The 288,358-nt window shown below is 43.3% G+C and overlaps 1 protein-coding gene across 1 annotated transcript; it reads left to right on the top strand.

Annotated features, from left to right (window-relative positions):
* Positions 1-118,355: 118,355 nt before the first annotated feature.
* Positions 118,356-288,147, top strand: LOC142596487 (ras-related protein Rab-3C-like). The gene is made up of 4 exons (XM_075725610.1): positions 118,356-118,583; positions 183,104-183,222; positions 265,520-265,644; positions 287,960-288,147. The coding sequence occupies exons 1-4, from the start codon at positions 118,356-118,358 to the stop codon at positions 288,145-288,147; spliced, it is 660 nt and encodes a 219-aa protein (XP_075581725.1).
* The last annotated feature ends 211 nt before the right edge of the window (positions 288,148-288,358 follow it).

Here is a 288,358-nt window from a genome sequence, read left to right as displayed (position 1 = left end):
CATAAAATTCACACTTATGGCCACTATGACGGTGAATAAAAAGTGTTGAAGACACTATGGACCTCATAAGAAAAGCTAAATGATTGCTCAGCCCAGAGGACCCTCAACTGAGTAGTCATTGTCTGCCACAGAAAGCATTAATGTCAGGGTGTAAGTATTGTGTAGATATCATGACATTTACTTTTGCATCAAGATACTGGTACAATAACTCTTTCGGAGACCAGTGGCCTATTTAAAAAAAAATCATTAGATGAAGTTGTACAATTAGATACATTTTTAAAGTGTAACGACATAATTATTTCTTGATTGTATATATGCTATTTCATCTGAAACTTGTTTCATTAATTTAAAGAGCACAGCTGACAGTGGAGAAACTGATTAGTTCAGGCTTCAGATCTAAACATATTCAAAGACTTTCAATAAGCAAGTGAATTAGAGTTGACTTCTGGTTTTGTAACTTGGAATTATTTTTCTTTTTAAGAATATTTTATTTGGTAAGGTGATATTACCTAATGGAAAGCTGGGTAGATGTCTGGGAGCCTGGTTTTTGTGGTAGTGTGGTTTGTGTGTGTCCTGGTTTCGGCTGGGATAGAGTTAATTTTCTTCCTAGTAGCAGGCATAGTGCTGTGTTTTGTTTTGTAATAGCTACTGTAGCTATTACAGCTATTACACAAGGCGGTTCTCCCAGGAAAATTGCAGCTCCAGTTTCCAGTGAGCAGTTCCGCAGACAGAGTAAGAGGGCTAATTTTACTTCCGACCTTACTCAAGGGACTCTTGATTCACATTTACAGGAAGTGAACAGTGAATACTGTGACCAGGATTAGAGGGGCCCTGCCTCCAGCCAGGTGGAGGAAAGGGACAACCGGGTTTACTGGACTGTGTGGATTCGATGGCCTGGAACGTCAGACCCACAGGAGTATAAGGCTCTAGTGGACACTGGTGCACAGTGTAGCCTAATGCCATCAAACTATAGAGGGGCAGAACCCATTTGTATTTCTGGAGTGACAGGGGGATCCCAACAGCTAACTGTACTGGAAGCTGAAGTGACCCTAACTGGGAATGAGTGGCAAAAGCACCCCATTGTGACTGGCCCAGATGCTCCGTGCATCCTTGGCATAGACTACCTCAGGAGAGGGTATTTCAAGGACCCAAAAGGGTACCGGTGGGCTTTTGGTATAGCTGCTTTGGAGACGGAGGAAATTAAACAGTTGTCCACCTTGCCCGGTCTCTCAGAGGACCCTTCGATTTTAGGGTTGCTGAAGGTTGAGGAACAACAGGTGCCGATCGCTACCACAACTGTGCACAGGCGGCAATATCGCACCAACCGAGACTCCCTGATTCCCATCCATAACCTGATTCGTCGACTGGAGAGCCAGGGAGTGATCAGCAAGACTCGCTCACCCTTTAACAGTCCCATATGGCCAGTGCGAAAGTCTAATGGGGAGTGGAGACTAACAGTGGACTATCGTGGCCTGAACGAAGTTACACCGCCGCTGAGTGCTGCCGTGCCAGACATGCTAGAACTTCAATATGAACTGGAGTAAAAGGCAGCTAAGTGGTATGCCACAATTGATATTGCTAATGCATTTTTCTCCATCCCTTTGGCAGCAGAGTGCAGGCCCCAGTTTGCTTTTACCTGGAGGGGTGTTCAGTACACCTGGAACCGACTGCCCCAGGGGTGGAAGCACAGCCCCACCATTTGCCATGGACTGATCAGGACGGCACTGGAACAGGGTGAAGCTCCATAACATCTGCAGTACATTGATGACATCATTGTGTGGGGCAACACAGCAGAAGATGTTTTTGAGAAGGGAAAGAAAATAGTCCAAATCCTTCTGAAGGCTGGTTTTGCCATAAAACAAAGTAAGGTCAAGGGACCTGCACAGGAGATCCAGTTTTTAGGCATAAAATGGCAAGATGGACATCGTCAGATCCCAATGGATGTGATCAACAAAATAACAGCTATGTCCCCACCAACTAGCAAAAAGGAAACACAAGCTTTCTTAGGCGTTGTGGGTTTTTGGAGAATGCATATTCCAAATTACAGCCAGATCGTAAGCCCTCTCTATCAAGTGACCCGGAAGAAGAACGAATTCAAATGGGGCCCTGAGCAACAACAAGCCTTTGAACAAATTAATCGTGAGATAGTTCATGCAGTAGCCCTTGGGCCAGTCCGGGCAGGGCAGGATATTACAAATGTGCTCTACACCGCAGCTGGGGAGAATGGCCCTACCTGGAGCCTCTGGCAGAAAGCACCAGGGGAGACTCGAGGTCGACCCCTAGGGTTTTGGAGTCGGGGATACAGAGGATCCGAAGCCCGCTATACTCCAACTGAGAAGGAGATACTGGCAGCATATGAAGGGGTTTGAGCTGCTTCAGAAGTGGTTGGTACTGAAGCACAGCTCCTGCTGGCACCCCGACTGGTGGTGCTGGGCTGGATGTTCAAAGGGAGGGTCCCCTCTACACATCATGCAACTGATGCTACATGGAGTAAGTGGGTTGCATTGATCACACAACGGGCTCGAATAGGAAACCCCAGTCGCCCAGGAATCTTGGAAGTGATCATGGACTGGCCAGAAGGAAAAAACCTTAGAATATCACCAGAGGAGGAGGTGACACGTGCTGAAGAGGCCCCACTGTATAATAAACTGCCAGAAAATGAAAAGCAATATGCCCTGTTCACTGATGGGTCCTGTCGTCTTGTGGGAAAGCATCGGAGGTGGAAAGCTGCTGTATGGAGTCCTATACGACAAGTCGCAGAAACTGCTGAAGGAGAAGGGGAGTCGAGTCAGTTTGCAGAGGTGAAAGCCATTCAGCTGGCTTTAGATATTGCTGAAAGAGAAAAGTGGCCAGTCCTTTATCTCTGTACTGACTCATGGATGGTGACAAATGCCCTGTGGGGGTGGTTGCAGCAATGGAAGCAGAGCAACTGGCAGCGCAGAGGCAAACCAATCTGGGCTGCCGCATTGTGGCAAGATATTGCTGCCTGGGTAGAGAACCTGGTTGTAAAAGTTCGTCATGTAGATGCTCATGTACCTAAGAGTCGGGCCACTGAAGAACATCAAAACAACCAGCAAGTAGATCAGGCTGCTAAGATTGAAGTGGCTCAGGTGGATTTGGACTGGCAACATAAGGGTGAATTATTTTTAGCTCGGTGGGCCCATGACGCCTCAGGCCATCAAGGAAGGGATGCAACGTATAAATGGGCTCGTGATCGAGGGGTGGACTTAACCATGGACAGTATTGCACAGGTTATTCATGAGTGTGAAACATGCGCTGCAGTCAAACAAGCCAAGCAGTTCAAGCCCCTCGGGTATAGTGAACGATGGCTGAAATATGAATATGGGGAGGCCTGGCAGATTGATTACATCACGCTCCCACAGACCCGCCAAGGCAAGTGCTATGTGCTCACCATGGTGGAAGCAACCACTGGATGGTTGGAAACATATCCCGTGCCCCATGCCACCGCCCGGAACACCATCCTGGGCCTTGAAAAGCAAGTCCTGTGGTGACATGGCACCCCAGAAAGAATTGAGTCAGACAACGGGACTCATTTCCGAAACAACCTCATAGACACCTGGGCCAAAGAGCATGGCATTGAGTGGGTGTATCACATCCCTTACCATGCACCAGCCTCTGGGAAAATTGAGCGATACAATGGACTGTTAAAGACTACCCTGAGAGCAATGGGTGGTGGGACATTTAAACATTGGGATACGCATTTAGCAAAAGCCACCTGGGTAGTCAACACCAGGGGATCTGCCAATCGAGCTGGCCCTGCCCAATCAAAACTTCTACGTACTGTAGAAGGAGATAAAGTTCCTGTAGTGCACATGAAAAATATGCTGGGGAAGACAGTCTGGGTTACTTCCCCCTCTGGCAAAGGCAAACCCATTCGTGGGATTGCTTTTGCTCAAGGACCTGGGTGCACTTGGTGGGTGATGCGAAAGGATGGGGAAGCCCAATGTGTACCTCAAGGGAATTTGATTTTGGGTGAAAATAGCCAATGAACTGAATTGTATGATATTAATTGCTTTATAATACTGTATGTTATCTCTTAACTGCATATTAATATAATAATATAGTAGGTTAATATTTAGTATATAATACTGTATATTATGATTGCTATATGCCACATCAATGGTATTGCAGTAAGAATTGCCCAGCCTAAGGAAAATGAACTTTGATGAAACCATGTTGGAATGAGAACTGACTTCAGCATGCAACAGTCCAACACTGCACACCACCTCTCCTGCTCTGAAAGACTGTGATGACAGATGGAACCCAAAGTCATGGGCTAAATGAACTCAATGGACATTTTAGAGGGATGGGCCATAGACGAAGGGAATGATATCTGTGTGTATATCAAGATAGGGAAAGCGGTGGTGATTAATTAGAACACATTGGAAAGGGGAGGGCCTGTGCATGACGTAGATGGTATAGAATAAGGGGTGGATACTGTCCTGGTTTCGGCTGGGATAGAGTTAATTTTCTTCCTAGCAGCAGGCATAGTGCTGTGTTTTGGATTTAGTAGGAGAAGAATGTTGATAACATGCTGATGTTTTTAGTTGTTGCTGAGTACTGCTTATGCTAGTCAAGGACTTTTTCAGCTTCCCATGCTCTGCCAGGCGCACAAGAAACTGGGAGGGGGCACAGCCAGAATAGTTGATCCAAACTGACCAAAGGGCTATTCCATACCATATGACATCATGCTCAGTATATAAACTGGGGGGGGGGGTTGGCTGGGGAGCAGCGATCGCTGCTCGGGAACTGTCTGGGTATCGGTCGGCGGGTGGTGAGCAATTGCATTGTACATCACTTGCTTCGTGTATCATTATTATTATCATTATTATACTGTTACTATTAGCATTACTATTTTACTTTATTTCAATTATTAAACTGTTCTTATCTCAACCCAGGAGTGTTTCTCACTCTTACTCCTCCGATTCTCTCCCCCATCCCATCGGGGTAGGGGGAGTGAGCGAGCGGCTGCGTGGTGCATAGTTGCTGGCTGGGGCTAAACCACGACAAGAAGTGTTACATTAACCAAGGGTAAGTAACTCTTGAACGTAAACAGAGCAGGTGATTCAGAGTTCCCCTTTGGTCATAACCATACATATATACATACAAACTTACTGACAACCAACGAAACAGAATGCAAAAACCCCATGAGTTTATTTTTCCCTCCAACCTGAACATCAACATCACAGAAATATATTTGCTGTGATTTGCATTACACACTACAGCATTTATGGCATCCCTTCCAGTGCCAGCAAAGCTGAAGATATTGTAGTACAACATTGCATTTCATAGCTACAGTCAGACCCAATTTGCCTTCCTATATCCTTCAAATAAAAGAATGAACCAGACATGAAGCAGGTAGGGACAACTTTTGGTATCTGGATTTTTGAAACATTACTTTCCACGGTGATAGATACTCTTTCTTAACATAGTTGCACATATTAGACTTCAAGAATCTGAAAAGAAAGAAAAATACAGTAATGGGAAAGAAAAAGCATAAAGATTTTTTTTTAATATATATTAAGAATGTGAATCTAGTTTGGAACAGGAATGGTTTTTAAAAAATAAAAGAAACTCCTTGCTCAGTGGAGCCATTCCTGGAGAAATTCCAGTTTAAGAGAAAAGAAGAATATAGGTAGAGACAGAGAACCTTTTAAATTCCTGGATTAAGAACTGCCCCCTTGGAAGTTTAGAAGTGCACTATTCCCCCCTGCACCAAACTTTTATGAAATTCCTAAAGGTACATTAAACTGCTTTTCCATCTCTCATGTCCCAGAGTTGTTTTTAACAGTGTGAAAGCACTAAGATTCCTCACCCTCTTACCAAAGAATAGGAGGGAACTTGCAAGCAAGACAGATTTCAGCATTGCAATGAAGGCTTGGATGCAATCTATTTATGCAGATCCTGCTAATTTACTCTACTACATCTTGTGTGCCACCCTCTGAAGCAAGTAATAAAACTGTGTACCAGCACATCCAGAAATACAGTCCTGTTGTATTGGGTCTGGCTGAGATGGAGTTAACCTTTCCCATAGCAGCCCTCATAGTGCTGTGCTTTGTATTGGTAGCTAGAAAGGTGCTGATAACACACCAGTGTTTTGGCTACTGCTGAGCAGTGCTGGCACAGCATCAAGGCTGTCTCTCCAACATTTTCCCCGCCTCAGGAGTAGGCTGGGGGTGGGCAAGATCTTTGGAGGGGACATAGCCAGGACAGCTGACCCAAAATGACCAAAGGGATATTCCATACCATATGATGTTGGCTCAGCAATAAAAACTAAGAGAAAGGAGGAGGAAGGGGGGACATTCGTTATTTATGTTTGTCTTCTGGAGCAACCACTATGCGTACCAAAGCCCTGCTTCCCAGGAAGTGGCTGGACATCGCCTGCTGATGGGAAGTAGAGAATAAAATCTTTGTTTCCTTTCTTTTGCTTCCACGCGCGGCCTTTGCTTTTGCTTTTTTTTTTTTTTTAATTAAACTGCCTTTATCTTGACCCATGAGGTTTTTGTTTTGTTTTTTTTTTTTAATCTCATTTTCTCCCCACCTGTCCTGCTGAGGAGGGGAGTGATAGAGCAGCTTGGTGGCACCTGGCATCCAGCCAAGGTCAAACCCACCACACCTGTGTTGCATTGCATGAGCGATAGCTAACTGGAAGACCTTACACTTTTTAAAAGCTAAAGCAGCACAGTAAAAGAAGTTCTGCTCTGAGGCAAAACATCGCAAATTTTGAAAGAGACTTTACAGCAAGATAAAAGCTTCCAAAACAGTTTGAGAAAATCTCAAAGATTTTGAGATTTTGTATTATTTCCGGTGTTACTTAATAAATGACAAGTTTTACACAAATGCAGCATTCATGAAACTCTAGCTTTGTTCCCTCTCTGGCTGCAGGCCCTACTCTGCGCCAAATAGCACAGCAGAAGGGAGGAGATGCTGTGTCCTCTCCAAGCTGGGGGCATGCAGTATATTGCTGGTGTTTCCTTCAGCATTACACTTCCCAGAGTCTTTTCCAGGGACATTGCCGAGTCACACCATCCTGGTCCAGGGCCATGGCCCCCTGCCACATCTCCCCCATTAAGATGCAGACTGTTGACACAAGGTTGGTGTAGTCTGGTTACTGTCTTAACTCAATTTAATGCATTTTAACATAAAATCCTGACAGATTGCCCTCAATGATAGCAAAGGAAGCTTCATCTGCAGCATCTGGCTTCCAGGCTCTGGATAAGAAAGAGGAAACAGACTGTGTTTCTTAAAATAGAATAAGGATAACCAATTGTAAACTGACAAATACGGGGGTTTTTGTCTTTAGGAGATGCAGAGGTAAATCATATTGTCTACTACTATTATCACTGTGAATTTGCTGAAGGGAAAGAATGCTCCACCCTGGCGCACAAAAGAGCCTCCTGCCTGCTAACTTTGACATTTTGCTGTTCCTCGCTAAGTGTTCTCCTTGTGCAACCCCACCAAGTTTCCCCTATGTCACTCTTGCAGCCTGTTTTGTCCTGGTTTCGGCTGGGATAGAGTTAATTTTCTTCCTAGCAGCAGGCATAGTGCTGTGTTTTGGATTTAGTAGGAGAAGAATGTTGATAACACGCTGATGTTTTTAGTTGTTGCTGAGTACTGCTTATGCTAGTCAAGGACTTTTTCAGCTTCCCATGCTCTGCCAGGCGCACAAGAAACTGGGAGGGGGCACAGCCAGAATAGTTGATCCAAACTGACCAAAGGGCTATTCCATACCATATGACATCATGCTCAGTATATAAACTGGGGGGGTTGGCCGGGGAGCAGCGATTGCTGCTCGGGAACTGTCTGGGTATCGGTCGTCGGGTGGTGAGCAATTGCACTGTGCATCACTTGCTTTGTATATTATTATTATTATTATTTTATTGTTACTATCATCATTACTATTTTACTTTATTTCAATTATTAAACTGTTCTTATCTCAACCCAGGAGTGTTTCTCACTCTTACTCCTCTGATTCTCTCCCCCATCCCATCGGGATAGGGGAGTGAGCGAGCGGCTGCATGGTGCTTAGTCGCTGGCTGGGGCTAAACCACGACAGTCCTTTTTGGCGCCCAACGTGGGGCCCAAAGGGTTTGAGATAATAACAGATTAACCAGAGTGTGTTAAGGACTCCGTTAATAGTTGCCGGTCACAATATTATTCATCTGATCTCTGCCATGCTCCTTTTTTTGCTGTACATGTTAAAGATTGGTGTTGGTTTTTTTAGTTTGTTGTGCTCTGCAGTGATTAGTGATGTTTTGCCTGGGAGATTTGTTATTAAAACACTGACCTTGAGCACTATTTGGTATCTGGGGTTTGGACTGAAGCCATTACTGTACTTCGGGTATCACCTTATGGAGAGGATTAGCAATTATACCTCTTCCTCTGAGAGGTTTTTTGTGGAGGAAATACAGAACAGTACCTTCGCTACCTTCTTCTATGATGTTTCCTCCTTCATTATAGTAACTTTTCAGTATCTTGAACATCCTTGGGTAGTTAAGATACATCTATTGCTATTTCTTGGGAATACTGTTTCGGTTTTGACGAAGGTTAGTAAGCAATTTCAGAATATCATCCAGAGATCTGCCCCAAGGCTGGATGGTTATGAGTGGCAAGGTGTATGGGATAGTATGGGCAAGTACCTAGGGCAGTGGGCACCTCCAGTGTTTTGGAACTTCACCCCTGAACAAGTGCAGAATCCTGAAGAACTAGTAAAATATTTGGAAAAAGTATATTGTCACCCTGGCAACTCCAGAGAGACACAAATCATTGCAACATGCTGGGGACTGGCCCATGCCTATCGAGCTGTGGTGAACACTATTCAGTACCCTCAAGGGAAAGAGAAGGTCTCTGAATCTGATGACAAGACAACAGGCACTGCGGCTACTCCAACCCCCACCACAGGCACTGCAGCCACTCCAACCCCAGTAACAGGCACCATGGCTAAACCAGAGAACCAACCCACGCCGGTATCAGTTGCCCCTATACAGAAGAAAAAATACACAAGAAAATCAGCTCGTTTAGTAAGGGATGTAGATGAACCAGGGCCATCACGAGAACTAGAGGGGCAGAACCCATCTGTATTTCTGGAGTGACAGGGGGATCCCAACAGCTAACTGTACTGGAAGCTGAAGTGACCCTAACTGGGAATGAGTGGCAGAAGCACCCCATTGTGACTGGCCCAGAGGCTCCGTGCATCCTTGGCACAGACTACCTCAGGAGAGGCTATTTCAAGGACCCAAAAGGGTACCGGTGGGCTTTTGGTATAGCTGCTTTGGAGACGGAGGAAATGAAACAGTTGTCCACCTTGCCCGGTCTCTCAGAGGACCCTTCGATTTTAGGGTTGCTGAAGGTTGAGGAACAACAGGTGCCGATCGCTACCACAACTGTGCACAGGCGGCAATATCGCACCAACCGAGACTCCCTGATTCCCATCCATAAGCTGATTTGTCGACTGGAGAGCCAGGGAGTGATCAGCAAGACTCGCTCACCCTTTAACAGTCCCATATGGCCAGTGCGAAAGTCTAATGGGGAGTGGAGACTAACAGTGGACTATCGTGGCCTGAACGAAGTTACACCGCCGCTGAGTGCTGCCGTGCCAGACATGCTAGAACTTCAATATGAACTGGAGTCAAAGGTGGCCAAGTGGTATGCCACAACTGACATTGCTAATGCATTTTTCTCCACCCCTTTGGCAGCAGAGTGGGGGCCCAGTTTGCTTTTACCTGGAGGGGTGTTCAGTACACCTGGAACCGACTGCCCCAGGGGTGGAAGCACAGCCCCACCATTTGCCATGGACTGATCCAGACGGCACTGGAACAGGGTGAAGCGCCAGAACACGTGCAGTATGTTCATGACATCACTGTGTGGGGCAATACAGCAGAAGAAGTTTTTGAGAAGGGAAAGAAAATAGTCCAAATCCTTCTGAAGGCTGGTTTTGCCATAAAACAGAGTAAGGTCAAGGGACCTGCACAGGAGATCCAGTTTTTAGGAATAAAATGGCAAGATGGACGTCGTCAGATCCCAATGGATGTGATCAACAAAATAAGGGCCATGTCCCCACCAACTAGCAAAAAGGAAACACAAGCCCTCTTAGGCGTTGTGGGTTTTTGGAGAATGCATATTCCAAATTACAGCCAGATCGTAAGCCCTCTCTATCAAGTGACCCAGAAGAAGAATGATTTCAAATGGGGCCCTGAGCAACAACAAGCCTTTGAACAAATTAAATGGGAGATAGTTCATGCAGTAGCCCTTGGACCAGTCCGGGCAGGGCAGGATATTACAAATGTGCTCCACACCGCAGCCGGGGAGAATGGCCCTACCTGGAGCCTCTGGCAGAAAGCACCAGGGGAGACTCGAGGTCGACCCCTAGGGTTTTGGAGTCGGGGATACAGAGGATCCGAAGCCCGCTATACTCCAACTGAGAAAGAGATATTGGCAGCATATGAAGGGGTTTGAGCTGCTTCAGAAGTGGTTGGTACTGAAGCACAGCTCCTGCTGGCACCCTGACTGCTGGTGCTGGGCTGGATGTTCAAAGGGAGGGTCCCCTCTGCACATCATGCAACTGATGCTACATGGAGTAAGTGGGTTGCATTGATCACACAACGGGCTCGAATAGGAAACCCCAGTCGCCCAGGAATCTTGGAAGTGATCATGGACTGGCCAGAAGGAAAAAACCTTAGAATATCACCAGAGGAGGAGGTGACACGTGCTGAAGAGACCCCACTGTATAATAAATTGCCAGAAAATGAAAAGCAATATGCCCTGTTCACTGATGGGTCCTGTCATCTTGTGGGAAAGCATCGGAGGTGGAAAGCTGCTGTATGGAGTCCTATACGAAAAGTTGCAGAAGCTGCTGAAGGAGAAGGGGAGTCGAGTCAGTTTGCAGAGGTGAAAGCCATCCAGCTGGCTTTAGATATTGCTGAAAGAGAAAAGTGGCCAGTCCTTTACCTGTATAGTGACTCATGGATGGTGGCAAATGCCCTGTGGGGGTGGCTGCAGCAATGGAAGCAGAGCAACTGGCAGCGCAGAGCCAAACCCATCTCGGCTGCCGCACTGTGCCAAGATATTGCTGCCCAGGTAGAGAACCTGGTTGTAAAAGTTCGTCATGTAGATGCTCATGTACCTAAGAGTCGGGCCACTGAAGAACATCAAAACAACCAGCAAGTAGATCAGGCTGCTAAGATTGAAGTGGCTCAGGTGGATTTGGACTGGCAACATAAGGGTGAATTATTTATAGCTTGGTGGGCCCATGATGCCTCAGGCCATCAAGGAAGGGATGCAACATCTAGATGGGCTCGTGATCGAGGGGTGGACTTAACTATGGACAGTATTGCACAGGTTATTCATGAGTGTGAAACATGCGCTGCAGTCAAACAAGCCAAGCAGTTCAAGCCCCTCGGGTATAGTGAACGATGGCTGAAATATAAATATGGGGAGGCCTGGCAGACTGATTATATCACACTCCCACAGACCCGCCAAGGCAAGCGCTATGTGCTCACCATGGTGGAAGCAACCACCGGATGGCTGGAAACATATCCCGTGCCCCATGCCACCGCCCGGAACACCATCCTGGGCCTTGAGAAGCAAGTCCTGTGGTGACATGGCACCCCAGAAAGAATTGAGTCAGACAACAGGACTCATTTCCGAAACAACCTCATAGACACCTGGGCCAAAGAGCACGGCATTGAGTGGGTATATCACATCCCCTATCATGCACCAGCCTCCGGGAAAATCGAACGATCCAGTGGACTGTTAAAGACTACCCTGAGAGCAATGGGTGGTGGGACATTCAAACATTGGGATACACATTTAGCAAAATCCACCTGGTTAGTCAACACCAGGGGATCTGCCAATCGAGCTGGCCCTGCCCCATCAACAGTTTTACAAACTGTAGAAGGAGATAAAGTCACTGTAGTGCACATAAAAAAATATGCTGGGGAAGACAGTGTGGGTGTCCTCCCCCTCTGGCAAAGGCAGGCCCATTTGTGGGATTGCTTTTGCTCAAGGACCTGGGTGCACTTGGTGGGTGATGCGAAAGGATGGGGAAGTGTAATGTGTACCTCAAGGGAATGTGATTTTGGGTGAAAATAGTCAATAAACTGAATTGTATGATGTTAATTGCTATATAATACTGTATGTTGTCTCTTAACTGTATGTTAATATAGTAATAATGTTAATATAATAATACAGTATGTTAATGTTAAGTATATAATACTGTATGTTATGGTTGCTATATGCCACATCAATGGTTTTACAGTAAGAATTGCCCATCCTAATGAAAATGAACTTTGATGAAACGGTGTTGGAATGAGAACTGGCTTCAGCATGTAGCAATCCAACACTGCACACCACCTCTCCTGCTCTGAAAGACTGTGATGACAGATGGAACCCAAAGTCATGGACTAAATGAACTCAATGGACATTTTAGAGGGATGGCCCATAGACAAAGGGAATGATATCTGTGTGTATATATCAAGATAGGGAAAGTGGTAGTGATTAATTAGAACACATTGGAAAAGGGAGGCCCTGTGCATGACGTAGATGGTATAGAATAAGGGGTGGATACTGTCCTGGTTTCAGCTGGGATAGAGTTAATTTTCTTCCTAGTAGCAGGCATAGTGCTGTGTTTTGGATTTAGAATGAGAAGAATGTCGCTGCACGCGACATAGTCATCCCATCTATTGGTTCATGGGCTTTGTTCACGCGGCATATTACCATAATCCAGCAGTCACGTATCGACTATGCTCAAGCCAATAACAGGATGCTTGCAAAGCAAGCAAAATCGTGAGCTGTACCTTCTATCTTCACAGCTGCACATCCTCCCTAACATTTCTCAGCTTTTTATCTGTATGGACAGCATTTTTAACAATAAATTATCTGTCTCTTGTGCTAACTGCATTCCTCGGCTATCTACTACTCACCCAGTGTCCATCCACGGACCAAAATTCCATCTTTTAACCCTTCCGTACACACTTTGCAATTAGCTTTTATGTGATACCCACTTTAAGGCAATATACACCTCATGCTGTCTGGAAGTTTTTTCCTTCAATTACTAGCCCCTGCTCCGGAGGAGGATGTCAGCAGTCAGTCAGGACCTCCACAGAGAGCAACAATATTCCCAAGAAACAATAGCCACCACTCTGCCCTATAGTGACTTACTGGGAAAACTCTGCTCTTGATTTACAAGTTTGGACTACTAAAAATTAGTTAAGTGTACTTGTTACCTGGAAAATCAACAAAAGCAGAAGCATTGTTTCTGGTCATTGACACAGCTAAGACCTTTTAACTGTTGCACAGTTATCCCCAAATCCATGACTATGAACTACAATGATCCCAAGCATAAATGAGTAACCAAGCAGCTTTTGAAAGGCAGAGGAGAAGCGTATTTATAGATGGATTGCATGCTATGATATTAGATAATGCTATCATACAAATAGCAAACATTCTCTAACTGCTACCTCGTGAGATCAGTTTTACTGATGAGGACGCAGGCAGGCAGCCTAGAGGCTCTCCAAGCATGACAGTGCATACTGTCACATCCAACACTGCACACAAGGTAACTACTCTCCTTGTTTTAACATTACAAGACAAAAAAAGGAGAGTCCATGTTCTTGCGAACAGTATTTTGGATGATAAAACAAGTTCGTGAACATGGCTTGCCCCCATTTACCTCCACACAGTGCTCGCCCCATTTACCTTTAAGAGCTCACTGTCTCAAAGGTCCAAAATCTTCAGTGTAGCTGTAACTGCTTTGCAAAGCAAAGCAGCCTTCATCTGGTTTATTGAGCTTCTTAAGAATTTTCCTTATGTAAGGCGAAACTCAGGTAATCCAGTCATGAAAGCAATGCCTATGCTTTTTGAACTTTAAGGGAAAGGGAGCATCTGAGGCAAACGGCACATAGTTAAAGCATCCCCAGCTCTTAGAGATATCTGATTTTTTGCAAGTCTCTTTAGGCTACTCTAAAGAGTGCTGGAGTCTTGGACTTGCACATGTTAGACCAAGGAGTCAAGGGTACGAAACTGAGTTGCTGCCACCCTTTTACCAAAGTGCAGATCGGTTGTGGCGCAGAAGGGTTAAGCTCTGACTGTCAAACCTGCACCATCCAGATCATTCCAGCAGGCTTTCCATTCATAACTACCTTAAGCAAACACTTTTTCACTTCCAAATGTTTTTACTAGATTTAAGCAGCAACTAAAGAACAATACTGCAGATTTAAAATAGAAATAAAAATCCCATGTGCTCTGCTGCTGGTGGAGCTTTTGCATTCATTAGGCATATTTCTATCCTGTTTGACTGTGTTATTGCTGTTTTCTTTAATTCTTTTTCCAGAGGCTGCCTATAGTTACGTCTGATGACAGTTATTGTTTCCATTGTTGCTTTTCTAGTGCAGTGCCCAAAATGGCATATTAATTTGCTATATGTAATAAAATATTAACCAAAAAAAGCATAGAAAGGATCTGCCCACTAAAATAACAACAACATGCCTCTGGCATATGAACAGCACTGAAAACGTTCCATCCAGGACTTCCAAAGATGTTCCTGGATCTGCAGAAGCATCACATACAGAAGATTAATAGCTCTATGTATTTATTTCTTGGATCATTCCAGGAGACAAGAAGGAAAAATGGGAACCATGATGAAAAACCTAATACACCCTGTTGTTGTGGTTTAACCCAGCAGTCAGCCAAACATCACACAGCCGTTTGCTCACTCTCCCCCTCCCACACTGGGATGGGGGAGAGAATCAGAAAAAAAACAAAAGCAAAATTCATGGGTTGAGATAAAGACAGTTTAATAGGACAGCAGAGGAAAGGATATTAATAATAATATACAAAATAAGTGATGCACAATGCAATTGCTCACCACCCACTGACCGATGCCCAGACAGACCCAGAGCAGCAATTGCAGGCTCCCGGCCAACTCCGCCCAGTTTCTATACTGAGCATGACATCATATGGTATGGAATAGCCCTTGGGGCAGTTTGGGTCAACTGTCTTGGCTGTGCCCCCTCCCAGTTTCTTGTGCACCTGGCAGAGCATGGGAAGCTGAAAAGTCCTTGACTAGCATAAGCACTACTTAGCAACAACTAAACCATCAGTGTGTTATCAACATTCTTCTCCTACTAAATCCAAAACACAGCACTATGCCAGCTACTGGGAAGAAAATTAACTCTATCCCAGCCAAAACCAGGACAGTTGTATAGTCCTTGTAAGGGCTTAGCTCCAGGGAATCCTTATACTGTGTTGCAAGAATTCTGTGCAGTAAATATTGTTGGTGCTAATGTACAAGAAGCATCTCCAGCACTGAGCCTTGTCTGGTAAAGATATTCATGTCAGGAAAAATCTTGTTCAGTATATAAGGAAGGGAGTGCCTTTAAAACTTGGCCATGTTCACTGTGGGAGACTTTCTAAAAGTAACGGTAGAAGCCCTAGTTCTAGAATTCTTTAACATTAGAGTATTCAGATTTCTACTGTGGCAGTCTATGCCTAGGGGTCTAGTGACATCTTTGATGGCAAGGGTATTTTAGGCACCTGCACAGGCCTGGCAGATAAGACACAGGGCTATTGGGAAACCGGCCCCTCCCTGAGCAGCATCTGAAGGCTAGTCTGTGTTCCATAGGGCATCTAACATTGTGGTGGTGCAGCCCCCGCCCCCACTCTGAGATCTCAGGATAAGCCCTATTGTGCTGTTATCTTGGTCATAAGTGCAGCAACTCCGGTGTCAAGCACTCCCTGTCCACACCTGGGCCATCTGCTGCCTGAGTTGTGTACCAGAATGACTCAGCACGAATTGTGGCCAGAATGTAAAATACTGACCAAAGCCAATCATCTTGAGATCCTATAAATAGCAATCCAAAAGGGAGACCTTTTGAGCTGTCCGGGACCACAGCAGGCTGCGTGACCCAGTATTTCCCCCTGAGCTGGGATGCCTCTCAGGGTAGATTTCATGAGGATTGAAGGATTGTCCGTCGACAATTTCATGAGGACTCAAAGGCCTGATTTTGCGAGGTTCACTGACCGTCCGCTGATGAATGCCAGCACATAAAAGTGAGTAATTCATGAAAGTCACGAAAGGGGAAATTTGAATCACAGGTTAACCTCTGTGTGTGTGTGTGCAATTTGATTTAGAGCTGTTTGTTGGTCTGTCTGTGTGTGATTTGATTTAAACCCCATCTGTGTGTGCAACCCTGCTGTAAGTTTCAGGTGACCCTTGCCATTCTCGAATCTTTAACTAAGTCGCTATTTTGATTGTAATAAATTCCATGCTCTGCTAAATTGGCTGATTTGGCTGATGCTTAAGTGCTGTTAAGAATTATACAACCTAGTTCTGTGATCTATCTCAAAAATATTAATAAATGTTAAATTGCTGCTAAACCAAAGCCGTGTAAAAACATCATATTCGCGACAAACATGCATGGTGCCCTTACGCACATGTGGTGCAGCCTTAGAGATTGTGCAGAAAGCAATAATAGATTTAAAGCAATGGCACAGATGATCACACAGGACTTTTTTCTAACACCTGTGTTTATTAAAGAAAAAGGTGTCAGATTTGCTTGTAAAGAAGACTGCATAGTATTCCATAGCAGACAGTACCTTAAAAATTCTAAGATTTTTTTTTAATGTGGTTTAGAGACAAATAATGTATTTAACCCATTTTGTTTCTGACTGGTCACTGCTATGAGCTTGTTTGAAATTTTACCCTATACAAGGTCTAAAACTTATTTCAGAGTTGTTTTTGAATATTCTAAATTCAGGCAGCTGTGACTGTACTGATTGCTTTATCTCCATTGTGTTCTGTTGTTGAATATGGTAAACACTAATTCAAAATATGCTTTGTATGAATATATTGCCACTTAAAATTACTGTTCTAGTGAATATTCATGACAAGTAACTCATTTCATCTATAACTACTGGAAAGCACAAGAAGAATGCAAAAGTAATGTTAGTGATTTCGTTTAATAGCTCAGATGAATATTTGCAGGGATTTGGGGTTTTTTTTCTTGCATGGGTTAGTTACTTGTCTCTTCAGCAAGCTATATGAATAAGTGGGGCCACTATATATCTGCTTTAAAACTATTGTTCTTAGAATACTGGAGAAGTAAGAAAAAAATCATGTTTTCAAATGTCGTAAGGATAATCCCAACAGCAGTAAGAAAACAGCAGCTCAGCTCTATATGAAAAGTATCCACATGCATTTCCTGAAGTAAGCCTGGTATAGGAAAGAACATAAGGCTGTCTTAAATCCTAACCTTTGAGTATTTTGGGGAGCAAAGCCTCACATATTACTAGCTTCTCTTATATTTTTATTCATTGCTTTGCCTTTACTGGAGACCCAAATTTACTGCTGATTCTCCAACACTGAAATTATCCCAGTGGGTTGGCCTAATTCTGCAGTGATATTCTAGAGCTTAAGCAGTTCCGTTCATCATAAAGAAAGGGGGTAATTTGCACTTCCATGTGATAAGACAGAAATTAGTCTTTTATGTCTTAACTTTTTGTGTGCAGCCTGCAGCTGCCAACAACAATCTCCATTTCAAAACCCAGAACCAATAATGTAGGCTAAATCTGATTCGAAAGCCATTGTGTTTGCATTTTCATTAACAGTTTAGAGGAATAAATTATTGTCTCCTCCTGGAAGCTGAACAGTTCCTCTGCTCAGAATGTAGCCTGTAGTATTAAGCAGTAGCAGACTTAATTGAGAAAGGAAGTGGCATTTGCACTAGCCAAATAATTTGTCTGTTACATCATAGCAATTACAGACAGTCTACATACTGCCGTATTAAATGTCATTCAAAAATGTCAGACCACATCTCAGCCTTTAATATCTGGAAATATGTATATACATTTACAGGAAGAATATTTTTTATAGCCCCTATTGCATTAAGTAAAGAAAAAGATGAAATACATCAAATAATAAAAAGGAGATTAAAATCTTTCTGATCTCTCTTTACACTGAAAGGACAAGCCAGCACATAAAATCACAGAATCATAGAATCATAGACTCATAGAATCGTTTAGGTTGGAAAAGACCTTTAAGATCATCCAGTCCAACCATTAACCTAACACTACCAAGTCCACCACTAAACCAGTTAAGGGTAGACTAGAGTAAACCATGTCCCAGAGTGCCACATCTACCCGTTTTTTGAACACCTCCAGGGATGGTGACTCCACCACCTCTCTGGGCAGCCTGTTCCAATGCTTGACTACGCTTTCTGTGAAGAAATTTTTCCTAATTTCCAACCTAGACCTCCCCTGGCGCAGCTTGAGCCCATTTCCTCTTGTCCTATCACTAACTACTTGGGAGAAGAGACCAACAACCACCTCGCTACAACCTCCTTTCAGGTAGTTGTAGAGAGCGATGAGGTCTCCCCTCAGCCTCCTCTTCTCCAGACTAAACAACCCCAGTTCCCTCAGCCGCTCCTCATAAGGCCTGTGCTCCAGACCCTTCACCAGCCTTGTTGCCCTTCTCTGGACACGCTCCAGCACCTCAATGTCTTTCTTGTATTGAGGGGCCCAAAACTGGACACAGTATTCCAGGTGCGGACTCACCAGTGCCGAGTACAGGGGGACAATCACCTCCCTGCTCCTGCTGGCCACACTATTCCTGATACAAGCCAGGATGCTGTTGGCCTTCTTGGCCACCTGGGCACACTGCTGGCTCATGTTCAGCTGGCTGTCTACCAACACCCCCAGGTCCTTTTCTGCCAGGCAGGTTTCCAGCCACTCCTCCCCAAGCCTGTAGCGTTGCATGGGGTTGTTGTGACCCAAGTGCAGGACCCAGCACTTGGACTTGTTGAACCTCATACAGTTGGCCTCGGCCCATCGGTCCAGTCTGTCCATGTCCCTCTGCAGGGCCATCCTACCCTCAAGCAGATCGACACTCCCACCCACTTTGGTGTCGTCTGCAAACTTACTGAGGGCGCACTCAATCCCCTCATCCAGATCATTGATAAAGGTATTAAACAAGGCTGGCCCCAAAAACGGAGCCCTGGGGAACACCGCTCGTGACCGGCCGCCAACTGGACTTAACTCCATTCACCACAACTCTCTGGGCTCGGCCACCCAACCAATTTTTTACCCAGCGAAGAGTATGCCCATCCAAGCCATGAGCCGCCAGCTTCCTTAGGATAATGCTATGGGACACTCTGTCAATGGCTTTGCTAATGTCCAGGTAGATGACGTCCACAGCCTTTCCTTCATCCACCAGGCAGGTCACCAGGTCATAGAAGGAGGTCAGGTTGGTCAAGCAGGACCTGCCTTTCATGAACCCATGCTGGCTGGGCCTGATCCCCTGGTTGACCTGCACTTGCCTGTTGAGTTCAGTCAGTATGAACCGCTCCATAATCTTTCCTGGCACCGAGGTCAGGCTGACAGTCCTGTAGTTCCCCGGGTCCTCCTTCCGGCCCTTCTTGTAGATGGGCGTCACATTGGCAAGCCTCCAGTCATCAGGGACCTCCCCTGTTAACCAGGACTGCTGAGAGATGATGGAAAGTGGCTTGGCAAGCTCCTCTGCCAGCTCCCTCAATATTCTTGGGTGGATCCCATCTGGCCCCATAGACTTGTGAGCATCCAGGTGGCATAGCAGGTCATTAACTGCTTCCTCCTGGACTATGAAGGCTCCATTCTGCTCCCTGTCCCTGTCTTGCAGCTCAGGGGGCTGAATACCCTGGGGATAACTGGTCTGGCTGTTAAAGACAGAGGCAAAGAAGGCATTAAGTACCTCAACCTTTTCTTTGTCTTCGGTGACAATGTTGCCCCCCACATCCAGCAAAGGATGGAGATTCTCCTTGGCTCTCCTGTTATTGCTGATGTACTTATAAAAACATTTTTTATTATCTTTTATGACAGTGGCCAGATTGAGCTCTTGCTGGGCTTTTGCTTTTCTAATTTCCTCCCTGCATGACCTAACAAGATCCCTGTACTCTTCCTGAGTTGCCTGCCCCTTCTTCCAATGGCAGTAGACTCTCTTTTTTTCCCTGAGTCCCAGAAAAATCTCCCTATTCAGCCAGGCCGGTCGTCTTCCCCGCCTGTTGGTCTTATGGCACATGGGGACAGCCCGCTCCTGTGCCCTTAAGACTTCCTTCTTGAAGAAGGCTCAGCCTTCCTGGACCCCTTTGCCCTTCAGGACTGCCTCCCAAGGGGCTTTCCCAACCAGTGTCCTGAACAGGCCAAAGTCTGCCCTCCGGAAGTCCATGCATGGTGCACAGTCCTTTATAAATAAAATGAAATGAAAAATAAATGAAGTACCTTTAGGGAAAAAAAAGAACAGTTTCATCCCATCAGAAAAATACGTCACTGCAAGTGAAATAACCTTTATATTTACTTTTTAAGGGAGAATATTGCTATTGTTATAGGAAGTTTTCAACAGAAGTCAATAGATACCAGAAGGAGTTCTCATTCTTCCAATAATAGTCAAGTTCTCAGTTTAGGTATGTGCACTTTGCTGTATCCACCAGGCTGTTCTCATTCCCTGAAGGTGGTCATCTGTGCAGGGAATGCTGTCAGCTTCTCCTGCCCCACCAATGTAATTGAGACCTGCCCTGGAAGAGCAAATCAAAGATGCTTCTCTGGGTATGGCTTATGTTGTATCCCTGTTACCCCTAAAGGGAGATCTGTTTTATTCTAGCTCCTCCTCAAGAGTTACAAGTAAACAGTTGAAGAAAAGGAGGGGAAGCCACATAATCTGATGGAGTGTATATGTGATATACATCTGTAGTCTTGTCAATCTCAATACCTAGAATGACAGGCACTGGTTGTTTCTCAGTGTAACATAGTTCTGTCACTTGTTCTAGCTCTGCCTTTCAAGTCTGTGTACTTCAGCCCTGGATCTCTAGCAAGAAAGGTGTAAATCAACTGCACTGAATTACAACTTTGAAGTGTACACGTGTCACCAATAAGTTACATGATGGCAACAAATTACACTTCTTGTGCTACCAACTGTTAGACAGAACTTAGGCACAGGTCTCCTAGGATAAAAGGCTTCTAACTATTCCTTGCATTTTTACATCTAGAATATCCATTCTAGGTTTACTATAGCCTCCTAAGCAGCTGAAAAACAGTGTGAGTTCTTTATGAAATGATGTATGACATTCCAAAGGAAAGTGGATTTTACTTAAAAATGCTTCATCCACTAGAACATTTCTTTTGCTAATTCTGGAAAGTAAACACAAAACAGTGTTCAGACTAATCATTAGGATGGAACAACATGCACTTTTTCAGTTCACAAATTAAAACAAGAGCCATGTTATTTATATGTTTACTTTAAAACCAAAATTTTTTTTCCTCAAAAGGAAAAACTCTCAGAGTTTTCTCCTGAGATCTTATTGCAATTGAGTTATTTTCTGGATTGTCATACAGAACAGCAAAAAGGCTCACTAATCAGTCTCTCTTCTATGGATGTCATAACCTCGAAGACTACACTCAAGACTTTTCCTTTAAGAACTTCAGTTAAATGCAGCATAAAAGAATTATAAATCACTATGAACTACACTTTAACAATAGGGCATACTGAAGAGCATTCCCTTCCATTTCTTGAGTATGGTCCATATTTCACTGCTGTCTTGATCAATTTTCTTTCACCTCAGAATGGCCTTCTATTTTAAAATCAAAAAGTTTCAAGCTTTCTTTGTGGTCTTCTTTTTCTGGAAGAAATATTTTTCCTTTAGTATCTTTTTTTAGTATTACTTTTTATAATCATCTACTTCTTTAATAAGCAGCAAAGATGCATTTCTGCCTGCTATTTTTAACATTACTTTGAAAAGTCTTCCTAAGATTTTTGCTGTGCCACATAATAACAAAGAAAGGAGGGTACTAGCCTTTGTGTTCATTACACTTTGAAATAGTGTCTGTCCTGGTTTTGGCTGGGATAAAGTTAATTTTCTTCCTAGTAGCTGGCATAGTGCTGTGTTTTGGATTTAGGATGAGAAGAATGTTGATAACATGCTGATGTTTTTAGTTGTTGCTGAGTACTGCTTATGCTAGTCAAGGACTTTTCAGCTTCCCATGCTCTGCCAGGTGCACAAGAAGCTGGGAGGGGGCACAGCCAGAATAGTTGATCCAAACTGACCAAAGGGCTATTCCATACCATATGACGTCATGCTCAGTATATAAACTGGGGGGGGTTGGCCGGGGAGCAGCGATCGCTGCTCGGGAGCTGTCTGGGTATGGGTCGGCGGGTGGTGAGCAATTGCATTGTGCATCACTTGCTTTGTATATTATTATTATTATATTGTTATTATTATTATTTTACTTTATTTTATTTCAATTATTAAACTGTTGTTATCTCAACCCAGGAGTGTTTCTCACTCTTACTCCCCCAATTCTCTCCCCCATCCCATCGGGGCAGGGGGAGTGAGCAAGCAGCTGCGTGGTGCTTAGTTGGTGGCTGGGGCTAAACCACAACAACAACATAGCACAGTAAAGTTCCTTTGTGGAACGAGTACTTTACAAAGCTGGCACAGACTAAACGTTTCCATTTTTTGTCTGAACTTGCCTTAGAATGAATAATTTCTAAATCATGCAGTAATTAGTTAGGGCATGTTGGTTCAGATGTGTTTCTGCAGCTCTGAATGCTGCATTTTGTTGTGAGCTCTTCTGTATTTCAGTTCACTCTCACCCCACCCTAACCTGAAATTCTTATGTTCAGTTGTAAAAAGTCTGAAAAGATTTTTTTTTTTTAACACATCATTTAAAGGTCAATATAATAGAACATTTCAATCATGCATTTTAATATCGAAATCTAAAGACTAAAGACAACAAGGAATTTGGCCTTTAGTTCTTTAAGATTCTTAGAGGAGTTTCTTTAATAATTAACTTATTAAAAATAAATATGTACATATAAAGTATCTTTAAAGTATAAAAGTACATACATTTAAGTACATATAAAGTATCTTTTGCTGTTGAAGGAAATCTAATACACAGGATCATATTTAATATCCTATTGAAATGAGGCAGGGGAAGAAAAAAAAGGCAAGAGAAGAAAGCATGCATTAAGGTTCAGCCATAAATCAGAGACAGAGTATGGATAACTCCTGGCTATTTAACAAAGTGCCACACACAGGAGCTTTTCTTCAGAGAGTTCTCTGTTTCTGAGTCCTACTCACACATGATTAAGTATATTTCTTGAGGTAGCACAGGCCTGTACATATCAGCCTCCATCAGAGCAACAAACTAATGACATGAGGTAAAGACTCTGTAAGTAGAAAGGCCTGGATCAGTAGGCAACATGAATTATCCCTGTTTGCAAGTGATATGCTACTGCTGTGGATTGCTTTCCTCTTTTATGCATTTACACATGAAATGGTTCAGCTAACTGGCTTACGAAAACTCTCGAAGACTCATCTTGGAGCTTTAAAAAGCAGGCATTCTATATTTACGGCGCCGGATGCACAGGGGATACTTCCACCTAACGTGCATGCAGCACAACCAAAGACATACAATTTATGTAGGACAGAAATATACATATTCATCACATTTCTTGGAAAGGGTGGTCTTAGGATAATGAATCCCCAGAACTGATTTACATATTCTTTCCCCAGGTGCACATGCTCAGTGATTTGGGTCAGTGGTCCTTGGGGGTCCCTAGTGGTCTTTGTAGAGGGGTCTTTCAGTGTCCTTTCCATGAACTCTGGATCCTTTTCCCATATATAGTCATGAGTTGGCTCACTGAGCAGCTTATCACAGCTTTGCTACAATATGTTCTAGTCCTAACTAGTTTCTCTGCACTTATCTTGGGTGATGATGCTCCTAGTTCTTCTGACCTTGGTGTCTGCCGGTTTCAGGCTGTGATTTAAAGAGCTTGTTCAAGGTTTGTTAATCTTACAGTACAGAGATACCATTTCAAAGAATCTCTAAGCAAGTCCACAGTTTCTCTCCACTGAGAGTTAAAGTCACAGGCCAAACTTTTGATGCAAAAGTATAGATCTTACATTCTGTATCATAACCACAGCTGAGCTAACCAGAAAGACATGGAAGGGGCAAAAGACAAGAGAGGTAACACCACAAAATTAGAATGCAATGGGTAAGCAAAGTGAGGTCAACCAGCAAGGGGAATCTCAGTGAGGCTGATGCTGAGGGGAGTGGAGGAGGCAGCCAAGCAGTGAAGGGAAGATAATGCCCCAGGACAAGAGCTCTATAAGAAACATTGCTAACTTCTACTCCAAAAGAATAACCTAATGCTGAATCTCCTCCTTCGTGGCATGAGGAAGAGGGTAATACTTTCATGCAGCCACAGAAATCACAGATTGAGTGAAAAATTTAGGCTGGCAGGGATCTCTGGAGATCATCTAGTCCAAACGCCTGCTCCAAGCAGGACTAATTTCAGGCTCAGATGATGCTCTAATGTCTTATCACCCTCATGATGAAGAATTATTTTCCCTTTATATCCAGCAGGAATTTTCCTTGTTGTAAATTGTGACTATTGCCTCCTGATCTTTTGCTGTGCAACTCTGAGAAGAGCCTGGTTGCCTGCCTTCTAATGTCCCTTTAGGTTGTGGAAGACTTCTACTGGATGCTCTTTCTCTCTCCCTGGGAGGACCCGGGGAACTACAGGCCTGTCAGTCTGACCTCGCTGCCAGGGAAGGTTATGGAGGAGCTCATCTTGAGTGCCATCACAGGGCACGTACAGGACAACCAGGTGATCAGGCCCAGCCAGCATGGGTTTATGAAAGGCAGGTCCTGCTTGACTAATCTGATCTCCTTCAATGATAAGGTGACCGGCTTAGTGGATGAGGGAAAGGCTGTGGATGTTGTCTACCTGGACTTTAGTAAAACCTTTGACACTGTTTCCCACAGCATTCTCCTGGAGAAACTGGCTGCTCATGTCTTGGATGGGCATACTCTTCGCTGGGTAAAAAAATGGCTGGAAGGCCAAGCCCAAAGAGTTGTGGTGAATGGAGTTAAATCCAGTTGGTAGCCGGTCGCAAGTGGTGTTCCCCAGGGCTCTGTTTTGGGGCCAGTCTTGTTTAATATCTTTATCAATGATCTGGATGAGGGGATCGAGTGCACCCTCAGTAAGTTTGCAGATGACACCAAGTTGGGAAGGAGTGTTGATCTGCTTGAGGGTAGAAAGGCTCTACAGAGGGATCTGGACAGGCTGGGTCGATGGGCCAAGGCCAATTGTATGAGATTCAACAAGGCCAAGTGCCGGGTCCTGCACTTCGGTCACAACAACCCCATGCAACGCTACAGGCTTGGGGAAGAGTGGCTGGAAAGCCGCCTGGCAGAAAAGGACCTGGGGGTGTTGGTTGACAGCCGGCTGAATATGAGCCAGCAGTGTGCCCAGGTGGTCAAGAAGGCCAACAGCATCCTGGCTTGTATCAGGAATAGTGTGGCCAGCAGGAGCAGGGAGGTGATTGTCCCCCTGTACTTGGCACTGGTGAGGCTGCACCTGGAATACTGTGTCCAGTTTTGGGCCCCTCAATACAAGGAAGATACTAAGGTCCTGGAGCGCTTCCAAAAAAAAGAGCAACGAAGCTGATGAAGGGTTGTTTTAGAGTGGTTTCAAGGATTCCTGGGGAAAGAATGGCTTGCACGCAGACTATCTAGCAGCACAAAAGACTTTATTAACTACACTACAAGTGTTCAGCAAAGCAACAGTCTTACTGACCAGAGGACTGTGAGGAAGATGGTCCATCCGTACAATCTTGTGCTGTCTTGCGCTGCGAGCTCAGCCCAGCAGTCGGTAGGTGCCAGCTTTACGTGGGCGTCCCCACGGAGGCAACGGTGACCTCGCCGTACACCTGCCCACCCCTCTTCAGGAAATCCCGGTATTTATATGGCAGAGGAAACGGGTTTCTCAGCTTTTTATCTCTATGGACAGCATTTCAAACAATAAATTATCTGTCTCTTGTGCTAACTGCATTCCTCGGCTATCTACTTCTCACCCAGTGTCCATCCACGGACCAAAATTCCATCTTTTAACCCTTCCGTACACAAGGGTCTAGAGAACAAGTCTTATGAGGAGCAGCCGAGGGAACTGGGGTTGTTTAGCCTGGAGAAGAGGAGGCTGAGGGGAGACCTTATTGCTCTCTACAACTACCTGAAAGGAGGTTGTAGCGAGGTGGCTGTTGGTCTCTTCTCCCAAGTAACAAGTGATAGGACAACAGGAAATGGGCTCAAGTTGTGCCAGGGGAGGTTTAGATTGGATATTAGGAAAAATTTCTTCACTGAGAGGGTTATCACACATTGGAACAGGCTGCCCAGGGAATTCGTTGAGTCACTGTAGATGTGTAGATGTGGCACTTAGGGATATGGTTTAGTGATGGACCTGGCAGTGTTAGGTTTACATTTGGACTCAATGATCTTAAAGGTCCTTTCCAACCTAAATGATTCTATGATTATACGGTTCTATTCTATTCTCTCTGCCATGGGATATCCCCAGAGGTAGTCATGCTGTTGTGGTCACCTCCTCCTCTGGTGATATTCTAAGGTTTTTTCCTTCTGGCCAGTCCATGATCACTTCCAAGATTCCTGGGCGACTGGGGTTTCCTATTCGAGCCCGTTGTGTGATCAATGCAACCCACTTACTCCATGTAGCATCAGTTGCATGATGTGTAGAGGGGACCCTCCCTTTGAACATCCAGCCCAGCACCACCAGTCGGGGTGCCAGCAGGAGCTGTGCTTCAGTACCAACCACTTCTGAAGCAGCTCAAACCCCTTCATATGCTGCCAATATCTCCTTCTCAGTTGGAGTATAGCGGGCTTCGGATCCTCTGTATCCCCGACTCCAAAACCCTAGGGGTCGACCTCGAGTCTCCCCTGGTGCTTTCTGCCAGAGGCTCCAGGTAGGGCCATTCTCCCTGGCTGCAGTGTAGAGCACATTTGTAATATCCTGCCCTGCCCGGACTGGCCCAAGAGCTACTGCATGAACTATCTCACGTTTAATTTGCTCAAAGGCTTGTTGTTGCTCAGGGCCCCATTTGAATTCGTTCTTCTTTCGGGTCACTTGATAGAGAGGGCTTACGATCTGGCTGTAATTTGGAATATGCATTCTCCAAAACCCCACAACGCCTAAGAAAGCTTGTGTTTCCTTTTTGCTAGTTGGTGGGGACATAGCTGTTATTTTGTTGATCACATCCATTGGGATCTGACGACGTCCATCTTGCCATTTTATTCCTAAAAACTGGATCTCCTGTGCAGGTCCCTTGACCTTACTTTGTTTTATGGCAAAACAGGCCTTCAGAAGGATTTGGACTATTTTCTTTCCCTTCTCAAAAACTTCTTCTGCTGTGTTGCCCCACACAATGATGTCATCAATGTACTGCAGATGTACTGGAGCTTCACCCTGTTCCAGTGCCGTCCTGATCAGTCCATGGCAAATGGTGGGGCTGTGCTTCCACCCCTGGGGCAGTCGGTTCCAGGTGTACTGAACACCCCTCCAGGTAAAAGCAAACTGGGGCCTGCACTCTGCTGCCAAAGGGATGGAGAAAAATGCATTAGCAATGTCAGTTGTGGCATACCACTTAGCTGCCTTTGACTCCAGTTCATATTGAAGTTCTAGCATGTCTGGCACGGCAGCACTCAGCGGCAGTGTAACTTCGTTCAGGCCACGATAGTCCACTGTTAGTCTCCACTCCCCATTAGACTTTCGCACTGGCCATATGGGACTGTTAAAGGGTGAGCGAGTCTTGCTGATCACTCCCTGGCTCTCCAGTCGACGAATCAGGTTATGGATGGGAATCAGGGAGTCTCGGTTGGTGCGATATTGCTGCCTGTGCACAGTTGTGGTAGCAATCGGCACCTGTTGTTCCTCAACCTTCAGCAACCCTAAAATCGAAGGGTCCTCTGACAGACCGGGCAAGGTGGACAGCTGTTTAATTTCCTCCGTCTCCAAGGCAGCTATACCAAAAGCCCACCGGTACCCTTTTGGGTTCTTGAAATACCCTCTCCTGAGGTAGTCTATGCCAAGGATGCACGGAGCCTCTGGGCCAGTCACAATGGGGTGCTTTTGCCACTCATTCCCAGTTAGGCTCACTTCAGCTTCCAGTACAGTTAGCTGTTGGGATCCCCCTGTCACTCCAGAAATACAAATGGGTTCTGCCCCTCTATAGTTTGTTGGCATTAGCGTGCACTATGCACCAGTGTCCACTAGAGCCTTATACTCCTGTGGGTCTGACGTTCCAGGCCATCGAATCCACACAGTCCAGTAAACCCGGTTGTCCCTTTCCTCCACCTGGCTGGAGGCAGGGCCCCCCTAACACTGGTCAGAGTATTCGCTGTTCACTTCCTGTAAATGTGAATCAAAAGTCCCCTGACCAGGGTCGGAAGTAAAATTAGCCCTCTTACTCTGTCTGGGGAACTGCTCACTGGAAACTGGAGCTGCAATTTTCCTGGGAGAACCGCCTTTTCTAATAGTTTTTCCTTGCAACTCACGCACCCGTGCCTCTACGGTTGAGGTGGGTTTTCCATCCCACTTCCTCATGTCCTCTCCATAATCACGCAGGTAAAACCACAGGGTGCCCCGTGGTGTGTATCCTCTATATCCTCTCTCTTGAGCATAGGGACGTTGACTCCTAATGGCTGAGATACTGGTCCGTGCAGGTGGGGAGTAGGACAGATCCTCTCTGAGTTGTTGGAACTCTTGGCACAGTTTTTCCACAGCCGAGACACAGGCCCGTAGGGAGGAAGAGAGCTTTTCTTCGTAGTCCCGGAGTTGTCTAGCCACTTCATCCACCGTTGGTGCCTCGTCATCTTTCCAGGCCAGTATTGCCAACGAGTTGGCATACGATGCTGGTGCGCTCCGTACCACCTTCCGCCACATGGATTGTGTGCACCTGACTTCATCTGGGTCTTTGGGTAACTGCTCATCATTCAGGTCACTGTAAATCACCTCCAGCACACCTAATTCCCTCAGGTACTGGATACCTTTCTCTATGGTGGTCCATTTGCTTGGGCGGTATAAAACATCCTCCCTGAAGGGATACCTTTCCTTCACGCTTGACAGAAGTCGCCTCCAGAGGCTGAGTGGTTTTGCCCCTTTTCCAATTGCTTTGTCAATGCCCCCTTCCCTGGAAAGGGATCCCAGCTGCTTGGCTTCCCTACCCTCTAAATCCAGGCTACTGGCCCCGTTATCCCAGCATCGGAGCAGCCAGGTGATGATGTGCTCGCCTGGATGACGACCGAAATCTTTTCGCATATCTCGCAGCTCACTCAGGGATAGGGATCGGGTGGTCACCATCTCATTTATGGGTTCTTCCTCCTCTGGTTCTCGTGATGGCCCTGGTTCATCTTCATCCCTTACTAAACGAGTTGATTTTCTTGTGTATTTCTTCTTTTGTATAGGGGTGTTGCGTCAAGAGAGGCTTTGGAAGGTACCCAATTTATCGTTATAAGTCTGGTTGCGTTCAGTACACTGAACTATCACGATTACGGATTCACAAATAACGTAGGCACCTTTCGTCTAGTCGTGCTGCATGAACTATCACGGCCACACTTAAAGTGTCTGGTCACGTTCAATGACCACTATCACGCTAGACCAATAAATCAAAGCAATTTATTAAAGCAACAGACACACAGGTTCTTTGCATTACCGGTGATAAATTCACTGACTGCAAGGCACATACAAATGCTAAAGTTTAGAATAACACAGATGCATCAAAAGACATAAAAGCGACTCTATAGAGGCTTCTAAGTTTCCCGCGGAGGCACTTGGTATAACCAAGTGTTAGATTCTTACCCAAAGGCGTCCCAGTGCGGGGGAAGAGAGGCTCAGCCCGTCGACTGATCCCAGAGGTCAGAGTAGTACACGATGGTATCTTCCCTAACATCCCCTCTCCCTTAGGCCAATTTTATAGTATTTTTACACATTAGGTGGAGCTTGAAGGACTCTAGTCATACATACTTTTGTTATGATTGGTGTAAAACTTTCTCGCGTCGTTTTAAAGGTACAGGCTCAGAAAAATTCAGAGCGCAGGCTCAGTGAGGGGGGGTCTTACCTTGGAGGCAGGTAAATTTTGGGATGGGAGTGTGTTCTAGTATTATAATGATATTATAATGAGTAAAGTTTACTAAAGGACAGCATTTTCATCAACATCATGATAGTTTGCTGACGCAGGGTATCACTTATGCAGCTTATCAGGGCCATGATGTCCCTCCCAGTTCCCTTATCACAGGGCTTGGCCATGATATCTCCACACCACTCCACCCCTTGGGCAGCTCCTCTCAGAATCAGCACACCAGGCTCCCCTGGGTTGCGACATCCAAGATTACAGGCTTAGGAACTTCCTGTGGGATAGATCCCTTGCATCCAGCTGCATTCCATCCAGAAAGCTTCTTCAATGCTGTGCCTTTCTTGTAATCGTAAATCTAAGTCTGATGTTTAAGTCACCTCCAGCAATCACTCCACAAGGGGCAACTTATACTGGCACAGGTTCGTTCTCTCGTTTAGCCACGGTGCCTGTCACTGGGGTTGGAGTGGCTGCAGTACCTGTGGAGGGGGTTTGAGTAGCCGCAGTGCCCGTGGCTGTGGTTGGAGTAGTAGCAGTGCCCATGGCAGGGGTCTGAGTATCCGCAGTGCCTGTAGCAGGGGTTGGAGTAGCCACAGTGCTTGTTGTTTTGTCATCCGATCCAGAGACCTTCTCTTTCCCTTGAGGGTACTGAATAGTGTTGACCACGGCTCGATAGGCATGGGCCAGTCCCCAGCATGTTGCAATGATTTGTGTCTCCCTGGAGTTGCCAGGGTGACAACATACTTCTTCCAAATACTTTACTAGTTCTTCAGGATTCTGCACTTGTTCAGGGGTGAAGTTCCAAAACACTGGAGGTGCCCACTGCCCTAGGTACTTGCCCATACTATCCCACACACCCTGCCACTCATAACTATCCAGCCTCGGGGCAGATCTCTGGATGATATTCTTAAATTGCTTACTAACCTTTGTCAAAACCGAAACAGTATTCCCAAGAAATACCAATAGAAGTATCTTAACTGCCCAGGGATGTCCAAGATACTGAAAAGTTATTGTAATGAAGGAGGAAACATTATAGAAGAAGGTAGTGAAGGTGCCATTCTGTATTTCCCCCACAACAAACCTCTCCGAGGAAAAGGTATAATTGCTAACTCTCTCCATGAGGTGGTACCCGAAGTACAGTAATGACTTCTGTATGAAACCCAAATACCAAAGAATGCTCAAGGTCATTGTTTTGATAAGGAACCTCCCAAGGAAAAGATCATGAATCACTGCAGAGCATAGCACACTGCACAAACCAACACCAAGCTTTAACATGTACTGCAAAAAAAGAACATGGCGCAGATCAGATGAAATAATATCAGGACCGGCAACTGTTAACAGATTCCTTAATACACTCTGGTTAATCTGTTATTATCTCACACCCTTCGAGCCCCACGTTGGGCACCAAAAAGGAATGTTATGGGTTAGCCCCAGCCAGCAACTAAAGCACTACACAGCCGCTCGCTCACTCCCCCTACCCCAATGGGATGGGGGAGAGAATCGGAGGAGTAAGAGTGAGAAACACTCCTGGGTTGAGATAAGAGCAGTTTAATAATTGAAATAAAATAAAGCAAAATAATAATGATAATAATAATAATATACAAAGCAAGTGATGCATGATGCAATTGCTCACCAACTGCCAAACGATGCCCAGACATTTCCCGAGCAGTGGTCACTGCCCCCTGGTCAACTCCCCCCATTTTCTATACTGAGCATGACGTCATATGGTATGGAATAGCCCTTTGGTCAGTTTGGATCAACTATTCTGGCTGTGCCCCCTCCCAGTTTCTTGTGCACCTGGCAGAGCATGGGAAGCTGAAAAGTCCTTGACTAGCATAAGCAGTACTTAGCAACAACTAAAACATCAGTGTGTTATCAGCATTATTCTCCTCCTAAATCCAAAACACAGCACTATGCCTGCTACTAGGAAGAAAATTAACTCTATCCCAGCCAAAACCAGGACAGCTATCGAAGTACATATGTATATTTGCAAATATATATTTTATGATTTGATAAAGATATTTTGATAAGAGTGCAAGAGGTTTTTTTTTTTTCTTGGCAATGTTATTTCCTGGGTCCACCGCTCATACCTGAGAAACCGATCTGCCAACTTATGCTCTATTTGCTCTTGTTTTCAGTAGAATAGATCAGGATCACTGTCTGACAAGCATAAAAGCTAGACCATATCACTTTTTTTCAAGACAAGGTAAGACATTTTTTATATAGAAGAGTGGACAAGTACTTTTCTAATATTAACCTTCCCATACACAGAATTACAACAGGGACATTACATGATTGGGTAAAGGAGGTCAATTAGTGCACTATAGTGTCTTATTTAAGACAGGATCCACCCTGGGAAGGAATTTCAGAACCTTTGTTCCAGATGCAAGTTTTTATATTACAAATTCTAAAGCAGCTTTCCCTCCTTGGGCTGAGGGATTAGGGCAAAGGTAGTGTACTTTGAAATGGGTATTTCTCCTTAACCTGATTTAAACACCTCTCTTATTTTGCAATATGAAAATAAAAAGTGAGGTAAGGATACAGAGCACTAACCAGAAAGATACAGAAGGGTTTAGAAAGCACCAAGCATCCTGGTACCACACATACACATTGCATACAGATAACTGATTCACTTAACTGCATTTGAGTGAGGTGCATTACAAGTGTCCACGACCAATTAGCATCCTACAATAGGATTTGGGGCCTTTACATCCACTTTTAAACATCCTATGCTTCAAGTCAGTTTACTTGCTTACACCAGCCTAAATTTCAGCCATAGAAAGATGTTGATACTAAAAGAAATTATAGCAGCTGAAGTAAAAATTCATACTTTCTCCAGCACATAGACATTCAAACAAAGGACTGTTTTTCCATTTGAAGAAATTAAGTACTATAGCACAAATTATTTTTGTGTTTCAAATACACACAAACTGTGTGCTTACTAGTGTCATAAATAAAAAGTGAGATCTTACTTTGTAAGAGAAAAGGGCTCAACAGTGGCTGTATGTGTGCAGCAGAATGAGGTAAGTCATGGCCTCCCTGGAATAAAATCAGTCATTATCCCTTGAAGAGACAGCTGGGAAGCTGAATTCTGCTCACTATAGCAAGTATATATTTAACTTCACTGAACTGCCTAGAGTCACATTAATGAATCCATCTGAAGAACTCAATTAGGTCATCCTGTCTAGACTTGAGAAGTAAATAAATATTACCTAATGCACGGTAGCTAATACAAGGAAAACAATCACATTTATACACACTTGCTGCAAGATGAAGCAAACCAGTGATACCTCCTCTGCTCACTCTTTTGGGCTGACATCAGTACTTTGTTTAGTCTACACTTTATTACATTGACTGCCTGTTCCTTGTATTCAGCTGCTTTGATTGAAACACTGTTCTTTCAGAACAGACCTGGTTCAGTTATACAAAGATTAATCCAAATAAATGGTTGAACTACTACTTGCTGCTGCATCAGAACAGTTGCTTGAAGACTCCTATGTGTTTATATAGGGCCAGGTGCTATGTAATATGTAGAGAGAAATAAGCCCAGGCCACAAGTAGACATTCCCGTCCTGCACACCGTCATGAGTCCTCAATAGTCCCATCTATTTGCATAGTTTAACAGACAAATGGCATTGCCTTCAGTTTAGGAAGGCAATTGCTCTAATATATGTACTCTTATTAGCAGTAGGATTGCAGTAAGAGGCAACCCATCCTTATGCTATCCTCAGCTTTAGAGAATTTATGGCATACCATAACTGGTCTTCGGTCTTAACACCAGTGGTTGTCTAATGTTACCAGTTTGGTAGAGTAAGCCCAAAGTTGATACTAAATCATCCCTTAAACTTCTCAGCATTTTTATTTTACTTTGCTGGGGTTACCATTTAACCAAGGGCAAAAAGACACATAAAATAGAGGAGCAGTGCACCTGATAAACAGGTGAGGGGTATGGAAAATTCATTATACCATTGAATTGTCAGGATGATGACTGATTGTTGAAGGAATGTACTAAAGAGAATAGGCACCAGCATATCTATAATGAGGAGCAGAAGGCCAAGAGATCTCTAAAACAACAAACATATATCCTTGAGTGTCAAAACTCCCCTTTACTCCTCTTTTACTAGTCAGCAAGATCCACTAATTGGTGTCCCCTAAGTGAACCAGCTAATTATAATATGAAAACCACACCTCTGTTGGAAGAGCTACCCACCTCCAAAGGGAGACCCCTACCCACTGAGCATGCGTAGTGATTTTCAAGGGAGCTATGTCCTTAAATCGAAGCAAAAGTAGAAATAACCAGCTACTAAGAAGGTGTCAAAGAAAAAGTAAAAATAACTAATGACTAACAAGTAGGTGTTAACAGTGTGACTTTGTTTAATTGTATAAATATATGTGATGGAAGGATAACAGGGTATGCTAGCTTTGTGGAATTACCACCTAGCACCCATCTCTGCACAGAAATGGAATAAAGCAAATAACTCAGAGTGTGAATCAGTTCTTGCACACCGAGTAAAAGAACCCATCTTTAGGACAACAAGGATACTTCAGTCCCTTGATGAATAAGAGCAAAGCTTCCACAGGAAATAAAACTAGAGCAGTATAAGCTTCCTCCTTATCACAACTACTTTCCACTGATTATCATCCAGAAGTAAGGAGTTTATTTCAGTCAGTGTAAAACATCAATATCTATTCTGGGATGTAATATCATGAAAAGATCCCTACTTTTGTTTAACACTAAGCAAGGCATGTTAAGCTGTATTGTAAAAAGAGTGGAGAATGATGCTTCAGACTTCCATTCTCTTTATTGGCAACAGATTTATATTTAAAATGCCAAGGTCCAAAAAAAAAAAAAAAAAGTGTTGTGTAATAAATACTTCACTTTAAGCTGTAATAAATAAAAAAAAATTATTAACAAGGAATGCACTTTGCCACCCACAAGCGTGGGTCTTTTTGAAAAATAAGGGGGGGAAAAAACGTATGGCCATAGTTCATAGTTAAGCAGCCAGAAGATGCTTATTACAGCTATTCCACAATAATGGAGCTCTCCCTTTCCAGATGTGCATTCACAGTTTAACTCCATCAGAAATGCTCTCTTACAGAGCAAGCAGTCATGCTCTGCTCAGAGTTCAAGTCAAAAATATCCTTTACACACACATAAAGCAAGGAAAACTATGGTCTAAGGAACTCCTTGTCATGCCATTTTAGTCCAACAGTAGGTTTACGCTTCTGTCCAAAAGTGTGTGCCCAGCACACTAGGACAGTCAAGTTTTCGTACCACCACACATCCATCATCAACATAGTAGTTGCTCTACCATCTCCGCTGTAGATTGCGCAGTGAACAAGAGGGTCCGTTTGGTTTAACGGAGTCAGTCCCTTCAGTTACATCGCTGCAGCAGCATGTTTAGAGCATATTCCATTCTGTGTTTTAGTTCCAACGAGCATCCAGAAACCAGAAGAGTTGTCAAATGAAACGTTGTGGATATCCTCTCTTCATTGATGTAGGTAAGGAGATACTCCTCACTCCGATTGCAAATGATGATTTTTGTGTGATCATGATAGAAGTTCACCTGCAAAAGAGAAGAGAGTTCCTGTTTGTATACTTTCTCCTTTCAGTTTCTGGCACTTATCTAGTTTTATTGCAGTAAAGTATTTTAGAAACATTTTCTCAGGTGATGCTATCAAACTTACTTGAAATGTGCCATCATTGAAGAGCATCATTAATGCTTTATCAGATTTAAGCCACTGTAAGAGGTAAAGCCTGGGCCTGCATACATCTGTTAGGCTGGGCAGATCTCCTCCCTAGGAAAGGGAACAGACACTACATTAAGCACTCAGTTCACATTTAGTGCAAGGTCCATTTTTACAGCTCAAGATCCAGAAGGTGCTGAACTTACATCCATGAGGTTCTCTTCCATGTAGAGAGAGAAATACTTCAGTACAGCTACTTGGCTAATGAACTGTTCAGGAGCCTCTGTGGCTGAGAAGATAGAGCACTGGCCTAGCTCAGCATAGTAGTGGACTGTCCTGTAAGAGGAGAAAGAAAGAAAGAAGGTCAGAGATAAAAGCATTTCAAGTTTAAACCACGTTAGTTGTCAGTTTTGTAATCATTCTTACTTTTTGTCTGGCAGAAGGCTCATATCCCCAGGGTACTCAGGCCCCTGAGCTAGAGGATAGGGATGGGGACCAGAATGGAGCCCTCATAGTCCAGCAGGAAGCAGTTAATGACCTGCTATGCCACCTGGATGCTCACAAGTCTATGGGGCCAGATGGGATCCACCCAAGAGTACTGAGGGAGCTGGCAGAGGAGCTTGCCAAGCCACTTTCCATCATCTCTCAGCAGTCCTGGTTAACAGGGGAGGTCCCTGATGACTGGAGGCTTGCCAGTGTGACACCCATCTACAAGAAGGGCCGGAAGGAGGATCCGGGGAACTGCAGGCCTGTCAGCCTATACCTCAGTGCCGGGAAAGATTATGGAGCGGTACATATTGAGTGAACTCAACAGGCATGTGCAGGTCAACCAGTGGATCAGGCCCAGCCAGCATGGGTTCATGAAAGGCAGGTCCTGCTTGACCAACCTGATCTCCTTCTATGACATGGTGACCCACCTGGTAGATGATGGAAAGGCTGTGGATGTCATTTACCTGGACTTTAGCAAAGCTTTTGACACCGTCTCCCACAATATTCTCCTTGGGAAGCTGGCAGCTCATGGCTTGGATGGGCGTAGTCTTCGCTGGATAAAAAACTGGTTGGGTGGCCGAGCCCAGAGAGCTGTGGTAAATGGAGTTAAGTCCAGTTGGCAGCCGGGCACGAGCGGTGTTCCCCAGGGCTCTGTTTTGGGGCCAGTCTTGTTTAATATCTTTATCAATGATCTGGATGAGGGGATCGAGTGCACCCTCAGTAAGTTTGCAGATGACACCAAATTGGGTGGGAGTGTCGATCTGCTGGAGGGTAGGATGGCCCTGCACAGGGACCTGGACAGACTGGACCGATGGGCCGAGGCCAACTGTATGAGGTTTAACAAGGCCAAGTGCCGGGTCCTGCACTTCGGTCACAACAACCCCATGCAACGCTACAGGCCTGGGGAAGAGTGGCTGGAAAGCCGCCTGGCAGAAAAGGACCTGGGAGTGTTGGTTGACAGCCGGCTGAACATGAGCCAGCAGTGTGCCCAGGTGGCCAAGGCGGCCAACAGCATCCTGGCTTGTATCAGGAATAGTGTGGCCAGCAGGAGCAGGGAGGTGATTGTCCGCCTGTACTCGGCGCTGGTGAGGCCACACCTGGAATACTGTGTCCAGTTTTGGGCCCCTCAATACAAGAAAGACATTGAGGTGCTGGAGCGTGTTCAGAAAAGGGCAACAAGGCTGGTGAAGGGTCTGGAGCACAGGCCTTATGAGGAGCGGCTGAGGCAACTGGGGTTGTTTAGCCTGGAGAAGAGGAGGCTGAGGGGAGACCTTATCGCTCTCTACAACTACCTGAAAGGAGGTTGTAGTGAGGTGGGTGTTGGTCTCTTCTCCCAAGTAGCTAGCGATAGGACGAGAGGAAACGGGCTTAAGCTGCGCCAGGGGAGGTTTAGGTTGGAAATTAGGAGAAATTTCTTTACGGAAAGGGTGGTCAAGAATTGGAACAGGCTGCCCAGAGAGGTGGTGGAGTCACCATCCCTGGAAGTGTTCAAAAAACGGGTAGATGTGGCACTTGGGGACATGGTTTAGTCTAGTCTAGCCTTGATTGGTTTAGAGTAGACTTGTTAGTGTTAGGTTAATGGTTGGACTGGATGATCTTAAAGGTCTTTTCCAACCTAAATGACACTCACTGAGTGTCATGCCTCATCCCTGACGATCCACATCTGCTTTTCTCTCATAACAGCGCCCTAGTCCTTATGTGAAATCAGTATCAACACCATCTACCTGGCCTCCAGGCTGTCTCACACCTGAACTTCCTTCCTACAGTGCCACAAATATGCTTTTCCATCAGCAGTATGCTAATCTGAGCCAATTCACTATGCTCCTATAATCACACACATTGATAGCTCCCCACTCCATGATGGGCTCAGGTGGCAGCCCACACTGGTTTGGCAGGCAGAGCTGGCCTTTTACCTGGCTGGCCTCATTGCTTGCTTTTTACTATCAAAACACCTGCTCTCCTGCCTCAGGTTAGCTCTCAGTGTTTTCCACTTAGCCAGTTATGGAGTGCCCTCAGCTGCTGAAACGAAGTTATGACACTGTTCAAAAAGTATATTCTGCTTAAAGTTGGGACAAACTAACAAGCCCCACAAATAGCATCATCACTGGAATATGTACCAACGTATACAGGTGAGAAAAGATACACAGCTGTACTGGTTTTGGCTGACAGTTAAATTTCTTCACAGAAGCTTGTATGGGGCTATGTTTTGGATTTGTGCTGGAAACAGTGTTGATAATACAGGGATGTTTTTGTTACTGCTGAGCAGTGCTTACACAGAGTCAAGGCCTCTTCTGCTTCTCACACCACCCCACCAGTGAGTAGGCTGGGGGTGCACAACAAGCTGGGAGGGGACACAGCTGGGAAATCTGACCCCAACTGACCAAAGGGATATTCCATACCATATGACATCATGCTCAGCATATAAAGCTGGGGGAAGAAGAAGGAAGGGGGGGGATGTTTGGATTGACTGCGTTTGTCTTCCCAAGTAACCATTATGCGTGATGGAGCCCTGCTTTCCTGGAGATGGCTGAACACCTGCCTGCTGATGGGCAGCAGTGAATGAATTCCTTGTTTTGCTTTGCTTGCGTGCGTGGCTTTTGCTTTACCTATTAAACTGTCTTTATCTCAACCCATGAGTTTTCTCACTTTTACCCTTCCAATTCTCTCCCCCATCCCACCGGGGGGAGTGAGAGAGTGGCTGCGTGGTGCTTAGTTGCTGGCTGGGGTTAAACCATGACAGTCCTTTTTGGTTCCCAACGTGAGGCTCAAAAGGTTTGAGATAAAGACAGGTTTGATTGGAATGTGCTAGACCGAATTTATAGCTGTTATTGCTATTTAGCTATTAACTGACAGGCTCCTGTGCTTGCCATGAGGCTTGCTTGCCTTACTATATATTAGAGTCTAGTGCTCATTAGTGGCTGCTTTTTGCTTTCGCTGCTTGCTGTACTGCTTATCTTACACTACTGTGCCTGGGATCATTTTGAGAACAGCAATAGCCATGCACCTGGCCTGGCAGATGGCCAGGGCATCGCTGCTGTTCCTGTGCTGCTGTACTGGACAGGCTGGAACTACACTATGAACTCAAGTCGAAGGGACTGTGACCTGTGGATGAGTCCACATGGGAGCAGGACACCCCAAAGCATCTGTGGCTGTGAAGAAGTCCAAATGAGAGCAGGTACATCTCGAAGCATTTGTGGCCATGGTTATGTCTGTGCCATAGCAGGTACATCTCTGAAGGGATTGTGGCCCAAGGATAAGTCCGCACTGGAGAAGGTACACCTCAAAGCATCTGTGGCTGTGAATAAGTCCATGCTGCAGCAAGTACGCCTTGAAGCATTAGTAGCTGTGCATGAGGGCATGCTGGAGCACCTTGAAGCATCTGTGGCCGTGCATAAGTCCAAAACACAGCAAATACACCCCTGAAGGGACTGTGGCCAAAACAACACTCTTATTTCCTGGCGTTTAATGAGTACCTACATGGTGCAGATACCTTGCTGACTCGGTAAGGTATTTCGCCAGTACAAAGATGAAATATAGGCAGATAACTGGAAATAATATAGCTCATATCAAGTGTCAGTGTCAAGTCAAGACAGAGTCAAAGACAGACTCCACTTTCTCTTATTCCCTCACTACTCTCACACTCCTTCCTCGTGCTGTTTGCGGCAAGCAATGTCTCACAGCTTGATTTCAGGCACTAGCCCCTGCACTCAGGAAAGTGCATGTCCATGGGGCGAACACTACCCCCCGGCCAACTCCTCCCAGTTTATATACTGAGCATGACATCATATACTATGCAACATTCCTTTGACCAGTTTGGATCAACTATCTTGGCTGTGCCCCCTCCCAGCTTCTTGTGCACCTGGCAGAGCATGGGAAGCTGAAAAGTCTTGACTTAGTGTGGTGGTACATCTCCCCCTGCCCCTGTTCTTCTGTTCTGTTTTTCCCCTTCACTTCGGCCACTTTACAATCTCAGGAATTCCAGGCCGCAGCTTTTGTGTAGCGAGTTGGTCAGTTAAGCGCCCCTTAATTGTACCAGAAACTCCTACATGGCTGGAGCAGAGAGCGGCTCTGTCCTTATCAACATTCATATTATGGCTAACAAGGGGAACGAGAACAAACAGCTACCCCAGACAGCCTTGAAACAGGGTGGTATCATCACTGCTGGAATTCCAGCAACTACCAATCCGAATTGTGGCTCGGATGGAAATTTACTGGCGATTAAAGTCAATCATCTCACAATCCTATAAATGGCAGTCCTAAGTGAGGCTCTCCTGGACCGCTGTGGGCTGCACCAGCATCTCCCTCTGATCGAAATGTCTCTCAGAGTCAGCAAAACTTAGCAGATTCCGAAAGTCTGCTGCTACCAGAACTCCATTGCCGGAGATCGACAACGGAGCCTGGGCTGCTGATATACTTCACTCCTCAAACTCTACTCCCGCCTGCTGAGAAATGCCAAGGCATTAGACGTGAGTATTTCACTAAACTCGAGGGGAATTTTTAACAGGCATACTATTTTCATACATGCATTTATAGTTGTAAGTGTGCATGCATGAATCAATTTAAGTAGTTTTGTAGATGTATGATTTAATTTTAAAAGGAGTTTTATATTGCTGTACTATTCTTATAGCATTACTCTCCTAAACCGTTGACCAAGTCTGAGACTAATAGTGGGCCCAGCCGCACCTCGGCTCCTCTCTGAGAAGGAGTCTAGAAAGCAAGGGGCTCCATTCTAAACCTCATGACTCAACCGGAGGGCCTCCGTATCCCCTACATACGATTTTTCTCTCTCATATAGTCCAATTTCCTTTATGTACTTTCCTATGTACTAGATAATACATATATGCATATACATACATTACCCTTATCCATATAAACTGTTGACCAAGTCTGAGACTAGGACTAGACCTAGCCGCACCTAGGCTCCTCTCTGAGAAGGAGTTTAGAAAGCAAGGGGGTCTAGTCTAAACCTCGTGACTCAACGGGAGGGCCCCTCCCCCCCGCTTTTATTCCATATATACGCAATGGTTTTATGAATCATTTTAACTTGTTGTGATTTAATTCTCTTTTATGTGCTTCTATGTAGTAATAGAGTGAACCTTGCCATCTTCAAATCTGTAACTAAGTCACTGTTTTGATCAATTTTGTCTAATCACTGTTAATCACTGATGCCTGAGTGCTATTAAAAGTACTATAATCAAATTCTGCAATTCGCTACAAGTAAATTCTAACTGCTACTAAATCAAACTGTGTAAAGTCACTCATTCATAGTGAATCGACATAATCAGCAGGATTCAGAAACCTGCATTCGTGACACTTAGCATAAGCAATACTTAGCAACAACTAAAACATCAGTGTGTTATCAACATTATTCTCAAACTAAATCCAAAACACAGCACTATGCCTGCTGCTAGGAAGAAAATTAACTCTATCCCAGCCGAAACCAGGACAGTATCCACCCCCTATCTATACCATCTGCATCATGCACAGGTCCTACCCTTTCCAATGAATCACCGCCACTTTCCCTGTCTCTTCATATATACACAGAGATATCATTCCCATAGTCTGTGGGCCATCCCTCTAAAATGTCCAGTGAGTTCATGGGTTTTCCTTTGCCCAAAACAGGAGTAATCCAGACTCTCTTCCCCAGCATATTTTTTTATGTGCACTACAGGGACTTTATCTCCTTCTACAGTACGTAGAAGTTTTGATTGGGCAGGGCCAGCTCGATTGGCAGATCCCCTGGTGTTGACTAACCAGGTGGCTTTAGCTAAATGCGTATCCCAATGTTTGAATATCCCACCACCCATTGCTCTCAGGGTAGTCTTTAACAGTCCATTGTATCACTCGATTTTCCCGGAGGCTGGTGCATGGTAAGGGATGTGATATACCCACTCAGTGCCGTGCTCTTTGGCCCAGGTGTCTATGAGGTTGTTTTGGAATTGAGTCCCATTGTCTGACTCAGTTCTTTCTGGGGTGCCATGTCACCACAGGACTTGCTTTTCAAGGCCCAGGATACTGTTCCGGGCAGTGGCATGGGGCACGGGATATGTTTCCAGCCATCCGGTGGTTGCTTCCACCATGGTGAGCACATAGGGCTTGCCTTGGTGGGTTTGTGGGAGTGTGATGTAATCAATCTGCCAGGCCTCCCCATATTTATATTTCAGCCATCGCCCACAATACCAGAGGGGCTTTAAGCACTTGGCCTGTTTTTTTGCAGCACAAGTTTCATATTCATGGATGACCTGTGCAATGCTGTCCATAGTTAAGTCCACCCCTCGATCACGAGCCCATCTAGATGTTGCATCTCTTCCTTGATGGCCTGAGGCGTCACGGGCCCACCAGGCTATAAATAATTCACCCTTCTGTTGGCAGTCCAGATCCACCTGAGCCACTTCAATCTCAGCAGCCTGATCCACCTGCTGGTTGTTTTGATGTTCTTCAGTGGCCTGACTCTTGGGTACGTGAGCATCTACGTGACATACTTTTACAACCAGGTTCTCTACCCAGGCAGCAATATCTTGCCACAATGCGGCAGCCCAGATGGGTCTGCCTCTGCGCTGCCAGTTGCTCTGCTTCCATTGCTGTAGCCACCCCCACAGGGCATTTGCCACCATCCATGAGTCAGTACAGAGATAAAGGACTGGCCACTGTTCTCGTTCAGCAATGTCTAAAGCCAGCTGGATGGCTTTCACTTCTGCAAACTGACTCGACTCCCCTTCTCCTTCAGCAGTTTCTGCGACTTGTCGTATAGGACTCCATACAGCAGCCGTCAACCTCCCATGCTTTCCCACAAGACGACAGGACCCATCAGTGAACAGGGCATATTGCTTTTCACTCTCTGGCAGTTAATTATACAGTGGGTGTTCTTCAGCACACATCACCCCCTCCCCTCTCTCTGGCGATATTCCAAAATTTTTTCCTTCTGGCCAGTCCATGATCACTTCCAAGATTCCTGGGCAACTGGGGTTTCCTATTCGAGCCCATTGTGTGATTAGTGCAACCCACTTACTCCACATAGCATCAGTTGCATGATGTGCAGAGGGGACCCTCCCTTTGAAGATCCAGCTGTGATGGTGCAACCCCCCAGACCACTCTGAGATGCTGTTATCTTGGTCACAAATGCAGTGACTCAGGCTTCAGGCAGTCTCTGTCCACACCTGGGCCATCTGCTGCCTGAGTTGTGTACCAGAATTACTCAGCACGAATTGTGGCCAGAATGTAAAATACTGACAAAAGCCAATCATCTTGAGATCCTATAAATAACAGTCCAAAAGGGAGACCTTTTGAGCTCTCTGGGACCGCAGCAGGCTGTAAAACTCAGTATGTCCCCATGAGCTGTGATGCCTCTCAGGCTAGATTTCACAAGGGTTGAAGGATTGTCCGTCGACAATTTTGCAAGGACTCAAAGGCCTGATTTTGCGAGGTTCACCAACCATCCGTCGATGAATGCCGGCACATAAAAGTGAGTAATTCATGAATCTCACAAAAAGGGAAATTTCAATCACAGGTTAACCTCTCTGTGTGCGTGTGCAACTTGATTTAGAGCTGTTTGTCGGTCCGTATGTGTGTGATTTGATTTAACCCCCATCTGTGTGTGCAACCCTGCTGTAAGATTCGGGTGACCCTTGCTCTTCTCAAATCATTAACTGAGTCACTATTTTGGTTGTAACAAATTCCATCGAATTGCTGTTTTAAATTGGCTGATGCTTAAGTGCTGTTAAGAATTATAGAACCTAATTCTGTGATCTATCTCAAAAATATTAATAAATCTTAAATTGCTGCTAAACCAAAGTCATGTAAAAAAATCATATTTGCAACATCAGCCCAACACCAGCAGTCAGGGTGCCAGCAGGAGCGGTGCTTCAGTACCAACCACTTCCGAAGCAGCTCGAACCCCTTCATATGCTGCCAATATCTCTTTCTCAGTTGGAGTAGAGCGGGCTTCGGATCCTCTGTATCCCCGACTCCAAAACCCTAGGGGTCGACCTCGAGTCTCCCCTGGTGCTTTCTGCCAGAGGCTCCAGGTAGGGCCATTCTCCCCGGCTGCAGTGTAGAGCACATTTGTAATATCCTGCCCTGCCCGGACTGGCCCAAGGGCTACTGCATGAACTATCTCACGTTTAATTTGTTCAAAGGCTTGTTGTTGCTCAGGGCCCCATTTGAATTCGTTCTTCTTCCGGGTCACTTGATAGAGAGGGCTTACGATCTGGCTGTAATTTGGAATATGCATTCTCCAAAACCCCACAACGCCTAAAAAAGCTTGTGTTTCCTTTTTGCTAGTTGGTGGGGACATAGCTGTTATTTTGTTGATCACATCCATTGGGATCTGACGACGTCCATCTTGCCATTTTATTCCTAAAAACTGGATCTCCTGTGCAGGTCCCTTGACCTTACTTTGTTTTATGGCAAAACAGGCCTTCAGAAGGATTTGGACTATTTTCTTTCCCTTCTCAAAAACTTCTTCTGCTGTGTTGCCCCACACAATGATGTCATCAATGTACTGCAGATGTACTGGAGCTTCACCCTGTTCCAGTGCCGTCCTGATCAGTCCATGGCAAATGGTGGGGCTGTGCTTCCACCCCTGGGGCAGTCGGTTCCAGGTGTACTGAACACCCCTCCAGGTAAAAGCAAACTGAGGCCTGCACTCTACTGCCAAAGGGATGGAGAAAAATGCATTAGCGATGTCAATTGTGGCATACCACTTGGCTGCCTTTGACTCCAGTTCGTATTGAAGTTCTAGCATGTCTGGCACGGCAGCACTCAGTGGCAGTGTAACTTCGTTCAGGCCACAATAGTCCACTGTTAGTCTCCACTCCCCATTAGACTTTTGCACTGGCCATATGGGACTGTTAAAGGATGAGCGAGTCTTGCTGATCACTCCCTGGCTCTCCAGTCGACAAATCAGGTTATGGATGGAATCAGGGAGTCTCGGTTGGTGCGATATTGCCGCCGATTCACTGTTGTGGTAGCGATCGGCACCTGTTGTTCCTCAACCTTCAGTAACCCTACAATCGAAGGGTCCTCTGAGAGACCGGGCAAGGTGGACAGCTGTTTAATTTCCTCCATCTCCAAGGCAGCTATACCAAAAGCCCACCGGTACCCTTTTGGGTCCTTGAAATACCCTCTCCTGAGGTAGTCTATGCCAAGGATGCACGGAGCCTCTGGGCCAGTCACAATGGGATGCTTCTACCACTCATTCCCAGTAAGGCTCACTTCGGCCTCCAGTACAGTGAGCTGTTGGGATCCCCCTGTCACTCCAGAAATACAGATGGGTTCTGCCCCTCTATTGCTTGATGGCATTAGGGTACACTGCAGGTGGGGAGTAAGACAGATCCTCTCTGAGTTGTTGGAACTCTTGGCATATTTTTTCAGACAGTTTTTCCACAGCCGAGACACAGGCCCGTAGGGAGGAAGAGATACTTTCTTCATATTCCCGGAGTCGTCTAGCCACTTCATCCACCATTGGTGCCTCTTCATCTTTCCAGGCCAGTATTGCCAACGAGTTGGAATACGATGCTGGTGCGCTCCGTACCACCTTCCGCCACATGGGTCGTGTGCACCTGACTTCATCTGGGTCTTTGGGTAACTGCTCATCATTCAGGTCACTGTAAATCACCTCCAGCACGCCTAATTCCCTCAGGTACTGGATACCTTTCTCTATGGTGGTCCATATGCCTGGGCGGTATAAAACATCCTCCTTGAAGGGATACCTTTCCTTCACGCTTGACAGAAGTCGCCTCCAGAGGCTGAGGGTTTGTGTCCCTTTTCCAATTGCTTTGTCAATGCCCCCTTCCCTGTAAAGGGATCCCAGCTGCTTGGCTTCCTTACCCTCTAAATCCAGGCTACTGGCCCCGTTATCCCCGCATCGGAGCAGCCAGGTGATGATGTGCTCGCCTGGATGACGACTGAAATCTTTTCGCATATCTCGCAGCTCACTCAGGGATAGGGATTGGGTGGTTACCATCTCATTTATAGGTTCTTCCTCCTCTGATTCCTGTGATGGCCCTGGTTCATCTTCATCCCTTACTAAACGAGCCGATTTTCTTGTGTATTTTTTCTTCTGTATAGGGGCAACTGATACCGGCGCAGGTTGATTCTCTGTTTTAGCCACGGTGCCTGTCACTGGGGTTGCAGTAGCTGCAGTACCTGTGGTGTGTGTTGGAGTAGCCGCAGTGCCCGTAGCTGTGGTTGGAGTAGCCACAGTCCCTGTTGTTTTGTCATCCGATCCAGAGACCGTCTCTTTCCCTTGAGGGTACTGAATAGTGTTGAACAGGGCTCGATAGGCATGGGCCAGTCCCCAGCATGTTGCAATGATTTGTGTCTCCCTGGAGTTGCCAGGGTGACAACATACTTTTTCCAAATACTTTACTAGTTCTTCAGGATTCTGCACTTGTTCAGGGGTGAAGTTCCAAAACACTGGAGGTGCCCACTGTCGTAGGTACTTGCCCATACTATCCCACACACCCTGCCAGTCATAACTATCCAGCCTCGGGGCAGATCTCTGGGTGATATTCTTAAATTGCTTACTGACCTTTGTCAAAACCGAAACAATATTCCCCAGAAGTATCAATAGAAGTATCTTAACTGCCCAGGGATGTTCAAAATACTGAAAACTTTTTGTAATGAGGGAGGAAGCCTTATAGAAGAAGGTAGTGAAGGTGCCATTCTGTAGTTCCTCCACAACAAACCTCTCCGAGGAAAAGGTATAATTGCTAACTCGCTCCATGAGGTGGTACCCGAAGTATAGTAATGACTTGTGTATAAAACCTGGATACAAAACAATGCACAAGGTCAGGATTTTGACAAGGAACCTCCCAAGCAAAACATCCTTAATCACTGCAGAGCATAGCGCAATGCACAGACCAACACCAAGCTTTAACATGCGCAGCCAAGAGAAGAACATGGTACAGATCAGATGAACTAATATCATGACTGGCAACTGTTAACAGATTCCTTAATACACTCTGGTTAATCTGTTATTATCTCAAACCCTTAGAGCCCCACGTTGGGTGCCAAAAAAGACTGTCGTGGCTTAGCCCCAGCCAGCAACTAAGCACCACACAGCTGCTCGCTCACTCCCCCTACCCCGATGGGGGAGAGAATCGGAGGAGTAAGAGTGAAAAAAAACACTCCTGGGTTGAGATAAGAACAGTTTAATAATTGAAATAAGGTAAAATGATAATAATAATAATATAATAATAATAACATTATCCAAAGCAAGTGATGCACAATGCAATTGCTCACCACCCACCGACGGATACCCAGACAGTTCCCGAGCAGCGATCGCTGCTCCCCAGCCAACCCCCCACAGTTTATATACTGAGCATGATGTCATATGGTACAGAATAGCCCTTTGGCCAGTTTGGATCAGCTATTCTGGCTGTGCCCCCTCCCAGCTTCTTGTGCACCTGGCAGAGCATGGGAAGCTGAAAAGTCCTGGACTAGCATAAGCAGTACTCAGCAACAACTAAAACATCAGTGTGTTATCAACATTCTTCTCCTACTAAATCCAAAACACAGCACTATGCCTGCTACTAGGAAGAAAATTAACTCTATCCCAGCCGAAACCAGGACACTGGTCCGTACAGGTGGGGAGTCAGACCTATCCTCTTTTAGTTGCTGGACCTCCAGGGACAGTTTCTCCACAGCTGAGACGAGGGAGGAAGGGAGACTTTCTTCATATTGCGGAGTGGGCCAGTCACTTCATCCACCATTGGTGCCTCTCTGTCTTTCCAGGCCAGTATTGCAAACAAGTTGGCATACAGTGCTCATGCGCTCTGTATGAAATTCCCCCACATGGGTTGTGTGCATTGGACTTCATCTGGATATTTGGATAACTGCTGATTGTTCAGGTCTTCATAAATCACCTCCAGCATGGCTAATTCCCTCAGGTACTGGATACCTCTCTCCATGGTGGTCCACTTGCCTGGGTGACATATCCCTTCAAGGAAGATGTTATATCTTTCTTTCATATCTGACAGTAGTCACCTCCAGAGGCTGAGGGTTTGTGCCCCTTGTCCAATTGCTTTGTCAGTGCCCCCTTCCTGTGGTGGTACAGCCCCCCAGGCCACTGAGATCCCAGGAAAAGCCCTATTGTTCTGTTATCTTGGTCATAAGAACTTGGGCGTCAGGCAATCTCTGTCCACACCTGGGCTATCTGCTGCCTGAGTTGTGTACCAGAATGACTCAGCACGAATTGTGGCCAAAATGTAAAATACTGACCAAAGCCAATCATCTTGAGATCCTATAAATAGCAATCCAAGAGGGAGACCTTTTTGAGCTCTCCAGGACTGCAGTGGACTGTGTGACCCAGTATCTCCCCCTAAGCTGGGACGCCTCTCAGGATAGATTTCACGAGCATTGAAAGATTGTGCATTGATTTTGCAAGGACTCAAAGGCCTGATTTTGCGAGGTTCACCAACCGTCTGTTCATGAATGCCAGCACATAAAAGTGAGTAATTCATGAAACTCACGAAAGGGGAAATTTTAATCACAGGTTAACCTCGGTGTATGTGTATGTGTGTGCGTGCAATTTGGCTATATACACATATATATTATCCCTATTCCTATAAACCGTTGACCAAGTCTGAGACTAAGATTGGACCTAGCCGCACCTAGGATCCTCTCTGAAAGGAGTTTAGAAAGCAAGGGGGTCTATTCTGAACCTCATGACTCAATGGGAGGGTCCCCCTTATCCCCTGCACCCACAATCCCTCTGTGGATCATTCTAACTCAAGTGTAGCTTTTTTTTCCTTTGTGTACTTCTTCCATGTAGTAATAGAGTGAACCTTGCCATTCTCGAATCTTTAACTAAGTCGCTGTCTTGATTGTAACAAATTCCATCAAATCGCTGTTTCAAATTGGCTGATGCTTAAGTGCTGTTAAGAATTATACAACCTAATACTGTGATCTATCTCAAAAATATTAATAAACCTTAAATCGCTGCTAACCAAAGCCGTGTAAAAAATCTGTATTCGCAACAAATTAGTGTAGTCAGCAGGATCCACAAATCTGTATTTGCGACAAATTGGCGTAGTCGGCAGGATGGCAAGTAGTGTCACTGATTACTTACAAAGGCATGGTATTAATCCGAACCCTGGCTTCTCAAAAGAATGGACCCGTGATAATTGGTATAATTGGGAAGCAGTAGAGAAGCAGCTAAATGCTGCAAGGGGTTTGACTAAAGATGGTAAAGATAAAGGTATAATCTGCAAAATGTTGGGAACATGCTTAGAAGCTGCATGTAGAGAAAGAGGGGAAACAACCCGTAAAATGCAAGATCTGCAGGATGAAATAGAGGGATGTAAAACTACCAAACTGCTACTATCAGTAAAAATAGAACAACTGCAAAAACAACTTAAGGAAGCTCAGTTGAAAGAACGTTAGGAGAACGTGTTGAAATGATGTTAATGCAAGCTCTGAAACCTCCTGACATGGTTCAAATCAGAATACTGATAGTATCCCCTGAGGACTTGGATGGTAATATTTGGAATAATTCTTATAATAACAGCTCAGACGAGGAAGACCCTCTATATCCTCCTGAACCTCCTCAGTTTACAGCCAGACCCATTATAAAAATTGAACTGCAAACAGGCCCCCAGGGAGGGCGAGGTCCAAGTACTTGCAAAACATTCCCATTCCACCTGATTCAGATGGCTGATTTGCAAGAATGTTATAGTCCTAAACCAGGAGAAACTGAAACTGAATACCTATGGAGAGTGTGTCTTACCAGGGGAGAAAATTTTACTGAACACTGATGAGGCTAATGGCTACTGGGGCCCTGGTGTCTTTTTGAATGCTGGTCCCGACCCCTGAATGATCCCCATTCAATAACAAGTAGGGTGGCACACTGGGCTGGTGGAATAGATATATTGGAGAGAGGAGAGCCTTTGTTAATACCCGTTAGATCTTTGGATGAGCTCTCCACAGCTATTACAAAAGCTGCCTGTATTCGGGCCATGCACGAGCCTAGTTCCCTTGATGTTCCCATCTCTGCAACTGTAGACTACGCTATGCTAAAGCCGTTGATAAGGGGAGCCCCTGCCATGCTCAAACCTTATCTTATTGCAAAACAAGATGAGATCAAGAGGGACACAGATTTTAATGCTCTGTTAGCCATAAGGGATGTTGTCAGTGATGAAGATGACCAGGAAGCAACCTTGCTTCAAAGAAACCTCCCCACTTGGGCAGGATTAATGCATGACATCATAAATCATGGATGAGAAATGGGATGGGATGATGTGTCCAGTGGAACAAAAACTATAGGTCGAAATGTTAGACAGATTAAGCAAACACCTCAGAGTGACTCTCGAGGACCAGGACCCACTAATCAACAATCAAGGGCCCAGGAAGAGAGGAATGAATTATGGAAACAAGCCCTGGCAATGGGTATTCCCAGAGTTGCTATTCATAGACAACCGGCTAGAGTTATTCTAAGCTTGATAGAAGCTTTTCAAAAGCAAGACATAGCACTGTCACCTGCTACCGCCCCCCCCACAGCCAGCTTCTGCAGGACCTTCTAATCCTTTTTCCCCTCGGAAGGAATCACAGAAACAGGAATCAAAAATCGGGTAAACCCCAGACAGCTATTGGGCCTGCCTGTCTGGAAAATCGATATTCATCAATGGATAAGCAATGATGGCCCTTATATTATGTTTCCTGTAGGTCCTCAGCAAAAACCAACTAAATTCCTAATAGATACAGGAGCAGAAATATCTGTACTTACCCAAACCAATGCAACCAGCTCAGGATTACGACCAGGCTAACCTAAAGTTAAATTAACTGGCATTAATGGTGGCAGCAAACTATGTCCCACTGTTAAAGTAAAAATTTGGCTTCCCGGTGAAAAACGAATAACCTCAGTTTGCTTTGCAGTAAAAGATCACTATGAAAACATATTGGGGTTCGATGTTTTAATGGGACGAACCTGGCAGCTACCAAATGGTAGTATGTGGTTATTCGGATCTGGAAGTCTCGGGGTGGAGTCTGCTGACATCCGCCTTCTGCGAGCAGCACCTGCACTCCCCGACTCCAGTCTCACTAATGTTCCCCAGTATCTGGTGTTGGCTGCCGCCAAAGATGGAATTTCAGCTGTTATTGCGGACTTGGAGTCTCAGCAAATTATTTTTAGGACGTATTCTCCATATAATTCTCCTGTACGGCCTGTTCGCAAACCTGATGGTTGATGGCGCCTTATGATTGATTATCGGCGTCTTAATGCCAACACTGCACCCTTAACAGCAGCAGTTCCTAATATTGCAAATTTAACTGCCACTCTACAAGCAGCTGCCCATAAATGGATGGCTGTTTTAGATATCAAGGATATGTTCTTTATGGTCCCCTTGCAAGAACAGGATAAACCCTGTTTTGCATTTACTTGGGAAGGAGTTGTGGAGTAATTGCTGGAGGTGACTTAGAAATTAAACTTAGATTCACAGTTTTAGGAAAGGCACAGCACTGAAGAAGCCTCCAGGGTGGAGTGCAGCTGGCATGCAAGGAATCCATTCCACGGAAGTTCCCTAGACCTGCAACCTTAGACGTCGGCAACACCAGGGAAACTTGGTGTGTTGGCACTAAGAGGAACTGCCCGGAGGGTGGAGCGGTGTGGAGACACTGCGGCCAGGCTCGGTGTGGCACCCCAGATGGGACTGCTGTGAAGCATTCTGCCCAGCCGGGGCAGCTCCTGTGCCCCTGGATTCCCCAGTACACTCCGTCAAGCCCGGAGACTTGGTCTATCTACGGACATGAAAAGACGAAGCATTTGTCACCTTATTGCTGCTGCTTTTAGTCCCTGTATAGTCCTGACTGTGCCAGAACATGGCAAACAATTTATTGTAGATGTACTTACCAAAGGAACAGAGTGCAGTATAATGGAACACTGCGAGAACTTGGGCAAACAATGGATGGATGAATGAAGAAGGACAATAGGAAAGGGTATGAGACCCTGGGCCAACAACCTGTCATGGTTTTGACAAAATGCTGCCCTTTGGTAAACTTTGCTCATTATAATATCATTATAATACCATTATAATACCAAAACACATCTCCATCCCAAAACCTACCCGCCTCTAAGGTGCGACCACTCCTCACTGAGCCTGCGCTTTGAATTTTTCCTAGCCTATACCTTTAAAGCGAAGCGAGAAAGTTTTACACCAATCATAACAAAGTATGTATGAGTAGAGTCACTCAAGCTCCACCTGAAAGGTAAAAAATAGTATAAATTAGCCTAAGAGAGAGGGGATGTTAGGGAAGATACCATCGCATACCACCCTGACTTCTGGGATCAATCGACGGGCTGAGCCTCTCTTCCCCCGCACTGGGACGCCTTTGGGTAAGATTTGAACACTTGGTTATACCAAGTGCCTCCGCAGAAAACTTAGAAACCTCTATATATAGAGTCGCTTTATGTCTTTTGATGCATCTGTATTGTCCAAAGCTTTGGTATTTGCATGTGCCTTTGCAGTCAGTGAATTTATCACCGGTAATGCAAAGAATCTGTGTGTCTGTTGCTTTAATAAATTGCTTTGATTCATTGGTCTAGCCGTGACAGTGGTCATTGAACACGACCAGATGCTTTAAGTGTGGCCGTGGTAGTTCATGCAGCACGACTAGACAAAAGGTGCCTACGTTATTTGTGCATCCGTAATCGTGATATTTCAGTGCACTGAACGCGACCGGACTTATAATGATAAATTGGGTACCTTCCAAAGCCTCTCTTGATGCAACAGTAAGAGCTCACTACTTCTGCCAGTTGAAACATAATGCATGACTGAAGTACACTGTATCTTGTGTTTTGATCAGATAATTAATGAAGCCTTCATTACCTAACCACAACAAAAGTTAAGACCATTCAGGTAGACTGGCTTTTCCCACCCAAAGGTCTTTATTTTGGGAGACCTATTTCATACAGGGAGGGCATTATGGACACAACCCTTTGACATCTCTTGATCTGGGACCTAAATTATGTGCTGTAGAAGTCTGGCATAATACTGAACTCCAACAGAATAACAGCATCATAGTGAAAGCTAAGTTTCCTGATTTGTTTATTGTATGCAGACAGCATGCTTTGCTATGTACAAGTTTAGGTGAGAAAGCCCCTCTTTCTTCCCTTCAGACTTAGTCTGCCCTGTCTTTGAAGTAAACATTGGCCTGCCTCATCCAGTTTGACCCTAAAAAGCCTGAAGTGGTGTTCAAGTAAGGTTTAAAGTTTGTACTTGAACAAATTTCATCTACACAGGAAGGGCCAAAACACCAAATCCTGATGTAGGTATGGATCCAGTCTGAAGCTGGAGATTGTTTATATGTGGCTTTTTGTGAGGTGAACTGGAAGTAAGATATCAAACACTGCCAGATATGCAAGCTGCTACTCAAACCATTGCTATCCTGAAGACAAAGTTACTGCCTGAAACAGCACCAAGACCTCCCTCACAACCTGTTCCTGCAGGAGAACCATAAAACGCAGACGTGAGAAGGCTGGCCAGGTGGTGACACAGAGCCCTGGCACAGTCAAGCAGGAAGGGGCCCCAAGGATCAGTGCATAAAGAGCTGATGCTTTCACCACCTGCTGTCACTGCTGTGCCACTGCACATGTCCAATTGCTCCTCTTGGGGAAATAGTCATTAGAAACCCACAAACTTTCTTTTCATCCATGGGCCCAAAGTGCTCCTCAGCAATACAATTGTCCTTTTTGTGAGGAAGTGCTGAGAACAGCAAAAATCAATGCCAACTACTGCCCTGTAACACTGGGGAAACGTAAACTCCCATCCATAAGACCTCAAATGTTCATGAGTTGTAAAATCTTATTTGGAGTATGCATTGTATCTGGCAACAAAAAACACCATGCAACTGCATTAAAGTAACACCGTTTTGTTAGACACTGACCTTCTTTGGTGATATATCTTCTGATCTATGCACAACTTAAAAATCTTTGTTTTCCTTGTGCTCTCTTGCTAACTGCTGCCTCAGATGTTTGCCACTTTCTGTCACGAATATGTTTTTTTTACACAGCTTTGGTTTAGCAGAAATTTAACATTTATTAATATTTTTGAGATAGATCATAGAATTAGGTTCTATAATTCTTAACAGCACTTAAGCATCATCCAATTTAAAACAGCAATTCGATGGAATTTGTTACAATCAAAATAGCGACTTAGTTAAAGATTCGAGAATGGCAAGGTTCACTCTATTACTTACATGGAAGAAGTACACAAAGCACCACCACATTCCGCCCCATGACCAAAGTCAATCTATCTCTCCACGAAGTGGTGGTGTGGTTACCTCTTGCCTCTGTGCCTATAAATAGACAATGCCGCATTCCAATTGTAATTTGAGGGAAAATTTTTCATATTTCATCAACCTCCATAACTATTAAAGCTTCATTAAATGCATTTAGACAACATTATATATGCGGGGGGGGGGGGTTGCAACAGTATAACTTGTTTAGCCATTCTCCAAACTCTAATGTATAAAACAATGATGTCATATGGTATGGAATAGCCCTTTGGCCAGTTTGGATAAACTATCCTGGCTGAGCCCCCTCCCAGTTTCTTGTGCCCCTGGCAGAGCATGGGAAGCTGAAAAGTCCTTGACTAGCACAAGCAGTACTTAGCAACAACTAAACCATCAGTGTGTTATCAACATTCTTCTCCTACTAAATCCAAAACACAGCACTATGCCAGCTACTAGGAAGAAAATTAACTCTATCCCAGCCAAAACCAGGATAAGGAGTCACTTGACTAAAGTCAGATTCATTCCAATAGGTGTTGGTTGCAGCTCATGATATAGCATGTAATCACGAGACAAATCTTCGTGAGTAGTTATGGGTACAGAAAAATTGAAATCACAACCAATGATTACAGAAAAGTTACACACGCATAGATTAGAGTGGTTGGTTACGGTGTGAACAAAATCATCTATTAACAAGGATTTACACAGTGTTCTCATACATACACATCCCTTTCCAATATATATATCTCTCTATAGTTTTAGGAACCTCATTGGGACATAATTCAAAGTTGCAAATATTTTGTTCTGTGTCCAAACAGATACCTTGAGCTTTAAGAGTATTACTTCACAAAATTTTTCCTGTCCCACCTCCATTCATTTCTTAAGTATATCTCATTTCTGTGCATAACCAAAGTAGAAAGGTTTAAGCCTGCCCTTTCCCTCGATGTTCCCATATTTCCAGTATATCTTACTAATGCATGATCCCATGGGTTTTGTGTTTGAGCGGTGATGATTCTACCTACTCCAATTAATAGGAAAAGACAAGTTGGGGTAGGGGCATATAACCGTTGCTGTCGTTGCCATCGATATTGATCCCAGCAGATTAATACGAAGAGGGGGCAGAGGAGTATACACGATGATGTGAAGATGATGGTGTCTAGTATAATAGTTGCTCCCATGGTGTCATTAGTGGGGTTCATTGTTTCCTGTAAAAGAAAGAAAGGAAGAGTCTCGATGGGGAAGGCCAAATGGGTTACCCCTTTTACGATACAGGATAAATCCATCTAGCGCTGATTTTATGTTCTGCTCCACTATTGTCAATAGCTTCCCATGCCATTGTTCCTCGTAGTTTAGTTAGAGTCATTGGTACTGTTCCAATAGACGGTAGTTTTACTATGACAGGTTGTCCTGGTTTCATTAGAGACCAGCTATGCCCGTTACCTAGAGGTTTGTCTAAAGGAGCTGTCAAGAAAGCTCGAGTAACTGGGCTTCATGGAATCATAGAATGCTTTGGGTTGGAAGGGACCTTTAGAGATCATCTAGCCCAACCCCCCTGCAGTGAGCAGGGACAGCTTTCACTAGATCAGGTTGCTCAGAGCCCCGTCCAACCTGACCTTGAATGTTTCTAGGGATGGGGCTTCCACTACCTCTCTGGGCAGCCTGTTCCAGTGCTTCACCACCCTCACTGTAAAAAATTTCTTTCTTATATCCAGTCTAAATCTATTCTTCTTTAGTTTAAATCCATTATTCCTTGTCCTGTCACAACCGGCCTTGCTAAAAAGACTGTCCCCATCCTTCCTATAGGCCCCCTTTAAGTTCTGAAAGGCTGCAATAAGGTCTCCCCGCAGCCCTCTCTTCTCCAGGCTGAACAACCCCAGCTCTCTCAGCCTGGCCTCATAGGAGAGGTGCTCCAGCCCTCGGATCATTTTGGTGGCCCTCCTATGGACCCACTCCAACAGGTCCATGTCCTTCTTGGGCTGAGGGCTCCAGAGCTGGATGCAGTACTCCAGATGAGGTCTCACCAGAGCAGAGTAGAGGGGCAGAATCACCTCCCTCAACCTGCTGGCCACGCTTCTTTTGATGCAGCCCAGGATACGGTTGGCCTTCTGGGCTGCAAGCGCACATTGTTGGCCCATGTCCAGCTTTTCATCTACCAGTACCCCCAAGTCCTTCTCCACAGGGCTGCTCTCAATCCCTTCATCCCCCAGCCTGTATTGATATTGGGGGTTGCCCCATCCCAGGTGCAGGACCTTGCATTTGGCCTTGTTGAACCTCATGAGGTTCACACAGGCCCACCTCTCCAGCTTGTCCAGGTCCCTTTGGATGACATCTCGTCCTCCTGGTGTGTCAACCGCACCACTCAGCTTGGTGTCGTCTGCAAACTTGCTGAGGGTGCACTATAGGCTTCCATAGGGACCATATCTATTATTCAGCTGGTCTAGGGGTTTTTGAGTGGCGGGTGTCCCATTGTCCTTCATGTGGCTTAAGATATCTTTTAAGTAGCCCATTGGCCCATTTTATCCACAGTCTAATGGTATGGTTGTATGGAGTGTGGAACACCCATTGTATTCCTTCTTGTTTTGCCCATTCTTGTACTCCTTTGTTAGCAAAATGTGAGCCATTATCACTCTGAATAGAGTCAGGAACAGGCAAAATTGAGAACCATGAGGAAAGGCCTCAGATGGTGCCTATCGGCCTTTAGGCACTTAGTGGCCATTAAAAGTCCAGACACCACTTCTACTACGCCTGTCAGAATATACCTGTACCCAGCAGATGATTTTAAAGGACCTGATGTATTTTCTCGACCTGTTTCACAGCTCTAACTAAGTATAAAAGCCCTTTCTCCCATTCAGAGTATCGTTGTTCCATCTCTTTAAATGCAGTTAAACTAAACAGTAAAGGTCCTTTTGGGCCATTAGGACCAGTCTGAAACAGGTTACAATAAGTTGCATGTTCAGCAAATCCCCATTCTACAATGATAGGATCAGAGGGGTGTACAGGTCCAAGGGATTGGTATGTTCGCAGTTCATTCATTAAGGTTTTCATAGCTTTGTTATGGTCTTCTGTCCATTCCCATACCTTTCCTTTCTGTAGGAGGGAGTAGAGGGGTCTGGCTATAACTGAGAATCCAGGTATGTGTTTCCTCCAATATCCTAACGTTCCCAGTGTTTGTTGGAGTTCCTTTTTGGATTGGGGAGGCTGTAAAGCTTCTATCTTTTCCAAGGTATCAGGTAGAATTGAAGCACTACCAGCGATCCACCAGGTTCCTAGAAATTTCACTTCGAATCATAGAATCATAGAATCATTTAGATTGGAAAAGACCTTTAAGATCATCGAGTCCAACCATTAACCTAACATTACCAAGCCCACACTAAACCAATTAAGGGTAGACTAGACTAAACCATGTACCAAAGTGCCACTTCTTGGGCAGGTCCCTGGCACTTGTCTAGTGGTATGAGTACTCCAGCATTATTTAAGGTTTCCCATACAGAGGCGGCCGCTGTTCTTACTGCCTCTGAGGAGTCGCCCCGAATCAGAACGTCATCTATGTATTGGTAGACATGGGTTTCTGGTGGAACTGATACTTGCTGTAAAAGTTCCACTAGTGCTCCATGAGCAATAGCAGGGGAGCGTTTGGAGCCTTGGGGAAGCCTGTTAAAAAGGTATACTGTACTCCTGTTGCATCAAGAGGGCTTTGGAAGGTACCCAATTTATCGTTATAAGTCTGGTCGCGTTCAGTGTACTGAACTATCACGATTATGGATGCACAAATAACGCAGGGCACCTTCCATCTAGTCGCGTTCCATGAACTACCATGGCCACACTTAAAGCATCTGGTCGCGTTCAATGACCACTATCACGGCTAGACCAATAAATCAAGGCAATTTATTAAAGCAACAGACACACAGGTTCTTTGCATTACCGGTGATAAATTCACTGACTGCAAGGCACATGCAAATACCAAAAGTATGAATAACACAGATGCATCAAAAGACATAAAGCGACTCTATATATAGAGGTTTCTAAGTTTTCTGCGGAGGCACTTGGTATAACCAAGTGTTCAAATCTTACCCAAAGGCGTCCCAGTGCGGGGGAAGAGAGGCTCAGCCCGTCGATTGATCCCAGAAGTCAGGGTGGTATGCGATGGTATCTTCCCTAACATCCCCTCTCTCTTAGGCTAATTTATACTATTTTTTACCTTTCAGGTGGAGCTTGAGTGACTCTACTCATACATACTTTGTTATGATTGGTGTAAAACTTTCTCGCTTCGCTTTAAAGGTATAGGCTAGGAAAAATTCAAAGCGCAGGCTCAGTGAGGAGTGGTCGCACCTTAGAGGCGGGTAGGTTTTGGGATGGAGATGTGTTTTGGTATTATAATGGTATTATAATGGTATTATAATGATATTATAATGAGCAAAGTTTACCAAAGGGCAGCATTTTGTCAAAACCATGACAGGTTGTTGGCCCAGGGTCTCATACCCTTTCCTATTGTCCTTCTTCATTCATCCATCCATTGTTTGCCCAAGTTCTCGCAGTGTTCCATTATACTGCACTCTGTTCCTTTGGTAAGTACATCTACAATAAATTGTTTGCCATGTTCTGGCACAGTCAGGACTATACAGGGACTAAAAGCAGCAGCAATAAGGTGACAAATGCTTCGTCTTTTCATGTCCGTAGATAGACCAAGTCTCCGGGCTTGACGGAGTGTACTGGGGAATCCAGGGGCACAGGAGCTGCCCCGGCTGGGCAGAATGCTTCACAGCAGTCCCATCTGGGGTGCCACACCGAGCCTGGCCGCAGTGTCTCCACACCGCTCCACCCTCCGGGCAGTTCCTCTTAGTGCCAACACACCAAGTTTCCCTGGTGTTGCCGACGTCTAAGGTTGCAGGTCTAGGGAACTTCCGTGGAATGGATTCCTTGCATGCCAGCTGCACTCCACCCTGGAGGCTTCTTCAGTGCTGTGCCTTTCCTAAAACTGTGAATCTAAGTTTAATTTCTAAGTCACCTCCAGCAATTACTCCACATCATACTTAAACCTGTATTATGTAATTAAAAAAATAGATAAATCATTAGGGAAAGTTTTGGTAGAAGGTTCTGAAGCCTGATCTATTTCAAAATATAGGCTGGTTATTAAAGGGGGTTAACTGAAAAATTAAAGGGCAAAATACATGTGCTGTTGTAACACCCAAATGCTGTGATTCTCCCCACTTCCCCTTCTTTTGGACTTGTGACACTTGATGCTTCTCCTTAGACTGTTCAATAGCAATAGGTCTCTCAAGAGCACTGTAACCTTTCCTGTGCCTGAGCCCCCTCCCAGTTCCTATTTCTAACATTCCTCAGCACCCTGGTCTTGTCAAATACCAGCCTTTCACAGGCATTTTCACAATGCCAATCAACTTATAAAGGGAAGCTAAATCTTCTTTTGCAGTGCCTGGTGATTCAGTTGCATCCCCAGATAATCCAGGTGTGATCATCAGTGCTGTCTCTCCTGTTAATCCCTTTTCTAATGTTGGGAATTGGCTGTTTGGAAAAGTCCCTGATCTTCCTGCTAAAAAGCCCAGGGTGCAAAACTCAGACCTTCTTTCTGACATTATACCCTCAGGATACACTGCCTTAGCAGACTGATCTGCAATTCTCATGAAGAAAGTTGTTGGTTTTTTTTTTTTTTTTTCTTAAAGAACATTACTAATTGTTGTAAATATCTGTCTGAGCTTTATTTGCAAGGACAAGCTCCCTACAGGGAAGACTTGGAGCCCAAAGGAATTGGTGGCTTGGACTCCTGATGCAGAACTCTGTGGCTTGCAATGGCTCGGTTGTTTATTCAGAAGCAGTTTCCAAGTCTCAGATTACTTTGAAGTCATTGGCAACTATGATGAAACACAACTGGAGAATATGAAATGTTCATGTTTTTTATTTCCTTTGGGATTTTTTTTTACTGAACCCAGCTGTGACCCAGATTCCTCATCAGATTTAGGTTTGCTTCTGTTGCCTGGGAGCTGGAATAACAATTGCAGCTGTCTGGTGCACATCATGAGCCCTTTGCCCTGATTCCAGGTGTCTAAAAATCTGACACCTTGCAGGAGCACTTTTGCAAATAGTGGGCAGGATAAGTATGCCAGTTATGTTCTTTGGTTTTGCTCAGTATATAGAGAAGAGCCAGTGATATTAAAAAGAGCTTCCAGATAATTCACCCTGAATTGAAATTTGCATATTCCCCAGGCTTCCCTACATTTACATCTACAGATGGTACATGTTTGCTGTGCTGCTGAAAGACATAAATAAGATTTTTTTTAATCTCATATTATGGAAATGTACAAAGAATATTAGACAAAATATTGTTATTTGCTTTTGCTGGACAGAGATTTAAATAGAGCATTTGAAGACTGCCCAGAATGTTTTGTTTTTCTCAGCTTTTAATAAGGTGACAAAATGGCTCTGATTTTAAAATTATGACAAGGACAGATCTGCTCATATTCTATATCAAATTGTGATGTATAATTTGACCTCCCTTCATCTTGGTGCACGTACTTCAGCTGTGCTGCTCCAATTGTTCCTTTTGTGTGTGCATTCCTTTAGGGTAAGGGAAAAATTTAGTCAGCTTCTTCAAGCTTCAATGACCTTGACAGTGATAAAAACTCACTTTAAGCAGAGTTTTCCAAGCTCTAAGACCTTAAGAAAACAGCATTGAGGAAAACGTCTATTTCAGCAAGAGATTATAATGCTGAAGAATAAAGCAACAGAGAGAAGGGGGGGTGCATTTTAAAAAGTGGCAGACTACCAAAAGCAATTACAAAATTATATTCTTTCTTCCTCGTATTTCAATATAAGACCAGTGAAATAAACATCTATAGCTTCATTTTCTGGTTCCCAGTAAACATGTGTATAGCATGAAAATTACTGAAATGGGCATTTTAGCCTGAAGACCAAGGATTGAAAGGATGGCCCATTACTTTCACTGCATCATTCTCTTTGTGACAAGAGCAATCCTGGTTTAATATTATGCCTTAGCTACTCTTCCCTTCCAGCCTCAGCTGGTGAGCCACCTGCCTGAGAATTAGAGACATCTTTTTTTTTTTCCTGGCTTAGGTTATGGAAAGCTGTAAATAGCTCCTAAGGGTCAAATTAAGGTTGAAGGAGGCAAACAGTGCTATACTTAGTATATATGCATTCATGGTACCATCTGTAGGGCCAATTTCAAACTTGTGTCCTGGTTTCGGCTGGGATAGAGTTAATTTTCTTCCTAGTAGCAGGCATAGTGCTGTGTTTTGGATTTAGGATGAGAAGAATGTTGATAACACACTGATGGTTTAGTTGTTGCTAAGTACTGCTTATGCTAGTCAAGGACTTTTTTCAGCTTCCCATGCTGTGCCAGGTGCACAAGAAACTGGGAGGGGGCACAGCCAGAATAGTTGATCCAAACTGACCAAAGGGCTATTCCATACCACATGACATCATGCTCAGTATATAAACTGGGGGGGGTTGTCCGGGGAGCAGCGATCGCTGCTCGGGAGCTGTCTGGGTATCGGTCAGTGGGTGGTGAGCAATTGCATTGTGCATCACTTGCTTTGTATATTATTATTATTATTTTCCCTTCCTTTTCTGTCCTATTCAACTGTCTTTATCTCAGCCCTTCAATTTCACTTTTTTTTTTTTTCCCCGATTCTCTCCCCATCCCACTAGGGGGGAGTGAGCGAATGGCTGTGTGGTGTTTAGTTGCCTGCTGGGTTAAACCACAACACAGAGCTGTAGTTAGTAACATTCAACTGGAACCAGTTGCAATTATGAAGTGAATCAACAATACCAAGACTGTTCCTTGCAGGTTGCTGTCCAACCTATTCACAGACCCCTGGAAGCTTAACTAGCCTTTCTGTTAGAGAGTTTTCTTTGTGGACTAAACTTTGCTGCAGTATAAGCCTATCGTTCCCAATCCCATTCCTGGTGAATATAGAGAAGAATTTCTTACTTTCTTTCTTTGCAGATATTTGAGGAATGTTGTCTTGCCTCCCAGTCTCCTCTTTGTTAAATGAACCCAATATTTTTAAAATTTCCTCACAGAGTTTCTAAACCTCTTCCCATATATGCTGTCTGGATTCTTCTGGATACTTTCCAATTTGTCTATATATTTCTGGAAGCAGGATCATTGTGTCAGGGCTCCAACCAAAGCTTCACAAGTGCAGCATGCAATGGGAGGACTGTGTGGTTGTGGTGGGTTGACCCTGGCTGGATGCCAGGTGCCCACCAAAGCTGCTTTATCACTCCCCCCTCCTCAGCTAGACAGGGGAGAGAAAATATAACGAAAGGCTCGTGGGTAGAGATAAGGACAGGGAGAGATCACTCAGCAATTACCATCATGGGCAAAACAGACTCGACTTGGGGAAAATCAGTTTAATTTATTGCCAATCAAATCAGAGGATGATAATGAGAAAATAAACCCAAATCTTAAAACACCTTCCCCCCACCCCTCCCTTCTTCCCGGGCTCAACTTCACTCACGGTTTTCTCTCCCTCCTCCCCCCGAGCAGCACAGGGGGACAGTGAATGGGGGTTGCAGTCAGTTCATCATGCATTGTCTCTGCCGCTCTTTCCTCCTCAGGGGGAGGACTCACACTCTTCCCCTGCTCCAGCGTGCGGTCCCTCCCATGGGAGACAGTCCTCCATGAACTTCTCCAATGTGAGTCCTTCCCACAGGCTACAGTTTTTCATGAACTGCTCCAGCGTGGGTCCTTTCCATGGGGTGCAGTCCTTCCAGAACTTACCAATACATTTTGAAACATTTTGCTTGTGGTTTTTGGAAAGGAATTGTATTTGTGAATAAAGGAATTGTACTGAAACCTTCAGGACTTCACATCTAGGCTACCATAATACCTTATTCATCTGTGAAGTGTATGCTAGTTTTTATTAACTGTTACTATATTTAGCAGGATTCTTTTTTTTAAAAAAGACAAGAGCAGGCCTGAACCAGCCTGACCAAAATATTTGATCTGAAACAGGAAATAATGTTCAAAATTAGCTTGACCTTTTAGCTAAAAAACCTTTTGCAATTGGGGGAACATTTAAAACAAGGTTAGCCTGAAAGAGCCTGGTGGCTCAGAGATGGTTACCCTTTTCTTGTTGGATATGGTTTCTTTGCACACTCTTTTTGGGTGCCTTGTCCAACTGCTGCCCCATAGCGGTTGCTGAGTAAGATCATCATGTATGAGAGTCTGCTTATTTCCTGTAGTGTCAGTAATAATGGCTAGAGATGAGCTCTAATTCTACACTTTATCCTACAAGGTATTTACATCAGTGTCCTGGTTTCGGCTGGGATAGAGTTAATTTTCTTCCTAGCAGCAGGCATAGTGCTGTGTTTTGGATTTAGTAGGAGAAGAATGTTGATAACATGCTGATGTTTTTAGTTGTTGCTGAGTACTGCTTATGCTAGTCAAGGACTTTTCAGCTTCCCATGCTCTGCCAGGCGCACAAGAAACTGGGAGGGGGCACAGCCAGAATAGTTGATCCAAACTGACCAAAGGGCTATTCCATACCATATGACGTCATGCTCAGTATATAAACTGGGGGGGGTGGCCAGGGAGCAGCGATCGCTGCTCGGGAACTGTCTGGGTATCGGTCGGTGGGTGGTGAGCAATTGCATTGTGCATCACTTGCTTCGTGTATCATTATTATTATTATCATTATTATACTGTTACTATTAGCATTACTCTTTTACTTTATTTCAATTATTAAACTGTTCTTATCTCACCCCAGGAGTGTTTCTCACTCTTACTCCTCCGATTCTCTCCCCCATCCCATCGGGGTAGGGGGAGTGAGCGAGCGGCTGCGTGGTGCTTAGTTGCTGGCTGGTGCTAAATCACGACAATCAGACATGTTGACTTTTGTATCTTGGGATGATGAAGCCTATGGACTGTCTCAAAATGAAGTGAATGTTTTTGTCTCTTCATATAATACTCTCTACCCTCTGGTAATGACTGTTCACCTGCTGAAGCCTTTCTTGGGATAAATAAACCTATGGCTTATCTGCTTGTTGTATTTTGCTAATTCCCTAATGCTTTGTGTCCCCTGTGTGTTTGGTTTTTTCCTATTTTCTTCCTCCCTTCCTACCACTGATCTCATAACTCAGATGATAATAAACTTTTTTATCTCTTTTAGCCCAGAAAAGGTCATTTAGTCTCTTCTGTCCTAAAAATATAGAACAGAGAATTTTGCCTAGTGATGTTTCATTTAGCCCTAACTAGCTTTTGCTTGAATTGCTGGGTTTAGGTTATTTCAGAAAGTCAGACAGTGTTGATGCTTGTTTTCCACCACTTGGAATTTTTTGTATCTTGTTATCTCTTTCAAGGCTTAATTGTTCTTTCTGTTAATCCTGCATTATTTCCAGTTTGAGCTTTGCTAACTTCAGCTTCAAACTTCTTATACCTTGCCTTTTTCTGCTATACTGAAATAATGTGCTACCATCAGCTGTCTGTTAGCCATGTCTGCAGAGTGCAATTAAATCATCTCTTACCCTCTCTCACAAGCTAAATCAATTAGGCATGTCAGCTGTTAAAAAAAAAATTTTTTTTGGAACATTTCTGAAAAGTAAGGTCTTCTAACTCAGTACAGGTGAGGGATGTTAAGGATGCAGGAAGACTGTAAAGGGGAGACCCATGTGTATAAAATACTTCAGGGCCTGAAATGGTGTGACTCAGTCTCCGACCTTCCATATCACTCTATCATGTGTAGAATAGCATCAGCATCCTACATTTTAGTCTCCTTCTGCCACAGGCTGCTTCTTTGTTCCTTAAGGCTGTATAAAAGACAGCAAGCGGAGAGAAAGTGTCACCTTAAAATGTCTGCGGAGTTAGGAGTTATTTTAGCTAATAACGCCAAGTTCACAGGTTCAATCCCTGCTTACTGCAGGGGGGTTGGGCTCGATGATCTCTCAAGGTCCCTTCCAACCCAAAGCATTCTATGATTCTATGATTCTAAATAGTATGAGACTATCAGCCACTAGAGGCCCTTCATGTCTAGGAGACCAGCTGAGCCAAGAGGCTGTAGAATATCCATCTGGTTTGTTTTAGTGCACCCAGAGGGGAAATATTAAAATGATAAACCACCTGAGAAGCAACATTCAGAGTGTCTGTGTCAAGCACTTCTGACAGGATTTGGTTTCTTCTCAGCTGCTGTGTTATTCAGAAAACACCCTTGATATTAAAGCCTCTTCTCTCAGGCGTATTTATCATTTCATTCCCTCCTCCCCAAATTCTTCATCTTATTTCCTCAGTTGTTTAAACTGAAGTATGGACGCTGATCTCTTATAATGTTTCTGGTGTTAGTGCTCAAGGCACCTTATCTGGAAAGCAGAAGGGGACCCCAGGACCCAGGTGGGAGAAGCAGCAGCAGGGCACTGCTGTATGTCCCTCCCCAGTTCAAACAGACAAAATAAATTAGGTTGGATCTGCCATAAAATGGGGACTCAGACCTGCAAATATTTACTGTGAGTGCTTAGTTAAAGCATGAGTCATTTGATGACCTACCAGAGTAGAAAGTACGTAATATACTCTTGGGGAAGGGGATTCACACTGAATTACAATTATTTGTTACCCCTATGCCAGAGCTTCAATCTGAATTAGGGTTTTGTTGTGCTGGATGCTTTATAAATAATACCATGTCAGTGTATGATGCTGGTCTAGCTCTCAACTCTAGAGGGCAGGGCCTCAGATGTACTGATATACCGGCAGCTGCCAGAAGAAAAAGGATCCCTTTGCCTTGTAAAAAGACTAGTATATTCTCCAAATCTACTTCCTGAATGCCAGGAGTGAGGCTTGGCCACCCACGCCATCACGGCTCGCTCTCTTTCACAACACACACAAGTGATGATGAGAAAAACTGGGCATTTCTCATGTGTCGCTTTTTTTTTTAAACTGTGTATTGTCTCTATGGAAATTAATTATCACTGTTGTGGTCTTTAGTGTTGTTATAATATTCATACAGCAATTAAGATAGGATCCAAATTGGAGACTAAATGACTTTTCAAGATTGTAGTTAAGTGAGAGAGGAGTTCTTTCAAATGACTCACACCTTGCTCAGGATCAAAGTAACCCTTTGAAATGACCCAGCAAAACTCTGAAAGGCTGGTAAAATCAGAAGAGAGTCCTTGAGCTAATCAGACCAACAATAAGAAGTAGAAGAGTTATGTGTTATTGGGAATGTCGTAATACATAAAGGATGAAGTAATTTCTCACTGTGCTAACACCGTCACAAAAGCAAGCAGATCTGTGTGAAGGAAGGACATTAAGCTTCAGCAGGACAAGAAACACATTACTCAATAACACTCTAAAAACTTGTATTAAGTCAACAGTCCTGTTTGGGGTGGACATTGTGAGCTGTAAATGACATGATTAATAGGAAGGGACTGTTAGAGATTACCAACTTTAGACCTTTATAACAAACAAACAGTTCTGTGATGGAGATGTGCCCAGTTTTGTGTTTTTCTTTAGTCTATATTCCTTCTTTACACTTTTTTAAAGAGTATATTTTAACCAGAGCCTTTTCTTGTACTTGGCTATTAATGTGACACCAGGTACTGGCTGATTAGCAAGGAAGGCAAAATCTTTTCTATTTTTGCAGGACAGAGTGGTAGGAAGAAAATAGAAGCAGCAGAATGGACTATGACTTGCCCAGAAATACTCACTGGCTGAACAGAAAGCAGATTGCAAGTGATGAGGCATAACTGTGTGAAAAGAAGCTGAAAAGAGGCTTATGCTATTTTCAACTTCCTAAAGGTGCAAGAAGTGGAAACAACTCATGGTGGAGGATATGTATCAGCATTTTTATTTCACTGCAATATACATTTATGCAGTGCAGATCTTCCTTAATCTTATCATAGAATCATAGAATCATAGAATCGTTTAGGTTGAAAAAGACCTTTAAGATCATCCAGTCCAACCATTAACCTACACTACCAAGTCTACTCTAAGCCAATCAAGGGTAGACCAGACTAAACCATGTCCCGAAGTGCCACATCTACCTGTTTTTTGAACACTTCCAGGGATGGTGACTCCACCACCTCTCTGGGCAGCCTGTTCCAATTCTTGACCACCCTTTCCGTAAAGAAATTTCTCCTAATTTCCAACCTAAACCTCCCCTGGCGCAGCTTGAGCCCATTTCCTCTCGTCCTATCGCTAACTACTTGGGAGAAGAGACCAACACCCACCTCACTACAACCTCCTTTCAGGTAGTTGTAGAGAGCAATAAGGTCTCCCCTCAGCCTCCTCTTCTCCAGACTAAACAACCCCAGTTCCCTCAGCCACTCCTCATAAGGCCTGTGCTCCAGACCCTTCACCAGCTTTGTTGCCCTTTTCTGAACATGCTCCAGCATCTCAATGTCTTTCTTGTATTGAGGGGCCCAAAACTGGACACAGTATTCCAGGTGCAGACTCACCAGCACCGAGTACAGGGGGACAATCACCTCCCTGCTCCTGCTGGCCACACTATTCCTGATACAAGCCAGGATGCTGTTGGCCGCCTTGGCCACCTGGGCACACTGCTGGCTCATGTTCAGCCGGCTGTCAACCAACACCCCCAGGTCCTTTTCTGCCAGGCAGCTTTCCAGCCACTCTTCCCCAAGCCTGTAGCGTTGCATGGGGTTGTTGTGACCCAAGTGCAGGACCCGACACTTGGCCTTGTTAAACCTCATACAGTTGGCCTCAGCGCATCGGTCCAGCCTGTCCAGGTCCCTCTGCAGGGCCATCCTACCCTCGAGCAGATCGACACTCCCGCCCAGTTTGGTGTCATCTGCAAACTTACTGAGGGTGCACTCAATCCCCTCATCCAGATTATTGATAAAGATATTAAACAAGGCTGGACCAAAAACAGAGCCCTGGGGAACACCGCTCGTGACCGGCCGCCAACTGGACTTAACTCCATTTACCACTACTCTCTGGGCTCGGCCACCCAACCAGTTTTTTACCCAGCGAAGACTACGCCCGTCCAAGCCATGAGCTGCCAGCTTCCCAAGGAGAATATTGTGGGAGACGGTGTCAAAAGCTTTGCTAAAGTCCAGGTAAATGACATCCACAGCCTTTCCATCATCCACCAGGTGGGTCACCATGTCATAGAAGGAGATCAGGTTGGTCAAGCAGGACCTGCCTTTCATGAACCCATGCTGGCTGGGCCTGATCCCCTGGTTGACCTGTACATGCCTGTTGAGTTCACTCAATATGAACCGCTCCATAATCTTTCCCAGCACCGAGGTCAGGCTGACAGGCCTGTACTTCCCGGGGTCCTCCTTCCAGCCCTTCTTGTAGATGGGTGTCACACTGGCAAGCCTCCAGTCATCAGGGACCTCCCCTGTTAACCAGGACTGCTGATAGATGATGGAAAGTGGATGGATCTTTCTTTTCCCTTTCCTCTATTATCCTTCCCTTTACATATATGAAGTTGTGAAGAGGGAGGGAAAATGTTTGTAAAATGTTTGAGCCACTCTCCATTTTTTCTTCCAGATGAGTGTGGCAGGGCATAGCTGGAGGGAGGGCATGAAAGACTCGAAGGACTACCAGCACATCTGCTTCAGCCTTGCCAGATGGCAGAAAGCCCGTGGGCACTCAGTGCAGGACACTGTGGCACATTGGCTTTAACAATTGGATGCGGCATGGCCTGCGTGTGAAACACAGTGCGAGCTGAGAAATGTTGGTGTCTGGACGGGAGCCAGCGGATCCCCAGGTAGGTCCTGGGGTTCGTACTGCAGTGAAGGCAAGGGCAGCTCTGGCCTTTATTCTTTGTTTTATCTAGCTGTGACCTTCTGAGGGACGTTTTCCTGGAAAATCATTGATGTGGACTGATGAAAATTCAGGCCCCAAGGTGATGGAGTGGACTATTTCATTCTTCCTGTGTCATGATAAAACCTGTCTGTGCCTTGTCTCTGCTGGGATTTTCCACTGCAGGCAGACACTGTGCTGTGAAAGGTAGCCCGAGATAACTCTTTCTTCAACCGTTTCCATCTAGATCTTTATGGCCCTGTCCTGAGTGTGTCTGTATAAGTCCAGCCTAGGGAAGAATGAGCACAGCTTAAGGGTGTTTGAGGTCTTGGTCAAACCTCCTTTTTCCTTTGGACTCTGCTTTTCAACCCAAGCTGAGGTGTGGACAGAAGTAGTTCAGGTAGACCAGGCTCAGAAATAGCACCTGGTCTTTCACACACAATGCCGAAGAGGCACTTCAGTGTTGGGCAGGAGAACTGGGAAAACTACAGGTCTTGCCCTGATGAGACCTCCTAGAACAGAGGTGACCAGTATCTCGTGTAATGCTTGAGTGCAAAATAGTCATTATGTGGCCATCGTTGTGGACAACAGGAGAGGGCCAAGATTCATCCTCTGGGCAGATAAACCTGTATGGAGATCCAGTGTTTTCATGGACTTTAATTCTTCTGGATCAGTTTGTAAAAATATATATATAGGAATGTTTACAACATCAACCTGCATAGAATGAGTGCCAGAAAACATTATTAATATTGTGTCAAGCACCCCAAAATGTCTGTGCAATATAATTCAATCTCTTTGTGTGGCTGCATTTATGATAATCTTAATTTCAGATTGTATGTGTTTTTTCCACTCTCTTTGCATAGGATAGCACTCAGCTAATCAGCTTCCATTTAATATTTACTGCCCACATCTTAGAGACTGCTCTGAAGACAATATTATTAATTTTCTACTTGGTTTTCAATAGTTCTTGTCAATATATTATGTGTACCTGAGAAAGTTTTTTGGTTTGTTTTTTTTTAAAGAAAACTGCTGGTAGAGTTTAGTCATTCCCATTTTGTAGTTGGTGAAACAAAAATTTAGATAAGAGAATATTAACTTTTTTTTGTTTTGTTTTGTTTTGTATGCCCAATCCCAGATCTCTTAGATGTAACTTAAAGAAAAGTAACACTATTCAGTATGCTCAGAGTCCTGTTCTTGTGGCCTAGACAGTTTCCTCTAGATTCAGTGCTGCTGCTAAGCAGATCCTATGCTCGTGAACTTAATGGATAGCCCTGTTATCTAATAACATTCAGTTTTGACAAAATCAAAGTGTCACTACAGGACACTGGATTTTTAATTATATTTTCTACAGGAAAGTGTAACGTTATTTTGAGGTCTTTTCTGCCCACAGATATGGAAAATTTTAGCACAATTTCACAAAAATTAGAAGCTGCTGACAAGTGTCTTATAATGGTGGCTGTCTGGCAGTGCTGGGGTAAGCTATCAGTCCCATTTACTACAAATGCAGGACTTGCTGTGAAGCAGAGTGAGGATAGCTTCTTCGCTTCTCATTATTTTTTTGCCATTGAAAAAGAAAACAAAGAAAAAAAGAAATTTCAAGAGTCTGATCATAACAAATTGATTTCTCTTTTATCATAATCTTGCCAGACACTTTCTGGGTAACTCATGCTTTAGACTTGGTGCCTTTTGTGAAATCCATGTCTGTTCTGGAAGGAAGGAAAGGAAAGGCTTTTATTTACAAGCTCCCAGTCTTTATCTCTTGAAATTGCTACAGCTACTAAAATCGAACTTTGGTAACTCATGTCAGACTCTTCAACTTAGGTTGTCTGATCTTTAATGCATTTGTTTTAAAAGCAGTTTTCATTACTTTGAGCATTGGGGGAAAGCATATTAAATGTATACAAGTTAGCAATTACTGAGAATAGCTTGATACACAACTGTAACAATAACATTATGCCTAATCTTTGTCAATAAAACTATCATTTGAATTGAACAGTCTTTTAAGAAACATATTTAATGAACAGTAAAAAAAAAAGTAGGACAAAGTCCCTAATGATCATCAATACCTGTTAAGTAAATGAAGTAGTGTTTGCTGTTGCCAGGATGCAAGCTGGAAAACAAACACCCAGTGCTTTGAAAAATTGTATGAAAGGAGGTGGTTTTAAATTCTTTTAGCTCAGATGAATATCAGAATCTTTTTAGCCTATACTTGAATTGTCAAAAATCTTTTGGCTTGCTAAAATTATAGGTTCTGGAGTGCTCGTGTTTTTGTTTTGTAAGCAAATTCCTTGTCTTAAATGAAAAATTCTTGGTCACTGTAAGGAAAAATGGGATAATGCACACGGAGGAGAGCTGATCATATTTACCTTTCAAATTGTTTATGTTTGCAGACCACCTCAGTATTTTTTAGTGAATAGACAGACTGCATCACAGGGAGTTTAAGCCTGCTGTTAATTAGGCTTTTTTAAAGATACTCTTTTCCAAATGAAGTGGTTGAGATACCATTCAGGTTGAAAATCACGGATTAAGTGTTTTCCTGCTAAGTAAATTCTGAGCTAGAGCAATTTATGTCCTGTCGCATGATAGTCGTATTGAACTATTTTGGCTGAGTATTTCTGAGAAAATGGTATAAATAAATTTAATTTACTGCATAAGTTTCTCATAATTAAGCTCAGCCAGATAAATTAGGAGAGGCATTTGGGGTAGCAGAGTTGCTGAATCTGACTCTCTGTTCTTTCAAAGTCTGCATCACTGGCTGCACTTGTGCAAACATCTGCAGTGGGTTACACTGATGTAAATCATAGAATAATAGAATAGTTTGGGTTGGAAGGGACCTTTAAAGGTCATCTAGTCCAACACCCTGCAATGAGCAGGGACATCTTCCACTAGATCAGGTTGCTCAGAGCCCCATCCAACCTGACCTTGATTGTTTCCAGGGATGGGGCATCTACCACCTCTCTGGGCAACCTGTTCCAGTGCTTCACCACCCTCATCGTAAAAAATTTCTTCCTTATATCTAGTCTGAAATGAATACATACTGTGCAAAACTGCAAAGAAATGGCAGCCTTTACTGCTGAATGAAACAGCATCAGACACAGGCACTTGGCCACTTTCAAGATGGACTTTTAGAACTTTTGGTGGGATAGAAATACTTTTCAAAAATTGAATACTGCAAAATTGGATGACCATGATAGAAGTATAAGAGCAGCCTCCTAATTTATTGCGTACTGTCCTGGTTTTGGCTGGGATAGAGTTAATTTTCTTCCTAGTAGCAGGCATAGTGCTGTGTTTTGGATTTAGGATGAGAAGAATGTTGATAACACGCTGATGGTTTAGTTGTTGCTAAGTACTGCTTATGCTAGTCAAGGACTTTTCAGCTTCCCATGCTCTGCCAGGTACACAAGAAGCTGGGAGGGGGCACAGCCAAGATAGTTGATCCAAACTGCCCACAGGGCTATTCCATACCATATGACGTCATGCTCAGTATATAAACTGTGGGGAGTTGGCCAGGACCAGCGATCGCTGCTCAGGGACTGGCTGGGCGTTGGTTGGTGGGTGGTGAGCAATTGCATCACTTGTTTTTTTTTCCCCTGGGTTTTGTTTCTCTCTCTCTTGTTGTTCTCCTTTTCATTACAATTTTTATTATTATTATTATCATTTTACCTTATTTCAATTATTAAACTGTTCCTATCTCAACCCACGAGTTTTCTTACTTTTGCTCTTCTGATTTTCTTCCCCATCCCACCGGGGGGCGAGGTTGAGCGAGCAGCTGTGTGGTGCTTGGTTGCCGACAGGGGCTAAACCACAAGTGCCTTGGTTTGGACTTCTTGCTTATCTAATTTTAGAGGGCTGGGAGATTAAGGATAGTAGCAGGACTTTTAAGACAGGTGGGTATATCTATTCTGCCACTTTTCCAACATATTGTAATGACAGATTTTAAACCCAAGTGCAGCCCTCGAATGAGTTGTCTAAGGGGAAAAAGTCTACTTTTAAAGTAAGAAACTGTTAATTGCAAATGTTATCAAGTAAATAAATCATACAGTATGGTGATCTGAAAGAAAACCTTTCTTCAGAAGATGCGAGATGTAATGGTTCTGTGGGACATTATGGGTATCTAATACATCCATGTGTGTATGTTACTCTTTGATCTGATTTAGTAATTTGTACAAATGAGTCTATTCATTTTTCCTGTCCATCTGTCATGGATTTCCTGGATTTTCTTGCTGTTAGAAATTATTCAGAATTTTTCCTGCATTTCACACCTTTGGAAACTGGCTAATTCAGCCACAGGCCTGGAAGGGCACATGGAGGGGGGCAGAATCAAACACTCTCAGATCTGAAGCTCAGCAAGGAGGAAAGTGAACTTAAGTCAGGGTCTGTGGTCAGAAGAAAGTTGAGGGGGAAAAAAGTAATAAATATGGAGAGCAGAGATGTGTGTGTAGGAGGGATCAAACTGCAAGGACAAGATTCAGTGCTTTAATTAAGAAAATAAGAGGTAATCAAGGACTGAAAAAGAATAAAGGTAGCATGGACTAGGCAGGATGAGAATTTTTAAAGCTATTAAATTCATTATAAGTAGGAAACGAAGGTGAAAAAAAAAACATTTAATAAAAGGTTTATTTAATTCTAAAGTTATTCCATATTCAGAAAACTTCCATTGCTTCCCCTGAAGGTCAGGCACACATGACGGTAGGAAGATTAGGTCTGTCAAAGTATAACAGAACTAAAAATAGTAAACAGTATCAGTGTATGAAGAAGAGATACTGGATGAATGTGGTCAAAGCTGAGGAATGGAAGGAGTGACTGTGATCAGTGCAATCTGGACTTTAATAGTTATTTGATTCAGTGCCTTACAAAAACTTAACAGAAAACTTAAAAACATCTCAGAAAAGAGCAGTGTTAAATGAAAAAAAAAAACCTGGCTGCATGGCTGTAAACAAATGATGATGACAGGAGAACTGCCTGGATGAAGGTGTGTATGCATACATGGGTGTGTGAAAAGCACTCTCCTCCAAGAGCCTGTCATGCCAAGCTGAATTTCAGTTATTTATTAGTGACTGATCCAGAAGATGGAGTAAGTTTTTAGCAAGTACTGTACTGGCAATACTCCCTGTGCACATTTAACTTCCAGTAAGAAATGAATAAACCCAGAACACATTTGCTAATAGATTTGTGAAAAATCAATCTCCTAAGTAAGGAGTCAATAGAACATTAATTACTCACAAAGCAGAAATTAGACACCAGACCACATGCAAGAAGAGAGATAGCAGAAAGCTACTTAGGTATCAGGTTGCTGCAAAACTAGACAGTTAAAAACAAATGAAGAAAAGAGAAAACCAAGCCAGTATAGCCTTGGCTAATATGCTAAAATATTTACCCAGTTTGGGGTTTAATGTGGTAGTTTTTCCATACATGTGAAATTTCTGTATTGAGATTCCTTTCTTGGTTCCTTTTAGCTACAGCAACATAGCTATCAGAAAGGATAGCTGAGAAGCAGTGTCCATTTGGTGACAAGACATGGAAATGCACACAAAGCTGAGAACTCTTAACTCTTAAAATTACATAGGATCTGAGGGCCAGATTTCATCTGATGAAAAATTATGATGATGCGAAACATCTATAAGAACTTCAGGTGAAACATTAACATGCCAAAGAGATCAGAAGATGCAAGTGGCACAGATGTCCACCCCTCTGATTTCCACCTGGCTGTATAGCCTGGGTTGGAGGGAAGAGATTCTGCTTAGGGCCTTGCATCACTAAACCTGGGAGCAACTCTTGTAAAAAAGAAAGTTAAAAAGCTTCCTGGATGTATATTTAAAATGTGATGTGGTGCCACAGTGCTAATATTAATCTTTTCATTATCACATAGTGAAGAACTCTGAATAACAATATTAGGAAAAATCCTGAAGTAAATATTAAGGAATATCCTGAAGGAGAAAGTAACATGAGTACTTGAAAGTAATATATGACAAGAGGAGGGTGCAAATGGTACAAAGCTGTTGATGATCTCATTTAATCGTCACCAGAACTGAGTACTTTGAAGGTATATTTTCAAGAGAAGAACATTTGTTGAATAGCTAAAATTTCAGTGAACAATAGCAAATACTTTAAAACTGTTTTGGAGACATTAGACTTTGGTTTAGTAAGTGCTTAATTTGAAACAATGTAAACAAGTTGGATAATGAGATTGAGCCAAATATAATCAGAGGCTATGGGGTGTGTTTATTTTCCTTTCTGTGCATTCAGGGATTTGTATGAAGTAGTTAACTCCTGCGAAGCCACAGAAGGAGTTAGATATTAAGAGTGAATCCCCTGTGAAACAGATCCCTGTGGCTTCAAAGGGCAAACAGCATGAGAGCAAAGATTGGTTAATTCTGTAAAATCATTCTGCAGTGCTGATTAGAAGTAAAAGAAAACAAGTCCTGAGCACATTTTTTAAAGATGCTGTTCAGTAGCAAAGACATGCTGACCTCATGGAAATTGGTGGAAAAACTATTGACTTTTATGGACCTGAAATTCATTGAAGGTCTCCAACACTTCAACTGCTTATCTGAAGTAATTCTTGCACTAGTTCAAAATCAGAATTCCATATGCTTTTTAATGCACCTTGTTAAGGGAACAATCTCCGCAACACAAAAAACGTACCAAGGGAACTGAGGCATATGAAAAGTCAAGGGACCAATTACACTAAAGGCATCTTCATAGCCACTGACATTTCTAGCCTGCCTACCTGGAAGCGCTTCTGCTGACCAAAGAGCAAACAAATGGAGTGAGGAAACAGTGCAAATTATTTTTAAAACCCCAGTTAGCTTAGTCTAAAAAGGGAAAATAATAGATCCATTTAAGTACAGGAGGCTAACTCTCATAAAGATACAGTCAGCTTGCAAACTGCAAAGCTCTGGATATTATATTTAACTGCACAGTCTGAAGCTGAGGGAAGGCTTAGTTTATACAAGCCTATGTAGCTTAGCCTGTATAAACTAAGCATTCCCTCGGCTTATTCAGGCAGGATTCTTTGGGTGGAAAAGCACAAACAAAGCAAAGTGTCAAAGTCAGGTCTGAAAATCAGTGTTACACAGCACTTGAACAGTGAGTTCAGGATCCTAGGAAGAAGAAATAGAAGGGGGACATTATTGAAGGATAATAAGATTAAAATGCTCAAAGAATTTTTTCTCTATTTATCTCAGTTTCAGGAGGAGAACAGTTGAGCAGGGGACATTTTGTAATGGCATAAATTGTATCTGTTAACACAAGCCAAGAGCTTAGTTTAGCTGCTTATTATTTTCTTGTTCACTGCTCCAACCAATTTCCCTCTGTCAATTACCAGAGGGTCCACTAAAAGAGATACAGTATGTGAGGCTGAATCGCAGCCGTCAAAGGCACAGTGCAGATAACTTCAATATATATCCTGGACATAATTGCATGTGAGAAATCAATTCTGATTGCTCAGGTTGAATTATGGGTGGATGTAATCATGACCTTGCTTGGTATTTTGCTGACAGTTAAGGTAATGCAGATTCAGACAAATATCTCACAGTGTTCAGGAATAGTAATATTAAGCTACTTTCTCATTTCCTGCTGGGTGAGAGCATTTAAAGAGAGGCAGCACATGTGATCCAGCACTGCCCACTTCTAATCTCTTTTGTAGATGAGGAGCTCTATGCTGTCTATGCTGTTGCCACTGTTTCTTCAGAGAAAGTCTTTGAGAAGGGACTTGCCAGCTTTTCCAGTATCCATTTGAAAGTAAACACAAATGTTTTCCATTAGCAAATGCAGAAAGAGATGGTAGAGGAAATGGGAGTAGTAAGAGTCTGAGAGAGCAGCTTGAAAGAGCTGTTTATTTTCCTTTCTGTGCATTCAGGGATTTGTATGAAGTAGTTAACTCCTGCAAAGCCACAGAAGGAGTTAGATATGTAGAGTGAATCTCTTGTGAAACTGACATTAATCAGCCCAGATGTGACATCAGCCTTTACCAGGGTTCTGGGAAAGGGCTGGCAGGAAGGGAATGCGGAGAATAAAGACTGTGTTTTAAAGTATCCTAAAGAAATTCAGTCTTCCTGCGATCCCTCCCTGAGGCTTAAATCATCTTCAAACTCAATTTTCAAAACAGCTATATTTTATATAAAAAATATACTGACAGCACTTGCATGTTTATCACAGCATAATGACTTGACTCTGATCCCAAAAGACCACCCCTTTCATTAATCATCTATAATTATAATCTTAGCCAAAATAATTCTGAAAAGGAAACATACACTTTATTTGTGTACCCAGTAATTAAACATTGGCCTGCCTTAAAATGAAGTCAATGTAAATTATACATAGTTAATGATATTGTCTTTGTTCAATTTATCAGAAATGCCAGCCAATAAATAGGAAATATCCTATGATAGCTAAATATTTATTTTGAGATATTGCTGACTTGATGCTAATATTAATCACATTTTACTAAACTAGTATAAGCATTAATTTAAGCTGAAACACAGACTTCTTTTATGCTTGCTTCCTGTGTGTGTAAGATAAGATTTTTGATGCTCTCAATAGTTTGATCTTCTTGTCTTCAAGCAGTTGAGTTTGTAATGGATACACAAGATACCTATATTATTATCATACAGGAAAATTAGCTATGAATAGCTCAATGTTATGAATCGCCTTTTTTACTTCTGATTTTAGAATGGATTATACAATCTACGGCAGAATAAATACAGCACAGCTACTAGTATTGTATAATAGAGAGCTGCCAACTTTGACCTCTGTTATTTAAACTGATATATGCAATACACAGATATGCAATATGAATGTAAAGTAAAACGTCCACTGTGTCTGTTCAAAATAATGTATGTCTGATCTATACGCAATTCTAGTTAGCACAGAGAAAAATCTCCCCCACTGAAGATGCCTTCAGGACTTAATTCTGTATGTTCTCAGTGCTTTTACCATGAACCAAATGAAGGTGGTTATTAGGGAGAGAAGACCTAGAGAAAATCATGGGGAAAGCTTAGAGACCATGGCTGGAGTTTAACACTATATAGATCAAAGCTGCTGGACGACAGTAGTCACTCATTCTTCCTTAGCGAACTATGCTGCACTAGTTAGTATCCTTTATTACTAGATGCACTCAACAAGATTACCTGTGCTGCCCAGAGTGTGAAATATTGCTATAGACTACATATTCAAACCCTGGAGTACAGAGCTAGGAACTTGTGAAAAGCAGACCATTTCAGATAGCAGGAGTAAAAAAAGTGCATGGTGGGTAACCAGATTTGTTCTCTTAAGGAAGTGTTGTGAAGTAGAGGGCACTAGTGTAAGTATTTGGGTTTGAATCTGGGATGGTTTTACTTGTGATTTGTGGCACTTACAAACTATGTTTGTTCTCAGCATCAGATAGTCTTTTTTTTCCAGAAAGCATCAAAATTTCTTTTAAAAGAAAAATCCTGGGGTCATGAAAATTTTGTAAGATCTCTTCCCTCTATGAGTTCTGGCTATGTGTGCAAAGTGCTCACCAACCTCTGGGCAGTAATGTTTCTTTCCTTTCTTGTATTACCCGCCCCACACCCATAACAAAGGCAAACACAATCGACTTCTGCATAAAGTCATTGCAGGGATGACAGCCTCCTGAATGCCATTTGGCATGGCTGACTCAAGAGCTACTACATACACACAGCATATTGATCACTACATCTGCTTTTCCCTCTATAATTGAAGCTCCTGCTGGCTTTTGTCTTCACTTCCTGATGCATTGCTTTTAGAAAGAAACATTATGTTTGTTACCTGTGTAAAACTGATTATTCATGCAGTGAAACTATTCCCATTTGAGAGGGACATGCTGCAAAACTCACAAAGCACCCCTGATAGAATACACATGGATGAAGGTCTCAGGCAGAAATAGGTTCAGCATTCTTATTATTCCCAGAAGAAATGAAATCAAAAGGTTAAAAAAATACATGGAAAACAAGTTTTCTGCTTAGTTACACTCCAGGCTTTTTGAAACTAGACCTTTCAAATAAAACAGAAAAAATACAGCCTTGTCTTCATGTTCCTTTAGCCAAAAAAAGGCCATCTGGGTCTAAGAGATTGTAGTGGGTTGACCTTGGCTGGATGCCAGATGCTCACCAAGCTGCTCTGTTGCTCCCCTCCTCAGCAGGACAGGGGGAGGGAGAAAATAAGATGGAAAAGAACTCGTGGGTCAAGATAAAGGCAGTTTATTAAAGCATAAGCAAAGGCTGTGCACGGAAGCAAAGGAAAACAAAAGATTTATTCTCTACTTCCCATCAGCAGATGTCCAGCCACTTCCTGGGAAACAGGGCTTCAGTACACGTAGTGGTTGCTCCAGAAGACAAACTTTGTAATAATGAATGCCCCCTCTCCTCCTTCTTTCACTTAGCTTTTATTGCTGAGCATGAGGTTATATGCTATGGAATATCCCTTTGGTCAGTTTGGGTCAGCTGTCCTGGCTATGTCCCCTCCCAAGCTCTTGCCCACCCCCAGCTTACTGGTGAGGGGGGAATGTTGGAGAGACAGCCTTGATGCTGTGCCAGCACTGCTCAGCAGTAGCCAAAACACTGGTGTGTTATCAGCAACTTTCTAGCTACCAGTACAAAGCACAGCACTATGAGGGCTGCTATGGGGAAAATTAACTCCATCTCAGCCAGAGCCAATACAACCTCCACCCCTTATTCCATACCATTTGCATCATGCTCAGGTCCCACATAATTTAATATGTATCTTCTAACCATTCCATTGTACTTAATTCTCATTACTGAAATCTCTTCTTACCAACACTTACAACTTATACTACATACTTAAACCATCTTTATACCCAGCATACATATTTATACATTCTCACTAACTACTATCCCCCTGTCCTTTAACAGATAGATATTATTCTCCCATTCCATGGGCTTCCTCCACTCCTCCAGATGTTCATAAGAACAGGCTGTGACTTGTGCCCCATTTGTCAAGATGGGTGCTCAGGACAGGAGAAGCAGCATGTTCAGCTGTTGGGCACCAACACCAGCTTCATTTGAGTCATTGCACTCGCCTGGTTCCTTGTGAAGCTCACTCTGTCATTTCAGGTCATTCCTGCTACATTACTTCTTACAACATACAACTCACATCACAGATTATTTTTCCCCCAAGGTTAAACCTCCTTGAGGCACACACCGGGTCTCCCCATCCTTCTGCATTACCCACCAAGTACACCCAGGACCTTGAGTGAAGACAATCCCATGAATGGGTTTGCCTTTTCCCATGGGAGGAGCAATCCACACCACCTTGCCCAGCCACTTCCCCATGTGCACTACGGGGACCTTATCTCCTCCCACAGTATGTAGGGTTTTTTTGGGGGGCAGGACCAGGATGGTTTGCAGATCCTCTAGTTGAGCTCATTGTGTGATCAGCGCTACCCACTTACTCCATGTAGTGCTAGTTGCATGACGTGTAGAGGGGATGCTTCCTTTGAACATCCAGTGTAGCATGGGCAATCAAGGTGCCAAGAGGAGACATGATTCTGTACCAACAACTTCTGAAGCGGCTTGAACCCCCTCATATGCTGCTAGTATCTCTTTGTCAGTCAGGGTGTAGTAGGCTTCTGATCCTCGATACCCCCGGCTCCAAAACCCTAATGGTCAAACTTGGGTTTCTCCTGATGTTTTCTGCCAGAGGCTCCAGGGCAGACCATGCTCCCCAGCTGCAGTGTAGAGTACATTTTGCACAGCTGGTCCTGTCCGGACAGGCCCAAGAGCTACGGCACGAACTATCTCCTGTTTGATCTGCTCAAAGGCTTGTTGTTGCTCAACGCCCCACTCAAAATAATTCTTCTTTCAGGTTACTCGATAGAGAGGGCTCACAAGCTGACTATAACCTGGAATATGCATTCTCCAGAATCCCACAGGGCCTAGGAAAGCTTGTGTTTCCTTCTTGTTAGCTGGTGGAGACATAGTTGCTATCTTGTTGACCACCTCCATAGGGATATGATGGCGTCCATCCTGCCATTTTATTCCCAAGACCTGAATCTCCTGTGCAGGTCCCTTGACCTTGCTTCTTTTTATGGCGAAACCAGCTTTCAGAAGAATCTGAATCACTCCTTTTCCCTTCTTGAACACTTCTTCTGCCTTGTTTTCCCACATGATGATATCATCGATGTATTGTAGATGTTCAGGGGCATCACCATTTTCCAGTAGAGTCTGGATCAGTCCATGACAAATGGTGGGGCTGTGCTTCCACCCCTGGGGGAGTTGATTCCAGGGGTATTGGACGCCCTTCCAAGTGAAAGCAAAGCCCCTTGAGGTACACATCTGACTTCTGCACCCTTTTGCATCACCCACCAAGTGCACCCAGGTCCTTGAGCAAAACCAGTCCCACAAATGGGTTTGCCTTTGCCCGAGGCAGGAATACCCCACACTGTCTTCCCCAGCATATTTCTTATGTGCACTACAGGGGCTTTATCTCCTTCTACAGTACATAAAAGTTTTGATTGGGCAGGGCCAGCTCAATTGGCAGATCCACTGGTGTTGACTAACCAGGTGGCTTTTGCTAAATGCGTATCCCAATGTTTGAATGTCCCACCACCCATTGCTCTCAGGGTAGGCTCTAACAGTCCATTGTATTGTTCGATTTTCCCAGAGGCTGGTGCATGATAGGGGATGACCCACTCAATGCCATGTTCCTTGGCCCAGGTGTCTACGAGGTTGTTTTGGAAATGAGTCCCGTTGTCTGACTCAGTTCTTTCTGGGGTGCCATGTCACCATAGGACTTGCTTTTCAAGGCGCAGGATGGTGTTCTGGGCGGTGGCATGGGGCACGGGATATGTTTCCAGGCATCCAGTGGTTGCTTCCACGAGCCCATTTATATGTTGCATCTCTTCCTTGATGACCTGAGGTGTCATGGGCCCACCAGGCTATAAATAATTCACACTTATGTTGCCAGTCCAGATTCACTTGAGCCACTTCAATCTTAGCGGCCTGATCCACCTGCTGGTTGTTTTGATGTTGTTCAGTGGCCTGACTCTTGGGTACGTGAGCATCTACGTGACGAACTTTTACAACCAGGTTCTCTACCCGGGCCGCAATATCTTGCCATAATGCGGCAGCCCAGATGTGTCTGCCTCTGTGCTGCCAGTTGCTCTGCTTCCATTGCTGCAGCCACCCCCACAGGGCATTTGCCACCATCCATGAGTCATTACAGAGATAAAGGACTGGCCACTGTTCTCGTTCAGCAATATCTAAAGCCAGCTGGATGGCTTTCACCTCTGCAAACTGACTCGACTCCCCTTCTCCTTCAGCAGTTTCTGCGACTTGTCGTATAGGACTCCATACAGCAGCTTTCCACCTCCGATGCTTTCCCACAAGATGACAGGACCCATCAGTGAACAGGGCATATTGCTTTTCATTTTCTGGCAATTTATTATACAGTGGGGACTCCTCAGCACGTGTCACCTCCTCCTCTAGTGATATTCTGAAATTTTTGCCTTCTGGCCAGTCCATGGTTACTTCCAAGATTCCTGGGCGACTGGGGTTTCCTATTCGAGGCCGTTGTGTGATCAATGCAACCTACTTCCTCCACGTAGCATCAGTTGCATGATGTGTGGAGGAGACCCTCCCTTTGAACATCCAGCCCAGCACCGGCAGTCAGGGTGCCAGCAGGAGCTGTGCTTCAGTACCAACCACTTCTGAAGCAGCTCAAACCCCTTCATATGCTGCCAATATCTCTTTCTCAGTTGGAGTAGAGCGGGCTTCGGATCCTCTGTATCCCCGACTCCAAAACCCTAGGGGTCGACCTCGAGTCTCCCCTGGTGCTTTCTGCCAGAGGCTCCAGGTAGGGCCATTCTCCCCGGCTGCAGTGTAGAGCACATTTTTAATATCCTGCCCTGCCCAGACTGGCCCAAGGGCTACTGCATGAACTATCTCATGTTTAATTTGTTCAAAGGCTTGTTGTTGCTCAGGGCCCCATTTGAAATCGTTCTTCTTCCGGGTCACTTGATAGAGGGGGCTTACAATCTGGCTGTAATTTGGAATATGCATTCTCCAAAACCCCACAACGCCTAAGAAAGCTTGTGTTTCCTTTTTGCTAGTTGGTGGGGACATAGCTGTTATTTTGTTGATCACATCCATTGGGATCTGACGACGTCCATCTTGCCATTTTATTCCTATAAACTGGATCTCCTGTGCAGGTCCCTTGACCTTACTTTGTTTTATGGCAAAACCAGCCTTCAGAAGGATTTGGACTATTTTCTTTCCCTTCTCAAAAACTTCTTCTGCTGTGTTGCCCCACACAATGATGTCATCAATGTACTGCAGATGTTCTGGAGCTTCACCCTGTTCCAGTGCCGTCTGGATCAGTCCATGGCAAATGGTGGGGCTGTGCTTCCACCCCTGGGGCAGTCGGTTCCAGGTGTACTGAACACCCCTCCAGGTAAAAGCAAACTGGGGCCTGCACTCTGCTGCCAAAGGGATGGAGAAAAATGCATTAGCGATGTCAATTGTGGCATACCACTTGGCTGCCTTTGACTCCAGTTCGTATTGAAGTTCTAGCATGTCTGGCACGGCAGCACTCAGCGGCGGTGTAACTTCGTTCAGGCCACGATAGTCCACTGTTAGTCTCCACTCCCCATTAGACTTTCGCACTGGCCATATGGGACTGTTAAAGGGTGAGCGAGTCTTGCTGATCACTCCCTGGCTCTCCAGTCGACGAATCAGGTTATGGATGGGAATCAGGCAGTCTCGGTTGGTGCGATATTGCCGCCTGTGCACAGTTGTGGTAGTGATCAGCACCTGTTGTTCCTCAACCTTCAGCAACCCTACAATCGAAGGGTCCTCTGAGAGACCGGGCAAGGTGGACAGCTGTTTAATTTCCTGTGTCTCCAAAGCAGCTATACCAAAAGCCCACCGGTACCCTTTTGGGTCCTTGAAATACCCTCTCCTGAGGTAGTCTATGCCAAGGATGCACGGAGCCTCTGGGCCAGTCACAATGGGATGCTTCTGCCACTTATTCCCAGTTAGGCTCAGTTCGGCCTCCAATACAGTGAGCTGTTGGGATCCCCCTGTCACTCCAGAAATACAAATGGGTTCTTCCCCTTTATACCTCAAGGGCATTAGGGTACACTGTGCACCTGTCACGAATGCAGGTTTGTGAATCGTGCTGATTATGTTAATTTATTGTGAATGAGTGACTTTACACAGTTCGATTTAGTAGCAGTTTAGAAGTTACTTGTGGCAAATCGCAGGATTCGATTGTGATATTTTAATAGCACTCAGTCATTAGTGATTAACAAAGTGATTAGACAAAACTGATCAAAACAGTGACTTAGGTACAGATTCGAAGATGGCAAGGTTCACTCTGTTACTACATGGAAGTGCGTAAAGGAAAATTAAGTTACACTGAGTTGGCGTGATTCACAGAGAGACTGTGTATGCAGGGGATAAGGAGGACCCTCCCGTTGAGTCACGAGGTTTAGAATAGACCCCCTTGCTTTCTAAACTCCTTTTCAGAGAGGAGTCCAGCTGCGGCTAGGCCCACTCTTAGTCTCCGACTTGGTCAACGGTTTATAGGAATAAGGATAATGCAGCAGTATAAGACTCCCTTTGAAATTAAATCGTACATCTACAGACTACTTAAACTGATTCACACATGCATACACACAAACATGGATACATATATATAAAAATGGTATACCTGTTAAAAATTCCCCTCGAGTTCAGTGAAATACTCACGTCTAATGTCTTGGCATTTCTCAACGGGTGAGGGTTGAGCCTCAAGAATGAAGGGTTTCAGCCCAGGCTCCACTGTCGGTCTTTGGCAATGGACCTCTGATTTCTGCAAACTTTCAGAGTTTGCTAGCTCTGAGAGGTGTCCCTCTCAGAGGGAGGTGCTGGTGCAGCCCCCTGCAGTCCAGGAGAGCTCAAAGGGCCTCACTTAGGACTGCTGTTTTATAGGATCGTGAGATGATTGGCTTTAGGCATTGTAAATCTCTATCTGAGCCAGGATCTGGGTTGGTAATTACTGCTCTGTTTCAAAGCTGTGAGGGGTAACTTGATTGTTCTCACTCCCCGCTTCAACCATGTAAGAGTTTCTGATAAGGACAAGGCCGCTCTGCTTCAGCCATGTAGGAGTTTCTGGTACAATTAAGGGGCACCTAACTGACCAGCTCACTACACAAGGTCACGGTCTGGCAGGAATCCCTGAGCTTGTAAAGCAGTTGAAGAGAGAAAAATGGGGGGGGATGCACCACCACAATCCACCCCGTGACTAAAGTCAATCCATCTCACCCACAGAGAGGCAGTGTGGTCGCCTCTTGCCTCTGTGCCTATAAACAGATTAATGCCATATTCCAATTGTAATTTTGAGGGAATTTTTTGGCCAGTTTACTCAATTATCAAGTTTTGGTTAAATGTGGTTAAACAGTTTTATATAGGCGAGGAGGTTTTGGTAACAATGTCAGCTGTCTAGCTATTCAGCACACTGAAACATATAGAACTATATTCAACAGCAAACATAATATAGTAAAAATGAGTAAGATTACAATAGGATGCAATAGTCCATTCAGAATTTCTGTTGCAGTTGGTGACCATCCAAATAAGGTATCCCACCAGTGATGTTCCCCATCTTTTTTCACTTGTTCTAGAATATGATGTATCTTTTCTGTGTCGTGATGGATGGTAACCAGAGTTTTTTGTCCATTGTTCTGAATTCTTTTCAGCAGTTGATTCAGGTCACTATGTTGCAACAGTTTTCTCACCAATGTGAGATTCATTCTGCTGTTTCACCAAGGGAGTTCATTACCTGGTGTGCAACAATCCAATCCGCACACTGAGTCAAGATATCGAAAATTTTTTTTCTGTGCTTTATTTATACACAAAACCTACAGAGTTATTAATTACCATGCTATCTGCTATTGGTCAACTGTATTCTAATTAGCCTTGCTTTCTTTGTAAATTAGCACGCATGATCCTTACAGGCGGTGGGGGGCAAATCTTTTTGGTCCTAAATTGAGTCGGTGGTTGTGATCCCCCCAACCGGAATTACCTTTCCCCCAGTTACTGTTTTTTCTGCCATCGTCCAGTTTTTCCAGCACCTGCTGGGGTAGGATGTTCCCTTTTATCAGTTTCTCAGTAATTCTTCAAGGTCTAGTTTCTCCAGGATGTCTTTGGTTAAAGGATGCTGAATGTTTGTTCTTCTGATTAGGGATGATTAAGTGTCTTTTACTTGCCAGCTCACAAAAACATCTTGGCCTGCTACGATGTTAGCTAAGTTTCAGAGTTAGCCTTCAACAATTGCAGTGGGGGTAGGTGATAGATCTTTGATCACAGGCTAAGAGGAGCGACGTTGCTAGGGTTTGGAATAGTAACATGAACACAGCATTTCCGTTCGCCATACTGCGGGGTGCTGCAAAAGAGAGAGAAAAGAGAGAAAAAAAACCTGTTTCGGCGGGGAGAGTCCAAACAGGTTACCCCTTTTATGATACAGGATAAATCCACCTAGTAGTAATTCTGTGTTTTGTACCACTGTTATCAATAGCTTCCCAAGCAAGTGTGCCACGAGGTTTAGTCAGAGTCATAGGCACATTTCCAATTTGTGGTAAATTAACCATAACCGGTTGTCCTGGTTGAAATGTTATAGGGTAATTTTTTTTTCATTGGCAGAGGGAGTATTAGGCTTGGTCTCGGTAAAGAATGCTCGACTCATGGGGCTTCCAGTGGGTCCATATCGATTATTTAATTGGTGAAGTATTTTAGAAAGTCGAGTATCCCACTGGGCATTGTGTGGTTCAAGGCTTCTTTTTAATAAGCCATTAGCTCTTTCCACTATGCCATTTGATTGGGGGTAATATGGGGTGTGAAATACCCATTGAATTTCTTCCTGTTTTGCCCATTCTTGTACCTCCTTGCATGAAAAGTGTGAGCCAGTATCACTTTGGATAGTATCAGGAGTAGGTAGACTTGAGAACCAAGATGATAGCCCTCGTACTGTATTTCGTCCATCAGCTTTTCGACACTTAGTTGCCATAAGCAAACCAGAGACTACTTCTACTCCTGTGAGGATATATCGAAACCCTGCAGAAAGTTTAAGTGGCCCAATATAATCAATCTTCCAGGTAGACCACAAAGTTTTTCCTTGTTTGATATGCTTCAGCAGGGTGATTTGCTCGTAGTTTTAATTTGCATTGAGGACATTCTGTGAGAATAGCTTTACAAGTTTTCCTGTCTAGAGGCCAACCTTTGCTTTGTGCAGCAAAGTGCTTCTGTGCCTGTGTGACCTAATTTTTGATGTAGCCACTCTCCCAACCAGTACCACTCAGAATCTGAGGAGTTCTCTATTTCTGTTTTCCTAATCTTTGCCAATTCATCTACCTTTTGGTTCCAGTTTGTGGCTGGTTTCTTATCTTTGGCATGAGCTTTTACCCATCCCATCTTGAATGGAGTTTTTCTGGCTATATTCAATAATAATTGCCAATCTTGAGTTCTCCAAATTGGAGATCTGTTTACTTCCCAGTTTAGGGATTCCCATTGACAGAGCCATTGTGTGGCACCAGCCCACACAGCATAGGAATCCACATATATCACTTTTGCTCCATTTTGTGCTGCTAGAACAACTGCCCTTAATCCTCCTACTTGTGCACTACCTTCACCCTCTTCTATTACTTGTTTGCCGGTGGTAATTTCTAATGCAGCAGCCTTATATTGACATTTACCATTTATTCTTTTTGCAGAGGCATCAGTAAACCAAATGTTTTCTGTTGGTGTTCCCTCAATGAGGGGAGGTGCGTCTAAAATTGGTGAGGGTTTAAAAGGTTGTTGTAATGCTAATGGGTCTGCCTGTATAGGCATTTGTAATTTGGAGATCTTAGTGTGTCCTTTGGTTAATTTCATTTCCTCTGCAATCCCCGTCAAGTAGGCATGCCACTTTCTGACTGTAGGATTTTGTGCAACTCCTTCTGGGGGAGCAGTTCCCTTTAGAATTGCTTCTAATAAATTAAATGGACCTCTGGTTTGTAGAGATTGTTCCTGGTGTATTTTTTCAACTTGTTTCACTGCTCGGACTAAAGACAAAAGTCCCTTTTCCCACTCAGAGTATCTCTGTTCTGTCTCTTTAAATGTAGTTGAGCTGAATAATAAAAGTCTTTTTGGTCCATCTGGGCCAGTTTGGAATAGGTTACAGTAAGTACCATGCTCAGCAAAACCCCATTCTGCTATAATAGGGTCGTGGGGGTGTATGGGTCCCAATGATTGATATGTTTTTAATTCCTGTATTAGAGTTTTAACTGCCTCTTCATGTTCTGGATTCCATTTCCACAGTTTTCCCTTTCGTAAGAGTGAGTAAAGTGGGCGAGCAATGATAGAAAATCCAGGTACATGTTTTCTCCAGTATCCTAAAGTACCCATAAACTGTTGTAATTCTTTCCTCAATTGGGGCACCTGTAACCGTTCTATTTTATTTAGGGTGTCTGGTGGGATTGTCGCACTACCAGCAATCCACCAAGTACCCAAAAACTTTACCTCTCTGCTTGGTTTTTGACACTTCTCAGGTGGGATTTCAACTTCTGCTTTATGTAGTGCTTGCCATACTGCTGCTGCTGCTTCCCCTACCTCCTCAGGGGAATTTCCTCTGATTAGAATATCATCTATATATTGGTATAGTTTCACATTCTGAGAAAGTGTGACTGTTTGCAACAGTTCAGCAAGCGCAGCATGAGCAATTGTAGGTGAGTGTTTATATCCCTGTGGGAGTCTGTTAAAGGTATATTGTATACCTTCCCAGGTAAAAGCAAATTTTTCCTTATCCTCCTCCTGCAAGGGGACCATAAAGAACATATCTTTCACATCTAGCGCTGCCATCCATGGGTGTGCAGCTGCTTGTAGTGTGGCTGTTAAGGTCTCAATATTAGGGACTGCAGCCGTTAGCGGAGCTGTGTTGGCATTTAGACACCTAAACTCAATTGTCAGACACCATCTCCCATCTGGCTTTAGGACTGGCCAGACTGGTGAATTGTATGGGTAGTGGCTTCTGGAGATAATTTGTCGTTTTTCTAAATCAGCTATGACTTCAGAAATTCCATCTCATGCCGCAGCAGAAATTGGGTATTGTGGTATGTCAGTAACTTTTGAAAAAGGGAGTGCAGGAGCTGCATGGAGTAAACGCACTGTAGCCTCCCAATCTTTATCAGGGTTAGGATTAATATTTGAACCAAAGGACCATATACTACCGTCTCGGAGACGCCAAGTGCGGCCATTCGAAATATCAAAGCCCAAAATATTTTTGTTATGACTTTTCACTGCAAAGTGCGTAGACAGCATGAGTTTTTCACCCAGGAGCCATAAATTAACGTTTGCAGTTTGACAAATAGCACTTGCTCCGTTCACTCCAGTAGAATCATAGAATAGAATCATAGAATCATAGAATGCTTTGGGTTGGAAGGGACCTTTAGAGGTCATCCAGCCCAACCCCCCTGCAGTGAGCAGGGACAGCTTTAACTAGATCAGGTTGCTCAGAGCCCCATCCAACCTGACCTTGAAGGTTTCCAGGGATGGGGCCTCCACTACCTCTCTAGGCAACCTGTTCCAGTGCTTCACCACCCTCACTGTAAAAAATTTCTTCCTTATATCCAGTCTAAATCTATTCTTCTTTAGTTTAAATCCATTATTCCTTGTCCTGTCACAACAGGCCTTGCAAAAAGATTGTCCCCATCCTTCCTGTAGGCCCCCTTTAAGTACTGGAAGGCTGCAATAAGGTCTCCCCGCAGCCTTCTCTTCTCCAGGCTGAACAACCGCAGCTCTCTCAGCCTGGCCTCATAGGAGAGGTGCTCCAGCCCTCGGATCATTTTGGTGGCCCTCCTCTGGACCCACTCCAACAGGTCCATGTCCTTCTTGGGCTGAGGGCTCCAGAGCTGGATGCAGTACTCCAGATGAGGCCTCACCAGAGCAGAGTAGAGGGGCAGAATCACCTCCTTCGACCTGCTGGCCACGCTGCTTTTGATGCAGCCCAGGATATGGTTGGCTTTCTGGGCTGCAAGCGCACATTGCCGGCTCATGTCCAGCTTTTCATCCACCAGTACCCCCAAGTCCTTCTCCACAGGGCTGCTCTCAATCTCTTCATCCCCCAGCCTGTACTGATATTGGGGGTTGCCCCGTCCCAGGTGCAGGACCTTGTACTTGGCCTTGTTGAACCTCATGAGGTTCACACAGGCCCACCTCTCCAGCTTGTCCAGGTCCCTTTGGATGACATCTCGTCCTCCTGGTGTGTCAACCGCACCACTCAGCTTGGGGTCATCTGCAAACTTGCTGAGGGTGCACTTGATCCCACTGTCTGTGTCACTGATGAAGATGTTAAACAGCACCGGTCCCAGTACAGTCCCCTTAGGGACCCCACTTGTCACCGGTCTCCATGTGGACATCGAGCTGTTGACCACGACCCTCTGGATGTGACCATCCAGCCAATTCCTTATCCATCGAACAGTCCACCCATCAAATCCATATCTCCCCAATTTAGAGAGAAGGATGTTGTGGGGGACTGTGTTGAAGGCTTTACAGAAGTCCAAGTAGATGACATCCATTGCTTTTCCCTTGTCCACTGATGCAGTTACTCCTTCATAGAAAGCCACTAGGTTGGTCAGGCAGGACTTGCCCTTGGTGAAGCCGTGCTGGCTGTCTCAAATCACCTCCCTGTCCTCCATGTGCTTGAGCATAGCTTCTAGGAGGATCTGTTCCATGATCTTCCCAGGCACAGAGGTGAGGCTGACAGGTCGGTAGTTCCCAGGGTCCTCCTTTCTTCTCTTTTTAAAAGTGGGCACAACATTCCCCTTCTTCCAGTCAGCAGGGACTTCACCTGACTGCCATGACTTTTCAAATATCATGGAGAGTGGCTTGGCAACTACATACAGGGTAATTTTAACCCTTTGCCATCTGGGTTGTATAGCCAGCTTCTCAGCATCTTGTTGTGTCAATATTGAAATTTGTGTTCCCGTGTCTATTAGGAATTTAATTAATTGTCATCGAGGACCAACTGGGATTAAAATATGTGGGCCATTATTATCTATCCATTGATAGGAGTCCACTTGCCGGATGGACAGACCCAGTTGTCGTCCAGGCACTACCCGTTTTTTGATCCTGGATTTTGGGAAGGGAAAGGAAAGGTTTATCACCCCCTCTCGGAGTTGGTGATGGTATCTGACTGTTGGAAATGTTTTCTTTCTGATCATGTCTTTGAAATCTCTCAAGGTCCCTTCCAACCCAAAGCATTCTATGATTCTATGTTAAATGCATGAATTAGATCTTGCATAATGCTGGCAGGTTGTCTCTGAATTATAGCTCTCGGAATGCCTAATGTCAATGCTTGATTATATAGTTCTCTCCACCTCTGAACCCTAGGTCGACAGTTTATGGGTTTCGGTTCCTGGGAACTATTTTGGGGTGTTTGTTTAATTTGTCTGATGTTATGATTAGGATTTTCAGTTTCAACAGATTGATTACTCCATCCCACTTCTTGCCCATGTTTTATGATGTCATGCATCAATGTTGCCCAGGTGGGGACATCTCTGCACACTAGGACCCCTTCTTGTCCATTGACAACCTCCCTTATGTCTAATAGGGAATTGAACTCTGCGTTCCTCCTTATTTCATCTCATTTTGCAATGAGGTAGGATTTGAGCATAGCAGGGGCTTTCTTAATTAATGGCTTTAGCATCTCATGATTCACGATTGCTGATATGGGAATGTCAAGAGGGCCGCAATCATACATGGCCTGGATACAGGCAGCTTTTGTAATAGCTGTGGAAAGTTCATTTAGGGATTTAATAGGTATTACTAGAGGTTCTTCTCTCTCCCATACATCAATTCCACTGGCCCAGTATGCCACTCTACTGGTTATCGAGTGGGGATCATCTGGAGGCATGGGGCCAGCATTTAAAAAGACACCAGGGCCCCAAAATCCATTGGTTTCCTCACCGTTTAGTAAAATTCTATCTCCCCCAGTTAAACATACTCTCCATAAATATTCAGTTTCAGTTTCGTCTGTCTTACAACCATAGCGTTCTTGTAGGTTAGCCATTTGGATTGGATCAAATGGGGTTATTTTTCGGGTACGATTTCCTACTCCACCCCGAGGCCCAGTAGTTTCTTCTGGTTTTATAATGGGCCTAGCTACATATGGAGGAGATAAAGAATCATCTTTCCCCGTATCGTTATTGTCAAGGTCACCCCAGATGTTTCCATCCCATTCTTCAGGGGATACAATTAATTTCCTAATTTGTACAAGGTCAAGGGAATTGGGAGCTTGCATGAGCATCATCTCAACCTTTTCTGCCAATTTTTGTTTTTCCTCCTTTTCTTTCTGCAACTGTTTCTGTAGTTGTTCAATTTGTAGGGACAGTATTAATTCAGCTGCCTTCCTGCCTTCTGTTTTGTCCTTTAGATCCTGCTTCCTTTCATTAAACTTTTCCCTGTCTTTGCAGGCAGCTTCTAGGCAAGTGCCTAGCATTTTGTAAATGACTCCCTTTCCTTTACCATTTTTAATATTTCCCCTGGCTACCTTTAGCTGTTTTTCCACAGCTTCCCAATCATTCCAATTATCATGAGCCCATTCTTCTGAGAATTTGGGACTCGGACTTATTCCATGCATTTTTAAGTAATCACTGATACTACTTGCCATCCTGCCGAATACGCCAGCACCGGTGTCCACTAGAGCCTTCTACTCCTGGGGGTCTGATGTGCCAGGCCATCGAATCCACACAGTCCAGTAAACCCGGTTGTCCCTTTCCTCCACCTGGCTGGAGGCAGGGCCCCCCTAACACTGGTCACAGTATTCGTTACTTGCTCCTTGTAAATACGAATCAGAAGCCCCTTTACTGAGATCAGAAGTAAGATCAGCCCTTCTACTCTGTCTGGGGAATTGCCCACAGGAAAGTGAAACAGCAATTTTCCTGGGAGAACTGCCTTTTGTAATAGTTTTTCCTTGCAACTCATGCACCCGTGCCTCTAGGGTTGAGGTGGATTTTCCATCCCACTTCTTCATGTCCTCTCCGTGATCACGCAGGTAAAACCACAGGGTGCCCCGTGGTGTGTATCCTCTATATCCTCTCTCTTGAGCATAAGGACGTTGACTCCTAATGGCTGAGATACTGGTCCATACAGGTGGGGAATAGGACATATCCTCTCTGAGTTGCTGGAACTCCCGGCACAGTTTTTCAGACAGTCTTTCCACAGCCGAGACACAGGCCCGTAGGGAGGAAGAGAGACTTTCTTCGTATTGCCGGAGTTGGCCAGCCAATTCATCTACCGTCTGTTACTCTCCATCTTTCCATGTCATTACTGCCAATGAGTTTGCATGCGACAATGGTGCGCTCTGTACCACCTTCCACCACATGGGTCGTGTGCACCTGACTTCATCTGTATCTTTGGATAACTGCTCGTTGTTTAGGCCATCATAAATCACCTCCAGCATGCCTAATTCCCTCAGGTACTGGATACCTATCTCCATGGTGGTCCATTTGCCTGGGTGACATATAACATCTTCCTTGAAGGGATACCTTTCCTTCACGCTTGACAGAAGTCGCCTCCAGAGGCTGAGCGGTTTTGCCCCTTTTCCAATTGCTTTGTCAATGCCCCCTTCCCTGGAAAGGGATCCCAGCTGCTTGGCTTCCTTACCCTCTAAATCCAGGCTACTGGCCCTGTTATCCCAGCATCGGAGCAGCCAGGTGATGATGTGCTCGCCTGGATGACAACTGAAATCTTTTCGCATATCTGTCAGCTCACTCAGGGATAGGGATCGGGTGGTTACCATCTCATTTATGGGTTCTTCCTCCTCTGGTTCTCGTGATGGCCCTGGTTCATCTTTATCCCTTACTAAACAAGCTGATCTCTAGCTGAGCTGGTATAGTGCTGTGTTTTGGATTAGGATGAGAATAATGTTTTATCCTTTTTTGCTAAGTAGCTCTCTTACTGGAGCATATTAAGCACCATTTTCAAAGAACATAATCTTATTAATTTCCTCAAAGTCTCTTTTGTTGTTTTTTTTCTTCATCCCGACTCTTCTTTTTCCCCTCCCTAACACCCCCAAAACCTGCATCATTTAAGATGAGATAAAAATATTATCTTATGTTACAGAAAAAGAAATGGAGACAAAGAGACTTCCTTGAAGCCACCCAGTGAATCAGTGGTAAAAGCAGAACCAAAACCTACTTTCAAACAAATTTCCGGACCACATTTGTTCTTCCAGAACATGCATCTTGGCATTTTGATTGCACTTGTGAGAACTAAACATGTATGCAGATTAGACTGCACTTAGGCACCCTAAAAATGAGGAACATGGAAGGTGACTGTGCTGAGAATTTAACTGCAGCATGACAGTGTAAGGGATCCTTCCCTGAGGACTGGATGTTACTCCTGCTTGCTAGAGGTTGCTACTGCTGGGGAAGAGCTAATGGAATGACTTCTGTGAGTGCCCATCATCAACTTTGGTCAGAAATTGGCCAGCTCTGTGCAATGTCTTAAAATGACACAATTGTTCCTGCAGTGAATATCTAACTATGGACTCTGTGGCCAACTGCCAATATTTTGCTCAGCCAATGTTTTGCTCAGTACCTTATGCTGAAGTCATGGTGGTAGAACTGAGTTATCTTGCAAAACATTCATCTACCATATCCCATCTTTATCTACCTGCCTTTATGGCCTCATTTTCTACATATTTTGTAGGTTTCAGAGCACTTGGGACAGACATATGCAAACAGCCCAATTCCCTTCCTGATTAATTCTTCCACACCCTCAGTCCTGCATGCCAAATGATTGTGCCCCTGGGATTCCCAGGCAAAATGAGCTAAACCATGTTACTATGGCTGAACCTCCCCTTAGGTTCAGATGTTCGTGTTCAGTTATTATTTTGGCAAGATGTACAATTTTGCAATGAGCACAAGCAACAGAAGGAAACAGACATTCAAAATATGAACATACTCACATGGGACACAAACCCCCAATGCTTTTTCCAGAAAGATTAAGAGACAGTTGCAGATAATAGAGATACGATGTGATGATTTCTCCGAAACAGTTAGAAAGCTCTCCTTTAATGGCAAATAATGGTGACCTAATGCTAAGGACTACTGCCAGCTCCTCAGCATGATAATGTACTATGTGTATAACAAGGAAGGTGGTGAAGTGTGGATGCATTTAACTTGGAAATATGGAGTAAAATGGAGACAGACAATATGTCATTAATCATGTTTAGAATCTGCTGACCACTCAACATCTCTACTCTGGTGAAAAAATTACTGGCTGTTTTTAGAGACTCCAAATGATGCTTATGAAGTTGTGACATTTAAGGCCAAGTTGGGACTCCTTCCTTGGTTTTGAATTTCAGCCTAAGATCTCAGACCTGAGAGAAGGTGGATGCCTCTAACTGAATACTAATGAGATCTACAGGGGATCAGCATCTCACATAAATACATCCTCACATTTGAGCTCCAGAGGCTTATTTTTCATCTCCCTGATGAAACAGGACTGATGTCTGAGTAGGCCTGGTGATTGGTGTTCTAAGTACCTAGGCAGAATAGAAAATCAAATAATGATTCTTTTTTCCCCTGAGTCATGCATAGCTAAGGGACCCAAAAATAGCTATTAGGTTGTTTCCTGCCATAACAGCCTCTTCTAACACAGCTGCACAGTATTCATGGGAAGTACTTGATAAAATCACCATGATATCATTAGCAGCAACTGTGTTTCTATCTTGAAATGCTTATTAGATGAGAAAAATCAAGCAAAATTAAATTATATTAGAGCTAGATGTGAATATTTTTATTTCCTCATTCATTTTTACATTTTTGGCTGAAAAACATGCAATCTGACTACATGCACTTCTTTTAACAAAATGTTTCTTCTTTTGCCCATCTTTTTTTACTTCAGTCTATAGTTACTGTAGTAGAAACCTTCAAAAGAAAATCTAGTAAACTGCAGAACTAGTGAACTGCAGCAATATCTGTCACTGTCATTTCCATTAATTATTGGAAGCTTTATGCTAACATCATACTGAGGGAAGACAGACAAGTCAGATGCAAAATGAATGAACACAACACCCCTAGAAGTCCCATTGACTGCGTGTATATCTGATAAAATCAGTAAGATTATTTCTTTAACCAACCAGCCTTTCACCAAGAGTAGAAAAACAATCAGCCTGCTTGGTCTGAGAGCCTAAACCCCATTGTTTATGGCTGTTGCTTACCTTGGCTGTTCTGCAGAACTTAATACAGTTGATTTCACTACATGGCATTGGCTGCTATGCTGTTTTAACAACTATTTTGGCAGTGCACAAATGATTTGACAGGAGGAACTGTGTGAAAATTCCTACCAGATCAGTAGCCTCAGAACCCCTCTCTCTAGGTCATCTGATTGATCTGAGATGTTGTCAGTAGTGAGCCATCAATGTCATCTAATGACTGTCTAGAATTGTGACATGACATGTGTCATGGATCTGACAAAACTCTATTTTGTTTGCTATGTTTAAGAATTTTCATGCTTGATAGAAACTAATGCATGCTTTTTTTTCTCCCATCAGAGCTTCCTCTTGTCTAGGACGGATCTTGTGATTCATAGTATAGAAATGCATGGACAGTAAAAGAATCATTCTTCTGATATACAGAAAGCTTAGGATGAAGACATTTTGCCATGAATAGAAAGCTTGTTGCAAAAGCATTACATAAGCAATACATTTAATCTGCAATTTAAGTGCATTTTTTAATTTGATGCTGCATGCACTGCTACTAAATATCTCTACAGATATACGTACAATTCCAAGTATGGGTTTTAGTTCCATGATTTCTATAACCTTTATAAACTACCCATCATGATGAATATACACTGCTTTGATCTTCCTCTTGAATGGTATGCAGACTCCAAGCGTAAAGCCCTTATTTGGGAAACAGCTGAGCAGATGTTTTTAAGATTTTTAAAGTTACACTTTGAACCAAAGGCTTTGCTGAAAGACTTAAAGTACTCCCACCTTCAGCTCCAGGTGGCAGCTTGTCCCTTGCCTGCAGAGGTCACTGGACATGTAGATGCATAGTGGTGTGAGTGCTCAGATTAGGTGGTGACTGGAGACAAGGGTAAGAGGCTGTTTTCTGCAGCCCCAGGACATGTATCAAAGGGAGATGCTTTCACCTGTATGAAATACCTGTTTGATCTCCACGGACCAGGGTGAGCTTACTGGAGACAAGACAGTGTGCTATGCAATAGAAAATGAAAAACACAGTGCAAGTTTTCCCTTTTCTATACTCCAATGAAACCATTGCATGTAGTATCTGAAGATGCAGGAAATGTGATGGCATATCTGGTGCTGTGACCCAGTAGCCATGGCAACTATAGTGCAAAGACAGATTGACCCAGTGCTCATTTCCATCAACGGCAGAACTGTAGTGATTTATGCTGGTCCCTTATCCACAAAATGAAAAGCTGCATTTCAGTTCTGTGTTACAGTTTTAGTGGTTGCAAAAGTTTAACAGGGAAGAGACCAACAGTATCTTCTATACTGAGAAACAAAAGAAGAAAAAAAAAATCACTGACAGGAACTGTTTACTTGTCTTTTATTGTAATGCAGACCTATCAAGTCTCACGTGCTGAGCATCAGACTTGCTCTTTTAGCCACTGCTTTCTCATTCCCCACTGTGGCATTTCCAGTTCATGTATCAGCAGTGTGCTGTCATGCAGCTTGACATGTGAGTCTCGTGTGTTGGGATTTTAAGGACTTGCAGAATCTGGCAAGGTCACAAAATCAAGCATCCATACAGCAGTGAAGCATCTTCATCTGTTGCAAATATAACAACTTCCATGGTTTACCCCATGACAAGATTCTGTGTAGTTTGTCTTCTAGCCTGACAAGAAGTCCCAATAGATTTTTTTTTCAATGGGTATCTGAGATCTGTGCTTGAGACAAATCTTGTCTTGTTCCAATGCCACATCTGCTCTCAACAGAATTTCTAGTTTCATTTCAGAACTGTATTTTGTCAATTTATGCTTGCCTTCTTGATGAAATATTGTTAAAAACTGTCATTGGAAAGAAACATCTCCGAGATCTTTAACCACCTTTTTCTTGCTCTCTACATTTCCTGTTTATCTAGTCAAATATAAAGATCCCATACTTTTTTTTTTAAGAAAATTCTAAAGAAGGCATACCTCAACATTTACATTTTGCAAGCATAATCCAAACTTGCAAACATGACAGACTGAGTCAGGGTGAACAACCTTTATTGCTTAGTGAAAGACACGTGACTCTCTTTTTCTTTTCTCTGCATCCAAAGTCTAATCCCAGGATAAGTCAAATGGCATGCAGGAGAAAAAGAAATACTGTGTTCTAAAAGGTCAAGGGAAAAAAGAAAGTTATTTGACATTAAGGAAGAGAACATGAAAGAAAACATTGTCAAGATATCTATATATTTCAAAATGGCTGGCATTTTGTACCTAGCAGGAACCTTTATTTTCTTAAATCAAAAACTGAAAGGATTTGTATTTCGGTCTAAAATATCACAAGAGAGGAACAATGATCATTAGTTAACTCTCTTTGCCTTATTTCTCTCCCTCTTAACCTAGGTTTCTTCTACTTCTGAATTTTACTTATTTGTTAATTTTATATCATGCCCTACACTTTGAAAGTTTTGAAAGCACAGAAAATATTTGCTCCCAATACATGCACTGAACCTGTGAAATAAAAGTTACATTGCATTTATATTCTTTTTACTTATGTAGGCCTCTAGTAAGAAATTGAGAAACACCTTTGTTAACAATCTGTCCATCATTCCAGAATTCACTCATCCAAAACAACTCAGTTGCATACAAATTGGCTGTCTCCTGATGCCATTGTTAATACAAGATTTCTTATATTTAGTATACAGCCCTGAAAGTTATTGTTTATCTTCTATATACTGTAAAATTAGTTTTTTGGGCAACCCCCCCCCATGTTACAAAGACTGAAATATGTCCTAAAATCACACTATTCTACATCTAGATAAGCCAGATTGACTCCTAGCTATCTCACAGGCAGCATGCTCTTTCTAGGTTAGCTTTTGTGATTACATGTTATTTGAATTACTATTTGCCATCACCCAAGGAATATGAAAATTTCTCCTTTTTTCTTTAGTCCAAATTACCAAATAATAACTACTTCTGTGCATTTCATGATCCAGCATTTGGTATGAAAAAAAATTCACTCTTGTGTTAGCAAATGAAAAGGAGGTAGTATAATCAGAGCAGTCACTGAAAACCTGAAGTGATGTTCATGACTACTTCTGCAGTGTTTTCTTAGCTTAATACTACTCCTGGTTAAAAGAATTAGATATTTTACGAAACTGGGTCCATTGCGTGTTAGCACCTGGTGAAAATAGGTAGTTCATAGTAATTATGTACAAAAGAGAGCTTCAAGCACACCATGTTCCAAAAATGTTAACATATTGTAACCCAGTGATTAGTAATCAACAGAAATTCCTGCCCTAAGAAAACTGCTTTGCAGACAAGAGTATTCAGGAGTATTGTCACAGCATACTACTGGACTAGGATGCTTGAGGTACAAAATGTTCCCATACCATCTTCAAAAGTCTCTGAAGACAGAAAGAAAAGGACAAAGTTACTGCCAGAAGATAGATAATAAACAAAACCTGAGGAATTTAAAATAAATAGTATAATCTCTTCAACCAACACACAAAGCAAAATCTCAGCGTTACTTCTTGAGTTTTTATGCCTTTTAAAAATTAAACAGAAAAGTATTGTTTATGCAGAGATGCTGTTTACCTTAACATTTTTAGTTTAAAAAAAAAAAAAGATGATTCAATAATTTTAAGAAGGACATATGACAATCTAAAAAGTAATCCTGCTTTATGTTCTATTGATAGTTCCCTGTGTGGACTTTTTAGGTGAGAGATTGCTTAGAGACTTCAATGCTAAGATATGCCAATATAATAAAAACATGTGGAAGATCTTTGTCTTGGGATAAATTTGGGAACCCAGCATCATTTAAGTCTTGTAATTTCTAATACAGTATCTGCAGTAAATCTACTTAAAAAATTTAATAGAATAATACATCCAGAGTAACTGCTTTCCAATTCTATAATCAAAAGCTTCTCTGAATATTTTAATCTATTGTTTTAAATATCTGTTCAGCTAAGATTTAAAATGCCATTCCAAAATGAGAACTGTTTTATGGAAAGCTATAGTTTAATATATTCATGGCTGTGTAATATATTTCTAATACTTTCTTAAAAACAAAACTCCGTAAAACAGCACTTTCATAGGGGGAAGAATCTCTCTGTTTTTCCCTAATTGCAATTGATAACAAATATAATGTGCCCTGTTTTCAGAGGAAAATGGGTTGTTACTCATGATTTTTGGTATGTATTCACCTAAAATCAATAGCAAGAATAAATCACATGCATTAAAAAAAAATCAACCCTTAACATGCTCATGCATGCATGCACACACACACAGTTTAAAATGTAAGTATTGAGCAAATTCATGATGTCTACATGCCCACAGTGGCAGAAAGAGTAACATTCAATGTTTCGTGCAGGAAAGAAAAATCAGCTGCAAAAATGCATGATGGCATATATCATGTCTTTGAAAAAAAACCCTTATTCCTATTTTCATGTTATAATGAGGTAGCTTTAAATAGCTGTAAATGAAATTAAAAACCTGCAGAGCTAGAATGAAATTACTTCTGACATACACTTTAATCTGTATTCATGTGTCCTTTATACAATTTGCCTATGTCATAGCTCCTATAGGTGATTTACTTTATGCAACACATACCACATACACAGAAGTGTGTAGTCCACAGGACAGATTGCTGTTTCCATGCTGCCTTGGCCACTGCACCTGCCTTCTCCTTGCCCTTCCCTCTCTGCCCAGACAAAACCCAGCTCTCAAACATCAGGCAAACATCCCCAGAGTGAGTTGCCCATGCGGCTCACACCCATGGTTCGTCTTCACCCATTCACTATAGAACATTCCAAATCTTAAACCTGAATAAAAAACTGATTATACATTTTCCTACCAATTAGGGACCTATATATTTGGTCCCAAGAGAAGTATAGATTCTGCATTAGAGGACGGGGTTATGGAAAAAGTGACAAGAAATATGTTTATAACACCTTCTTAGAAAATAAAAACCAGTGTTGGGGACACATGCATAGGTGTGCTGCTTTTTTTGTGTTTTACTGGCATTCCTTTATGATGACCTTGATACCGCCATCAAAAATTAGTGCCACCACCCAGAAGCAATGCTGCTGTTTCTGCATGGGGCTGCTGCCATTGTACAGCAGCATGGCCTGGCACCTGCCTGCTGCCGTTTGTCAAAGGTCAGAGAAAATCAAGGTGAGTGTCGTGGTTTAGCCCCAGCCAGCAACTAAGCACCACGCAGAAAGAGAAAGCGGGAAGAGACAGTAGGATACTGCACCCTCAGTAAGTTTGCAGATGACACCAAGTTGGGTGGGACGGTCGATCTGCTGGAGGGTAGGATGGCCCTGCACAGGGACCTGGACAGGCTGGACCGATGGGCCGAGGCCAACTGCATGAGGGTTAACAAGGCCAAGTGCCGGGTCCTGCACTTCGGTCACAACAACCCCATGCAACGCTACAGGCTTGGGGAAGAGTGGCTGGAAAGCTGCCTGGCTGAAAAGGACCTGGGGGTGTTGGTTGACAGCCGGCTGAACATGAGCCAGCAGTGTGCCCAGGTGGCCAAGGCGGCCAACAGCATCCTGGCTTGTATCAGGAATGGTGTGGCCAGCAGGAGCAGGGAGGTGATTGTTCCCCTGTACTCGGCGCTGGTGAGGCCGCACCTGGAATACTGTGTCCAGTTTTGGGCCCCTCAATACAAGAAAGACATTGAGGTGCTGGAGCATGTCCAGAGAAGGGCAACGAAGCTGGTGAAGGGTCTGGAGCACAGGCCTTATGAGGAGCGGCTGAGGGAACTGGGGGTGTTTAGTCTGGAGAAGAGGAGGCTGAGGGGAGACCTTATCGCTCTCTACAACTACCTGAAAGGAGGTTGTAGTGAGGTGGGTGTTGGTCTCTTCTCCCAAGTAGTTAGTGATAAGACAAGAGGAAATGGGCTCAAGCTGCGCCAGAGGAGGTTTAGGTTGTATACTAGGAAAAATTTCTTCACGGAAAGGTTAGTCAAGCATTGGAAGAGGCTGCCCAGAGAGGTGGTGGAGTCACCATCCCTGGAAGCGTTCAAAAAATGGGTAGACGTGGCACTCTGGGACATGGTTTAGTCTAGTCTACCCTTAATTGGTTTAGTGTGGACTTGGTAATGTTAGGTTAATGGTTGGACTGGATGATCTTAAAGGTCTTTTCCAACCTAAACGATTCTATGATTCTATGATAGAGGAGAAATCATGGAACATTTAGGGACTGTTATTATAAAACAATAACAGCATTATCAGTGGTCGCCACACCGAAGGGCACTCAGCCTCGCTCAGCCCTTTGGCCAGCTGTGGGGAAGGAGGAGAGAGGCAGGAGAGGGACCGAGGCATGGGGGACTCTGCAGGAACCCCGTGAGTGCAAGGCTGCAGCCACCGCAAACCCTCCCTTCAGGTGCCCACCCGGGCCGGCCTCCCCACCAGCTCCCGCTGAGCTCCCAGCGCTCCGCGGTGGGGCCCGGCCAGCAGCGAGGCCAGGGCTGGCGCGAGGCCCGCAGCGGGGCGGAGCAGGTGGTGCGGGCGCCCCCTGCCGGCGGGGCGGAGCGGCGCCGCGTCGGGGCGCAGGACCAGCTCGGCTGCGGGTGCAGGGATAAAGGGACGTGAAATGGCAGCGCAATACAGACGCTTCCCGGCCGACCCCGCAGGAGGCGCGGTGCAGTGGCACGGCACAGTGGCACGGCACAGGAGGAGAGGGGTGTCTGCCCAACTCCGCAGCTCCCGTGTCGCCGAGCGACTCCCCACAGCCCGCGTGGGAGCTACTGCCTGCCCTGCCCTGCCCGGGGCCCGCCGCCCGCCGCCGCCCTCGCTCCCCCAGCCTGACGCTGCTCCTCCGCGGCTGCCGGCGCTCGGGCTGGGCCGGGCCGGGCCGGGCCGGGCCGGTGGGGCCGCGGAGGGCAGCGCATCCGTCGAACCGGCGGCGCCCGGCTCCGCTAGCTCCGTCCCTGCTTTCCGTCTCAGCGCGGACAAACCGCGCGGCACCCCCCCGCCAGGGCGCTCCGTGCCGCCCGGCCTTTCTCCAGCCCCGCCGTCTCTCTGCAGCCCCGAGAGGAGTTTGCAAAGCGGGCCGCCAGACGCAGAGCATCTCGGGAGTTGTAGTCTTTCTTCCCCGCCCTGGCGGCGGAGGGAGCAGGGCAGCGGGGACTACAGCTCCCGAGGGTGCGCGGGACGGGGGGAGGTGCCGGGGGAGGAGCGGGGACAGCTCCGGTGCTGATCGCGACGCGGGTTTGTCAGCAGAGCCCGGGTGGGCGGCGGGCGGTGGCGGTTGGCGTGCGCGAGCGAGCGGCGAGTGGCAGCGGAGCGAGCGGCTGGCCGCGCCCGGCGATGAGGCACGAAGCGCCCATGCAGGTCGGTCCCCGGGCCGGAGTCGAGTGAGCAGCGAGGGGGCCGGCGGGCTCAGCGCGAGCGAGAGCTGGGCGCCCCGGCGCCCACGGATGGGGCAGGAGCCCCTCCGCCCTGCAGCGTCATGGTGGGGCCGCCGGGCCGAGCTCTCCCGCTGGTGGCCGGGGAGTGCGAGGGCGGAGGGGTTGAGGACGACCCTTGCGTGAGTGGGCCCGGGAGAGGGGGGGGTCGCGTCCCTGTGAGAGGGGTCCCAGGCGGGCGGTCTCAGCGGGCGGGGGGCAACCGCAGACCGTCGCGGGGCGGGGGGGCGGCGGGACCGCCCCGTCCCCCGCGCAGCGCGGCTCCCCGGGCAGGGGGGCAGCCCGAGCGGGAGGCTGGGCGGCACGGCCCTGCGGTGGCAGCCACCCCGCCGCGATGGCCGCGGGTGGGTTTCGGGTCTCATATGGGCAAACCGAACAGTCTTATACAGATACTGCCCTTTGAGTGTTGGTCGCAGCTCCCCTGGGAGTGAAAGGATGTAAGTTGTTAGGTGATGAGATGTAACGAGTCCTACCTGGATGCAAAGGAAGTTGGCACGATATCTCCACCTGTGTATTCAAGGAGCAGTTATCCGTCTGCAACAGGGAAAGATGGCTCATTGCTGGAATCGGGGGTAGCAAAGAGGTGGCCCCTTTTCAGCAGTTTTTATATATGGAAAAATATAATGCCCCTTAGTACTGGAGAAACAGATGATATACAGGTACAAGTTACATTATGCATAGTTTTTAGCAGTTTCTAGGTAGTTGTTTCAAAACGGTTTATGCTGGTGTACTATACTTCAGTTATTTATTAGGACCTATTTTATAATCTCATGCAGGAGCTCTGGAGGCCCCAGACTATACACTTTTTTAATAGAAGAACAGTCATGTTACCAGTGGATTGGTAACAATTAATCCTGCTTATTTTATACAATGCAAAGAGCACTTCTGCAGTCTGCTGTGATTTAAGTTATGAACTGCAGCTCTGTTAGCTAATATTTTTCATGCTGGATATCTACTCTGGCAGTAATAGAATTTCAGCTTGAAGGGAAGATCTGCATCCTCCTCAATATGCATGTTTGAAAAGAAATCTGAAATCTTAAGTTAGGTTGATATGGAGTTGGGTTTGTTTGACTTGGGACAGAGACTGATAATCTCATAAACCTTTTGCAGAGCAATTGCTCGGATGTCACATGCTGAAACCTTTCAACCAAAGAGGTGCTCTAGAAATAAGCCCTTCTTCAGTAAGAATGTCTTTTAGTTTTCTGATTGGAGAACAGCAATAATTAGGATGCTGTTTAAAGATGCCTAGTTCTGCATGCTACATGCATGTATTGGGAATGTTTATGTGGTATTTGCCATTTATTTACACGTGCTTATTGAGATGCTGAAGTCATGTTTAGTATGTATTGGCTTTGGAGAGCATTTCATTAAAAGCAAATTTTGCTAGTAAAGGATGACAAATACAGATTGGTCACTATTGTATTTGACATTTGACAGGTGTTGAATTCAGTGACATTGTTAAATAGTTGTGGAAACAAAATGGTGGTACAACATTAAAATAAAATCTAAAGAAAGGAAAGTCCAGATAAAAAAAAAAAAAAGTACTTGACATATCAGAGAATAGCTTCTTGGATTTTTTATATGATTTTCAGTACAAATGGAATTATTGTTAAACATAACTGAATAAAACTCATCAGAAATCAGAGCCTTAGGATAAAAAGAGACAGCAAGGAGCTATAAAAACCCCTATAAATTCTACTTTTTCAAGGTTGGTGAGATGGTCAAACAATGTCTATTTTGAAACATATCTCATCCAAAATTATAATCACAAGCATCTGGATTTTTCCAAGATGTGAAAATGCAGTCCAGCAGACGAGGTTTGATTTCCACTTGTAGTGTCTATGGTTTTTTTCTTTCTCCTACTTACACCATTCCCAGCATACTCAAATATTATTCTTATTAAAGATTGAAGTAAAAAAATATTCTATTGTGGGTTCTTCTTCTTAACTGTCTTTTCTTTTTCCAGCATTAGGCTAGTATGGTTGGTCCTTGTTCAAATGTGGTTTAGACTGGCTGAACTAATTGCTTGATTTATCTCTTTTAGCTATCTGATTTCCTACTACATGAAACAAATGTAGTTTCTTTGCACTCAACAGCTTTATGGAACACTCTGTTACAGAGCTACCATCTCTGAATTGCAGAGCAACAGAAAGAGTGATCATAGAATCACAGAATGCTTTGCGTTGGAAGGGACCTTTAGAGGTCATCTAGCCCAACCCCCCTGCAGTGAGCAGGGACAGCTTTAACCAGATCAGGTTGCTCAGAGCCCCGTCCAACCTGACCTTGAATGTTTCTAGGGATGGGGCTTCCACTACCTCTCTGGGCAACCTGTTCCAGCACTTCACCAGCCTCATTGTAAAAAATTTCTTCCTTATATCCAGTCTAAATCTATTCTTCTTTAGTTTAAATCCATTATTCCTTGTCCTGTCACAACAGGCCTTGCTAAAAAGATTGTCCCCATCCTTCCTGTAGGCCCCCTTTAAGTACTGAAAGGCCGCAATAAGGTCTCCTCGCAGCCTTCTCTTCTCCAGGATGAACAACCCCAACTCTCTCAGCCTGGCCTCATAGGAGAGGTGCTCCAGCCCTCGGATCATTTTTGTGGCCCTCCTCTGGACCCGCTCCAGCAGGTCCATGTCCTTCTTGTGCTGAGGGCCCCAGAGCTGGAGCAGGGCTGCAGGTGAGGCCTCACCAGAGCAGAGTAGAGGGGCAGAATCACCTCCCTCGACCTGCTGGCCACGCTTCTTTTGATGCAGCCCAGGATACGGTTGGCTTTCTGGGCTGCAAGCGCACATTGTTGGCTCATGTCCAGCTTTTCATCCACCAGTACCCCCAAGTCCTTCTCCGCAGGGCTGCTCTCAATCCCTTCATCCCCCAGCCTGTATTGATATTGGGGGTTGCCCCATCCCAGGTGCAGGACCTTGTACTTGGCCTTGTTGAACCTCATGAGGTTCACACAGGCCCACCTCTCCAGCTTGTCCAGGTCCCTTTGGATGACATCTCGTCCTTCTGGCATGTCAACTGCACCACTCTGCTTGGTGTCATCTGCAAACTTGCTGAGGGTGCACTCGATCCCACTGTCTATGTCACTGATGAAGATGTTAAACAGCACCGGTCCCAGTACGGACCCCTTAGGGACCCCACTTGTCACCGGTCTCCATGTGGACATCGAGCCGTTGACCACAACCCTCTGGATGCGACCATCCAGCCAATTCGTCATCCACCAAACAGTCCACCCATCAAATCCATATCTCCCCAATTTAGAGAGAAGGAGGTTGTGGGGGATTGTGTCGAAGGCTTTACAGAAGTCCAAGTAGATGACATCCATTGCTTTTCCCTTGTCCACTGATGCAGTTACTCCTTCATTGAAAGCCACTAGGTTGGTCAGGCAGGACTTGCCCTTGGTGAATCCGTGCTGATCAAGTGTATGTCTTTTGATCATGATAAAAACAAGTTAAAGGAGAGTGTAAGCATTATATTTTTTTTCCATTCCCATCAAGCAATAATTAAAAATAAAACTAAGAAGTTAAAATATTTTATCAGGATGAGAAAAAGGGACTGTGCAGTGGCACTGTCGTTCTATATTTATGAATTCTTTGTTTCAATCTCAAGCTCATGCCATTTCTCTGTAGAGAAGAAGGGCCGAAAATTACCAGAAAGGCAGCCCAAACAATCCTTCCAGAGAGGGAGTTACCTAGTGTAAAAGTTTGCTACTGTGATCTGCTGGATATAATTGGATCTGGGTCAGAGTTTGTGACTACTTTTCATTTTTCTAGCCATGTTTTCAAAGAACAGATATAAATCTTAGTAGTGCTTACAGCCATGGAGAGGGCTTTGGTTTAGAAGTCAAAAGCAATGAACTTTTTTTTTTTTTCTGTGAAACATACAAGTGTGTATGGTTTCTGCATGCTCTTTTAAGAATTGGTCTGAATTAGCTGAAATGTCTGTGTATCTCTCAGTAGTTTCCCCTAAGGCTTTGGTGGTACTTTGAAAAGTGAAGATTCAATAGGAAATTCTCAGTGATTCACACACTGATTAACTCGCTTCAAGTGTCACTCTTTATCTAATTGTAGCATGCAAATTTTCCACATTCCCACACTTTGCCAAAATGAAAAAGACAGAATTTAGTGTGGATAACCTGTTCTTTGTGTTTATCAGAGCATATGGGCATTAATGGTGGCAGTTTGTAGAAAATGCCAGATCTCTACAGACCCTCTCTTTCATTTGCCAGGGCATCAGATCATTTCAAAGGTGACTGAGGCCATAGAGGTGAGAGAAAAGTAGGAAATAGGAAATAAACTGTAAATACACTGTGAACATTTCTGATCCTTTGCCAAGAAAATAAATGAGAACATTTTCTTCTTAGCTTTCCATATCCTATTGTCACTAGCAATGGTTATGCCCAGACAAAATAGGTTTATAACAGATAGATCCAAACACAATGGAGAAGGGCAAAAGTAAGCAAAAAGGCTGCTTCTAGATATTTAAGAGTTTATTCTAAAATTATGATGAAAAAAGCCAAATCAAAGCTATTAGACACAAGAGTTAGCATGACAATTCATCTCCTATCACTCAGCAAAATTATTAGATATGTCAGTCTTGGTTCAAATTAGAAGCACTGGAGTGGAAGAGCCTGCCAAGCCACTGAGTCCACAGAGCAAGTTATATACACCTTTTTGTAAATTGATCAAGCTGCATTTGGCATCAGTTGTCCTAAGTGTATACTGGAGCAGACACTGGACATTAAGAAGTGAGTATAAACTAGTCTTGAGTGTCTTTGAGCTGGAGATTAGAAAGTATCTACACTTCCAAAAAGGGGTAGTGACAGAAAGAGGGCTACTGACACCGCATGTTTAATATAACCATTTAATCATTTGAGAAGAGAACTGTCAAAATAAAGGTAAGGTTTTTGCTTTCTTGGAAACAGAACATCATAACATTAGCACTGTTGGCATATTTATTTGGTTCCCATCCATGTATGTAATATTTAATTGACAGGCCTGAACATGGCATTCCTGGTGATTATTTTCAGCATTGTTTCCAAAGGAGGAACATAACATCAGCGCTAGCTTCTTCACATTTATTTGCCAAATTCCTCCATAGTAGAGACAAGTCCTGTTAGGGGTGAACTGACATATTAATACACTGAGAAGTGGGCTACAGTGCATCCCATACTTACTTGAAGTCAGCAGCTTGCATTTAAGAAAGAGAAGCACTGTAGGTGTATTCACAAAGCCCAAGAGGACGGAGCATCTAGGTTTCCCTTACAGTCAACAGAAAAATAGAGGCTCCTCTAGAGTATCATTTAGAGTGGGAGCCTGATGTAGGTGATATGAATTGTACTCTGAAGAATCTGTCTGTGCTTACTACAGAATGAGTGAGTTTGGGAAGTAATGGCAAAGTGTTAGCACCAGTACTGAGTTTGATTTTTCCTCAGACTAATGCAGGCATTAGTACTTTTCTAAAACTCATTTGGGTTTTGGACACAAGAAAGGATCACTATTGATAGTCTAGGGATACTGGCTCTCTAGGCTAAAGTTAGTCTCTCCAAACAGTTTGAATTATTATCAATACCTCACTAATTGTCTCATGATTCCCCAGGTGGGAGGTGGAGAAATTAGTCCTTTCCCATGCTTTTCCTATGCCTTCTGCATCCTGTAATAGGCAGACATACTCCTACCCCTGAAATCAAAGCTGGCTGCAATTCTGTGTTCAACTTGCCCATAATTCTCCCTATGGTACTGCAAGTAATGGATCCATAAGTTCAAGACACAGTGAAGGTGTTGTTTTTTAATTTTTTATTAGTTTTTAAGAACTTTTAAGGAAACTATTGCATGGGTAATGCACATAAACACATTAATTTAGAGGAGCACTGAAATTTGTGGGGAAAGTCTATGTTTAAAACCATCCACAGGAAACAGGTTCTTACTCAGGAAGGCTACATAATGTACAAGATTTAGCAAGACTATTATTACAATCCAGGTCTCCTGATTCCTCTGCTCACTGAATCATACTGTTTCTGAAGTGTAAGGCATTAAAGTACATAGGGATGAATTGTAAGGCACACAGGACTGAGGCCATGAAAATGAAATGAAATGAAATGAAAGCTAAACCCCTTTTTTGTAAACCTTAAGTGAGTTGAAGAAGCTACATGGAAGGCTTCCTAGGTGTCACGAATGCAGGTCTGTGAATCCTGCTGATTATGTCAATTCACTATGAATGAGTGACTTTACACAGTTTGATTTAGTAAAAGTTAGAATTTACTTGTAGCGAATTGCAGAATTTGATTATAATATTTTCAATAGCACTCAATCATCAATGATTAATAAAGTGATTAGACAAAATTGATCAAAACAGTGACTTAGTTACAGCTTCGAAGATGGCAAGGTTCACTCTATTACTACATAGAAGCACATAAAAGAGAATTAAATCACAATGAGTTAAAATGTTTCATAAAAGCATTGCGTATATATGGAATAAAGGCAAGGGGGGGGGGCCTCCCATTGAGTCACGAGGTTTAGACTAGACCCCCTTTCTTTCTAAACTCCTTCTCAGAGAGGAGCCTAGGTGCGGCTAGGTCTAGTCTTAGTCTCAGACTTGGTCAACGGTTTATATGGATAAGGATAATGTGTATATATGCATGTATGTATATCTAGTACATAGGAAAAGTATATAAAGGAAATTGGATTATATGAGAGAGAGAGAGAAATCACATGTAGGGGATACGGAAGCCCTCCCGTTGAGTCACGAGGTTCAGAATGGACCCCCTTGCTTTCTAAACTCCTTCTCAGAGAGGAGCCTAGGTGCGGCTAGGTCTAGTCCGTCTCAGACTTGGTCAACGGTTTATATGGATAAGGGTAATGTATATATATGCATATATGTATATCTAGTACATAGGAAAAATATATAAACGAAATTGGATTATATGAGAGAGAGAGAGAAATCGTATGTAGGGGATAAGGAGGACCCTCCCGTTGAGTCACGAGGTTCAGAATGGACCCCCTTGCTTTCTAAACTCCTTCTCAGAGAGGAGCCTAGGTGCAGCTGGGCCCACTCTTAGTCTCAGACTTGGTCAACAGTTTAGGAGAGTAATGCTATAAGAATAATACAGCAATATAAAACTCCTTTTAAAATTAAATCATACATCTACAGACTACTTAAATTGATTCATGCATGCACACTCACAACTATAAATGCATATATGAAAATAGTATACCTGTTAAAAATTCCCCTCGAGTTTAGTGAAATACTCACGTCTAATGCCTTGGCATTTCTCAACAGGCAAGAGTAGAGTCTCGAGGAGTGAAGAATATCAGCAGCCCAGGCTCCGTTGTCGATCTCCGGCAGTGGAGTTCTGGTAGCAGCAGACTTTCGGAATCTGCTAGTTTTCGCTGGCTCTGAGAGACATTTCGATCAGAGGGAGATGCTGGTGCGGCCCGCGGCGGTCCAGGAGAGCTCAAAAGGCCTCACTTAGGACTGCCGTTTATAGGATTGTGAGATGATTGACTTTAATCACCACTAAATTTCCATCCGAGCCACAATTCGGGTCGGCTTGTTGTTAGAATTCCAGCAGTGATGATACCACCCTGTTTCAAGGCTGTCTGGGGTAGCTGTTTGTTCTCGTTCCCCTTGTTAGCCATAATATGAATCTTGATAAGAACAGAGCCGCTCTCTGCTCCAGCCATGTAGGAGTTTCTGGTACAATTAAGGGGTGCTTAACTGACCAACTCTCTACACAAAAGCTGCAGCCTGGAATTCCTCAGATTGTAAAGCAGCCGAAGTAAAAGGGAAAAACAGAACAGAAAAAAAAATGGGGCGGGGGGGAAGATGTACCACCACACAAGAAGATAAAATCAAGAAAGAAAATTATTTTTCTTCTTCTTGCTAGAAGTGGTAGCTACTGGTTTCAGCTGCTGCATTACAGAGATTAGCCAGTGTCCTGGTTTCGGCTGGGATAGCGTTAATTTTCTTCCTAGCAGCAGGCATAGTGCTGTCCTTTGGATTTAGTAGGAGAAGAATGTTGATAACACACTGATGTTTTTAGTTGTTGCTAAGTACTGCTCATGCTAGTCAAGGACTTTTCAGCTTCCCATGCTCTGCCAGGTACACAAGAAACTGGGAGGGGGCACAGCCAGAATAGTTGATCCAAACTGACCAAAGGGCTATTCCATACCATATGACGTCATGCTCAGTATATAAACTGGGGGGGGTTGGCCGGGGAGCGGCGATCGCTGCTTGGGAACTGTCTGGGTATCGGTCGGCGGTTGGTGAGCAATTGCATTGTGCATCACTTGCTTCGTGTATCATTATTATTATTATCATTATTATACTGTTACTATTAGCATTACTATTTTACTTTATTTCAATTATTAAACTGTTCTTATCTCAACCCAGGAGTGTTTCTCACTCTTACTCCTCCGATTCTCTCCCCCATCCCATCGGGGTAGGGGGAGTGAGCGAGCGGCTGCGTGGTGCTTGGTTGCTGGCTGGGGCTAAACACGACAGTCCTTTTTGGCGCCCAACGTGGGGCCCGAAGGGTTTGAGATAACAACAGATTAACCAGAGTGTATTAAGGAGTCTGTTAACAGTTGCCGGTCACGATATTAGTTTATCTGATCTGCACCATGTTCTTTTTTTTGCAGCACGCGTTAAAGCTTGTTGTCAGTTTGTGTAGTATGCTAGAACTTCAATACGAACTGGAGTCAAAGGCAGAGAAGTGGTATGCCATAATTAAATATTGCTAATGTATTTTTCTCCATCCCACTGGCAGCAGAGTGGGGGCCCACTTTGCTTTTACCTGGAGGGGTGTTCAGTACACCTGGAACCGACTGCCCAGGGGTGGAAGCACAGCCCCACCATTTGCCATGGACTGATCCAGACAGCACTGGAACAGGGTGAAGTTCCAGAACATCTGCAGTACATTGATGACATCATTGTGTGGGGCAACACAGCAGAAGAAGTTTTTGAGAAGGGAAAGAAAATAGTCCAAATCCTTCTGAAGGCTGGTTTTGCCATAAAACAAAGTAAGGTCAAGGGACCTGCACAGGAGATCCAATTTTTAGGAATAAAATGGCAAGATGGACGTCATCAGATCCCAATGGATGTGATCAACAAAAGAAGAGCCATGTCCCCACCAACTAGCAAAAAGGAAACACAAGCTTTCTTAGGCGTTGTGGGGTTTTGGAGAATGCATATTCCAAATTACAGCCAGATCGTAAGCCCTCTCTATCAAGTGACCTGGAAGAAGAACGAATTCAAATGGGGCCCTGAGCAACGACAAGCCTTTGAACAAATTAAACGGGAGATAGTTCATGCAGTAGCCCTTGGGCCAGTCCGGGCAGAGCAGGATGTAAAAAATGTGCTCTACACCGCAGCCGGGGAGAATGGCCCTACCTGGAACCTCTGGCAGAAAGCACCAGGGGAGACTCGAGGTCGACCCCTAGGGTTTTGGAGTCGGGGATACAGAGGATCTGAAGCCCGTTATACTCCAACTGAGAAGGAGATACTGGCAGCATATGAAGGGGTTTGAGCTGCTTCGGAAGTGGTTGGTACTGAAGCACAGCTGCTCCTGGCACCCCGACTGCTGGTGCTGGGCTGGATGTTCAAAGGGAGGGTCCCCTCTACACATCATGCAACTGATGCTACATGGAGTAAGTGGGTTGCATTGATCACACAACAGTCTCGAATAGGAAACCCCAGTCGCCCAGGAATCTTGGAAGTGATCATGGACTGGCCAGAAGGAAAAAACCTTAGAATATCACCAGAGGAGGAGGTGACACGTGCTGAAGAGGCCCCACTGTATAATAAATTGCCAGAAAATGGGAAGCAATATGCCCTGTTCACTGTTGGGTCCTGTCGTCTCGTGGGAAAGCATCGGAGGTGGAAAGCTGCTGTATGGAGTCCTATACGACAAGTGGCAGAAACTGCTGAAGGAGAAGGGGAGTCGAGTCAGTTTGCAGAGGTGAAAGCCATCCAGCTGGCTTTAGATATTGCTGAACGAGAAAAGTGGCCAGTCCTTTATCTCTATACTGACTCATGGATGGTGGCAAATGCCCTGTGGGGGTGGCTGCAGCAATGGAAGCAGAGCAACTGGCAGCGCAGGGGCAAACCCATCTGGGCTGCCGCATTGTGGCAAGATATTGCTGCCCGGGTAGAGAACCTGGTTGTAAAAGTTCGTCATGTAGATGCTCATGTACCTAAGAGTCGGGCCACTGAAGAACATCAAAACAACCAGCAAGTTGATCAGGCTGCCAAGATTGAAGTGGCTCAGGTGGATTTGGACTGGCAACATAAGGGTGAATTATTTATAGCTCGGTGGGCCCATGACGCCTCAGGCCATCAAGGAAGGGATGCAACGTATAAATGGGCTCGTGATCGAGGGGTGGACTTAACTATGGACAGTATTGCACAGGTTATTCATGAGTGTGAAACATGTGCTGCAATCAAGCAAGCCAAGCAGTTCAAGCCCCTTGGGTATAGTGAACGATGGCTGAAATATAAATATGGGGAGGCCTGGCACATTGATTACATCACGCTCCCACAGACCCGCCAAGGCAAGCGCTATGTGCTCACCATGGTGGAAGCAACCACTGGATGGTTGGAAACGTATCCCGTGCCCCATGCCACCGCCCGGAACACCATCCTGGGCCTTGAAAAGAAAGTCCTGTGGCAACATGGCACCCCAGAAAGAATCGAGTCAGACAACGGGACTCATTTCCGAAAATTGAGCGATACAATGGATTGTTAAAGACTACCCTGAGAGCAATGGGTGGTGGGACGTTTAAACATTGGGATACGCATTTAGCAAAAGCCACCTGGTTAGTCAACACCAGGGGATCTGCCAATCGAGCTGGCCCTGCCCAATCAAAACTTCTACGTACTGTAGAAGGAGATAAAGTTCCTGTTGTGCACATGAAAAATATGCTGGGGAAGACAGTCTGGGTTACTTCCCCCTCTGGCAAAGGCAAACCCATTCGTGGGATTGCTTTTGCTCAAGGACCTGGGTGCACTTGGTGGGTGATGCGAAAGGATGGGGAAGCCCAATGTGTACCTCAAGGGAATTTGATTTTGGGTGAAAATAGCCAATGAACTGAATTGTATGATATTAATTGCTTTATAATACTGTATGTTATCTCTTAACTGCATATTAATATAATAATATAGTAGGTTAATATTTAGTATATAATACTGTATATTATGATTGCTATATGCCACATCAATGGTATTGCAGTAAGAATTGCCCAGCTTAATGAAAATGAACTTTGATGAAACCATGTTGGAATGAGAACTGACTTCAGCATGCAACAGTCCAACACTGCACACCACCTCTCCTGCTCTGAAAGACTGTGATGACAGATGGAACCCAAAGTCATGGGCTAAATGAACTCAATGGACATTTTAGAGGGATGGGCCATAGACGAAGGGAATGATATCTGTGTGTATATCAAGATAGGGAAAGCGGTGGTGATGAATTAGAACACATTGGAAAGGGGAGGGCCTGTGCATGACGTAGATGGTATAGAATAAGGGGTGGATACTGTCCTGGTTTCAGCTGGGATAGAGTTAATTTTCTTCCTAGCAGCAGGCATAGTGCTGTGTTTTGGATTTAGTAGGAGAAGAATGTTGATAACACACTGATGTTTTTAGTTGTTGCTGAGTACTGCTTATGCTAGTCAAGGACTTTTTTCAGCTTCCCATGCTCTGCCAGGTGCACAAGAAACTGGGAGGGGGCACAGCCAGAATAGTTGATCCAAACTGACCAAAGGGCTATTCCATACCATATGACGTCATGCTCAGTATATAAACTGGGGGGGGCGTTGGCCGGGGAGCAGCGATCGCTGCTCGGGAACTGTCTGGGTATCGGTCGGCGGGTGGTGAGCAATTGCATTGTGCATCACTTGCTTCGTGTATCATTATTATTATTATCATTATTATACTGTTACTATTAGCATTACTATTTTACTTTATTTCAATTATTAAACTGCTCTTATCTCAACCCAGGAGTGTTTCTCACTCTTACTCCTCCGATTCTCTCCCCCATCCCATCGGGGTAGGGGGAGTGAGCAAGCGGCTGCGTGGTGCTTAGTTGCTGGCTGGGGCTAAACCACGACAGTCAGAAGGGCAGCAGAACAGGCTGCTGGGGAAAGCACACAGGCTACACACTGGTATCCCCAGCGACTGCACAGTCTTTTTTCTGCTGGACTTGTTGCAAATTGTACATAATATCAGCATTATCTTCTTTACTACTTTATAGCCAGTTGTGATTATACTGGTGTAAACAGCATTTGATTTTCTTTTTCTCATGTTCCAAACAAAATATCCCCAAATAGTTTTACAGTAAGGGAGAATAGTGAAGGTGAACAGGATTTGTTTCTGTCTTTTGCTGTAGAAATCAGAAAGATGAAAGATTAGTGATGTATACGCATGGTAATTTTTAGGGTTTTGTTCTAAAGCTTCTTTGTTGCATGCCTGTGAAAGTAGTGAATAAATCATAGAATCATAGAATTGTTTAGGTTGGAAAAGACCTTTAAGATCATCCAGTCCAACCATTAACCTAACATTACCAAGTCCACCACTAAACCAATTAAGGGTAGACTAGACTAAACCATGTCCCAGAGTGCTGCATCTACCCATTTTTGAACACTTCCAGGGATGGTGACTCCACCACCTCTCTGGGCAGCCTGTTCCAATGCTTGACTACCCTTTCCGTGAAGAAATTTCTCCTAATACCCAATCTAAACCTCCCCTGGCGCAGCTTGAGCCCATTTCCTCTCATCCTATCGCTAACTACATGGGAGAAGAGACCAACACCCACCTCACTACAATCTCCTTTCAGGTAGTTGTAGAGAGCGATGAGGTCTCCCCTCAGCCTCCTCTTCTCCAGGCTAAACAACCCCAGTTCCCTCAGCCGCTCCTCATAAGGCCTGTGCTCCAGACCCTTCACCAGCTTCGTTGCCCTTCTCTGGACACGCTCCAGCACCTCAATGTCTTTCTTGTAGTGAGGGGCCCAAAACTGGACACAGTATTCCAGGTGCGGCCTCACCAGTGCTGAGTACAGGGGGACAATCACCTCCCTGCTCCTGCTGGCCACACTATTCCTGACAGAAGCCAGGATGCTGTTGGCCTTCTTGGCCACCTGGGCACACTGCTGGCTCAATTATTAAGGCTAATATTATTAAGGCTCAAATATTAAGGCCAATGCAAAAACTCAGGATGTAAACACGTAGATACCCAAGACTACATTTAATCAAGAACTTTAGTCACTGCTAAATAAAAGGGTAATTCTGAAATCAAACACTCCCTACTGCATTATTTATGAAATATAAATCTTACACTGAATTTTCTCTTAAAGGCTTGCTACTTCCATTGTCTCCTTCAGGACTTTTTGTCCCCACTTCTTTATGCCTCTTCAGTAGCCCAAAGAAGCTGGTATACTGTTATTTGTACTATGAGACAGCAGAAGTAGCTCAGAAAATTTATGCAGTAATCTAAATTCTGCTGAGAAGGTGGGTTAGTGTACAGCCCTCACCCTTCTGCAAGGTCCTGGTTCCAGCTGTCCTTTCTGACTGCCCAAATGCACTCTGAGATGTCTAACTTAGAAATCTTTGACGTGGGCTGCTTTTCCATAAACCTTTATGTTAGGATATACTGTCTGTCTTTCTGTCTGAAATCAGTGTGCAAATGTATTGCCCTTAGTATTGCCAAACTCCAAGAATTTAAAATCCTGCCAGGCTCCCAAAATACTTATTTTTCTTAAAAAGCATATGACTACCTAGTTCTAAGTTCTTTATTTTTGCCATCTGCTTTTTGAGCTTCCCAGGTAGTATTTTGGTCAGGTTTTCAAGTTAATCTCTGCAACCCTCCTGAAAGCTAAAAGTGTACTTTTTATAAATGGAACCCATGATCTTTGTACTCTAGAGCAAAATAAGCTTGCTATTTAGCAGCATTCAGTAATCTGTGCTTATTCAGGTGTGTTATATGGATCAGAAGCTGTATTTTAAGGACTCAAATTTGAAAACAGTGGCAACTGTCACTTATGATGATGTTGCATTAACATTGCAAATTCCAAAACTATAGAAGAAACGAGAACTGGAAAAAATCAAGACCTTATTTCAGAAGTATATACCCAACTCACTATTTAGGATCATAGAATCATAGAATCGTTTAGGTTGGAAAAGACCTAATGGTATGATAACTGAAAACAGGTAATGGCAAAATGCTTTGAATAAGGTTATTGGCATTACAAAAGACTGCAGGATATTTACAGTAAAATAAATGTTTCAAGAATTCTATCAGATGTGAAACAGATTAAGCTTTTGCTTGGAAATATACCTCCTATATCATAACCCAGCATTCATCTCTGTCTATATTTCCACTGTCTATTTAATTCATCACATTTTCTGAAAGTAGATCTTTTTTAATGATATACTCAAGAACTGTCCTGGATTTTTAGTTGTTTTGGGTTTTTTTGGTACCAGTCACCAGTGATGTTTACCTTTGATACATCCTCTTTTGCAATCGGAAGTATTACCATGGATACAAGAATCATAAAAAAGACAAGCCTCTGTGAACTTCTTCTTGAGTTCATTCATATCTGTTATCAAAATTTCCAATAAAAACTGAATGTTTCCAGTTTTATACGATACAAGAGACAATAAACTATTTCTTTTTATTTTATATTACAGATGGCATCTGCTCAAGATTACAGATATTGCCAGAAAGATACATCTGACCAGAACTTTGATTACATGTTCAAACTGCTCATTATTGGCAACAGCAGTGTTGGGAAAACCTCCTTTTTGTTCCGATACGCTGATGATTCCTTTACGTCTGCATTTGTAAGCACAGTTGGGATCGATTTCAAAGTAAAAACGGTTTTCAAAAATGAAAAAAGAATTAAGCTACAGATTTGGGTAAGCCAAAAATAATAATTCTATGAACTAAGCAAGCTGTAGCAGTTTGATAGATAACATTTAAGCTACTGTAGGTTTGCACTGAATGTCATAACCTTTATATATATATGGCATAGTAATGAAAAAGCAATTAATTATTTCATGCATCATTTTTCTGTCTTGAATAATAGAGTGTAGACAGTATTTTTAAGGTATTGAAGTATAGCAGAGTATATATTCCGAATTAAATTCCATTAAGAAATAACACAGGTTGACAAATATTGGTATCTGTGCAGCAAGGTATAAACAACTGTGCAATATATAGTCTATTGAAAGTGATACACATTATTAAAGAGTATCTTAAAAGACCAGTTAGGATCTGGTTTCTTCCCATAAAAAATATAAATTCATGTAAGAACTATGATAGTGGATGCATAATAGAAGGCATAATTTTTTGCTCTGTCAGTTACCTTTGTCATCCTGCTCACCTGAAACCTCTTCCTTCTTCTGCTGAGGAAGCAAACATGTGGAAAGAGAAAGTATAACAGCTGTGTTTCCCAAGTGTACAAAACCCCTCATCCCTTGCCTACACCTCAGAGATGGTAGAAAGATGCCAAATACAGGAAAGTGTGATGCCAGGGAATAGCTGTTCTTTTCTGCAAACTTTCCTCAGAAAGAAAGGATAGCCAATACTTATTTATGCAGGAGCTGCTGATGCTCACATCTCCTAATTCTTGGGTGACAGGGTGATACTCAAAGGAGGGGAGGATAGCAGAATGTTTAACAATGTGGGATCTGGAATTAAAGCTTCAGGTCTTTGCTGGTGTTTGAAGATTTTGAGCAATGTTTCCTTTGTGAGGTATTTGTAACAGCCTTATGTCCTGGTTTCAGCTGGGATAGAGTTAATTTTCTTCCTAGTAGCAGGCATAGTGCTGTGTTTTGGATTTAGGATGAGAAGAATGTTGATAACACACTGATGGTTTAGTTGTTGCTAAGTACTGCTTATGCAGGTGCACAAGAAAGTGGGAGGGGGCACAGCCGGAATAGTTGACCCAAACTGACCAAAGGGCTATTCCATACCATATGACGTCATGCTCAGTATATAAACTGGGGGGGGTTGGCTGGGGAGCAGCGATTGCTGCTCGGGAACTGTCTGGGTATCGGTCAGCAGGTGGTGAGCAATTGCATTGTGCATCACTTGCTTTGTATATTATTATTATCATTATTATACTGTTACTATTAGCATTACTATTTTACTTTATTTCAATTATTAAACTGTTCTTATCTCAACCCAGGAGTGTTTCTCACTCTTACTCCTCCGATTCTCTCCCCCATCCCATCGGGGTAGGGGGAGTGAGCGAGCGGCTGCATGGTGCTTAGTCGCTGGCTGGGGCTAAACCATGACACCTTATTAACAAAAATTTTCTTTTTTGTGCATGAATACAAGTAATTTAAAAATGTATTTAATGATGGGCAGCCATTAAAACTTGGGAAACCTTGGATCAAATACAACCAGGTCATCTAACATATTTTGAACATCAGATAAAGTGAATATGTTTTTAATATGGCACAAAGGTGAATTTCCCAGAGTTTCCTAGTCTATATCTCATTCATGTCTTCTTAGGTAGGCTGCAGACCTTGATATCTCAAATCGTTTGTTGTTCTGTGCCCTCTAGGAACTGGAACACAGACTCTTTGCCTCTCAACTTCTCTACATTTTTAAGCTTAGATTCTTACTACTATCATGAGTATAACAGTGCTACATACTATGTAACTATGTGTTATGTGTGTGCTTTCACTGCAGTAACATGCTAGTTTCATTGTAGTACTTCAGTGCTGGAGATCACATGGTAATTCACATTGACATTACCTTTTTTTTTTTGTAATGGAGCAATAAAATTGTTTCCACATTATAGTTTTCCCATTAAAATTTTAATGCCAGTTCTTAAAAAGCCTTGTCATTGCCAAATGAACTCAAATTGCAACAGCTCACTATTGCTGTTTGCACTTTTTAGATGGAGTATTCTGCATTGGAGCATTGTGTTGCAGTTATGCTTGCTAGAGTAAATCTGTTGACTGTTGCACCCCTGGGACCTTAAATAAAATCAGTTAAGTATCTCAGAAAGCTATTCTAGTGCACAAAATCTGAAATAGAGCACTATTACCCCATCTTGTAAGCTATATCAACAGCTGTATTGTTCTTAATATGTGGTATCTGTGTAAGTAACACCTGTCTATATTATACTTTATTAGTTTTCTTTGGTTATTCAAATGTCTTTCCAAAATGAATAGCACTCCTGCAATATCCATTTCTATTTCAAACTACATTTATGAAAGACCATTTATATTATATAAAATATAAAACTGAACGAATCAGAGGGAGTGTGATTTGATGTTAATTCTGAGTAGAACCATGCATGAGCTTATAACACTTCCTTCAAAATCACTGGCAAAGTATTTGGTGACATCATATAATAAATGATATTCAGCATATATGAAATAAAACATTCTGAAAAATCTCACAGGTTTGAATAGTCAGAAGAAACTGGAAATGAAGTGCAACTTCAAAATGTGTTCTGAATGATGAGATCAGAACTGAATTATTTTTCCATGTACTGCAGTGAAGAAATACATAGAATGCCACTGTTCTGCTGTCCTTGCCTGGCAGTAAGATACATAAATGTGTAAATAGTAATGGTGTTAAAGTCACTAAAATTCCCTAGCTAGAGACACGGTTGATCCAACATGTTTCCAGTTACAATTTTGTACATATTTTTTGAGGGTAGACATTTAAACTTCATGCTTAATAGCCATTTCAGCATGATACTTTGTGTTCAACTTAAAGCATGTTGGAGCTTGGAGCACTGATTTCCTCAGAATAGGATTATCATATGTTTACCAGTGAAGTGGGTCAGTTTGTTTGAAAGTCAGCATGGGCACTCGAGGAAGCAGAGTCATTATTTGTTAATAAAATTCACTGTATGATTATTACAGATGAACTAGCAAGGGTTAACAGGTTGTAGATGCTGTCTTACATACCAGGATGCCCTGCAAGTCTTTTGTTTGTTTGAGTTTTTTTCTTGCTTTGAGGCAATGGTGCCTTATTCTTGGATTCAAAGAACCTGAACTGAATTGTCTTCTTTTATTGTTCATGTCAGGGAGGATGTGGTGCTCTCTACTACTTATCATTATTACTTTTTCATATGGTCAGAAAAAGCCTGCTGTGATCACTGTAAGGTTTGCTTTTTTTTCCCTTCTGAGCCAAACACCTTCTTCCCACAATATTTCTTACTGGAAGTGAGAGATGTTCAGAGTTCAAGTGCTATATTCATTAGTGAAGGAACATTAAGTTGTCATAGGACCACCAGCTGACCCTGAAATTTTGTTTCACAGCAACTTATAAAAGTGACAACCCTGGTATGGACATTAGAAAGAGAGCATATTAAAAGGTTTTTTACCTTTCAGAATCATAGAATCGTTTAGGTTGGAAAAGACCTTTAAGATCATCCAGTCCAACCATTAACCTAACATTACCAAGTCCACCACTAAACCAATTAAGGGCAGAGTAGCAATTTCATGTTTCCTGGTTTGGTGGCTGGATTATTTATAATGAAACTAAAAACTAGGAATCATTAAGGTTGGAAAGGACTTCTAAGATCATCAGTCCAACCATCAACCCAACACAACCATGTCCACTAAACCATGTCCCCAAGTGCCACATGTACCCATCTTTGAACACTTCCAGGGATGGTGACTCCACCACCTCTCTGGGCAGCCTGTTTGTCGTGGTTTAGTCCCAGCCAGCAACTCAGCACCACGCAGCCGCTCGCTCACTCCCCCTACCCTGATGGGATGGGGGAGAGAATCGGAGGAGTAAGAGTGAGAAACACTCCTGGGTTGAGATAAGAACAGTTTAATAATTGAAATAAAGTAAAATAATAATAACAATATAATAATAATAGTAATAATAATATACAAAGCAAGTGATGCACAATGCAATTGCTCACCAACCGCCGACCGATACCCAGACAGTTCCCGAGCAGCGGTCGCTGCTCCCCGGCCAACCCCCCCCAGTTTATATACTGAGCATGATGTCATATGGTATGGAATAGCCCTTTGGTCAGTTTGGATCAACTGTTCTGGCTGTGCCCCCTCCCAGTTTCTTGTGCGCCTGGCAGAGCATGGGAAGCTGAAAAAGTCCTTGACTAGCATAAGCAGTACTCAGCAACAACTAAAAACATCAGCCTGTTATCAACATTCTTCTCCTACTAAATCCAAAACACAGCACTATGCCTGCTGCTAGGAAGAAAATTAACTCTATCCCAGCCGAAACCAGGACAGTATCCATCCCTTATTCTATACCATCTACGTCATGCACAGGCCCTCCCCTTTCCAATGTGTTCTAATTAATCACCACCGCTTTCCCTATCTTGATATACACACAGATATCATTCCCTTCGTCTATGGCCCATCCCTCTAAAATGTCCATTGAGTTCATTTAGCCCATGACTTTGGGTTCCATCTGTCATCACAGTCTTTCAGAGCAGGAGAGGTGGTGTGCAGTGTTGGACTGTTGCATGCTGAAGTCAGTTCTCATTCCAACATGGTTTCATCAAAGTTCATTTTCATTAAGCTGGGCAATTCTTACTGCAATACCATTGATGTGGCATATAGCAATCATAATATACAGTATTATATAATTAATATTAACCTACTATATTATTATATTAACATGCAGTTAAGAGATAACATATAGTTAAGAGATAACATACAGTATTATAAAACAATTAATATCATACAATTCAGTTCATTAGCTATTTTCACCCAAAATCAAATTCCCTTGAGGTACACATTGGGCTTCCCCATCCTTTCGCATCACCCACCAAGTGCACCCAGGTCCTTGAGCAAAAGCAATCCCACGAATGGGTTTGCCTTTGCCAGAGGGGGAAGTAACCCAGACTGTCTTCCCCAGCATATTTTTCATGTGCACTACAGGAACTTTATCTCCTTCTACAGTACGTAGAAGTTTTGATTGGGCAGGGCCAGCTCGATTGGCAGATCCCCTGGTGTTGACTAACCAGGTGGATTTTGCTAAATGCGTATCCCAATGTTTGAATGTCCCACCACCCATTGCTCTCAGGGTAGTCTTTAACAATCCATTGTATCGCTCAATTTTCCCGGAGGCTGGTGCATGGTAGGGGATGTGATACACCCACTCAATGCCGTGCCCTTTGGCCCAGGTGTCTATGAGGTTGTTTCGGAAATGAGTCCCGTTGTCTGACTCAATTCTTTCTGGGGTGCCATGTCACCACAGGACTTGCTTTTCAAGGCCCAGGATGGTGTTCCGGGCGGTGGCATGGGGCACGGGATATGTTTCCAGCCATCCAGTGGTTGCTTCCACCATGGTGAGCACATAGCGCTTGCCTTGGCGGGTCTGTGGGAGCGTGATGTAATCAATCTGCCAGGCCTCCCCATATTTATATTTCAGCCATCGTTCAATATACCCGAGGGGCTTGAACTGCTTGGCTTGCTTGATTGCAGCACATGTTTCATACTCATGAATAACCTGTGCAATACTGTCCATAGTTAAGTCCACCCCTCGATCACGAGCCCATTTATACGTTGCATCTCTTTCTTGATGGCCTGAGGCGTCATGGGCCCACCAGGCTATAAATAATTCACCCTTATGTTGCCAGTTCAGATCCACCTCAGCCACTTCAATCTTAGCAGCCTGATCTACTTGCTGGTTGTTTTGATGTTCTTCAGTGGCCCGACTTTTAGGTACATGAGCATCTACATGACGAACTTTTACAACCAGGTTCTCTACCCGGGCAGCAATATCTTGCCACAATGCGGCAGCCCAGATTGGTTTGCCTCTGCGCTGCCAGTTGCTCTGCTTCCATTGCTGCAGCCACCCCCACAGGGCATTTGCCACCATCCATGAGTCAGTACAGAGATAAAGGACTGGCCACTTTTCTCGTTCAGCAATATCTAAAGCCAGCTGGATGGCTTTCACCTCTGCAAACTGACTCGACTCCCCTTCTCCTTCAGCAGTTTCTGCCACTTGTCGTATAGGACTCCATACAGCAGCTTTCCACCTCCGATGTTTTCCATCAAGACGACAGGACCCATCAGTGAACAGGGCATATTGCTTTTCATTTTCTGGCAATTTATTATACAGTGGGGCCTCTTCAGCACGTGTCACCTCCTCCTCTGGTGATATTCTAAGGTTTTTTCCTTCTGGCCAGTCCATGATCACTTCCAAGATTCCTGGGCGACTGGGGCTTCCTATTCGAGCCCGTTGTGTGATCAATGCAACCCACTTACTCCATGTAGCATCAGTTGCATGATGTGTAGAGGGGACCCTCCCTTTGAACATCCAGCCCAGCACCACCAGTCGGGGTGCCAGCAGGAGCTGTGCTTCAGTACCAACCACTTCTGAAGCAGCTCGAACCCCTTCATATGCTGCCAGTATCTCCTTCTCAGTTGGAGTATAACGGGCTTCGGATCATCTGTATCCCCGACTCCAAAACCCTAGGGGTCGACCTCGAGTCTCCCCTGGTGCTTTCTGCCAGAGGCTCCAGGTAGGGCCATTCTCCCCGGCTGCAGTGTAGAGCACATTTGTAATATCCTGCCCTGCCCGGACTGGTCCAAGGGCTACTGCATGAACTATCTCCCATTTAATTTGTTCAAAGGCTTGTTGTTGCTCAGGGCCCCATTTGAATTCGTTCTTCTTCCGGGTCACTTGATAGAGAGGGCTTACGATCTGGCTGTAATTTGGAATATGCATTCTCCAAAACCCCACAACGCCTAAGAAAGCTTGTGTTTCCTTTTTGCTAGTTGGTGGGGACATAGCTGTTATTTTGTTGATCACATCCATTGGGATCTGATGACGTCCATCTTGCCATTTTATTCCTAAAAACTGGATCTCCTGTGCAGGTCCCTTGACCTTACTTTGTTTTATGGCAAAACCAGCCTTCAGAAGGATTTGGACTATTTTCTTTCCCTTCTCAAAAACTTCTTCTGCTGTATTGCCCCACACAACGATGTCATCAATGTACTGCAGATGTTCTGGAGCTTCACCCTGTTCCAGTGCTGTCTGGATCAGTCCATGGCAAATGGTGGGGCTGTGCTTCCACCCCTGGGGCAGTCAGTTCCAGGTGTACTGAACACCCCTCCAGGCAAAAGCAAACTGGGGTCTGCACTCTGCTGCCAAAGGGATGGAGAAAAATGCATTAGCAATATCAATTGTGGCATACCACTTAGCTGCCTTTGACTCCAGTTCATATTGGAGTTCTAGCATGTCTGGCACGGCAGCACTCAGCGGCGGTGTAACTTCGTTCAGGCCACGATAGTCCACTGTTAGTCTCCACTCCCCATTAGACTTTCGCACTGGCCATATGGGACTGTTAAAGGGTGAGCGAGTCTTGCTGATCACTCCCTGGCTCTCCAGTCGACGAATCAGGTTATGGATGGGAATCAGGGAGTCTCGGTTGGTGCGATATTGCCGCCTGTGCACAGTTGTGGTAGCAATCGGCACCTGTTGTTCCTCAACCTTCAGCAACCCTAAAATCGAAGGGTCCTCTGAGAGACCGGGCAAGGTGGACAACTGTTTAATTTCCTCTGTCTCCAAAGCAGCTATACCAAAAGCCCACCGGTACCCTTTTGGGTCCTTGAAATACCCTCTCCTGAGGTAGTCTATGCCAAGGATGCACGGAGCCTCTGGGCCAGTCACAATGGGGTGCTTTTGCCACTCATTCCCAGTTAGGCTCACTTCAGCTTCCAGTACAGTTAGCTGTTGGGATCCCCCTGTCACTCCAGAAATACAAATGGGTTCTGCCCCTCTATAGTTTGATGGCATTAGGCTACACTGTGCACCAGTGTCCACTAGAGCCTTATACTCCTGTGGGTCTGATGTTCCAGGCCATCGAATCCACACAGTCCAGTAAACCCGGTTGTCCCTTTCCTCCACCTGGCTGGAGGCAGGGCCCCTCTAACACTGGTCACAGTATTCGCTGTTCACTTCCTGTAAATGTGAATCAAAAGTCCCCTGACCAGGGTCGGAAGTAAAATTAGCCCTCTTACTCTGTCTGGGGAACTGCTCACTGGAAACTGGAGCTGCAATTTTCCTGGGAGAACCGCCTTTTCTAATAGTTTTTCCTTGCAACTCACGCACCCGTGCCTCTAAGGTTGAGGTGGGTTTTCCATCCCACTTTCTCATGTCCTCTCCATAATCACGCAGGTAAAACCACAGGGTGCCCCGTGGTGTGTATCCTCTATATCCTCTCTCTTGAGCATAGGGACGTTGACTCCTAATGGCTGAGACACTGGTCCATGCAGGTGGGGAGTAGGACAGATCCTCTCTGAGTTGTTGGAACTCTTGGCACAGTTTTTCCACAGCCGAGACACAGGCCTGTAGGGAGGAAGAGAGCTTTTCTTCGTAGTCCCGGAGTTGTCTAGCCACTTCATCCACCGTTGGTGCCTCGTCATCTTTCCAGGCTAGTATTGCCAACGAGTTGGAATACGATGCTGGTGCGCTCCGTACCACCTTCCGCCACATGGATTGTGTGCACCTGACTTCATCTGGGTCTTTGGGTAACTGCTCATCATTCAGGTCACTGAATCACCTCCAGCACGCCTAATTCCCTCAGGTACTGGATACCCTTCTCTACGGTGGTCCATTTGCTTGGGCGGTATAAAACATCCTCCTTGAAGGGATACCTTTCCTTTACGCCTGACAGGAGTCGCCTCCAGAGGCTGAGCGGTTTTGCCCCTTTTCCAATTGCTTTGTCAATGCCCCCTTCCCTGGAAAGGGATCCCAGCTGCTTGGCTTCCCTACCCTCTAAATCCAGGCTACTGGCCCCGTTATCCCAGCATCGGAGCAGCCAGGTGATGATGTGCTCGCCTGGATGACGACCGAAATATTTTCGCATATCTCGCAGCTCACTCAGGGATAGGGATCGGGTGGTCACCATCTCATTTATGGGTTCTTCCTCCTCTGGTTCTCGTGATGGCCCTGGTTCATCTTCATCCCTTACTAAACGAACTGATTTCCTCGTGTATTTTTTCTTCTGTATAGGGGCAACTGATACCGGCGCAGGTTGGTTCTCTGGTTTAGCTGCAGTGCCTGCCACTGGGGTTGGAGTAGCTGCAGTACCTGTGGTGGGTGTTGGAGTAGCCGCAGTGCTTGTGGCTGTGGTTGGAGTAGCCACAGTGCTCATGGCTGTGGTTGGAGTAGCCACAGTGCCTGTTGTTTTGTCATCAGATCCAGAGACCCTCTCTTTCCCTTGAGGGTACTGAATAGTGTTGAACAGGGCTCTAAAAGCATGGGCCAGTCCCCAACATGTTGCAATGAGTTGTGTCTCTTTGGAGTTGCCAGGGTGACAACATACTTTTTCCAAATACTTTACTAGTTCTTCAGGATTCTGCACTTGTTCAGGGGTGAAGTTCCAAAACACTGGAGGTCCCCACTGCCCTAGGTACTTGCGCATACGATCCCACACACCCTGCCACTCCTAACTCTCCAGCCTTGGGGCAGATCTCTGGATGATAGTCTTAAATTGCTTACTAACCTTTGTCAAAACCAAAACAATATTCCCAAGGAGTATCAATAGAAGTATCTTAACTGCCCAGGGATGTTCAAAATATTGAAAACTTTCTGTAATGAGGGAGGAAGCATTATAGAATATGGTAATGAAGGTGCCATTCTGTAGTTCCTCCACAACAAACGTCTCCGAGGGAAAGGTATAATTGCTAACTCTCTCCATGAGGTGGTACCCGAAGTACAGTAATGACTTGTGTATAAAACCCAGATACAAAACCATGCTCAAGGTCAGGATTTTGATAAGGAACCTCCCAATCAAAACATCCTTAATCACTACAGAGCATAGCGCAATGCACAGACCGACACCAAGCTTTAATATGCACAGCCAAGAAAAGAACATGGTACAGATCAAATGAACTAATATCATGACCGGCAACTGTTAACGGATTCCTTAATACACTCTAGTTAATCTGTTCTTATCTCAAACCCTTCGCGCCCCACGTTGGGCGCCAAAAAGGACTGTCGTGGTTTAGTCCCAGCCAGCAACTCAGCACCACGCAGCCGCTCGCTCACTCCCCCTACCCTGATGGGACGGGGGAGAGAATCGGAGGAGTAAGAGTGAGAAACACTCCTGGGTTGAGATAAGAACAGTTTAATAATTGAAATAAAATAAAATATTATTGATAATAATAACAATATAATAATGCTAATAATAATAATATACAAAGCAAGTGATGCACAATGCAATTGCTCACCACCCGCCGACCAATACCCAGACAGTTCCCGAGCAGCGATCGCTGCTCCCCGGCCAACCCCCCCCAGTTTATATACTGAGCATGACGTCATGTGGTAAGGAATAGCCCTTTGGTCAGTTTGGATCAACTATTCTGGCTGTGCCCCCTCCCAGTTTCTTGTGCACCTGGCAGAGCATGGGAAGCTGAAAAAGTCCTTGACTAGCATAAGCAGTACTCAGCAACAACTGAAAACATCAGCATGTTATCAACATTCTTCTCCTACTAAATCCAAAGCACAGCACTATGCCTGCTGCTAGGAAGAAAATTAACTCTATCCCAGCCGAAACCAGGACACTGTTCCAATGCTTGACTACTCTTTCCATGAAGAAATTGCTCCTAATACCCAATCTAAAGCTCCCCTGGCGCAGCTTGAGCCCATTTCCTCTTGTCCTGTCGCTTGTTACTTGGGAGAAGAGACCAACACCCACCCCAGTTCCCTCAGCTGCTCCTCATAAGGCCTGTGCTCCAGACCCTTCACCAGCTTTGTTGCCCTTCTCTGAACATGCTCCAGCACCTCAATGTCTTTCTTGTAGTGAGGGGCCCAACACTGGACACAGTATTCCAGGTGCGGACTCACCAGCGCCGAGTACAGGGGGACAATCACCTCCCTGCTCCTGCTGGCCACACTATTCCTGATACAAGCCAGGATGCTGTTGGCTGCCTTGGCCACCTGGGCACACTGCTGGCTCATGTTCAGCTGGCTGTCAAGCAGCACCCCCAGGTCCTTTTCAGCCAGGCTGCTTTCCAGCCACTCTTCCCCAAGCCTGTAGCATTGCATGGGGTTGTTGTGACCCAAGTGCAGGACCCGGCACTTGGCCTTGTTAAACCTCATACAGTTGGCCTCGGCTCATCGGTCCAGCCTGTCCAGGTCCCTCTGCAGGGCCATCCTACCCTCCAGCAGATCGACACTCCCACACAATTTGGTGTCATCTGCAAGCTTACTGAGGGCGCACTCAATCCCCTCATCCAGATCATTGATAAAGATATGAAACAAGGCTGGTTCCAAAACAGAGCCCTGGGGAACACCGCTTGTGACCGGCTGCCAAATGGATTTAATTCCATTCACCACAACCCTCTGGGCTCGGCCACCCAGCCAGTTTTTTACCCAGCGAAGACTACGCCCGTCCAAGCCATGAGCCGCCAGCTTCCTTAGGATAATGCTATGGGAGACGGTGTTAAAGGCTTTGCTAAAGTCCAGGTAGATGGCATCCACAACCTTTCCTTCATCCACCAGGCGGGTCACCAGGTCATAGAAGGAGATCAGGTTGGTCAAGCAGGACCTGCCTTTCATGAACCCATGCTGGCTGGGCCTGATCCCCTGGTTGACCTGCACGTGCCTGTTGAGTTCACTCAAGATGAACCGCTCCATAATCTTCCCCGGCACCGAGGTCAGGCTGACAGTCCTGTAGTTCCCCGGGTCCTCCTTCCGGCCCTTCTTGTAGATGGGCGTCACATTGGCAAGCCTCCAGTCATCAGGGACCTCCCCTGTTAACCAGGACTGCTGAGAGATGATGGAAAGGGGCTTGGCAAGCTCCTCTGCCAGCTCCCTCAGTGCTCTTGGGTGGATCCCATCTGGCCCCATAGACTTGTGAGCATCCAGGTGGCATAGCAGGTCATTAACTGCTTCCTCCTGGACTATGAGGGTTCCATTCTGCTCCCTGTCCCTGTCTTCCAGCTCAGGGGGCTGAATACCCTGGGGATGACTGGTCTGGCTATTAAAGACAGTGGCAAAGAAGGCATTGAGTACATCAGCCTTTTCCTCATCCTTGGTGGCAATGTTCCCCCCTGCATCCAGCAAAGGATGGAGATTCTCCTTGGCTCTCTTGTTGTTGTTAATGTACTTGTAAAAACATTTTTTATTCTCTCTTACAACAGTGGCCAGATTGAGTTCTAGCTGGGCTTTTGCTTTTCTAATTTCCTCCCTGCATGACCTAACAAGATCCCTGTACTCCTCCTGAGTTGCCTGCCCCTTCTTCCAAAGGTGGTAGACTCTCCTTTTTTCCCTTAGTCCCAGCAAAACTCCCTATTCAGCCAGGCCGGTTGTCTTCCCCACCAGTTGGCATTACAGCACATGGGGACAGCCCACTCCTGCACCCCTAAGACTTCCTTCTTGAAGAAGGCCCAGCCTTCCTGGACCCCTTTGCCCTTCAGGACTGCCTCCCAAGGGACTTTCCCAACCAGTGTCCTGAACAGGCCAAAGTCTGCCCTCCAGAAGTCCATGGTAGTGGTTTTGCTGGCCCTTCTCCTTACTTCTCCAAGAATCGAAAACTCTATCATATCATGGTCACTAGGCCCAAGACGGGCTCCGACCACGACATCTCCCACGAGTCCTTCTCTGTTTATAAACAGCAGGTCAAGCGAGGCACCTCCCCCTGGTAGGCTCACTTGCCAGCTGCGTCAGGAAGTTTTCTTCCACACACTCCAGGAACCTCCGAGACTGTTGCCTCTCTGCTGTGTTGTATTTCCAGCAGATGTCCGGCAAGTTGAAGTCCCCCACAAGAACAAGGACCAGCGATTGTGAGACTTCTGCCAGCCTCTTATAGAATGCTTCATCTATCTGTACATCCTGGTTGGGTGCTCTATAGCAGACTCCCAGCAGGATGTCTGCCTTGTTGTCCTTCCCCCTCATCCTTACCCAGAAGCACTCGACCTTATCATCACCACTGTTGAGCTCTATACAGTCAAAACACTCCCTAACATACAGAGCCACCCCACCACTTCTCCTTCCTTGCCTATCCCTTCTGAAGAGCCCATGGCCATCCAGTGCAGCTCTCCAGTCATGAGAGTCATCCCACCATGTTTCTGTGATGGTGACTAAGTTGTAGCTATCCTGCTGGGCAATGGCTTCCAGCTCCTCGTGTTTGTTGCCCATGCTGCGTGCATTGGTGTAGATGCACTTGAGCCGGGCTATTGATTTCGCCCCCAACGTTGCCATGCCACCCTCGGGCTCCTCTCTAATGAGCCTGGTTATATCCCCTTCCCCCTTCGAACCTAGTTTAAAGCCCTCTCGATGAGTCCCACCAACTCATGAGCGAGAATCATTTTCCTCCTTGGAGATAGCTGAACTCCATCTGCTGCCAGCAGGCCTGGTGCCATGTAAACCTCCCCATGATCAAAAAAAACCAAAAATCCACTGATGGCACCAGCCTCTGAGCCACTTGTTAATCAGCTTGGCTTTCCTGTTCCTTTCAGCATTCTTTCCTGCCACTGATGGGATTGAGGAAAACACTACCTGTGCTCCCAATCCTTCAGCCAATCATCCCAGTGCCCTGAAGTCCCTTTTGATTGCTTTTGGACTTCTCTCTGCAACCTCATCACTGCCAAACTGCATAACCAGCAGTGGGTAATAATCGGAGGACCATACCAGACCAGGGAGTTTCCTAATAACATCTCTAATCTGGGCCCCAGGGAGGCAGCAGACTTCCCTGTGAGCTGGGTCTGGATGGCAGATTGGGCCCTCAGTTCCCTGCAGGAGGGAATCACCTACCACAATTACCCTCCTTTTTTTCTGAACAGGGGCACTCATAATGCATGGGGGGCTGACTGACTTGCCCTAGGTACCCCGTGGATGGACCTTCACCTGCATCTTCACTTGCCTGGCCCTCAACTCCCAGAGCCCCATATCTGTTGTGTAAGGGCAGCTGGGAAGGTGAGGGAGGCCAGGAGGGGATTTGCCTACTGCCCCCTGGGCAGGGACCTGTTTCCATTCCCCCCTATCTCTTGGATCCCCTCCTTCTGCTTGCCGGCAAGAGGGCAGGGGATCCTCTGCTCCTTGTGGGGCCTCCGCCTGCTGCCTTGGCCCCAGGGACAGCAGGGTGTGGCTCCACCAACCCTCTCACACTCCCTGATACTCCTCAGCCTTTCCACCTCCTCCTTCAGCTCTGCCACCAGGCTGAGCAGATCATCTACCTGGTTGCAGCCAAGACATTTGCCATCTCCACTGCCCTCCGGTACAAGCGACAGGCTCATGCACTCCCTGCAGCCAGACCTGGACGGCTGCATGTTTGTGCAGGAGCTCCGGCTGGGTCGCCGCATTCCTTCTGGCGGCGGCTTTTAGGTGAGTGGAAACCGTAGCTGCTAGGTCCTCTCCTAGGAGGGCGATGACCACTGCCTGAGTTTCCCTTTAGAGCCAGAAGGGGGACTGCGCCCTGTCCGCACGTCCCGCCTACCCGAAGTTACGCGTCACGCTCCTGATCGTCGCGCTCCCTGGGGGCTGCTTTTATAGGTGAGGGGATTTGGCCGCCGTCACTCCTGTCCCCGCCCACGCTGAGTCAGAGCTGCCCCATGTCAGCAGCTCGCTCTTTCCCGCTCTGGGGGCGGGGGGGCCGGGGTACCCTCTCTCTCCCTGCGCTTTTGCATCTGTACTTTTGCCACCTATTTGCCCGTTCAGGAAGGGTCCCCCGTTGCAAAACTCCACTCCGGAGCCCTTCGCCTCGCTGGCTTTTTCTCCTTTTAAAGAGAAAAATTCCATAAAAAAGGCATTTTACCCAAAAAGGTATTGATTTCTCAACAGAAACTATAAGAAATTTTGGAAAGGAATTTTCTCTGTATCCAGGTGTCGTGGCTTAGCCCCAGGCAGCAACTAAGCACCACACAGCTGCTTGCTCACTCCCCCCTACCCCGATGGGATGGGGGAGAGAACTGGAGGAGTAAGAGTGAGAAACACTCCTGGGTTGAGATAAGAACAGTTTAATAATTGAAATAAGGTAAATTAATAACAATATAATAATGATAATAATAACAATATACAAAGCAAGTGATGCACAATGCAATTGCTCACCACCCGCCGACCGATACCCAGACAGTCCCCAAGCAGCGATCGCTGCTCCCCGGCCAACCCCCCCCCAGTTTATATACTGAGCATGATGTCATGTGGTATGGAATAGCCCTTTGGTCAGTTTGGATCAACTATTCTGGCTGTGCCCCCTCCCAGCTTCTTGTGCACCTGGCAGAGCATGGGAAGCTGAAAAGTCCTTGACTAGCATAAGCAGTACTTAGCAACAACTAAAAACATCAGTGTGTTATCAGCATTCTTCTCATCCTAAATCCAAAACACAGCACTATGCCTGCTACTAGGAAGAAAATTAACTCTATCCCAGCCAAAACCAGGACAAAACCAAATAAGCTATTTTAATTATTCAGGATCAATAAAATTCAGACAAATCTTTCAGTACACTTTAAGCTGTGAGATGTAAGTTATACTTACTAAGCTATCATTTTAAGAAGCAAGAATAAGTCTATTTCTAAAATGCAATTAATGTTGACAGCATTCCTTAACATGAAATCAATTGTGCTGCCAGGTCCTGTGAACCATTTCAATGGCACATTTAAGACATCTGTACAGCTGCAGTGAATCTACAAAGAAAAAGCAAGCCCATACAGGCTCTTCACTGCATTTTAATAAGATTCATGTTGTAGATTAGAGCAGTGTTGCACTCCTGCTGTGCAGTTGTTGCTTTGAAATTGGAGGACCAGAGCCTTGGATGGGATCCATAATGTAAATACCATAAAAAGGGGAGTGTAGAAACAGTATTTAAAGCTCACATTTGCGTTCTGCTGCTCAGTGCAAGCTGTTTCCCTGTGCTGTGTTAGAACAGCTTGAAGTAATTCTGAAATTATGCTGGGCTGAGAGGGGCACAAGTGACTGAGGGAGGATGGGGGTCACATAGAAGCAACTAATTTTTATTTAACACTACTGAATTTGCATTATATTCTGGATGTAAGCTTAAGTGTATATCTTTAGAAGCCAGAGCCATACAGGGCTCTGTATCACATCAGGATAATATTTGTAGTAGCTAACACATTACGGGCAATGCACCCAGCTTTTACACATGAAATGATAGCATCAAGCAAAACAGCATCTCTGGAGGATTTAGCTCTGTATTTAGATTGTTATTTCTTGCACTGGTCAGCTAGGAAAAATCAGTTAGGATATCGGTTACATTTTTTTTCTAATAAAGAAGCTGCTTTTTCTACTTTTATTTCTTTTCAGTGTAGTTGAAGGCTAATCTCCTTCAATATTTTCTGAATAAATATATTGTTGTTCTGTAATCATCTAGATATTTTCTTGACTCAGATTGTTTTATTACTCACTGCCCATAAACAAATTCTTTCCACACTTTTTAACTGTTATGACTTTCTTTATTCATTAATTGCAGTTTGAGAAATACAGAGAATTCTGCCTCAGTGAATTCAGTCAGCAACTCAGATGGAAGTTATTGATGGTGTAATTTAGCCAACTTGTTAACTCTAAAATTAGGATGGTACCGAGGTATAAAGAGTTTTTACTTTCCTGCCCATCAGGTTATTATTTAGGTGTATTGATAAAAAAGAAAAAGGAATTTAAGCCTGTTGCAGGAAAACAGTTATTCTGTTCTGAAAGCAAGAATGATATTTGGTAGACATTTTTGCCCCATATAGATTGGACACTACTGACTTCGGTTTATTTTATTTAGAAATAAAGCCAACTCTGCAGAAAGGAGTGTGAAGTAACCTCTCATAGGGGTTTCTGGTTTTCCTATCTAGATGGTTTGGTCTGTCACACTGGGTAGCAAAGCCTATATTTGTTCAGCTTAATGAATCATTCTAGGATAAGCTGAGCTACAAAAAGCCTGGAAATGTAATATATCATAATTCTATATTCACCTATAAATAGGACTCATACTTTCTGCAGACTCCTGAAGACTTCTGCGACTGCTTATTTCTGACCTCTTCTCCAAAAGATATTCAAATTCTAGTCATCATAGGACACTTTTTAACAGCAATAAGTGCAATTTATTTAATGTAATTTCTTTGGAGACATCTGTTTGTGTCTTCCCTTGTGGTTTAATCCCAGCCAGCAACTAAGCACCATGCAACCGCTCGCTCACTCCCCCTGCCCTGGTGGGACAGGGGAGAGAATCGGAAGAGTAAGAGTGAGAAACACTCCTGGGTTGAGATAAGAACAGTTTAATAATTGAAATAAAATAAAGTAAAATAGTAGTAGTAATAATAATAGCAATAATAATAATGTACAAAGCAAGTGATGCACAATGCAATTGCTTGACAACAGATACCCAGACAATACCCAAGCAGCGATTGCTGCCCCCTGGCCAACCCCCCCCAGTTTATATACTGAGCATGACGTCATATGGTATGGAATAGCCCTTTGGTCAGTTTGGATCAACTATTCTGGCTGTGCCCCCTCCCAGTTTCTTGTGCCCCTGGCAGAGCATGGGAAGCTGAAAAGTCCTTGACTAGCATAAGCAGTACTTAGCAACAACTAAAACATCAGTGTGTTATCAGCATCCTTCTTCTACTAAATCCAAAACACAGCACTATGCCTGCTACTAGGAAGAAAATTAACTCTATCCCAGCCGAAACCAGGACAGTATCCACCCCTTATTCTATACCATCTACATCATGCACAGGTCCTACCCCTTTCCAATGCATTCTAATTAATCACTACCAGTTTCCCTATCTTGATATATACACATAGATATCATTCCCTTTATCTAGGGTCCGTCCCTCTAAAATGTCCATTGAGTTCATTTAGTCCAGGACTTTGGGTTCCATCTGTCAACACAGTCCTTCAGGGCAGGAGAGATGGTGTGCGGTGTTGGATTGTTGCATGCTGAAGCCAGTTCTGGTTCCATCACCGCTGCACAGTGCTCAGTTCCATCAAAGTTCATCTTCATTAAGCTGGGTAATTCTTACTGTACTACCATTCATGTGGCATATAGCAACCATAAAAGAGATGACATACAGTATTATAGAGCAATTACCAACATACATTTCAGTTCATTGGCTATTTTCACCCAAAATCAAATCCCCTTGAGGTACACATGGGGCTTCCCCATCCTTCTGCACCAAGTGCACCCAGGTCCTTGAGCAAAAGCAATCACACAAATGGGCCTGCCTTTGCCAGAGGGGGAGGTCACCCAGACTGTCTTCCCCAGCATATTTTTCATGTGCACTACAGCGACTTTATCTCCTTCTACAGTACGTAGAAGTTTTGATGGGGCAGGGCCAGCTCGATTGGCAGATCCCCTGGTGTTGACTAACCAGGTGGCTTTTGCTAAATGTGTATCCCAATGTTTGAATGTCCCACCACCCATTGCTCTCAGGGTAGTCTTTAACAGTCCATTGTATTGTTTGAGTTTCCCGGAGGCTGGTGCATGATAAGGGATGTGATATACCCACTCAATGCCGTGCTCTTTGGCCCAGGTGCCTATGAGAGTGTTTTGGAAATGAGTCCCGTAGTCTGACTCGATTCTTTCTGGGGTGCCATGTCGCCACAGGACTTGCTTCTCAAGGCCCAGGATGGTGTTCCGGGCGGTGGCATGGGGCACGGGATATGTTTCCAGCCATCCGGTGGTTGCTTCCACCATGGTGAGCACATAGCGCTTGCCTTGGCGTGTTTGTGGGAGTGTGATATAATCAATGTGCCAGGCCTCCCCATATTTATATTTCAGCCATCGTCCTCCATACCAGAGGGGCTTGAACTGCTTGGCTTGCTTGATTGCAGCGCATGTTTCACATTCATGAATAACCTGTGCAATGGTGTCCATAGTTAAGTCCACCCCTCGATCACGAGCCCACCTATATGTTGCATCTCTTTCTTGATGGCCTGAGGTGTCATGGGCCCACCAAGCTATAAATAATTCACCCTTCTGTTGGCAGTCCAGATCCACCTGAGCCACTTCAATCTCAGCAGCCTTATCTGCCTGCTGGTTGTTTTGATGTTCTTCAGTGGCCTGACTCTTGGGTACGTGAGCATCTACGTGATGTACTTTTACAACCTGGTTCTCTACCCGGGCAGCAATATCTTGCTCAGGGGCCCATTTGAAATGGATTTTTTTCCAGGTCACTTGATAGAGAGGGCTTACGATCTGGCTGTAATTTGGAATATGCATTCTCCAAAAACCCACAACGCCTAAGAAAGCTTGTGTTTCCTTTTTGCTAGTTGGTGGGGACATAGCTGTTATTTTGTTGATCACATCCATTGGGATCTGACGACGTCCATCTTGCCATTTTATTCCTAAAAAGTGGATGTCCTTTGCAGGTCCCTTGACCTTTGTTTTATGGCAAAACCAGCCTTCAGAAGGATTTCCACAATTTCTTTCCCTTCTCAAAAAGGGGTCTCCTCATCACGTGTCACCTCCTCTTCTGGTGATATTCTGACGTTTTTGCCTTCTGGCCAGTCCATGATCACTTCCAAGATTCCTGGGCGACTGGGGTTTTCATATTCAAGCCTGTTGTGTGATCAATGCAACCCACTTACTCCATGTAGCACCAGTTGCATGATGTGTAGAGGGGACCCTCCCTTTGAACATCCAGCCCAGCACCGGCAGTCGGGGTGCCAGCAGGAGCTGTGCTTCAATACCAACCACTTCTGAAGCAGCTCGAATCCCTTCATATGCTGCCAATATCTCTTTCTCAGTTGGAGTATAACGGGCTTCGGATCCTCTGTATCCCCGACTCCAAAACCCTAGGGGTCGACCTCGAGTCTCCCCTGGTGCTTTCTGCCAGAGGCTCCAGGTAGGGCCATTCTCCCTGGCTGCGGTGTAGAGCACATTTGTAATATCCTGCCCTGCCCGGACTGGCCCAAGGGCTACTGCATGAACTATTTCCCATTTAATTTGTTCAAAGGCTTGTTGTTGCTCAGGGCCCCATTTGAATTCGTTCTTCTTCCAGGTCACTTGGTAGACAGGGCTTACGATCTGGCTGTAATTTGGAATATGAATTCTCCAAAACCCCACAGTGCATAAGAAAGCTTGTGTTTCCTTTTTCCTAGTTGGTGGGGACATGGCTCTTATTTTGTTGATCACATCCATTGGGATCTGACGACGTCCATCTTGCCATTTTACTCCTAAAAATTGGATCTCCTGTGCAGGTCCCTTGACCTTACTTTGTTTTATGGCAAAACCAGCCTTCAGAAGGATTTGGACTATTTCTTTCCCTTCTCAAAAACTTCTTCTGCTGTATTGCCCCACACAATGATGTCATCAATGTACTGCAGATGTTCTGGAGCTTCACCCTGTTCCAGTGCCGTCTGGATCAGTCCATGGCAAATGGTGGGGCTGTGCTTCCACCCCTGGGGCAGTTGGTTCCAGGTGTACTGAACACCCCTCCAAGTGAAAGCAACCTGGGTCCCAAGTCTGCTGCAAATGGGATGGAGGAAAATGCATTAGCAATGTCAGTTGTGGCATACCACTTGGCTGCCTTTGACTCCAGTTCATATTGAAGTTCTAGCATGTCTGGCACGGCAGCACTCAGTGGCGGTGTAACTTCGTTCAGGCCACGATAGTCCACTGTTAGTCTCCACTTCCCATTAGACTTTTGCACTGGCCATATGGGACTGTTAAAGGGTGAGCGAGTCTTGCTGATCACTCCCTGGCTCTCCAGTCGACGAATCAGGTTATGGATGGGAATCAGGGAGTCTCGGTTGGTGTGATATTGCCGCCGATGCACTGTTGTGGTAGCGATTGGCACCTGTTGTTCTTTGACCTTCAGCAACCCCACAATAGAAGGGTCCTCTGAGAGACCGGGCAAGGTGGACAGCTGTTTCATTTCCTCCGTCTCCAAGGCAGCTATACCAAAAGCCCACTGGTACCCTTTTGGGTCCTTGAAATACCCTCTCCTGAGGTAGTCTATGCCAAGGATGCACGGAGCGTCTGGGCCAGTCACAATGGGGTACTTCTGCCACTCATTCCCGGTTAGGCTCACTTCAGCTTCCAGTACAGTGAGCTGTTGGGATCCCCCTGTCACTCCAGAAATACAAATGGGTTCTGCCCCTCTATAGCTTGATGGCATTAGGGTACACTGTGCACCGCTGTCCACTAAGCCTTCTACCCTGTGGGTCTGATGTTCCAGGCCATTGAATCCACACAGTCCAGTAAACCCGGTTGTCCCTTTCCTCCCCCTGGCTGGAGGCAGGGCCCCTCTAACACTGGTCATAGTATTTGTTGTTCACTTCTTGTAAATGTCAGTCAAGAGTCCCTTGATTGATATTCAAGGTAAAATCAGCCCTCTTCCTCTGTCTGGGGAACTGCTCACTGGAAACTGGAGCTGCAATTATCCTGGGAGAACCGCCTTTTGCAATACTTCTTCCTTGCAACTCACGCACCTGTTCCTCTAGGGTTGAGGTAGATTTTCCATACCACTTCCTCATGTCTTCTCCGTGGTCACGCAGGTAAAAGCACAGGGTGCCCCGTGGTGTGTATCCTCTATATCCTCTCTCTTGAGCATAGGGACGTTGACTCCTAATGGCTGAGATAAGCGTACGTACAGGTGGGGAGTAGGACAGATCCTCTCTGAGTTGCTGGAACTCCTGGTACAGTTTTTCAGACAGTTTTTCCACAGCCGAGACACAGGCCCGTAGAGAGGAAGAGATACTTTCTTCGTATTCTTGGAGTCGTCTAGCCACTTCATCCACCGTTGGTGCCTCTTCATCTTTCCAGGCCAGTATTGCCAACAAGTTGGCATATGATGCTGGTGCGCTCTGTACCACCTTCCGCCACTTGGGTCGTGTGCACCTGACTTCTTCTGGATCTTTAGGTAACTGCTCATCATTCAGGTCACTGTAAATCACCTCCAGCATGCCTAATTCCCTCAGGTACTGGATACCTTTCTCTATGGTGGTCCATATGCCTGGGCGGTATATAACATCCTCCTTGAAGGGATACCGTTCCTTCACGCTTGACAGAAGTCTCCTCCAGAGGCTGAGGGTTTTTGCCCCTTTTCCAATTGCTTTGTCAATGCCCCCTTCCCTGGAAAGGGATCCCAGCTGCTTGGCTTCCTTACCCTCTAAACCCAGGCTACTGGCCCCGTTTTCCCAGCATCGGAGCAGCCAGGTGACAGTGCGGTCTGCTGGGCGACTACTGAAACCTTTTTGCATATCTCGAGGGTCGAAGAGTTAATTCACAGCCTGATGTGTACTTCAAGGGGATTTGAATTTGGGTGAAAATAGCCAATGAACTGAATAATATGATGATAATTGCTGTATGATACTGTATGTATGCACCCGAGAGTATTGTGCGAGGTGGCAGAGGAGCTTGCCAAGCCACTTTCCATCATCTATCAGCAGTCCTGGTTAACAGGGGAGGTCCCTGATGACTGGAGGCTTGCCAATGTGACGCCCATCTACAAGAAGGGCCGGAAGGAGGACCCGGGGAACTACAGGACTGTCAGCCTGACCTCGGTGCCGGGGAAGATTATGGAGCGGTTCATATTGAGTGAACTCAACAGGCATGTGCAGGTCAACCAGGGGTTCAGACGCAGCCAGCATGGGTTCATGAAAGGCAGGTCCTGCTTGACCAACCTGATCTCCTTCTATGACCTGGTGACCCGCCTGGTGGATGAAGGAAAGGCTGTGGACGTCATCTACCTGGACTTTAGCAAAGCCTTTAACACCGTCTCCCATAGCATTATCCTAAGGAAGCTGGCGGCTCATGGCTTGGACGGGCGTAGTCTTCACTGGGTAAAAAACTGGTTGGGTGGCCGAGCCCAGAGGGTTGTGGTGAATGGAGTTAAATCCATTTGGCAGCCGGTCACGAGCGGTGTTCCCCAGGGCTCAGTTTTGGGGCCAGTCTTGTTTAATATCTTTATCGATGATCTGGATGAGGGGATTGAGTGCACCCTCAGTAAGTTTGCAGACGACACCAAGTTGGGTGGGACGGTCGATCTGCTGGAGGGTAGGATGGCCCTGCAGAGGGACCTGGACAGGCTGGACCGATGGGCCGAGGCGAACTGTATGAGGTTCAACAAGGCCAAGTGCCGGGTCCTGCACTTCGGGCACAACAACCTCATGCAGCGATACAGGCTTTGGGAAGAGTGGCTGGAAAGCTGCCTGGCTGAAAAGGACCTGGGGGTGTTGGTAGAGAGCCGGCTGAACATGAGCCAGCAATGTGCCCAGGTGGCCAAGGCGGCCAACAGCATCCTGGCTTGTATCAGGAATAGTGTGGCCAGCACGAGCAGGGAGGTGATTGTCCCCCCTGTACTTGGCACTGGTGGGGCCGCACCTGGAATACTGTGTCCAGTTTTGGGCCCCTCAATACAAGAAAGACATTGAGGTGCTGGAGCATGTTCAGAAAAGGGCAACAAAGCTGGTGAAGGGTCTGGAGCACAGGCCTTATGAGGAGCGGCTGAGGGAACTGGGGTTGTTTAGTCTGGAGAAGAGGAGGCTGAGGGGAGACCTTATTGCTCTCTACAACTACCTGAAAGGAGGTTGTAGTGAGGTGGGTGTTGGTCTCTTCTCCCAAGTAGTTAGTGATAGGACAAGAGGAAATGGGCTCAAGTTGCGTCAGGGGAGGTTTAGATTGGATATTAGGAAAAATTTCTTCATGGAAAGGGTAGTCAAGCATTGGAACAGGCTGCCCAAAGAGGTGGTGGAGTCACCATCCCTGGAAGTGTTCAAAAAATGGGTAGGCCTGGCATTTTGGGACATGGTTTAGTGGGCATGGTGGTGTTGGGTTGATGATTGGAATGATGATCTTAGAAGTCCTTTCCAACCTTAATGATTCTATTCTAGTTTTTACTTTCATTAAAAAATAATCCAGCCACCAAAGCAGGAAACATGAAATTGCTACTCTACCCTTAATTGGTTTAGTGGTGGACTTGGTAATGTTAGGTTAATGGTTGGACTGGATGATCTTAAAGGTCTTTTCCAACCTAAACGATTCTATGATTCTATGATTCTAAGTCTTAAAAGCTAAATGGAAGAAACAATGATAGAAGATGACATTTGTATGTAACACCCTTAATTGGACATCAGCTCTGGGGAGTAAACGTGTATATATTTAGAGCTAAAATCATGAGCACTTCTTGCTTTATTTGAAAGGCTAGACAGCCTACAGAAATGTCCTGTTATAAAGCAGCCATTATAAGGGCTGGTCTATATGAGAGGAATGAGCCTGTGATTTTAAAGGGATAGAGAGAACAAAACCTGGAATCTCTTCATACATTCTGTCAGTCCCATACATGTAGATAAGCAATAGAAGTCCTTGCTAAAGGACATTGCACATGCTAAATGTTTACATGAGTAAAGAGAAGTCTGGGCAAATTCATGGAAGAGATATTCATTGAGAGTACTTACAGACATAGAAACTACATCCAGCTCAGGAAATCACGGATCTGCATGTGGTTGGAGGTTAGGGGGATGTTAAAAAGAACTATCATATATGTCCACCTTGCTGTTACAATTTTCCCTAAGCGTTTACTCGTCAACCCTGTCACAGAGGATACTGACTAGATATACTTTTGGTCTGACCCAGCAAGACTGGTCTTATATAAATGTTTATTTACCTGTAAAACAGATCAGTTATTTGCCTTCTTCCAGGAAAAGCTCCCCTGCTTTTTATGGATCTATATTTCCCAGCTAGAAAAGTGGAAGAAAATTCAGTCGTCACAGCCATTTTATTACTCAGGCCTCTGTCATGTACAAATGAGGCTTAATACTTTGAAAATAACAGGGTCTGGGGAAATAGGAATTTTACCTGCCTGTCCCTTGCAACAAGGTTTTCTGAGAGCTGTCATGTAGTAGTACACAAGTAATCCCAGAAGAGGTTGGAGGTGAGGCATGGCAGGACTGCAGTCTTCTTGTTTCATCATGGTGAAGGATGCAGGGTCAGGAACTGGGTAGATTCCAGGAAATCTTATGGTAATATTTGTGCTTTAATTCTCATTTTTAAAGGATTGCTAAGAAGCTAAAGTTGGTGTAATTATCTTGTTGTTCCTGATAGATTATATACTAACTTTCTTTTGCTAAATTATAAAATGTCTTTACTTCTTTTTAAGCCTCATATATCACAGTCTATTCCTTTATACATTTCTTTAGAATTCCTAGGCCCCAATACAGTGGTTCTTAACCATTCATATTCAGGCCCATGGTGTCCTGTAGGACAGCCAGACATGGTCTGTGAAATGACCGCAGATTAAAAAAAAAATACATTCTCACACATGTAAGCAAGGAAACAAACCAAGGGAAAAATAGTAGTTTATATTATTAGCCCAACCTGTATTTGGATAGAAATAGAAACTCTTGTGGGGCATCTCTGAAAAATACGTTGAATAGCCTTGACTTAGAAAGCCTTGTTTTCCCTCTGCTATCTCCTACCTGACTTGCAATAACCATTCTTTCTTGAGCTCTTAGCTTCTTTTTTCTTCTTCTTTTGTATAAACTATGGAGTTCACCCTGACTACAGCACAGCCTTTGGGACTTAATTCTTTGATATTTTCCATTTTGTGTTGCCAGCTAGGAAGTGAAATAGAATTGTATGACTTTCCTTCTCTTTGTGTATAAAAGAATAAGTAAATATAGACACCTTCTTTATAAGAATGGGAGAAGGTTTTCAAGGAAGACTGGTTTAGGTTTGGATAAGGAGATTGTTGTATTTTGAACATGTTCTGGAAAGATGCTAGAGTCTGTCTCTGACAACGATGGACACACGTTCATCTAATACATCTTTTGTCTCAGTGCAATCACTGTACAAAGCAGTACAGTGTTTCCAGCACACAGTGTGCTACCACACAAAGGGTCTCAAACACAAAGCAATGACACAGGAGCACAGCATGGCAGCCCTCACATAGTAGAAACAGGCAATGTTTTTCTAAACCTTTTTAAGTTTGGGGGTTTTTTTCTTTTCCCTTTTGTTTTTTTACCTGATTTACTTCCATGTCGTACAGTGAGAACATAAAGAGTACCCAATGGGTTTGCCTAATTTACAGCCCAACTCCAGATAAACTCTGCTGGGTGCAAAGGTAAATTTGTTTTTTCCCTTATGTACAGAAGTTCTTAGGAAACAGGAACATTCTGCAGGGCAGGAGAATTCACTTCCTACAGTGGTTTCTTTCTGATTATGCAGAAGGGAGCCTGTATTAATGATTTGCCCAAATATAACTTTCAACAGACCAAAATGAGTGTCTGTCTTTTGTGAGAACTTGAGTTTTCAAGAGTAGCACTCATCTTTTACTGTGGCTGTTTCTTTTAGAAGCATATCGTTAAATCCACAGGTATAGTCCAGTGACACAAGGATTTCTTGTTTAGTTTGTTTATAAACATGTCCTACGTAGAATAAATTTTAAATGCTGGAAGTTTCTTTTATCTTAGCAATTTAAAACAGTGGGTAGGGCCACCCACATAAAATGTCTATTAGGATATCTTCCATTGATTTGTCTCATTAAATATAACTCCAAAACTAAGTAATATAGGATTTTTTTTCTGCCTGCCTTGTGGATTTTGTCAGTAGTATATGAACAATTATTTTAAATGTGGTTGACTGTTTCATAATTTTTTATCACATATAACTTTTAATAATAGAACAAATCCTCCTCTATGACAAACCACTTCCAAGTCTGAAAGAATTGATGATGAATTACTGTGATCCATCCTCTTGGTAACCCAAATTATATCTCCAGGGCTGACAGACTTTTAGTATCTTGGAGTTTAATAGGCTCTGTTTTCTGTTTCTGGAAAGGATTTTGGAGTCTGGCTTTAAATAAACTAGGGAGGAAAGAAATAAGTTTAACAACTGTTTATGTTCTTGAAGGTCTTAATTTAACTGATTGACAGTCCTTCATCCAGAACTGAATCACCTGTGAATCTAACTTAGCAATTACCCTATCATTTGCATCTCTTGTATGCAAATATAGCCAAACTCCCTAAAATGAAGTAAGGATTTAGGAAAGATTTTAGATTCATTACAGCAAGGAAACAGGTGAGTTTGACAATATTATATTAAGTTCAAGTTTTATCAGGTGCTGTGACTGTTGTAACTGAGTCAGCAGCTACATTGTAGGAAAGTTGAGCTCCGACTATTACACCAGAAGATATTTTCTTCTTTCCTACATAATGAAATTGAGTGATGTTTTCTGAACCTATCCTGATGAGATTTCCACTCTGATGTCTAAATCTGATAAGCTTGTGGACAGAACTTTCAAACCTGGTGATGTTTGCTCCTGAGTAGTTCAAACAAGAAAGCCTTCAAAAAAGTATACAATATAAACTTCTCATTTTACCTGTTCTGGAATTGTAAGTAATTTTTACACTTAGGGACAGATTGTCAGTTGATATACATCAGTGTTGTTCCACCAAAGTGAAAAGAGCTAAGTTAACAAGCTTGGCAAGGTGGAGATACAGGTTTTATATTGGAAAATGGGGGAGGGAGAGGTAACATAGAAGTGTAGTCAGAAACTTAAGGTCTTAGTCAGCTAAGATTTAGGTATCTGCTCTAAGCTAGTAGTTTACCATGGCTCTATAATTGGTGGTCAGAAATAGCTATCTTCAGAAGGTGATTTATTCTGTGCTGAAATACCTCTCTAAAAGAAAAATTCCCCCTAAAAATGTCCTTTTTGGAAATGTCTGTTCTATTAAACTGAGAAAGAAGTAGGCCTAAAATATAGCAAAATAGATGCTTATATTTTACATGGCTGAATCCCACCCCTAGTAGCTGGAAAACAAAGGGATACCTTTGACAACAAGAACAGCCAGTGGATGAGAGATCACTCTTGGTTTTGTCATGGCTTTTCATTTTTGCAAAAATCTGTATGCTGTAAATTAATGACCACCAGAGCACTTTGGACAGGTTATGAGTAGCACAAATGATATTAAGGAGGCAGATACTAACTGATGAATTGCTGTTATGCACGCAGAAGCCTCCTTTAGCTGGATGTCATTGCTGAGATGACACCAGTGGTTAATAACATTAAGGCATTTTTTGTTTATTAGAACCAGGTGCCTATGTTCTCATTCTGAATTTCACCGTCTGGTGAAGAAAAGGATTTTGCAGAAGGAAAATTAAGATGGGTACTAATAATTATTAGCCAGGAAAGTTTAGAGAGAAAAGACATGACTATGCCAGCTTTGTTAAATTTTTGAGAAAGGGGGTGGGAAAGAGAGTGGCCATCAAGGCAGAACTTTTAAGCAAAACAATAAAATTTTCTCATCCCACTGTGTATGGATAGATGCCTGCATCCATTTTATGGGAAAAAGTTATCTTTCTGATTTGGTCTGATGTCTCTATGGAGACCAAATGATTGTCTGAATTTTATTGTAATCATGGGTCTATCTTGAAAAACCTTTGTGGCAGGATCCAGAATATTCTAGGAAGTCTCTATATTTTTGGTCTAGAAAAAGTTGCTGATGCTATATTTTTACAAAAAGGCAGAGAACTGAGAATAGAGCTCATACAATTTGTTTTGGATTGAGGTGATGTTTTTCAGTCCTTTGAACATAGCTCATAATACCTGTTGCAGGCTGATAGATTAAAGATCCTCTGTACACTGCTAATTGTTTCCAGAGGTGTTGTTTGTGATGGATGCTTCCCATGGACAAAGAGGCTGCACTTCCTTAAATTTGCTATTTTATTAAGCATTTCTGGGCACGATTTTTCATAAGCAAAAACTACTTTTGTTACAGTCAGTGGCGTAGTGCCTCATAAAGAACTTGCTAAGGAGGTTGTATGGTTTCTTAAGCCTTTTTAAAATGGTAATTTTTAAAACAGCTTCTAAGAGTTGTCTTCTTTCCCAAAAATCTTCTACAAAATGGGTATGTTTTCGTGTTTGGAAAAGGATCACACAGATTTTTTTCCAATGGGACATGAGCCAGGCAGCCAAAGGACTTCTGGGGCAATATCAGAGATCAAGAGCGAGCTTCAAAAAGGGCCTAGCAAGAATTTCCTTGTTTTTTCCTGTTATCTGTGGGAGTGAGCAGGAATCTGTGCTTCATAACCATAGTTTAGGAAAAAGATATGTAATTAATTCTCACAGTGGTGAGTTCTGCTCACCAATCCATTTTCTGATTTGTTTATATTTGTCAGAGAACACTTTGTAATGCCTGCTGCCATTCTTTTTACTGTTAATTATCTGGACTGTAATTCAATTGTTCCTTACATTCTTCTGCATTAGAGATCTTAAAAAGTATTTTTTTCCTAAAAGCCAGGCATTTCCCTTGAATGCAAGTCAAGATTTTGCAGCATATGTTTAAGTAAGTGAGCTGTATGTGATACTAATCATTTAGGGTTTCTCTTTTTCAGTCTGTAATAGGCCTTGGCACAAATCTGCACTTTCCTGCGTCTTTTCAAAATTATTTATGGGGCTCTTCAAAGGGGAGAGTTATAATTCATTTTTGTGATTTGGCCTCCATGCCAGTAAGCTGCTCACTTGCATGAAAATAACATGTTTGCCTCTACCATCCATGAGTATGTGTTCAAGAGAAACCATGTTCTTTGTCTTTGTAGTCCCTCCTGCTGTCAGGAGCTTTCAGAATAGAAATAACTTGCAAGTGAAAAATCCTAATTTTCAGTCTTAAATCTCAGTTCTGCAGCAATTATGTGAGTGATTTCTGGTCACATGAATTAGACTATTGCAAATAAAGAGGTTACTCAGGTAAATAAAGACTGAAAGACCAGGTCCATATTACCTATCCCTTAGAGGTCTGCACCTGCAATCATTCAGCTTCAAATTTTACCATCAACTTATCTCATTTGAGTCATGGCTAAATGTATTTCTACCTAGTAACAATTAATTCCTGGTGGCAGTTGCCTGTTCTCAAATCACATTCTGTACCCATGTGCCTGCAGCACATTGTCGTGGTTTAGCCCCAGCCAGCAACTAAGCACCACGCAGCCGCTCGCTCACTCCCCCTACCCCGATGGGATGGGGGAGAGAATTGGAGGAGTAAGAGTGAGAAACACTCCTGGGTTGAGATAAGAACAGTTTAATAATTGAAATAAAGTAAAATGGTAATGATAATACTAACAGTATAATAATAATGATATATGAAGCAAGTGATGCACAATGCAATTGCTCACCACCCGCCGACCGATACCCAGACAGTTCCCGAGCAGCGATCGCTGCTCCCTGGCCATGCCCCCCCCAGTTTATATACTGAGCATGAAGTCATATGGTATGGAATAGCCCTTTGGCCAGTTTGGATCAACTATTCTGGCTGTGCCCCCTCCCAGTTTCTTGTGCCCCTGGCAGAGCATGGGAAGCTGAAAAGTCCTTGACTAGCATAAGCAGTACTCAGCAACAACTAAAAACATCAGCGTGTTACCAACATTCTTCTCCTACTAAATCCAAAACACAGCACTATGCCTGCTGCTAGGAAGAAAATTAACTCTATCCCAGCCGAAACCAGGACACACATGTAGTTAATTATGACAGAAGACCTGGAAATGTTATTACAGTCCAACCACTTAGAGATCCTCATTATTACATACAGGGCTACCTGCGATCAGTTACACTGTCTACTTAGTATGATCTGTACAGTATTGAGTCTGCATAGAGAAAAATCATAAGGAAGAATTAACATTGAGAAAGCATCTATTTTCTACTCTGTGAAGGAGAATGCCTAAGGATCTTCAGAAACAGGAGAAAAATTCATATTGAGATCTTATATTTCTGGGGTGTCTAATTTGTAAGTCCTGTCTACTGATGGAATATCTGAAATACTGATGTTAGATGAACATATATGTTCCTTTCTTCTTGTTACTTGTCCTAAAAAGTTACTGTGTTTTGTGAGGTACGTTAATGCTCTTTGGGTTCCCTACTGAGCTTTTGAGAAAGGAAGGAGGAGGAATAATATTAGCTGAGGGGTGCACTTGCAGACTGGAGAAACCTACTGCTTTTCACAGCAGACTGTCACATCTTCAGGACATGTTAGTCGTCTTGTTTGTACACATATCACCTGATCATGTAGAGTAGGGCTAGGGTGGGACCTTCTTTTTGCAGAAAAAGAGGTAGAGAAAGTCAGAATGGCAGCTAGGTAGGGTGGAATAAGAAAGAGCAAACCATATTTAGGAGCAGAAGTATATTGTGGCATTTTTTTTTCTCTCTTAAGTATGTTCAAATATTAAAGTGTCTCCTCTCTCACTACTATTTCTTTCTATGAGTGCCTCATGTTGCATTGGATAAGGAGAGGTTTTTTTCAGCACTTAGCGGATGTGAAACATGGAATCAGCAGAATTTTCCACTCTTATGACAAATATCACTGAACCTCTTGGAATATTGTTGTGATTTAGCCCCTGTTAGCAACCAAGCACCATGCAGCTGCTTACTCACCCCCCCCTCCCCCAGTGGGATGGGGGAGAGAATCTGAAGAGCAAAAGTGAGAAAACTCATGGGGTGAGATAAGAACAATTTAATAATTGAAATAAAATAATAATAATTGTAATGAAAAGGAGAACAATGAGAGAGAGAGAGAAACAAAAACCAGGAAAAAAACAAGCAATGCAACTGCTCACCACCCACTGACTGATACCCAGCCAGTCCCCAAGCAGCCATCACTGTCCCCTGGCCAACTCCCCCCAGTTTCTATACTGAGCATGACATCATATGGTATGGAATAGCCCTTTGGGCAGTTTGGATCAACTATTCTGGCTGTGCCCCCTCCCAGCTTCTTGTGCACCTGGCAGAGCATGGGAAGCTGAAAAGTCCTTGACTAGCATAAGCACTACTTAGCAACAACTAAACCATCAGTGTGTTATCAACATTATTCTCCTACTAAATCCAAAACACAGCACTATGCCAGCTACTAGGAAGAAAATTAACTCTATCCCAGCCGAAACCAGGACAAATATCCTTGTAGTTGCTGGGAACAGGCCTTTGGCAATAAGGTGGTATCTTCCCCACAATGTTGACAAAGCAACTAAGGCACAGAAGGTTCTCACAATTTGCCCAGGATTACAGAGCAAAGCTGTCATTCCTTAGCTTTCCTCTTGCTCTTTGACATTGTTTCCTCTAATTGCCGTTAATTTCTCAGAACATCTGTGAAGTAGTCAGGGTATGGCCTTCCTGTGTGATTGCTAATGGGCTTATTAAAAGCTACAGCACAAAATTACAGTTGTATGTGATTTTGCCTTACTTTCCACTGGGCTTTTAATTACCTGCAATCACTTTATGAAATACTGTGGCTTAATAACTTTCCAGTGAGAAAAATTCCCTAATGTTATTTTAAAATAGGGAATTCAGTGGGCAGGGAGTACTTAGTTTGGTGGAGAAGTTTGATAACTTTTACTTAAAGCAATATTTCTCCCCAGGCTGCTGCTGCAGAGAACATGCTAGATGACAATAATAAATCAAAAAATAATGGATTTTGTAGAAGTTAGGTGTACCTAAACAGTGTGTAGATCTTGTGATAGCTCTTTGTATAGGGATAAATATCAGTCTTAATCCTAAAATGACAGCTTGATATCAGAAGAACATGGGACTTTAATTAGTGAAGAATTTTTAGCTAAATTCCCAAAGATTTCCCATAGAATGGCAAAAGTCTCTGAACTGTTTTCGTGCTAAAATAAAAAACAAATTTTCATGTCTGCCAGTACTTGAGAAAAAGGGCAACTAGGAAACTGGAAAACATTGTTCTTAGTTCAGAAAACAATAAATCTGTGTGCAAGTGTTCTGCTTTGTTTTCATGTGTTTGTTTCCTTTCTGCCTTTCAAGACTTCGTAGTGAGTGAATCAGTTTAGTTTGGCATGTTCACTGTAAGCTAAACATGATGTTTGTTCCTCACTTTTTTCTTCTGAAGGGTCAAACTCTACAGTGGTAGGAATTAAGTGGAACTAACAGCACTAATCATTCCCCTTGGATGGATTCTGGGAATAGCTGATTCAGTCTTCTCCATTTTCACTAATTAGCTCATTAGGTTCTTCCTCCTATCATTGTTCCGATCTTCATCAGGTCTCTGTGTTTGCAGTGGTTAGATTTTTAAATAGAGAACCTAACACAGATAAAAGGTCACAAATGTTCATTTTAAAATGACCTCAACTTTTAAGCACAGCTTGCTTTGGTTTTATTATCAAGCCTCTGTCACTGGGATATGGAGTGATGGTTTGTGTGAACTGTGAATGACATGGGTACTTTTTTGTGTGCGTTATCTTCAAGGAGGCAGCAATTGGAACAAGCCTAGTGTGCAGACGCTTCAGTGGAACTGGTGCCTCAGGACATCTTTATGGAGATCTTGAGCTTGGGACATCAATGTGCAGAGATTAGTGTGAAGCTGCTGACAGCTGGGAAAGAGTTATTTATATCACCTGATATAAACAAATGTCCTTTTTGTATGGGGTAGATAATCTTTATAATCTTTCAGGACAGTCAGTGTGGCATGAGTATCGCTGCTTATTCTGTCAAAGGAGTTTAAACTTATTCTGTCAGAAGAATATTATAAGTTCCTTGCAAAAAATATGGTATTAGCAATATTCCTGCCAAAACAAATCAATCTGGACAAGTGGATTCATTATCCACACAGAGCTATAAATGGTTTGGGGATACTACCATATTGTAAAATCTGTTCAGCCTTGCTCTTTCTAGACTCTTTCAAGGCATTTTAGTTACAGCTTCACTATAGACATTTTTTCTTGGTGTTTTGAAATTCTTTCATCAGTTGTCCAAGTGTGATGCAGATTCAGACTGCTTTTTTATTTTATGCAACACACAGTTTTACAGTAGTATGCTAGATGACCAGCTGAGATAAGTCTGTGTTATTCCTTTGGCTTCTGTGGAGCTACCCTGACCTACATGAGCATAGGATCCAGTCCACTACCAATTAACAAATCGGCTAACATGCTTGAACACGATCTTCCTTATTTCTCATTTCCTCCAAGTAATTCCAAAAACTGTGAACATTAAAATTAATACTTCTCTGTAATGGAGCAGCGTGTATTATTTATGCAGATAGCAGCTTCAGATTTAGATAGACTTTTTGAAGGGCCAATTTATTTTAGATGTAATTATTAGACTTGAGAAAAGGGCATACAATTGTCATTAAAAGAATGAATTGCTCACCAGTTCAAATTATATTAACAAAACAAGGACAAGGTAAATTTGTCATACTAGTAAGCTACTGAAAGATTTTACTTCGTGGGGAAGTTTAGCACTTGTTTCTGCCTTCACTGGTCAGGCTACGTGTGACTGTGACAAACCTTGCAGCGTCAGATTCTGTGTGCTTGCAATCTTGAAACCACAAGGATGAAGGTCCTAAACAGGATTACTGATGTGATTATTGTGGTGATCAGGTATATATTACCATGGACAACAAGTTGTTTTGCACTGTAACATAGGTGCTGCCTCGAGTAGGCTAATAGCAAAGTGTCTTTGCTTTGTCCATGTCCCGTCACTGCTCATAGAGCCTGATCGATTAAAATTTGCTCCTGTTAGACTGTTGTAGGCAAGCCTAAGATACTTCCCTCTGTCATTTGCTAGAACCTGAGAAACTCATTCAAAGCTGTATATTTTGTTTCCATGTTGAATGTATAGGGAAACATTCAAACTTCAGTCCATTGCCACAGGGATGCAGCTCTCTTGATCAATGAGAGGTGTACCCATGTAATAATGAAGGGCAACCACTCTTAATAGCAAATCACCAAGTATTAATGTTGATGTATTTTTTCTTGGTTTCTTTCTTGGCTTGTTTCTCCAAGGTCTCATTGTCTCATAAAACCACATAAATTTTGATATAACAAAAATATTATATTATAGTGTTTTTAAGTCAGGAGAATAATGTGCTTCTCCAATTTGTCTTTGAACTATAGCTGGTCTCAACAGAGTAAGAGAGCATTATTTAAGCTTTGGAAATCATGACACCATGTTCTTTTTCTCTTCTACTTATAAGTATTCTTAACTTCTGAAATCCTGCAAAACCTTGGCTTTCTGCATTAAAACCTGAGAGTGGACAGATATATTAGCTGTACAATAAATGACATGGATTCAGGACAAGAAATAGCTATTGAAGAGCATTTGCTGGTAATTCTGTGTTGTTTTGTTGAAACTAAAATTTTCTGATCAAATTTCTGCTGAGGAAGGTTTCTGAGGTTCTGTATAGAATTTCTGTCTGTAATCAAGCAGTGGTAGAGTCCAAAGCAGGCAGTAGGTAGATGGGTCTGTCACATCCAAACAAGCATTCTCACTACTGTTGATATAATTACTGTTCTGGGGTGAGTCTGTTTCTCTGTTCTGTTGTGGGGTTTTGTTTGGGGTTTTTTTGGGGGGGAGGGGGTAGTCATGTCATGACAACCTTTTAAGGGTTTTTGGTTTTATCTGGATGTGATCAGGGAGCTTTTTAAGAAATCTCTCTTTGATGAAATGGAAACAATTATTTCCAATTCCAGTGTTCAGTCTATACAGGAGAGCGGGATTACAGGAATAGAGGAGAACCTGTTGTGTGTGGGTTTTTTTGGTTTTTTTTTTCTGATGGTTTCCCTTTTAAATTTGCTAATTTCCTGGAAAACTTTTGCTGATACATACAAGGAGTAAAATTTGAGACAAATTGCAGATTCAACTCTCCTTGCAAACTGGGCTAATCTAATTGTGTTGGCTTGTGCTTGTGTTGGCTAATTTGACTGGGTCTGGCTGAGCTTCAGCAAGACCTTTAAAGAATGTATATTAATTGCATACATTTTCATGTATTGCATTGTGAAATTAGAGGTTACTTTGGCAACATGAATTACTGGTATGGTTTCGAGCTTTTTAAGAGCAATTAGTGGCTAGAAGATATTTTCTTTTTCTAGATTCTTTTGTACTATGTGAATGTACTAGGAGATGAATCAAAAATTATTTGCCACAAAATTACAGATCTTAATAATAGTAAGCCTGCCTCTCCTGGCATGATTCTCCATTAGGGACAAACTAACCACTATTTCATAAGCACCAGTTATCAAACTAACACCTTATGCATTTTCCACTGTGCTTATACCTGAAAAGAAAAAATTTAAATCAGTCATCAGCAGCAGCATGGGAAAGTAACTCCAATCTACTGGAGTTGTGGTTTTCCAGGTGAATTCATTTCGGACCTTTCAGACCTTGAAATGCTATCTGAATTAATTTGGAAAACTTGGAAAAGAAGAATGTGCATTAAAAAAAGTAATGTTACAGTGCTGTCAACTGAAATAAGCCTTAATACATACAGTAATTAAAAATACTTAAAATCTATACTGGAAATGTTGAGGGGTTTTTTTCTGGTCTTTTGCTTATGTGATTCTAGTGGAATTTAAAATTTGAAATACATTCTTTACACTTAAAGCAATGTACTAGCAGAAATTAGTTTGCCTTTTTTATTTTTTTTGTCCAGTAATTAAGCATGGCCAAAATTCATAAGTTGTTAAACACCTCCGATATCTTTTAAGGCTCAACATCATCAGTCTATCTTGGGAACAGAAATTATGAGCCTGCAAATTCTTCTGAGAACAGCCTTCCTTCAAAGAAATAGGGAGCAAAGAGATTTCTTAAATGGTCAAGTATTAGGTTTCCTATCTAAGAAGGATGAGGGAGGATAAATGTCATGAATTGAGACAGATTGAACTTCTAATTAGAAGGCAGCCTGGCCAGTATGGCCAAGTGGGAGTGAGTCCAAGAAAAATTAATGTAGAGGTGAGAATAAAAGTCAAACTGATCTACCAGCTAGAGAAGAGGACAGCTGGGGGTATTTGTGTCAGTCTGATATGGAGCACATGGAATGAAGAGAGCAAAATCAAGGGACAGTGTTGCTGAGTATGCTGCTGGATGAACCTCATCCAGTATGGGTTGCCTTTCCTAGTCAGGAAAGCCCTTGGGGGTTCAAGTGGAACTGGATTCCTTAGCTATTTTCAAGTTATTGTGTCCTTTAACAGATAAAAATAGTTTTACCTGTTGGTAAACCCGAATTAAGCTGTATGCAATGTGCATGTATACACACATGTTGTATGGTCTTTTATACATACTACATAGAGATTCACCCTTGGTGCTGCTGACAAATCTATAAAAGAATTCTGTAACATCGTGGACTGTATTAGCAGGAGCACACCCCTCCACTTAGCTCTCATTAAACTGCATCCATGATACTGTGTTGAGTTCCCCCTGCCCTCCCCACCTCCCCCAACATACAAGAATGATATAAACATACTGGAGCAAGTTCAGCAGAGGGTCACCAAGATGCCCAGGGAGCTGGAGCTCTTGCCCTGTGAGGAGGGACCTGGGCTTGCTCAGCCTGGAGGAGGGAAGGTTTCAGAGGGACCTCAGAACAGCCTTCTCGTACCTATGAGGAGGTTATCAGGCTCGATATAAGGAAAGGATTAGGGCCACAAAAATGATCAGAGGGATGGAACACCTCTGCTACGGAGAAAGACTGAGAGAGTTGGGGTTATTCAGCCTGGAGAAGAGAAGGCTCCAGGGAGACCTTATTGCAGCCTTTCAATACTTAAAGGGGGCCTATAAGAAAGATGGGGACAGACTTTTTAGCAAGGCCTATTGCGATAGGACAAGGGGCAATGGTTTTAAACTAAAAGAGGGTAGATTTAGACTAGATATAAGGAAGAAATTTTTTACAATGAGGGTGCCCAGAGAGGTGGTAGATGCCCCATCCCTAGAAATATTCAAGGTCAGGTTGGACGGGGCTCTGAGCACCCTGATCTGGTTAAAGCTGTCCCTGCTCACTGCAGGGGGGTTGGGCTAGATGACCTCTAAAGGTCCCTTCCAACCCAAAGCATTCTAAGATTCTGTGAAAAGTTTTTTCATCATAAGAACAGTCAAGCAATGAAACAGGTTGCCCAGAGAGCTTGTGCAATCTAATTTTTTGATGTTTTCAAGATCCAACTGGATACAGCTCTGAGCAACCTGGTCTGATCTTATAGCTGAGCCTGCATGGAGCTGAGGGCTGGGATAGATGACCTCCCAAGGACCCTTCCAATCTGAAATATTCTATGACCCTATAATTAACCACAGTAGACAACTGCATAATCGATCAGTCTGCAGTCATGATTTACTGCAAAGTAGTTGCCACAGTGGGATTTAAATTCTTATGAAGCTTAGACTTTTGGAATAAATTTGTGTAAAACTGGAAGTCCAATTATGCTCTAGTGTCTTCTTTTATCTTGACTATAAATTATAAAATTTTCCTGGTGTAGTTCTGTTGGCTGAGGATGGGAGTAATTATTTATTATCATGCTCTCAGCTAACATCAATATCCCAGCAGTACCCTTGTCTTGCATAGAGCTGTGCTACATGGAGAGTTTTCCTTTGGATAAAGAATAGGTATGCCAGCAGATAAGCCCCTTGGTTTGTTATGTGCAGTGTTCATGTAAAGGAGCTCTGCTATGGTATTTTCCTGCTGTAGGGTACTAATATTGCTATGGTGTAGTGGGGGAAAAAGTGACTAAGGATATGCCTATAGAGTCAGATTAAAAGGCAGGATGTATCTGCTCAGATATAGCACTGTAGAACTATCTCAATTCTGTGTCCATCCCTGTAGATATGTTCTGCAAATCAGACTGAAACTGATATGTGAGGAGGGGTGAGCCCCATTTCTCTTACTGCCTGATGGGTCTAATTAAGTTTGCACTGACATGGCACGCAAAAAAGATGAAATTTTGCTCTCTGGGACTATATAGCATATACTCCTGACATCTGTGGAATGGAGACGCTGGAAATGATCTTTATGAATCCTTTTGGGCTGTGTAAATGAAAAGTACTACACCTCATTCAACTGTTACAGTAAAATAAAATCAGTATTATCAATGTAAGCTCCATCAGTTGATTTACACTATAGTAAAACACTATTATTATTTCCGCTTCCTGGCTGGATGACTTAAGTGCATATTACAACCTGGTTAGCTCAGTTGGTTAGAGCGTGGTGGTGCTACAAAGGAAGAAACATCTCTATTATGTGGTGAATATTTGCAGCTGTTGTGGTTATGCAGAACAGGGAGCAGTAAGAACAGTTGTGTGTATGTTCATATTAAAAACAAAAGCGTTTTCTGAAAAGTGTGCGTATGGGAAATGTGCTCTGAACATAGCAAATTTAGCAGATTAAGAACTCTAATTTGGTCATAACAGTACAGAATGAATAGCTACTGTTTGAACTGTGACTCAATAGTATTGCAGGAATCCTCCTACATACCCACCAGTATTTGAGATTCCTAAGTGGCAGATTTATGGTTTTGGTGCCAAGCTGCCCACTGAATTGTGATGCATATGTCCCATATGGATAGTACAGCATCCAGGGGCACTTGCAGTGTTTGAAGGGGATGGAAGAATGACCTCTGAGCAGGGGAGCATGTGGCAGGCTGCAAACAGATAGAAGGAAGGGAAAGTGGCATGTGATAGGAAAACAGATAAAGCAGAAGAGTGGAAAGAGTTGTAGGAGCCAAAGTTTATTGCCCAAATTGGTAAGGTTCATAGGAATGTTGCTGTATGTCACACACAAGCACTTAACTCCTCTTAGCAACTAACTCTATTTAACATCTTATTTAATTAAAGATTTATCTAAGTCCCTTCTCAGACTACCATCTTATTCATGCTGAGCCACTTGGACTTCATTATATTAATAAAATCTACCTAATGTAAGCAATATCAGAATAAAGTGATGGAAAGGACTGTTGGCTTAGTCACAAAGAGCTGTGAAATAAGACCTGATGGCTTACAAATCAGGAAGCCTGGTTCTGTTTCCAGCTTTGTCACTTCCTTTTGAGAAGCAGCTGTCCTGCTCATTTGCCCTTGTCGTGGTTTAGCCCCAGCCAGCAACTAAGCACCACGCAGCCGCTCGCTCACTCCCCCTACCCCGATGGGATGGGGGAGAGAATTGGAGGAGTAAGAGTGAGAAACACTCCTGGGCTGAGATAAGGACAGTTTAATAATTGAAATAAAGTAAAATAGTAATGCTAATAGTAACAGTATAATAATGATAATAATAATAATGATACACGAAGCAAGTGATGCACAATGCAATTGCTCACCACCCGCCGACCGATACCCAGACAGTTCCCGAGCAGCGATCGCTGCTCCCCGGCCAACCCCCCCCAGTTTATATACTGAGCATGACGTCATATGGTATGGAATAGCCCTTTGGTCAGTTTGGATCAACTATTCTGGCTGTGCCCCCTCCCAGTTTCTTGTGCGCCTGGCAGAGCATGGGAAGCTGAAAAAGTCCTTGACTAGCATAAGCAGTACTCAGCAACAACTACAAACATCAGCCTGTTATCAACATTCTTCTCCTACTAAATCCAAAACACAGCACTATGCCTGCTGTTAGGAAGAAAATTAACTCTATCCCAGCCGAAACCAGGACAGCCCTGTGTATAAGGACACTTTCTTTTGGAAGGATCTTTAGGCTCTCTGCTTGATGTAGTGGGTGGGTCTTTTAACCAAACCTTTTGAGTTGACTTCTCCTTATAGAGTAGTAGAAGACCTCTTTCCAGAAGGGCATTTTTGTTGTTGTATTTTAATTAATCATATTTGGATTGGGGTGTAATATTTCTTGTAAAAATGTAAGTGTAGGAAAGCAACAGTTCATTCCCTAGTCAAAGAGAAATATTGATGATGTTTTGTAATTCTTTTGATGTTCCTTTGTCCAGGAGATAAAGAATAAGGAAAAAATTCAGCTGGGGGCATTTTGGTCCATTTCATCAAAATTTGAAGTAGAAGTTTTGTTGTTTTCACCTGGTCTCTGTTTGTAGGTTCTTTTCTGAATTTAATGTTTTGATAATATGAGACAAAACATCTTTCTAACACGTTGGGCATACACCTGCATATTTAATCCTGTGAGAGATATATATCTCATTTATATTACATATAGTGCAGGCAGCGGCAGTTTCACAGAAACTATGGGAACACTCTCCCTTGCATCCCCCCTAGCAATTGTGCTGATGTTGCTTCTTCCATCACCTGATATGAGCATGGAACTTGGAATAATTTTTCTCTTCTCATCTTCCTCATTTGAATTAAGACTTTGTCATCCTTATTATATGGATTTCAAAAATTTCAGAAACTTTTTTTCAGAAGGTGCTTGTGCAGCAAGAAAAATCATGAGTTTTATTTTAAAACTTAATCCCTATTTACAGTATATAAATTGGTTATGTGTTTAAAAAAAAAAAAAGAGTCTGGTGGGGAGGGAAGCAACAAAAAAAGACCCAAACACTCCAAAAGTCTGGGATTCAGCAGCACTGCAAGTTTTATAAGTGTGCAGGCAGTAACAGGGAAAGATTAAACCATGTGCCCATGTCTCCGGTTGCTGAAGGCCTGCTTCTCTGCTAAGACTCCATTTACTTTTATTATTTTCCTCCTCATTTTACATGGGATATCTGAGGGCTTATTTCAGGTTTTGGTACTTCTAAAGACACTCATGTTGTCTGCTGAACTGGCTTGCATACATGAAAATACAGTTATTTAAGCTTTAACCAAAAATATTCTTGCATACTGTGGTGGGTTGACCTTGGATGGATGCCAGGTGTCACCAAGCTGCTCTATCACTCCCCTCCTCAGCAGGACAGGTGGGGAGAAAATGAGATGGAAAAAAACCTCATGGGTCAAGATAAAGGCAGTTTAATAAAAAAGCAAAAGCAAAGGTTGCACATGGAAGCAAAAAGAAAAACAAAGATTTTATTCTCTACTTCCCATCAGCAGGAGATGTGCAGCCACTTCCTGGGAAGCAGGGCTTTGGTACGCGTAGCGGTTGCTCCGGAAGACAAATGTAAATAACAAATGCCCCCTCTTCCTCCTCCTTTCTCTTAGCTTTTATTGCTGAGCCAACGTCATATGGTATGGAATATCCCTTTGGTCAGTGTCGTGGTTTAGCCCCAGCCAGCAACTAAGCACCACGCAGCCGCTCGCTCACTCCCCCTACCCCGATGGGATGGGGGAGAGAACCAGAGGAGTAAGAGTGAGAAAAACTCCTGGGTTGAGATAAGAACAGTTTAATAATTGAAATAAAGTAAAATAGTAATGCTAATAGTAACAGTATAATAATGATAATAATAATAATGATACACGAAGCAAGTCATGCACAATGCAATTGCTCACCACCCACCGACCGATACCCAGACAGTTCCCGAGCAGCGATCGCTGCTCCCTGGCCACCCCCCCCCCAGTTTATGTACTGAGCATGACGTCATATGGTATGGAATAGCCCTTTGGGCAGTTTGGATCAACTATTCTGGCTGTGCCCCCTCCCAGTTTCTTGTGCACCTGGCAGAGCATGGGAAGCTGAAAAGTCCTTGACTAGCATAAGCAGTACTCAGCAACAACTAAAAACATCAGTGTGTTACCAACATTCTTCTCCTACTAAATCCAAAACACAGCACTATGCCTGCTGCTAGGAAGAAAATTAACTCTATCCCAGCCGAAACCAGGACAGTCAGTTTGGGTCAGCTGTCCTGGCTATGTCCCCTCCCAAGCTCTTGCCCACCCCCAGCCTACTGGTGAGGGGGGAATGTTGGAGAGACAGCCTTGATCCTGTACCAGCACTGCTCAGCAGTAGCCAAAACACTGGTGTGTTATCAGCAACTTTCTAGCTACCAGTACAAAGCACAGCACTATGAGGGCTGCTATGGGGAAAATTAACTCCATCTCAGCCAAACCCAGTACACATATAAAGTATTTTCCAAGTGAATCCCAGTGTGTCAGAAAACTGTTCTGAGGCAGTATGTGTAGAGCAAGCTGCAATCAGTGCAATCAGACAAAATTATATTCTAAATCTTTGATTGCATCAGTGTCCCAGAAGTGAAGGGCATTGTAATTCTTTGTCGTGGTTTAGCCCCAGCCAGCAACTAAGCACCACGCAGCCGCTCGCTCATTCCCCCTACCCCGATGGGATGGGGGAGAGAATTGGAGGAGTAAGAGTGAGAAACACTCCTGGGTTGAGATAAGAACAGTTTAATAATTGAAATCAAGTAAAATAGTAATGCTAATAATAACAATATAATAATGATAATAATAATAATAATGATATACAAAGCAAGTGATGCACAATGCAATTGCTCACCACCCGCCAAACGATACCCAGCCAGTCCCCGAGCAGCGATCGCTGCTCCCCAGCCAACCCCCCCCAGTTTATATACTGAGCATGACGCCATATGGTATGGAATAGCCCTTTGGGCAGTTTGGATCAACTATTCTGGCTGTGCCCCCTCCCAGTTTCTTGTGTACCTGGCAGAGCATGGGAAGCTGAACAAGTCCTTGACTAGCATAAGCAGTACTCAGCAACAACTAAAACATCAGTGTAGATATCAGCATTCTTCTCCTACTAAATCCAAAAGACAGCACTATGCCTGCTGCTAGGAAGAAAATTAACTCTATCCCAGCCAAAACCAGGACATGGAGACTGTCTAAAACGTTTTCCCTCCTGTAGTAGGAAGCTACAGGTAGATATATTGCAGCATGAAGAAATCAGTCCTTTACCCTCCTCACCCTGAATAATTATTGGAACAAATCCAGGAATACCTGTCTTAAAAAATGGTTGTTTTAACCTAAACTGACTGATATTAAGAAAACTCTCCAACAAAGATTGTTCCATTTCTGGGTGAGTTGAGAATACAGAGAAATTAATCTCTTCCTATAAAGGTGCTTTCTTTTTTTCCTGTCAGGTGCATTTATCAAGATATGTAATGTGGGGATGTTGGTACAAATGTCTTTAATTTCTCTGACATCTGGCCTACCATAGCTCGTCTAAAGGACATGGAAAGCTGTTTCTTTAAATGTCTGGTGTCAGGATGATTTCTATAGTGATTTTTACAATAGACAGTAAATAAAGGATGCTGTTGTCAAATTAAAATAGGTATTTGAACCTTAGCAATGCAATTGCTGTCATGTAGCTCTCCCTTTAAAAATTTTCATTAGGAAAGTAAACCACTTAAAATAATAGTGTGCCCTTATACTAGAATTCACATTCATTTGATATGTTCTTTGAGGAGGTAAAAAGACAAACTCCTAAAATGGAAAAAAAAATACAAAGGAGTTGGTGTTGCTTCAATTTGGCGTAATTAAAATTATTCTCACAGTGCTGTAAGTCTAATTCTACAGTCTTACAAACTGACCCATCTATTTCAGCGGACTTGAGGAGAGTCTTGCTAGAAATCAGCATAAATATAAAACCTTGCAATATCATGAGAAGAAGCAAATAAAAGATGTACAGATGGAAAGACTTTAAATAAGATAGATCAGCCTAGCTGTGCTATGTTTACAAACATAAACAAATAATACCCCCCCCGCCAAATGGTTAGGGCCTCCACAAAGAGAAAAAAGTGGACTCTCGGCTTAAGACAGAGGTAAGTGTTCTTTTTTAATACTGCAAATTGTAGCAGACTTGGTCAGTCCTTCTTAGGCAAATGTTGGTTGCATGGTTTAACTCATGACATTTTCACTTTTTGACTAAATGGGAAATAAATCCCTTAGGTAAATGTTAGGAGAACTACGCAGATGAGAAATGAAGTACTCAATGCGAGTGGTGAAAACCTTCACACTTAGAATACAGAAAATCAGCCTGGAGGGTCATGAACAAAACCAAGAAACAAGCTAATGTTAGATTATTATAGTTGTCTTAGGATAGTTTTTATATATGAAGAAAAAAGTAATCTACGAAGTAACCTGCTTTATTTTAGCTGATTTACCGGGCTCTACAAAGTAATGACTTCCAGACCTCTTTATCTTAGGCTAAACTCACATCACAATACTTGGTGTGTTAGTGAAGTAAATATCCACTGTAGGTCAGAAAACAATACAAGTCTAACATGAAATAATAAGAAAACAATTTAAATCTAAAAGTCTACCTTCTGTACAAGCTGCTTTGGATGAACATGCTAGGCAATCTATGCTAGAAATTTCTGGGAACTGCAATTTTGAAATTTTTACTTTTAAGAATTTTGAAAATGTTGCTTTGTGAAATTATAGGCTTGGAAGCTCTGAAGGAAGAATATTAAATGAGACAGATTAGTTCATAGGGACTGTGTTTACAAAATCAACCAAATCCAAAAATATATATAGCACAAAATAGAAAGGCCTACTGAAAGACAGAAAAATATATCATGAGTTTAACCATTCAAGTAACAGATCCATATTTACCTTAAGGTAAATAAGTTAAAAAGACTGATACTGATCGAGTCTGCTGCACCTGTTAACAGTATTAAAAAAGAACACTTAGCTCTGTCTTTTAAGTTCAGAGTCCATTTTTTTTGGTCCAATGCTCTAGTAAAATTTCAAATCCAAATTACTCATGGTAGTGAACCCACATAAAAATATGTAGCAGTTATAATCCCTGTCCCTGCTTAAGAAAATGCAAATTAATGTGCTAGGTTTTTCACTAAAAAAACCCATCATGATTAATTCTTAAAAATTCATTGAAAATCAAGAGTTGTCTTATGTGGTCTAAGTTTTGGTTTAGAATATAGGTTGGATTAATATAGCATGCATTTTTATATACTAAATAACATGGGATATTATCTGTGCTGTTTCTTAATGACATAGATCTAATTTATAAGTTTATTCTGTATGGTTAGTAACTTACAAAATGCAGAGGAATACAAGATACCTATTAGAAACAGTTATCTGTATTTTCACAGAAAGAAATATTTTTAACTGTATCTTTCTTAAAATTCCGTCCTTAGCCTTATGTTAATTAATTTTTATTAACACTATCAAACTCTCTCATATAAACCAATGAAATACCCATTACACATCTCTGAGTGTATATGTAAATAATATAATAGTTGGAGGCATCTTTGTTCTGCAGTCAGGCACTGTGTTGCAACTGAGTTTTCTTTATAAGAGGGAAGATATGTCACGATAATACACAGCAGATTTCACTGCTTTAGGAGCAAATGAACTCTTTACTAAGGATTCAGTCGCTCTTCTCAACAAGAGAGAGAGTTGTAAGGGAAGAGGAAAGCTGGCATGGTTAAAAGAGGTCTTGGATTTAATATTCTGTGCCACTATACATGGACAACTCACTCCTGGGGCAAAAATCTCACTTTGATCTTTCTTTATTTGAGTCTTGTCAGTCAGAGTAGCATTTTGTCAGCTGATGGATGATGATTCAGTTATGTCTGCACAACAAGAGAGTATGTCCTGCAATTTAATCAACTCAGGGTAGAAATAATTCTCAATTTTTATCTAGGATCAAAGAACACAAGGTATGCCTGATAATGCAGTTTCCAGTTAATATGCTGGTCAGTGTTATATTCTGTGAAAAGATTACTGGGGTTTCTATTCAGGTTGCAGCAGCCAAAGGCAGAGATTGCATGCAGGGAAAATGTACGTCCACCCAAAAAGATGTCTTTCACAGAGAAAGAGGACTGGAGAGTCACAGTTAAGGAACCTGAATTATGTTAACTCTGCTGTGTACTTCACAGCTGCTCCATCAAGGGATTTCTTAACTTGGCTTTTGAAATTTTTAGTCTAATCTGTAACTGAAAAAGATTAATTTGATTGGCTTTTACATTTAACTTTATATTTGATTTTCTTTGGTAAATAATATATGAATCTGAAATAATTATAATATCCTAGTATGCTTGCGTTTCTGATTCACACTCCTGAGTTTAACTCTTCTGTAAGGTAACTCTCCTCTTTGTTTATAATTAATGGAATGTAAATGTATATGGGAACAATCATCAATAGATACATTTTCTTCTCATGCTCTGATGAGGTCAGTCAGAATTCTGAGACTGTAGGTGCAAATTTGCAATGTGGAAATTTGCTTTCTTTATCCCTTCCATAAAGACATAATACATAGGGCATTTACAAAAAAATCTTTCTATCATAATAGGAATAGTAGAACATATATGTTTTATTTTGTTACATACATATGGTCATATTATATACATATATATATTTATACATTTGTGTATATACACAGAAACATGCACCTGTGTGACTATATTGTTTGCAACTTAGCAAACACTACTACTACTATAAAACCACTATTATGTGACAGAAGACTGGGAAGAAATGGGATAGAGCTGTAGTAGAATATCAGAATCATAGAATCATAGAATCGTTTAGGTTGGAAAAGACCTTTAAGATCATCCAGTCCAGCCATTAACCTACACTACCAAGTCCACACTAAACCAATCAAGGGTAGACTAGACTAAACCATGTACCAAACTGCTGCATCTACCCATTTTTTGAACACTTCCAGGGATGGTTACTCCACCACCTCTCTGGGCAGCCTGTTCCAATGCTTGACTACTCTCTCCGTGAAGAAATTTTTCCTAATATCCAATCTAAACCTCCCCTGGCGCAGCTTGAGCCCATTTCCTCTCATCCGGTCACTTGTTACTTGGGAGAAGAGACCAACACCCACCTCTCTACAACCTCCTTTCAGGTAGTTGTAGAGAGCAATAAGGTCTCCCCTCAGCCTCCTCTTCTCCAGGCTAAACAACCCCAGTTCCCTCAGCCGCTCCTCATAAGGCCTGTGCTCCAGACCCTTCACCAGCTTCGTTGCCCTTCTCTGGACACGCTCCAGCACCTCAATGTCTTTCTTGTAGTGAGGGGCCCAAAACTGGACACAGTATTCCAGGTGCGGCCTCACCAGCGCCGAGTACAGGGGGACAATCACCTCCCTGCTCCTGCTGGCCACACCATTCCTGATACAAGCCAGGATGCTGTTGGCCTTCTTGGCCACCTGGGCACACTGCTGGCTCATGTCCAGCCGGCTGTCAACCAGCATCCCCAGGTCCTTTTCAGCCAGGCAGCTTTCCAGCCACTCTTCCCCAAGCCTGTAGCGTTGCATGGGGTTGTTGTGACCCAAGTGCAGGACCTGGCACTTGGCCTTGTTGAACCTCATACAGTTGACCTCCGCCCATCGATCCAGCCTGTCCAGGTCCCTCTGCAGGGCCATCCTACCCTCCAGCAGATCGACACTCCCACCCAACTTGGTGTCATCTGCAAACTTACTGAGGGTGCACTCAATCCCCTCATCCAGATCATCGATAAAGATATGAAACAAGGCTGGTTCCAAAACAGAGCCCTGGGGAACACCACTCGTGACCGGCTGCCAAGTGGACTTAACTCCATTCAGCACTACTCTCTGGGCTCGGCCACCCAACCAGTTTTTTATCCAGCAAAGACTACGCCCGTCCAAGCCATGAGCTGCCAGCTTCCATAGGAGAATGCTATGGGACACTGTGTCAAAGGCTTTGCTAAAGTCCAGGTAGATGACATCCACGGCCTTTCCTTCATCCACCAGGCGGGTCACCAGGTCATAGAAGGAGATCAGGTTGGTCAAGCAGGACCTGCCTTTCATGAACCCATGCTGGCTGGGCCTGATCCCCTGGTTGACCTGCACGTGCCTTTTGAGCGCACTCAAGATGAACCGCTCCATAATCTTCCCCGGCACCGAGGTCAGGCTGACAGTCCTGTAGTTCCCCGGGTCCTCCTTCCAGCCCTTCTTGTAGATGGGTGTCACACTGGCAAGCCTCCAGTCATCAGGGACCTCCCCTGTTAACCAGGACTGCTGAGAGATGATGGAAAGTGGCTTGGTGAGCTCCTCTGCCAGCTCCCTCAGTACTCTCGGGTGGATCCCATCTGGCCCCATAGACTTGTGAGCATCCAGGTGGCATAGCAGGTCATTAACTGCTTCCTCCTGGACTATGAGGGCTCCATTCTGCTCCCTGTCCCTGTCTTGCAGCTCAGGGGCCTGAGTACCCTGGGGATGACTGGTCTGGCTGTTAAAGACAGAGGCAAAGAAGGCATTAAGTACCTCAGCCTTTTCCTCATCCTTGGTGACAATGTTCCCCCAACATCCAGCAAAGGATGGAGATTCTCCTTGGCTCTCTTTTTGTTGTTAATGTATTTGTAAAAACATTTTTTATTATCTTTTACAACAGTGGCCAGATTGAGTTCTAGCTGGGCTTTTGCTTTTCTAATTTCCTCCCTGCATGACGTAACAAGATTCCTGTACTCTTCTTGAGTTGCCTGCCCATTTTTTCCAAAGGTGATAAACTCTCCTTTTTTCCCTTAGTCCCAGCAAAAACTCCCTATTCAGCCAGGCCGGTCGTCTTCCCCGCTGATATGGTAGCTTCCAGGAAACTGCATCTTAGTTTTACTGAATTTTAAATTAGAGAAGAAATTGCACAGTGTATAAATTAAAGCAGAATTGCTGTCATCAAACATCCACTGTTCCAATGTAGTCAGTGCTGCACTGTAGGCAGCAAATCCCTTTGAAAGTTATTTACACTCAAATTGTTTCTGGACTGTTCTTTGCGTATAAGCCCAATATCTGATTTTGTAGTAGCTAGTGCTGTAATCTAGCTCTGAGTATAATTATACTTGCTACAGATTTCACAGCTGGTCATTTTTCTGCTTCCGTTAGCCTGTACTTTCTTATTCTTTTATGATGCATTAAGACAGAATAACTCTGGTTACTGGAAAAATACCTGTAGTTTGAAAATCACAGCTGAAGAATAACACTAATTATAGTACATCGTATGAGATCTAAATCCTACCTTTAGAAATTATTTTTATATGTTTTATTTTATTGAAATATTTGCATTCAAAACTTTCCAAATAACCTATGGCAATCATTCTTCCTCGTAATACATATAAGAATTACAGGATGTTTTTGGAAAGAAAGGTGCATTTCAATCAGGCCTTCTACCTTAACTGGTTAAAATCTTTTCATTCTGTTTTTCTTTGGTACTTGATTTGAGCTCTTGTGATGACATTGCAGTTTCAGGGCTGATTGAATTGTCCCCCTTTACTTGATCAGCATAAATGTTTTTGGTAATTAACCTTGCTAAATGGTTAATTAATTTACGAATTATATGATCTAGGATTTCTGCCTTTGTAAACATACATTTTGTTATTTAAAAGAAAAACAAGTGTGGATATAATGCAACTATTAGACCTACAGAACCAACAAGGCTTTTTTCTCTAATTGTACTCTGCTTGAAAATTTCTTGTTATTGGATCCCATAATCCCCTGGTTCACTTGCTGGTTTAAAAAATAAACCAAAGGAAAATTAAATCAGTAGTGTAAAATTAGAAACTGAGTTTCTCAGAAAACTGAGAAATCAATCTGCTTGGATTCTAAAAGGATCTGTTGTACTTGGGTGGTGTAGTAGAAGCGAATCTTCAAAATAATTGCACAAATTAAAGTGATATAGCATCTCTCATGCCTTTGTGTGTGTATGTTTGTAAATGTGAACTAGAAGATAGCCTGGGCACTTGGAGTCAGGTCCACCATATCCAGCAGTCCCTTCCAGCCAACATTTTTATGATTCTGTTGCTCCATGGATTTCTACAACCTATGACCTAGTACCTATTTCTGGTGGGAGTTATTTTATAGTTTTGGCCAGTAATTCCTTGATGGATTTGATTTGATCCAATTACCTGCTGTAATGAAATTTTTCACACAAGCATAAACTTCAGCAAAAGTTCATTTTGGATAATTCAGCATTTTCCAGTGAAATAACATTGCATCAAAAATCAAAACTGACATTATTATTTCTTCAGTTAATTTAGCACTAATATCATGAGTATTTTTAGTGAATTTTATTTGATCTTTTGTTCCCATGGGGTCATATTATTTACTGTCTGTGAGTAGTCAGCAAACTGTTATTCATATGTAACAGTTAAAAAAGGTCATCACTTGTAAATGATAAAGCATCAGCAGTTTCACATTCTTTTCAGAAATTTCTAAACACAAAGTGTTAGTTTTACAAATTATGTTAACCCTCGCCTCTCTTTCTTTGCCTAAGTCTAAAAAAATCAGATTTCCTTAAAAGTCCAAGAGGTAATGTTTGTTCATCTAAGATTTTATCCCACAATGTGATTACCATACTACTCTTCATCCAGCAAAGCACCTGAAAGTCTGAATTCCTGTTGGAAGTTACTTCTCTGTGTGGGGATGTTTGGACGACTTTGGGTTTTTTAAAGTGCATCTGCCTACCTATGCATTTATGAAGTTTGTCATATACTTGTTGTGAAGATCTGGTTCTAGATTCTCTTGCCAAGTTCCATAGGTATTTGTAAAACTTCAAATGCTATCACTTCATGTGTAGACATCTTGCTGATGCTTTGATTGCCAGATGCTTTTTGAAATGTAAACACAGGAGGAAAAATTCCTAGTTAATATCCTTCTTTTGATGCCTGTTGTTTGCTTCAATTGTTGCTCCATTTTTTGAAGAAACTTTTGAATATAATAGAATAGAAGCTGTGGAGAGCAATGAGGTCACCCCTCAGCCTCCTTTTCTCCAAACTAGACAACCCCAGAGTCCTCAGCTGCTCCTCATAGGACATGCCTTCCAGCCCTTTCACCAGCTTTGTTGCCCTCCTCTGGATGCATTCAAGGACCTTCACATCCTTCTTAAATTGTGGGGCCCAGAACTGCACACAACACTCAAGGTGAGGCTGCACCCATGCTAAATACACCGGGATAATCACCTCTCTTGACTGGCTGGTTATACCATGTTTGATGCACCCCAGGATGCAGTTTGCCCTCTTGGCTGCCAGGGCACACCGCTGACTCATATTGAGCCCGCTGTCAACCAGCACCCCCAGATCCCTTTCTGTGGGGCTGCTCTCCAGCCACTCTTCTCCCAATTTATACTTGTGACTGGCGTTACTCCGTCCCAGGTGCAGAATCCGGCATATGGACTTGTTAAATTTCATTCCATTGATGATTGCCCAATGCTCCAACCTATGTAGAGCCCTCTGCAAGGCCTTTCATCCCTTGAGAGAGTCATCAGCACCTCCCAGCTGGGTATCATCAGCAAACTTGCTAATGGTGCATTCAACTTCTGCATCCACATCGTTGATAAATATATTGAACAGAACTGGCCCTAGAATTGAGCCCTGAGGAATACTGCTGGTTATCGGTCACCAGCCAGATGCAGCCCCATTCACTACAACCCTTTGAGCCCTGTCATTCAGCCAGTTCTTCACACAGTGCACCATGTACCTGCTCATCCCACAGTTGGACAACTTGTCCAGAAGGATGCTGTGAGGGACAGTATCAAAAGCCTCACTAAAATCCAGAAAAACAACATGCACCGCCTTCCCTTCATCCAATAAATGGTTGATCTTATCATAGAAGGATATCAAATTAGTTAATAAATATAAATAAATAAATATATATTTCTTTGAACTGTTGTTGAAACCACTTTTGTTCACCACTCTTTGGGGAAAAAAGAAGGATATTGGATTTTCTAGCAAGATTTCGACAAAAGTTGACACTACATACTAATTTCGAGCCTTCCTAAATGTTTTGTAAGATCATAAGAATGACTATATTGCATCAGACCAAAGGTCCAGCTAGTCCTGTACTTCCTCTGTGATGGTTGCATGTAACATGCTTAAGAAAAATGGCTGAGGAACATTTAAGTGTATTTCTACATAAATACACTGTAAATGCTACTTGTCTTCTAGTTTGTCCAGGCATGTGAATTTGCACACTCACACCTACCTACATGCCTATGTTTTTCTCACAAAGGTTATAGTTTTCACAGGAAAGTCTGTTGCAACCTAGTTGGCAGGTGACAAGTGTGCTGAAGTTGTATTGTCTTCAAGAGGTTGGAAAGTAAATCTCTAAATATTTAAGGTCTAAGTATGCAAACTATTTAGGCATTTAAAAACACAGTGCATCCAATAATTCCCTGTAAATATATTTAGTAGTTTTATATGTTTGTACTTTGATTAAATCAGGATCAAACTTAATGACCACTCTTTTTGAAGACTTTTGTCAGAGGTGCTTACACCTAGGGCCAAATTCTTATGTAACAAAAACTTCTATAGCTTTTTTTATATCAGTGTGATGTTATAATACTTCAAAAAATAAAAATAAACATCCAAACCCATTAAATAGCTTTGCACTGATCAAGGAAGTAACATCACTGCATTTTGTTTAGTGCTGGATCATGAACTGTCTCTGCTTACAGATTGTCAGTGGGGGTGTTCAGTGTTCAGCTTACAATGATACTGGAAACTTATCTGTAAAATAAAATTTGCTAATTATTTCAGGATTTCTTTGAACAAAAACCTATGGGAACAAAATGTGACCGTTTCTGAGAGAGTAATAGAATGAGATAGTGTGTTTTTAATTTTTCTTCCTATATGAACATATATACTCATAATGCTGGTACTGATACCAGCTACTGTACCGCATCTAATGCACAATGACCAAGACCTCAAAGTAACTGCCACGTGTAAAAAGACTGAATTTCTCATTACTAAAAGAAAACAAGAAATATTAATAGGTCTGGCAATTATGCTTTCTGGCAAGACTGTGTTCTTCTTAAAAGTTGAGTTTAAAGAGTTCATTAGAATTGCTAAATATGATTATACATATACTAAACATATCTCTCAACCAGTCTGAGCTAAAAAAGAAGAGATATCAGGGGCCAAATTATAAAGCGATTTAGCTGAAATCTAGTTTGATCATGCCACTTTATGCCAGAACTCCCCATGAAGAGAATGCAAGTATAAGGGCACTGTACTTGAAATAATGTAAGATTCATAGATTAATCACATCTGACATATTTAACTTCTTTTTACAACTCTCTCTTTAATAATTCACACTCTTAAACTGGAACAACATAAAGGTCATGGTTGGTTGATGTGTGTTAAACTATGTCAGCTGCTGAGATGTTTTCAGGGTAAATAAATATTTCCTTGTCAGAGTCACCTGTGCTCTCTTAAATCACATTTCTCTCATGAAATACCAGGACATGAAAGAAGTTTTCTAGGTATAAATTTCTGGTATCATCAGCCATAGTACAGGGGTATTTACTGACAAGCAAGAGAACATAGAGGCATTTAGTTTAAATCATATATTTTCCAGAAAAAAAAAAAACCAAAAACCAGCCTGAATCATATAGTACATTATATTCTTGTTTCTATTTGGCATCTTTAACCTTTTTTCCTTTTTTTAATAGATCCTAGCAGTGCTTATGGCTTATCTAAGAATTACATCTTGTTTTGATGGCACTTTTTTTTTCTTGGCAACTTCAATACAATTTAAAGATTCCCAAAGTTAATAGACAAATCCTATCTAGGTGTAGATAATTCTAGCAGCATATTGATGACAAAGGTATCTTTTTGTTATAGAGGATGTGTTGTCTTAATTTTTCCATGAGGAAACTAAAATAATTAAAAGCCAAAAAAATAGATTTTCTGGAGTCTTGTAAGAGTTGTTAATTAAAGATCAGCTTTGAAAGAACTAGAGAAGTCATTCAAAGTCTAAAAGTCTTGGAGCCAGATTCTTGGTCTTTCATGAATCACCTTTGTGTCACAAGCTGTCTGGACGCAGCGGTGGACTCCCATGCTGTAAAAAAGCTTCCAGCACTTGATGGCTAACATTATCTGTCCTGTGCCACCTTTCTCCATCTTTCCCTTTAACACAGAAGCATTTTGGACAGGTTCATCTGAATGTGTTGAAGATGACAAAAAAACTGACCTGGAACATGATGTTCATTAATGATTCTGGCCAGCTGACCATGTTGTATAATACCCATTATTGCAAACCTAAATTACTAATCACTACAGTCAGACCCAAGAAAAAGCTAAGATGATGGGGAATTCAAATTTCTCACCCACAGTCATGTATTAAGGGAGTATTTGGTGATGACAGACTGTTGGAGAGCAAAGGAGTTAAAAGTGGAAGAAAAGAGAGTTTGATGGAGACTGTTCTGCAAACACAGCTCTCGGTAGTTCTGTGTCAAGGGAGGGAACAGCTCCCTGAAAGGCATGAAGGATCTGCATTGCCACTGGAGAAAAGGTGGTGGCATTGTGTGCCTTCGATACATCAGTGGTGAAGTTCTCCAGAAAGCACCAGATGCTTTTTCAGATAAGCCTTAAAATCCTAAAATACCTGCCTGAGGTATGATATACAAAGAGCTACCAGAATTTCTTCAGGTATATTTGATGTCTGCCCCAGAACATGATGTCTGCCGCAGCCATAGAAAGGGGATACAGAAGTTACCTACAGATCACTGCACAAGGAATCTTCCAGACAGCTCTAAACCAACATTATGTTGGCAAAGCAAGAGGAAACTGTTTTAGCACAGACCACGCTGTAGTCTGGTACTTTTATTCTGCAATTTTTTTAAAGCACTAAGCTGTGCCTTATACTAGCCCTCATGGAAGTTCTGAATGGGATTGAACTTCAGCCATGCCTGAACTCTTCCAGAAATATTGCATTTATAGTTTCATGTTTAAAATAGGTAAAATGTGGCTTGTTCTGTATTGCAGGATGTTTCTTTTCATTTTATAGGTAATTGAGATTTAAAACATTTTTATGTAAAAAGCATGAGTTTATAGTAATTCTAATGAGACTTTAAAAGTGTTTTGTAAACTTAATATTCTGCATGGAAATGCATTCTTTTACTCCTGGGAAGGTTTGGAAGGTTATTAATGTTTAATAGGAACATTCCTGTAATTTGTTCCAAATGAGAGAAACTTCACTGCAGATTTAAACACAGGGATTTATCACAAGGAAAAGCAGAGGTGGAGAGAGAGAGTTTCTGGCAAGAGCGCTTGGTTTATGGCTTTAAAAGGTCCTTTGTACCACTAATTCACTTTTCTCTTGGAGATGGAGTGTTGCAAAACTGCGCTCCTAAAAAAGGCCCAGAACAAGAATGTGCTCAGTGGTGTCATGAAGAAAGAATTATGTTCATAGCTCTCAATAGCTAAGAGGTACTGTTAGCTAATCAGTGGACAAGGATTTGCATAATATTGTAACATGATGACAGTATTATGCAATTTTTTGCAGTGCAATGAGCCACTAACATAGAGCTATTATCAAAATGGCTGGACAAACTTTTCTCTATCCATGGAGCCCACCTCATCCTGAATAATAATAGTAAGTTAATTAAATATGAGTGATGAATATTAATAGAGAAAGCTGTCGTCAAGATACAGAATAGGACAGAATTAGAAGGGAGAGAGAAAGCTGAAAGCTTATTACTCATATTTTATGAATAACAAGTTTAAGAGAGTAGTTAATCCAAAAGATTTATAAGTATATAATCAAAGCACAGAAATGGGAAGAGGGAGAAAGGTACTGTGGCATTCCAATACACCTGGATGTTGCTCTCTGTTTATGTGATAATAGCCAGCTTGACTCTAAGTCTTTGAATTTATATTTTAGCTCAGTGTTTTTTCCCCATCTCTGCTAAATGAAAGGCAAATGCCTTTAAACAATGGTGGAAGATCAGACAAAGATGTAAAAGCTTTAGCACAGCTATAAAAAAAAACCCCAAAAAAACCTACCACATTTGTCATAGGGCAAGAACACACCTATTTTTAGGCTACCAAGTGCTTTGTGGATGGAAGAGCCAGTTTGAAACACCATCAAGTTGCAAATAACTTTAGCAGTCACCAAAGCCAAGTGTTTAGTGTCTGCTTCATCTATGGATGAAACAGCTCTGCTTTTTATTTTCCAAATAGGCATAAGTCTCACAGCATTAGGATTGACTCTGTTGCAACCTATCCTCATCCCACTGTAAGTATGATGACCACTGTTCATTTAGTTTCAAAGGTACCAAGTAAATTCCTGGAGGTTAAGGAGACTTTCTGTCTCCTTAGGTTTCTAAGATTACTATTCCTTCTAATGTTGTTATAGATCTAACATTCCTTTGTGTCCCTTTCACTCAGAAGCAGGTTGTTCTGATCCTTCCAAGCTTTGCCAGAATTCAGTGCCAGGTGTCAGCAATTCAAAATTATTTTGGTTTTAGTAAAAGTTTTATTCTTAATACAGTAATTTCAGTCCATATTAAATGCCTTTTGTATTTTTACTTATGCACTGGGCCACATTTTTGGTCTCTAACTACAAAGATTAAAAAAAAAAGTAGTTGCTGTTCTTGTACAATCACAGGTCTCTGGGAACAGGAGCTTTAAAAATGAAATATGACAAAACTAAGAATATCACATGGTTTTCCAGTGCTGCTTCCTGTATGGTAACAGCTGCCTGTAGAACAAAGATCCTTATCATAGCTTTGCTGGTTTTGTTTGTATATAACATTTTTTCAGAATGGCTCTCTGTTGTCTCATTTTTTTCTGAAAAATATGAGGAAATTTGTACGGTCTGATTTCCAAGTAATTAAAAGTAATACAAATAGAAAGTTATTCAACTGATTTTTCCCTAGCTGTAGTTACAAGCTGAGCTCCAATATTAATTTGCCTTTTAATTTTACTCAGAAAAAAATACTTGCATTATTACATGAACTGCAAATTAGAATATTTTGTAAATTCATGATTTCTACTATACATTTTTGGAGCTGTACTTAATGTTTGATTCTGCAACACTCTTCACAAAATAAAAGAAAAAAAGATATCTTGAAAGTAAAACCTGAGCCTTTCCAGAAAGATAAATCCTTCTTAAGACCTAACATGAAGTTTGGTTACAATATAAAGTGGTACCTTAATTAATCTATTTTACTTTTGAAGAGAATGCCAGGTCTCACTGATCTGACAGATGTTTTATAAAGTATGTTCAAAGATGGGGGAAGAAGGACCAGAGGAATTGATCCTCACCTCCCCCAGAGCAGGACAGGCCACAATCAAAGTGAAGACAGGACAAGGAAAAAGCTGTAGCTTGTGGCAGGGAAAGAGAGGCCTGCACTAAAATGGCAGAGGGGCTCAAAACATGTATCCAGAACAGGTGACAGCTGAGGTCAAGCTGTGCTGGGCTAGAAAGGAAGCAGTGATACCATGGCTTTGTTAAGCTTTGTGCTTTAGGAAGGCGTGGTAGCTGGACTGCAGGGAATGAAAGTTTTATGAGAGTCCTAAAAATAAAGAAGGAGAGAGAAGAAAGAACAGGAAAAGAGAAAAACAGAAAATGTAAAAGGAAATTAACTTCAGGCACAGTCACCAGCTGCATGGATGGAGTGAGAGGAAGCAAATCTGGCAGTAAAGTACTTTTACAACTCTGACTTGGACTTTCTGGGAGCCAAACTATCCCTCTAGGGTTAAGCTCTGTCCCACCTTCTGCCTGCCAGGACAGCTCTCCCAGGCCCATTTTACTAGCTGCATTTGGAATAATGCCTCTCCCTGCTGCTCTGGCCCCAACTATTTCCAGCTGGCCCTGCCATGTTCCCATATCCCTCCCATATGATGAATGAACTGCTAGCTGTGATTTTGGGGTGAGTTCTAAGGACTAGCATACAGCTCTAGCAGATGTGTACTGGCAAGCTGAGTAGCTGGCTTTTCAATCTCCAAATGTTTTTTTTAATATTCATATATATATATTTCTACAAACACATGCATATACACATATGTATATAAAAGAACAGAGTTCCAGGGAAACCAAAGCCATGAGAAGTCTGGAAGGAGCTTCTGACAGAAGATAGGTACATAAGCAAAGACTGAGTTGGCAATATGCAGTGTTACATCTTTTGTGCATACATTAAAGAAACTGTTTTGAACTGTGTTTTCAACTCCTAGTTGTAAATGTTCATATGTCTGTGTTTCTATGTGCTTAACACTTTCTGTTGGAAGTGCTGTTTGTTGAGAAATGGTGCTCCCAGGATAGTCAGCTCCTCCTGCTCCAGCAGCTTTCCTCCCTTTCTTTTCTTTGTGCCCTGCCCAGTTGCTTCTGCTATAGACCCACAGCTGCTCTTCCTGGGTGGCTAGCAGCAGCAAGCTTCAGGTGGGTTTATCCCATCCACCCCCCGTCTCAGAAGATTCTTGTAGAGGTTGTCCCTTGCCCCTCCCTGAACAGCTCTCTCACTGGTTTTTTTTTGTCATACTTTTCTTTTTATCCTTTCTTCCCTGAGATCCCAGAGATCCCTGAGGAAGGATCAGACATGTCTTTTGTGCTGCTCTGAAAAGAGCCAGTTTAGATTTTCATTCACTTACTGCCTCAAGTCCTTTTATGTATCAATAGGAGAAATTAGAAAAATATAGAGTCTCTTTGACGGAGTATATAAATAACCTTTGGGAAGCAACAGCAGGAAAGAAACATGAAACTCATAAAGGAGCTGCAGTTCTTGATTGCTGTGCCAATTTTGTTTACCTTAACAGAATATTTTGACCTGCAAAGTAAGAATTCACCTAATTCACATTTCTAATTTTATCTTTCTGTTTGCCTGTCTTCAAGTGTTGTGGATGTGCAGCAGAGATATAGATGCTGTCCAAGAAATCCTCCTCTACTGCTGCCATTTTTTTGGCACATAACACAAGCTGTATTGTGATATGAGTAAAACTTGTAATGTGGGGAAATGGATTTAAAATTGTATTTGTATGTTTAGCATACAGGACAGAAATGCAGAGGCACAGAATCACTTGAGTGTGCAACAAAATCAGTTTGTGTTTTGCAGACTGAATTCCTTCATGACAGGCTCATTAAAAGTTCTTGCTGCCAAATGCTGTTTGCTTTCACCTTCAAAACTGTCTGCATTAAAAATGAGTAGCTCCACTTGGAAGTTATCTACATAAAGTATTGTTCCTGTCAGTGGTGCAGTGCTAGGCAAGGGTGGGAGGGAGAGCACACACTCAGCAAATGAATTCAAGAAGGGCCTGATTTAACATATTGCTCAAAAACATTGGTATAGTCTAAGCTAGTATGGCACATTCTGGATGAAGTCTAGCTTAGCAGGACTTGACAGTAAGGGGATTTACTTCTGCTAAGTTAACTCAGCTAACCATACTTTGCAAGTCTAAATAGTTATTATTTTCAAGATTACTATCAGAACCTTGGTTTATCTGTTTTGTGTTTTGAAACTTTCCAGCCCCATAAACTCTTAACTTAATGTGGAATACAGGTTCTTCTAGAATCAGCTAGCTCGCTATTTCTAAGTGTTTCTACTTATGCAGATGACTATTACATTATATCTCTCCATTCCTCTGTGAGCATTGTTGTCAGCAGCTAGTGCATTCCCCATACACTAAGGCCTTCAATGGTATGGCAGTTATGTGGTAATAATGAGAATCTGTAAGAAATTTCCCATAATGTTATTAAAGGGTGGTTTTAAGGGAGAAGCACATGACAAAAACCTAGTTCATGTGGTTACTGTAAAAATAACTAGTGTATCTTCACTTTAAGCATTATTGTACTGTCAAATTCACAGCTTTAAGTTTAACTCAAATGAACAGCCAAGGTAATCTAGAATTATCTGTCTCCAGATCCTATTTGATACATATATGAGAAAGGACAGTTGGTCAAATATGTACCAGATTGCTATCTTCACTCTGAGCCAGAAATAGATATTTTGCACTCAATCTATACCTCTACCATTCTTCTTTCACTGCCTACAGATATACATTTCCTATTCAAGATCCTTACTGGTCCTTTTGGCTATCAAAATTTTGGCAAAAAGCAATGAATTTTTGTAATCTGAAATTATATATATCAGGATCTGGAGCATAAAAATGTTTGCAAATACCTAATTTCAATCATAGGTGGAAGAATTAAGAAAAAACAACCAAACAAAACATACTAGAGATATCAGAGCATACAAGGCCAAACTGTGCAAGTCTCATAGTCTTCCAAATACTCAGGACCATGGGCTATTAGCTAGCGTGCTGCATGCAATGCTCAGAAGCTGGATAATTTCTAAAGTACTATGTCCACTAAACCTCATTGTTCTGTGATTTCATATCTAAAATCTGGTGCCTATTAAAAAAGATTCACTAAGATAGGATCACCTAACCAGAAGCTAATGGAATTGTGGGAGCTTTATTAAAACCAGAATTTATGAAAGTGAATATAATATTTGAAAATATTCCTTGCAGCTGCTGAGACCCTTTTTGTTTTGTTTTGATTAAGTTTTGTAAAATACCCTTTTTTGTCTTCTGTGCATGGAACTTTTCACAAAGGATTCCCTCACTGCCGTTCATTCCCTTCTGCTTTTCCATTCTACTTCTTTAATGAACAGTCAGTTGTCCTTATCAGACATTACCTACATGAATGAAAAGGCCCCCAAGATGATCTGTGTCTCTTGTTTTCTGCCCATCAAAGATGGAAATGAACTGCCTTGGTTAAAATGCCAGTCAATAACATGTCAAATTTTATTCTTCCTCAGGCTTATTTTATTTAGTTTGCTTAGAAGTAAACATCATTCAGTGCAAAATACAGACATTATATTTCAGAATTTAAACCTAAAAAGATGGTCATCAGATCAATTCCATGGTCTTGCAAAAATGACTAAGATAACATAGCAGCAGCCAGTAACCATACCTGAATTGGAAAAGGTTTTCTTCAAGTACAAGTACAAACCAGTACCTGAGGATAAAAATCATAGTGATTTGCAGATATAAATATGATGAAATATGGAAATCAGTTCTTTTCTGCTTAGTTCTTCCATAAGAATAAAAGCTAATAAGCAGAGAGAAAGGCCACTTACACTGTTGCATTATCTGTTTCAAATAAATTAAATCATTGTAATAAAATGTAATGTTTAATATTAAAGTATTTGGTGTTTCTAACGTGCTATTTCTCCTGACAAATGATATTTGAGTTCCTTAAAGGTCACACAAAAGGAGCTGTCTTTAGGGTATTTATGAATATATTCTAGTTGGAATACAAAGGAGTTGCTTATGAATGTGTGGAACACAAAAGTTTTGACAACACTGATTACTGATATTTGGGTTCATTTCTTACATGATCATAAACACTCTACTGCAGAATTTGTATGTTAGGCCAATTAAAATTTCATTTGCTTCCTTATAGCAAGTGAATTGAAAATAGTACCAACAGGAATGTGATTATCGACATTTGAAACTAATAAACTCCACTTCATTTGTGGTCATCCATCTATGCCATACACTGAAATACTACTTTAGAAAATCTTCTTTATTATCATCACATTAACATAGCATTAGCTACAGCCACATATTAGATGCCTGTATTGAAAGCAACCCCAAATACCTGGTACCTTCCCTGACAGACCAAAAGCAAATGCCTAGGTCCAGAAGAGCATCTCCTATCCCAAAGTTAGTCAATGTTTGGATCATCATCTGCAGCTTCATTTCCCTTTGTGTAAAATGATTTAAGAACTTTTATCTTGATTTGTCTTCCTTTATACTCATTTTTTTCTCTGTAATCAAGAATGCCTAAGCCCATACTAACTCCCTTTAACACTGCGCAGAAAGTAGTTGGTGTCTTGGATAGGAAGCCTCACTGACTTACTGCTTTATTGCTAGGGCTGTTCACTCTTATCTGCAGACAGGCTTCAGTGGAAATCACCCGCAGCAAAATAAGCTTTGCTTCAGTAGCAGTGGGCTCCTGCTTGTCATACCATCATATTTCCAACCATACATGTCTCTGACAAACAAGCAGATAGACACTGACAAAACTTGTTTGAAAATTATCTCTCTTCTGTACAGAAAGGTTATGTTGTGTGCTTGCTAGAGGCCATATTTTCCTTCTGTCCCTCCCAGCTCTTTTCTCTAATATCAAATCAAATAAATTAAGCCAGCAAAACATGTGAGAGTAAACCTTATTTCATAAAAAAAATACAAAGAAATGGTTTTAAATAATGACAGGTGATATTTCTTCTGCTAATAAATGATTTTACTCAACATTTCAATGAGACCGTCCTCTTATTTACAGACTATGACCTACTGAGAAAGAACTGACCTCTGAGTATTAGAATATGCACAGGCTTAGTGCAAGAGTCTTAATACCTTAATATTCAGTAATACCACCAGAAAATTTGGGAGCAGTTCTGTTAATACAGCTATCTAGCCTCCAGACCACAGTTGGTATAGGCTTGGCCAGCTCAGAGTATAAGCAGAAAAAGTTTAGGTCTGTCTGGCCTTTCCTGCAAAGACATAGCCTAACCTCCTGTGAGACCTATTAGGATCTAACTTCTGCATTAGCTTTCTGTCTTGGATCAGTGAACCTACATCAGAGCAGTAGCAGCTGTAATCCAAAATGAACTGAATTTTTTTTTTTACCTAAGACCTTGTTTGGTTTCAGTAACCTGCTTTGTTATGTTTCTTATTCTGCAAGTGGTTTCTGATGTATGTAGAATCTCCTTTTTTACTTTATTAGTTTACAAGATGAATGATTGTCATGGTTTAATTCCAGCCATCAACTAAGCACCACACAGCCGCTCGCTCGCTCCCCCCACAATGGGATGGGGGAGAGAATTGGAAGGGTAAAAGCGAGAACACTTATGGGTTGAGATAAAGACAGTTTAACAGGTAAAGCAAAAGCTGCGCACACAAGCAAAGCAAAACAAGGAATTCATTCACTACTGCCCATCGGCAGGCAGGTGTTCAGCCATCTCCAGGAAAGCAGGGCTCCATCACGCATAATGGCTACTTGGGAAGACAAACGCCATCACTCTGAAGGTCCCCCCTTCCTTCTTTCCCCCAGCTTTTATTGCTGAGCATGATATCATATGGTATGGAATATTTCTTTGGTCAGTTGGGTCAGCTGTCCCAGCTGTGTCCCCTCCCAGCTTGTTGTGCACCCCCAGCCTACTCACTGGTGGGGTGGTGTGAGAAGCAGAAGAGGCCTTGACTCTGTGTAAGCACTGCTCAGCAGTAACAAAAACATCCCTGTATTATCAACACTGTTTCCAGCACAAATCCAGAACATAGCCCCTTACCAGCTACTGTGAAGAAAATTGACTCTATCCCAGCCAAAACCAGCACAATGACATATGTATAAAGAAGGCGGCCCACTTAATCTATTTTTCTCTTATTCACAAGGCAGTACTACTAGCCCAGGAACCATTTCAGAAAACAATCCAAATAAAACATTATCTATCACTGGTTATTTTCCTCTCTCTGTAGGAAGACAAATTAAATACATTTGTCCATATTGTAAAGATAGCTATTTCTTATCCACTCAAAAAATCTGAAATAATGAAGTTAAGTTTTAAAGTCTGTTAAAATTGAATATGCACATATGATCTGTTAGTTACAGGATTGCACTGAAATATTACGTATTTTTCATCTAAAGCTTTTACTGTTTATGGTTTAAAAATGTTAAATAGGTATGTTGGAACAGGAAATAGTTATGCATTTCTTGTATTTTAGTGTTGCTGTTGTCTCACAATCTTAGTACAGACATGGGTGGTTATTCTAGACATTGCATATAAATGCAGTAACAGGTTGTTCCTGCCCTGAAGATTTTTTAATGGAAATAAATAAAGCAAGGAGTAGGAGAAAGGAAGACATACATTTCTCACTTTAAAGGCAGGAGGATGAGATACAGAGAATGAGGGAGAAAACTGGTTTGAGGTAAGGGACTGCTAGCAAACTCCAAGGCAGGAGCAGGAGACAAGGTTCTCACCCGACTCTCAGGTTGTTGCATGACATGAATCAGTGAATGACTCCTGTTACATGACCTGACACAGGGCCATGCCTTTCTGCTTCTCTCCGCTCTCACCTCATGACAGAATGGATGTGTCCCTCCTATTATGATCCAGCACAGAATTCTCCTTTTTCCTGTTATCCTCAATTTTCTTCCCCTTGATTAGTCTTATGAGTAGGATTGCAGAGTTGTACAATGACTGTTGTCAGAGTTCTCGTCTTATTTTAAAAGAAAAAGAAATTGTCATTTTATTTGCAACATGTAAAATTTTTGTTTCTTATTCTTTCAGGACACAGCAGGTCAGGAGAGATACAGAACAATTACCACGGCTTACTACCGGGGTGCAATGGGCTTCATTTTAATGTATGACATCACGAATGAAGAATCCTTCAATGCTGTGCAGGATTGGTAAGTAAAACTTGTAATTCATATTTAATATCACAGAGAATATTTGATATCACCCACTTGCTGTGCCCAAGCATTCCTATACCCAAACATAGGGGTTTTCTTTGGGTTATTTTTTGTGGAAAGACAATGATTACTTTAAAATGTGTTGCATATAATTCATTGTAACCATTATGTTTTCTGTGATTTCAGTTAATGTGGATTATTTATACCACTAAAACCAGCAACATGCTAGCATGGAGAATAACTACTGATATACCAGAAAGAGTTTCCATAGTTCATGGAAAAAAAAGGGATTCCATATGTGGGGGTTGTCTTTTGATTTAATTTTTCATCATGTTGCTTTTAATCGTAGCTGGTTAGACATTATAGTGTCAGTCTTGTGCCTCAAGTGTAAAAATGATGAGCAAACTTCATCAGAATAATAGAACCTAAAATGGCTGGTACTCATATTACCATGTATTTTGTGAATGTCAAGATGTCTCCATAGAAGTGTGTCATTTTAATCAGACATGGGTCAGTCAGGATCCAAACAATTTAAGGCTTTTTCAAGTAAAGCTGACCCAAAAGGAAAACTAGAGTTAATCTCAGTGGTCTCTTCCTTTACTAGTTATTTTAATATCTGAAAGCCTTCTAGCAGTGCTCTGAGTGATATTAATAGCATTTATCCTGTGTGCTCCATGTGCTCTCTTGCATGGGAGAATTGTGTTTGAGAGAAGATTTTGTTCAGAGTTTGTGTGATTTGTTCAGTACATTTCTTTGGCTTTTTTGTTATTTAAATATACACTACTGTGTACATTTTTCAGGACAGGAAAGGTCAGAAACATGTTTCATACTTGAAGTAAAAGGCAGTGATATTGTAATGCCTGTTTCTAATGGGAATTGTTGCCCAGCCTCAGACTCTCCAAGAAAAAATATCTCTTTCACACTCTTCTAATTATTATTGTGATAGAAAGTACCACTGAACCCATGAAACAGCTTCCCTCTCTGCACCTGGAGGTTTTTTGGTCTGTATACGCTGAGCCTGGTCATTCAGCACTCTGAAAATAAGAACTGAGAACCCTAGCTTGATTCTGCTCTATGAGAAATGGGATCTTGGGTTGTCTAACATTTCCCATGTAAGCGCTAGGGATGTAGTCATTCACACTCCTCCAGGGGAAAGGGACAACTCCAGAGTGCGTCCCACCTTCTTCTCCTCATCAGTTATCTGTACAACTCTACACTGAATTGCTCTAATGAGTGTCTCTTTCCATTTACTAGAGAATCAATAAGCTTACATGACTAGTATAGACCAGACAACTAGCTTTTGGACAACTGAATTTATCTGAGAGGAGTCTCTGCTTGATACTCAAAGGGGAAGACACATTTGCTTACTGTGACTTGTTATGCCAAAGGGATGTTCTGCCCATTTTGTACAAGCTGGAGGCATCATGCTGAGGGCTTGCTGTTACACAGTTGTGAGTACTGCTCTGTTCAACAGCATGAGACAGAATCTCCTACCTAACAGGAGGTAGCTGAAAGTCTTATTTGTAGATGCTGCTGTGAAAGTTTAGCAAAACCAGGGAATCAAGGAGTACACCCAACCTCCCAGCTGAACCTGCAATTGTGCCTGCCAGCACCACTGCTTCCTAGGCCTGCTAGTTGGAGCACTTTCTTGCTTTGCCTCTGCTGTCCTTTGTCCATGGGCTGATTCCATTCAAGCACTGGGTTAACTGGGTGATAATGGCTGTCTGGGACCAGCTGTAATCTGCAAATCTCATTACCCCATCTCCAGGCAAACCAGATGGCATGCCATGTATTATCTAGCTTCCTCTGATACAAAGGTTTCTTTATAGCAAGTGTAAATATGAGTACTTATTATAAATTTTCCCACCTGTTTGTTTTCCAGCCTCCTAGATCTGGTGTGGTTGACACTCTTTCTCTCCTAGTGAAAAATAACTAGGATTCATACTAATTTAAACAATAAATAAATACCTGTAAAATGAAACAAAAAATATTTAAAAGCTATGGAATTCTTAAATAGGTTTGTGAAATATTTTTCCATCAATATATCTAGAAGCTGTACAAACAGTTGGCAGCTACTATAAAAATTTGGTGCACAGGAGAGATTGCATGATTATGTGCTGAGAGCTATTGAGCGGTCATCTACATGATGAAAGGGACGACAGAGCATCGGAGTGCCTCACTTGTCAGGATGAGACATAGATTTGCTTTTATTTTTAATTTCATGATCCCAGTTACTGCCCTACTGTTCTTCCTCTGGTTTATTCCTCCCACCTCACAGCTGATAATTGTTTTTGATTAGCCCATGCTCCAATTTTGATAGTAATTACAAAACTACAGCTGGCTTCTGAATGTGAGAGAAGTTAAAAAAAACCCTCATGATTACCAGTGCTGCAGAAGAACAAGCATGACTGTGCACATGTATCTGTGCATTTGTGAAAGATGGGGGGGAGGGAGCAGGAGCTTTTAAGCCTCTCTGGGGCTTAAAATGCTTTTCCCTGTGATAAATGTGCCTGTGAAGACAGTGGTGCCATTTCATATATGTGCACAACTGGCCAAAACCAAGCTCAAATATGCAGTTTCAAGGCTTGATCTAGAAACTGCACTGCAGTCAGGTGTTGTGGTTTAGCCCCTGTCAGCAACCAAGCACCACACAGCCGCTCGCTCACCCTCCCCCCCGGTGGGATGGGGAAGAGAATCGGAAGGGCAAAAGTAAGAAAACTCATGGGTTGAGATAAGAACAGTTTATAATTGAAATAAAATAATAATAATAGTAATAGTAATAAAAACTGTAATGAAAAGGAGAACAACGAGAGAGAGAGAAACAAAACCCAGGGAAAAAAACCCAAGTGATGCAATTGCTCACCACCCGCTGACCAATACCCAGCCAGTCCCCTAGCATTGATCACTGCCCCCTGGCCAACCCCCCCCCAGTTTATATACTGAGCATGACGTCATATGGTATGGAATAGCCCTTTGGCCAGTTTGGATCAACTATCTTGGCTGTGCCCCCTCCCAGTTTCTTGTGCACCTGGCAGAGCATGGGAAGCTGAAAAGTCCTTGACTAGCATAAGCACTACCTAGCAACAACTAAACCATCAGTGTGTTATCAGCATTCTTCTCCTACTAAATCCAAAACACAGCACTATGCCAGCTACTAGGAAGAAAATTAACTCTATCCCAGCCGAAACCAGGACATCAGGCCAATGAATCTACAGGTGCCTTTTAGATTTGGATAAAGGAGTTTGGTTTAAAATGTGTGTTGGGATGATTCTTTAAAAGCAGTTTGTTCAAAGCTGTTGTATTCATACTGAAAGGCATTGTTTTCAATCTGAAGTCTGGATGACATTTCTCCTTTATAACAACAGATGGATACTCATATTTCCAGATGCCATGCCTAGGTCAGCATGAATCTATTCAGCTGAAGAGTTTTAATCAGTGAATCAGTTTAAGCAGTCTGTGGATGTATGATTTAATTACAAAGTGAATCTTATACTGCTGCATTATCCTCATTCTTATAAACTGATGACCAAGTCTGAGACTAAGATTGGACCCAGCAGCACCTAGACTCCTCTCTGAAAAGGAGTTTAGAAAGCAAGGGAGGGTCCCCCTTATGTCCTGCATACATGATCTCTCTGTGAATCATTCCAACTCAGTGTAACTTAATTTCCCTTTGTGCACTTCCATGAAGTAATAGAGTGAACCTTGCCATATTTGAATCTGTAACTAAGTCACTGTTTTGATCGATTTTGTCTGATCACTATGTTAATCACTGATGACTGAGTGCTATTAAAATATCACAATCAAATCCTGCGATTTGCTACAAGTAACTTCTAAACTGCTACTAAATCGAACTGTGTAAAGTCACTCATTCACAATAAATTGACATAATCAGCAGGACTCACAAACCTACATTTGTGGCAATTCCTTTCCCCATGCCCTCCTTTATGTCTCCTAAGCCCTTATTATTCCATACAAGTATGATATGTGCCTTAGGAATGCCCCTGTATCTTGGAGTTTTCCCATCTCCTCTCTCTATCCCACTCACCTTGGGGATATGATGGAGATGGGGCCTATAGAGGATTATTCTATACAGGATCATAGAATCATAGAATGGTTTGGGTTGGAAGGGACCTTTAGAGGTCATCTAGCCCAACCCCCCTGCAATGAGCGGGGACATCTTCCACTAGATCAGGTTGCTCAGAGCCCCATCCAACCTGACTTTGAAGGTTTCTAGGGATGGGGCATCTACCACCTCTCTGGGCAACCTGTTCCAGTGCTTCACCACCCTCATAGTAAAAAAAATCTTCCTTATATCTAGTTTGAATCTACCCTCTTTTAGTTTAAAACCATTACCCCTTATCCTATTGCTACAGGCCCTATTAAAAACTCAATCCCAAAGAACACTAACTCATGGCAATGCTCAGTCTTGGTGGTCATTTGGAAGCTGGCTCTGTACCAGCTGCTCTGTACTTAGCGCTCAGACCCTGTCGCAGGGAGGGCAGGGTGGGAAGGGAGAGAGCTCAAATGGGAAACCCGACTGCCCAGGGATTCAGGAAGTGATCATGAACTGTCCAGAGGGCCGAAATTTTGGAGTGTCACCAGAGGAGGTGGCTCGTGCTGAAGAGTCCCCACTGTATAACAAACTAGCAGAAAATGGAAAGCAATATGCCTTGTTTACAGATGGATTATGGGAAAACATCAATGGTGGAAAGCTGCTGTGTGGAGACCTACACGACAAGTTGCAGAAACTGCTGAATGAGAAGGTGAATTGAGTCAGTTTGCAGAAGTGAAAGCCATCCAGCTGGCTTTAGATATTGCTGAAAGAGAAAAGTGGCCAGTCCTTTATCTCTGTACTGACTCATGGATGGTGGCAAATGCCCTGTGGGGGTGGCTGCAGCAATGGAAGCAGAGCAACTGGCAGCCCAGAGGTAAACCCATCTGGGCTGCCGCATTGTGGCAAGATATCGCTGCCTGGGTGGAGAACCTGGTTGTAAATGTTCGTCACGTAGATGCTCACGTATCCAGGAGTGGGGCCACTGAAGAACATCAAAACAACCAGCAGGTGGACCAGGCTGCTAAGATTGAAGTGGCTCAGGTGGGTCTGGACTGGCAATATAAGGGTGAGCTATTTATAGCCTGGTGGGCCCGTGACACGTCAGGACATTTAGGAAAGGATGCAACATACAAATGGGCTTGTGATCGAGGGGTGGACTTGACTATTGATGCTATTGCACGGGTTATCCATGAATGTAAAGCATGTGCCATAATCAAACAAGGTAAGCGGCTAAAGCCTCTTTGGTATAGAGGACGATGGCTGAAATATCAATATGGGGAGGCCTGGCAGATTGATTATATCACACTCCCACAAACCCACCATGGCAAGCACCATGTGTTTACAATGGTGGAAGCGACTACTGGATGGTTGGAAACATACCCTGTGACCCATGCCACTGCCCGGAACACCATCCTGGGCCTTGAAAAGCAAGTCTTATGGCGGCGCGGCACGGCACCCCTGAAAGAATCGAGTCAGACAATGGGACTCATTTCCGAAACAACCTCATAGACACCTGGGCCAAAGAGCACGGCACTGAGTGGGTGTATCACATCCCTTACCATGCACCAGTCTCCGGGAAAATCGAACGATACAATGGGTGCTAATAACGCCAAGTTCACAGGTTCAATCCCTGCTTACTGCAGGGGGGTTGGGCTCGATGATCTCTCAAGGTCCCTTCCAACCTAAAGCATTCTATGATGCTATGACTGTTAAAGACTACCCTGAGAGCAATGGGTGGTGGGACATTCAAGCATTGGGATACATATCTAGCAGAAGACACTTGGCTAGTTAACACCAGAGGATCTGCCAATCGACCTGGCCCTGCCCAATCAAAACCTCTGCGCACTGTGGAAGGTGATCAGGTCCTCGTAGTACATTTCAGGAACTGGTTGGGAAAAACAGTCTGGGTTATTTCTTCCTCAGGAAAGGGTAAACCTATTCATGGGATTTTTTTTGCTCAAGGACCTGGGTGCACTTGGTGGGTAATGCGGAAGGATGGGGGAGTCCAATGTGTACCTCAAGGGGATTAAATCCTGGGTGAAAATAATCCATGATTTGAGTTGCATGATGGCAGTGTTACATGATGCTGTATGTCACCACTGCTGTGGCTGCCATATGTCAAAGGTATTATAGCAGGAACCTCTCGCTGCTATCCAAACTAGAGGCAAGAGGAGGAATTCATTGCAATGTTAAACCTTATGGCCTAGTCCAAAGGGACCGGGGTGGGGAATGTAATGGAAATACCTTTAAATTGTTGTAACCCATGATTTGAGTTGCATGTTATAGGAATTGCTATAGCAGCAATCACCTGAACCAACGGAGGATAAGCCTTATAAGAAGCAGTGCAAGTGTAGCAGTGACCTGACCTGAGCTGGCTTTGGTGCCCAATAACTCCACGCAACACACCACCTCTCCTGTCCTGAGTGACCACCATAAGAGATGGAGCCCAAAGTCATGGACTAAATGAACTCAGCGGACATTTTGTGGACATTTTATGGACATTTTACAGGGGTGGTCCACAGACTAAGCGAATGATATCTGTGTATTATATCAAAGGATGGGAAGGGGGGTGGTGGTTAATGAGGTTGTATTGGATAGTGTGGGACCTGAGCATGACGTAAATGGTATGGAATAAGGGGTGGAGAATGTGCTGGTTTTGTTTGGGATAGAGCTAATTTTCTTCACAGTAACTGTTTCTGGATTTGTGCTGAAAACACTGTTGATAATACAGGGATGTTTTCGTTTCTGCTGAGCAGTGCTTACACAGAGTCAAGGCCTTTTCTGCTTCTCACATCACCCCACCAGCGAGTAGGCTGGGGGTGCACAACAAGCTGGGAGGGGACACAGCCAGGACAGCTGACCCCAACTGACCACAGGGATATTCCATATCAGATGGCGTCATGCTCAGCAATAAAACTAGGGGGGAGGTTGGCAGGGGGGGTTGCTGCTCAGGAACTGGCTGGGCATCAGTTGGCTGGTGGTGAGCAATTGTTTTCATTTGCATCTCTCTGTTATTTTCCTTTTCATTACAATTCATTTTTATTACTATTATTTTTTGTTATTTCAGTTACTAAACTGTTTTTATCTCAACCCACGAGTTTTCTCACTTTTACCCTTCCGATTCTTTTCCCCCATCCTGCTGTGGGGGAGTGAGCGAGTGGCTGTGTGGTGCTTAGTTGCCAGCTGGGGTTAAACCACGACAGTTTGTCATCAAACTTTGTTTGGCTCACAAATGCTAAACTGGTGCCAGCTCAAACCACCTACATGCTTTCCAATTTCATAGACCCACTCCAAAGTCTTCCAAAATGTTTCTCCCAGCGTTTCCAAAAAAAAGAGTATCCCTGCATTTCAAAGCCAAGGGTGGGGCATATCCCCAGAGATTTGAGGAGCAGCATATACTGCAACTGATTCTCCCTAAAAAAAAAAGGAACCTATGATAGTAGGAAAATGCTTCAAATCTTTTTTTTTTATTATTTTTCGTTACAGGCTTCTATAATTTTCATCAGATCATTCTTAACGCTCATGACAGACCAACAAGAAATATTCAATGTCATCTGAAATCTTTATTGGTTTCTTGAAGTTTTGGATGTGGCAGAAATTACTGTATTACCCTCTTTTATCACTGACATTGCCAAAACATGGCTTTAGGTTTGCCTGGAAAACAACTCTCAGTGACAAAAAAGAACATATACCTGTTTTTTTAAAGGCTCTTCCTGATAACATAGAATATCTCAAGTTGGAAGGGACCCATAAGGATCATCGAGTCCAACTCTCTGTTCCTCGCAGGACTACCTAGAACTAAAACATATGACTAAGAGCATCGTCCAGACGCTCCTTGAACTCTGACAGGCTTGGTGCAGTGACCGCTTCCCTGGGGAGCCTGTTCTAGTGACCGACCACCCTCTCAGTGAAGAACCTTCTCCTAATGTCCAATCTGAACTTCCCCTGACACAGCTTCATTCCATTTCCTCGTGTCCTATCGCTGGTCACCAGAGAGAGGAGATCAGCGCCTCTGCTGCCTCCCTTGAGGAAATTGTAGACTGCGATGAGGTCACCCCTCAGCCTTCTCTTCTCCAAGCTGGACAAACCAAGTGACCTCAGCCACTCCTCATAAGTCTTGCCCTCCAGGCCTTTCACCATCTTGGTCGGCCTCCTCTGGACACTCTAATAGTTTGATGTCCTTCTTATATTGAGGTGCCCAAAACTGCACACAGTACTCAAGGTGGGGCCGCACCAGTGCAGTGCAGAGTGGGACAGTCACCTCCCTCGACCAGCTAGCTATGCTGTGCTTGATGCGCCCCAGGACATGGTTGGCCCTTCTGGCTGCCAGGCTGCCAGGGCACACTGTTGACTCATATTCATATCTGGTGTTAGGCTTAAACAGCACAGTAGCCTGGACAGCATTGCTTTGATGAAGATAGTTTTCTTATCTTTTTCTTTCTGCTAAACCCTGAATTTAAATATGCATATTACACATGGAAATTTATGCAAATCCTTATCCAAGTGTTTTTTGTCTTGAAAATAGTAAACATTTGATTTAGAAGTTCAAACCCCATCATAAAATGTTTTCAGTAGGTTTACTGTCAAAAAAATTATTCAACGCATTGTAGCAGTTAATCAGGAAAGACAGCTGTTAAGTTTTCATGACATTTTTCATTCTTTTCTGGTTTTATGTTCTTAAACCATAGAGAAAACACACTTGTGGAACTTGTGGTTCTTGGTCCTATTGGCCCTTACTCACACTTGCTCCTTTCATTCGTTTTGCTGTGGGACTAAGCACTTCTGCAGAAGGTCGTACATCCCTCCCTTGAACCTCCTTCACTATAGATGTGCCATCTTCTTCTTAGATGCTAAGCTGCCACCCAGTATCAGGGTGTTCATTCAACTGTGCTCAGCTGCATCAAGCAATATGAACGCTGCCAGTGGGGAGTCTAATAAGAAAAGGGAGCAAATACTGCCTGGAGAGAATTCTCTCAGGGTGCTCCATGTCTTTCTTTTCCCTCAAATCTGAGATGGGGCAGCATAGTCATGAAGTCATTGATAGCAATCAATGTTTGGTGGACTTGGCAGTGTTAGGTTTACAGTTGGACTCGATGATCTTTTCCAACCTAAATGATTCTATGATTCTATGATAATTGCTCGCCCAGATCCTGCTCAGTCACTGGTGGCTGAGTGGAGCTCCCCAGTGGAGCTAATCTCAGTGATATGCTTCAGGAATTCACCAGCAAGACTAAGTCACCCTTGACTTCCATTGGACCTAACTGGCCTAGTGAGTGGCTTAAATGATTGCCTATTAATTTTTTCAGTTTTGGCTCACACAGTAGTTGATTAGGACTACTATTGGCCATAGCTAGACATAACTCACTGCAGGGCCAGCAGGACAGATGGGAGCACCATGGACTGCAGCCTCTCTGTTAGCACCAGCTGCAGACCAGTGGCTACATCATGAGTGTGGCTGCACCTCCTCTACATCCCCCACCCCTACAGATAAGGGCTGCAGATTTTGGGATTAATTTCTTCTCTTCTTGTTAGAGCTGGGCAGTAGTAAGGAAGGCTGCATCACTCCTTTCCTAGGCCCTTTTTCCTCACTCAGAAAAACGTGGCAGTCCTGTCTGATATGAAACCACCAAAATCTTTTATTTGGGAAAACATGACAAACAAGCAAATCATGCCTGGCTACTATCTACATGTGGCAAGAAGAGAGGTCTGGATTAACTATCCCCATACTTCAGTTTTAATTCCCAGGGGTATATGTGGCAGAATTATCCTCTAGTTCGTGAGTTTCTGCCCATTGCTCTTCATGATTGCACAGCAAGAAGCGGAACATACCTATTTTGTAGCCTGCTATCTCTCAGCTGATAACTGAACTGAACATCAATAATTATTAATAATAGTGCAGTTGTGACAGTCAGAAAATAAACTTGCTTTGTTGGACTAGAAATTTCACAGTGGAGTTTCATTGCACAGCTGATGAGACAATATAGATACTCAGCTATTCAGAGAACTGTTGTTAAATAAAGGAGGTGTCTTCCATTCTGTACCAGATCCTGCTCTTCTTCAGGTATGGTCACTGAGGATTACACTGGGGTAGATGAAAGCAAACCGGAAGATCAGATTAACAACTAAATGCTGCTGTGCTGAACTGCTATCCATTAATTAAACTATGCTATGATACTTTTAATGAGATTTGCAGTTTTGTCTGTTTTTTCCTGGACTATATAATAATGCTTTTATTTTTCAAAAAGTTAGAGGAAAATGCCTCTGAGAGGTCAGTGGTGAGCTGCCAGAGTTTATTAGGAAGATAAACAAACTTAAGCATGGCAATATAACCGTATGCTAAAGGGGATATATGAAATACTGATTACAGTATTTAGTCTAGTCTGTCTCTTTATTTTATAGAGATGCAGCCAGTAGCAAAAGAAACAAAACCTGGCATGTTATCATCAACTCACAATATTTATTTTTGTTAGTAATAAATGTCATAAAGTCTTGTGGCAATGATAGTTTTTATTGGCTGAACAATAACTAATATACTCTTTTTATCTCCCCGTAACTGTGCATGTTGACAAAGTTACACTGTCACTCAGCATTCCTAAATGAAACCTCTGCTGCTGGCCAACATGTGAGTCTTGTCAGTGACTCAGTAATGTCCCTAAACAGTTCCCACTCTCAGCTCAAGTTGCAGAAGATTTACTTTTCTCCGTACTCTAATACTCTAAATCTGTTATTCTTAACTTCAGAGGAATATCATGGCCCCTGCACCAAACTCAAACCTTGAGATTCGCTGAAGGAGCTGTTCCTTTTGGGGATTTCAGATTTGCAGTTATCTTCTGTGGATCGGGATATATGTCAGTAGTACTAAAGGCTACAGTTTCATTCATGCAACCTGGAGGTTTTTAGTTTAAAAAGCCAACAAAACTGAGAACATGTGAGTCAGCAGCAGAGCAGTGTATAGCCTTGTGGGCAGTCTGAAGGAAGTTTAACTGAGCTCCCTCTCCCTCATTAGCTTCCTCACCTCTGCTCCCCTCCGGTCGCTTCCTTTCTCCTGCTAGCTTCTCTGCTTTTGATTCCTCCTTTCCTCTGCATCTGATTTCAACACAGCTTGTTTAAAGTGTCAAGCATCAGCAGTTTTAAAAGGATGATAGCTATGTGAGATACAGGCTGTACAAATTTTATTGGAATTCAGCCCTCTGATCAAGCAGGACCATGGTGTCAATGTTCTTATATTGAAACTCAAACTGCAAAGTAACATAGCAATGTAACCCAGTAGTAGTGGTTATTTTCAAAGCATAATTTAATGCTATTTAATGTCTGGCCTGCAAATGAAGCGATCTTTAGAATGTCTCTCATCAGAATATTGCAAGACATTGACCATTAAACTAAGACATTCATAGTGAATGCTTAATAATGAATGTTTTCAATTAAAAAAAAGAACTCTAGTTTTGTCAGTCCCATTTCTTGTTTAAGCCCCTGCCATATCCACTTAAAGAACATCAAGGCATGAACAATGAAATGTAACTTTTGGAAATTTCAGCTTCAAGGAAGTCATGAACAGTGACTTAAAACAAATCTTAAAACTATTATGGTAGTAGATTCCAGCTGGCTGCCAGAGCAGGTTACATGATACTTGAAGAACTGTATATTTCATCTTCTAAGGAAGCTCAGGACACAGATATTTTCTGGATAGGCTATGTCTGGTACAAATCTAGCACACCTGTTTAAGCATCACAGCCTAGCTCTGCCTGATTGTTGCAAAAAAATCCAAAGCTACAGCCCAAAGGAGGAGTTTACATTAGGAAATCTATTTTTATCATATGCATGTTAAAGAAAAATTCTGAATTTCTAGGTTTATGAATATAAAGTTGTTATAAAATAAGGAAAAAGAAGGGAAAATATCTTGTTAATCAGAATTACAGAGGTTCTACTTCTACCCAGTGCTCACTCATCTTTCCCACAATATGAGAGACATTAGGGCCCTTCTCTTTCTGGAGGATAAGTAGGACAGAAAAGCCTGTCTTCTACTTGGGCCAAGGTTTTGTGTGTTTATTAAATAGGCTTTAGCGGAAAACATACTTCAGCAGCACCTAATTTCTCTAGGCATCGTGTGATACCCTTGCAGAACTGGCAGTGAAAACAGTGAGCCTTGGAGGTCACAAGCTGCTTATAAAACTCCCCAGAGGGACCAGAGGAGGGACTGTGGCCTTCTGCTTTAATCCTCCTCGGTGCTGGCTGCCAAACAACTGAAGACCATCTCAGTGGCTGAATATGTTGCAGTTGCCTTTGCTGTATGATGTAATGCTGCACAGAAAGATGCAAGCTAGCTGAGATGCCACAGTGAGATTCTGGGATAACACTGCTTACAAGAGCTGTCCTGCCAGCAGAATGTGAAATAATAATGAATAATGGATTTAAACTAAAGAAGAATAGATTTAGACTAGACATAAGAAAGACATTTTTTACAGTGAGGGTGGTCAAGCACTGGAACAGGTTGCCCAGAGAGGTAGTGGAGGCCCCATCCCTAGAAACATTCAAGGCCAGGTTGGACGGGGCTCTGAGCAACCTGATCTGGTTAAAGCTGTCCCTGCTCACTGCAGGGGGGTTGGGCTAGATGACCTCTAAAGGTCCCTTCCAACGCAAAGCATTCTATGATTCTATGATTCTATGAAATGTCCCAGGAGGCAGAAAGGAACCGTATAAGGGGGTGATGATATTGCAGCTCTCTTAAAGAGACTGAAAGTGCTGTCCCACACAGCAAACAGGGAGTGCAGACAGAGAAAATGAATGATCTGAGGCCCTGTCTCCTTTTTGGAGAGGGTGGCGAAATCCTGAATGGACAGAAAGGAGGCTTTTAAAGGAGGGAGCTGAAAAAGAAATAGGTCCTCCAAGTCAGCCAAGGAGAAGCAAAGGTGTTTGTCAAGAGGGATAGTTATGTTGGAAAGTAGATATATTTCTAGTAGAGAAGGACTGGAAGGTGATCAGACATCCTTCAGAGCTTTCCTCAAGTCAACTTCTGCAGTAGGTGAAGGGCAGCAGCTCTTGCTGAGGGGCACAGTCCTCGCAGCAGGGGATCACAGGGCTGTGGGAGGTATCACAGGGACCTGTGGGAACCAGAAGATGCCACTAATTGGAGCGGGCTGAGTGAGGGCTGGGGAACAAGGCAGCAAGGATCATCCCCCACTGCTTGAGCACCTGTCCTCAGATTGCGAGTGGGATGGAGCAGGAGGGCTCACACACCAAAATCACTGGGGAACTGTTGCTGGAAGCTTGTCTTTATCTGATATTTCTGTTACTGACCTTTATTTAATTCATACATTCCCCCTCATGCTGATTTCTCTCCCTAGTCTCCACTGCAGCTCTTTAAAAATCATTTCTCACTACTCTGTGAGAAAGAAGGTAGCTGAGCTATCTTCCATACCTTCTAGCCTATTGACATCTTCATTTTCGTTGGTGGTGTTCTTTTTTCTCCTGAGTCCAGAACACCAGCATCTTCTTGAGACTCTTCTTCCAAAAATGGGGTTTATCCCCTCTTCACTTAACTGGCAAAAGGCTTCATGGGAAGGGATGAAGGAGGAAAGGAAAAGGCTTTTGCTAGGAAGGAGAATGGTGCAGACTGCATAAAGTAGGAAGTTTGTAAAATATATTTGAACAAGTCTTGGAGTGGTTCTGTTTTCACTTAGGGTCTGCCAGAGCCCACTTGTGGACACATATTGCTAGAAAGCCTCTGAAGCAGCTCTCTTGCATTTCAGTCTGTTTTTATATAATAAACTGCTGAAGTTTACTTTTCTGACAGCAAAGGTTATCTTGAGAACAGTGTGGCAAAAGACCAAACAAGGGTGTTTCAGTATTGATCTGGTATACTCATAGCACAAAGCTGAAGCTGATAATGACAGCCCTTTCTCCACAAAATCATTTCCTGAGCACTAAAGGCTAGAATGCACTTTCAAAGCACACTCAGCTTAAAACAGCAGAGAACTGTGCTATCCAAGAAGAAGTGCTGGGATGGCTCGGAAAAGCACAGTTATCCCCACTTGTATGGGCAGCACCCTACTGTAAGAACATAGTCAGCTCTTCTCCCTGATTGTGGCTGGTAACCCACACTGTTTTCTGAAGGAAGAAGTCCAAGTACTAGAGTTCATCCCATGAGTTACAGAAAGGTGATGAAAGTAAAGGCTTATGTTAAATTACTGGGTAGGTTAAGGCAGTTCATATTTCCATGAGGTATGCTGGACACTGTCTCCCATGTTCCTCCATCCTATTATCATATATAGAGGAAGTGCTTAAGTTTGCTTTTATGAAAGCAGACTAAAGCTGCCTCATATGCGGACCGCTTATTCCCCAGCCATGGACAGACCTTACTAGCCTCTGTTTGTGCCTAGCCAGTCAGACAGAACTAGGGAGAGTTTTGAAGTGTATGTGCATGTTGGATTAAAATGTTATTGTAGAATCCTACAGATTGCATGGGTCCCCGTCACAGCTTTATTACATGCAAATGGTTTTTGCCTTTGTACTGGCAAAGGTCTTTTATGGTTTCTTGCTGGGATATAGTGGCATAGCTTCCCATTGCCCTAGTAATCTTGTTACCCCTGAGTAATTACCTGCTTTCATGCTCTAGTAAATCTTCTGAATTTGTTGTTGTTTGCTTCGTTGTTTTCATAGTGGAATATTGCTTACATAGCTGAGATTACGTGGGACACCCAGTCCTTTTCTGCTTTATTGTCTCCTTCTGTTGTATCTACCCCTTTTTGTTTTCATCTTAACAAAACCTGGAAGTTTTTTAAGCAGGGTATCTGGATCCTAGCCCCATGCAAGTTTTGCTTTCACTTTAATGCAAAGCAAAATGGAAAACTCCCTCTGACTTCAGTGAGACCAAGTTTTCACTCTGTCTCTTTAATCAGGCTTGCTGTGATGTGCAGCAGTCTCACCAAAATACAGTATGCTGCACAGAGGGCTGAAGTCCTCCACACTATTAAAAATCAAGTCTTAAATGTCTTTTGCTTTCTCATTTTCATATATAGTTAAGGCTATCAAGGATGAAATCACTAAGTCCTTCCTAATTAAGTGCTTGAGAAGTAGGAATGCTTGGAATATTGCTTATTTAATATTCAGCAATTAATTAGCATTTATAGCATTCCTTTTGATTACCATTTCATAGTGATTTTTTTTTTTTAATTGAATTCTGCATTCATAAAAAAACCCAAGGAAACCAAGGGAGAGGAAAGAGAGAATTTCTGAAAAGAATGTATACATACCTTACCATGGAGTACATGGTTTCCTTCTGAGCCTTAGGAACAAAGACTGCTGGGAATGCCTCAGTTTTGCTTAGGATTTGGATAGGGGGGGAAAGAAGCAAAAGGCATGAAGAAAATTAGATGGAATCTTTTCTGTTAAATCAGGCAACTAATTATTTTGTTGTGTTTCTCTGCTTGTTCTCTGGGCACTTAAAGGTATAAATTAGGACATTTCAGGATGTAGATTATTTCTTTGGGCTTTGGCTTTCTGAGACACAACTATATAATAAAGTAGAAAATAGCATGAGTGCAAAATAAAAGACCCAAATTAAATGGCTATAAGAAAGGGGGGTTAGGAGTCTGAATAGTGAGATACTGTGCTCAAGAAAGATAGGAAACAATGGTAAGAATCATTTCACTTTTTTGAAGAAAGAGAATTGAGAAATTAAGTGGTTCTGATGGGCTTTCATCAAGTCAGGAGCCCTGGCTGTACTCATTACAGCAATTTTCTATTTTGGGAAACTCCCTATGTCTTCACTGATGGCTGATAAGTGGTGCACATTTTGCACTAGCTCACCATGACGTGAAAGAAAAGTGTTGTTCAGCCTCCAGGCCAGGGGCAGTTTAAAGCCAGAGCAAGCTGTTCATTTAGAAGCTGCAGGAACCTGTCTGCTCAGCCAGGGCACATGCCAGGGCTGGGCAAGCTTCCTGGAGCACCGGTGTCCTTGACATTGTCAGCAGAGCTTTAGACCTGCATGGGATGGGGCTCAAGAATATAAGCCTGTCAAGTTTTAAACAAATTCCAGACATATTCTAAGCCAAAATGTCATGTTCACAGTAAAAATATGTCAAAATGTATGCCTCCTGACATATACAAAACTGTGGAGATAAAAAATGAAAATAAAATACATTGGAGCTGAGCTTGTTTCTTCCTCCAGACATTTATTGCTTTGCTTCATGTATTAATTCATTGCAGCAGCTAATTCATAATATCCATTTACTTAAACACAATTCTATGTAATCATGTATCTGTAACTTAGTGAGCAGGTGGCAAATATAGTATAAACTAGAAACATAACAAATACCAGAGTGTCTGTTGAGCAAAGCACATCCAATGTTTGGTGTCTTACACACATTAGAGATGACAGATACAGTGGGTTTTAAAGTATCTAAAAAAACTTTAGCCAGCGTGTTGCTTCTCGTGGTGATTAAAAGGACATTGCCACTGTATTCCTTGACCAAATTAAGACTTAAAGTAGCTCGTTTATAGATCAGCATTAATAATGTGTAATTATTTTGGCTATACCTCACACAAATGATATATCCACAGGGCTAATTGTAATTTTCAAACGTGTATGACTGTTAAAGGAGTGCTTGGAAGATCTACCAGTAGAATACCATTTTTCAAAGATTCAGAACTGAAGAAATAGTTGGGTTTCAGCTCTTCAGCTTAAGCAACTGTACTGTAGATGAGCAGCCTATCCAATATCAGTTTTCCTGCATACATTTCAACCCAATTTTTGATGTTGCTGATCTGTACTGAGCTATGACCAAAAAAGAAAAAAAAATTCTAGGGAAGAACGGAGTCACAAACATGAAAGTATTAACTTACAAAAGATTTCTGGTTTAGGTAAAATGCAATCTGTGATGTTACACAGTTGACAGATGTCCTAGGAAGGAAGGTGTTAATCTTCAACTAGACAGAGTTAATTAGAATGATGGAAGAATACGAGAATGAGGTCTGTAAAATATATTACTTATACTTGTATGTTAATATATAACAGGAAAAGCAGGCAATTGGACTTTGGGGGTGTCCTGGTTTCGGCTGGAATAGAGTTAATTTTCTTCCTAGTAGCTGGCATAGTGCTGTGTTTTGGATTTAGTAGGAGAAGAATGCTGATAACACACTGATGTTTTTAGTTGTTGCTAAGTACTGCTTATGCTAGTCAAGGACTTTTCAGCTTCCCATGCTCTGCCAGGTGCACAAGAAACTGGGAGGGGGCACAGCCAGAATAGTTGATCCAAACTGACCAAAGGGCTATTCCATACCATATGACGTCATGCTCAGTATATAAACTGGGGGGGGTTGGCCAGGGAGCAGGGATCGCTGCTCGGGAACTGTCTGGGTATCGGTCGGCGGGTGGTGAGCAATTGCATTGTGCATCACTTGCTTTGTATATTGTTATTATCATTATTATATTGTTATTATTACTACTAGTATTTTACTTTATTTCAGTTATTAAACTGTTCTTATCTCAACCCAGGAGCGCTTCTCACTCTTACTCCTCCGATTTTCTCCCCCATCCCACCGGCATAGAGGGACTGAGCGAGCGGCTGCGTGGTGCTTAGTTGCTGGCTGGGGCTAAACCACAACAGGCGGTATTATGAACTACAAAGAGATTATAGCCTAATTGTTGACACTTTACCAATATGAATTATTTTTATGATGGATTTTTAAACTCTATTGTAAGAGTGTCTATAATTATCTGATCTGAACACACTATACACTGAAGAAGGACCTAGAAATAAATGCTCTGATAATAATTTTCAGCTACGCTCTGCCAGATATGTGCCTAACATTTTAAAGACAAGACGTAGGTTCCTGTATACAGGTAGGGAGCATATCCTATCTGACCTGCAGCTGGCTAAATCATTGGGCTGGGCAAGTCCTGTTTCTGTGGCCAAATTAAAACAAAATATTTCAGTCAGTCCAAGAATCTTCTCTTTTATCTCCAAAAGAATATTATTACCCAAGGACTGGAGGGAATAATTATAAGAGTGAAGAAAATATTTTGTTCTCTCTTAAAACTGGTAAGACTTTGTGGTGAAAGGGACTGTGTGGCTCGGAAAGGACTCCATTTTGTTTTGTTTCCACCTGTACATAATGGAAATAAAGTGAAGAAATTAAGTACTCTTCCCAAACTTACAATTTGAATGGCAGGAATCCTTTTTTACCATAGAGGCCAGTGTTTAGAGCACTTGCAACTCATGTAGGCAGCTGGATTTAATTCCCTTTTCTATGTGAGAGGTTTTGAGCCTACGTTGGTTGCTGTTCTCAGTGGTGTGTCCTAACTGTCATACTTTGGGATATTCTGAAGGTCTTTTTCATACCTTTTGTAAAAGTTGATGTGATTTTTATAAGATGCATTCAATATATATTTTTGGGTTATGAGAATCAAAGAATGAAAACAAAAGCCTATACCCTGGTGCCCTAACAATTCACCTGAGAAAAGTCTTCCTTGTTTTTGGCTTGTGAATTCAATCTGAAAAGTCTTTATAATTAAGGCTATTCAACAAACCTGAAAAAACCACTAAATGTTTCAGGCTTATTTTAGGCAAATAAACTAATACAATTCCGATCAGAACAGGAAAGATGTGCAAAGACATTTGCCATAGGACTCTAAATGCCACAGACAAACAGGACCATGGTTATACTGACTGCATCAGTGGACAAGGGAAAAGCAATGGATGTCATCTACTTGGACTTCTGTAAAGCCTTTGACACAGTCCCCCACAACATCCTTCTCTCTAAATTGGAGAGATATGGGTTTGATGGGTGGACTGTTCAGTGGATAAGGAATTGGCTGGATGGTTGCATCCAGAGGGTCATGGTCAATGGCTCGATGTCCACATGGAGACCGGTGACAAGTGGAGTCCCTCAGGGGTCCGTACTGGGACTGGTGCTGTTTAACATCTTCATCAGTGGCAGAGACAGTGGGATCAAGTGCACCCTCAGCAAGTTTGCAGACGACACCAAGCTGAGTGGTGCAGTTGACACACCAGGAGGACGAGATGTCATCCAAAGGGACCTGGACAAGCTGGAGAGGTGGGCCTGTGTGAACCTCATGAGGTTCAACAAGGCCAAGTGCAAGGTCCTGCACCTGGGACGGGGCAACCCCCAATATCAATACAGGCTGGGAGATGAAGGGATTGAGAGCAGCCCTGCGGAGAAGGACTTGGGGGTACTGGTGGATGAAAAGCTGGACATGAGCCGGCAATGTGCGCTTGCAGCCCAGAAAGCCAACCATATCCTGGGCTGCATCAAAAGAAGTGTAGCTAGCAGGTTGAGGGAGGTGATTCTGCCTGTCTGCTCTGGTGAGACCTCACCTGGAGCACTGCATCCACCTCTGGTGCCCTCAGCCCAAGAAGGACATGGACCTGTTGGAGCGGGTCCAGAGGAGGGCCACAAAAATGATCCGAGGGCTGGAGCACCTCTCCTATGAGGCCAGGCTGAGAGAGTTGGGGTTGTTCAGCCTGGAGAAGAGAAGGCTGCGGGGAGACCTTATTGCGGCCTTTCAGTACTTAAAGGGGGCCTACAGGAAGGATGGGGACAATATTTTTGCAAGGCCTGTTGTGACAGGACAAGGAATAATGGATTTAAACTAAAGAAGAATAGATTTAGACTAGACATAAGAAAGAAATTTTTTACAATGAGGGTGGTGAAGCAGTTGAACAGGTTGCCCAGAGAGGTAGTGGAGGCCCCATCCCTGGAAACATTCAAGGTCAGGTTGGATGGGGCTCTGAGCAACCTGATCTAGTTAAAGCTGTCCCTGCTCACTGCAGGGGGGTTGGCCTAGATGATCTCTAAAGAACGCTTCCAACCCAAAGCATTCTATGATTCTATGATTCCATACATTTTCTCTGAAAAAGGGTTCAGTGCCTTTTAATTCCAGAATAGTAGTAGTGCTGGAATAGCTACCTACTGAGTTGGAAGAGAATTTTGCTCCATATTGTTTCCACCACCACCACTACCCCCGCAAAAGGTAAGTGGTCTTCCAGTCAGAATCTAAAACCTAAGCAGTCTCACAACCTAAGTTCATTTCACTGCTAAGAATGACAGAAGTATCGCATGTGAAGATAAGCCTCTTGACCCCAAGACAGTTAACATGATCTGTAGTAAGTTGAGGTTCTGAGGTACCTTTACACCTTTTTTTGGTGTTTTAAATTTTTTCAGACCTTTACCAAGGACCATGAGGGCCAATAATATCCCTTGTTTGCTTTTAAAAAAAATTACATTAAAATTACATGTAATATCACAATCTCAAGAGCTGGTATTTCAAAGAAAATGCTGAATTTTATGAGGATTTTTAAGAGAAATAAAATCTTGGCATTTAGAATGCTGCAAATATATAACCTTTTAATATATTTCCTTGCAAGAAACATACCCTAGCACAAACAAATCCATCTGTTTTCCCTGGAAATTATTAAAAAATGGAAGATTTCAGAAAATATGATATATACAATGACCTTAAGAATGGCTCCAAAAATCACATTATCACTTACGTATGATGATATGAACTAACTATACATTAGGAATGCAGCCCAATCCTATTTGCACAGTATTGCTTTATGGAATCATCAATTATTTTCTTTCTTCATCAGGTTCACTTAAATTTCAGTTGGTGAGTTTTTGGCTTTCCTTTCTTTCTGCTCATTCCCCAATTTGGGCTTTCCATGATGCCAAGGAATAGAGAGTAAATTTCCCCAAAATAGTTCAGACCAGATGATAATTGGCATATGCACCAGACAATACTGACTGCTTCTACGTTTTGATGTCACGTCTCTGTGTGATGCTGTATTGCATTGTGCCTTTTAGCCATCCAGACTACCTAGGAGGATCCCTAAATTAGTAACACATGGTGCTGTACATATGCTCTCCATCTGTATGTTTGTGTGTGTATCATGCCTACATTAATGATCCTTTCTGTTTTCATTTTCCTATACGCTGAAGTTTAATAGGATATGATGAGAAAGGTAGACTTTTAGACACAGTTATCCTTCTATTGTTAATGCACTGCATTAAAAGTCTTATCAGAACTGAGTGCCAGCTGTAATAGGCTTCATGCAAAAATGCCATGTAAAATGTCAGTTCTTACAAAAATAAAACAAACCTTTGGAGCTGAGGTCATGGAAGACAAAATAATGCTAAATATCTGCTGGAACTTTATCTCAGGTTTGTAAGTTCTGTAATAGGATGGGGAGTGGCTTGTTTCCATAAACAATTGTTCACCTATATTCACTAAGAAATTATTGTAAAGAAGATAATATGTTGGCAAACTTTTTTAAGTGTTCACAAGTACTTCAAATACATTGGAAACAAATTCTTGTCAAGGAGATTATCACATACTTCTACAGTTTCATTTTTCTGTTCTCAAATATCTTCCTCGCTTTAGAGGCTTAGAAGTGTAGAGGAAACAAAGTAATGCATTTAAGCAGTACACAAATACTCAGTGTTGATAGGAAGACCTTTTTGTATAAACTTTGCAAAAATTTCCACCTTAAATCCATATGCAGCAGTTGGAAATATGTCAACACTGAGCATCTTGTTGTTTGATGAAAGAATTCAAACTTGTTTCCAAGGCAACCAATCCCATGCTCTATAAATCTCTGCTGTGCTTCCACCTGTTTTGTGAAGCTGAATGCTTTTATTTATTTCCTGAGATATAGTTTGAACTTTAACACACACATGTACATGCACACACCACATGCTGCTTTCTTTCCGCTGTGACAAAGGAGAGAACAAAAGTAAATAGGATGTGGTTAATATTTAAACTGTTAATGGAGGTGTCTCAGTAGCACATTTTTAGAAGTATTGTAAGTGGTGCCAAGCAGCACTTGAACACATTGCTCTTACAGGAAAGGCAGATTAATTTTGGATGAATTCCTGGGTATCTGGATGTCAGGTCACTGTAGTTTCCTTTGTTCTCTGCTCTCTACAGAGGCTAGGAAGGGTACTGTATTTTATAGAGAGTAATGAGGATGTGTTAATAGAGGCAAATGATATTCAATAATATCATTTAATGCGGAAATTGCTATCTTCTCTGTGGCATTAGGTAGCTGCTCCACACATCTGATAATAGCATGGAAAGCCAGAACATGGATTTTATAGAGTTCTCTTTGCACATTCCACACACATTAAAAAAATTCCTGTAAAAAGCTATAGAATCATAGAATTGTTTAGGTTGGAAAAGACCTTTATTATCATCCAGTCCAACCATTAAACTAACATTACCAAGTCCACCACTAAACCAATTAAGGGTAGAGTAGCAATTTCATGTTTCCTGGCTTAGTGGCTGGATTATTTTTAATGAAAGTAAAAACTAGGAATCATTAAGATTGGAAAGGACCTCTAAGATCATCAGTCCAACCATCAACCCAACACCACCATGTCCACTAAACCATGTCCCCAAGTGCCACATCTACCTGTTTTTTGAACACTTCCAGGGATGGTGATTCCACCACCTCTCTGGGCAGCCTGTTCCAATGCTTGACTACCCTTTCCATGAAGAAAGTTTTCCTAATATCTAATCTAAACCTCCCCTGACGCAGCTTGAGCCCATTTCCTCTCGTCCTATCGCTTGTTACTTGGGAGAAGAGACCAACACCCACCTCACTACAACCTCCTTTCAGGTAGTTGTAGAGAGCAATAAGGTCTCCCCTCAGCCTCCTCTTCTCCAGGCTAAACAACCCCAGTTCCCTCAGCTGCTCCTCATAAGGCCTGTGCTCCAGACCCTTCACCAGCTTTGTTGCCCTTCTCTGGACACGCTCCAGCACCTCAATGTCTTTCTTGTATTGAGGGGCCCAAAACTGGACACAGTATTCCAGGTGCGGCCTCACCAGCGCCGAGTACAGGGGGACAATCACCTCCCTGCTCCTGCTGGCCACACTGTTCCTGATACAAGCCAGGATGCTGTTGGCCTTCTTGGCCACTTGGGCACACTGCTGGCTCATGTTCAGCCGGCTGTCAGCCAACACCCCCAGGTCCTTTTCAGCCAGGCAGCTTTCCAGCCACTCTTCCCCAAGCCTGTAGCGTTCATGGGGTTGTTGTGACCCAAGTGCAGGACCCGGCACTTGGACTTGTTGAACCTCATACAGTTGGCCTCAACCCATCGGTCCAGCCTGTCCAGGTCCCTCTGCAGGGCCATCCTACCCTCCAGCAGATCGACACTCCCACCCAGTTTGGTATCATCTGCAAACTCACTGAGGGTGCACTGAATCCCCTCATCCAGATCGTTGATAAAGATATTAAACAAGGCTGGCACCAAAACAGAGCCGGTTGCCAACTGGACTTAACTCCATTCAGCACTACTCTCTGGGCTCGGCCACCCAGCCAGTTTTTTACCCAGTGAAGAGTATACCCGTCCAAGCCATGAGCTGCCAGCTTCCATAGGAGAATGCTGCGGGAGACGGTGTCAAAGGCTTTACTGAAGTCCAGGCAGATGACATCCACAGCCTTTCCTTCATCCACCAGGCGGGTCACCAGGTCATAGAAGGAGATCAGGTTGGTCAAGCAGGACCTGCCTTTCATGAACCCATGCTGGCTGGGCCTGATCCCCCGGTTGACCTGCACGTGCCTGTTGAGCGCACTCAAGATGAACCGCTCCATAATCTTCCCCGGCACCGAGGTCAGGCTGACAGTCCTGTAGTTCCCCGGGTCCTCCTTCCGGCCCTTCTTGTAGATGGGTGTCACATTGGCAAGCCTCCAGTCATCAGGGACCTCCCCTGTTAACCAGGACTGCTGAGAGATGATGGAAAGTGGCTTGGTGAGCTCCTCCACCAGCTCCCTCAATACTCTCAGGTGGATCCCATCCGGCCCCATAGACTTGTGAGCATCCAGGTGGCATAGCAGGTCATTAACTGTTTCCTCCTGGATTATAGGGGCTCCATTCTGCTCCCTGTCCCTGTCTTCCAGCTCATGGTGCTGAGTACCCTGGGGATGACTGGTCTGGCTATTAAAGACAGAGGCAAAGAAGGCATTGAGTACCTCAGCCTTTTCCTCATCCTTGGTCACAATGTTCCCCCCCACATCCAGCAAAGGATGGAGATTCTCCTTGGCTCTCTTTTTGTTTTTAATGTACTTGTAAAAACATTTTTTATTTTCTCTTACAACAGTGGCCAGATTGAGTTCTAGCTGGGCTTTTGCCTTTCTAATTTTCTCCCTGCATGACCTGATCATTCTTTTTTTTTTCTTTAAATGTTTTTTCGTATTGAGTCAGTAAGGCTTTGGGAGGGTTGGAACACAAAATGTATGTCAAGAGAGCACAGAAAAGTACATAGCGGAGGGAGGCAATGAAAAAAAGCCTTGCAAAAATATCTTTTATCTGGAAAAAAGGAGGGAAATGATACCTCATTAAGGACATTCTGAATGTTGCCAGTATTTTGTAGAAAGTGTGTCCAATTAGAATTTATTTTGCTTTTGTTTTATTTAAATATTGACCATAAAAGCACTTTAGAATTTCCTAAATGGGTCTCAGAGTAAAATACAACAAAGGAATTGCTGCAAGACCGAAACTGCTCCTGTTCTGACACAACAGATGTATCAAATCTATAGCTCACTTTAATAGTGGACTTAATAATGCTTTAAAGCATGATCTTCTGTATAATAATCTGATAGAAATGTTCTAGATCTAGTAATCTATTAATCATATAATTCACTAGTATTAATCAAAGAATGTCTAACTGCCTGATGTCATTCATAATATACTTCCCTGCAGTCTGGTATGCACTTTCTGTTTAGCTTTTGAAAATTTAATTTTTTATCTGAAAAGTGGCCAGTTTTATCAATTAGATAAATCAGCTTAATAAAAGATACTACCTGTGACAGTGTATCAAATAAAAGAAACAGGTGATTCACCAAATAAAATTCTGTCAAGGTCTCTTCAACTATATATGAGTGAATACAGTGTTGTTCAAATATCCATGCCTTCAATTTAATTTGTAACACCAAGGATCATCTTAAACTTCAGTTTGAGATAGTGTCGTGATTAGTCGTCCATTGTCAGAATTAGAAGAAGAAAACTACTGTCATGAGTAAACTTCAGTGCTTGCGATTGACTCTAGCGAGGGTGACTTTCAGAAGCATTTCCATCTGTAATGGAAATTCTGCAGAGTCTCAATGCATGGTGCACAGTTCAAGGAGAAGTGGTGAAATGGATTCCTGTTTCTTTTATCAAAGTTGTGAGTGTTTCTCTAACTTCTGGAAAATGTCTTATAACAATCAGCATAAAACACATCATAGGTCATTTCTGCCTAAATCATCAGGAAGGTAAAATGCATCCTTTGTGCATGGGCATATTTATTTTTAAAGTATTTATTTTACAGTATTCCATAATTAAAGTTGTTGATATAGCAGTATCCTGTTTAGGTCTTGTTTAATAGCCTTTAATATCTTGGTCACAAGAGAAGGACTATTAATTGTGTTATTTTGAAAACTGCTTATTATCTTGATTATACAGATGTTGCAGAACATGTACTTCATGTTCAGTAAATTCCTACTTTGGGAGAGTTTTGGAGCTTGTCAGTAAATGTTTGTCTTGGTAATTGCTCAGGTCACGGCTGGATATTTTTTACCTTTGATCTCTCTTTATATTTCTAGTCCACAGTTAATTTTCTCTATCTCTTCATATCTAGCATCTTCAGCCTCTTAAAAGTCTGTTTGCTTTCTATATGTATTACATATTAATCAATGATCATTTGTCTTTGACCCTTCAGATCTGTGTAAATATAGATGACTAAGCAATATGCTCAGTAAGTTATAATAGAATCGATCTCTCCTAATTTAAATTAGGTATTAGTCTAAGCCAGTCACCAAGGCTCTATTTATAATTAAAGAAAAGAAATTAGAACCTGGGAGGGGAAATTAATCTACCAAACTTTCACAGTCATTATACAGTGGAATTTTACAGTGGAATGAACTGCACTCTTCCAGGACCTGTGTCTTTGCTTTGACTATGGAAGGAGCCAAAGCAACTGACTTAGAGTGGATGCCTAGGCTTTCAGAGGCTGAAGTTAAAAGTGCTGAATACTAGCCTTGCTGTATTTTGTTTTGGACTTATGATTTCTCACTGTTCCATGAAGAAGTCATGTAAAAATATTGTGGACATTCAGGATCAAAATGCCAAGACACAGTATTTAACTAGCTAGCTAAACAAGTTTTCATTTAGTAGCTGTTCATGGATAAAGCCACTGTGGGTGGATTTGGGCTGTTTCATACACTTTACCACATCATTCCATACTTGGAGCATGGACCCTCAATTTGTGTCAAATATCTTGGGTTTATCTTTTGTTAGAATTTTATAATAAAGGGACTTTGACAGTTTGAGGGATTCTGAGACTCATCACGTTTTCAAATGTGGTGCCATAGTCCATATAAAGGAATTTTCTCTGGTGTAGAGTGCACATAGCAGATCTGCAAAGCACAAAGAGAAATGCTGATGTATGCCTGGGTGACTCTAATAAGAAGTGCAGCAAACTGATTTGTCATAGAAAAGGATATTCAGAACCATAGTAAGCCAAGCTTGTCAACTACATCACTAAGAAAGAAGCAGCATGAAATCAAAATGCCCCCTGCCAACGGGGGCTGTGGGAACCCCAGAAGAGTGCCTAGTTCATAGTCCTGTGCTAGATATTCCCCATGGGCCACTGTCAGAGCTCACAATTTCTCATGGGCTATGCAACTTTTATCATCCAGCCTTTAAGCATGCTGAAGTAATCTATTTTTACAAGCTAGCAGTGAAACATTTGACAAAGTTACCTAGTGTTATATAATTTGTCATTGTAGCCCCAAACTAGAGTTAGGGAATCATTGGGCTAGCTCTTTCCTGAAAAAATGTTTATCTATCCTATTCTTAAAAGTCACTAGAGTAGAGGTCCCATAACTTCCATGACTCTCTGTTTCATTGATTGTCTACCTTTACAGTTTGAAAGCTTTCCCTAATAGCAAAAAGTTACTTCATTGCAAATTAGGCAAATTGTTTCTTGATCTGTCTCTAGTTGAGGTTGATCATTTGTTTTTCTTTGTATCTTTGTTTTTTTAAGTATTGGAATACTGTTATTATGTTGCTTCTTCTACCACCCTTTCTAAATTAAAATTACAATCCTTTAATATTTTTTCACAAATTATATTTTCTAAACTTCTGATCTGTCTTATTTCTTCCTAATTTGTCTGTGCATTTCTTAAAGTAAGTGTAGCATGAAAAACAGAGCAAAAGTCCTGCAAATGCTGAGTAGAATGAATAATCCTTGTTCTTTATAACACCTCTTAACTCTGCCAAGAGTCAGATTTGTTTTGTCACTGTGTTACCCATATTGAGCTTTTGGTCGCTGCAGCCCCAGACTCCTTTTCTTTAGAAACACCGTCTAGTCAGTTATTTCAAAACTCATATTTATGCATTTGCTCTCTTCTTCCAGAAGGTAACACTTTTCACTTGTCTCTATTAAATTTCATCTCATTGATTCCAGATTGCTCCATTAGTCTATCAAGACCATTTAGAATTCTGATCCCATTCTCTGAAGTGCTTGCAAATACTTCCCTCCAGCTTGGTGTCTTCAGATTTGATCAGTGTCTTCCTTATTCTGTCATCCAAGTCATTAATGCAGCAGCAAATAGAAATGCATTGACAGACCACATTCAGAGTGCCTTTCTAGCTTGACAGTGAATCATTCCTAACTAATCTGAGGGCAGATTTTAATTTTGTTCTTTTTCTCTTCTGCATATTTCCTTTGCTGCTATATCAAAAATTCCTATTGCATGTTAACCTTACTAAAATCAAGAGGCATCTCATTCATTTTCTCCCCTGTAACTGCCAGGTTAGTTAGCCTATCAATGAAGGCAACTAGATTGGTCTGACATTGTTTGTTACTGACATAGCAATGTCAGTAACACATTGATGGTGGCTATGTCTTATGAACTTCTTATACCTAAGGAGCCAGGAAATTGTTCTGGTTTTAAATATTTCCAGTCACTACGTGGGCTTACTGATCTATAATTCCTCCGCTTCTGCTTTTAACTTTTTGTTTGTTTTTTTTTTAATGTGTTCTAAGCTTTCCTGTGTTTAATTTCTTGGGACCTACTCCAGAAGTACTCAAAGATAATCGCTAATAGTTTAGAGATTACTTCTACAGTTTCCGCAATGCTTTAGGAAGCATCAGGCTCTGCTGACTTAAATATGTCTAAATTGCCTGAACATTCATTAACATCTTAGCTATTTTGGCATGCACTTCTTTCCTGTTATTAAACTTGCATTATGCATGAAAACCAATCTTTATTTTAAAGACTGAATAAGGTATCAAGTACAGGATATTGAACACCTGGACTTTGTCAAGCCATCATAATTCTTCCCCACTCAGTCAGCAGCTTTATATTTCCCCTTTTTTCCAGCTTACTTCTAATGCATATATAGAACTTTTTATTTGAATGTTGTTATTTTTATATCCCTCCATAACTGTGTGAGACATAACTCTTGTTCCTTGTAAGAATCAGATTCCTACAGAACTGGAAGGATCCAGGTAGGTACTCACAGCTTTGTACCACAGAAAACACCTTTCTGCTTATCACCAATCACTTGAAGGCATTTCCGCAAATGCAGTTTCTGTGCGGATATATTCTCTTACTTTTTGGGTACTCTGGAAAACATGCTGGGGAGCTAAGCACTTTTACTAAGCTGCAGCAGGATCTCAGTTTTTAGATTCCTCTCTGCCTTAGATGAGGAAACTTTCAAAATCACTCCTTACTCAAATCAAGTTACAATTGAATGCAAATAAATTCTGCTTTTATTGGACCAAGTAATACAGCTGGAATAAAGACACGAGATTTTAGGCTTTTTTCCTGAAGACTTAAAGAAGGATATATGTGGCTGAAAGCTTTTCTGTTTTCCCAGCTCTGTCACTTGGCCTAATAAAAGATACTACCTCATTGGGCAGTTTCCTTGTATGCAGCTGACATTCTGTAGATGCTTTCCTGATACACCCGCTTAGGAATTTTTTCACCTGGAGTATTCTCTGTCTTAGGTTTTATTCCTCAGGGACAAAATAGTTTTCTGATGGAAAACGCTAGCTTTTATAACTAAGCTTCTTAGAGCCCTTCAGGAGATTCAGACAGATTTAATCTTTCCTTCCAAAACATATTTACTGCAAACTTATTCAAAGAATGGTCTTAATGCACTATCTAAATTAAAGTCAAATTTATGCCTTCAGAGACACAAATGCCAATTGGGTAGATGAGAAACCCTGTGCTGTACTTGGTTGGTCAATTAACAACTGTTTGAGTCACTGAGAGTCACCTCCTCTGCTATTTTGTGAATCAATATGCATTTTTTATTGTAAAACAACCCTATCCGCTGAATCTTATGTTTTATATCATGAGATATTCTTCACAGAAAAATGTGAATGGTTTAAATGCATGTAATAATACTGATTTTTGACCAAGACTTGACACAATGATCATACTTTGTACATAAATTCTTGGCACAATGGTAAACCTTTGAGATGACTGGCTTCAAAGCCTCTTGCCAAGGGATATCATAAAATACTGATGTGTGATGGGTGTGGGGAGGAGAGCAATGCCTTGACTAGTATGTGTTGCTCACACATCTGAGCAGTCCTCTGTAGGTCTGCATAGTTTTCCATCCATTTCTGATTTAACAAAGATAATTCAGCCAAAATGCTTGAAGACTTTTACATACCCATTATGACAGACTTGAAGTTGGTGCCATATCTCTCTTCATCCTACTTAACAGTTCTACCTCCCCCAGTTTCTCTGTGTAGGAATGTCATAACCTAAACAAAAATAATTTTGGAAAAAGACTACATATGTTACATCAAAATACTCATTTCAAAATATCTTAGTCCTCCTACAGAAGATCTGTTTTATTTATGCATTTGTCTGTTCCCTAATTCTTTGCATAATTAGTAGAATCACTTGTAGTGTCAAAACTGAAAGACAGGAAGGTCTGAGCAAATCCTTCATTTTTATACACATATCACAAACCAAATTTTCCAGCATTCACAGGGAATGGTACAAGTGGTGTTCTAACTGTGACAGTCTAAAGACATAAGTAGAGAGACATCAATATGTAGAGGTGTTAATTTTTATTAAGCCACTCAGTGTATTTGAAAATTGCAGAGAAGGCTTTGGATTGCCTGACTCTAAATTCAAGCCGCTGTAAGGTAGGATGCAAATAGATATGTTTAAAATGGACAACATGTTATAAATATTTATAAAGGAAAGGGTTGGCAAACTGAAAAACAAAAAAAAAAACACCCATACTTTGTCTACTTACATAAACATTAAATCAGAAAGATCCTCTCCCACTATTCAATTTATTTGCTGTAAACTATCCTAAAAATATGCTGGCAATGAACAAGTCCCTACAGGATGGATTTCATTGTGTTTCTCTGACTCCCATAGCTATCTATGTGAGATATCTGAAGAAGGCATTAACTTCATGCCCTCTAGCTCTTTTATCATGGCAAGTTGTTCAAGCTCACCTTCCTAACATCTTCAGAGAACATCAGGTTTCTGCTGTGTATGGATTCAAAGATTTTTATAAAGCCTGTTCTGCTAACCCACAATTATTTGCAAACTTGTCCCTTCAGTGCTTTGCTTTTTATAAGAACTGCTGGGCTAAGGGAGGGTTAAAAGCATCCCTATTATCTATACTTTCCAGAAGGCCTTGATTTACTCAGTGCTGTACCCAAGCGGACATCTCCACTTTGTGTATGGCAATTGTTATTGTATTTAATGGGAAAAATCAGATGTTGAGCATGAAGAACAGAATTAATTCCATGTAAAGGGCTGAGGTCTGGAAACACTATTTTCAAATACTCTTTTCTGAGGCCCACAATTCGTAAGTCTTATCTACTTTTCTCAGATAAAATTATTGTTTGGCTTCCATCTGCTACCTATTCAATAAAGATTATTTTTTACTATTTCCATCCATCAACTGCAACAAACTGAATGCAGATTTTCAGCTTCGTGTGTTCATGTGCCTTAAACTGGTCATAACTCTGGCTTGCAGCTATTACACCTGAAACCCCAGAACAGGTTTCCATCCAAGTACCAGGAAGCTGTAGTGTACTCAGTTATTCAGCCCACTATAAGACAACAGAATACTTTTTAGTACTTTTTTTTTTATTTAAAAAATAACTGAACAGTTTTGCAGAATGAATACTACATGTTTCTATCAGTGAAACACAAATTCACTTGTCTGAACCAAAAAAAAATGTAAATGAAGCCATCATTTGTTTTAGGTACATAGGACACTGACTATTCACAGGACTGTCATGGTTTAGCCCCAGCCAGCAACTAAGCACCACGCAGCCGCTCGCTCACTCCCCCTGCCCCGGTGGGATGGGGGAGAGAATCGGAGGAGTAAGAGTGAGAAACACTCCTGCGTTGAGATAAGAACAGTTTAATAATTGAAATAAAATAAAGTAAAATACTAGTAGTAATAATAACAATATAATAATAGCAATAATAATAATATAGAAAGCAAGTGATGCACAATGCAATTGCTCACCACCCGCCAACCGATACCCAGACAGTTCCCGAGCAGAGATCGCTGCCCCCGGCCAACCCCCCCCCAGTTTATATACTGAGCATGACGTCATGTGGTAAGGAATAGCCCTTTGGTCAGTTTGGATCAACTGTCCTGGCTGTGCCCCCTCCCAGTTTCTTGTGTACCTGGCAGAGCATGGGAAGCTGAAAAGTCCTTGACTAGCATGAGCAGTACTTAGCAACAACTAAACCATCAGTGTGTTATCAGCATTCTTCTCCTACTAAATCCAAAACACAGCACTATGCCTGCTACTAGGAAGAAAATTAACTCTATCCCAGCCGAAACCAGGACAAGGACATAAAAATTCCAATTTCCATATCATACAGTATGCTTTTTCTCATGTCTTATTTACATCTCAAGGCTGTTCTTATTTATACATTTCTGTGCCAGAGTGACTAGAGCTCAATACCTTGTTGCAAGTAAGCTTCTGGAAACAATTTATATGTTGCAGTTATTGTTTTATTATAATGAAGCTCAGGTGAAGCTATGCTATTGATATGATGGCCATATGTCATTAAAAACAAATGGAAGAACCGATAAAAATTCCCATTTTTGGTATAAGAGAGTTAAAAAGTTGATTTTTTTCTACCCAATATATATCTTACACACAGTATTTAAAAAAACCCAGAAATTAAAAGAAAAGAGAAAAGTTATGATTGAGCTGGGATCATGAGCTGTTGATGATCTGTAAGGCTGTCATTCATCTGACAACGTCAGCATCTGCCCTGTGCTAGTTATTCTAGGCTCACTTTATACCAGTGCAGAGAACTGGACACTTTTGTCACATGATTTGTCTCATCCTAGAGACAGACATCTGAAATGGGTTGTGTGATTTGTGCCCTAAAAGTGCCTTTCTCTCTCCAGTGAGGGAGTCCGCAGTAACTGACCGACAGTCATGGACACTTACACTGTAAATGTAGGGTGGAACCTATTCTATGTATTTAAGGGCAGAAGACAGAGAAACAGCCAAAACCCCAAAAGAAAATAACATTAAATGTGCCCCTCTGAGAAGATGCAAGGAGTTCTTTGTGCAATGATTTCTTTAGGGAATAGGCTTGTTTTATGAGGTTTGGAAATGGTGACAAAAATTAGTATCTCCTATTTAATTTCTTTTCTGACCTCAGCTTTGAGAAATTTTTTTGTATGTAAGAGAACTGCATCAAAGATATATATAATCACAGAATCATACAACCTTTTAGGTTGGAAAAGACCTTTAAGATCATCCAGTCCAACCATTAAACTAACATTACCAAGTCCACCACTAAACCAATTAAGGGTAGAGTAGCAATTTCATGTTTCCTGGCTTGGCGGTTGGTTTATTTTTAAATGAAAGTAAAAAATGGGAATCATTAAGATTGGAAAGGACCTCTAAGATCATCAGTCCAACCATCAACCCAACACCACCATGTCCACTAAACCATGTCCCCAAGTGCCACATCTACCTGTTTTTTGAACACTTCCAGGGATGGTGACTCCACCACCTCTCTGGGCAGCCTGTTCCAATGCTTGACTACCCTTTCCATGAAGAAATTTTTCCTAATATCTAATCTAAACCTCCCCTGGCACAGCTTGAGCCCATTTCCTCTCGTCCTATCGCTAACTACTTGGGAGAAGAGACCAAAACCCACCTCACTACAACCTCCTTTCAGGTAGTTGTAGAGAGCAATAAGGTCTCCCCTCAGCCTCCTCTTCTCCAGGCTAAACAACCCCAGTTCCCTCAGCCGCTCCTCATAAGGCCTGTGCTCCAGACCCTTCACCAGCTTCGTTGCCCTTCTCTGGACACGCTCCAGCACCTCAATGTCTTTCTTGTAGTGAGGGGCCCAATACTGGACACAGTATTCCAGGTGCGGCCTCACCAGTGCCGAGTACAGGGGGGCAATCACCTCCCTGCTCCTGCTGGCCACACTGTTCCTGATACAAGCCAGGATGCTGTTGGCCGCCATGGCCACCTGGGCACACTGCCGGCTCATGTCCAGCCGGCTGTCTACCAGCACCCCCAGGTCCTTTTCAGCCAGGCAGCTTTCCAGCCACTCTTCCCCAAGCCTGTAGCGTTGCATGGGGTTGTTGTGACCCAAGTGCAGGACCCGGCACTTGGACTTGTTGAAACTCATACAGTTGGCCTCGGCCCATCGGTCCAGCCTGTCCAGGTTCCTCTGCAGGGCCATCCTATCCTCCAGCAGATCGACACTCCCACCCACTTTGGTGTCATCTGCAAACTTACTGAGGGTGCACTCAATCCCCTCATCCAGATCGTTGATAAAGATATTAAAAAAGACTGGCCCAAAAACAGAGCCCTGGGGAACACCGCTCGTGACCGGCCGCCAACTGGACTTAACTCCATTCAGCACTACTCTCTGGGCTCGGCCACCCAGCCAGTTTTTTACCCAGCAAAGAGTATACTCGTCCAAGCCGTGGGCTGCCACCTTCCCAGGGAGAATATTATGGGAGACAGTGTCAAGGGCTTTGCTGAAGTCCAAGCAGATGACATCCACAGCCTTTCCTTCATCCACCAGGCGGGTCACCAGGTCATAGAAGGAGATCAGGTTGGTCAAGCAGGACCTGCCTTTCATGAACCCATGCTGGCTGCGCCTGATCCCCTGGTTGACCTGCACGTGCCTGTTGAGTTCACTCAAGATGAACCGCTCCATAATCTTCCCTGGCACCGAGGTCAGGCTGACAGTCCTGTAGGTCCCTGGGTCCTCCTTCCGGCCCTTCTTGTAGATGGGCGTCACATTGGCAAGCCTCCAGTCATCAGGGACCTCCCCTGTTAACCAGGACTGCTGAGAGATGATGGAAAGTGGCTTGGCGAGCTCCTCTGCCAGCTCCCTCAGTACTCTTGGGTGGATCCCATCTGGCCCCATAGACTTGTAAGTGTCCAGGTGGCATAGCAGGTCATTAACCGCTTCCTCCTGGATTATGGGGGCTCCATTCTGCTCCCTGTCCCTTTCTTCCAGCTCAGGGGGCTGAGTACCCTGGGGATAACTGGTCTGGCGGTTAAAGACAGAGGCAAAAAAGCATTATGTACCTCAGCCTTTTCCTTGTCCTCGGTGACAATGTTCCCCCCCACATCCAGCAAAGGATGATGATCCTCCTTGGCTCTCCTTTTGTTATTGATGTATTTATAAAAACATTTTTTATTCTCTCTTACAACAGTGGCCAGATTGAGTTCTAGCTGGGCTTTTGCTTTTCTAATTTCCTCTCTGCATGGTCTAACAAGATCCCTGTACTCTTCTTGAGTTGCCCGCCCCTTCTTTAAAGGTGGTAGACTCTCCTTTTTTCCCTGAGTCCCAGCAAAAGCTCCCTGTTCAGCCAGGCCAGTCGTCTTCCCCACCAGCTGGTCTTACGGCACATGGGGACAGCCCACTCCTGCGCCCTTAAGACTTCCTTCTTGAAGAAGGCCCAGCCTTCCTGGACCCCTTTGCCCTTCAGGACTGCCTCCCAAGGGACTTTCCCAACCAGCATCCTGAACAGGCCAAAGTCTGCCCTCCGGAAGTCCATGGTAACAGTTTTGCTGCCCCTCCAGAGCCCCATATATTTTATGTAAGGGCAACTGGGAAGGTGAGGGAGGGGATTTGCCTGCCTCCCCGGGCAGGGACCTCTTTCCATTCCCCCCCATCTCTCAGGTCCCCTCCTCCTTCTTGCTGGCAAGAGGGTAGGGGATCCTCCGCTCCTTGTGGGGCCTCCACCTGCTTCATTGGCCCCAGGGACGGTAGGGTGCGGCTCCACCAATCTATGTCCCTCTCGCATTCCCTGATACTCCTTAGCCTTTCCACCTCCTCCTTCAGCTCTGCCACCAGGCTGAGCAGACCATCTACCTCGTCACACCAAAGACATTTACTGTCTCTGCTGCCCTCTGGTACAAGCAACAGGCTCAGGCACTCCCTGCAGCCGGAGACCTGGACAGCTGCATGTTTGTGCGGGAGCTCCGTCTGGGTCGCCGCATTCCTTCTGGCGGCGGCTTTCGGGCCAGTGGTAACCATAGCTGCCAGGTATTCTCCTGGGAGGGCGATGACCACTGCCTGAGTTTCCCTTTGGAGCTAGGAGAGGGGGCACTTGGCCTTCCCTGCACGTCCTGCCCATGCGAACTGCCGCGCAAACTGATGCGCCACGCCCTCCTGACGCACCACGCCCTGTTTGCCCGTCCTGTTCGCCGTGCTCCTAGTCTCTATATGTGATACTCTCCTACAAAAATTAAATATCAAACAAGCAAACAAAAAACCCGAAAGATCCCTGTCTACAAACCCCTAAATTTGGCTAATATCCTTGGGCAAGAAGGAGTTTTCTAGTATTCTACTCAATCATGTTATGCATGCAGCCAACATTTTTCTTGCTTATTTAACTGTTGTGGCACATGGTATACCAGTTTTCATTAAGCAGCTTTGCAATGACATGTCAGATTTTTCCTAAGTGATTGTAATTAATTTAGACTTCATTAGAGAAGATGAGTAATACAGACTATCCCTTCTAATGTGCATGTTTTAAATTTATCAACACTAAATTTTAGCAGCCATGACTTTTTCCTTCATTTGGTTTCCTTTACTCCTGCAGAAATTTTTCAGTTATCTTCCATCCTGAATATCCTGATAGGTCCGTGTGTTATCATTTTACCTTGTTTTTCAGAATGATATTTTTACTGTTTCAGAAAAATTGGAGGCATTGCTGCTCTTTTTTCACCAAATTAAATGTTGGTTTTCTTTCCCTCTTTGTCTTGTGTCTCATAGCCAGTTCCTGTTCTAGATATTTTAGTGCTTGTCCTATACTTTAGTTTTCTACTTGTGTTTACAAGACAAACAGCTGCAATAGCCTGACATGTTACTTCCCTGCCTCACCTGTCTGTGACTGCTCGTCCTCCATTATTGATGCTATACACAACTCAGCAAAATAAAACATATACCTGCTTCTTAACCAGCTCGCAGCCCAGAGCCATAGTCCATCATCAGATAAGCTTGTATGTTGCTGTCGATGTAAATATCTGAGAGACATCATGTTTAGTCTGTTACACTAAAACTTCAGCAGAAAGAGTGGAGAAACAGTTGGGAGTTCATGCGTCCAAATCCTCCTCCTTAAAAGCTTCTTAACAAAGAATTTCAAACTTTTTAACAGTCCAAATAAACTGTTGTAGTGGGTAGACCTTAGCTGGATGCCAGGTGCCACCAAGCCGCACTGTCACTCCCCTCCTCAGCTGGACACAAAAAATATAACAAAAAGCTCGTGGGTCGAGATAAGAATAAGGAGAGATCACTCAGCAATTACCATCATGGGCAAAACAGACTCGACTTGGGGAAAATCAGTTTAATTTATTACCAATCAAATCAGAGGAAGATAATGAGAAATAAAACTAAATCTTAAAAACACCTTCCCCCCACCCCTCCCTTCTTCCCAGGCTCAACTTCACTCCCGATTTTCTCCACCTCCTCCCCCTGAGCAGCACAGGGTAATGGGGAATGGGAGTTGTGGTCAGTTCATCACCCATTGTCTCTGCCACTCCTTCCTTCTCAGGGGGAAGACTCCTCACACTCTTCCCCTGCTACAGCATGGGGTCCCTCCCACAGGAGACAGTACTCCACAAACTTCTCCAATGTGGGTCCTTCCCACAGGCTACAGTTCTTCATTAAATATTCCAGCGTGGGTCCCTTCGATGGGGTGCAGTCCTTCAGGAGCAGACTGAAGGACTGAAGACCCCCCTCCCCACGGGGTCACAAGTCCTGCCAGCAAACCTGCTCCAGCGTGGGCTCCTCTCTCTCCATGGGGCCACAGGTCCTGCCAGGAGCCTGCTCCAGCGCGGGCTTCCCACGGGGTCACAGCCTCCTTTGGGCACATCCATGTGCTCCAGCATGGGGTCCTCCATGGGCTGCAGGTAGATATCTGCTCCACCGTTAACCTCCATGGGCTGCAGGAGGACAGCCTGCTTCACCATGGGCTTCACCATGGGCTGCAGGGGAATCTCTGCTGTGGTGCCTGGAGCACCTCCTCCCCCTCCTTCTTCACTGACCTTGGTGTCTGCAGAGTTGTTTCTCTCACATATTCTCACTTTTGGCTCCAGCTGCAGGTTCCCATACAGGTTTTTTTTTTTCCCCCGCTTCTTAAATATGTTATCACAGAGGTGCTAACACCATCACTGATTGGCTCGGCCTTGGCCAGCAGAGGGTCTGTCTTGGAGCCAGCTGACATTGGCTCTATCAGACATGGGGGAAGCTTCTAGCAGCTTCTCACAGAAGCCACCCCTGTAGGCCCCCCGCTACCAAAACCTTGCCATGCAAACCCAATACAACTATGTCAACCAAGTGGTTCACAACTAAGAGGAAAACAATTCTTGAGCTTTATAGAAAACATTTCTTCAGAGTACTTGAGCAGACTACAATTTTTCCTTAATAATTTATGTGCAAAACAAATGTTATTCTCTTTGACCTTGTAGAATTACACATAAAATCCTTGAAAGTACAATAAAAATCAAGAGTTTATATTCTGTTATTTTTTTACCAAAGCCTCAGAATGCTATGAAGTGTGTGGGGTATTTTATGATGCCTGTAAAGCACCCTACATCATTCTGTCTTTATAGCACTAATTAGGAGTAACTTTTAATATAGATGCGTTGCTCTTTTAATATCATTATTGATTTTTCCTTGGTGCACACAGTTAGCTGATATTCAGCCTTTAGCACAGCTGTTTCTCTGTGATGAAGAAATTTATTATATTTTTCAGGTATAATATAATCTTTTTCGTTTACAAATGAGCATGCAGTATCCTGTTTCCCTGAACACAGTAGAAACAAACAGGAACCAGAGGTCTTCATGTGTATCAGTCCATAAAATTCTCATGTCTTCATCTAGGCCTGGGTTTTGTTTTCTCTCTTGGCTCTTTTCTGGTCCCAAGAGTGAGACAGCTACAAACCAATACTATATTGTAATCTCAAGTGTTTTGCTCTAGCCTGCTGTCTGGCTTAGTCCTTGGGCTTTTCCTTCAGTGTTTGTGGCTCTCTGTTATTGTCGAGTCTGAGTATGTGACATACCATTTTTTTAATCACTGTACATGAATATAAAAAAATTAAATATCCATGACCAATGAAGTATGAGCAGAAGCATAAGGAATAAAGATATAAAGATATAAGGCAACACAAAGAAACACAGGATACCAGTGAAACAGTGAGAATTGGTGTAATAACTTCATTCACAATATTCCAGCTGGCTACTCATTATACAGACATCACTACACAGGTTGTTTTTCAGCAGAGATTTAAAGGAGGATAACATCATGCTGCTTGTTACAAAGGACAGCTTGGGAGAATGTGTGGAGGTTACTGTTAGAAAAATGAAACATATTGGCCATACAGGCTGGAATTATCAGTAATGCAGAGGTGAGATTTGGTGGCGTGACAAAATATGGGAAACATGAGGGGTTTTGTACAGAAGTATTCCAACCAGAAGCAGTAATCTGGGATTTCACAGAAAGAAACAGCAGCTTTGTTCCATTTGTTTTGTTTGGTACTGAAAGAATGAGCCAGATCATGTCAAGATCACCTCAAGATCAAAGATGTGGATGTCTGACATCCAAATATCACACACTATGCTGGAGACCCTTAGGAGGCACTGAAAATGAGAGGCTTGCAGTTCTTCTCATGGCTTGTGGGCAAGATCAGAAAGAAGGGGAGTTTAGTGTTTGCATCCATTTAGTGTATCTGTGAAAGGTCAAGCAGAGCATAGCTCTAACCATTCTGTGACTATTCTAATTGACAGTCCAAAAATAGACTCGTAAATCCATATTGAGGCACTTGAACAACCAACCTAATTTAATAGAACTCAACACCCAAATTCAAAGCTCAGGACAGTGTGTCACAAATGCAGGTTTGTGAGTCCTGCTGATTATGTTAATTTATTGTGAATGAGTGACTTTACACAGTTTGATTTAGTAGCAGTTTAGAATTTACTTGTAGCAAATCGCAGGATTTGATTGTGATATTTTAATAGCACTCAGTCATCAGTGATTAACAAAGTGATCAGACAAAATTGATCAAAACAGTGACTTAGTTACAGATTCAAATATGGCAAGGTTCACTCTATTACTACATGGAAGCGCATAAAGGAAAATTAAATTACACTGAGTTGGAATGATTCACAAAGGGATCGCGTATGTAGGGCATAAGGAGGACCCTCCCATTGAGTCACAAGGTTCAGAATGGACCCCCTTGCTTTCTAAACTCCTTCTCAGAGAGGAGCCAAGGTGCGGCTGGGCCCACTCTTAGTCTCAGACTTGGTCAACAGTTTAATAGGAATAACGATAATGCAGCAGTATAAGACTCACTTTGAAATTAAATCGTACATCTACATACTACTTAAACTGATTCACACATGCATCCACACACATGAATGCATATATAAAATAGTATACCTGTTAAAAATTCCCCTCAAGTTCAGTGAAATACTCACGTCTAATGTCTTGGCATTTCTCAACGGGCGAGGGTTGAGCCTCAAGGAGTGAAGGGTTTCAGCCCAGGCTCCACTGTCAGTCTTCGGCAATGGATTTCTGGTTGTAGCAAACTTTTAGAGTTTGCTGGCTCTAAGAGGCGTCTCGCTCAGAGCGAGATGCTGGTGCAGCCTGCAGCAGTCCAGGAGAGCTCAAAGGGCCTCACTTAGGACTGCTGTTTATAGGATTGTGAGATGATTGACTTTAATCACCAGTAAATTTCCATCCGAGCCACAATTTGGATCGGTAGTTGCTGGAATTCCAGTAACGATGATACCGCTCTGTTTCAAGGCTGTCAGGGGTAGCCGTTTGTTCTTGCTCCCCTCGTTAGCCATAATATGAAGATTTTGATAAGGACAGGGCCGCTCTCTGCTTCAGCCATGTAGGAGTTTCTGGTACAATTAAGGGGCGCTTAACTGACTAACTCGCTACACAAAAGTGGTGGCCTGGAATTCCTGAGATCGTAAAGCTGTTGAAGAGAAAGAGGAATGGGGGGGGATGCACCACCACACAGTGTGACTCCAAATTTTAGATATCCTTTCTCTGAAAATCATTGTCATCAGCTTTGGAGTGTTACAGCACAAAATATATTGCTAAAAAAACAAAACAAAACAAAACAAAACAAAACCTGCTAGGATGCTACAGTTAGTATCAGCCAGTGATTTATGTATCAATACTTTAGATTACAAGTAAAAATATTTCTCTTCCTCTTGTCCTCAGTCTGAGAATTAAGTCAAGTTTGGGGTGTTTGCTTTTCCTTTGTCCCCTCTAATCAAAGGTATTAGACATCCTGCTCTTCACAGTGAGTCCTCAGGATGACCTGTGTCACCATACGCCCTGCTGTGACTTTGCAGTCAGCAGTAAAACTTATAATCAGGATTAGAACCCAGGTGTCCTGCTGCTTAGAGACATACACTTAACAGCACAGGAAACACTGACTGTTTTACCACAAATTCCTTAGCTACAGATCTGTACACAAGGCATGAGCTTGCAGCATGCCTGAGGTATAATTTTGGGAAAACCTGTTTGCCCCATCTTCCAGGGGTCAGGATAGACGGCATGGTCCTCAGCTTCATTCTACAACTATACAGTGGAGGGTGTCTCCCTTCCCACAGCCTTTAGCATTTATACCTGCATTTAAAAGTATTATATATTCTTTTTAAAGCCCTGAACAAAGGTGAGGGACAGAGACATATAGAGATCAATTTTGCATTACCTACTGTTTCTCTGCATGAGGGTTTTATAACATGTCATTTATTTGATTGCTAGGTATGCTTAAAGTGGTTGGCCAGAAAGCTTTGAACTTCACTGAAGTACAAAATGCAAGCTGTTAATTTAATCAGCGCATTTAATTCATCCTGCTTGGCATGCTGCTCCACACTGTCTTCTTTCCATATAAGGATTCTGTGGTATCTTCCTGCAGCATCCCTGCCTCTCTTCTGAAAGCAGCCAAAGATGGCTTTGTGCATATTGCTTATATATGCTACAGGCCCAACTCCTTTTTGGTGTGCAGTGTAGCAGCTACCTCCCTCTCATATATCTCTTCTCTTCAGGTGAGTTGTTTATCTTTAAGTTCATTTCACACTGACTGAGATCGTGTTCTTAATTTATCTTGCTTTTTAATATTTATTTTAGCTCTGAGTGACTAAGTAGGAAGTGAATCAGAAAAATGAGCTTTGGTTATACTAAGGATCTATAGCAATGATAGGCATCTTCTGCCTTTAGATATTTCTTTTTGCTTAATACTGGTTATTCATCGGATTTCTCTTTAAGCAGCCATTGCTTAGAATCCAATGAGGGCATTCTAATACTATGCAAAAACTTAAAAGAACCCTTCAGGGAAAAACTGAGGAGAGGGAGGGAGGAAAGATTTTCTAATTTAGCAATCATGTTATATTAACAAAAATATAGCATATTTGTTCTGGGCTTTAGTAAGATTACGGATGTTTGTTTATTCTCTCAGACTCGCTCACTCAATCATGCATTATATATAAAAATGTAACATGCAGTTTACAACAAATTAACAGAACCTTTTGTGTCACTTTCAGTGGTCTCTGTTTTTTTATCTGATTTACTTTCCTATTCTAAATTGTTTAAGGACAGTGTGGTACTTCAGCCTTCAGAGATTATCTGCCACAAATGCTAGAAAATGTACTTCATTATCCCTTAGCATCTGTTTGTGAATACCCCACTTTAACTGGACTGGTTTCAGATAACTCATAATTTCATTCTCAGCCACATCCTCTCTTACATTCTAAGGTCTTCCACTGCCAGATGTCCAGAGGGTAGAAGTTAAAATTTGTTTATGAAATGATTGATCTATACGGCACTGCTGTGACAAATCAGAAAAGACAATATAGATTTACACCTTGTTGTCCAAATTCTCTTATTATAGAACCATAGAATCATTTAGGTTGGAAAAGACCTTTAAGATCATCCAGTCCAACCATTAACCTAACATTACCAAGTCTACCACTAAACCAATTAAGGGTAGAGTAGCAATTTCATGTTTCCTGGCTTGGTGGCTGGATTATTTTTTAATGAAAGCAAAAACTGGGAACCATTAACGTTGGAAAGGACCTCTAAGATCATCAGTCCAACCATCAACCCAACACCACCATGTCCACTAAACCATGTCCCCAAGTGCCGCATCTACCCGTTTTTTGAACACTTCCAGGGATGGTGACTCCACCACCTCTCTGGGCAGCCTGTTCCAATGCTTGACTACCCTTTCCGTGAAGAAATTTCTACTAATATCCAACCTAAACCTCCCCTGACGCAGCTTGAGCCCATTTCCTCTCGTCCTATCGCTAACTACTTGGGAGAAGAGACCAACGCCCACCTCACTACAACCTCCTTTCAGGTAGTTGTACAGAGCGATAAGGTCTCCCCTCAGCCTCCTCTTCTCCAGGCTAAACAATCCCAGTTCCCTCAGCCGCTCCTCATAAGACTTGTGCTCCAGACCCTTCATCAGCTTCGTTGCCCTTCTCTGGACATGCTCCAGCACCTCAATGTCTTTCTTGTATTGAGGGGCCCAAAACTGGACACAGTATTCCAGGTGCAGCCTCACCAGCACCGAGTACAGGGGGACAATCACCACCTTGCTCCTGCTGGCCACACTATTCCTGATACAAGCCAGGATGCTGTTGGCCTTCTTGGCCACCTGGGCACACTGCTGGCTCATGTTCAACCGGCTGTCAACCAACACCCCCAGGCCCTTTTTGGCCAGGCAGATTTCCAGCCACTCTTCCCCAAGCCTGTAGCGTTGCATGGGGTTGTTGTGACCCAAGTGCAGGACCCGGCACTTGGCCTTGTTGAAACTCATACAGTTGGCCTCGGCCCATCGGTCCAGCCTGTCCAGATCCCTCTGCAGGGCCATCCTACCCTCCAGCAGATCGACACTCCCATAATCTTTCCCAGCAATGAGGTCTTTCTGTCAGGCTTGTAGTTCCCCGGGTCCTCCTTCCGGCCCTTCTTGTAGATGGGCGTCACATTGGCAAGCCTCCAGTCATCAGGGACCTCCCCTGTTAACCAGGACTGCTGAGAGATGATGGAAAGTGGCTTGGAAAGCTCCTCTGCCAGCTCCCCCAATACTCTCGGGTGGATCCCATCTGGCCCCATAGACTTGTAAGCGTCCAGGTGGCATAGCAGGTCATTAACCGCTTCCTCCTGGTCTATGAGGGCTCCATTCTGCTCCCTGTCCCTGTCTTCCAGCTCAGGGGGCTGAGTACCCTGGGGATAACTGGTCTGGCTGTTAAAGACAGTGGCAAAGAAGGCATTAAGTTCCGCAGCCTTTTCCTCATCCTTGGTGACAATGTTCCGCCCCACATCCAGCAAAGGATGATGATCCTCCTTGGCTCTCCTTTTATTGTTGATGTATTTGTAAAAACATTTTTTATTATCTTTTACAACAGTGGCCAGATTGAGCTCTTGCTGGGCTTTTGCCTTTCTAATTTCCTCCCTGCAGGACCTAACAAGGTCTCTGTACTCTTCCTGAGTTGCCTGCCCCTTCTTCCAAAGGTGGTAGACTCTCCTTTTTTCCACTGAGTCCCAGCAAAAGCTCCCTATTCAGCCAGGCCGGTCGTCTTCCCCGCTGGTTCGTCTTGGGCACATGGGGACAGCCCACTCCTGCGCTCTTAAGACTTCCTTCTTGAAGAGGGCCCAGCCTTCCTGGACCCCTTTGCCCTTCAGGACTGCCTCCCAAGGGACTTTCCCAACCAGCGTCCTGAACAGGCCAAAGTCTGCCCTCTGGAAGTCCATGGTAACAGTTTTCCTGCCCCTCCTCTTTACATCGCCAAGAATCGAGAACTCTATCATATCATGGTCACTAAGCACAAGACGGGCTCTGACCACGACATCTCCCACCAGTCCTTCTCTGTAAACAGCAGGTCACGCGAGGCACCTCCCCTGGTAGGCTCACTTACCAGCTGCGTCAGGAAGTTGTCCTCCACACACTCTAGGAACTTCCTAGACTGTTGCCTCTCTGCTGCGTTGTATTTCCCGCAGATGTCCGGCAAGTTGAAGTCCCCCACAAGAACAAGGGCTAGCAATTGTGAGACTTCTGCCAGCCGCTTATAGAACACTTCATCTATCTCTACATCCTGGTTGGGTGGTCTACAGCAGACTCCCAACAGGACATCCACCTTGTTGGTCTTCCCCCTCATCCTTACCCATAAGCATTCGACCTTGTCATCACCACTGTCAAGCTCTATACAGTCAAAACACTCCCTAACATACAGAGCCACCCCACCACCTCTCCTTCCTTGCCTATCCCTTCTGAAGAGCTTTTAGCCATCCAGTGCAGCACTCCAGTCATGAGAGTCGTCCCACCATGTTTCTGTGATGGCAACTATGTCATAGCCATCCTGCTGCACAAGGGCTTCCAGCTCCTTCTGTTTGTTGCCCATGCTAAAAAGTCCCTTTTGATTGCTTTAGGACTTCTCTCAGCAATCTCATCACTGCTAACCTGTACAACCAGTAACGGGTAATAATCGGAGGGCCTTACCTGATATAGGAGTTTCTTAGTAATGTCCCTGACCCAGGCCCCAGGGAGGCAGCAGACTCCCTGTGGGATGTGTCCAGACGGCAGATTGGGCCCTCAGTTCCACGCAGGAGGGAATCGCCTATGACAATTACCCTCCTTTTTTTCTTAACAGGGGCAGTCGTAATCTGTGGGGCTGGGTGACTCGCCCTCGGCAACCCCCTGGCTGGACCTTCACCTTCACCTACCTCCCCACTTGCCTGGCCTTCAACTTCCAGAGCCCCATATCTGTTATGTAAGGGCAACTGGGAAGGTGAGGGAGGCCAGGAGGGGATTCGCCTGCCTCCCCGGGCAGGGACCTGTTTCCATTCCCCCCCACCTCTTAGGTCCCCTCCTCCTGCTTGCCGGCAAGAGGGTAGGGGATCCTCCGCTCCTTGTGGGGCCTCCGCCTGCTGCCTTGGCCCCAGGGACGGTAGGGTGCAGCTCCACCAGTATCTCCCTCTCACACTCCCTGATACTCCTCAGCCTTTCCACCTCCTCCTTCAGCTCTGCCACCAGGCTGAGCAGACCATCTACCTGGTCACACCGAAGACATTTACTGTCTCTGCTGCCCTCCGGTACAAGCGAGTGGTAACCATCGCTGCCAGGTATTCTCCTGGGAGGACGATGACCACTGCCTGAGTTTCCCTCTTGAGCTAGAAGGGGGGCACTTGGCCTTCCCTGCACGTCCTGCCTGCGCGAACTGCTGCGCAAACTGATGTGCCATGCCCTCCTGACGCACCACGCCCTGTTTGCCCGTCCTGGTCACTCGTGCTCCCTGGGGGCTGCTTTTATAGGTGGGGGGGTTGGCCTCTGTCACTCCTGGCCCCGCCCACGCTGCGTCAGAGCTGCCCCACGTCAGCAGCTCGCCCTTTCCTGCTCTTTCCTTCTCTAGGCAGGGGGCTGGGGTGCCCGCTCTCTCCCTGCGCTTTTGCCACCTTAGCAAGGGTGCCCCGGCGCGAGCGTCCGCTCCGGAGCCCTTCGCCTCGGTGACTCGGCCAGTCATGAGCGGTGTTCCCCAGGGCTCCGTTTTGGGGCCAGTCTTGTTTAATATCTGTATCAACGATCTGGATGAGGGGATTGAGCGCGCCTTCAATAACTTTGCAGATGACACCAAGTTAGTAGTCTTCTCTACTTCTGTGTGGAAGACTGAAGCTATCGATGCTCACCTGGAGGTCATCGGATTGCCATGGGAAGCATAGGTCCACGGGACAAGCCCTGTTCCTCTGGAAGCTCTCTGCATGTTCCCCAGGGGCTCTGTGGCCCTCAAGAAAAGAGAGCAGTTCAGTTGCATTTCAGTTCATTCTGCTTTCCTCCCCAAGCCTTCCACATCTTTGCTTCAGTTTGGCCTTGGATTGCATACAGACTTTTTATGGACTATCTATCTGAGAGGTAGTCATGGTTTGTGTGTTTGAATACAAGCCCTGATGAGACTGAATCACCTGCTTGAAATTTCTTCTTTTCTGTTAATAGAGTACCATTGACTTTCTCTTTACCACTTGATGGGTCCCACTGGCAGTTCCCCAATCTGCAAGTCCACAATCCACAGTACAAAAGCCTACTTACAGAGGACACCTCGTGTCTGTGAGCAGAGCTATCAATAAAGTCCTCATGTTAGATGACATGAGATGATCTTTTAGCTGTCTTGGACAAACCTTGAAAAAAAGGATCAACACTCAGACCACAGTAAAATTTGTTGGAGCTAGGAACTAACCAGTTAGATATCTTTTGTGACTATGACCTGCAGCCCCCATGACTATAGGATTAAATGAGCTCAGAGCAGCACATATTGCTAAGAAGACGAGTGCTAGTTGAAGTTTCTGAGGTGTAAAGGTTTTATACCCAGAGAGATTTCTTGCTCTAGTCCCATCATATGCTGACAAAGACATGTATAAATGAAGCCAGGTTTGCTGTAACCTCCCATTCAGCTGTGAACAACAGAGACCTCACTTTCAAATGTTGCTATACAGAATTTAACTTCAGTGAAATCAGGCTCATTACTCCACAGTCTGTTAGTAGCACTTGAGCTTCTGGTTCCCTGCATATGCAAGCAGTAGCATTGCTTTTGCCTTCTATTGTCAGGAGTATTAACAACTGTTGGTTGAAGTTTTACCTTTTTAAGAAAATAATGAATGTTGAGATTCTGCATAGCAAATTGAAGCTTCAGAAACAATGAGTAGAGTCACTGCATCTTAAGTAGTGGTCACTGGCTTGATATAGCCAAACTAAACACAAGGGAAGAAATAAGAGGTTTGTTAACCTCTTAAATCAGTATGTTCTGGGGGTTTTTGGGTTTGTTTGGTTTTTTTTTCCCCCAGATCTGTTTTGTGGTAGTTGGGTTAGTTCGTGGGTTTGCAAAAAAAGACAGACAGTTTTCCTCCTCTTTGAATACATGTGCTTACATTTGAGTGTGTTCAGTGCTTATTTAACAGCTCTTTCTGTTAAATGATTCATACAGAGCTAATTGCTGCAGCATTTAGGATTCTCACAAGGAATTCTTACTGATTTTAAGTGATCCACAGAATCCCATTTTCTTAATTAATTCAGAGTCCCTACCAGCACCTGGTTTGTGGGAAATATAGGTCCCTGCACCCACTGTCCTTCTATCTCCAGACTGGGGTTTCTACACATCTCTAATGGTGACGAAAAGGCAAAGCTGGGCCTGCAACTTGGCCCAGGGTCAGGATGATGTCCACAGGATTTCCACATGACAGAAGATTGTCACATTGGCATTTCTCATCTGCGCAGCCTAGGAAATGTGCCCAGACCTCCTCAGAATTCTTCATGTCCACCCATCACTTTTTTTTCTCCACCTTCCCTGGGGAAGTTTGGTTTAGACTGAAACCATATGAAGGAATATGAGGAGAATAATACTCTGTCTGCAGCAGAGATGAAAGAGGAGAGGCCCTCTGCTCCTTCTGAGAAAGAGATCAGATGGTGGGGACTGTACAGGAAAGGGGGAAAGGAAGATGGATGGCAGGAGATGGTGCCGTCTTGCCCCAGACTGTAACCCTTCTGCAGTTCTTGCAATACTGTCCTGGTTTCAGCTGGGATAGAGTTAATTTTCTTCCTAGAAGCTGGCATAGTGCTGTGTTTTGGATTTAGTATGAGAATAATGTTGATAACACACTGATGTTTTAGTTGTTGCTAAGTAGTGCTTACACAGAGTCAAGACCTTTTCTGCTTCTCACCCCACCCCACCAGTGAGTAGGCTGGGGGTGCACAAGAAGTTGGGAGGGGACACAGCTGGGACAGCTGACCCCAACTGACCAAAGAAATATTCCATACCATGTGATGTCATGCTCAGCATATAAAGCTGGGGGAAGAAGAAGGAAGGGGGGGGATGTTCTGAGTTATGTCATTTGTCTTCCCAAGTAGCCATTATGTGTGATGGAGCCCTGCTTTCCTGGAGATGGCTGAACACCTGCCTGCTGATGGGCAGTAGTGAATGAATTCCTTGTTTTGCTTTGCTTGTGTGCACGGCTTTTGCTTTGCCTATTAAACTGTCTTTATCTCAACCCATGAGTTTTCTCACTTTTACCTTTCCGATTCTCTCCCCCATCCCATTTGTGGGGGGAGGGTGAGAGAGCGGCTGTGTGGTGCTTAGTTGCTGACTGGGTTTAAACCACGACAAATACACACACGTGTACTCAGCTGTTCTCATAGTCTGCCACAGGCTAAGTCCTGTGTTTTTCCTTCTTGAGTTACAGTTAGTGAACATGCCTTAGGGGATCAGCCTTGGCTAGAAATGTTTCATACCAACAAAGCTTATATAAGTTCATTAGCTAAATGATCTTTTGAGTGTTGTAGCTCTACAGAAATCTTTTTCTGGTATGATATGAGTCTGCTTGGATGTGTTTTCTAGTTTGTATCTGTAAAGTAGAGGTGTATAGGAAACCTTCACCTGATACTGTTGTTCTGTAGACAAATCTTGTAGTCTATTAGTGAATTCTGAAACCTTGGAGACCTTGACAAAATCCAAAGCTGTGGGTGAGACTCCTCAGAATAAATTTAGCTGCTACATTGCAGACATCCATTATCCAAATTAAACACATTAATTAAACCCTTTGGTCAAGGGCAAGAAACAGACACTTTTAGCTCATTACTCATCTCATTCTAAAGTAGGTGTCTAGAATAGACCAGATGAATTGCAACCAAAAAGACCTCTGCCAGCCCATCTATGTCAGAGCTGTGAAGAGTTGTGACTCTTAACCTGTCTAGCTCTGCCAAGAGACATCTCTAATAGAGATGTGGTTATATGGGCAAAAGTTTTACTGCTTTATTTTGATTTGCTATAGGATCAAAGTTGGCAGTGCATGATAGCTTATTACATTTGAGGGCAAAATACAGTTTTGTTGATATAGTTATGCCTACACTAGAAACACTTTCTGGTAAAGTGCAATCATTTCCTGTACTCCATGCCTTATAAAGACCTGATGTCCAACTCATTCATTCATGCTTACTTGTTTGCAATTGTAGGCTTTCATTTCTGGAACAGTGCATAGGAAATGTTTTTTTCTCTTGATTTTCCAGTACATTACTTCAGAAATTTTATATCTTGTAATCCTCTACCATGCTGGGGATACAGAGCAATTTAACTGATGAACTTCTGATTTTGTGATGCTTGCCCTTCTGAGCTTTCTATCCAAAGATTCCTGTCTACCCAAGGATCTATTTGATGCACACAGTTATGTCCTCTGAGAGAGGTCTCTACCTGGCAAAGTCAATGATGAAGTGTGTCGTGGTTTAGCCCCAGCCAGCAACTAAGCACCACGCAGCCGCTCACTCACTCCCCCTACCCCGATGGGATGGGGGAGAGAATCGGAGGAGTAAGAGTGGAAAAAAACCACTCCTGGGTTGAGATAAGAACAGTTTAATAACTGAAATAAAGTAAAATAGTAATGATAATAATAACAATATAATAATAATATACAAAGCAAGTGATGCACAATGCAATTGCTCACCACCCAACGACCGATACCCAGACAGTTCCCGAGCAGCGATCGCTGCTCCCCGGCCACCCCCCCACAGTTTATATACTGAGCATGACGTCATGTGGTAAGGAATAGCCCTTTGGGCAGTTTGCATCAACTATACTGGCTGTGCCCCCTCCCAGTTTCTTGTGCACCTGGCAGAGCATGGGAAGCTGAAAAGTCCTTGACTAGCATAAGCAGTACTTAGCAACAACTAAAACATCAGCATGTTATCAACATTCTTCTCCTACTAAATCCAAAACACAGCGCTATGCCTGCTACTAGGAAGAAAATTAACTCTATCCCAGCAAAACCAGGGCAAAGTGTCAATAAGACAATATTAAACACATTGTTTTTATCACTGGAGAGAAGCTGTAACCTTAAAAATGTGTTAGCTAACATGGTTTAAACAGAATGTTTTAAAGTGCTCACAGGCAGAGTGAGATAAACTTTAATTTATGAAAGTTCAACATGAGCCTTAGGAGAGGTTTAGACTATATCTGTGTTCAATTTTCAAAAGTGTTAGAAAGTTTTAAATCTAATCTCCAAATTTTTTATTTAAAACTTGTATTCATGCCTGCATATGTTGCTGACAGCTTCTGCTATACTCAGGATTTCCTTTTAGCTCTGGCTTCTGGGGTTAGGGACAAGCACTATACTTTTGTTTTAAGAATTGTGATGGAGAACAAAATTCAAATATATAAGTGCTAGGGCTTGAGAGGCAACTATATATATGTGTGTATACATATATATACACAGTCTTTTGATTTATGAATCAGGTAGCAGCACTACTGACATTCTGAATGAATACACAAGACCTTCATTTTTTTACAATTTTTTTCTTGCTTTATTTTTAATCCTAGAAATAAAATCTAAAGTCTAATGCCTCCCATCAGCCTCCATGAGTCAACAGAAATAAACCTGCAGTTTACTTGCTCGCAGGGTGAGTCAGCAGGACAATCCTGACACCCTGTGCCAGGCAGGATGTACACAGTGAAATGGTTGTTACTGTTGTCTTTGGCTCCTGGCAGCCCTCACAAAATGAATTTTGATCAGCAGTGTCTCAAAAGCAAAGTGTGACCAGAGTAATTCAAAACTTACCTTCAGGGCCTCAAAGAAAAAAAGAAAGGTACAATTATATAACTCATACTCATCTGATTAACCAGTATCATATAACAGTGGGATTAAGGTAGTTGCTATTTTGCCAACCCAGTTTCAGGTATCTGTGAAAAAAAAGAAAAGGCAGAAGCTCAAGTGTTCAGATGAAAAATAGGCCACACATATTCTGACTCAAAATTTCAGATATTCTGACTCAAAATTTCAGACCTCAAATCTTTTGTGCTTGCAGTGTACAGCCATGTAGGGAAATTACTTCCAAACAGGTATTGGTGCAAGGACACAATGGTGGAATCACATTTTTATGTCTAGGGTTCAAGTATAGCTCTGAATATTTTCTTTTCTTTGCTTCGCTTCCAGGAGATAAGAAGTGCTAATAGGATTTATACCAGTTCTGGTGTAAAATGTAGTATTACAAAAGTAACATATCCTTGATGTTAGAGCAAAACAATGCTATCTTATCAATGAGAAGTAAAATGACTCATATGATAGCCCTGACACATGGCTTGCAAGTTGGATGAATCCTTAACAAGGATAGTCCAAGATAATTTATCACAGGTGGCTTCTATGACCTAATAAGTTTTAACCCCTTCATTAAAACATGGACACAGGCATTTCAGAATACAATTTATGTGCATATAAGACTGAGTTGTTTATGAAAGAGGTTGTGCAAAATACTGAATGAGAAAAATAACCCAAAATTATCTAATAAGATCAGATATAAGAGAAGCAATACCAGAATTCATTTATACTTGAAAAACAAAGAAAGCTAAAACAATAGAGGAAATAAAATCCAAAGCAGCGAATTTGAGAAATGAGAGAAACTTGGAAGGTGTTCCTGGCAAAACAGGCAAAAAGGGATTAATGGCCACAAATATGCAACAGATTTCATAATGAGATATGACAGTAAAAAGTCAGAGTCAGTCCAGAATTCTAGAGAATTTTTTAATGAGAAATTCCCTAAAATAGGTACATTTTGTTGCCAGATACTTGCCATATATATTGCAAATATGAATCTGGATTTGCTATTTAAAAGAGAAAAAGGAAAAATAAATCACCCTGTGTGACCAAGCTAAATTATAGCTACAGGACTATCAGCATTGTTACAAACCAAAAGAACTTTGCCTATAAAATCTTTGCTACCTCCAAAATGCCATTGCTGTGCAGGTGCTCTGTAGGGCTGAAGTGGGAGAGGCTAATAGGTAACCCCAGAAGTGCAAGAGAGGCTCTTCGTCAGAGTAGTGCAGTCCAGGGTTAAGGGACCATTGCTGGTGCAGTGAGAAGTATTAGATACAAGCATGTAGGACTAAAAGGACTTGTTCAGCATAAATATTGCTTGCTTAACTATCTTTTTTTTTTTAAATTATCAAAAGCACATCACTGCAAGAAAGAAAAACAGCAAATGTGAGGACACATATGTATGTGTCTGTATCTGTTTCCTGATATATATATATATATATGAGAATACAAAATAGCAAGCAAAAAAAATATTTTAAAGTGACAGGAAATTGCTCATTTACTTAAAAGTGTAATATACTCAAACAGATGCTGGAGTTGCTTTAGTAAATTAGTTCAGTATTCCCTTATTTCACAGCTATGTTTTTCAGATACCAGAGTTAGGATCAGCTGCACTGATTAGGGCCATTACTCAGAGTTCCAGCAACAGTCTGTGCAATCAACATAAATTGGTGATTAACAGGATCATTTATTTGGAAGTATCTGGAACATGAGACCATGGGGATAGTCAAAAGACGTGCAAGTGCAGACTGTATTTTGCCTTTTATTGTTTCCATGAATATTATTTTCCTGTAAATACTTTTTTCCGTCTCCTTTCAAAACCTAATTTTTGATGATTGTGTGCACTGTGCATGTCTAGTAGTAGCTTTGAAGGATGATAATTTAATGGTGGGTTTCTCAGTGGGGAGAAAATTAAAATGTACAGCCTTTTGTCTGTGTGGTGAGTTGCTAAATCACTTCCCACAGTATGACACAGCTTGTGGCATTATACATGACATAAAAACACTTCATTAACATGTATCGTTACTGTGTCTCACTGTGAAAAATGTGTTATATTAGTTGGTCTGCTCATAAATAAACCTTGTTGTAGGATTAAGAATTAAATATCGAAATGTATTTTATATTGTTTTATCATGACACAAAATACAAGGAAGTAGGTTGGAAGATCTCTCTGCCCTTAATGTCTAACACAGTACTTGTCTCTTCTCCACTGTCTGTGTAAACATCTGTTCAACTTTTCTAAACAAAAAGCTTGGAAAAGAAGTATATACTACACATCAGAAAAGGAAAGAAATACAGTTGACTTTGACAGGGAATTTACTGTCTTTTATTTATTCTGAACACCTTCAGTAAAGTCCACCTTGCCCAGGAGCAGGCTGAGAGCTTCTATACAAGTACTCTTGTCATCTGCCTCCATGACAAAAAAGCCTCCAGGGTGCGCAGTGTCTCAGTGATGTAATGAATGTTGGGACCTTAATCTGCCTAATGCTCTTCTTAGACTTACTGCCAGGTGTTTAAGTGCCAGCTGCAGTGTGCTGGCTGTACAGGTACAGGAAAACACCTCACCTGGTGGGCTTTTCTTCTAAAGAGATGGCCATTAGAGCTCAGGCAGAATTACTGGGGAGGAAGGATACAGAGTATTGTTCTAACTTAGAGCACGGCCATTTTTTTCTTTTTTCTTTTTTCTTTTTTTTTTTTTTATGTAGTAATTGCATAATTGGGCTCCTGCTACAGTGGAATTGGAAAGTAGTTTCAAGGTGTATTTGACAGCTGGGAAGAAAGCAGGATGCGGAGATTGTGCCAAAGATGCAAAAATTTAGGACATCTGCAACCTGATTAATACAAATTAAGTATGCCCTGAAGGCTTCTAGTCCTTCATTGTAACTCCAACTAAAGGGACATACGTAAGAATTACAGTTTGAACATGAATGTCTTTTGACCACAATATATTAATTTGATACCATATACCATTATCCAGTGGATTTGCATTTTAGTGTCAGAAAAGAATCTTCTTCTGACAACAACAGACACTTAGTACTCTTATTTGAAACAACACTGTACAGAAAAAGCACCAAAGCTAATTCATGGACTATTAAGAAAATTATTTGTATATTACATTAAAAATGGAATGTAATTCAATAAAGTACTCAGCAGAGGATTGTGGATGGGAAGGCACTTCTGTGTGCAAGGTAAGAACAGATAGAAATGGTTGATTAAAAAGAAAGAAAATTCTGATTGATGAATCTCTGTGATGCCTATCTCCCATCTTACGCACCACACAGAATTACAGTTATCGATGCTATGTCAGTTCTTATTGCACTGTGTTAAATACAGACCCAGGCCATTCACAAGAGTGGACATTATTGAGCAAGCATAGACTTCCTCCATACAATAATAGTAATGGATTATCACTAAGTTACTTACATAAGAAGAAATGTCATAAACACACAGAGAATATCAGTTCTTACATCTTTACCTGTTCTCTCTTTTTTTTTCTTTTTTTTTGAGTAACAACTTTTTGCAAAATGATATGTCATATTTCCTTGCATAATGTTATAAAAAATTATACATTAAAGATTAGCTCACTTTTACCCTTCAAAAGAACTGGATTCATTTTAAATCATTCATTCTTTTATAAGCTGTCAAAACTGAAATGTGGCATGTGGTTTTCTAAAACAAAGTTATGGCCTCAGAAACTTGTAGTGGAGTCTTCTGTTAAGGTAGCTTTTGTGTTTTGTTCACTGGCAAAGCTAAATTTATTTTCCTTAAAGTAGACCCAGTTCCTACCGAAACACTGAAAACTTGTGATGCTCTGGGCAATGCTGATTTTGACTAGCCTTGTGGCTGTAAATGAACCAGAAATTTGTTAGTGTCACACCTGTCATACAGCTTCTGCATCATGAATTTATCTTCCTCCAAGGGAAGGTTAAATGTGTAGCCTTTCATTGCATGGTGTGCACTTTTTGGCTCTGCACAAAGAAGAGAAAGCTTGTCAGAAGGAAGTGGGGAGTCACTGGTATTCTTCTGGTTTCCTCAATATCACCTTATTTCACAATCATAAGGCATTTCATGTCAAACAGAAAAGGAAGGTTAAAGAAAGCATACCCCCCCCAGATGAACAAGAAAGGCGACCTAGTATCAACAGACGAGGAGAAAGCGGAGGTACTCAACAACTTCTTTGCCTCAGTCTTCACCGGCAACCTCTCTCCTCGCCCCTCCTGAGTCGATGGACCAAAAGATGGGGACCAGAGGGGTAAAGCCCCTCCCACTGTAAGGGAAGATCAGGTTTGAGACCACCTGAAGAACCTCAATGTACAGAAGTCTATGGGACCTGATGAGATGCATCCCAGAGTCCTGAGGGAATTGGCTGATGTAGTTGCCAAGCCACTCTGCATATTTGAAAAGTCATGGCAGTCAGGTGAAGTCCCTGCTAAGTGGAAGAAGGGGAATGTTGTGCCCATTTTTAAAAAGGGAAGAAAGCCGGACCCTGGGAACTACCGGCCTGTCAGCCTCACCTCTGTGCCTGGGAAGATCATGGAACAGATCCTCCTAGAAGCTATGCTCAAGCACATGGAGGTAAGGGAGGTGATTCGAGACAGCCAGCACAGCTTCACCAAGGGCAAGTCTTGCCTGACCAACCTAGTGGCTTTCTATGAAGGAGTGACTGCATCAGTGGACAAGGGAAAAGCAATGGATGTCATCAATCTGGACTTCTGTAAAGCCTTCGACACAGTACCCCACAACATCCTTCTCTCTAAATTGGGGAGATATGGATTTGATGGGTGGACTGTTCGGTGGATAAGGAATTGGCTGGATGGTTGCATCCAGAGGGTCGTGGTCAATGGCTCGATGGCGACACGGAGACTGGTGACAAGTGGAGTCCCTCAGGGGTCCTTACTGGGACCGGTGCTGTTTAACATCTACATCAATGACATAGACAGTGGGATCGAGTGCACCCTCAGCAAGTTTGCAGACGACACCAAGCTGAGTGGTGCGGTTGACACACCAGGAGGACGAGATGTCATCCAAAGGGACCTGGACAAGCTGGAGAGGTGGGCCTGTGTGAACCTCATGAGGTTCAACAAGGCCAACTGCAAGGTCCTGCACCTGGGACGGGGCAACCCCCATTATCAGTACAGGCTGGGAGATGAAGGGATTGAGAGCAGCCCTGCGGAGAAGGACTTAGGGGTGCTGGTAGATGAAAAGCTGGTGTCGTGCTTTAGACCCAGACAGCAGCTAAGCACCACACAGCAGCTCGCTGACTCCCACTACCCCGATGGGATGGGGGAGAGAATCAGAGGAGTAAGAGTGAGAAACACTCCTGCGTTGAGATAAGAACAGTTTAATAATTGAAATAAAGTAAAATGCTAATGATAATAATAACAATACAATGATAATAATAATAATAATATAGAAAGCAAGTGATGCACAATGCAATTGCTCACCACCTGCCAACCGATACCCAGACAGCTCCCGAGCAGCGATCGCTGCTCCCCGGCCAACCCCCCCAGTTTCTATACTGAGCATGACATCATATGGCATGGAATAGCCCTTTGGTCAGTTTGGATCAACTATTCTGGCTGTGGCCCCTCCCAGTTTCTTGTGCACCTGGCAGAGCATGGGAAGCTGAAAAGTCCTTGACTAGCATAAGCAGTACTTAGCAACAACTAAACCATGAGTGTGTTATCAACATTCTTCTCCTACTAAATTCAAAACACAGCACTATCCCAGCTACTAGGAAGAAAATTAGCTCAGTACAATCAGGCCCCCAGTACAGTTAGCTGTTGGGATCCCCCTGTCACTCCAGAAATACAAATGGGTTCTGCCCCTCTATAGCTTGATGGCATTAGGGTACACTGTGCACCAGTGTCCACTAGAGCCTTCTACTCCTGTGGGTCTGACGTTCCAGGCCATCAAATCCACACAGTCCAGTAAACCCGCTTGTCCCTTTCCTCCCCCTGGCTGGAGGCAGGGCCCCTCTAGCCCTGGTGACAGTATTCACTGTTCACTTCCTGTAAATGTGAATCAAAAGTCCATTGATTAAGATGGGGAGTAGAATTAGCCCTCTTTGTCTGTCTGGGGAACTGCTCACTGGAAACTGGAGCTGCAATTTTCCTGGGAGAACCGCCTTTTGTAATAGTTTTTCCTTGCAACTCATGCACCGGTGCCTCTAGGGTCACGGTAGTTTTTCCAGCCCACTTCCTCATGTCCTCTCTGTGGTCACGCAGGTAAAACCACAGTGTGCCCCGTGGTGTGTATCCATTATATCCTCTCTCTTGAGCATAAGGACGTTTACTCCTAATGGCTGAGATAAGCGTCCGTACAGGTGGGGAGTAGGATATATCTTCTCTGAGTTGCTGGAACTCTCGGGACAGTTTTTCCACAGCCGAGACACAGGCCCGTAAGGAGGAAGAGATACTTTCTTCGTATTCCTGGAGTCAGCCAGCCACTTCATCCACCTTTGGTGCCTCGTCATCTTTCCTGTCTGGGTATCGGTTGGCAGGTGGTGAGCAATTGCATTGTGCATCACTTGCTTTCTATATTATTATTATTATCATTGTATTGTTATTATTATCATTAGCATTTTACTTTATTTCAATTATTAAACTGTTTTTATCTCAACCCAGGAGTCTTTCTCGCTCTTACTCCTCCGATTCTTTCCCCCATCCCACCGGGGTAGGGGGAGTGAGTGAGGGGCTGGCTGGTGGACCGATACCCAGACAGTTCCCGAGCAGCGATCGCTGCTCCCCGGCCAACCCCCCACAGTTTATATGCTGAGCATGACGTCATATGGTATGGAATAGCCCTTTGGTCAGTTTGGGTCAACTATTCTGGCTGTGCCCCCTCCCAGCTTCTTGTGCACCTGGCAGAGCATGGGAAGCTGAAAAGTCCTTGACTAGCATAAGCAGTACTTAGCAACAACTAAAACCATCAGTGCGTTATCAGCATTCTTCTTCTATTAAATCCAAAACACAGCACTATGCCAGCTACTAGGAAGAAAATTAACTCTATTTCAGCCGAAACCAGGACAGCTGGACATGAGTCGGCAATGTGCACTTGCAGCCCAGAAAGCCAACCAAATCCCGGTCTGCATTAAAAGAAGCGTGGCCAGCAGGTCGAGGGAGGTGATTCTGCCCCTCTACTCTGCTCTGGTGAGACCTCACCTGGAGCACTGCGTCCAGCTCTGGAGTCCTCTGCACAAGAAGGACATGGACCTGTTGGAGCGGGTCCAGAGGTGGGCCACAAAAATGATCCGAGGGCTGGAGCACCTCTCCTATGAGGCCAGGCTGAGAGAGTTGGGGTTGTTCAGCCTGGAGAAGAGAAGGCTGCGGGGAGACCTTATTGCAGCCTTTCAGTACTTAAAGGGGGCCTACAGGAAAGATGGGGACAATCTTTTTAGCAAGGCCTGTTGTGACAGGACAGGGGGTAGTGGTTTTAAACTAAAGTAGGGTAGATTCAGACTGGATAGAAGGAAGGAATTTTTTACGGTGAGGGTGGTGAAGCACTGGAACAGGTTGCCCAGAGAGGTAGTGGAAGCCCCATCCCTAGAAACATTCAAGGCCAGGTTGGACAGGGCTCTGAGCAACCTGATCTAGTGAAAGCTGTCCCTGCTCACTGCAGGGGGGTTGGGCTGGATGACCTCTAAAGGTCCCTTCCAACCCAAAGCATTCTATGATTCTATGATTCATTTTTCTATTCATTTGCCCTTCAATCCAGACAGAAAACATAATATTGTAGAAACAATAGCTGACACACCAAATACAATCAGTCCTGGTCAATATTCATCTATCAGGGTCTGTTGCAAGAGTAAAGACGTTGGTATATCCCATTTTTGATATTACATCCAGTTCTCCCTGGATCCTTTTGCCTTGCTACTTTGTGATACTGAGGATGGAGAAAAATTAATTTGTTCATTTTTTCCCCTTCTTTTCCCCCTCCATTCATGTTCAATACTCTTGTGTTTCTGGGACATCTTAGCCTACTCTCTATCATATGTTAATAAGTGCTTGCAGTCAACAGGTGCTGGTACCATCACTGAAAAAAAGCATGGCAAATGCAGTATACGTCATCTATTCTGAATAGAAGGGGAGATGCTAGGATGACCACTAGATGTAAATCCTCTATGAGAAGATCATACCTCTGTGCATTTTCCCCATTCCTGTCACAGTTTCATCTACCTCAGCTTTCTATTTTGATGATAATTTCCTGTATTGATTGCTTTTTTTTGGTTTTCGCTAACTGCTTCAATAATTATAAAGGGGTTCATGAAGGCAAGAGGTAAAAGAATTTGTACTGGCTATAATCATTGAGCTTTTATGGCCCTCAGCTGGAGCATGACAGAATGATGAAATAAGTAGCAATGGTTTGAATTTAAAAGTTGCAAATATCCAAAGATTACTGTTGTGGTTTAACCCCAGATGGCAACTAAGCACCACACAGCCGCTTGCTCACTCCCTCGCAGCGGGATGCGGGGAGAGAATCAGAAGGGTAACAGTGAGAAAATTCGTAGGTTGAGATAAAAAGAGTTTAATACTTGAAATGAAATAAAATAAAATAATAAAAATAATAATAATAAAAATTGTAATGAAAAGGAAAATAAGAAACAGAAAGAAATAAAACCCAAGAAAGACAAGAGATGCAATTCAAAACAATTGCTCACCACCAACCGACCGATGCCCAACCAGTCCCTGAGCAGCGGCCCCCCCGCCAACCTCCCCCCTATTTTTTTATCACAAAACTAGAGTTCTTTTTTTTAATTAAAAACATTCATTATTAAGCATTCACTATGAATGTCTTAGTTTAATGGTCAATGTCTTGCAATATTGTCCTTCTTCCTAGCAAACTTAAGCACTTCCTCTATATATGATAATAGGATGGAGGAACATGGGAGACAGTGTCCAGCATACCTCATGGAAATATGAACTGCCTTAACCTACCCAGTAATTTAACATAAGCCTTTACTTTCATCACCTTTCTGTAACTCATGGGATGAACTCTAGTACTTGGACTTCTTCCTTCAGAAAACAGTGTGGGTTACCAGCCACAATCAGGGAGAAGAGCTGACTATGTTCTTACAGTAGGGTGCTGCCCATACAAGTGGGGATAACTGTGCTTTTCCGAGCCATCCCAGCACTTCTTCTTGGATAGCACAGTTCTCTGCTGTTTTAAGCTGAGTGTGCTTTGAAAGTGCATTCTAGCCTTTAGTGCTCAGGAAATGATTTTGTGGAGAAAGGGCTGTCATTATCAGCTTCAGCTTTGTGCTATGAGTATACCAGATCAATACTGAAACACCCTTGTTTGGTCTTTTGCCACACTGTTCTCAAGATAACCTTTGCTGTCAGAAAAGTAAACTTCAGCAGTTTATTATATAAAAACAGACTGAAATGCAAGAGAGCTGCTTCAGAGGCTTTCTAGCAATATGTGTCCACAAGTGGGCTCTGGCAGACCCTAAGTGAAAACAGAACCACTCCAAGACTTGTTCAAATATATTTTACAAACTTCCTACTTTATGCAGTCTGCACCATTCTCCTTCCTAGCAAAAGCCTTTTCCTTTCCTCCTTCATCCCTTCCCATGAAGCCTTTTGCCAGTTAAGTGAAGAGGGGATAAACCCCATTTTTGGAAGAAGAGTCTCAAGAAGATGCTGGTGTTCTGGACTCAGGAGAAAAAAGAACACCACCAACGAAAATGAAGATGTCAATAGGCTAGAAGGTATGGAAGATAGCTCAGCTACCTTCTTTCTCACAGAGTAGTGAGAAATGATTTTTAAAGAGCTGCAGTGGAGACTAGGGAGAGAAATCAGCATGAGGGGGAATGTATGAATTAAATAAAGGTCAGTAACAGAAATATCAGATAAAGACAAGCTTCCAGCAACAGTTCCCCAGTGATTTTGGTGTGTGAGCCCTCCTGCTCCATCCCACTCGCAATCTGAGGACAGGTGCTCAAGCAGTGGGGGATGATCCTTGCTGCCTTGTTCCCCAGCCCTCACTCAGCCCGCTCCAATTAGTGGCATCTTCTGGTTCCCACAGGTCCCTGTGATACCTCCCACAGCCCTGTGATCCCCTGCTGCGAGGACTGTGCCCCTCAGCAAGAGCTGCTGCCCTTCACCTACTGCAGAAGTTGACTTGAGGAAAGCTCTGAAGGATGTCTGATCACCTTCCAGTCCTTCTCTACTAGAAATATATCTACTTTCCAACATAACTATCCCTCTTGACAAACACCTTTGCTTCTCCTTGGCTGACTTGGAGGACCTATTTCTTTTTCAGCTCCCTCCTTTAAAAGCCTCCTTTCTGTCCATTCAGGATTTCGCCACCCTCTCCAAAAAGGAGACAGGGCCTCAGATCATTCATTTTCTCTGTCTGCACTCCCTGTTTGCTGTGTGGGACAGCACTTTCAGTCTCTTTAAGAGAGCTGCAATATCATCACCCCCTTATACGGTTCCTTTCTGCCTCCTGGGACATTTCATAGAATCATAGAATCATAGAATGCTTTGCGTTGGAAGGGACCTTTAGAGGTCATCTAGCCCAACCCCCCTGCAGTGAGCAGGGACAGCTTTAACCAGATCAGGTTGCTCAGAGCCCCGTCCAACCTGGCCTTGAATGTTTCTAGGGATGGGGCCTCCACTACCTCTCTGGGCAACCTGTTCCAGTGCTTGACCACCCTCACTGTAAAAAATGTCTTTCTTATGTCTAGTCTAAATCTATTCTTCTTTAGTTTAAATCCATTATTCATTATTATTTCACATTCTGCTGGCAGGACAGCTCTTGTAAGCAGTGTTATCCCAGAATCTCACTGTGGCATCTCAGCTAGCTTGCATCTTTCTGTGCAGCATTACATCATACAGCAAAGGCAACTGCAACATATTCAGCCACTGAGATGGTCTTCAGTTGTTTGGCAGCCAGCACCGAGGAGGATTAAAGCAGAAGGCCACAGTCCCTCCTCTGGTCCCTCTGGGGAGTTTTATAAGCAGCTTGTGACCTCCAAGGCTCACTGTTTTCACTGCCAGTTCTGCAAGGGTATCACACGATGCCTAGAGAAATTAGGTGCTGCTGAAGTATGTTTTCCGCTAAAGCCTATTTAATAAACACACAAAACCTTGGCCCAAGTAGAAGACAGGCTTTTCTGTCCTACTTATCCTCCAGAAAGAGAAGGGCCCTAATGTCTCTCATATTGTGGGAAAGATGAGTGAGCACTGGGTAGAAGTAGAACCTCTGTAATTCTGATTAACAAGATATTTTCCCTTCTTTTTCCTTATTTTATAACAACTTTATATTCATAAACCTAGAAATTCAGAATTTTTCTTTAACATGCATATGATAAAAATAGATTTCCTAATGTAAACTCCTCCTTTGGGCTGTAGCTTTGGATTTTTTTGCAACAATCAGGCAGAGCTAGGCTGTGATGCTTAAACAGGTGTGCTAGATTTGTACCAGACATAGCCTATCCAGAAAATATCTGTGTCCTGAGCTTCCTTAGAAGATGAAATATACAGTTCTTCAAGTATCATGTAACCTGCTCTGGCAGCCAGCTGGAATCTACTACCATAATAGTTTTAAGATTTGTTTTAAGTCACTGTTCATGACTTCCTTGAAGCTGAAATTTCCAAAAGTTACATTTCATTGTTCATGCCTTGATGTTCTTTAAGTGGATATGGCAGGGGCTTAAACAAGAAATGGGACTGACAAAACTAGAGTTCTTTTTTTTAATTGAAAACATTCATTATTAAGCATTCACTATGAATGTCTTAGTTTAATGGTCAATGTCTTGCAATATTCTGATGAGAGACATTCTAAAGATCGCTTCATTTGCAGGCCAGACATTAAATAGCATTAAATTATGCTTTGAAAATAACCACTACTACTGGGTTACATTGCTATGTTACTTTGCAGTTTGAGTTTCAATATAAGAACATTGACACCATGGTCCTGCTTGATCAGAGGGCTGAATTCCAATAAAATTTGTACAGCCTGTATCTCACATAGCTATCATCCTTTTAAAACTGCTGATGCTTGACACTTTAAACAAGCTGTGTTGAAATCAGATGCAGAGGAAAGGAGGAATCAAAAGCAGAGAAGCTAGCAGGAGAAAGGAAGCGACCGGAGGGGAGCAGAGGTGAGGAAGCTAATGAGGGAGAGGGAGCTCAGTTAAACTTCCTTCAGACTGCCCACAAGGCTATACACTGCTCTGCTGCTGACTCACATGTTCTCAGTTTTGTTGGCTTTTTAAACTAAAAACCTCCAGGTTGCATGAATGAAACTGTAGCCTTTAGTACTACTGACATATATCCCGATCCACAGAAGATAACTGCAAATCTGAAATCCCCAAAAGGAACAGCTCCTTCAGCGAATCTCAAGGTTTGAGTTTGGTGCAGGGGCCATGATATTCCTCTGAAGTTAAGAATAACAGATTTAGAGTATTAGAGTACGGAGAAAAGTAAATCTTCTGCAACTTGAGCTGAGAGTGGGAACTGTTTAGGGACATTACTGAGTCACTGACAAGACTCACATGTTGGCCAGCAGCAGAGGTTTCATTTAGGAATGCTGAGTGACAGTGTAACTTTGTCAACATGCACAGTTACGGGGAGATAAAAAGAGTATATTAGTTATTGTTCAGCCAATAAAAACTATCATTGCCACAAGACTTTATGACATTTATTACTAACAAAAATAAATATTGTGAGTTGATGATAACATGCCAGGTTTTGTTTCTTTTGCTACTGGCTGCATCTCTATAAAATAAAGAGACAGACTAGACTAAATACTGTAATCAGTATTTCATATATCCCCTTTAGCATACGGTTATATTGCCATGCTTAAGTTTGTTTATCTTCCTAATAAACTCTGGCAGCTCACCACTGACCTCTCAGAGGCATTTTCCTCTAACTTTTTGAAAAATAAAAGCATTATTATATAGTCCAGGAAAAAACAGACAAAACTGCAAATCTCATTAAAAGTATCATAGCATAGTTTAATTAATGGATAGCAGTTCAGCACAGCAGCATTTAGTTGTTAATCTGATCTTCCGGTTTGCTTTCATCTACCCCAGTGTAATCCTCAGTGACCATACCTGAAGAAGAGCAGGATCTGGTACAGAATGGAAGACACCTCCTTTATTTAACAACAGTTCTCTGAATAGCTGAGTATCTATATTGTCTCATCAGCTGTGCAATGAAACTCCACTGTGAAATTTCTAGTCCAACAAAGCAAGTTTATTTTCTGACTGTCACAACTGCACTATTATTAATAATTATTGATGTTCAGTTCAGTTATCAGCTGAGAGATAGCAGGCTACAAAATAGGTATGTTCCGCTTCTTGCTGTGCAATCATGAAGAGCAATGGGCAGAAACTCACGAACTAGAGGATAATTCTGCCACATATACCCCTGGGAATTAAAACTGAAGTATGGGGATAGTTAATCCAGACCTCTCTTCTTGCCACATGTAGATAGTAGCCAGGCATGATTTGCTTGTTTGTCATGTTTTCCCAAATAAAAGATTTTGGTGGTTTCATATCAGACAGGACTGCCACGTTTTTCTGAGTGAGGAAAAAGGGCCTAGGAAAGGAGTGATGCAGCCTTCCTTACTACTGCCCAGCTCTAACAAGAAGAGAAGAAATTAATCCCAAAATCTGCAGCCCTTATCTGTAGGGGTGGGGGATGTAGAGGAGGTGCAGCCACACTCATGATGTAGCCACTGGTCTGCAGCTGGTGCTAACAGAGAGGCTGCAGTCCATGGTGCTCCCATCTGTCCTGCTGGCCCTGCAGTGAGTTATGTCTAGCTATGGCCAATAGTAGTCCTAATCAACTACTGTGTGAGCCAAAACTGAAAAAATTAATAGGCAATCATTTAAGCCACTCACTAGGCCAGTTAGGTCCAATGGAAGTCAAGGGTGACTTAGTCTTGCTGGTGAATTCCTGAAGCATATCACTGAGATTAGCTCCACTGGGGAGCTCCACTCAGCCACCAGTGACTGAGCAGGATCTGGGCGAGCAATTATCATAGAATCATAGAATCATTTAGGTTGGAAAAGATCATCGAGTCCAACTGTAAACCTAACACTGCCAAGTCCACCAAACATTGATTGCTATCAATGACTTCATGACTATGCTGCCCCATCTCAGATTTGAGGGAAAAGAAAGACATGGAGCACCCTGAGAGAATTCTCTCCAGGCAGTATTTGCTCCCTTTTCTTATTAGACTCCCCACTGGCAGCGTTCATATTGCTTGATGCAGCTGAGCACAGTTGAATGAACACCCTGATACTGGGTGGCAGCTTAGCATCTAAGAAGAAGATGGCACATCTATAGTGAAGGAGGTTCAAGGGAGGGATGTACGACCTTCTGCAGAAGTGCTTAGTCCCACAGCAAAACGAATGAAAGGAGCAAGTGTGAGTAAGGGCCAATAGGACCAAGAACCACAAGTTCCACAAGTGTGTTTTCTCTATGGTTTAAGAACATAAAACCAGAAAAGAATGAAAAATGTCATGAAAACTTAACAGCTGTCTTTCCTGATTAACTGCTACAATGCGTTGAATAATTTTTTTGACAGTAAACCTACTGAAAACATTTTATGATGGGGTTTGAACTTCTAAATCAAATGTTTACTATTTTCAAGACAAAAAACACTTGGATAAGGATTTGCATAAATTTCCATGTGTAATATGCATATTTAAATTCAGGGTTTAGCAGAAAGAAAAAGATAAGAAAACTATCTTCATCAAAGCAATGCTGTCCAGGCTACTGTGCTGTTTAAGCCTAACACCAGATATGAATATGAGTCAACAGTGTGCCCTGGCAGCCTGGCAGCCAGAAGGGCCAACCATGTCCTGGGGCGCATCAAGCACAGCATAGCTAGCTGGTCGAGGGAGGTGACTGTCCCACTCTGCACTGCACTGGTGCGGCCCCACCTTGAGTACTGTGTGCAGTTTTGGGCACCTCAATATAAGAAGGACATCAAACTATTAGAGTGTCCAGAGGAGGCCGACCAAGATGGTGAAAGGCCTGGAGGGCAAGACTTATGAGGAGTGGCTGAGGTCACTTGGTTTGTCCAGCTTGGAGAAGAGAAGGCTGAGGGGTGACCTCATCGCAGTCTACAATTTCCTCAAGGGAGGCAGCAGAGGCGCTGATCTCCTCTCTCTGGTGACCAGCGATAGGACACGAGGAAATGGAATGAAGCTGTGTCAGGGGAAGTTCAGATTGGACATTAGGAGAAGGTTCTTCACTGAGAGGGTGGTCGGTCACTAGAACAGGCTCCCCAGGGAAGCGGTCACTGCACCAAGCCTGTCAGAGTTCAAGGAGCGTCTGGACGATGCTCTTAGTCATATGTTTTAGTTCTAGGTAGTCCTGCGAGGAACAGAGAGTTGGACTCGATGATCCTTATGGGTCCCTTCCAACTTGAGATATTCTATGTTATCAGGAAGAGCCTTTAAAAAAACAGGTATATGTTCTTTTTTGTCACTGAGAGTTGTTTTCCAGGCAAACCTAAAGCCATGTTTTGGCAATGTCAGTGATAAAAGAGGGTAATACAGTAATTTCTGCCACATCCAAAACTTCAAGAAACCAATAAAGATTTCAGATGACATTGAATATTTCTTGTTGGTCTGTCATGAGCGTTAAGAATGATCTGATGAAAATTATAGAAGCCTGTAACGAAAAATAATAAAAAAAAAAGATTTGAAGCATTTTCCTACTATCATAGGTTCCTTTTTTTTTTAGGGAGAATCAGTTGCAGTATATGCTGCTCCTCAAATCTCTGGGGATATGCCCCACCCTTGGCTTTGAAATGCAGGGATACTCTTTTTTTTGGAAACGCTGGGAGAAACATTTTGGAAGACTTTGGAGTGGGTCTATGAAATTGGAAAGCATGTAGGTGGTTTGAGCTGGCACCAGTTTAGCATTTGTGAGCCAAACAAAGTTTGATGACAAACTGTCGTGGTTTAACCCCAGCTGGCAACTAAGCACCACACAGCCACTCGCTCACTCCCCCACAGCAGGATGGGGGAAAAGAATCGGAAGGGTAAAAGTGAGAAAACTCGTGGGTTGAGATAAAAACAGTTTAGTAACTGAAATAACAAAAAATAATAGTAATAAAAATGAATTGTAATGAAAAGGAAAATAACAGAGAGATGCAAATGAAAACAATTGCTCACCACCAGCCAACTGATGCCCAGCCAGTTCCTGAGCAGCAACCCCCCCTGCCAACCTCCCCCCTAGTTTTATTGCTGAGCATGACGCCATCTGATATGGAATATCCCTGTGGTCAGTTGGGGTCAGCTGTCCTGGCTGTGTCCCCTCCCAGCTTGTTGTGCACCCCCAGCCTACTCGCTGGTGGGGTGATGTGAGAAGCAGAAAAGGCCTTGACTCTGTGTAAGCACTGCTCAGCAGAAACGAAAACATCCCTGTATTATCAACAGTGTTTTCAGCACAAATCCAGAAACAGTTACTGTGAAGAAAATTAGCTCTATCCCAAACAAAACCAGCACATTCTCCACCCCTTATTCCATACCATTTACGTCATGCTCAGGTCCCACACTATCCAATACAACCTCATTAACCACCACCCCCCTTCCCATCCTTTGATATAATACACAGATATCATTCGCTTAGTCTGTGGACCACCCCTGTAAAATGTCCATAAAATGTCCACAAAATGTCCGCTGAGTTCATTTAGTCCATGACTTTGGGCTCCATCTCTTATGGTGGTCACTCAGGACAGGAGAGGTGGTGTGTTGCGTGGAGTTATTGGGCACCAAAGCCAGCTCAGGTCAGGTCACTGCTACACTTGCACTGCTTCTTATAAGGCTTATCCTCCGTTGGTTCAGGTGATTGCTGCTATAGCAATTCCTATAACATGCAACTCAAATCATGGGTTACAACAATTTAAAGGTATTTCCATTACATTCCCCACCCCGGTCCCTTTGGACTAGGCCATAAGGTTTAACATTGCAATGAATTCCTCCTCTTGCCTCTAGTTTGGATAGCAGCGAGAGGTTCCTGCTATAATACCTTTGACATATGGCAGCCACAGCAGTGGTGACATACAGCATCATGTAACACTGCCATCATGCAACTCAAATCATGGATTATTTTCACCCAGGATTTAATCCCCTTGAGGTACACATTGGACTCCCCCATCCTTCCGCATTACCCACCAAGTGCACCCAGGTCCTTGAGCAAAAAAAATCCCATGAATAGGTTTACCCTTTCCTGAGGAAGAAATAACCCAGACTGTTTTTCCCAACCAGTTCCTGAAATGTACTACGAGGACCTGATCACCTTCCACAGTGCGCAGAGGTTTTGATTGGGCAGGGCCAGGTCGATTGGCAGATCCTCTGGTGTTAACTAGCCAAGTGTCTTCTGCTAGATATGTATCCCAATGCTTGAATGTCCCACCACCCATTGCTCTCAGGGTAGTCTTTAACAGTCATAGCATCATAGAATGCTTTAGGTTGGAAGGGACCTTGAGAGATCATCGAGCCCAACCCCCCTGCAGTAAGCAGGGATTGAACCTGTGAACTTGGCGTTATTAGCACCCATTGTATCGTTCGATTTTCCCGGAGACTGGTGCATGGTAAGGGATGTGATACACCCACTCAGTGCCGTGCTCTTTGGCCCAGGTGTCTATGAGGTTGTTTCGGAAATGAGTCCCATTGTCTGACTCGATTCTTTCAGGGGTGCCGTGCCGCGCCGCCATAAGACTTGCTTTTCAAGGCCCAGGATGGTGTTCCGGGCAGTGGCATGGGTCACAGGGTATGTTTCCAACCATCCAGTAGTCGCTTCCACCATTGTAAACACATGGTGCTTGCCATGGTGGGTTTGTGGGAGTGTGATATAATCAATCTGCCAGGCCTCCCCATATTGATATTTCAGCCATCGTCCTCTATACCAAAGAGGCTTTAGCCGCTTACCTTGTTTGATTATGGCACATGCTTTACATTCATGGATAACCCGTGCAATAGCATCAATAGTCAAGTCCACCCCTCGATCACAAGCCCATTTGTATGTTGCATCCTTTCCTAAATGTCCTGACGTGTCACGGGCCCACCAGGCTATAAATAGCTCACCCTTATATTGCCAGTCCAGACCCACCTGAGCCACTTCAATCTTAGCAGCCTGGTCCACCTGCTGGTTGTTTTGATGTTCTTCAGTGGCCCCACTCCTGGATACGTGAGCATCTACGTGACGAACATTTACAACCAGGTTCTCCACCCAGGCAGCGATATCTTGCCACAATGCGGCAGCCCAGATGGGTTTACCTCTGGGCTGCCAGTTGCTCTGCTTCCATTGCTGCAGCCACCCCCACAGGGCATTTGCCACCATCCATGAGTCAGTACAGAGATAAAGGACTGGCCACTTTTCTCTTTCAGCAATATCTAAAGCCAGCTGGATGGCTTTCACTTCTGCAAACTGACTCAATTCACCTTCTCATTCAGCAGTTTCTGCAACTTGTCGTGTAGGTCTCCACACAGCAGCTTTCCACCATTGATGTTTTCCCATAATCCATCTGTAAACAAGGCATATTGCTTTCCATTTTCTGCTAGTTTGTTATACAGTGGGGACTCTTCAGCACGAGCCACCTCCTCTGGTGACACTCCAAAATTTCGGCCCTCTGGACAGTTCATGATCACTTCCTGAATCCCTGGGCAGTCGGGTTTCCCATTTGAGCTCTCTCCCTTCCCACCCTGCCCTCCCTGCGACAGGGTCTGAGCGCTAAGTACAGAGCAGCTGGTACAGAGCCAGCTTCCAAATGACCACCAAGACTGAGCATTGCCATGAGTTAGTGTTCTTTGGGATTGAGTTTTTAATAGGGCCTGTAGCAATAGGATAAGGGGTAATGGTTTTAAACTAAAAGAGGGTAGATTCAAACTAGATATAAGGAAGATTTTTTTTACTATGAGGGTGGTGAAGCACTGGAACAGGTTGCCCAGAGAGGTGGTAGATGCCCCATCCCTAGAAACCTTCAAAGTCAGGTTGGATGGGGCTCTGAGCAACCTGATCTAGTGGAAGATGTCCCCGCTCATTGCAGGGGGGTTGGGCTAGATGACCTCTAAAGGTCCCTTCCAACCCAAACCATTCTATGATTCTATGATCCTGTATAGAATAATCCTCTATAGGCCCCATCTCCATCATATCCCCAAGGTGAGTGGGATAGAGAGAGGAGATGGGAAAACTCCAAGATACAGGGGCATTCCTAAGGCACATATCATACTTGTATGGAATAATAAGGGCTTAGGAGACATAAAGGAGGGCATGGGGAAAGGAATTGCCACAAATGTAGGTTTGTGAGTCCTGCTGATTATGTCAATTTATTGTGAATGAGTGACTTTACACAGTTCGATTTAGTAGCAGTTTAGAAGTTACTTGTAGCAAATCGCAGGATTTGATTGTGATATTTTAATAGCACTCAGTCATCAGTGATTAACATAGTGATCAGACAAAATCGATCAAAACAGTGACTTAGTTACAGATTCAAATATGGCAAGGTTCACTCTATTACTTCATGGAAGTGCACAAAGGGAAATTAAGTTACACTGAGTTGGAATGATTCACAGAGAGATCATGTATGCAGGACATAAGGGGGACCCTCCCTTGCTTTCTAAACTCCTTTTCAGAGAGGAGTCTAGGTGCTGCTGGGTCCAATCTTAGTCTCAGACTTGGTCATCAGTTTATAAGAATGAGGATAATGCAGCAGTATAAGATTCACTTTGTAATTAAATCATACATCCACAGACTGCTTAAACTGATTCACTGATTAAAACTCTTCCCAGACATTGAGGGTGGGAAAGGGCTCCTAACACGATCCAGTCCCCTGAAAAGATGGAAATGGCAGATCTTCCCTTTACCATCCCAGTCTGTGTTGGAGGTTGGAGGGGGCTGTGCTATACCTTCCCACATCATAGGAAGGAGACTGGGGGAAGATACCCTCCATTGTTTCAGTTACAGAAGGAAAACTATGTCTCCTGCAAATGCTGGAAAGCCAGTCTTCCTGCTCAGAGGTAGCCAGGCATTCGGCACTATCACCTGTAAATAAAGGGAGGAAATTCAGCTTGGGGCACCGAATGCTTTTGGACACACCTCCAAACTCATAGCTGCTTCTCTGACACTCCCCCACACCAAATATTTCAATAAAGTGAGAAAGTTTTAGAATAGATAACCAGGACTCCACTGCAGGTTCCATCACTACCCTGCAGCCCCTGATAGTGTAGCTAAAGGGCTTTGGAGGCATTATGCTGGAGACAGATGAGAGAGTTTTTAGGATCAACCAGTCAGTGAACTCAGCATAATGGTAACTTCAAAAAAAAAAGTTTTGGTAGGGTTTTGTTTATTTGGGCTGGGGTTGGGGTTTTTTTGTTTTATTTGTTTTCCTGGCAAGATGATGCACTCCAGTTAATTGCATACTCGTTTCTGAAACCAGAACATCAGAAGCATGTGTTCTGTGAACTTGTTGGAATAAACATTATACATGGCCCCCTCTGGAGCATTTTCATTAGGGTGATTCTCTGCTGTCAGTGCATGTGACTTACTACATAATTAATCTAAAAAGCCCGTAGAAACCATCCCCTCTAGGGATTGTAGGCATCCTTGGAGGGCTCTGGGTCCAGGCAGTAGTGCGTAGATTGCGGCTGTCTCTAAAAGTTCATATTCCTGATGTATTTACTATATGGGCATATCTTTATCTAATATATTTGTTTGCCATCTTTGCTGTCTGTGTGTGAGAATATACAGAGACTATTCCAGGTTAGATTAATGTTAGTTCTGGACGTATATGAGTTAATAAAAAGTGATCCTCTGAGATATATTCAGAGTGAATTCTAAGATATGCCAATCAGTGGGTGCAACCTGCAATGTATCAAGTAAAACAAGTAGCAGGTTTGGCTTCTGTAGCAGTTTCTCCACAGTACAATGCAGTGTTACCCAGGTGTAGCTGAGTTAAGTCTGAACTCTTAGGGGAAAATATACCATGCTGGATCTGACAGCCCTAGAGAGGCGAGGCTGCTGTGGCTCTATGCCCCAGGTCCAACCAGCAGTGAGCCTGAAGATGTATTCCTAGCAGGCACATGCACACAGTGCACACTTATACATCACATAGCCAGCCACACAGATCACAGACAGACACACAGAGCACTCCCAAAAAAACAAACAGCACCAACAGCCTCATCCCTGGCAGAGCAGGATGGAGGTCCACTAGCAAGAATATATATATATGTGTAGACATGTACTAACCAGCCAGCTTCTTACACACAACTGACCCATTTTATCCTCTTACCCCTCTATTTTCCCACACTTGTTCCAACTGACTTGTTCCACTTTAATCCCTCCCTTTCCCTGCCTTTGATTCCTCCCCTAAACATGTCCTGTACGATCCTGAAATACTCTTCCTCTGCATCCCATCATGTGTCCCATATGCCTAGGCAGCAACTCATTCCAAAAGGTGCTCCAGTGTTGACTCATGGTGATGGTTTTTATGCCTGGATAGTGAGGCTGAGGGTCTCCTGGGGACAGCCCTGGGAGGGGCCTGGATGTGGTGTTCCTTCTTGTGAATCTTTAATTTGGGTTCTTTCCTGCTTTTGTGCCCCCGTGCTCCTCTGGGCTTGTGGAAGTGGGCCTTTGACAGGCTGATGGCTCCTGCGATAAGCCTGGAAGCAGCCAGGGCCAGGATATTATTTGGGCTCCCTCACCTGCCATCGTCTCTCTGTACTCCTTTGTGGATGTGCAGAGGAGCTTTTATCACATAATTTAATGTGAATAATCTAGCTTGCACAACAGTAACATCACAACACTGCTCCCACGTGCTAGCTACCTTGGCTTCCAGCATCTCAACTACCTCAACCAGCTAGGGCTGGGTACTTCTGAATCCCACTCCATCATGCTGTGCAATACTCCCTGTAAGCTGCCTGCACAAGCACACACACACACCACCACCACCACCACCACCCCCCACCATTGTTGCCTGGACAATTATTTGAAGCTCTTGCATGTTCAGAGGTACAGGGTCACACTGCTGCACAAAGTTTAGTTTCCTGCTGCTTTGAAATTTTTGTTCTTTTGTGGTTGGTTTCAGTCTCCCTGCTAGAACCAAATTCTTTATTCAATTGATTCTTTTATAGACCTCAAGCAGAGTCTTACCTGACAATAGACATAGCCCTTTAAGCTCATATCTGATCTTTTCCCAAAAGATAATGTGCTGCAACATAGACCTTTTACCTACTGCTTCATCTCTGTCATGAAGGTGCATTTCACTATGCTTGGTTATAACCAGAACTGACATTTAATTTTTTGGCAGACTTGGAGGGGAGTAGTGCATGATAATAGTGTCTTTGGTCTTTATAATGGTGTGTTCACCATTTTAAGCATTGTGATATTCACTTTGAAACCTGTGTGCTCATGAGAGATGAGGTAACAGAGGATATCTTTGCCTAGGCAACACTGCATTTATTCTCTACTTCAGTAAATGACACTGTTAGAAGTGGCAGCAATACAAAATCTTGTTATACTCTATTGAACTAATAAGCAAAATTTTCAGAAGAATATTTTGTTAACTAACAAGTATTACAAGGCATTTCCTAGGAGCAGAACTAGGTAGCACACTAGTACTGAAGCAGTGTGCATATGGACATATGTCAGTGTGAACTGTTTAACTTTGCCTTTTCTTCAGGGTTCATTTCAAAGAAAGTAGGATTGAAAAACTGCATTTTGAACATTTTTTCACATAGTATTTCATTCCATCAAAACAAAGGAAAAAGCCTACATATTATCTTTGACAGTCTTCTGTCATAATAGTCCAAAATTCTTTTGGAGATTTATTGATGTAACTTTACAGTACTTTGAACCATTACTGGAAAATACAGCACTGCTTTAAGATGAAAAAATAGCATTGCTTTAGTTAGCATTCAGCAAGTTCTCTTTTCTCACAAGGAATATGTACAGGGAGAATGAGTCTTGCATTGATCACTGAAAGTAATGGATCACTGAATTCCTGCATTAATCTGCTCCTCTGGTGTCTATACATTATAAAAATCCAAGCATGTTGCAGATTGCCTGCCTACCATACAACTAGAATGTGAAAGATTTACAGGGTAAATTGCTATTGACATATACCAGGGCAGTGAGACTGAACAAGAATTGCTGTATTCAGCTTACTGCAAACATCAGCTTTGCCTTTTCATGTCTTCAGTCTTCCTGAGGCTAAAGTTCTTTACAAGGACAATGTTATGTGTTTTGGATTAATCAAAAGCCTTAGTCATTTGAAAGGTCACATATGCAAGGAACAGCAAAATCTCTTTTTTAAATGACCTGTGTGTTGGCTTTTGTGGAGAATTGTGGGAATCAAAATCTATAGAAGCCATTAGTGGAAATGTATGTCTAAATGAAAACATAACAGCAATAAGCCTATTATACTGTTTGAATCCAAGCTCCTACTGATGTGGGGTTGGGTGGGGATACATTTGACTGATTTTTCAAGTTAGTTGTATTTTTGCACTACAGAGTCTTTTGCAAAACATAAGCCCTTGGAATTGTTATCAAGGACAAGATCTCTTCTCTTGTTGCTTAAAAAATTCCTTATAACTAGAAGATGAGACATAAGCAAACCAGATAAAAAAGTCTAAGAATAAAATAAGTGGCTTTGGTAATGAGAAGCATTTGAATGCACAGATTCATAGTTCATAGAATGAAAAATCACACCTGGCTGCAGTAAAATGAAGGGCTTTACAGTCTTAAGCAAAGAAATTCTGGTAAGGCTCTGGAGAAAAAGTCTGCAAAACAAGGCTGAATGAGTTCTCTTTTCACTGATGTGACAATATTTCTCCAAGTTGTATTTCTTCATTCATCAATTTCTTATATTTCACCTTTGCAGAATATGCAGTTAATTCCTTCAGTGAAGCTTGATATTTTTACTGTATATTTTGCTTTTCAAACGTCTTCAATATCCTGCTGACATAAGGGGAACCAACTGACCCTCAGCTCATAATTTTTTAAAGCTAATCTCTTTTAGAGTCCTTAATGAGCTAACATCCTCTGACATTTGAATTATTAGTATTTGCAAAGTTGCTATGGTCACAAATATAGCTCTGGTTAAAAAACAGTAATAATCCTGTCTTGCTTAACCACGAATTCCAGAAGAACTCAGCATGGTTCCAAAAGTACATTTCTGCCAAAATGAATGCATGGTGCCCTTTTTTTCAGAGCAATTATATCTTTAGTAAAATGTAAGTGTACAGGGAAGTCTGACCTCCTCTTTGGTCACAGTACTTTATGAGAGCCTACTCAAATTACTATAATTTTTTAAACAGATTTAAAATAGCACAGTATCCATTTCTTCAAGGAAATATCCGGACAGGCCCAAGGGAAAATCTACAGCACAAAATGCCTGGGGCTTGCTTCAGCTTCTTTTTGGTCATTCTGATGAAGTAAAACAACCCTAAAGGCAGGGTGATCCTTCCCTTTAAAATTCCTCTGCCCAGCACTGCAGACCCATCACACATAGCTTAAAGGTAAACTACAGCAGGTTGCTTTGACTCATGCCAGGGAGGTCTGGGCCTGTGGGCATTGGCATTGGACCCAGGGGTACTGTCGTGGTTTAGCCCCAGCCAGCAACCAAGCACCACGCAGACACTCGCTCACTCCCCCTACCCCGGTGGGATGGGGGAGAGAATCAGAGGAGTAAGAATGGAAAAAAACCACTCCTGGGATGAGATAAGAACAGGTTAATAATTGAAATAAAGTAAAAAAGTAATAACAATAGTAACAATATAATAATAATAATAATAGTAATAATAATAATAATAATAATAATAATATACAAAGCAAGTGATGCACAATGCAATTGCTCACCACCCGACGACCGATACCCAGACAGCTCCCGAGCAGCGATCGCTGCTCCCTGGCCAACCCCCCACAGTTTATATACTGAGCATGACATCATATGGTATGGAATAGCCCTTTGGTCAGTTTGGATCAACTATTCTGGCTGTGGCCCCTCCCAGTTTCTTGTGCACCTGGCAGAGCATGGGAAGCTGAAAAGTCCTTGACTAGCATAAGCAGTACTTAGCAACAACTAAACCATCAGTGTGTTATCAGCATTCTTCTCCTACTAAATCCAAAACAGAGCAGTATGCTTGCTACTAGGAAGAAAATTAACTCTATCCCAGCCGAAACCAGGACAGTATCCACCCCTTATTCTATACCATCTACGTCATGCACAGGCCCTCCCCTTTCCAATGTGTTCTAATTAATCACCACCGCTTTCCCTATCCTATCTTGATATATACACACAGATATCATTCCCTTCGTCTATGGCCCATCCCTCTAAAATGTCCATTGAATTCATTTAGCCCATGACTTTGGGTTCCATCTGTCATCACAGTCTTTCAGGGCAGGAGAGGTGGTGTGCAATGTTGGACTGTTGCATGCTGAAGTCAGTTCTCATTCCAACATGGTTTCATCAAAGTTCATTTTCATTAAGCTGGGCAATTCTCACTGTAATACCATTGATGTGGCATATAGCAACCATAACATACAGTACTATATACTTAACATTAACATACTATATTATTATATTAACATACAGTTAAGAGATAACATACAGTATTATATAGCAATTAATATCATACAATTCAGTTCATTGGCTATTTTCACCCAAAATCAAATTCCCTTGAGGTACACATCGGACTTCCCCATCCTTTCGCATCACCCACCAATTGTACCCAGGTCCTTGAGCAAAAGCAATCCCACGAATGGGTTTGCCGTTGCCAGAGGGGGAGGTCACCCAGACTGTCTTCCCCAGCATATTTTTCATGTGCACTACAGGAAGTTTATCTCCTTCTACAGTACGTAAAAGTTTTGATTGGGCAGGGCCAGCTTGATTGGCAGATCCCCTAGTGTTGACCAACCAGGTGGCTTTTGCTAATGTAAGGCCATTCTCCCCGGCTGCGGTGTAGAGCACATTTTTTACATCCTGCCCTGCCCGGACTGGCCCAAGGGCTACTGCATGAACTATCTCACGTTTAATTTGTTCAAAGGCTTGTTGTTGCTCAGGGCCCCATTTGAAATTGTTTTTCTTCCAGGTCACTTGGTAAATAGGGCTTACGATCTGACTGTAATTTGGAATATGCATTCTCCAAAAACTCACAACGCCTAAGCAAGCTTGTGCTTCCACCCCTGGGGCAGTCAATTCCAGGTGTACTGAACACCCCTCCAGGTAAAAGCAAACTGGGGCCTGCACTCTGCTGCCAAAGGGATGGAGAAAAATGCATTAGCGATGTCAGTTGTGGAATACCACTTGGCTGCCTTTGACTCCAGTTCATATTGAAGTTCTAGCATGTCTGCCACGGCAGCACTCAGCGGCGGCGTAACTTCATTCAGGCCACGATAGTCCACTGTTAGTCTCCACTCCCCATTAGACTTTCGCACTGGCCATATGGGACTGTTAAAGGGTGAGCGAGTCTTGCTGATCACTCCCTGGCTCTCCAGGCGACGAATCAGGTTATGGATGGGAATCAGGGAGTCTCAGTTGGTGCGATATTGCCGCCTGTGCACTGTTGTGGTAGCGATTGGCACCTGTTGTTCCTCAACCTTCAGCAACCCTACAATCGAAGGGTCTTTCAAGAGACTGGGCAAGGTGGACAGCTGTTTAATTTCCTCTGTCTCCAAAGCATCTATACCAAAAGCCCACCGGTACCCTTTTGGGTCCTTGAAATAGCCTCTCCTGAGGTAGTCTATGCCAAGGATGCATGGAGCGTCTGGGCCAGTCACAATGGGGTGCTTTTGCCACTCATTCCCAGTTAGGCTCACTTTGGCCCCCAGTACAGTTAGCTGTTGGGATCCCCCTGTCCCTCCAGAAATACAAATGGGTTCTGCCCCTCTATTGCTTGATGGCATTGGGCTACACTGTGCACCGGTGTCCACTAGAGCCTTCTACTCCTGTGGGTCTGATGTGCCAGGCCATCGAATCCACACAGTCCAGTAAACCCGGTTGTCCCTTTCCTCCACATGGCTGGCGGCAGGGCACCCCTAACACTGGTCATAGTATTCGTTGTTCACTCCTTGTAAATGTGAATCAAGAGTCCCTTGATTAAGATGGGGAGTAGAATTAGCCTTCTTCCTCTGTCTGGGGAACTGCTCACTGGAAACTGGAGCTGCAATTTTCCTGGGAGAACCACCTTTTGTAATAGTTTTTCCTTGCAACTCATGCACCCGTGCCTCTAGGGTCGAGGTGGGTTTTCCATCCCAATTACTCATGTCCTCTCTGTGGTGACGCTGTAGAACCACAGTGTGCCCCGTGCTGTGTATCCTCTATATCCTCTTTCTTGAGCATAAGGACGCTGACTCCTAATGGCTGAGATAAGCGTCCGTACAGGTGGGGAGTAGGATATATCTTCTCTGAGTTGCTGGAACTCTCGGGACAGTTTTTCCACAGCCGAGACACAGGCCCGTAGGGAGGAAGAGATACTTTCTTCATATTCCCGGAGTCGGCCAGCCACTTCATCCACCGTTGGTGCCTCGTCGTCTTTCCAGCCCAGTGTTGCCAACGATTTGGAATACGATGCTGGTGCGCTCCGTACCACCTTCCGCCACATGGGTCGTATGCACCTGACTTCATCTGGATCTTTGGGTACCTGCTCATCATTCAGGTCACTATAAATCACCTCCAGCATGCCTAATTCCCTCAGGTACTGGATACCCTTCTCTATGGTGGTCCATATGCCTGGGCAGTATAAAACATCCTCCTTGAAGGGATACCTTTCCTTCACGCTTGACAGAAGTCGCCTCCAGAGGCTGAGTGTTTTTGCCCCTTTTCCAATTGCTTTGTCAATGCCCCCTTCCCTAGAAAGGGATCCCAGCTGCTTGGCTTCCTTACCCTCTAAATCCAGGCTACTGGCCCTGTTATCCCAGCATCGGAGCAGCCAGGTGATGATGTGCTCGCCTGGATGACGACTGAAATATTTTCGCATATCTCGCAGCTCACTCAGGGATAGGGATCGGGTGGTCACCATCTCATTTATGGGTTCTTCCTCCTCTGGTTCTCGTGATGGCCCTGGTTCATCTACATCCCTTACTAAACGAGCTGATTTCCTCATGTATTTTTTCTTCTGTATAGGGGCAACTGATACCGGCGCAGGTTGATTCTCTGTTTTAGCCACGGTGCCTGTCACTGGGGTTGGAGTGGCTGCAGTACCTGTGGTGGGTGTTGGAGTAGCCGCAGTGCCTGTAGCTGTGGTTGGAGTAGTCGCAGTGCCTGTGGCTGTGGTTGGAGTAGCCACAGTGCCTGTTGTTTTGTCATCCAATCCAGAGACCCTCTCTTTCCCTTGAGGGTACTGAATAGTGTTGAACAGGGCTCTAAAAGCATGGGCCAGTCCCCAGCATGTTGCAATGATTTGTGTCTCTCTGGAGTTGCCAGGGTGACAACATACTTTTTCCAAATACTTTACTAGTTCTTCAGGATTCTGCACATGTTCAGGCGTGAAGTTCCAAAACACTGGAGGTGCCCACTGCCCTAGGTACTTGCCCATACGATCCCACACACCCTGCCACTCATAACTCTCCAGCCTGGGGGCAGATCTCTGGATGATATTCTTAAATTGCTTACTAACTAACTTACTAACCTTTGTCAAAACCGAAACAATATTCCCAAGAAGTATCAATAGAAGTATCTTAACTGCCCAGGGATGTTCAAAATACTGAAAACTTTCTGTAATGAGGGAGGAAGCATTATAGAAGAAGGTAGTGAAGGTGCCATTCTGTATTTCCTCCACAACAAACGTCTCCGAGGTATAATTGCTAACTCTCTCCATGAGGTGGTACCCGAAGTACAGTAATGACTTCTGTATGAAACCCAAATACCAAACAATGCTCAAGGTCAGGATTTTGATAAGTAACCTCCCAAGCAAAACATCCTTAATCACTGCAGAGCATAGTGCAATGCACAGACCAACACCGAGCTTTAACATGCACAGCCAAGAAAAGAACATGGTACCGATCAGATGAACTAATATGACTGGCAACTGTCAACAGATTCCTTAATACACTCTGGTTAATCTGTTATTATCTCAAACCCTTCGAGCCCCATATTGGGCGCCAAAAAGGACTGTCGTGGTTTAGCCCCAGCCAGCAACCAAGCACCACGCAGCCGCTCGCTCATTCCCCCTACCCCGATGGGATGGGGGAGAGAATCGGAGGAGTAAGAGTGGAAAAAAAAACACTCCTGGGTTGAGATAAGAACAGTTTAATAATTGAAATAAGGTAAAATAATAATAATATAATAATGATAATAATAATAACAATATACAAAGCAAGTGATGCACAATGCAATTGCTCACCACCCGACGACCGATACCCAGACAGTTCCCGAGCAGCGATCGCTGCTCCCCGGCCAACCCCCCCCAGTTTATATACTGAGCATGACGTCATATGGTATGGAATAGCCCTTTGGTCAGTTTGGATCAACTATCCTGGCTGTGGCCCCTCCCAGTTTCTTGTGTACCTGGCAGAGCATGGGAAGCTGTAAAGTCCTTGACTAGCATAAGCAGTACTGAGCAACAACTAAAAACATCAGTGTGTTATCAACATTCTTCTCCTACTAAATCCAAAACACAGCACTATGCCAGCTACTAGGAAGAAAATTAACTCTATCCCAGCTGAAACCAGGACAGGTACAAAGATAGCCTGTAGCAGTTTTTGCCCTTGTCCATCCCTCTGGTCTTGCACTAAGCAAAGCCAGCTGGGGCGATTTGATCCATTTTTGTCTTTCACTAGAAATGGTTGTCAGACTACACTGTGGTCTTTTTTGTGCATGAAGCATTTTGCAGACAGGGATCTGAATATGTAGAGATAACGGCTGTGTTATGAAGAAGTGGTTACTAGCAAATTTAACACCCACACAGACCAGCTTCCAAAACACTTGGGTGACAGATTTTTGAAGGTATTTCATCTTTTCTCGCAGAGATTTAGGGCTTTAACACACAACAGGATTTCCTTCCAGGGTACCCTCTCCTAAATGTGTAGTTAAGCAGGCTAGTTTTCCCAAGCACCCTGTATTGTCCAAGTAGAGAGAGAGAGATTCTTTACATTTCTTTCTCTCTCCATTGATCATATGGGGACAGAAGAGATATTCATGTTCTACCAAGCACTTGAGTCAGAACCTAAAGGCAGGCATAGTCACAAGTCCAAGGCAAAGTGTATGTGCTTAGAGTAAGCTTACTGCACCCTGTGTTACTTTCAAGGGTAGTTAGAAGGTGGTAGCCAGCAGCATCATTCCTGGTTGAGCCTGGAGCCAGGATGTGGATCTTTCCTTCCTACAGAGCAGGTCTTGAGTATCAGCAGAGTGGTGGCAGTCAGCAGCTGAGAGGTGCTACAAGCATGCTCTTAAGTTGTCCATTAGTTGCATCTCATTCAAAGTGCAGAAGAGAGCTTTGTAGGGTGAGCTGTTTCACCACCAGCACTCAAGGTCCCATGGTGTTTCAAGGCCTCAGATACTCCAGTTCAGCTGTAGTCAAGGTTAGGGCTTGTATAATTTAAATGGAAGGTAAATTAAAGTTCAAACTCGGCCCCTGTCAATGGCTTAATGTACAATGTAATTGTCATCCTGGTAGATCAAAGAGCTATAGTGGAATGTGCTGGAGAGAAACAACAGAAGGAAGACAGAATGACTTTGAAGTTTTGCTGATAAATTTAGATCCTAATTTTAAAAGGTGAAAGGTAAGAAATGAATAATCTGTTGGTTTTGTTTCAAAGCTCTGGGTTTATATGATAAGGTTTGCATTAAAATGTGAAAATGCTTTTTTTAATTGTGTGGGAGAAAGTGTCACTGCTTCTTTCTAAAAATATAGGAAGAATGTTGATAGCAGGAGAAAATGCTAAAAGACTGTCTTGTTTCAACAAGCAAAAGTAAAACCTGTGTTGATATTATTCCTGTAATAATAATTCCTGACAGATAATCCTTAGTTTATTTGAAATCCAGAATTAAACAGAATCATGTTGCCCTAGATGTCAAAATCGATATTGTCTTTTTTGCCTTGTTACAATTCTGTTTGAAATTGATTTAAGGGGATTTTGCTTTGTTTTGATTTCTCCCTCTCTCTCTGTCTCTCTTTTAAGGTCAACTCAAATCAAAACATACTCTTGGGAGAATGCCCAGGTTATTTTGGTCGGTAACAAATGTGACATGGAGGATGAACGGGTAATCTTCACTGAGAGAGGCAAACATTTAGCAGAGCAACTTGGTAAGAAAAGAAATTACAAAAGCTTTATGATTGCTTGTGAGAATGCACAAAGAAATGTCATTAATTGCTACAGTACTTGTAATGAAATATTCGTGATACACTCACTGTAAAGAAATAGTCATACACCACCTCCCTTTTGTTTCTGTAGGCTGGGCGCTGAACTGCCCTTGTTGATATCACTAAAACTGTAACATCATTAGAATGGACATGTGTCCAAGGATGACCTTATGCAGAGCTGTGACACGTCTGTCATCTAAAAGTGTCCACAAGACCAATGCTGGCTCAGAGGCTGGCTTAGACTAAAGACATATCTGATACAACATTCCTTATGCTGCTCCTTAGATAGGAAGTACATTATGGACTTTGTGATAAGCAGCAAGATTAGGCATGCATATGTATATATACAATAAGTTTAAGTAGCTATAGCTATAAGCAGATACGTCCTAGCCAGGGAAAAATTAAAAAAAAACCCCAACAAATCAACAAAAAAAAACCTAGGAGAAGGAGAGGAGAGATTAAAGAAACAGTTTACTCAAAATGTGAACTAGACCTTTATGGAAGTTGAGAACATTTGGGTTGTGATTTCCAATACCAATAATCCAAAACAGAAAGGTGCCAATATCCAACTCCCACTGCTATCAGTTCACCTAATGCAAAGGTGTAAATAAGATGAACCTCTGTTTCATAAAGTCTCCCTCTAGGAGGCAAATGTTGTCCACACAGAAAATTACGGAGCTCTTTACATCTCTGTTCTTTCTGTTTCTGCCCAGCAGTGATATCCTTTCATACCATGAAATGTTTTTGAGGTGACACTGGCCAAAACTGTAATGGAAAAGCTCCAGAGCATCATAATAATAGTACCCAGCCTGTTTTTTTCTCCAAATTTGCTGATATCTGGAGACCATGTTCAGCAAGTGTGTAAATCAAACCCTGGCATCATTGGAGGTCAATTTCTGTGCTATACTGGGTATGGGGTTGTTATTATTAGTATTATTATTTTTAAAACTGACTGTGGTAAAAGGCTCAGTCTGGCTTCTGGTGAACATGTGTGTAACTAAGATCTCCTTGTCACTATTCTTATACAGGTGTTTAGGGGAAGGGTATTATAAAAATGATTGCATGGGAAACAGAAAGAGATGGTGACATCTCACAGTATACCACCTGTGCTGAATCCCATGTTGGTATTTTTTGATTTATGCATTTTCATAGCTCGGTGACCTAATTTTTTAAAAAAATAATTTTTCAAAAAATAATTTTTCTAGTTGTACAATTGCTTGTCCTGGTAAATAATTTCATCACAATAACATATCTTCCTATTGAATCTGTCTAAATAAGCATTACATATGTGTAAAAGCACACCTCAAAAGTATCCATTAAAAATAAACATAAATTAGTCCTTGAAAGATGACAGAAAAGATTTAACAAGTTATATCCAGAAAAATTGCCAACATTTGTGAAGAACTGAGTTTTTTAAACTGTTTGCAACAAAACCAAAATGGTTGCCATTGCACCTGCTTTAACAGGGGATATTTTTCTTTGCATAAATACCTGTCACATTATATATATTTCTATAATCTGTTCTTCCCTCTGTGAGCATTTCTAATATTTATTCATTTTAATAGGAGCCAGGAAAGTGTATTCAATGGAGAAAGAGATCAAAAAATTGTAACTGTATACTTTTACCCCAAATTTAGACCAGGCACTAAAATGCCTGGCACTCTGTAAATTTGCAGTGTAGAGTTTGAAGATTTTTTTTTAAAAGTCACATAACTAATCTGAATTTCTATTCCTCATACTATTTTCCTATAGGAAGATTAATGCAGTGAGTTGACAAGCAAACCCCAAGGTCATGAATTTAGCAGGAGGAGAAGGAACTTTGCATGTTGTGCAGTCAAGAATCCTCAGGTGTAATAATCAATGCTTGCAAAAAAAAAAAAAAAAGGCTAATGAGATAGATATCAAAACTCATGTTTCAGGCTTTAAAGCAAACTCTAACTCCTGGGATTTAGAATTCAGTCTTTATGGAAGCAGATTATCCTCTATTCCCATCTTTATCTACTCTGGGGTTTTCCTTTCTCAGATATATGTCCTGTGGTTATCTCAAGGGCAGATTATTGTATTGGATAAATTGTGGCTCTGATCCAATAAGTCAATTACTGTACTCAGACTGCACATGAAAATGTTTATATGTTTTCTGTACAGCTGCAATCATTTCTTAAATCTGCTCAGAGATTGTGGGAGGTGATGTCAGGAAAAGCAGAAAAACAAGTTTCCCTGACTTGTAGTAAGTGCTCTGGCCATGTTGGCCAGTTTGAAGGGCACGAGTTGTGTCAAACACTTGGGACTGTCTTTTCTTTCTCTGACAGTGAGTTGATAACATCTTTTGCGGACAACTTGTAAAAATAACGATATAGATTTTTGTGTCCAACAAGACATTTTAAGACTGTGGGCCCTTTGAATGCCATGGTCTGCAATGTTGGTTACAGCCGCAATTGCAAGCAAGCACAACACATGTGAATGCTGTACAAAGAACACATTGTGAAACACTGTGTTCTCAAGTGTGGTTTTATTTTTAGCCTTGGTTTATTTGAAGTCACTGAGAAAATGAATACATGTACATTTTGGGCAGGGTTTTCAAAAGGTCAAAAAGAACACTGGGCATTTAGCCCTCCGGGAAACATGGTGTCCTGTTGAGAACAGCATTATCGGAAAATTGTGGCTCCTGACCTCTTTGAAAAGTATGGCCTTCAATTTTATTAAGGAGGTATAATCAATCATTTCTTTAAATCTCAGTGCTGGTTTCTTTCTCAAGTGTAACCCCAAACAAGTGGTTTAGATCAACTGGCAATAGGTCTCATTACCTGCTAAAGTCTGGCTAAACTACTCAAGTATCCTGTGGTAGCTCTGAGTAGCTCTCCTCATAACAGTAATGGGAGTTCACGAAAGAGAGAAGGAATGGCTAATAAAACCATATCTGACCTTGAAGGGAAATTAACAGAATGTTTATGAAGACAGAATTTGTCTCATTTCCATTTGACATTTTTTTAAAGTTTGTTGTTAATGACATAGAGCATAACAACGGTGATATGACCACAGATGATAGCTGCAAGCAGCATATGACCTTATCTACAGTAATGGCCAGAAGTAGGTGCCTTGGGAAAGGTATAAAAGGGCAAACATATAGTGATACTTTCCCAGACTGTAGCAAATTATGTTTGCAGGCAGTATCTTTATATTCAATTGCCCTTTCATGATTTTTTTCCATGGACTTGTCCAATGATGTCTTTGAAATCATATAAAATCTTACCATCCACAACATCCTTTAAATACACAGTTATGAGTTATCTGCTTCTGCTTTGAATTGGCCACTTGCTAATTTTATGTGATGTTTCTTAACTGTTATATTCTGAGAAGCAGTGAACAATTGTTTCCTCTTACCTGCTCTGTACCACTGTTGGCTTTAGACCTCTATCATACCCCTCCTTTTTCTCCAGGCTGAAATTCCCAGACTATTTAATCATTCCAGACACAAAGACCTTCTCACACCTTAGCCATTCCTTGTCATTCAGTGCTTTTTGTAAGTGGTACATATTTTTGAGAAATTAGTTCATGGTTATTTAACATATTAATGTCATTAAAAGAATAATGTTAGAATAAGATGAAAACAGACAGGATCAAATAAATTCAACTGAGTCATGTAACTTTACCTCACAGAGTTATCATACCAAGAAAATATAGAAATGTAACAAATCAGCCAGTAGAGAGAACAAATTAACGTAATGGTAATTGATGTGGGGATCACAGCAATCACATTTAAACAGGTTTATTCACTAATCACTAAAAAAAAGGGTGTGGAACATAATGCTTATACTATTTTGTCACTTCATGAATGTTTAGTCTGAGCACTACATGCATTGGCTATCAAGTGAAACCCCAATATAGTCAGCACTTACATGCTTTAAAGCATTTTAGTAAAAAAGGCTTGGAACTTCTTGTGAGCAAAATGCATGCATACTTGCCAGCTGCATTACTCACACAGCTTTTCTAACATATTCATCTCATGCATCTCAGCTGAGTTCAAAGTTTCATATGTTCATAAAAGTTTGGTGTCACTTGTCAGAATAGAAATAAAAAGAATGACTCACAGATGGCATGAATTTCTTGATTCTTTTTATTTGTGGTCTGCATGACATATTGTGATCTACATTCTGGCAAAGGCTTAGCAGGCAGAGATGTGCGCTGAGCTTTGAATAAACACTGAGTAACTGCACACGCAAATGGATGGTTGCATATGTAGTTTGACATACAGTTTCCCCATTTCTTTATGCGATTTGGCTGTGCCTGAAAATAAGGTGCATAATTTTATGTTTTCTTGCCTTTGGTTGTTCATGTGTTTCTGTACAACTCCTATTTGCTATGTGTATGCTATAAATTATTTAAACACTAATTAGTTTTTAATTGCAAGTTCTGTCATTACAGGGTATATTATATCTTTAAGACCAGGGCCCCCTAAGGTTGCTGTAGAAGTACAGCCCTGCCCTAGGTTCAAACTATGCCTGTTGTGTTCATCCGCACCAGGTACTAGGGGGATGCTGCAAGATCTGCCCCAAATGCCTGTCCATCTTTGCTGTAAGGTCCCGTTTGTCCTATCCCACCTTTTTGGCTCAGGTTGGTTAAGGCTCTGGGAAACAGAGCTGTTGTATCATAGAAACACTGGTTGGAAGGGACCTCTGGTGATCATCTAGTGTGATGTCCCGGTAAAATCCACCTCTGACTCTATGTTCTGTCAAGCAGTTTTCAGGGAAGTGCCATTAGATTTTCTGTGCTTACTCTCTGCCAACTAGGGTCGCCCATGGCTGGCAGCACCCAGAACTTCTGAGCATCTCTTAGGGTGTGCTCACCTGCTTTGCAAATGTATCCTGGCACACTGTTTCTCCCACAGGCCACCAAACGATGTCAGAAAACAAAACGAAACGGGCCCTTTCTGGGTGAGCTCTCACATTCCCTTCTGCAACGGCAGGCAGAAGCCAGACCTGACGCTGAAGTCAGGGCACCTGCAAAGGGCTGTGAATGCTACGTGCCCAAGCGTCAGCAGTACCCAGGGCTTCAGTGTGCCTCCACAGCTTACCACTCACAGAGGTGGTCATTTTATCCCTCAGATTTTAACACATACCTTATTTTGCATATTTTGGGTCTTTTTTTCCCTCTCTTGATTCTTTCTGTTCTCACCTCTTGTGGTTTAGCCCCTGTCCGCAACCAAGCACCACACAGCTGCTCACTAACCCTCCCCCTCGGTGGGATGGGGGAGAGAATCAGAAGGGCAAAAGTAAGAAAACTTGTGGGTTGAGATAAGAACAGTTTAATAGTTCAAATAAAATAATAATAACAATAGTAATAGTGATAATAATAATAAATGTAATGAAAAGGAGAACAACGAGAGAGAGAAACAAAACCCAGGAAAAAAAAAAAAACCAAGTGATGCAACCACTCACCACCTGCTGACAGACGCCCAGCCAGTCCCCGAGCAGTGATCGCTGCTCCCCGGCCAACCCCCCCCAGTTTCTATACTGAGCATGACGTCATATGGTATGGAATAGCCCTTTGGTCAGTTTGGATCAACTATTCTGGCTGTGCCCCCTCCCAGTTTCTTGTGTACCTGGCAGAGCATGGGAAGCTGAAAAGTCCTTGACTAGCATAAGCAGTACTTAGCAACAACTAAACCATCAGTGTGTTATCAGCATTCTTCTCCTACTAAATCCAAAACACAGCACTATGCCTGCTACTAGGAAGAAAATTAACTCTATCCCAGCCAAAACCAGGAAAGTATCCACCCCTTATTCTATACCATCTACGTCATTCCCAGGTCCTACACTTTCCAATAAATTCCAGTTAATCACCACCACATTCCCTGTCTTGAAATATACGCACAGATATCATTCCCTTTGTCTATGGGCCATCCCTCTAAAATGTCACAGTCTTTCAGGACAAGAGAGATGGTGTGTGGTGTTGGACTGTTGCATGCTGAAGCCAGTTCTGGTTCCAACACTGCTGCAATTTGCTCACTTTCATCAAAGGTCGTTCTTCTTAATCTGGGTGATGCTGTACTACCCTTGATGTGGCATACAGCAACCATAAAAGAGATGACATACAGTATTATATAGCAATTAATATCAAACCATTCAGTTCACGGACTATTTTCATCCAAAATCAAATCCCCTTGAGGTACAAATCGGACTTCCCCATTCTTTCATATTACACACCAAGTGCACCCAGGTCCTTGAGCAAAAGCAATCCCACAAATGGGTTTGCCTTTGCCCGAGGGGGAAGTAACCCAGACTGTCTTCCCCAGTGTCCTGGTTTCAGCTGGGATAGAGTTAATTTTCTTCCTAGTAGCAGGCATAGTGCTGTGTTTTGGATTTAGTAGGAGAAGAATGTTGATAACATGCTGATGTTTTTAGTTGTTGCTGAGTACTGCTCATGCTAGTCAAGGACTTTTCAGCTTCCCATGCTCTGCCAGGTGCACAAGAAACTGGGAGGGGGCACAGCCAGAATAGTTGATCCAAACTGGCCAAAGGGCTATTCCATACCATATGACGTCATGCTCAGTATATAAACTGGGGGGGGTTGGCCAGGGAGCAGCGATCGCTACTCGGGAACTGTCTGGGTATCGGTCGTCGGGTGGTGAGCAATTGCATTGTGCATCACTTGCTTTGTATATTATTATTATTATTATCATTAGTATTATTATTATATTGTTATTATTATTATTATTTTACTTTATTTTATTTCAATTATTAAACTGTTCCTATCTCAACCCAGGAGTGTTTCTCACTCTTACTCCTCCGATTCTCTCCCCCATCCCATCGGGGTAGGGGGAGTGAGCGAGCGGCTGCATGGTGCTTAGTTGCTGGCTGGGGCTAAACCACGACACCCAGCATATTTTTTATGTGCACTACAGGGACTTTATTTCCTTCTACAGTATGTAAAACTTTTGATTGGGCAGGGCAAGCTCGATTGGCAGATCCCCTGGAGTTGACTAACCAGGTGCCTTTTGATAAATGCGTATCCCAATGTTTGAATGTCCCACCACCCATTGCTCTCAGGGTAGTCTTTAACAGTCCATTGTATCGCTCGATTTTCCCGGAGGCTGGTGCATGACAGGGATGTGATATACCCACTCAATGCCGTGCTCTTTGGCACAGGTGTCTATGGGGTTCTTTCGGAAATGAGTCCCGTTGTCTGACTCAATTCTTTCTGGGGTGCCATGTCGCCACAGGACTTGCTTTTCAAGGCCCAGGATGGTGTTCTGGGCGGTGGCATGGGGCACAGGATATGTTTCCAGCCATCTGGTGGTTGCTTCCACCATGGTGAGCACATAGCGCTTGCCTTGGCGGGTTTGTGGGAGCGTGATGTAATCAATCTGCCAGGCCTCCCCATATTTATATTTCAGCCATCACCATCCATACAAAAGTGGTTTGAACCACTTGGCTTGATTGTTTGCATCGCATGTTTCACATTCATGAATAACCTGTGCAGTACTGTCCATATTTAAGTCCCCCCCTCAATCACGAGCCCATCTAGATGTTGCATCCCTTCCTTGATGGCCTGAGGCGTCATGGGCCCACCAGGCTATAAATAATTCACCCTTATGTTGCCAGTCCAGACCCACCTGAGACACTTCAATCTTAGCAGCCTAATCCACCTGCTGGTTGTTTTGATGTTCTTCAGTGGCCTGACTCTTAGGTACGTGAGCATCTACGTGACGAAATTTTACAGCCAGGTTCTCTACCCGGGCAGCAATATCTTGCCACAATGCGGCAGCCCAGATGGGTTTGCCTCTGTGCTGCCAGTTGCTCTGCTTCCATTGCTGCAGCCACCCCCACAGGGCATTTGCCACCATCCATGAATCAGTAGAGAGATAAAGGACTGGCCACTTTTCTCGTTCAGCAATATCTAAAGCCAGCTGGATGGCTTTCACCTCTGCAAACTGACTCGACTCCCCTTCTCCTTCAGCAGTTTCTGCCACTTGTCGTATAGGACTCCATACAGCAGCTTTCCACCTCCGATGCTTTCCCACAAGACGACAGGACCCATCAGTGAACAGGGCATATTGCTTCTCATTTTCTGGCAATTTATTATACAGTGGGGCCTCTTCAGCACGTGTCACCTCCTCCTCTGGTGATATTCTGAAGTTTTTGCCTTCTGGCCAGTCCATGATCACTTCCAAGATTCCTGGGCGACTGGGGTTTCCACTTTCAGCCCGTTGTGTGATAAATGCAACCCACTTCCTCCACGTAGCATCAGTTGCATGATGTGTAGAGGGGACCCTCCCTTTGAACATCCAGCCCAGCACCGGCAGTCGGGGTGCCAGCAGGAGCTGTGCTTCAGTACCAACCACTTCTGAAGCAGCTCGAACCCCTTCATATGCTGCCAATATCTCTTTCTCAGTTGGAGTAGAGCGGGCTTCGGATCCTCTGTATCCCGGACTCCAAAACCCTAGGGGTCGACCTCGAGTCTCTCCTGGTGCTTTCTGCCAGAGGCTCCAGGTAGGGCCATTCTCCCCGGCTGCGGTGTTGGGCACATTTGTAATATCCTGCCCTGCCCGGACTGGCCCAAGGGCTACTGCATGAACTACCTCCCGTTTAATTTGTTCAAAGGCTTGTCATTGCCCAGGGCCCCATTTGAAATCGTTCTTCTTCCTGGTCACTTGGTAGAGAGGGCTTACCATCTGGCTGTAATTTGGAATATGCATTCTCCAAAACCCCACAACACCTAAGAGGGCTTGTGTTTCCTTTTTGCTAGTTGGTGGGGACATAGCTGTTATTTTGTTGATCACATCCATTGGGATCTGACGACGTCCATTTTATTCCTAAAAACTGGATCTCCTGTGCAGGTCCCTTGACCTTACTTTGTTTTATGGCAAAACCAGCCTTCAGAAGGTCTTGGACTATTTTCTTTCCCTTCTCAAAAACTTCTTCTGCTGTGTTGCCCCACACAATGATGTCATCAATGTACTGCAGATGTTCTGGAGCTTCACCCTGTTCCAGTGCTGTCTGGATCAGTCCATGGCAAATGGTGGGGCTGTGCTTCCACCCCTGGGGCAGTCGGTTCCAGGTGTACTGAACACCCCTCCAGGTAAAAGCAAAGTGTGGCCTGCACTCTGCTGCCAAAGGGATTGAGAAGAACACATTAGCAATGTCAATTGTGGCATACCACTTGGCTGCCTTTGACTCCAGTTCGTATTGAAATTCTAGCATGTCTGGCACGGCAGCACTCAGCAGCAGCGTAACTTCATTCAGGCCACGATAGTCCACTGTTAGTCTCCACTCCCCATTAGACTTTCGCACTGGCCATATGGGACTGTTAAAGGGTGAGCGAGTCTTGCTGATCACTCCTTGGCTCTCCAGTCGACGAATCAGTTTATGGATGGGAATCAGGGAGTCTTGGTTGGTGTGATATTGCCGCCTGTGCACAGTTGTGGTAGTGATCGGCACCTGTTGTTCCTCAACCTTCAGCAACCCTACAATCGAAGGGTCCTCCGAGAGACCGGGCAAGGTGGACAGCTGTTTCATTTCCTCTGTCTCCAAGGCAGCTATACCAAAAGCCCACCGGTACCCTTTTGGGTCCTTGAAATACCCTCTCCTGAGGTAGTCTATGCCAAGGATGCACGGAGCCTCTGGGCCAGTCACAATGGGGTGCTTCTGCCACTCATTCCCAGTTAGGCTCACTTCAGCTTCCAGTACAGTTAGCTGTTGGGATCCCCCTGTCACTCCAGAAATACAGATGGGTTCTGCCCCTCTATTGCTTGATGGCATTGGGCTACACTGTGCACCGGTGTCCACTAGAGCCTTCTACTCCTGTGGGTCTGATGTGCCAGGCCATCGAATCCACACAGTCCAGTAAACCCGGTTGTCCCTTTCCTCCACCTGGCTGGAGGCAGGACCCCTCTAGTCCTGGTCATAGTATTCGTTACTCAGTTTTTGTACCGATGAGTCAGGAGTCCCTTCATTAAGATCAGGGGTAGGATCAGCCCTTCTACTCTGTCTGGGGCACTGCCCACTGGAAACTGGAGCAGCTGTTTTCCTGCATGAACCCCTTTTTGTGATTGTTTTTCTTTGCAACTCACGTACCTGTGCCTTTAGGTTTGAAGTAGATTTTTGTCTTGGGTTTGCATGGCAAGGTTTTTCTAGCAGGTGCATGCTACATGGGTAGCTTCTGTGAGAACATGCTGGAAGCTTCTGTTATGTCCAGTAGAGCCAATGCCAGTCGGCTCCAAGACAGAGCCGCCACTGGCCATCTCGGAGCCAATTAGCGAAAGTGGTAGCACCTCTGTGATAACATATTTAATAACTGTCGGGGGGGGCTGGAAACACCCAGAATACAAACTGCAGCTGGAGTGAGGAGTGAGAATATGTGAGAGGAATGACTATGCACACACCAAGGTCAGTGAAGAAGGAGGGGGAGGAGGTGCTCCAGGTGCCATAGCAGAGATCACTCTGCAGCGCGTGGTGAAGACCATGGTGAGGCAGGCTGTCCCCCTGCAGTCTGCTCCTGAAGGACTGCACCCCGTGGAAGGGACCCACGCAGGAGCAGTTTGTGAAGAACTGTAGCCCATGGGAAGGACCCACACTGGAGAAGTTTGTGGAGGACTCTCTCCCATGGGTGGGACCCCATGCTGGAGCAGGGGAAGAGTGTGAGGAGACCTTCCCTGATAAGGAAGGAGCAGCAGAGTCAAAGTGTGATGAACTGACCACAACCCCCATTCCTTGTCCCCCTGAGCCACTGCAGGGGAAGAGGTAGAGAAAATCGGGAGTGAATTTGAGCCTGGGAAGAAGGGAGGGGTGCAGGGAAGGTGTTTTAAGATTTAGTTTTATTTCTCATTACCCTACACATGTTCTCACTCCTCTCTCCTACTCAGTTTTGATTGGTAATAAGTTAAACTTATTTTCCCCACGTCGAGTCTGGTTTGCCCGTGTCCTGGTTTCGGCTGGGATAGAGTTAATTTTCTTCCTAGCAGCAGGCATAGTGCTATGTTTTGGATTTACTAGGAGAAGAATGTTGATAACATGCTGATGTTTTTAGTTGTTGCTGAGTACTGCTCATGCTAGTCAAGGACTTTTTCAGCTTCCCATGCTCTGCCAGGTGCACAAGAAACTGGGAGGGGGCACAGCCAGAATAGTTGATCCAAACTGACCAAAGGGCTATTCCATACCATATGACGTCATGCTCAGTATATAAACTGGGGGGGGTGGCCAGGGAGCAGCGATCGCTACTCGGGAACTGTCTGGGTATCGGTCGGCGGGTGGTGAGCAATTGCATTGTGCATCACTTGCTTCGTGTATCATTATTATTATTATCATTATTATACTGTTACTATTAGCATTACTATTTTACTTTATTTCAATTATTAAACTGTTCTTATCTCAACCCAGGAGTGTTTCTCACTCTTACTCCTCCGATTCTCTCCCCCATCCCATCGGGGTAGGGGGAGTGAGCGAGCGGCTGCGTGGTGCTTAGTTGCTGGCTGGGGCTAAACCACGACAGCCCGTGACCGTAATTGCTGAGTGATCTCCTTGTCCTTATCTCGACCCACGAGCTTTTTCGTTATATTTTCTCTTCCCTGTCTGGTTGAGAAGGCAAGTGATAGAGTGGACTTGGTGGGCACTTGGCATGCAGCCAGGGTCAAACCAACTGTTTTCCATCCCACTTGCTCATGTCCTCTCCATGGTCACGCAGGTAAAACCACAGGGTGCCCCGTAGTGTGTATCCTCTATATCCTCTCTCTTGAGCAGAAGAACACTGACTCCTAATGGCTGAGATACTGGTCCACATAGGTGGAGAGTAGGACCTATTCTCTTTGAGTTGCTGGACTTCCCGGGACAGTTTCTCCACAGCCGAGACGAGGGAGGAAGAGATACTTTCTTCGCATTCCCGGAGTCAGCTAGCTACTTCATCCACCACTGGTGACTCTTCATCTTTCCTGGTCAATATTGCCAATGAGTTGGCATATGATGCTGGTGTGCTCCATACCAAATTCCACCACATGGGTCGTGCACCTGACTTGAGTGCTGCACTGGATGGCTATAAGCTCTTCAGAAGGGATAGGCAAGGAAGGAGAGGCGGTGGGTGGCTCTGTATGTTAGGGAGTGTTTTGACTGTATAGAGCTTGACAGTGGTGATGATAAGGTCAAGTGCTTATGGGTAAGGATGAGGGGGAAGGCCAACAAGGCAGACATCCTGCTGGGAGTCTGCTATAGACCAACCAACCAGGATGTAGAGATAGATGAAGCATTCTATAAGTGGCTGGCAGAAGTCTCACAATCGCTAGCCCTTGTTCTCGTGGGGGACTTCAACTTTCCGGACATCTGCTGGAAATGCAGCACAGCAGAGAGGAAACAGTCTCTGAGGATCCTGGAGTGTGTGGAAGATAACTTCCTGATGCAGCTGGTAAGTGAGCCTACCAGGGGAGGTGCCTCGCTTGACCTGCGGGGATCCACCCAAGAGTATTGAGGGAGCATGCAGAGGAGCTCACCAAGCCACTTTCTATCACCTATCAGCAGTCCTGGTTAACAGGGGAATCATAGAATCAGGGAGGTCCCTGATGACTGCAGGCTTGCCAATGCGACGCCCATCTACAAGAAGGGCCGGAAGGAGAACCTGGGGAACTACAGGCCTGTCACCCTCACCTCGGTGCCGGGAAAGATTATGGAGTGGTTCATATTGAGTGCAATCAACAGGCATGTGCAGGTCAACCAGGGGATCAGGCCCAGCTGGCGGCCAGTCATGAGCGCTGTTCCCCAGGTCTCTGTTTTGGGGCCAGTCTTGTTTAAAATATTTATCAGTGATCTGGATGAGGGGATTGAGTGCACCCTCAGTAAGTTTGCAGATGACACCAAACTGGGCGGGAGTGTCGATCTGCTGGAGGGTAGGATGGCCCTGCAGAGGGACCTGGACAGGCTGGATCGATGGGCCGAGGCCAACTGTATGAGGTTTAACAAGGCCAAGTGCCGGGTCCTGCACTTGGGTCACAACAACCCCATGAACGCTACAGGCTTGGGGAAGAGTGGCTGGAAAGCTGCCTGGCGGAAAAGGACCTGGGGGTGTTGGCTGACAGCCGGCTGAACATGAGCCAGCAGTGTGCCCAGGTGGCCAAGGCGGCCAACAGCATCCTGGCTTGTATCAGGAACAGTGTGGCCAGCAGGAGCAAGGAGGTGATTGTCCCCCTGTACTCGGCACTGGTGAGGCCGCACCTGGAATACTGTGTCCAGTTTTGGGCCCCTCACTACAAGAAAGACATTGAGGTGCTGGAGCGTGTCCAGAGAAGGGCAACGAAGCTGGTGAAGGGTCTGGAGCACAGGCCTTATGAGGAGCGGCTGAGGGAACTGGGGTTGTTTAGCCTGGAGAAGAGGTGGCTGAGGGGAGACCTTATTGCTCTCTACAACTACTTGAAAGGAGGTTGTAGTGAGGTGGGTGTTGGTCTCTTCTCCGAAGTAGGAAGCGATAGGATGAGACGAAATGGGCTCAAGCTGTGTCAGGGGAGGCTTAGATTGGATATTAGGAAAAATTTCTTCACAGAAAGGGTAGTCAAGTGTCCTGGATTCAGCTGGGATAGAGTTAATTTTCTTCCTAGTAGCAGGCACAGTGCTGTGTTTTGGATTTAGGATGAGAAGAATGCTGATAACACGCTGATATTTTAATTATTCCTAAATATTTTTTATGCTAGTCAAGGACTTTTCAGCTTCCCATGCTCTGCCAGGTGCACAAGAAACTGGGAGGGGGCACAGCCAGAATAGTTGATCCAAACTGACCAAAGGGCTATTCCATACCATATGATGTCATGCTCAGTATATAAACTGGGGGGGGTTGGCCGGGGAGCAGCGATCGCTGCTCGGGAACTGTCTGGGTATCTGTCGTCAGGTGGTGAGCAATTGCATTGTGCATCACTTGCTTTGTATATCATTATTATTTTTATCATTATTATACTGTTACTATTATCATTACCATTTTACTTTATTTCAGTTATTAAACTGTTCTTATCTCAACCCAGGAGTGTTTCTTACTCTTACTCCTCCAATTCTCTCCCCCATCCCATCGGGGTAGGGGGAGTGAGTGAGCGGCTGCATGGTGCTTAGTTGCTGGCTGGGGCTAAACCACAACATCAAGCATTGGAACAGGCTGCCCAGAGAGGTGGTGGAGTCACCATCCCTGGAAGTGTTCAAAAAACGGGTAGACGTGGCACTTGGGGACATGGTTTAGTGGGCATAGTGGTGTTGGGCTGATGATTGGAATGATGATCTTAGAGGGCCTTTCCAATCTTAATGATTCCTAGTTTTTGCTTTCATTATAAATAATCCAACCACCAAGCCAGAAACATGAAATTGCTACTCTGCCCTTAATTGGTTTAGTGGTGGACTTGGTAATGTTAGGTTAATGGTTGGACTGGATGATCTTAAAGGTCTTTTCCAACCTAAACAATTCTATGATTCTATGATTATATGACTTCATCTGGATCTTTGTATAACTGCTCGTTGTTCAGGTCACTATAAATCACCATCAGCATGGCTAATTTCCTCAGGTACTGGATACCTCTCTCCATGGGGGTCCACTTGCTTGGGCAATATATAGCATCTTCTTTGAAGGGATACCTTTCCTTCACACTTGACAGACGTCGCCTCCAGAGGCTAATGGCTTGCACTCCTTTTGCAATCGCTTTGTCAATGCCCCCTTCCCTAGAAAGGGATCCCAGCTGCTTGGCTTCCTTACTGTCTAATTCCAGGCTACTGGCCCTGTTGTCCTAGCATCAGAGCAGCCAGGTTACAATGTGCTCACCTGGACGATGGCTGAAATCTTTTTGCATATCTCGCAGCTCACTCAAGGATAAGGGTCGGGTGGTTTCTGTCTCATCTACGAGTTCTTCCTCCTCCTCTCCTTGTTATGGCCCTGGATTTTTATCATGCCTTTCCAAACGAGCTGAATTTCACTTCCAAGATTTCTTCTTGTGTATAGGGGCGACTGATACCGGCATGGGTTCCATCCCTGGAGTAGCCGCATTGCCTGTCGCCGGGGTCGGAGTGGCCGCAGTGCCTGTCGCTTTGTCGTCAGATCCAGAGACCTTCTCTTTCCCTTGAGGGTACTGAATAGTGTTGACCACGGCTCGATAGGCATGGGCCAGACCCCAGCATGTTGCAATGATTTGTGTCTCTCTGGAGTTGCCAGGGTGACAACATACTTTTTCCAAATACTTTACTAATTCTTCAGGATTCTGCACTTGTTCAGGGGTGAAGTTCCAAAACACTGGAGGTGCCCACCGTCCTAGGCATTTGCCCATGCTATCCCATACACCCTGCCACTCATAACTCTCCAGCCTTGGGGCAGATCTCTGGATGATATTCTTAAATTGCTTACTAACCTTTGTCAAAAACAAAACAATATTCCCAAGAAGTATCAATATCAGTATCATAGAAGAAGGTAGCAAAGGTGCCATTCTGTGTTTCCTTCACAACAAACCTCTCAGAGGAAGAGGTATAATTGCTACTTTTCTCCATGAGGTGCTACCCGAACTACAGTAATGGCTTCAGTACAAACCCCATATACCAAATAATGCTCAAGGTCAGTGTTTTAATAACAAATTTCCCAGGCAAAACATCACTAATTACTACAGAGCACAGCAAACTGCAAAAACCAACACCAATCTTTAACATGTACAGCAAACCATGGAGCATGGTGCAGATCAGATAAACTAAGACTGAGAACAGATGAATCAATGTCGTGACCCGCAACTATTACCCGCAATTATTACAAATTCCTTAATAAGCTCTGCTTAATCTGTTATTATCTCAGACCCTTCATGCCCCACATTGGGTGGCAAAAAGGACTGTCATTGTTTAGCCCCTGTCAGCAAGCAAGCACCACGCAGCCGCTTGCTCACCCGCCCCCCCTTGGTGGGATCGGGGAGACAACTAGAAGGGCAAAAGTATGAAACCTCATGGGCTGAGATAAGAACAGTTTAATAATTGAAATAAAATAACAATAATAATAATAATAGTAATAAAAATTGTAATGAAAGAGAACAATGAGAGAGAGAAACAAAACCCAGGGAAAAAAAAAGAAGTGACGCAACTGCTCACCACCCACCTATCGTTGCCCAGCCAGTCCCCGAGCTGCCCCCTGGCCAACCCCCCCCAGTTTATATACTGAGCATGACATCATATGGTATGGAATAGCCCTTTGGTCAGTTTGGATCAACTATTCTGGCTGTGGCCCCTCCCAGTTTCTTGTGCACCTGGCAGAGCATGGGAAGCTGAAAAGTCCTTGACTAGCATAAGAAGTACTCAGCAACAACTAAAACATCAGCGTGTTATCAACATTCTTCTCCTACTAAATCCAAAACACAGCACTGTGCCTGCTACTAGGAAGAAAATTAACTCTATCCCAGCCGAAACCAGGACACCTCTTTTGTGCCATTTTTTCCTTAAAGTCTTTATTTTCAGGTTTTCTTTCTTTCCTTCTCTTGATTCCCAGTGCTTTGAAAATATGTTCCACCAAAAATGACAAGAAAATATCTCAGTTCAAACCAAAATCAGCCTTGCCTATTTTGTTTTCATTTTGTTCTTCGCTCAGGCATGTATATACATAATGGTTGTGCTGGGGAGATGCTAGAGACTCGATTCAGGGGTGATTAGATTTCTTCAAATTAAACCCATTTAGCACCCCATCAAGCTGGAAAGCAGAGAGTTTGTTAGTGCCATGTGCTTATACAGGGTGTAATTTGGCACCCAACACTTCTGTGTGATCTGACCAAGCCTGTAAGACCAGGCCTGCTGGCACAAACATGATAGGTTTATGAATCCTGCCAGGGCTGGGGCACCAGACAGCAGATCTGCAGCATCAGGACTGGGGTGAACCTTCACATGCCTTGGGGTATGAGCTCTATGGGTATTAGGCATCTGTGTACATTAGGCATCTGTGATTTTAGGGAGCAACTGAAGAGGCATTTGTAGGGATCAAATTTTGGCATCTAAATCGGAAATCAAGTGGGACTTGGCACCTCAGCACACAGCTTGCTAGAACAGCAAGTTCTGTTTTGCCTCTGTGGCTGGCTGGAGGCCATGATGCAGAAGGCAGGGTCACCAGCAGCTTTGAGAGCACAGACATATGGCTGCGTCTAAATTTGCATTAAAAAATGAAAATAATTGTGTTGTGCAGGAACATGCCTGTTCATAGTTCTACCCTTCACCATTTTTTAGCTCTTTTTAAAGAGCGAAGGTTAGTGCCAGAGGAAGGAGACAGACTTCACAGCACTGACAAACACCAGAGTCTTCTGTTTAGTTACAACACACACAGGGTATTGGCAGACCAATTAAAGGCGTCTGTCCCCAGGTTGTTTTTTCACAGGAGGGAAATGCCAACCTGCCATTGCTTTCTCACACTTGGAGATGCATTACAGGAAAGTTACTTAATGACAATGAGAAGCAAGGAATTGTTTGCTTACCATATGTCTCATGTAAACAAACAAACAAAAATTTCTTAGACAGGTGTGGTGGGTTGACCCTGGCTGGACGCCAGGTGCCCACCAAAGCTGCTCTATCACTTCCCTTCTCAACTGGACAGGGGAGAGAAAATATAACAAAAAGATCATGGGTTGAGATAAGGACAGAGAGACATCACTCAGCAATTACTATCACAGGCAAAACAGACTTGGTGAAAATCAGTTTAATTTATTACCAATAAAATCAGAGGAGGATAATGAGAATTAAAAATTAAATCTTAAAACAGCTTTCCCCCACCCTTCCCTTCTTCCCGGGCTCAACTTTACTCCCGATTTTCTCTACCTCCTCCCCCTGAGCGGCATAGGGTGATGGGGAATGGGGGTTGTGGTCAGTTCATCACACCTTGTCTCTGCTGCTCCTTCCTCCTCAGGGGAGGACTCCTCACACTCTTCCCCTGCTCCAGTGTGGGGTCCCACCCACAGGAGACAGTCTTCCATGAACTTCTCCAACATGGGTCCTTCCCATGGGCTGTAGTTCTTCATGAAATGCTCCAGTGTCGGTCTTTTCCACAGGGTGCAGTCCTTCAGAAGCAGACTGCTCCAGCGTGGGTCCCCCACAGGGTCACAAGTCCTGCCAGCAAACCTGCTCCAGCGTGGGCTCCTCTCTCTCCATGGGGCCACAGGTCCTGCCAGGAGCCTGCTCCAGCGCAGGCTTCCCACAGGGTCACAGCCTCCTCCAGACACATCCACCTGCTCTGGCGTGGTGTCCTCCACAGGCTGCAGGTGGATATCTGCTCCACTGTTAACCTCCATGGGCTGCAGGGGGACAGCCTGCCTCACCATGGTCTTCACCACGGGCTGAAGGGGAATCGCTGCTCTGGTGCCTGGAGCACCTCCTCCCCCTCCTTCTTCACTGACCTTGGTGTCTGCAGAGTCGTTCCTCTCACATATTCTCACTCTTCTGGCTGCAGTTGTGCAGGTATTTTTTTTTCCCCCTTCTTAAATATGTTATCACAGAGGTGCTAACACCGTCACTGATTGTCTCAGCCTTGGCCAGTGGCAGGTCCATCTTGGAGCTGGCTGGCATTGGCACTATTTGACATAGGAGAATCTTCTAGCAGGTTCTCACAGAAGCCACCCCTGTAGCCCCCCCCCTCCCAAAACCTTGCCACAGAAACCCAATACAACAGGAATCTCATTTATTCCCCAAAATGCACTTTTTCAAAAGGTATCTGGAAGCCTCAAACAAAATCAGTACAACTGGAATTTATATGGAAACCTTCTGTTCTGAAAGACTGGAAAAAGAAGGTGTTTGTTAGTGTGTTACCAGTAACTACCCCTCATGTCTTTCTGTTCTGTCACAGCTGAGAGTCCCCCTTTAGCTTTTTTTTTTAATTTTTAATTTGGCCACCCTAAAGGATGGATAAATATCTTAGCATTTCAGTTAATGTTTACATTAGCTCTATCCAGAATAGTGATAAAGCACTGCTCTTTGCTGAGATAATAATAGCAAAGTCCTATCTTGGGGCTTAATGTTGTTTTAATACTTTTCTTAATGTAGTCTAGTCCTTGGGCTTGTTTGGACAGCACAGGTCCCATCCAGCTGGTCTACAAAGCACAGCACAGTATAACCAGATCTGCTACTATAGCTGCAGTTGCAGGATATACTTTCAAAGTGGTTTAGCCCAAATAGGCAACTAAGCATGACACAGCTACTCACTCACTTCCCCCCGGTGGGATGGGGGGAGAGATGCAGAAGGGTAAAAGTGAGAAAACTCGAGGGTTGAGATGAATACAGTTTAATAGGTAAAGTAAAACAAGGAATTCATTCACTACTTCCCATTGGCAGGCAGGTGTTCAGCCATCTCCAGGAAAGCAGGGCTCCAACATGTGTAATGGTTCCTTGGGAAGACAAACGACATAACTCTGAATGTCCCCCCCTTCCTTCTTCTTCCCCCAGCTTTCCTTTTCTGCTTCTCACACCACTCCACCAGCGAGTAGGCTGGGGGTGCACAAGAAGCTGGGAGGGGACACAGCTGGGACAGCTGACCCAACTGACCAAAGGGATATTCCATACCATATGACCTCATGCTGAGCATATAAACCTTTGGTCAGTTGGGGTCAGCTGTCCCAGCTGGTGCAGTGGTTTGAGAAGCAGAAAAGGCCTTGACTCTGTGTAAGCACTGCTCAGCAGTAACTAAAACATCCTTGTATTATCAACGCTGTTTTCAGCACAAAGCCAAAACATAGCCCCATACTAGCTATTATGAAGAAAATTAACTCTATCCCAGCCAAGACCAGCACACTATTTTACTTGGAAAATGGGCGTGTCTTAGTTTTTCATGGTGTTCTTATGCAGAACATCCTCACCGTGGTAGTGGACCTGTTTTCTTGATCTTGTCCATGTTACAGTATTTCCTGACATTGGTCTCCTCTCTTCTTTGTGATTCTTTTCCTTTCACTTCCTGCTTTTCTCTGTCCATATCTCTTTCCTGCCTGTCATATCTGCCATTTCATGGTCATCTCATGTGCCAGTTATTCTGTCTTATCCGTAAAAAATGCTCCCCTCAGAAATGCCGTTAAGATTCATTCTTCTTCCTGTCATCTTCTCCAAGGCTTTGGTGTTCCAGTTCTCAGGCATCCCCTCATTGTCCCTCAAACCTTCTGCCCTCTGGTCCTGCTTGTTCCTCTTTGGAACAGCATCTTTCCTCCTACTTCCTGTGGAGCAGATGCTAACAGTTGTGGAAGGATCTGACTGTGTTGCTGTGCTACAGGGTTGCAGCTGGTTTTCAACACAGAGCACTGAAAATGTGGAGGATCTTCCTTCCCCCAAGCACTCCCCAAGAGTTCTGAACAGTCTTCTCCTGCATGGAGCTCTGTGGGAGCACTGAAGCCACCAGCAAGTGAGGCTACAGTGGCTTTCCCAATTTTCCTTCTAGTTTACAACAAAGGAGACATGTAAGCCAAGCTAAACTAAAACAATGACATATAGATTCAAACCGCCTCCCAGTATATGATTTCTGTATATGTATATTCTTTTATTATGCACGGTTTTCCTGCTTTCCAGAGAAATGTGGAAAGGAAAAGTTTTCATGCCAATGTATACTCATACCTGTGAGGTTATCCTCCCACTTCTTGCTGATATTAATAGAAGTTGTATGACTAAATCCCTGTACAATGTTTATATCTCTTATTATCTAAACTACCTATGAACACTAACTTTGGCCTGAGTTTAGCTCCTATGCATTTAAAACATTTAGCACTTTGTGCCATTTCAGCACAAGGCACCTTATGTAAATTAAAAATATGAAGAAAATTCAGAACATAACATAGCATTAAGTTTTTGCATTGATTATTAGCGCATGCTGGGATATCATGCCAAGCTAAATATAATTATCTGCTGTAAGTCTAGGCTAGTACTCAAACATGCGAAAACTACATTGTAAGCAGTTATAGGACTGAATGTGCACATTACATCTTGTGGCATATTGAATATATAGTACTAACATTATCAAAGTAGTTGCACTTAAATTTCAAGTGGCCTTTGGAAATAGATTAGCCCATTCGCTAGAAAACACACATTAAAAAAAAAAGGCAAAAAAAGAGCTTTTTTCTTCTGTTCTGCCAAGAGTTTCAAGTGACTGACATTTTCTTACTGGAATTTTCCTCATAATTAAACATGGTGGTAGTTGCACATTGTTATTCAGAGTTAATTAGAAAGAATAAAAATAGTTCTGCAAAGTTTAAGCCACTTCTGTAAAATTACCAGTGTATTAGACGTTTTGTAAACTGTCTTAATATTGAACCTTTAGGCAGTGGAAAGACAGAAGTAGGAGAAAGTTTTAAATTACCAATGAACCCTCGGGTGAGCAATGTGGTAACTGTGGGAAAAGATGGAGCATGGCAGAAAAGGCTTAGAAAACAAACAAATGAAAAAGGCAAAGGAATTGCAAAGGAAGCAAGAACATGGGAAGACCCAGTGCTGGCAGAAGCCTGCCGGACTGTAGACTGACCAGCAAGTTGCAAACCTGGCCCAGATGGAGGAGGCAGATGTGGGAGATAAGATGTGGGACAAATGGGGGCAGAGAAGAGAGCTTAGGAAAGCTGGCTCTTCTCCATAAAGGTTTACAGTGTCCCTTCTGGATTAAGGATAGCTCTAGTTTTTGCCTTTGGGGTAGTCATCGGAAATGGATAGATAAAAAGTTCTTCTATATAAATTAATTAAGGAAGAAAAATATGTGCATTTGTGTATTTGTTTATTAGTTTGTTTTGGGGGATTGGGGGCCCCTTTGTTCTCACGGATTTACCTCTATCTGTCCAGATATCAAATTGCAGAAATCTTTCCTTGCCTTGCTTGGTTTTTTCCTGGTTATTTCCAAACACAGTTGTCTATTTTGGCACCAGGTTAATGTCACGATGGAAGTGGCTGTTTCCAGCTGAATAATGCTCAGAGGAACATAATAGTTAGAGATGGAGCAGTAGATTGTTCCTTCACAATGGCTGGATATATAGGTCATTTCTAAAACAATAGCACACTCAAACTGGTGTCAATTTTTAGATGAAACTGTTTTAAAGTACAATTTGTTTAAGGGAATGTATTTGGGCCAGTCCTGATTTCATCTTACTTGGTATAAAGCAAACAACACTAATGTAGTTACTCTGTGTTACAATTTCAACTGCTCTTGCAATATAACCCTTTTATATGTGTACTCTCACATATTTCCTTTCTGTGTGTCTTTCCGCTCTTCCTTGCCCAAGAGAAGTTTGTATATTTATTGGAGATGTTGGAATATGCATCAAACATAAATGTGTTGTTTATTTTCTTAGGATTTGAATTTTTTGAAACAAGTGCCAAGGACAACATTAATGTCAAGCAGACATTTGAGCGACTCGTGGATATAATCTGTGACAAAATGTCGGAAAGTCTGGAGACAGATCCCACCATTGCTGCTGGGAAGCAGAACACACGGCTAAAGGGCATCCCTCCTCCACAGCAGCCCAACTGTAGCTGTTAATGCAACTATCAACAAAGGCAGCTCCAGTGCGTTCTGTTGCCAACAGAGTATTTATGAATGGTCTACATGCCTTTATTTATACTGTCTTATTAATTTATTTGGGAGAAAAGTCTTTTTTACATCAGCAGCTGGTTGAGTATGCGTATGGAGATGGAGATGTTATTAGTTTGAAAGGACGATCCATTTTTTAACATCTGGCTTTTGCATGCAG

This window comes from Pelecanus crispus, chromosome W (genome assembly GCF_030463565.1).
Source record: "Pelecanus crispus isolate bPelCri1 chromosome W, bPelCri1.pri, whole genome shotgun sequence".
NCBI classification, from domain to species: Eukaryota; Metazoa; Chordata; class Aves; order Pelecaniformes; family Pelecanidae; genus Pelecanus; species Pelecanus crispus.
Note: the sequence above shows the minus strand (reverse complement) of the source record. Positions and strands in the feature narration are given on the sequence as shown.

Bases quoted from the DNA above. Each gene is read 5' to 3' on its own strand.
- LOC142596487 (XM_075725610.1), top strand. From the start codon at position 118,356: ATGGCATCTGCTCAAGATTACAGATATTGCCAGAAAGATACATCTGAC. The intron at 118,584-183,103 runs GTAAGCCAAAAA...TTATTCTTTCAG, and splicing joins GAATTAAGCTACAGATTTGG to GACACAGCAGGTCAGGAGAG. The intron at 265,645-287,959 runs GTAAGAAAAGAA...TTATTTTCTTAG, and splicing joins ACATTTAGCAGAGCAACTTG to GATTTGAATTTTTTGAAACA.